The 257101-nt window shown below is 55.0% G+C and overlaps 15 protein-coding genes across 27 annotated transcripts; 7 read left to right on the top strand and 8 right to left on the bottom strand.

Annotated features, from left to right (window-relative positions):
- Window positions 1-9094: 9094 nt before the first annotated feature.
- Window positions 9095-43580, bottom strand: LOC148820723 (protein Wiz-like). Of its 4 annotated transcripts, none has more exons than XM_088931622.1 (19): window positions 43382-43580; window positions 37847-38064; window positions 36226-36364; window positions 35674-35770; window positions 34326-34474; window positions 31360-33048; window positions 30916-31125; window positions 29758-30156; window positions 28960-29331; window positions 26648-26773; window positions 23251-23391; window positions 20498-21166; window positions 19214-19699; window positions 17747-18298; window positions 16645-17223; window positions 15248-15459; window positions 14464-14752; window positions 10977-11139; window positions 9095-10631 (listed from the first exon to the last, which is right to left on the bottom strand). In XM_088931622.1, exons 2-19 carry the CDS (start codon window positions 37988-37990, stop codon window positions 10463-10465), a joined length of 6585 nt encoding a protein of 2194 aa, XP_088787748.1. In that variant the 5' UTR covers window positions 37991-38064; window positions 43382-43580; the 3' UTR covers window positions 9095-10462. The 4 variants fall into 4 exon arrangements, with proteins under 4 accessions (XP_088787748.1, XP_088787751.1, XP_088787749.1 ...); XM_088931625.1 differs by having other exon boundaries at window positions 23341-23391; XM_088931623.1 differs by having other exon boundaries at window positions 28960-29328.
- Window positions 43581-46579: 2999 nt separating this feature from the next.
- On the top strand, window positions 46580-58856 carry LOC148820722 (A-kinase anchor protein 8-like). The gene is made up of 13 exons (XM_088931628.1): window positions 46580-46721; window positions 48781-48837; window positions 50491-50776; window positions 51785-52589; window positions 53096-53222; window positions 53868-53893; window positions 54092-54134; window positions 54812-54896; window positions 55018-55159; window positions 55252-55345; window positions 55854-55984; window positions 56670-56765; window positions 57448-58856. The coding sequence occupies exons 1-13, from the start codon at window positions 46580-46582 to the stop codon at window positions 57868-57870; spliced, it is 2457 nt and encodes an 818-aa protein (XP_088787754.1). The 3' UTR covers window positions 57871-58856.
- Window positions 58857-59929: 1073 nt separating this feature from the next.
- On the bottom strand, window positions 59930-76840 carry rasal3 (RAS protein activator like 3). Its single transcript, XM_088931627.1, has 18 exons — window positions 76243-76840; window positions 74172-74338; window positions 72652-72736; window positions 69029-69081; window positions 68833-68909; window positions 68328-68466; window positions 66844-66942; window positions 66087-66752; window positions 65440-65584; window positions 65204-65348; window positions 64524-64760; window positions 64212-64413; window positions 63999-64090; window positions 63017-63296; window positions 61966-62073; window positions 61560-61750; window positions 61268-61352; window positions 59930-60573 (listed from the first exon to the last, which is right to left on the bottom strand). The coding sequence occupies exons 1-18, from the start codon at window positions 76826-76828 to the stop codon at window positions 60445-60447; spliced, it is 3486 nt and encodes a 1161-aa protein (XP_088787753.1). The 5' UTR covers window positions 76829-76840; the 3' UTR covers window positions 59930-60444.
- A 2305-nt stretch (window positions 76841-79145) lies between these two features.
- Window positions 79146-83059, bottom strand: LOC148820720 (N-acetylmuramoyl-L-alanine amidase-like). The gene is made up of 5 exons (XM_088932632.1): window positions 82835-83059; window positions 81452-82315; window positions 81017-81227; window positions 80457-80751; window positions 79146-79421 (listed from the first exon to the last, which is right to left on the bottom strand). Exons 1-5 carry the CDS (start codon window positions 82890-82892, stop codon window positions 79377-79379), a joined length of 1473 nt encoding a protein of 490 aa, XP_088788758.1. The 5' UTR covers window positions 82893-83059; the 3' UTR covers window positions 79146-79376.
- A 358-nt stretch (window positions 83060-83417) lies between these two features.
- Window positions 83418-87654, bottom strand: LOC148820719 (N-acetylmuramoyl-L-alanine amidase-like). Its single transcript, XM_088932590.1, has 5 exons — window positions 87335-87654; window positions 85662-86525; window positions 85227-85437; window positions 84667-84961; window positions 83418-83680 (listed from the first exon to the last, which is right to left on the bottom strand). Exons 1-5 carry the CDS (start codon window positions 87390-87392, stop codon window positions 83636-83638), a joined length of 1473 nt encoding a protein of 490 aa, XP_088788716.1. The 5' UTR covers window positions 87393-87654; the 3' UTR covers window positions 83418-83635.
- Window positions 87655-90489: 2835 nt separating this feature from the next.
- On the bottom strand, window positions 90490-101253 carry LOC148820718 (hepatic lectin-like). The gene is made up of 9 exons (XM_088932650.1): window positions 101137-101253; window positions 98616-98738; window positions 97877-97939; window positions 96712-96786; window positions 96539-96610; window positions 96127-96192; window positions 95600-95802; window positions 95290-95393; window positions 90490-90625 (listed from the first exon to the last, which is right to left on the bottom strand). The coding sequence occupies exons 1-9, from the start codon at window positions 101234-101236 to the stop codon at window positions 90490-90492; spliced, it is 942 nt and encodes a 313-aa protein (XP_088788776.1). The 5' UTR covers window positions 101237-101253.
- Window positions 101254-102530: 1277 nt separating this feature from the next.
- On the bottom strand, window positions 102531-116179 carry LOC148820717 (C-type lectin domain family 10 member A-like). 3 transcript variants are annotated; one of them, XM_088932652.1, is made up of 10 exons: window positions 116112-116179; window positions 114520-114644; window positions 113939-114061; window positions 113619-113681; window positions 113098-113172; window positions 112468-112515; window positions 111393-111485; window positions 110245-110396; window positions 109854-109972; window positions 102531-102912 (listed from the first exon to the last, which is right to left on the bottom strand). In XM_088932652.1, the coding sequence occupies exons 2-10, from the start codon at window positions 114605-114607 to the stop codon at window positions 102777-102779; spliced, it is 897 nt and encodes a 298-aa protein (XP_088788778.1). In that variant the 5' UTR covers window positions 114608-114644; window positions 116112-116179; the 3' UTR covers window positions 102531-102776. The 3 variants fall into 3 exon arrangements, with proteins under 3 accessions (XP_088788778.1, XP_088788777.1, XP_088788780.1); XM_088932651.1 differs by lacking the exon at window positions 116112-116179 and having other exon boundaries at window positions 114520-114849; XM_088932654.1 differs by lacking the exon at window positions 116112-116179 and having other exon boundaries at window positions 113939-114058; window positions 114520-114849.
- A 1545-nt stretch (window positions 116180-117724) lies between these two features.
- trappc5 (trafficking protein particle complex subunit 5) lies at window positions 117725-124161 on the top strand. 2 transcript variants are annotated; one of them, XM_088932655.1, is made up of 3 exons: window positions 117725-117796; window positions 118576-118847; window positions 122740-124161. In XM_088932655.1, exons 2-3 carry the CDS (start codon window positions 118578-118580, stop codon window positions 123034-123036), a joined length of 567 nt encoding a protein of 188 aa, XP_088788781.1. In that variant the 5' UTR covers window positions 117725-117796; window positions 118576-118577; the 3' UTR covers window positions 123037-124161. The 2 variants fall into 2 exon arrangements, with proteins under 2 accessions (XP_088788781.1, XP_088788782.1); XM_088932656.1 differs by lacking the exon at window positions 117725-117796 and adding an exon at window positions 117847-117994.
- A 1434-nt stretch (window positions 124162-125595) lies between these two features.
- mcoln1a (mucolipin TRP cation channel 1a) lies at window positions 125596-144972 on the top strand. 2 transcript variants are annotated; one of them, XM_088933018.1, is made up of 14 exons: window positions 125596-126011; window positions 130653-130891; window positions 131824-131991; window positions 132122-132278; window positions 132696-132774; window positions 133901-133997; window positions 134918-135017; window positions 135384-135487; window positions 136776-136925; window positions 137024-137125; window positions 137228-137350; window positions 141395-141601; window positions 142048-142178; window positions 142263-144972. In XM_088933018.1, exons 1-14 carry the CDS (start codon window positions 125966-125968, stop codon window positions 142297-142299), a joined length of 1740 nt encoding a protein of 579 aa, XP_088789144.1. In that variant the 5' UTR covers window positions 125596-125965; the 3' UTR covers window positions 142300-144972. The 2 variants fall into 2 exon arrangements, with proteins under 2 accessions (XP_088789144.1, XP_088789143.1); XM_088933017.1 differs by having other exon boundaries at window positions 135381-135487.
- Window positions 144973-145320: 348 nt separating this feature from the next.
- Window positions 145321-148927, bottom strand: LOC148820714 (uncharacterized). The gene is made up of 5 exons (XM_088932376.1): window positions 148878-148927; window positions 148163-148191; window positions 147557-147735; window positions 147003-147056; window positions 145321-146658 (listed from the first exon to the last, which is right to left on the bottom strand). The coding sequence occupies exons 1-5, from the start codon at window positions 148907-148909 to the stop codon at window positions 145483-145485; spliced, it is 1470 nt and encodes a 489-aa protein (XP_088788502.1). The 5' UTR covers window positions 148910-148927; the 3' UTR covers window positions 145321-145482.
- A 10736-nt stretch (window positions 148928-159663) lies between these two features.
- Window positions 159664-176003, top strand: prr36a (proline rich 36a). The gene is made up of 5 exons (XM_088932553.1): window positions 159664-159916; window positions 167096-167885; window positions 168675-168762; window positions 172058-172230; window positions 172629-176003. The coding sequence occupies exons 2-5, from the start codon at window positions 167231-167233 to the stop codon at window positions 175499-175501; spliced, it is 3789 nt and encodes a 1262-aa protein (XP_088788679.1). The 5' UTR covers window positions 159664-159916; window positions 167096-167230; the 3' UTR covers window positions 175502-176003.
- Window positions 176004-179743: 3740 nt separating this feature from the next.
- LOC148820712 (uncharacterized) lies at window positions 179744-180584 on the top strand (the record flags this gene model as incomplete). The annotated part of the gene is made up of 1 exon (XM_088933395.1): window positions 179744-180584. A coding segment is annotated over one exon (741 nt), but the record flags the coding sequence as incomplete, so codon positions are not given.
- A 4494-nt stretch (window positions 180585-185078) lies between these two features.
- Window positions 185079-188929, bottom strand: c14h19orf67 (chromosome 14 C19orf67 homolog). Its single transcript, XM_088933267.1, has 7 exons — window positions 188738-188929; window positions 188171-188300; window positions 187023-187167; window positions 186740-186840; window positions 186056-186283; window positions 185782-185937; window positions 185079-185342 (listed from the first exon to the last, which is right to left on the bottom strand). The coding sequence occupies exons 1-7, from the start codon at window positions 188865-188867 to the stop codon at window positions 185198-185200; spliced, it is 1035 nt and encodes a 344-aa protein (XP_088789393.1). The 5' UTR covers window positions 188868-188929; the 3' UTR covers window positions 185079-185197.
- A 3599-nt stretch (window positions 188930-192528) lies between these two features.
- On the top strand, window positions 192529-240339 carry LOC148820710 (serine/threonine-protein kinase N1-like). 5 transcript variants are annotated; one of them, XM_088933054.1, is made up of 22 exons: window positions 192529-193416; window positions 217488-217788; window positions 218960-219105; window positions 219243-219366; window positions 221269-221414; window positions 221624-221837; window positions 223278-223472; window positions 228726-228835; window positions 229371-229514; window positions 229779-229854; window positions 231110-231239; window positions 232316-232400; window positions 233114-233205; window positions 233660-233735; window positions 234945-235036; window positions 235290-235466; window positions 235958-236020; window positions 236420-236496; window positions 236594-236736; window positions 236892-236999; window positions 237329-237409; window positions 238542-240339. In XM_088933054.1, exons 1-22 carry the CDS (start codon window positions 193396-193398, stop codon window positions 238743-238745), a joined length of 2805 nt encoding a protein of 934 aa, XP_088789180.1. In that variant the 5' UTR covers window positions 192529-193395; the 3' UTR covers window positions 238746-240339. The 5 variants fall into 5 exon arrangements, with proteins under 5 accessions (XP_088789180.1, XP_088789183.1, XP_088789181.1 ...); XM_088933057.1 differs by lacking the exon at window positions 192529-193416 and adding an exon at window positions 212569-212662; XM_088933055.1 differs by lacking the exon at window positions 192529-193416 and adding an exon at window positions 212578-212656.
- Window positions 240340-241707: 1368 nt separating this feature from the next.
- On the top strand, window positions 241708-254894 carry map2k7 (mitogen-activated protein kinase kinase 7). 2 transcript variants are annotated; one of them, XM_088932986.1, is made up of 12 exons: window positions 241708-241839; window positions 245349-245396; window positions 247889-248033; window positions 249418-249484; window positions 249961-250074; window positions 250387-250506; window positions 250804-250911; window positions 251126-251305; window positions 253593-253673; window positions 253775-253917; window positions 254007-254052; window positions 254732-254894. In XM_088932986.1, the coding sequence occupies exons 1-12, from the start codon at window positions 241716-241718 to the stop codon at window positions 254870-254872; spliced, it is 1317 nt and encodes a 438-aa protein (XP_088789112.1). In that variant the 5' UTR covers window positions 241708-241715; the 3' UTR covers window positions 254873-254894. The 2 variants fall into 2 exon arrangements, with proteins under 2 accessions (XP_088789112.1, XP_088789113.1); XM_088932987.1 differs by lacking the exon at window positions 245349-245396.
- Window positions 254895-257101: the final 2207 nt, after the last annotated feature.

Below are 257101 nucleotides of genomic sequence, written 5' to 3'. Positions count from 1 at the left end.
TTTACCGAATTTTATTTTGTCTTAGACCGGTATCTGTTAGGCTTTTTCTTTAACGATCATGTTGAACAAGCGGAAATCGATCCGAAACTGCCTAATTAATTATCACAAAAAAAGACAGGAACAGATTTCGTCCGCTGAATGGTTGGCAAACACGATGGTTAAATTCACTACAGGTTTATATTGCAGGTATTGTTTAGAAAACAATGATACGTTATCATTTATTAGTGAAACTGGAATAACTGGAATTTCATTCCACTATATTATTTGTTTAAAATAATACTATATATTTAAAATACCCAAGGGAGCTTATTTAATAATAATAATAATAATAATAATAATAATAATAATAATAATTGTCACGGTTTTATATAGCTCTTTAAAACCAATCTTCTCCGCTAACTGTTGATTTCTAACCCGCTACAGAAAGCTAGATTTGCAAGAAGTACAGGGTTCGCTTCCTCATGTCATAGAACTGCTGGAGTCTGCGGCGATTATTATTATTATTATTATTATTATTATTATTATTATTATTATTTATACAGGTCCAAAAGCTCTGTACTGATCGTAATTAACGGCACAAAGAATAGTAATTCAGAAATAGTAATGATGACTGCGATTTCAGTGGCCATCGTAATAATTACAAATGTTAATTTTACACTATTATAGCGGTTTTTTTTTAATTTTTGCTGTTGTTTTTGGACGTCTTCGTGAGTTTCAGGGTACACTCTCGCTGCCCGTGGACCCGCACCTTGTCCGCGCGCCGAGTTCTGCCCACGCCCGCGCCCGCGTTCCTGCGTGGTTTTCTGACCGAGAGTGGGATCAGATTCACGGGTGCAGGCAAACACAAGCATCTTTTTTATAATTAAGCCACGACGTAACGTGTTCCTCTGAAAGAGTTTTTCAGCAGTTAGTGCTTGGAGTCCACTTTAAAAACAGAGCAGGAGCGCGTTTTTATGACACACCCGATAATATTTCATAATTACTTGAATTACTTGCGATTTTAAAGCGCTTCTCATCTCATCTCGAGGGTCCTCAAGGCGCTTCTCTCGCCTCACGGCAGTCTGACACAGACTGACAAGGAGACGGCTCGGGACCCGTCACGGAAAAGACCCGGACGCGTGGACTGATGACACGGGGGATTGGGACTGCGGTTAATTTAGTAGAACAAAATTGAAAGATGAAAAAATACACGCCTACACATCCTGATTTAACCTTCAGTATTGCTTGATGTCCTGTTTCAAATATTCAGAATACAGTATAACCAGAGCGCGCATTAAAAACAAATGATTCATTTCCACAACCACAGGCCGGTCACTATAGTAACTTTACTACAACACGCAGAGTCGAGGAATCCGATTATTATTATTATTATTATTAATAATAACACTATTGTTGTTATCAATAATAATAATAATGTTGTTGTTGTTGCAGTGAAATAGCTCTTGAAACCGCTGAGGTTTCCGAGCCCAGCCGAAGTTAGCACAACGTCGCTTTTACAGTTCGCCGAGCGCTTTCACCCTCTTGCGTCCCGAGTCTCGTCCCGAAAAGCCGCCGAGACGGTGTGCAGTGCTCAAGCGCTGCTGCCTTCTTTTCGGCGCCACGCGTGGAACTTCCGAAGGACCCACGACACTCGGTTTCCGCACCACAGAACCGGGGCGAACCTCTGCGGCTCGTGAAGCTGGCTTCGCGCTGACCGTTTCTAATGCCCCTCGGCGGAGTGGGATCCACCGGGACGATTCCACGGAGCCCACGGAGCCTGCCGGCGACTTTCCTGATGAGAGCGGCGTCTGCGCGGCTGAACTGTGAGCAGTCCCGGCTGTGGCTGCAGGGGGTCAACGCGCACGTAAGTCGGACACGTTTCCAGCAACATTCAACATCATGAAGACCATGAAGCAGCCGGCATTGTTAAAAGTGAACTAAAGCGCGTTTTCCCACGACAGGCTGAGGAGCGACGTCCATCCGCTCAGATCCCTCTTTTACTATGATTCTAATGTAGTTCTGCCGCTTCTATAACCGAACATGTTACAGATTAAATGGTCGCTAACGGGACAAGCACGCACGACGCTGCGGCGGGCCGCTGGAGCAGGGGACTGTGCCCTCTGTATCCAGTGTAGTAATACTTCTCTTTGAAGTCACCTGGTGGACCGGCCGTTCTCAGCGCCGGACCAGGCGCGGCGACGCTGAACGCCGCGAGTCCGACGGACGGTCCGGTCCGGGCGGGCCGCCTGGGTGCCCGGTCACGGGGGGGGGTTCCAGCCACGGTGGACGGACTCCTCTCACAGGGCAAGCATAGAGGGCGAACGGCACCCCCCGTTTCAATCCAGCGCGGCGAGGTCCTGTTGTGCTCGTTATGATACAAACCGACGGGCTTCCGTTCAGAAGAGTCGGAGCTCTGCGAAGAAGTCCGCTGACGCCGGGTGTTAAACTCGCCTGAAACCCACCCGCCACCCGTGTTTCACGGAAGAGGAGAGGCTTGTGCCAAATGTGCTTTACGAAATGTAATGAATCAAAAAGCTCACTGTATAACTGACTGCCACAGGGACGCACACAGGCGTGATCCCCGCGGAGGATCCGGCTCGTCTCGATAAAGGACCTTCTGTGCGAGCGCCGCGCGGGCCCCGGAGCGGCCGGGAAGCTGGCAGGAAAGAGGAGCGATTTCACGTCTCCCGAGACACCGCGGGCACGGGCACCTGTGTGCAGGAATGTCACGGGAGAACACGACTACTACCCACTGCAGGCCCAGATTCAAGTCCAGTCCACCCATCACTCAACTCACTAGTTACACCAATCAACCCATTATTATTATTATTATTATTATTATTATTATTATTATCTTAATAAGACAGTCTCACTTCGCCCAAGTATTGTCTTCGCCAAGTAAAGTGCTTCTACAGTACTTCTCAGAATGGGAGAAATATTAAAACACAGAGGCGCACAGACAGGCAGACAGGTGGACAGACAGAAAGACAGACAGCTAGGGAGAAATACAGAGAGAAAGACAGACAGAGAGAAAGACAGACAGGTAGGGAGAATGACAGACAGAAAGAGAGACAGGTAGGGAGAAAGACAGAGAGAAAGACAGACAGGTAGGGAGAATGACAGGTGTACAGGAAGACAGAAAGACAGACAGATAGGGAGGAATTCAGACAGGTGGATAGACAGAAAGACAGACAGGTAATGAGGAATACAGACAGACAGGTGGACAGAGTGCCCGGCGTTGCAACACCTACCCTGTTCGACAGGGAAACTCTCGGTACCGCCTTTCACAACCAGCTCGGCGGACGCTCTCGGCGCCAGGACGCGGCGGCTGTCCCGGTGCACTTGCAGGCGGGAGACGGGGAGCAAGAGGGCGGCGGGGTCCGTCCAGCACTGCCCCTTCCCGCGTGCGGTCCAGCTCGCGGTGTCCGTGACGTGCTGGCCGCGCGAGCGCACCGAGCAGACTGCGCAGCGGCCGGGGGCGGGGAGGAGGCGGGAGCAGCGGGACGAGCCTGGCGAGCGGATCCGCGGGTGTGGGAGAGGGAGAGGGAGAGGGAGAGGGGAGAGGGACGCGGCGTCGAGGGGGAGGCAGAGAAGCGCGTTTGAAGATACGCAAACCGAAAAAAAAAAAACTCTTCACCGCCTCGGCAGAGGGCTGCGGGTTCCTCCTTCGGGTCTAGGGGCCTGTTTTTCAGGTGATGTGTAGAAAAAATAGATCATTTATAGATCATGTTCTCCAGCAGAGAATCAGATGTCGTTATTAATGGGCTCTATCGTCCCGAACTAAGTGGCGCTCGAGGTTCCGGTTCCTGGGAGACTCCGCCGCTGTGTTCAGTTCTTCTGGGTTTCGGAACCGGGTTCTGGGCAGGGCCGGCCCGTGAGAACGGCTCCTTCGGTCAGAATAATGTTTCGCCTGACTTCCGTTCGAAGGGGGAAAAAAAGGACACTTTGAATTCCTTCGGGCGGATAGAGGAGTTTTTGTTTGCAATCGCACGACTTTTATTTCGCTTTTAATAAAGTTTGAAATGCGCACAGACGGGTTAAACAGAATGAAACGGAATTTATTTTGCCGTAAAACGATAAAGATAAAGAAATGAAGACGGTGCTACGTCTATAAATACATTAACTAAAGTAAAAAAAGCCTGTACTGTATTTATTATAATAAATAACAATTAAAAACGATTTAATAATCCCTTTTCAGACTAAAGGATTCCATGTTCGTGTGGTTAACTACTATTAATAGAGCGCTGTAGGTGTACGACATGCAGTATTTAATAATAATAATAATAATAATAATAATAATAATAATAATTATGTTATTCGTGTATTAGTGACAGGTAGGACTGAACTTTGAACAATTCCAGTCAAGGCCAAACTCGCTTTACACAGGGCACAAACACGCGCCCGCGGGGGGGGGGGTGGGACACGGGTGTTTGAAATCACGGCCGCTGATAATCGAATCGTCTTCGATTCAATTCGAATCAAACTCTCCGAATCCGCCACGTCACAGATCGGCCGTAATGTTTCCTTCTTCGAGATGTTTTTAATTTCCAAAAACACATCATATTGTACAAGCTGGCCTCTTAGTGAGAATAAAAGCGAGGAAATGACTTAAAATTCACGAAAGGGCGTACTGCCGATTTCTGTATTCGAAATGTTCGCGTCGACCGACTTTGTCGAATCACACTTTTTCGGTATTTTATTGATTTCAATGTTAAAGCTGTGTTCTGTGGAACCGGTCAGAACAAGTACAAATATTTATCTAGATTTCGATTTAAAAGAGAGAAACAAAAGCGCCAGAACGAAGTTTTTCACACTGTCGTTGACATTCTGATTATTCTTACTAATACAAAACGCAAGTAGTGGCTGAAATTAATGCCAAAATGTATACAGCTTTTCACAGCCGTGCGTGCTTAATAAATGTATTTCAACAACAACAACAACAACAACAACAACAACAACAACAATAATAATAATAATAATAATAATAATAATTATTATTATTATTATTATTATTATTATTATTATTATTGTAAGTAGTTCAGGTGGGTAGCTGCGTCGGCATGCGTAGGCTGCAAAGGAACAAGTAATAGGTTTATTCCTGCTGAAAAGAGAAGGACACAACGTTTCGGCCGTGAAGCTTTCTTCGGGTGTGATTATAATAATATATTATTCCGGTATAATAATAATAATAACGCTGTGGGTATTAGTAAACTGTGCGGCTGAACTCTGAACAATCCCAGCCGCAACTGCAAGGCGTCAATCCGCACGGAAATCAGACACGTTTCCAGCAACATAAAACATCAGAGGACAATGAAGCAGCAGTATTAATGAGCAAAGAACTAACACGTTTTCCCCGGGACAGTCTCTTCGCGCCGTCGCTGAAGAACTACGGCGTCCATCTCTCTTTGTATACTGATATTAGTATCATTGAAAATATACTGTTTAACATTGCGCCCCAAAATACAGAAATCACATCGCGCATAGACAGTCACACACCGCAATATGAAACACAATGACACAACTGCGCACGAAAACAAAGCCTGAGGAGGATTTAACAGCCCCCAGTGTGGCCCGGACCCCGGTTTGTTTTGGGGGTGCCGGAGGGGAGAGGAAGGGTGGGGACACGCAGTTTCAGCTTAGCCAGGGTCACCCCGGTTTGTTTTGGGGGTGCCAGAGGGGAGAGGAAGGGTGGGGACACGCAGTTTCAGCTTAGCCAGGGTCACCCCGGTTTGTTTTGGGGGTGCCGGAGGGGAGAGGAAGGGTGGGGACACGCAGTTTCAGCTTAGCCAGGGTCACACCGGCTTGTTTTGGGGGTGCCGGAGGGGAGAGGAAGGGTGGGGACACGCAGTGACCCAGGATCAGCTTAGCCAGGGTCACTCGGAAGGCGGGAGAAGCCCCGAGCGGAAGCGGGGTTTCAGCACGAGCCCGAAGAGCGGCGGCGCCGAGGCCGGCGTGTCGGGGCCACAGGCGCGCGCGCTGACCCGTCTCTCCCGCCGCAGAGGTCACTGATTCCTGAGAAAACAGTACCGTTCAAAGCGACAGCCCAACACAGACATCTTTTTCGCCCTCACGGAAAGACGTTAACAGCGCGGGGATCTTCGGTTTATACGCCTGTCGCTCTTGCTGCCCACCCAGGTCGATGTCACCCCAAAGAAAACTGTTACCCTCGTTTGATGTCCCGATTCCCTCAGAAACACAGCTCGCTTACTGCTGAACTACCTTTCCGTCTCTAGACAACGGACAGCGGGGTCAATCCGACTGCTCGGCCTGTATTGTCCAGTGACAGAGGCTCGGGGCGACCCCACTGTCCGTCTGCCTGTGCTCAGTGTATCTCCCCCTCTCGACCTGGGGCCTCAGACCACAGCTGCGTCACGGCTTCTGTCACCTTCTTCCTCTGAATGACCTGTACATTTGTACATTTAAACGACAAAGACGGTAATGGTTGGGTTTTGTTAATTTTTTTTAAAAAAATCACAATGCAATAAGTGCGCCTTTTCCCTGTTAAGGAGCCGAAAGCGGGTGGTGAAGCGTTTTTTATCGCCACCTGGCGGCCACTGGGGATCGCCTCTCCCGCATGGAGCGACGTGTTCGCCCTCTGGCGGAGAAACCGCCAACGCGCCTCAGCGCAGACGAGCGGAGCGTTTCTGCAGCTCCTCCAACATCGCCTCTTTCCGGAGACAGGTTCGCCCCCGATTTCCTGTCTCCGGAAAAAAGTACAGTACTGTAAACATCATTCTAAATCGACCGAGGAAAAGCAGAACTTCAAGAGAACACACCTTTAGCAGACATATTCTGAGTTTCCTTCCACAGGGCGCCGCCAACAGGTACTTCTGTGTGTGGCCATCTTCCTCCGGGGCTCCTGGAAGGACTCCATACCTGCAGGACTGACGCTGGCCGTGCCAGACCAACTCTAGCCCTCTCCAGCCCTGGTCCAGGGGTCTCTAACTCTGGTCCTGGGGAACCCCAGTCCAGTCAGTCCAGGGGTCACCAGCCCTGGTCATGGGGAGCCCCAGTTCAGGTAGTCTTAAAGGTCATTTGTTTTTAGAGACATAAAGGAAGTGATCTGCTCAATAGTGAACTCTGGTTCTCGGGATTTAAGTCCTACACGGTCTCTCAATTAGTTTAATTAACCCATTAGATTCACCACAATGAAATTGGCAATTTAATGGGGATCAATAAACCTGCCTGATCATGATGACCAGGGCTGCAGCTAAGCTGGACTTTTTAATGCAACAAATGGATCTATTAAGCCTCAGTGATCAATAACTAATTGGTCAAGACAAAAATCAGAAGACACCCGGACTGTAGCTCTTCAGGACCGTGGCTACAGCGAATGTCCATGGACTGGAACCCAGTGGGCAGATGAACGAGTCAGTGAACTGATTAAGAGCTCATGCCAGGACACCACTAATAAAACCAGGGTTAAGTGCAGATGATTAAACCTAGTACTTTAATTGGACATTTTTTTACAATTAACAGGAAATAAGCATACAAATTCATAGACGTTTGGAAAAAAATAGTGATATTTTTAATAAAGTAAGACTTCCAGATTCCTTCATTCAGAAGTTGTAAAAGCAGTAGCTTGTTTCCGCAGGGGAATCAGACTATGGTCTTCGGACAGTAGTGCCTTGACATCGACTTGGTGATGCTGACACTGTGACACCCTTCTGCCCACTCGGCTGCAGAACTGCCCCGGACCCTCAGAGACCATGACGCCAGGCTATTGCCCCTCTGCGTGCCCCTAAAGAAGACGCCCCAGACGCCCACGCAGGCCCTGCAGATTCCTCACAGGAAAGCGGAGACCCTCGGCAGTGTCCCGCATGGGGGTGGGAGAGGGGTCCCCCTCTGCAGTCCCTGTGGGCTGGAGTCCTGTGGGTCCACCACCCCTCTCTGTGAACTGCCCGGGGGGCTGGACCGGCGCCGCCGCGATCGCATCAGCTCAAACCTTCTCCCAGGTCGGAGCCACTTGTGACTCAGACCAAGGAGATGCTGGATGTTCCAGAACAGGATTCCCAAACAGCTCTTTCACTCTTCTCAAGCACTGATGCCATCGACTTCGGTGAATAAACTGGCTGTGCAAAAGATCTGACATGGAATCATCACGGAATGGAGTGCGATAACTGACCACCCTTCCTTAATGTTGCCTAGAAAACCCGGTGAGTGACCGCCTGAGGACTGGAACGGACCCACTGATGTATGGGAGCTGCAAGAGTCAGGCTTATGGGGAGGATCAGTGAGTTCATTCCGGTGAACTAACCCCTTGCTGAAGTCTACTAGTACTTCTGAACATGGCTTGCAGCACCTACATCTGCTGCTCGAAGAGTCCAGTGACCGGGTCTTGATCTTGCCTTACGAGCACATGAGGGAGACCAGGATCTTGAGCGGTGTGGGTTTAGGGAGCAAGACCTCGAGCACGTTCCCACTTCTCCAACACCTGCAGCTGCATCCTGATAACAGGGCTGTTTTCACGCACTTTGAAGGAAGTGGAGCCCTGGAATACAAGGTCTCCCGTCCTGCTGTAGTGCAGGTGGAGGTGTGTCTCCCCTCCTGCTGCAGTACAGGTGCAGGTGTGTCTCTCTCCTCCTGCTGCAGAACAGGTGGAGGTGCGCCTCCCCTCCTGCTGCAACACAGGTGGAGGTGTCTCTCTCCTTCTACTGCAGTACAGTACAAAAAACTGTAAAGAACAGAATTAAGTTTGGTAAATGTTCCATTCACATTTTGCACAAGACCCAAAAAGTAAAAAATAAAATTCCCGAAGAATAACCCACCAGTGACACAACACTGCTGGGAAGAGGGCTCTTAGATCGGATCCGACGGCACGCAGTCTCTGCGTTCCCAGTGCCGATGAGGAGACAGCACAGCGCCAGCCCGCTAGAACACTGAACGGAACCCGCCCTCAGGTCAGTCTGCGCTGGGACAAGCCGAGAGCAGCGGGCGGAGAGACTGACCTCCGAAAGGACGCCGCCGCCCAAGACTATCGCTCAAGTCTCGCAGTTCAGAGTCCTCATCACTCTCAGGACCCCTGCAATCAACCCCCCACCCTACCTCACCCCCCACCGCAATGCCAGACTGGTTAGCACCCATAGAGGAAAGGAAGAAACCATTTAAAAATCTGTCTATATATATATACTCCTTTACTGCAAAAAACAATGAACGCACATCAGAATTCAGAAAAAAAAACACAAATGCATTTTTAAAAATCAAATCATTACAATAATTACAGAGTAATCAAGATCACATTGTAGCTAGCAGTTAATAGAAGTTAATAATCATAAGTGTAAGATAATAGTCCGAGTCACTTAAGAACAACATGTAGTAATATATAGTAACAGGACAGGCGGGTGACAACAGTACATGTGGAACAGGTGGTTCAGACACCGAACAGATGTTCCTGTGTGACGTGGTCCCCTCCCACTTTATTGCTTCAGGTCCTGATAATCCGATGAATAACTGGCACGGTGTCGAAGGTGTGCATGCACATATACAGGCCGACACCGCCATTTCAATACGAGCACCCACAGAACTGTCTGACCCCCACCGCGTGCGCCCCCCTTTCCTCGGGGGGCTGCTGCACCCAGGCCGCTCCTGGTTACGGGGGGCTCCGGTGTCTGGGCTGGGCTGCTGATTGGGAACGGGAGGCCGCGTGCGCGCCCCGACAGACGGGACTGGCCAGAGCCCACCGGCCCGGCCCAGGAGAACCACCTGTGGGATGTTGTGGGGGGGGGGGGGGGGAGGAGCCCATGCTGCATCCTGCACCAGCACCTCCTGTCCGCAGGGCGGAAGGGACAGGCCTCCCCAGCCCTGTGCAGACAGGACACACATCCCGCCGTGTCGCGGGGAGGACGCGGTGCCTTCACAGGTACGTGCAGGAACCTGCACCCCTGTACCCCTGGGCACGCCCCACCCCATCACCTGACCGCGTCAGATCAACTCTCGTCCAGGGGCTGGCTTTATTAAAATCCAGTACTACGATACAGCTGAGGGCCGGCACCGCTCCTCGTGTGTCTGCAGCTCTGCAGCAGGGGCCCGAAGTTATTCTGCTTGTCGGTAGCAGCCCCCACACCGCCCTGCTCCCTCCAGTGCTCCAGTAGGGAGAGCCGAGGGCGGGGGGAAGGGTGTCTCAGACACCTCTGCACTAAACTGCTAAAATGCACTTCAAAACAGCTGATGAGCCCTGTGCCTCCAGCCTGACAGCCGGGCGGAGAGGGCGTGTGGGTGTGTGTGTGCGCGTGCATCGTGAGTGTAGGGGGGAAGTTAGTGTTGGTCTTGGAGCACATTGTCTCAGGGCATCCAGGCCTGCTGGCCCACACAAGACAGAGAGACAGACACATGGATGGACTGAAAAACCAAGAGGGACAGAGCTCTTTGGAGAATGAAACCCTTTTAAAAACAGCTTAAAAACTGCTGATGTGGAGAGAGGGGGACGGGGAAAGGAGGGAGAAAGAGACACGGAGGGCGGGTGGTAGCTGCTCTTGTGCGCCCCCTACAGGGCCTGTGCGGCGGGGGCAGGGGGTGTTTCTTCTGCTGGCGGCTCTGGTGTGGGCGCCGGCGGCTCTGGCTTGGAGAAATTCATGTCCAGAATGTGCTGCTGCAGGTGTCTGACCCAGTCCTCCTGGACAGAGAGCGGGCCTTGGAACTCCACCTCACAGAACCTGGACACACAGATCGACCGGTTAGGACAGAGAGCGAGGGGGGAGAGAGGAGAGAGAGGCAAGAGCAAAAGGAGTGCGGAGAGAAATGGGAGAGAAAGGAAAGGGAACGAGAGAGGGGAGCGAGGCGGGGGGGAAAGGAGAGAGAGATCAGTGCAGACAGAGAGCAACACAAAAGAGACAGACAGCAGCAGAGATGCAAACAAGAATCATACTGACGTAGGAACAGACTGCGCAAGAGGAGCCAAACAGATGCTGTCCACATGTTGTAAAGGCAGGAGATGTTGTCCAGAACCATGTGCACCCAGTCCCTTCTGGCCCGCGGTGCTCCAGCTGCTCGACACTCACCGGCACTTCAGAGAGTAGATGTTGCCGACCAGCTTCACCAGCGGGGTGGAGGGGGGTTTTGGCACGAGGGCAGGCACAGTACGGGCGCGGGGTGGCTGGGGCGGCCGGCTCTGCGCTTCCCCGCCCTCGTGGGCCTGGTGCTTGGGCGGCCTCCTCTCGAACCCTGGGACGAAATGGTACAAGAGACAAAGAACCGTGAGAGAGAGATGAGCAACAAACACACAGGCTTTACGCTACTGGCAATGAGTCTGTACCGCATGCCTTAACACACACATATACACTCACGAGTCTGTACCCCGCAGCCCAATACACGCCCACGAGTCTGTACCGCACCGCCCAACACACGCCCACGAGTCTGTACCGCACCGCCCAACACACGCCCACGAGTCTGTACCGCACCGCCCAACACACGCCCACGAGTCTGTACCGCACCGCCCAATACACGCCCACGAGTCTGTACCGCTCCGCCCAATACACGCCCACGAGTCTGTACCGCTCCGCCCAACACACGCCCACGAGTCTGTACCGCTCCGCCCAACACACGCCCACGAGTCTGTACCGCACCGCCCAACACACGCCCACGAGTCTGTACCGCTCCGCCCAACACACGCCCACGAGTCTGTACCGCTCCGCCCAACACACGCCCACGAGTCTGTACCGCACCGCCCAACACACGCCCACGAGTCTGTACCGCACCGCCCAACACACGCCCACGAGTCTGTACCCCGCAGTCCAATACACGCCCACGAGTCAGTACCGCACCGCCCAATACCCGCCCACGAGTCAGTACCGCACCGCCCAATACCCGCCCACGAGTCTGTACCGCTCCGCCCAACACACGCCCACGAGTCTGTACCGCACCGCCCAACACACGCCCACGAGTCTGTACCGCACCGCCCAACACACGCCCACGAGTCTGTACCGCTCCGCCCAACATATGCCCACGAGTCAGTACCCTGCAGTCCAACACACGCCCACGAGTCTGTACCCTGCAGTCCAACACACGCCCACGAGTCTGTACCGCACCGCCCAATACACGCCCACGAGTCTGTACCGCACCGCCCAATACACGCCCACGAGTCAGTACCGCACCGCCCAATACACGCCCACGAGTCAGTACCGCACCGCCCAATACACGCCCACGAGTCAGTACCGCTCCGCCCAACACACGCCCACGAGTCTGTACCGCACCGCCCAATACACGCCCACGAGTCAGTACCGCTCCGCCCAACACACGCCCACGAGTCAGTACCGCTCCGCCCAACACACGCCCACGAGTCTGTACCCTGCAGTCCAACACACGCCCACGAGTCTGTACCGCACCGCCCAACACACGCCCACGAGTCTGTACCGCACCGCCCAACACACGCCCACGAATCTGTACCGCTCCGCCCAACACACGCCCACGAGTCTGTACCGCACCGTCCAATACACGCCCACGAGTCTGTACCGCACCGCCCAACACACGCCCACGAGTCTGTACCGCACCGCCCAACACACGCCCACGAGTCAGTACCGCTCCGCCCAACACACGCCCACGAGTCTGTACCGCACCGCCCAACACACGCCCACGAGTCAGTACCGCTCCGCCCAACACACGCCCACGAGTCTGTACCGCTCCGCCCAACACACGCCCACGAGTCAGTACCGCACCGCCCAACACACGCCCACGAGTCAGTACCGCACCGGCCAACACACGCCCACGAGTCTGTACCGCACCGCCCAACACACGCCCACGAGTCTGTACCGCACCGCCCAACACACGCCCACGAGTCTGTACGGCACCGCCCAACACACGCCCACGAGTCTGTACCGCTCCGCCCAACACACGCCCACGAGTCTGTACCGCACCGCCCAATACCCGCCCACGAGTCAGTACCGCACCGCCCAATACCCGCCCACGAGTCAGTACCGCACCGCCCAACACACGCCCACGAGTCTGTACCGCACCGCCCAACACACGCCCACGAGTCTGTACCACTCCGCCCAACATATGCCCACGAGTCAGTACCCTGCAGTCCAACACACGCCCACGAGTCTGTACCCTGCAGTCCAACACACGCCCACGAGTCTGTACCGCACCGCCCAATACACGCCCACGAGTCTGTACCGCACCGCCCAATACACGCCCACGAGTCAGTACCGCACCGCCCAATACACGCCCACGAGTCAGTACCGCTCCGCCCAACACACGCCCACGAGTCTGTACCGCACCGCCCAATACACGCCCACGAGTCAGTACCGCTCCGCCCAACACACGCCCACGAGTCAGTACCGCTCCGCCCAATACACGCCCACGAGTCTGTACCGCACCGCCCAACACACGCCCACGAGTCTGTACCGCACCGCCCAACACACGCCCACGAGTCTGTACCGCACCGCCCAACACACGCCCACGAGTCTGTACCGCTCCGCCCAACACACGCCCACGAGTCTGTACCGCTCCGCCCAACACACGCCCACGAGTCTGTACCGCACCGTCCAATACACGCCCACGAGTCTGTACCGCACCGCCCAACACACGCCCACGAGTCTGTACCGCACCGCCCAACACACGCCCACGAGTCAGTACCGCTCCGCCCAACACACGCCCACGAGTCTGTACCGCACCGCCCAACACACGCCCACGAGTCAGTACCGCTCCGCCCAACACACGCCCACGAGTCTGTACCGCTCCGCCCAACACACGCCCACGAGTCAGTACCGCACCGCCCAACACACGCCCACGAGTCAGTACCGCACCGGCCAACACACGCCCACGAGTCTGTACCGCACCGCCCAACACACGCCCACGAGTCTGTACTGCACCGCCCAACACACGCCCACGAGTCTGTACCGCTCCGCCCAACACACGCCCACGAGTCTGTACCGCACCGCCCAACATATGCCCACAAGTCAGTACCGCACCGCCCAACACACGCCCACGAGTCTGTACCGCACCGCCCAACACACGCCCACGAGTCTGTACCGCACCGCCCAACACACGCCCACGAGTCTGTACCGCACCGCCCAATACACGCCCACGAGTCTGTACCGCACCGCCCAATACACGCCCACGAGTCTGTACCGCACCGCCCAACACACGCCCACGAGTCTGTACCGCTCCGCCCAACATATGCCCACGAGTCTGTACCGCACCGCCCAACACACGCCCACGAGTCAGTACCGCACCGCCCAACACACGCCCACGAGTCTGTACTGCACCGCCCAATACACGCCCACGAGTCAGTACCGCACCGCCCAATACACGCCCACAAGTCTGTACCGTGCACCCACGACTTAGCGTGTACTGTACAGCTGTCGCTGGGGAAAACGGTGCCCAGCATTCTGGAAAGAGAGTTCGGGGGTTCAAAGGTACTGGTAGGTAGGGGGCGCTGCAGGACAGCACAATGATGCTTGCCAGGAGCGACACGCACTAGCCTGTGACGTTAAGCACTGCATACTAAGAACCCAAGATTAGCGCCTCTCGGCCCAGACCAGGCCTCACCTCGGGGCGAGCGCACGTTCAGCTCGCTGCGCGCCACCTGTCCGTGCTGCCGGGGGGCCTGTGCCTGGGACAGGAAGTGCAGGCTGGATTCCTCCCCCTGGGACCCGGGTGGGCTGCCCTGAACTCCATCAGCCGTCCTCTCGGGGCCCCTGGACCACGTCCCTGTCACCTCCCGGCCCACCCGCCGGCCCAGGGGTGACCCCAGCGAGGGGCGCGGTGAGGACAGGGACCTCTGTGCTGCAGAGGAGAGGGATGATCCTTCCAAAGAGGAGAGAGAGCCCCCTCGAACCTGCAGTCCGGAAAAGGAAATATTGACTGGATACATTAACACTGCACTGACAGAGAGGGGTTCATACAGACACACTGACTGACTGGACACTACAGTACATTTACACTGCACTGAGAGAGAGGGGTTCATACAGACACACTGACTGACTGGACACTACAGTACATTAACACTGCACTGAGAGAGAGGGGTTCATACAGACACACTGACTGACTGGACACTACCGTACATTAACACTGCACTGAGAGAGAGGGGTTCATACAGACACACTGGCTGGACACTCCAGTACATTAACACTGCACTGAGAGAGAGGGGTTAATACAGACACACTGACTGGACACTACAGTACATTAACACTGCACTGAGAGAGAGGGGTTAATACAGATACACTGACTGACTGGACACTACAGTACATTAACACTGCACTGAGAGAGAGGGGTTAATACAGACACACTGACTGGACACTACAGGTCAGTAACAGAGAGGGGGGCAGCTCACTTTCTTGGAGAAGGGGCGGCCTCCCTGCAGGTAGGAGCGATGCATCTCGGCCACCTTGTGCGGTTTGCTGCGCATCCAGGCGCTGAGCGTCTCGATGGGGGAGCCGTTGACGCACCACTCCGTCACACCGAACTGCCGCAGGTGGGCGCGGGCGTGGCTGGCCAGGGCCTTCCGGTTTTCGAAGTAGAACCCGCACAGCTCGCAGCTGGCATCTGCCGGAACGAAGGACAGGCAGGGCTTAACGGGCAGCATCAACAACAACACTTCCTTACACTTACAGTCCACTCAAAGCGCCGGACAGGTAATGGGGACGCCCCTCCACTACCACCAATGTGTGCTGGGGTCGGAGGTCAGTCTGGGGACAGTGCCGGTTGGCAAGTGTTGGGTGATGTGATGGCAGCCAGTGAGCGCCAGTACCACACATCAGCTAACAGGGAGGAGAACGGAGTGATGAAGCCAGTTCATAAATGGGGATTATTAGGAGGCCATGACTGGTTAAGGCCAGGGGGGGATTTGACCAGGACACCAGAATAAACAGCCCTTCTCTTATCAAGACCTTTGCCCTGGGATTTCTAATTACTGCTGTCAGATATGTCCAGAGTTAGGACCTCAGTTTTAGTTTTTATCCAAGGATGACGGCACCTTTTTATAGTACTGTACTGGGGCTGTACTGTATTAAGACCCACACAGACCACAGGGTGAGCGCCCCCTACTGGCCCCACTAACACCTCTTCCAGCAGCAACCTTAGCTTTCCCAGGAATCTCCCATCCAGGTACTGACCAGGCTCACACCTGCCGAGCTCCATTGGGCTGCCAGCTGTGAGCTGCAGGGCGACAGAGCTGCTGGCTAAAGAGAGAAGACTGGCACAGCAGAACCACTGCTGACCCCGAAGAGTGAGGGGGGGCCGCAGCACAGAGGGTAAGACAAGAGCCCTCAGCCAGCTGGTCCTGAAGCTCGCTGACAGCCTGAACTACACCTACGCTAGCCAGTGACTCCGTACACAGGCAGCATTGCTGCCCAGAGAGGACAGGCTCAGTGACCACAGCCTGGACACACACCTGGCTGCCCACAGAGGACAGGCTGTGCTCCCACTGCCAGCGGGGACAAACAGAGACAGAAATGCACTTTCTGCTACTGACAAATATTCTGGGATTAGATAAAACAGCCTCTCCAATAGTTATTGTATATGTGTAATTCATCAGTCATGCCAATAAAGCTCTTTGAATCTCACAGACAAGGAAAGGAGAGGAGAGAGAGAGAGAATTTACTTTGGCAACACTGATTGCGCTAACCGGACATGCCAATAAAGCATCTTGAATTGAACTGAACTGAGAAAGCTGACACTGACACGAACATGAGGAGGGAAGAGATAAAAAGACAGGGAAACCATCCTTACCCATTCCATGCTTGTCCGGAGAAGCCCCCGTTTTCCCTCGGAAGGAGAATTCCGACGGAGGGGAGAAGGGCTTGTGAGGCTGGTGGCGCTCACTGGAGCCCCCTGCGGGCCCAGCCTCGTCCTGCGGGGCCCTCTTTCCCAGCTGCTGCGAGACGGAGGCGCTCGGAGAGAGGAATCCGGCTTTCCCGTTGAGCGAGGAGGAGGAGGAGGAGGAGGTGGGGGGGGAGAGGGAGAGGGTGCTCCCGAGCCCCGGCTTGAGCAGCCGGGAGCCGGAGTGGAGCAGGCTGAGGGGCGACTTGCGGAAGGGCCTGGGGTGCGGGAACGCCAGCTCGTCCCACGCCTGCCCCCCCACCCCCGGCTCCCGCTTGACCACCACGCCCCCCCCGCTGCCGCCGGAGGCCGCGCCCTTCTTGCGCATGATCTCGCGCAGCGTGTCGATGGGCGAGCCGTTGACCGACCACTCCGTGATGCCCATCTGGCGCAGGTGCGAGCGGGCGTGGCTGGACAGGCCCTTGCGGTTCTCGAAGTACTCGCCGCAGAACTCGCAGCGGATGTCGCGCGTCGGCTCGTGGTCCTGGGCTGGCGGACAGGAGAGAGAGGGGGACCGTCAGACGGGCGAGGAGAGCAGGGCGAAAGACGGACCTACTGCTCGCCGGTCTGGCGATAGCATCCCAAGAAAGCGTCACGCCCGCACTTCGGCCCCCTTGCAGATTGAGGACCAGCGCCGGTGACATCTCCACTCTCATCTCAACTAACACTTCTTCCTCATGAGACACCTCACCGCGCAGACACCTCCTCCTTCCATCTCTTGCTCCCACATCCCCCAGAAATATTTCAGGAGCAGGAGGGATCCCGGACAGGTGCCTCTACATGCACAGAAGGCAGAGCTCACGTCTCTTGAGGCAGCTCCCTCCTCAGCTCTATGAAGCAGGCAGGTGCTGATTAATGCTTGTACCCGTGACTCAGCGATGCCAGCCCTCAGTGTGGTTGGGGTGTCCCCTGTCTGATGTGCCGGAACGGCGTTACTCTGCCAGGGCGGCATGACAGACGCACAGATCACCACCACCGAGGGACAGAGGCAGGTTTCCCTGCCCACACTCACCCAGGTTGAGAGGCAGGAGGGTGTCCGGCCCGGTCCAGGTCCGATGTCCCTGCAAGGGGTCTCCCTGGTAACCCCCAACCCCTGAACCCCCAGCGCTGTGGACCCCCAACTCCAGATGGACAGGTTCTGGCTTCAGCTTGGCAGCCAGGCCGCCCCCAGACACCACCTTCCGCGCGGTGGGTGGGTGCGAGTGGGACAGGGAGAAAGGCAGCCGCTTGACCAGGCCGGGCGAAGTGGGAGAGGATGAGGGGGAGGAGACGGAGCGGGGAGCCCGAGGGCCATCCCTCTCGCCCCCCAGGGACGGGGAGCCGGATTTGGGGAGCAGGGGCCTCTTGGGGCCGAGGCTGGGCGGGGGCGAGGAGGACAGGGGCAGGGCGCAGGGCAGGCCGCGCCTCTTGATGATCTCGCGCAGCGTGTCGATGGGCGAGCCGTTGACCGACCACTCCGTGATGCCCATCTGGCGCAGGTGCGAGCGGGCGTGGCTGGACAGGCCCTTGCGGTTCTCGAAGTACTCGCCGCAGAATTCGCACCCGATCTCCTTCACGGTCTCTCCTGTGGGCGGACACACAGAGTGGGCAACAGCTCCCTCACCGCGCAGACGCACACAGAGTGGACAACAGCTCCGTCACCGCGCAGACGCACACAGAGTGGACAACAGCTCCGTCACTGCGCAGACGCACACAGAGTGGACAACAGCTCCGTCACTGCGCAGACGCACACAGAGAGGACAACAGCTCCGTCACTGCGCAGACGCACACAGAGAGGACAACAGCTCCATCACTTCTCTTACACTAACCTTTACAGCACTCTATTATACTGGCCTCACACTGGTTCACTGCATAGCACTTACACCACTGTCCTGCATTTAACCACACTGTATTCAAGTGTACTACTTTAAAGCTACTGCTGTGCAGTACTGAACTTGCACTGTACTGAAAGAGCAGCACAGTGGTGCAGTGGTTAGCATTGCTGGCTTGCAGCACTGGGGCCCTGGGTTCACTTTCGGACAGGGGTGCTGTCTGTGTGGAGTTACATTATGGCATCTTCTCCCCTTGTACGTTAGGGTTTCCTCTGGGTGCTGCAGTTTCCTCCCACAATCCAAAGGTGATTAACTGGCTGGGTTAACTGGCATCTGGGAAAATTGTGTGTGTCTGCCTTGCGCATGCCGGGATAGGGTTACCTGCAACCCTGAATTCTTACGAAGCGGTAAAGAATGGATGGATGTACTGCAATATTCTGCATAGTAAACTGCACCACAAAAGACTGGCTTTATACTAAAACAGACCACACTATTGCGTTTAAATCGTATCACAGCTGTCCACTAGGCCTGAATACTCATCACCAACGCAGTTCTCTACTCGACTCTGCACTACTTCCTCCCGCTATGAATTCTACTATATATGAACTATTGCCACTAGTAAAGAACTGAATCACTAGGGGAGATAATAACCCTGCACCCCGACTGACCATGAGAGAGGGGAGTCAGCTCTCCGCCGCTCAACCGGTACACCTGCATGGCTGACCGCTCCGAGCTGGGGGTCGTCTTCAGTCTCTTGGGGGGCAGGGGCAGGAGGCCAGATGATTTGGACCCCGAAGAGCCGCCGCCGCCGCCGCCTGCGCCCTGGGACTGGGCCGGGTGCTTGTGGAGCCCGGCAGCCGCGCCGACCGAGGAAGAGGAGGGGCCGGGGCGCTTGAGGGCCGAGGAGGAGGCCGGGCGCTCCGAGGCGGCGCCCCCTGCCTCGCGGGAGGACTCGGCGTCGTCGGCGCGGTGCTTGAAGTCGTCGCTCTTGATCAGCTCGTTGAGGTAGTCGATGGGCGAGCCCTTCGTCTCAGCGTCCACGACCCCGAAGTGGCGCAGGTGGGCGCGGGCGTGGCTGGACAGGCCCTTGCGCGTCTCGAACCAGGCGCCGCACAGCTTGCAGACGATGTCCTTGTTGCTCTCCGAATCGACAGCTGGGGAGGGAGAGAGAGAGCAGCAAGGGAGGATGGAAGGATGACAGGGGCAACAGAGGAGTGCAGAAAGAGGAGGAGAAGCGAGAGGGGGAGACAGGAAGAGAAGGAGAAAACGACAGGAGTTACTGGAGCTCCCTGTATTCAAGGTCCATGTTAAAGCAGAACTGTGACACTATTTTCATGTTTTGGGGTTAGAAAGTCTCAGCTTCGATTAGTGCATTTCGAACCCCAATAACAGTAAAATGTACACAGTAACTTGTAAATTTACACCACAAAACAGACTACATTTCCAGGTATGCGCAGCGCCATGTACTGTGATTCAGAATGAGGCAACAAAACATCCGTGCGTTGTAAACAAGCATTGTTAACATGCAGGCTTGTGAATCTATCGCTTTTAATCCAGTAGAAATATCGCTCTTGACTTCCGAGACCTCGACTGCGAGGTTTTTGCGGACAACACTACTCTTGCAGATCATTTCCGCGGTGAAATGTCTGCTGCACCATCTGTATTTAATCAATCATACATCACATTACATTAGTCATCACAGTGACTAGTGAGCAGGAAGGGCTGCATCACGTCGCAATTCGTGGGAACTTGAATGCGAGTTTGTGACGACATGGCAACTTACAGCACTTTCACAAAGTCCACAATTTTGTGCTTAATTAGAAATTTGTCATTTTTCCCCCGTAACGTCAACAAATCCGTTGTGCTGCTGAGGTTTAATAACCGGTCAGAGAAACTGGGTACGCAGTGCCCCGTTAATGCACGCACACTCTTGGGCAGCGAGAAACACTTACTGAGGTTGAGGGGGGCGTCTGTGTCCTGGGGTGCCCAGAAGGGCTTGGAGGAGGGAGGGAGGGCACCCGAGGAAGAGGAGGAGGAGGGCGGGTTGGGGGAGGAAGGGGGAGGCTTGGTGCTGCTGCTGCTGCTGCTCCCCACCAGCCTGCCCGCCCCCCTCTCGTGGTCCAGGGCACGCAGCGGGGAGGAGGCGGGCAGGAGCGAGGAGATGGGCGCCTTCTTCAGCAGGGGGGAGGTGGGGCGCGCCTTGACGCCGGCAACAACGGGGGAGGAGGACGAGGAGGAGGAAGGGGTGGAGGAAGACGAGGAGGAGGAAGAAGAAGGGACCGCCTTGGCTGGAAGCAGGCCGAGTTTCTCCTCGGATTCCTCGCTCTCGGGCGCCCCCGTTTTCCCAGGCGCTTCCTTCTTGGGCGGCGGGGTGGGCGCTGCCCGCGGGGGCTGCGGCTTCCTGGCAGAGGCGGGCTGGGAGGGGGAGGGGGCGGGGGCGGGGAAGGCACCCTCCAGCGCCCCCCGCTGCCTGGTGAGCTCGTACAGCAGGTCAATGGGCGCGCCGCTGCTCTCCGACTCCACCACGCCTAGCTGGCGCAGGTGCGAGCGGGCGTGGCTGGACAGGCCCTTCCGTGTCTCAAAGGAGGCGCCGCACACCGCGCACGTCAGCAGGCTGGAGGCTGGGGGAGAGAAGGAGCAGGGCACAGGAGGACCAGTGTTAATCATCCGACTCACAGCACTTTCCACACCAGGTCTCGGCCTCAGGGGGATGTTTAACAGGCTGCCTTTCTGGAACAGAGGCACCACTGTCATTCCAGCAGGTATACAGCATGGAAAACCATCTCGTGAATTACAGCGCCTATAGGAAGTCTACACCCCCCTTGCACTTTTCCACATTTTATGGTGCTGTTACAGCATGGAACCACGGTGTATTTAACTGAGAATCGTTGCCTCTCATCATACAAAGTACTCTATAATGTCAAAGTGGAAAAAAAAATCCAGACGTTTTACTAAATTAATTTAAAATAAAAAACATAAAATAATTAAATGCATAAGTATTCGACCCCTTCCCCTGACCTCTGAAGTAATCAACTCTCTTCTCCATGTCACACAATTACTTGACTGGAGTCCACCTGTGTGCAGCTGAGGTGTTTCACATGATTTCAGGATAAACACACCTGTGTCTGGGAGCTTCCCTACTTGGTGCATTTCCAAGGAAACACTACACCATGAAGACCAAGGAACATTCCAAGCAGATCTGAAACAAGGTTCTTGACAAATACCAGTCAGGGCAAGGATATACAAACATTTCCAAGGCACTGAATATACCTCGAAGCACAGTGAAGTCCATCGTTAAAAAGGTGAGAAAATACGGAACAACTGAGAATCTGCCCAGAACTGTCTGTCCTCCAAAACTGAGTGTCCGGGCAAGAAGAGCCGTAGTACGGGAGGCCACCAAGAGGCCTTACAGTAACTGTAAAGGAGTTACAGTCCTCCATGACAGAGATGGGAGACACTGTGCATGAGACAACAGTAGCATGCACACTTCATAAACCTGGCTTGTATGGAAGGGTGGCAAGAAGAAAGCCTTTGTTGAAAAAAACTCATTTTACATCTCAGCTGGAGTTTGCCCAGAGGCATGTGAGAGACTCAACAATTTGGAGGAAGATTCTATGGTCTGATGAGACAAACTGAGCTTTATGTTTGGCGCACATCACACTGAGCACACCATCCCTACAGTGAAGCATGGTGGTGGCAGCATCACGCTTTGGGGACGCTTCTCTACGGCAGGGACTGGAAAACTCATAAAAATAGGAAGAAAATGGATGGAGCTAAGTACAGAAAAACATGCTGCAATCTGCAAGAGCACTGGGACTTGGAAGACGATTCATCTTCCAAGAGGACAATGACCCAAAACATACAGCAAAAGTCACACCGGAGTGGCTTAAAACCAGAAAGGTTAATGTCCTGGAGTGGCCCAGTCAAAGCCCAGACCTCAGTCCAACTGAGCATCTGAGGAATGACTTTAAAATTGCTGTTCACAAAGGCTCCCCATCCAACTTGATGGAGCTTGTGCAATTTTGGCAAGAAGAATGGGCAAAAATTCCAGTGTCAAGATGTGCAATGTTGATAGAGACTTACCCAAAGAGACTCACAGCTGTAATTGCTGCCAAAGGTGATCTTACCAAGTACTAACTCTGGGGGGGGGGCAATACTTTTGCATTCAATTATTTTCTGTTTTTTATTTTTAATTAATTTAGTAAAATGTCTGGACCTTTTTTTCACTTTGACATTATAAAGTACTTTGTGTTGAGTGGCAAAAATTCTCAGTTAAATATATCATGGTCCCATGCTGTAATACAATAAAAGGTGAAAAAGTCTAAGTGGGGTTTAGACTTTCTATAGGCACCATAGGTAACCGAGTTGATTAACGTTTAATCACAGAGCCAGCTGTGTCATGGATTTGAGGCTCCAATATTATAATCAATCACAGAGCCAGCTGTGTCATGGATTGGAGGCTCCAATATTATAATCAATCACAGAGCCAGCTGTGTCATGGATTGGAGGCTCCAATATTATAATCAATCACAGAGACACTGCGTCATGAATAAGAGGCTCAGAACTTCGTAATCAATCACAGAGCCAGCTGTGTCATCGATTGGAAGCTCTGATATTATTGAGTCCAAGCACTCTTCATCTTGGACTCCTGTCACCCCAATCTCTGAGTTTGTCCAGTACCAACTCCCCTCTCGCCCCCTCTCACCCCTGGTGTCTGTTTCCTCTCTGGCAACGCCAGGGTCTGCCGGTTTGGGCCCCGTTTCTCCTGGGGGGGGCGCCACCGCACTCCGTTTACCTGGAGCAGGGGTCACGACCTCCACCGCGGGCATTTCGTCTTCCTCCCCGCCTGAGAAAAAAAAAGATCAGGCTCAGACAGTCTGCCGAGTGTCTGTGGCCCAACAACCAGCTTAAGTACCACTGACACACAAGGAAGCAGTCAATCACAATCAAGGCCTTGGTAAGAGAGACAGACTGGCAGACTCACAAAGACCAAAATACAGGCATTTCAAGACAGACTGCATTTCCCCACTGCTGGACATACAGGTAGCCTGTCCACCTGAACCAGTCCTGCTCAGAATAAGTGCCCTTCCTGGACTCAGCTCAGCACAATGCAGTGGGTACCTCACACATGAGGGAGAAACTGCCAGGGATCAGGAATTTCTGACCTAAACGCGCTTCAGACTTCAACAGTTAAAGAAACTCACCCCCCTCTAGAACATTAATGACCACTTTGCGATTAAGGCACGAGAGACTCCTGCGGACTAAGGAACGCGGTGCCGCCTGGGATCTCCGGACTTCCTGCAACCCACTCATTTGCGAAGCTGCGATGTTTCAGGGCGAAACGGGGACTTCCACCAGCTCTCCCGCCCAACACGGGGGTGAAACTGGCCCAAAGCGCACATCTGCACTGGAGGCCGCTGGGAGAACGTGGCCGGAGACTTCCGAGGCGTCCGACAGCCACAGGCCCATAGGACCCGAGCGTGAGGGGGCGCGCAGACACAGAGCCCCCAGCTCTGACCCCTACAGCAAAGCCAACCCCGTGCCAGAATTGGGGAACTGGCGCATTATCGATCAGCAGACCCGACGGGCTCGCGGTGCTTTCAAAGGGGTCACAAGACCGAAACAAAACAGATTTGGGAGCAAACAGGCTGAATTATCTTGCATGTGGAGAAACAGCAACTCAAACTCACCATCCCCAGACACTGCTCTACACTGCCCCCATGTAGCTCACACTGAGGGGTACCCCAGCCCCAGACACTGCCCCCATGTGGCTCAGACTGAGGGGTACACCAGCCCCAGACACTGATCTACACTGCCCCCATGTGGCTCAGACAGAGGGGTACCCCAGCCCCAGACACTGCCTCCATGTGGCTCAGACTGAGGGGTACACCAGCCCCAGACACTGATCTACACTGCCCCCATGTGGCTCAGACAGAGGGGTACCCCAGCCCCAGACACTGCCCCCATGTGGCTCAGACTGAGGGGTACACCAGCCCCAGACACTGATCTACACTGCCCCCATGTGGCTCAGACAGAGGGGTACCCCAGCCCCAGACACTGCCCCCATGTGGCTCAGACTGAGGGGTACACCAGCCCCAGACACTGATCTACACTGCCCCCATGTGGCTCAGACAGAGGGGTACCTCAGCCCCAGACACTGCCCCCGTGTGGCTGAGACCGAGGGGTGCCCAAGCCCCAGACACTGCTCTACACTGCCCCCACGTGGCTCAGACTAAGGGGGTAACCCAGCCCCAGACACTGCTCTACACTACCTCCGCGTGGCTCAGAATGAGGGGTACCCCAGCCCCAGACACTGCCTCCCTGTGGCTCAGACCGAGGGGTACCCCAGCCCCAGACACTGCCCACCTGTGGCTCAGACAGAGGGGTACCCCAGCCCCAGACTCTGCTCTACACTGCCCCTGCGTGGCTCAGACAGAGGGGTACCCCAGCCCCAGACTCTGCTCTACACTGCCCCCGTGTGGCTCAGACTGAGGGGTACCCCAGCCCAGCAGGGCTCCTGGTTCTCTCAACCCGGAGGAGGCCCGGCTCAGTCGGGTCAGGAAGAGCCGAGCTGGAACCAGAGCCTGCGCACACAGCAGCCCTCCTGGACTGGAGAACATTAAAAATAGTGACCAAAGAGGGGGGGGGGGGGGTTACTCAACACATCTAGGTTGTTTGGTTTTTAGTAGCTAATTGATCCCAGATCTCATCCAGCCAGTGTCAGCTTCAGCAACATGGCTGGGCAGGCTGTTCCAGGCTCCCACCACCCTTTGTGTAAAGTGGCACCTCCCCACAGTCTCCACTTGCGTCCCCTGGGTCATGTTTCTCTGCTGGTCCTGCAAGTCCACTGTGCTGACTCCGTTAGTACCCTGTACACACCCCAGGGCCACTGGGTCTTGGGGTTTTACTACTGTGTCAGACAGGGCCTCCTGCTATCCCGTCCAACCACAGCAGCCCATCTTCCCAATCACACATGTCGAAAGGATTTGTTCTGGAGGTCTTTTATAGCTGCCGACCAAAACACGCTTCAGTAACAACACCTTGCGAGCGGATGTGCAGTATTAGTAACTGCGCAGCTCCTGAAACAACTGGACCAGCTGGAACACGCCGAGCCGGACTGTGACCGGTACCGGCGGTACCACCTGCAGGCTCAGCCCCGGACAGGGGGGGGGTCATCGCGGCTCCCTGGCGGAGCGTATCTGATCACCGGCGGCTTCTCCGTCTTTTCACCTTTGTTCTCAAAATATAAGCCGCTTCTGGGGAAGGCGGGCGATTCCGCCCCCTCTCGCAACCCGAGACAGGAAAGCGAATGTCATCCTGATCCCGGTGGTAAAGATGGCGACGCCAGAGCGGCGAGAAGCGCTGGGTTTGACGTAATCACGACGGCACTGAAGTCCGACAGCGTAACGAAACCGGCTCTCAGACCGCACGGACAGGGACGCGGGGGTCTGATAATCACAACAACAACGGGAGCTCTCCTCGGCGTCTGCCGCGTCTCCGGCGAGGGCGGAGGCGAGGTGGTGTTGCAATACTATCGTCTTTGTGGATGTCAGGACGGGATTTCGCTTGTGCTGCTGAATGTGACAAAACTATTCGCTCTCAAACTAACCCCCCCCCCCAAAACAATAAACACACCTACAAAGAAGCAAAACAAAGAGATTATAACAGAGCAACAGTAACTTCGCTCGTTTTCTCCGGAGGCTCCGGGAGACCCGGAGACAAAGCGGAGCCTGTCCCTCTCTCTCCGGCGTTCAGACAATAAAGAAACCCCGCAGATCACATCACTTCTGTGCGCCTTACTGAGGGCTCTTCTGCAGCGATACCTCAATATCTGTGTGGAGGAATCCAGATATTAAAACAGCCCCGTGTACATCTGTTAATAACGCAAACCTTGCTGTCTGAGCAGTGGCGCTGATTGACACAACAGTCTCCATTTCATTTTAATTGTTTTTCCCCTTCTGCTCACGGTCGACTTCCATGGGCGCGCACTTACACGCACAGCGGGCCGACAATCCGCGGGTAATAAATGCTCCCCCGTCCCCACAGCCACCACCCCCGGCTCTCGGCTCGCTTCTCTCCCCGGGTCCGCGCCTCGGTCTCACCGTTGGCGATGAGCGCCGTCTCCGGGGCCCGGGCTATTGTCTCCCTGCCAGTCTGCGGGGAGGCGGTGGAAGCGGCCATCTTGGTCCGTCCACATGCGCAGCCGAAGCCAGGCGTGGCCAATCGAGCTGGGGGCGGAGGATCGAGAAGATGGGGCCCCGGGAGCGCGCAGCTCCGCCGACACGACTAATCGATTACACACTACGCCTCTCTCCAGAAGAACGGATTTTGAGTGGCCTTTTATTTGTGGATTTAGCAAGGAGCATTACCTTAAGTATGTAGCGCTTTGTGATCGTCTGGGATGAAACCGCTATAGAAAAGCAAAAATTACTTGCTTTTCTATTATTGAGCTACTGCATCTTTTATCACATTGCATCACCAGCCCAAGCCAGTACTTCACCGCTGACACCAATAAAAAAACACTCACTGTTGGGAGTTGAAGGACAGGAGCAGAATAATATGCATATTCAGATAGCATATGCTTGTGCAGAATAGATCTGGTCTTGCCGAGAAGCATCATAATCACTCTTAGGTGGACTGCAATACAGCCATAATCGAGACTTTGCTCATCATCAAGCGATTACAAAGAGACAGGCAGATTCTACGCCACATGAGTTATTTTTCAAGGCAACCAGAAGGACCACAATTCCTGGATCGAATGGACAGAAGCGGATTTCAATGCAGAGATGAGAACATTATACCAAATAAAATTCAGGAATGGCAGATCCCAACTTGTAGGGTTGGGAGTTGGCTCTTGGGGTGATTGCAAGGTAGGGAGTTGATTCTGTCCTGCAGGAGGAGGGGGGGGTTTGGGAGCTGGGATCGCCCTGAGCTGGGGGAATGGGAGCAGGCTCTGCCCTGAGATATGGGCGGGGCTGGAAGAGGCCCCACCCTGAGGTGGGGGCAGGACTAGAAGAGGCTCCACCCCAATGTGGGGGCAGGGCTAAGAGCAGGGGGCAGGCTTTGCCCGAGTGGAGGCAGGACTGTGAGCAGGGCTCTGCCCTGATTTGGGTGGGGCTGGGAGCAGTGAGCAGGCTCCGCCCCAAGGTGTGTAGAGAAGGGGGGCTGGAAGCTGGCTCCGCCCTGAAGTGGAGGTGGGGTTGGGAGCATGGCTCTGCTCTGATCTGGGTGAGGTTGGGAGCAGTGAGCAGGCTCTGCCCCGAGGTGTGTGGGGGGGGAGGCTGGGAACAGGCTCCACCCTGATCTGGGTGGGTTTGGGAGCAGTGAGCAGGCTCCACCCCAAGGTGTGTAGAGAGGGGGGGCTGGGAGAAGGCTCCTCACTAAAGTGGAGGCGGGGCTGGGAGCATAGCTCCGCCCTGATCTGGGTGGGTTGGAAACAGTGAGCAGGCTCCGCCCCGAGGTGGGGGTGGGGCTGGGAGCAGGGGGCAGGCTCTGCCCGAGTGGAGGCAGGACTGTGAGCAGGGCTCTGCCCTGATCTGGGTGGGGCTGGGAGCAGTGAGAAGGCTCCGCCCCAAGGTGTGTAGAGAGGGGGGGCTGGAAGCTGGCTCCGCCCTGAAGTAGAGGCGGGGTTGGGAGCATGGCTCTGCCCTGATCTGGGTGGGTTGGAAACAGTGAGCAGGCTCCGCCCCAAGGTGGGGGCGGGGCTGGGAGCAGGGGGCAGGCTCTGCCCGAGTGGAGGCAGGACTGTGAGCAGGGCTCTGCCCTGATCTGGGTGGGTTGGAAACAGTGAGCAGGCTCCGCCCCAAGGGGGGGGCTAGGAGAAGGCTCCTCCCTGAAGTGGAGGCGGGGCTGGGAGCATGGCTCTGCCCTGATCTGGGTGGGGATGGAAGCAGTGAACAGGCTCTGCCCCGAGGTGTGTGGAGGGGGGGGGGACTGAAAGCTGGCTCCGCCCTGAAGTAGAGGCGGGGTTGGGAGCATGGCTCTGCCCTGATCTGGGTGAGTTGGAAACAGTGAGCAGGCTCCGCCCCAAGGGGGGGGCTAGGAGAAGGCTCCTCCCTGAAGTGGAGGCGGGGCTGGTAGCATGGCTCTGCCCTGATCTGGGTGGGGATGGGAGCAGTGAGCAGGCTCCGCCCGAGGTGTGTGGGGGGGGGAGGCTGGGAACAGGCTCCACCCTGATCTGGGTGGGTTTGGGAGCAGTGAGCAGGCTCCGCCCCGAGGTGGGGTGGGGTGGGAGCAGGCAGCAGGCTCTGCCCTGAGCGAGGGCGAGGAGGATTCGGAGATGACTCTGTCCTGCGCCAGGTTAAATGGCAATTGGGCAATGCATCTGTACACGTGTCTGTTCACAGTTTCTTTAGATGGATGGGGAGGCGAGCTGAAGAACTGAGTGCCCTACCTCTTCCCATCGTCCACATACCTTCCGGGGGCAGGCTGTCGTCTCGCCAGGGCGGAGCAGAGGACGGGGGAGGGCTGGAGGGGAAGGGGGACAGCGCGTCTCCTCCGCCACCCTCTGGCGCCGCCTCCGGCTCCGGCTCCGGCTCCTCGCCCTCGCTGGGCTCGCTGCGTGGCGGGGACGGGGCCCCCGGGTCGCGGGCCAGGGCGAGGTCGGGCCGGCTGGAGAAGAGTTCGCGCAGGATGTTGATGGGCGAGACGGTGACCTCCCAGTTGGTGATGCCGAAGTCGCGGAGGTGCGCGCGGGCGTGGCTGGACAGGCCGGCCCGGGTGTCGAAACCGGCGCTGCAGAACTCGCAGCGCATCAGGCTGAACGTGTCGGGGTCGAAGTTAGCTACTGCAGGGAGGGGAGGGGGGTACGGAGGAATCGAAACAGAGGGAAGGCAAGTGAGGGGAAGAGGGAGAAGGGGAAGAGTAAAGGAGATGCACATGGCAAGAATTGAGGATACGTTTTCTCTTTTTTCTTTTCTTTCTCTCTGTGGTCATTAAAAATCCCAGGGCGTTTCTCAAGAAGAGTGGGGTGTTACCCCAAGGTCCTGGCTAAATCCCCCCCACTAGCCTCCTAATAACCCCCATGTCACATCATCCAGGCTGCACACTGATGGTGGAGGAGTCCCCATGGAGTCCCCATTACCTGTACGGCGCTTTGAGTGGAGAGTCCAGAAAAGAAGTGTAAGCAGTTATTATTATTATTATTATCATCATCACTGCCTCACACCTCCCTCACTCCTTCACACCCTCCCTCCGTCCGTCCCTCCCTCACCTTTCTTCTTCTTCTTCTGGTAGGAGAACTTCCTCTCGATGGCGTTGACCTCCTCGGGCGAGATGAAGTGCCGCACGTTGTAGCTGACGCCCACGCGGTTCAGGTGCCCGCGCACGTGGTTGGCCAGCCCGATGCCGTTGTGGAAGCGGTCGGGGCAGTAGGGGCATTTCCTCTCCACGCTCTTCAGCAGGGAGGGGTCCGACCCCAGGGGCAAGTGGTCCGGGTAGTCCTCGTCCAGGAAGAAGAGCCCCTCTCCTTCCTCCTCCTCCTCCTCTTCCTCCTCCTCCTCCTCCTCAGCGTCGGTATTCTGGTGGTCTTTGGGGTCTCCCCCCTCCTTGTCCTCGTCTGCCCCGGGCGAGCGAGAGGCCAGGAGGTGCTCCAGTAAGGGAGGAGACGCGGCTGGGGAATCATGGGACAGTCAGAAGCACGAGAATGACAAGACGCGAGGGAGGCGCCTTATTTCTCAAAGCAAGAGCACAAGACACCAGGGTCTCCAGAAGTGCTAACTGCTTTATCCAGTTCAGCCTCACAGAGGAGCTGGAGTTTGTCCCAGCAAGCAACAGGCACAGGGCAGGGTACCCCCTGGACAGGACACCCGTCCCTCACAGACACACACTCACACCAGGGCTAATTTTCCCAGAAGCCAGTCAAGCCACGGGCATGTCTTTAGGCTGTGTGAGGAAACCAGAGCACCCAGAGGAAACCCAGATGAATAAAGGGATAACATGCAAACTCCATACGGACAGCACCCTAGGAATCGCCCCCAGGGCTGTGCTATAAAGGGACCGAACGTTCCATTTTCAATTTCTGTAACACTGGTATTACTTATCCCTGAAGTTTAAAACAGGAAAGGTAAACAGCGTTTCCGTAAAACACGACCCCCCACCTCGATAACCGGTCCGCTGCCAGGCTGCTAATTCACTGCGTCGCTGTGCTTTCAGCAGGGCGCACCACGGCAAAATTAAACAGGGGTGGCCCTTTGCTCTGCCGGTCGTACCACAGCAAAATGTAATAGGGGTGGACACATTCCCATCACAAAACTCGTGGTACACGACAGTTCTGAAGATGGAAGACCATACTCCATGCTTCCTTTGAGGAACATGGTAACAATAACCTACATGTTTTCTTGGTCTAGAAATGCTTTTAAGGAAAGCTCACCTGTAGCTCGGTCGGTCTTCCACAGTCCTGTATTCAAGGGGGCTACAGTCTGGGGGCCAAAGTCAAAGGTCTCCATGACAACCACAGGCACCATGTGACGGAGCTGTGTCTGCTGTCCCTCCGGGAGGCCCAGGGTGTCTGCCGCCCCCTGCAGGCTGTGGGCAAAACTGCGTTTCAGCTGCACCGCAGTCTTCGGCACCTGCACGGATTCTGTAGAGGAGGGGTGATCACGTCACAAACACAGAGCCAAACACAGAGAAATGAGTGAAGGAGAAAAAAAAACACAGAGTGACTTAAAGAAAAAAGGCAGAATAAAATTAAAGCATCAAAAATTAAAAACTGCACTCTACCTCAACAAACAATACAAATGGAAAAATTCAGAAACCAACGAAAGCAAGACTGAGAGAAAAGGAAAAATCGGGCAGTCTGGTACAACGACTCTACCTGGAAACCACTGGGTACAGACAGGTTCAGGTTCCTCCACCGGGTCCGGTTCTGATCCGGCTGGCGTGGCGGAACAGACACTCTGCTGGTTCTGGTTCTCCTCGGGCTCTTCCTCGGGGCTCTGTGGGTCTGACTCAGGCTCTCCCTCTCTCTCGGGTCTCCGGGCTCCGATGGTCTTGAAGGCCACGTCCCTCCTGCGGGGCGCAGGCTGCTGAGACGGGTCAAAGGTCACGGGGCGGTAGGGCCCTCCCTTGACCGCGGCGGGGTGCCCCAGGTCCAACCCCGGCTTCGGGAGCCCGGCCAGGGAGGGCGGCGGCTGAGCCTTGGGCACCTGCCTGGCGGTCCGGAACCCCGGGAACAGGCTGGGGCTGGCGTAGTCGCGGCTGGTCCCCGGCAGCCCCCCCTCCTCCAAGAGGGCCCCTGTCTCGCCGGCGGGGGCGGCGTGCAGGCGGGACGGGTGCGCGTAGCGGGCGTGCTCCTTCGGGGCGCTCTCGCTGGGCGCCTGGAAGCCCTTGCCCGAGGGGGCGGGGCCGGGCTCGGCAGCGAAGGGGGAGGAGTACGGGCCCCGGGTGCCAGGGTGCTGCTGGTGGAGGGCGCGATGGGGGTGCGCGTACCCCCTTCCTCTCGCTCTCTGGCTGTTGCGCTCCTTGATGTGCATTTTGGCGTGCTCCACGTACACCCTGGAGGAGTCCGTCCCGAAGTTGCACTTGGGGCAGCGCAGCCGGTGGGGGGCAGACACGGCGCCCCCCAGGACCAGGGCCCCGCCCCCTGTGTCGGCCCGCCCCCCGCCCCTGGCCCCGCCCCCGGACCCGCCCCCGTCCTCGTTCAGCTTGCGGATCTCCTCCAGGATCCTCTGCCGCGACTCCTGGTGCTGCCGGCAGTGCTGCGCCAGCGCCCCCCGCTCCTCGAACTCCCAGCCACACTCCTCACAGCTGAACCGGCCACCCGCGCCCGCCCCTCCTCTCAGGAGCGCCCCGCTGCCGCCTGAGCCGCCCCCTCTCCTGCCACCCCCCTCGCCCGCGCCACCCCAGTCTCTCGTCGCCCCCTGCTGGCAGTGCTGGCGCATGTGCTCCTGCAGGTGGACCTGCTTCTTGAAGTAGATGCTGCACTCCACACAGGTGTATACCGACGTCTCTTGACAGAGTGCTTCTTCCTCCTCCTCTCCGGCTCCCGTTTTCTTCTCCTCCTCCTCCGCGTCCTCCTCTACTCCCTTGGCTTCACCTCCATCGTCCTCCAGCACCCGGTCTTCTCCCTGTCCTCCCCCCAGGTCTTTAGGATCCGTCTTTGGGAAGCCGTACCTCCCCTCTCTCAGCTTCCCCATGAACACGCTGCCTGCCCTGGGCTGGGAGCTGGCTTTGGAGCTGGAGCTGGAACGCACCACTTCCCCCAGTCTCACGGGGGGCTCCTTACTCCCCCCCCTGTGCCCCGGCAGTTGGACTGGCTCCGACCCCAGGCCGGAGAAGGGCTTCAGGAGTGCTCTCTTCCTCTTCCTCCTCTCCATGAAGGTGCAGTGCGCCCAGGGCGCCACTGGGGGGCTCTCGGGCTCCGAGTCCGCGGGGAAGCGGTACACGTCCTCCTGCGCCTCCAGGCTCCCCTTCCCGCCAGACGAGTCGCCCGAGCCGAGCCCCGGCCCTTCCTTTGGTTTGGTTGCTGCTGCTGCCGCGCCCGGGCCGTCACTCTCCTCTCCGGCTGTGCAGGAGGAAGGGCAGAGGAGGAGGAGGAGAGAAGCGTTAGAATAACAATGTGGGGATAAGGAGAGCAAAGAGGATCGGGGTGCAGAACATAACAGGCACCCTAATAACCCAGCAGGGCTGATGAAGCCTGTCCCCAGGGATCTTTACAGGAGTCCTCCAAGATCTACACATCGCCCATAATTAAACATGGCAATTAAGCTTATTAATCTTTTTTATTACTACGCTGCTTGCCATTCATCCGTTTTCTGACCAGTTCATCCAGTAAAGGGTCATGGGGGAGCCAGATCCTATCCCAGCAAGCAATGCAAACAAGGCAGGCTACGCTCACACTCACACCAGGGCCAATTTTCCCAGAAGCCCATTAACCCATCAGCATGTCTTTATAGTGCGGGAGGAACTGGAGCACCCAGAGCAAACCCAACTAAACACTGGGAGAGAGCATGCAAACTCCACACAGACAGCACCCCAGGAACTGAACCAAGGCAGCACCGCTGACCACTGAGCCACACTGCCACTCTTTATGCTGTTCTCATGCAGTAAAAAGTTATATTCTACACTTTCAGTACAATCTGAATGAGAGTCCTGCAGCTGGTAAAGCCTAGAGTGGATCAGACTGCTGTACACTGGGAGTCTATTTGAGGACACTGTAAAGGCAGGAGAGGATCAGACTGCTGTACACTGGGAGTCTATTTGAGGACACTGTAAAGACAGGAGAGGATCAGACTGCTCGACACTGGGAGTCTATTTGAGGACACTGTAAAGAAAGGAGAGGATCAGACTGCTCGACACTGGGAGTCTATTTGAGGACACTGTAAAGACAGGAGAGGATCAGACTGCTCGACACTGGGAGTCTATTTGAGGACACTGTAAAGAAAGGAGAGGATCAGACTGCTCGACACTGGGAGTCTATTTGAGGACACTGTAAACACAGAAGTGGATCAGACTGCTGGACACTGGGAGTCTATTTGAGGACACTGTAAAGGCAGGAGAGGATCAGACTGCTCGACACTGGGAGTCTATTTGAGGACACTGTAAAGAAAGGAGAGGATCAGACTGCTCGACACTGGGAGTCTATTTGAGGACACTGTAAAGACAGGAGAGGATCAGACTGCTCGACACTGGGAGTCTATTTGAGGACACTGTAAAGAAAGGAGAGGATCAGACTGCTCGACACTGGGAGTCTATTTGAGGACACTGTAAAGACAGGAGAGGATCAGACTGCTGGACACTGGGAGTCTCTGACTCCTCCACCGTCACCATCTTGACACTTACAGTCGGGCGTCCCAGTGGACAGCGGCATCTTTGGCTCCTCTTTCTGTGTGCTGGGCCCCGCCCGCCCCCCCTCGGACCCAGCGCTGGCGGGATCACGCGGAGACGAGGGCTGCCGTCTCTCAGGTGCGTGGTCGCCCTCGTTGTCGGGCCTGAGGCGGAGAGCAAGACAGAGGCATGATGGGAAATGGAGATCAAGCGCCAGGCCCACACCACCTGATCTGATGACAGGACTTCGGCTGGGGCACAGAGGCAAGCAGGAAGGCAGGAGGATCTGCACCTTCCTTCCTCGCCTCCCCGAGGAATACGCGTGTTCAATTTTGGGCTTTCTGACTTGTCTGACTTTCTCTCCTGTCTGCACTCTGCCTCATGCACAGACAGTATCCCCCAGCTCTAGAGTGTCTCTCCTGTCTGTCCTCTGCCTCATGCACAGACTGTCTCTATCCCCCAGCTCTAGAGTGTCTCTCCTGTCTGTCCTCTGCCTCATGCACAGACTGTCTCTATCCCCCAGCTCTAGAGTGTCTCTCCTGTCTGCCCTCTGCCTCATGCACAGACTGTCTCTATCCCCAGCTCTAGAGTGTCTCTCCTGTCTGCCCTCTGCCTCATGCACAGACTGTCTCTATCCCCCAGCTCTAGAGTGTCTCTCCTGTCTGCCCTCTGCCTCATGCACAGACTGTCTCTATCCCCCAGCTCTAGAGTGTCTCTCCTGTCTGCCCTCTGCCTCATGCACAGACTGTCTCTATCCCCAGCTCTAGAGTGTCTCTCCTGTCTGCCCTCTGCCTCATGCACAGACAGTATCCCGCAGCTCTAGAGTGTCTCTCCTGTCTGTCCTCTGCCTCATGCACAGACTGTCTCTATCCCCAGCTCTAGAGTGTCTCTCCTGTCTGCCCTCTGCCTCATGCACAGACTGTCTCTATCCCCAGCTCTAGAGTGTCTCTCCTGTCTGCCCTCTGCCTCATGCACAGACAGTATCCCCCAGCTCTAGAGTGTCTCTCCTGTCTGCCCTCTGCCTCATGCAGACTGTCTCTATCACCCAGCTCTAGAGTGTCTCTCCTGTCTGCCCTCTGCCTCATGCAGACTGTCTCTATCTCCCAGCTCTAGAGTGTCTCTCCTGTCTGTCCTCTGCCTCAGTCACAGACTGTCTCTATCCCCCAGCTCTAGAGTGTCTCTCCTGTCTGTCCTCTGCCTCAGTCACAGACTGTCTCTATCCCCCAGCTCTAGAGTGTCTCTCCTGTCTGCCCTCTGCCTCATGCACAGACTGTCTCTATCCCCCAGCTCTAGACCGTCTCTCCTGTCTGCCCTCTGCCTCATGCACAGACTGTCTCTATCCCCCAGCTCCAGGGTGGCTCACTTGTCTGTCCTCGGTCCCGGGCCGGGGGCTCTTGGGGTGGGTCCAGGGCTGTGCGCCGCCAGGCCATGAGGGTTTGAAAAGTGCTGCAGCTCCTCCTCTGTTGGACAGAACACAGAGTCCTGGTAAAACACACTGGCACCACACTGTGGATCTGACTAGTCAAAACCCTGCAGCTCAATCAATAAAGAATAACTGATCACCTTCTGTGAGCGATAGGTGTAAAACACACCACACTACGATGCCTGTCGCAGCGTGCTGATTAATCACGCTGACTAGTCATCTTGTCACACAGGCCTGAGTGAGTAAAATACAATGATGCCCTCTGATTCTTCTGACATGCAACACTGATTCATCAATATGCCGGGATTATTTCACAGATCGTACCAACTCCCTACAGCCAAGTACCAACACGCTAATCTTCCCAGTGCCCTCATTGCTCAACGGTGTCAGCTCCGGGTAATCAAGCTGCAGTCCCGAGCGTCTGTCTCCTCTCCCGGAAAACACCACCCTGACAATCACCCTGGCCGCGAGCAGTCCGGCGGCGGTCAGTACCGTCCAGCGTGTCTTTCTCGGAATCCGAATCCCAGGCCTGGGAGGAGGGGAACGCCGAGGGGCGAGGCCCCCCCTTCGCCGGGGAGCCCCCGCTTGCGTCGCCCGCCAACTCGTCCATGGCGCCAGGAGAGAGGGAGGCCTGGGAGAGACAGGGGTGAGGTTGAGAGACAGGGCACTAGCCCGCTGCTTTTTCGGGTCGAATGTCTGCACTGTGTGAGAGTCAAATTGATCGCTTGAGACAAAAAAATATTAGGGACAGAAACAAGCTGAGATTTTACAGGTGTAGCAGGGCTGCTGGGTTAAGCTCAGGCTAAACTCTGCGACGCAGACATTGCGAGATCCTAATGTGTCGAACAGCGCCCCCTGGGGGCTGCGTGGGGCAGCCCAGCCAGTGAGGGGGCGTGTCGGGGAGCACACTCACCTGTCTCATCACCCCTCCCTCCCCCCTGAGAGAGGGAGTCGGCACACCTGGAGGTTCGAAAGCAGGTGCGCATAAAAAAATAACCTGGCAATTCCATCCACCCATTTTCTAACCACTTCTTCCAATTCAGGGTCACGGAGGAGCCAGAACCTATCCCAGCAAGCAACAGGCACAAGGCAGGATACACCATGGACAGGACGCCAGTCCATCAGAGACACACAGACACAAACACACTCACGCCAGGGGACAGTTTTCTCAGAAGCTATTTAACCCACCAGCTTGTCTTTGGAATGTGGGAGGAAATTGGAACACCCACAGGAAGCCCATGTGAACACAAGGAGAACATACAAGCTCCACACAGACGCACCCCAGGTCCACTACTGAACCCAGGATCCCAGCTCTGTGAGGCAGCAACGCTAAGCACTACGCACTGTTCCACCCCTCAACCATTCGCAGAGTGATATGCCAGCAGCCACATCACTCTGCAACTCACAACTGGCAACCCCCTACTGCTAAGCAGGTGTGAGCCTGGTCAGTACCTGGATGGGAGACCTCCTGGGAAAAACTAAGGCTGCTGCTGGAAGAGGTGTTAGTGAAGCCAGCAGGGGGCGCTCACCCTGCGGTCCATGTGGGTCCTAATGCCCCAGTATAAGTGACGGGGACACTATACTGTGAACAGGCGCCGTCCTTCGGATGAGACGTAAAACCGAGGTCCTGACTCTCTGTGGTCATTAAAAATCCCAGGGCGTTTCTCGAAAAAAGTAGGGGTGTAACCCTGGCATCCTGTAACCCCGGCATCCTGGCCAAATTTCCCACTGGCCCTTACCAATCATGGCCTCCTAATAACCCCCATCTATGAATTGGCTTCATCACTCCGCTCTCCTCCCCACTGAGAGCTGGTGTGTGGCAAGTGTACTGTTGCACTATGACTGCTATTGCATAATCCAGGTGGGGCTGCACATTGGTGGTGGTGGAGGGGAGCCCCTATTACCTGTAAAGGGCTAAGTGTTAGGAATTATTGTAATTATTTAATTTATTTTATAAATTACATTTATCTGAAATTTATTTTAAAATTTATCTGAAATCGTTTTGAATAAAAATGAACCGATGTTTGCTCAGTGCGGTATCCGGGGGTGATTATTCTGGGCTGGGACCGCGGAGACGTGCCTGCGCTGGATGGAAACCGCACCCTGGCCTCACCTGTAAGGTGCGATGCTGAACTGCAGGAGGAGCCACTGAGCCCTGTGCTGGAGTGCTGGTTGGGAACGGAGGGGCCCGTCCCGGACTGAGGGGGTCTTCTGGAGAGTCTGCAGGAGCGACAGCAGTGACGTCCAGTCTCTCCATGGCGCCGCGATCGCCACCGTCCTCCCACCCAATGCCCTCACGGCGCGTCTACATAGCGCGGGGTTCCTCAGCCACTGGGCACGGGCAGAGGACAGAGCGGTCAGTCTTTGCAGTCTCATCACCACGGCAGACAGGGGGCGCTAGCGGCAGCTGTTTGCGCTGAAGCCCCAGAAGTGTGCAGAGGGTTCACTGCTCACAGGAGAGGAGCTGGAGCACGAACACGCCATGATCTCTACTCCTGCACGCCAGGAGCTTCCCCTCTCCTGCTGGAGCACGTGCTCAGCACGCCTCCGCAAGGAGGGGATTCCTGACTGTGAAGGGAAAACATCCTCAGCCTCGGCCAGGACAAGAGGGATGTGTCCTGGAATGCTACCACATGCACACAGAAGTGGGTCCCGCTATCTGTGCTTGCTGGAAGATCCCGGCCAGTGTCTAGAAAAACAGGGTTTACCAGCTCTCCCTCCACGCCTACAGTGTGAATTCCTTCCAGAATTATTGCAGAAAGCCCTTGTTTCCCAGACTGCATCCACTGTGGATATGAGATGCTCTAAAGCCTCCAGAGCTTTTCCAAACCTGGAGTTCGGAATGACATCACCTCTGTCCCCCTTGTCTAATCCGACATTGTCACCTCTGTGCCCCTCAGTCCAATCCAATGACAACATCACCTCTGTCGCCCCCCACCAGCCGGTCCAATGACAACGTCCCCTGTCACCCCCCTGTATGATGCAACAACAATGTCACCTCTGTTGCCCCCCCTCAAATCCAACAACTACGTCACCTCCGTCGCCCCCCCATCCTATCCAACAACAATGACGTTACCTCTGTTGCCCTCCATCCGATCCAACAACAACTATATCACCAGTATCGCCCCCTGTCTGATCCAACAACAACGACGTCACCTCCGTCGCCCCCCATCCTGTCCAACGAGGACATCACCTCTGTCGCCCCCTATCCTGTCCAACAATGACATCACCTGTCGCCCCCCCATATGATCCAACAACGATGTCACCTCTACCAGCCCCCCTCCATCTGATCCAATGACAACGTCACCACTATCGCCCTGTCTGATAATAGAGCAACATCACCACTATTGTCTTACACAACAGCAACATCATCACTATCGCCCCCTGTCTGATCCAACGACAACATCACCACAATCGCCCCCCCGGTCTGACAGAACAACAGTGTCACGACTATCACCCCCTGTCTTATACAACAGCAACATCACCACTATCACCCCCCCGTCCGGTCCAACAACAATGTTACCTCTATTGCTCCTATCCTATCCATCTGATTCATCTGATCCAACCACTATTGCCCCCCATCCGATCCAAAAACAACGTCACCACCGTTGCCCCCTGTCCAATCCAATGACAACGTCACCACTGTCGCCCCCGTCCGATCCAACGACAACGACGTCAACACCGTCGCCCCCGTCCGATCCAACGACAACGACGTCAACACCGTCGCCCCCCTCCGATCCAACAACAACGACGTCAACACCGTCGCCCCCATCCGATCCAACAACGACGACGTCAACACCGTCGCCCCCCTCCGATCCAACAACAACGACGTCAACACCGTCGCCCCCATCCGATCCAACAACGACGACGTCAACACCGTCTCCCCTGTCCGATCCAACAACAACAACGTCAACACTGTCGCCCCCCGTCCGATCCATAAATAACGATAACGTCACCACCATCGCCCCCCGTCCAATCCAATGACAATGTCACCACCGTTGCCACCTGTCCGATCCAACAACGATGTCAACACCGTCTCCCCCGTCCGATCCAACAACGACAACGTCAACACCGTCGCCCCCGTCCGATCCAACAATGACAACATCAACACCGTCGCCCCCGTCCGATCCAACGACATCACCACCGTCGCCCCCCGTCCGATCAATAAATAACGATAACGTCACCACCGTCTCCCCCCGTCCGATCCATAAATAACAATAACGTCACCACTGTCGCCCCCCGTCCGATCCAACAACGACGTCAACACCATCTCCCCCCGTCCGATCCATAAATAACGATAACATCACCACCGTCGCCCCCCCGTCCGATCCATAAATAACGATAACATCACCACCGTCGCCCCCCGTCCGTTCCAACAACGACAACGTCACCACCGTCTCCCCCGTCAGATCCATAAATAACAATAATGTCACCACCGTCGCCCCCCGTCGGATCCATAAATAATGATAACGTCACCACCATCGCCCCCCGTCCGATCCAACAACGACAACGTCACCACCGTCGCCCCCGTCTGATCCAACGACAACGTCACCACCGTCGCCCCGTCCAATCCAACAACAACGACAAACGTCACCACCGTCGTCCCCCGTCCGATCCAACAACAACGACGTCACCACTGTCATCCCCCCATCCTATTCAACGGCATCACCTCTATCATCCCCCATCTGATCCAAAGACAACATCACCACGATCGCTCCCCGTGTGATAAAACAACAACGTCACCACTATCGCCCCCCGTCCGATCCATAAATAATGATAACGTCACCACCATCGCCCCCTGTCCAATCCAACAACAACGACAAACGTCACCACCGTCGTCCCCCGTCCAATTCAACAACAACGACAACATCACCACAATCGCCCCCGTGTGATAAAACAACAACGTCACCACTATCGCCCCCCGTCCGATCCATAAATAATGATAACGTCACCACCATCGCCCCCTGTCCAATCCAACAACAACGACAAACGTCACCACCGTCGTCCCCTGTCCGATTCAACAACAACGACAACATCACCACGATCGCCCCCGTGTGATAAAACTACCGTTGCCCCTGTCCGATCCAACAACAAAGAAGTCAACACCGTCGCCCCCGTCCGATCCAACAACAAAGAAGTCAACACCGTCGCCCCCGTCCGATCCAACAACGACGTCAACACCGTCTCCCCTGTCCGATCCAACAACGACAACTTCAACACCGTCGCCCCCGTCCGATCCAACAACAACGACAACATCACTACCGTCGCCCCCCGTCCAATCCATAAATAACGATAACGTCACCATCGCCCCCCGTCCAATCCAATGACAATGTCACCACCGTTGCCACCTGTCCGATCCAACAACGACGTCAACACCGTCTCCCCCGTCCGATCCAACAACGACAACGTCAACACCGTCGCCCCCGTCCGATCCAGCGACAACATCAACACCGTCGCCCCCGTCCGATCCAACGACAACATCACCACCGTCGCCCCCCGTCCGATCAATAAATAACGATAACGTCACCACCGTCTCCCCCAGTCCGATCCATAAATAACAATAACGTCACCACTGTCGCCCCCCGTCCGATCCAACAACGACGTCAACACCGTCTCCCTCCGTCCGATCCATAAATAACGATAACATCACCACCATCGCCCCCCCGTCCGATCCATAAATAACGATAACATCACCACCGTCGCCCCCCGTCTGTTCCAACAACGACAACGTCACCACCGTCTCCCCCCTGTCCGATCCATAAATAACGATAACGTCACCACCGTCGCCCCCCGTCCGTTCCAACAACGACAACGTCACCACCGTCGCCCCCGTCTGATCCAACGACAACGTCACCACCGTCGCCCCTGTCTGATCCAACGACAACGTCACCACCGTCGCCCCCCGTCCGATCCAACAACGACAACGTCACCACCGTCGCCCCCGTCTGATCCAACGACAACGTCACCACCGTCGCCCCCTGTCAAATCCAACAACAACGACAAACGTCACCACCGTCGTCCCCCGTCCGATCCAACAACAACGACGTCACCACTGTCATCCCCCCATCCGATTCAACAGCATCACCTCTATCATCCCCCATCTGATCCAAAGACAACATCACCACGATCGCCCCCCGTGTGATAAAACAACAACGTCACCACTATCGCCCCCCGTCTGATCCATAAATAATGATAACGTCACCACCATCGCCCCCTGTCCAATCCAACAACAACGACAAACGTCACCACCGTCGTCCCCCGTCCAATTCAACAACAACGACAACATCACCACAATCGCCCCCGTGTGATAAAACAACAACGTCACCACTATCGCCCCCCGTCCGATCCATAAATAATGATAACGTCACCACCATCGCCCCCTGTCCAATCCAACAACAACGACAAACGTCACCACCGTCGTCCCCTGTCCGATTCAACAACAACGACAACATCACCACGATCGCCCCCGTGTGATAAAACAACAACGTCACCACTATCGCCCCCCCGTCCGATCCATAAATAACAATAACGTCACCACTGTCGCCCCCCGTCCGATCCAACAACGACAACGTCAACACCGTCTCCCCCCGTCAGATCCATAAATAACGATAACATCACCACGATCGCCCCCGTGTGATAAAACAACAACGTCACCACTATCGCCCCCCGTCCGATCCAACGCCAACGACATTACCTCCGTCATCACCAGTCCGATCCAAAGACAATGTCACCACCGTCGCCCCGTGTCCGATTCAATAACAAAGATGTCACCACCGTTGCCCCCTGTCCGATCCAACAACAACGTCACCACCTTCACCCCTCCGTCCAATACAACAACGACAACATCGACACCGTTGCCCCCCGTCTGATTCAACAACGACGACAACGTCACCACCGTCACCCCCCGTCTGATCCAACAATGACGACGACAACGTCGCCCCCCGTCTGATCCAACAACAACATCACCACTGTCGCCCCCAGTGTAATCCAACAACAATGACAACGTCACCACCGTCACCCCCCCCCCCCCCCCCCGTCTGATTCAACGACAACGTCAGCACTATCGCCCCCTGTCTGATACAACTACAACACCACCACTATCGCCCCCTGTCTGATACAGCATCACGACTGTCGCCCCTCTGTGGCAACACCACCGCCATCGCACCCTGTCCGGCGAGACAAACATCGCCGCCAAAATCGACAAGCGCAGACACACCAGGAACACCTCCAGCGGCAGCAACATGCGATTGGTGAGGACTAGGGGCCGCTCCTCCGGCGGGCCTCGCTCCGATCCCGGAGAGGGGCGCCTTCCCGGCGGGCGAGCGCAGGTCAGACTGTCCTAAATTCGAAGGTGTGTGTGAGTGTTTCTGCACAGTCCGCTGGGAAACAAGTCTCCGCTTTTGTTTTGTTTTTTAAATATATATACAGACATTGCGGGAGCCCCCAAGGACTGCCATGCAAGCCAGGGTCTGGCATTACTTAGTAAAATATCCAGGAAAAATTAAAGTCGCTCTTTTTCGACTCGTCCAGCGAGCTAAGCCAAAGCTAAGGCTGTAATCGGGGCTCTAGTCTGGTATAAACAACGCCTGGAGGGAAAAAAAAGACAAAACCGCCCGGTTCTGCGCAGGACTGCTAGTTCAGTACTTACGGGAAAAATGGCCTGGTTGCGTTTCAAGGAGTTAACTCCTTGGCCCTTTAAACAACGCCGTGTTGCATGCTGTAATCTTTTTTTTTTGCGTGTGTTATGCGTGCGTTTTCTGTGCGTGTGTGTGTCTCCGTGTCGCTGCTATTTAGCTGTCACTGGGCGCGTTCGGCTGTCCTCGGCTCTTCCCGGATACGAGCGGCGCGACTCCATAATGCTCCCCGCAGGCCCGCCGGGGTGGCGGCGGAGGGGCAGGCATGACCGCTGCGGGCCGCCATCTTGAGTGTGGCAAACCCGGCGCTTCCTCGGAGCGTGGCAAAGGCTCTTTGATTTATTATTATTAGCAATAATAATAATAATAATAATAATAATAATAATAATAATAAAACACCTGTAAAAGTGGCTTGTCAAAGCAGTTTGGGCTAAGGAAAAAAACATAATGAGAGGAAATCAGTAAACTGAATCAATGAATCCATTAGACCCAGTGTGTGACCACCAGTGAGGAATCAGAGACACTGTGGCCCCACAGCGACAGAGTCTGAGGCCCCTGAGATCCCGGAGTGTTTCCATGTGTTCATCTGTTTATTAAACAGGTCAGAAATGCGTGAAAAATTGCTCGCCAACTCGGTCTGTAAAACGACTTCTCCGGGCTGTCATTTCCAAACGTCTCCTGTGAATGTTCGGACCACCTGCCGACACGTCTAAAATGCGTCAGCTGCCTGGCGATGAAGAAAGATTTGAATTGTTATAATAGCCTCGCCAGATCACATCTCTGCGCTGTTTGCGAGAAATGACATTAAAATATAAGTGCCTAAGAGCCTGAGGGAGGTGTGGGCTTTGTGCAGCCTCTGTGCCCAGCGACCTGACCAGCTTTCCCCCATGACATACAAACCTCAGCACAGCAGCCATATCACCCTGCAGCTCATGACTGGCAGCTGGAGCTCAGCAGGTGTGAGCCTGGCCAGTACCTGGGTGAGAGACTCCTGGGAAACCTAAGGCTGCTGCTGGAAGAGGTGTTAATGGGGCCAGCAGGAGGCGCTCTCCCTGCGGTCTGTGTGGGTCCTAATGCCCCAGTATAGTGACGGGGACACTATTCTGTAAAAAGGCGCTGTCCTATGAATGAGATGTAAAAAAAATGGGAGTTTCTGTGGTCATTAAAAATCCCAGGGTGTTTCTCGAAAAGAGTAGGGGTGTTACCCCAGTGTCCTGGCCAGATCTCCCCTACTGGCCTCCTAATAACCCCCATGTCTGGACTGGCTTCATCACTCTGTTCTCCTCCCCACTGAGAGCTGGTGTGTGGTGAGAGTACTGGTGCATCATCCAGGTGGGGCTGGACACTGGTGGTGGTGGAAAGGAACCCCATTACCTGTAAAGAGCTTTGAGTGGAGTGTCCAGAAAAGTGCTATAGAAACCTAAGGAATTGTTATTATTATTATTATTATTATTATTATTATTATCACCTTGCGCAGTACAACAGTCATCACTGCTTCCGATTCCGACCACAAAAATAAAACTCTCCTGAAAGGGACTGATCTCAAGCGACTTTAAAAGGAGGTGGGGTCGTCATCCGTCCATATCTTCCCAGACACATCCACCTTCTGGTCTTTACAACTCCATCCCGGAGGAATTTCCAAATATTTTGAAATGTCTGGTATTTTCCATTTATTCGTTTTACGCAAAAAAAAATCTGCTATCCCTATCCTCAATGTGAAAAAAAATGCACAAAAGTGCAAATTCACTGCAGAACTAATGACAAATTTTCCTGTGTTTTCAAAGAGGTAGACAAGAATGGCATGCTCAGTGACTGTTATCTAGACCTCATACATATATACTTATAATTGCGATATATTGTTAAAAACATCTTCTAACCGCTTTATGCAGTACGGGCTCACGGGGGAGACAGAGCCTATCCCAGCAAGCAACTGGTGCAAAACAGGATACACCCTAGATGGGACGCCAGTCCATTGCAGGGCACACAGAGACACTGACACCCGGGCCATCTTTCCCAGAACCCAGCAGCCTTTGACTGTGGGAGGAAAACGGAGAGAACATGCAAACTCCACACAGACAGCATCCCAGGAACTGGGCCCAGAACCCCAGCACTGTGAGGCAACAGTCCTGGCCACTGTACCACTGCATTATGTATAGATCACGTACCATTATATAGCGTTAATAAACACGAGTGTCCCCTTGAATGTTCAGAAAAGGAGGGTTTTCGAGAGAGCAAAACGCAAAGAATTGCTGGAAGGGAAATAACTGTGACTCTTCGGTCCTGAATTTGTACAATTCGTCGCCCCCGCTTACCCTACCGCTTCTGGGAGACGACCCTAGTCCGGGAGCCCAGACGGTACCGCCTCTTCCCTGGTTCCGATCTGGGGTTCTGGGGTCAGGACGGCGTGGGGGATTAGGGTCTCCCGTTCACCAAACTGAGGGGCCGAGCAGGACGGCGGGAGCTGCCCCACTACCCCAGGCCGTGTGCAAGAGACTCGTCTGTCGCCACGCTCGGCTCGGTGCTGTTCGGGCGATCGCACTGTGCGAGTACAGGAGTCCAGGTTTTAGTTCCGCAGTGAATTTTCCTGTTGATATTGAATATTCAGTGCAATCAGGCGCGGGCAGGTCTGGTGCTGGACGGGCTCCAGGCAGGGAGCTCAGGTTTCAGTTTTAAAGACTGCATTCAAATAACGCACTTTATTGGGTGGCAAAGTGATCCGTATGTTCTGATGTGGATTATTTTAAGTGAGGGCGTATAAAACTCACTGAAATAGTACTGGCAAGTACTACTTCATCCTGACCTGTTATTACACCCGTCACTTTTTTTTACAATCCCGTTCTGTGTAAATTAATTCATTAGACGTATTTTGGCTTGATGGACCCCAAACTTCCTCCTACATGGTGACTGGAAAAACAGCATCCAATAGGAAAGACGCGTTACAGGCAGTGGCGCGTTGATTGGACAATGAATACGACCAGCTCCACCAATCAGAGATGAATCCCCCCTCTCCCGCTCTTGACTAACGGGCACATGGTGACTAACAGGAATTCTAGCCAATGACAGTGCAAGTGAATTGTGATTGACACTAGTGTTGGCCAATAGGACAACTCATATGCTCCTTCCTTAAGGCAACGCTTCGTTGACGTTAGCTTCCATCCAATCGCTGCAATCCAGCCGCTGATGTCGTGAATGACTGATGCCTCTACAAGCCAATGGGTGATGCTCAGGTCAAGCAGTCGCCCAATGAGATTGTCCCCTGGGCAGGGTTTTTCCGTAGCGGGTTCGCCCCTTCCCAGGCTCTTCGAGTTGGTTCCAATGAGAAGACGGGGAGAATGGATGGCAACGATTACGGAGGTCAGTCAGGAAGAAATGAACCTTTAAGTTGTTTATATTTCTTCATTTTTCATAATAATGTAAGGGGTTCTGTGCCTAACACTTAAACACTGCGGTGCGGCTCCCTTGATCAAAATCCATGTCGCAGAAGCTGGTTTTAAACGCAGTGCATTTGCAGCTATGGACGTTGTTCGCTTTGCTAGCTACGCACTTATTTTTGTATCTTTTGCTGGTTTAAACAAAAAGAAAACGCCAACTGTCCCCGATATCGTTTTTCCGTCTGTGTGAGCCCCCCCTGTATTCCCGGTGCCCCATACCTGTGCTCTCTCTGCTAGTCTGGAACCAGGCAGTTCTGTAATGTCGGAACATTTTTATGGGATTGGACCCGAGACGCTTTTAGCCCGGTTTACAGCCCTGCGCAGTGCAGACTGGTGAGGTGTAGGTACCCTGGCAGAAATACAGCGGGGTTCAGGGCGGTTAACGTTGCAGCGTCGATTATTCGGGCTTATTCGGACGTTGACAGCCGGTTCGAGATCGGACTCGCGGCTCTGCAGAGTCAGTCACGGAGCCAGAATTGGTCACGACTGACCTGCCGAGCGTGCTAACTTGCAAAATTATACACTGCACGCGTTGAATCGCCTTGATTTTTCGGTTTCTCGCGTCCTGATGTGTGAAAGCGACGCGCTGACGGTACGGACTCGAAAGGAGGCGTGTTGCTGGGGGGGCGGCGGCAGCGGCGGCGGCTTCAGAATACAATTATTATTTTTGCGCTCTTAAGCTCCGTTCCCTCGCAGCGTTTGCACCGCGCCGTGCTCGCCAGCAGCACGGAGGCTGTCAGTGTTGTTGTTGTTGTTGCGGGGGGGTGCCGCTGGCGAGCTGCCGGACGGCCGCTGGATTCGCAGCTCGACTCAAAATGGCCGCCTCGCTACCTCTTCTCCCCCTGTCACGTCGTGCGAGAGGCCGGAGCCCCTAGTCGCGACGGCTTGTGTGCGAAATAACTGCTCCCTCGACCCCCGGTTTTCCGGGCTAGCCCGGACCCGTGCGGGGCGTTACAGCCGACCGGGTTGGCGGCGGCGGCCTGTACGTGTCTTTGTGCTGACGGGTCCGACGAGTCCGCGCGGGGGGGTGGGGGGTGGCTTTGCTTAATTTTGGAAAATGGAGGCGAGAGGGCAGCCTGGTCTGAGACCCCAAGACAACAGGGGCTCTGACAGGTCGGGTGCTCGCAGCGTAATCTGTGTCACCTGCCCCTCCCATGGGGAGAGGGTGTATGGAAATGTCCGACAGGCTCCCCGTCTGTCTCAAGTGGGGGTGTCTGCAGCTCCGTACCCCATTTCCCAAGAGCGCGGACTCCAGGGAGCTTTGAAGAAGTAAGCGAGTCACAAATTCATTTAGGGTGGCAGGGTAGCGCGGCAGTCTGCATTGCTGCCTCTCAGTGCTGGGGCCCTGGGTTCAGTTCATGGGGTGCTATCTGTGTGGAGTTTGCATGTTCCCACCCGACATTCACGTGGGTGTCCTCCCACAGTCCAGAGCGATTGCTGGTGGGTTAATTGGTCTGTGGGAAGATTGCTCCTGGTGTGAGTGCGTGTCCAGTGATGGACAGGCGTCCCCTCCAGGGGGTACCCTGCCTTGCGCCCCTTGCTTGCTGGGATAGGCTCCAGCTCCCCCGTGAGCCTGAAGTGGAAGAAGTGGTCTGAACCAGGATGGAGCGATGGGCCTGTCCGATGAGGAACCACAGCGAAGGTCACACCGAGGCTGTCCCAAACCTTCGGAAAGGGCGTGATATAATGGTGACCCCTAAAACCGGCAGAATCGGAGTAGGAGACACCCTTTCCTGTGATGGGGCCTCGGGCCTCGGCCTTGGAGAGGCAGGGGCCGAGAGTGGAGGAGACAGGCCGGTGCTGCGGAGATGATTGGAAAGGGATGGATTCAAGAAGTGTTGCTCATCTGACACGCAGACGCACCCCTGTGCCTGCCTTCGTACCTGCGCCGAGCCGGGGGCTCTGTGCCTGCGTGTCCGTGCCGGCCTGCGCGCGCAGGGACATGGCGGCCTCACTGTCCTGTGTGCTGTGCTCTGTTGCAGGCTATGGCTCCTGGAGTACGGCTGCCGGCGTGAGCAGTGCCGAGGTCAGTGCCTCAGGTAAGGTTTGACGACGCCGGCGTGTCTGGTCCCCAGCCGCCGCTGGGCCGGGCCCGGTCTCCGTTCGGGCTGCGGTCCAGACTGGGTTCCCACGCACCCTCTCACCCGCCCCGTGTCCCCCGGGCCAGAGGTTTCCGTCGCAGTCGCCGGGGCAGTCGGACAGCAGCTGTCCTTAAAAAAAAAAAAAAAAAAAGTGCAGTGGTGGGTAAAACCTGAAATGGATCAAACAGCTTTGCGGCAGGAGTCTGATCGTGAGATGGATGTGGAAACGGGAAAATGAATCGGTCTCAAAGAGGACTTCCTCCTGATCCACTCCAGGTCTGTAGTGTTGCTAGCAAGATTCTCAGTGCTCAGCAGTCTGATCCAGTCCAGGCTTTATAGTGTTGCCAACGAGATGCTGAGTGCTCAGCAGTCTGGTCCAGTCCAGGTTTTATTAACATCGCCAGTGGGATTCTCAGTGCTCAGCAGTCTGATCCAGTCCAGGCTTTATAGTGTTGCCAACGAGATTCTGAGTGCTCAGCAGTCTGATCCAGTCCAGGTTTTATTAACATCGCCAGTGGGATTCTGAGTGCTCAGCAGTCTGATCCAGTCCAGGTTTTATTAACATCGCCAGCGAGATTCTCAGTGCTCAGCAGTCTGATCCAGTCCAGGTTTTATTAACATTGCCAGTGGGATTCTCAGTGCACAGCAGTCTGATCCAGTCCAGGTTTTACCAACATTGCCAGTGGGATTCTGAGTGCTCAGCAATCTGATCCAGTCCAGATTTTACCAACATTGCCAGTGGGATTCTGAGTGCTCAGCAGTCTGATCCAGTCCAGGCTTTATTAACATCGCCAGCGAGATTCTGAGTGCTCAGCAGTCTGATCCGGTCCAGGCTTTCCCAGCTGCCTCTTGCACAGATTGTGCCAGTCAGGGAAAGAAGCTCAAACAGCAGCTGCTGATTCCATTCAGGAGCAGCTGGAGAACGCTCCCAGCAGGCTCTGCAGCGGGGGCCCAGCGCTCCTGCCCTCCCCAGGTCCCTCGGCCCTCGAGCTGCAGAGCGATAGCGAAGCCTTCACTCTCGTCTTTTCGCCAGTGTGGTCGTCAGCGTCGTGCTCCTCGCGATCCGACGTTGTCACAGGCTGGCCCGGTTTAGCCTGGACGGGACTGGTTTGCCCCTTCTCCGAGCTGGAGCGCAGTGTATCGCTGCTGGGTTCTGAGCCGGAATGGGGTGGGGCAGCGTGATCGACCCTTGTCCCGGGAGAACTGCCTCCTCCGCGGTGTACCACACTCCCAGCAGAACGGCACGGCTTCGGAGCTCAAGTACACGTGCTCGTCTGTCCAAGGGCCCTGCGGTTGGAAAAAACCCACACCGGACCGGACTGCTGCGCTCAGGGACTAGTAAGCGAGACCAGTGTTAAACCAGCACTGGAACGGACTGCTGTGTGCTGGGAGTCATGGGCGAGACCAGTGTTAAACCAGCACTGGGTCGGAGTGCTGTGCACTGGGAGTCATGGGCGAGACCAGTGTTAAACCAGCACTGGAACTGCTGTGCCCTGGGAGCTTGTTAGTGGTAACGTTAGGGTGCTGTTGCTCTGTCCGCTGCAGTGGTTGTAAGCTGCAGCTCCAGTGCCAGCAGTGCAGGGTTAAGGTCCGGCTGTGTGTGTGTCGCAGGTTATGAGGGCTACGACTACTTCAACGCGCAGTCTGCAGGGGCCGCTGGCCCCCCCCAGCCCACGGACTCCTACGGCTACGGCGGCTCCTGGGAGGCTCCCCAGGCCGAGTCCGTCCCGGGCTCCGTGAGCACCGGAGAGGGGGACGGGAGCCATGGCGTCTCCGAGGGGACCACGCCCAAGACGCCCAAGCGCAAGAAAGAGAACCCCGACTCCCTCATCGCCAAGATCAACCAGCGGCTCGACCTGATGTCCCGGGAGGGGTGCGAGGGCGACGGCGATCAGAGGTGAGGCCCGCCGCTGCCTGGGCACTGTGCTGCTCTACAGCCCCTGGGTCCTGCGTTTGCTTCTGCACGGGGGCACCTTCTGTGTGGAGCCTGCGCGCTGTCTCCCTCTGGCTGCTCCCGTTTACTCCTGGGGAAGTGCTTACTGAGGTATCTGCGGTCTTTGATCTGCCCCTGGTGCGCCCCTTGCTGGACGGGCGTCCCGTCCGGGGTGTTGACCCTCCTTGTGCCTGGTACCTGCCGGATGAGGCTCTGGCTCACCGTCTGAGGTGGCTCTGCCTGAAACCGGATGCACGGGTGAGAGGTGCCCATCGGGCACGCCGACCCCCGTGAACCCGTTGCCTTCAGGCGCACAGCGGGCTCATCTTGCCTTGCTGGAGCCCCTGCGAGCCCAGCACTCGGAGGGGTATCCCGGGGGGGGGTAACCGGGCTGCTGAGCCTGCGAGATCTGCCGCATGGGGAGTCCTGGCCACAGCTGGCTCCATTTCTGTGTGTCTCTGCGTGCATTTCTCCCACCCCCTCTCCCTGTCCTTCTCTCTCAGTTCAGTTCAAGGTGCTTTATTGGCATGACCGATGGGTACAATCAGTGTTGCCAAAGCACATAAAAATACAATTAACATGAAACAAAACTAAAAATAAAATAAAATCTATAGACATATTACAGACATTTACAACAAAGACACACGGAGCATTGTTGGGAGACAGACCCACTGTTCCTCAGGCTGTAACAGGAGATCATATACCGGGCTGCCAGATAAACGGAGTTCCCTCCTCCCTCTCCCAGTAGGATTGGGACCCAGAATCTCTCTCTTCTCTCCATCTCCCTCTCTCTGCCCCTCAGTCAGCCTGTTGATGCCCCAGTGCAGGTAAACGGGTAGTTTTCCTGTCCTCTGTCCTCGCAGTGTTGTGCCCGACGCGAGCCTGGCTCCTCATGTCAGCAGCGTCGCGTGGCAGTGATGATGATGATGATCATGACCACCCCTGCTTCTTTCTTCCTCTCCCCCTGCCCAGCTCCTTCAGGTTCGAGTCCTTCGAGTCCTACGACCTGTCCGCGGAGAAGGAGAAGTACCTGTCCAGCATAAGCTACGGGGAGGAGGCGGCGGCGGCGGGCGGGGAGGGGTCCAAGAGCTCGTCCGGCGGGGCGGGAGGGGGCGCCGGGCTGGGCGGGGGTGCCCAGAGCTCGGAGAACAACCGGAGCCGCGGGGGGGCCCGGCGGGGTCAGGGCGGGGGTCACCGCTCCAGGGGGGGAGGAGGAGGAGGAGGAGGAGGAGGAGGAGGAGGAGGAGGAGGAGGAGGGAACCGGGATGGGTTTGGATCCGGTAACCGTGGAGGAAGGATTCAGAACCAGTACCAGCAGCAGAACCGAGCCCAGAACCGCAGAAGCGGAGGGGGCGGCGGCGGTTATTATCACCACAGAGATGGGCCTCCCCCCCTTCCTCCTCCTCCTCCTCCTCCTCCCCCCCATCACCACCACCCTGCTCACTTCCACCAGCCGCCCCCTTATGGCCGCTTCGGCATGCCCCCCCCGCACCACCCCCCCTCCTCTTCCTCGTCCGAGCGCCTCTCCACCCGCTGGAACGAAATGAACTTCATGGTGCCACGCGGGATGTGCGGCGGGGGCCGGGGCGGGCACGGCCGCCTGCCCTCCCTCTTCTCGCAGGGCCCGGAGTACCAGAACATGCCCGCCGGGCCCCCCCCGCCCCACGTGCTCGGCATGGGCGGCCCCTTCCCCATGGGCGGCCCCTTCGGGGGCCCGATGGCGGGCGGCTGGCAGCGGGACGGCAGGAACTGGCCGCGCATGGACAGGGAGAACAGGGTGAGTAAGCAGTGCTCTTCGTCACCGTCATCCTCTTCCTCGTATCCATAGAGACACTCAGTCCACCTCCTCTGTATCTCCACATTAACACTCCATCATCATCATCCTCAGACCTGTAGAGTAACTGTAGAGACACTCAGTCCAGCTCCTCTGTATCTTCACATTAACACTCCATCATCATCATCCTCAGACCTGTAGACCTGTAACTGTAGAGACACTCAGTCCAGCTCCTCTGGATCTTCAGAGTAAAACTCCATCATCATCAGACCTGTAGAGAGACTGTCCAGCTCCTCTGTATCTTCACATTAACACTCCATCATCATCATCATCATCATCCTCAGATCTGTAGAGTAACTGTAGAGACACTCAGTCCAGCTCCTCTGTATCTTCACATTAACACTCCATCATCATCATCCTCAGACCTGTAGACCTGTAACTGTAGAGACTTTCACGTTGCCTGATAGCTCTGCTCCCTGTTCCCGTGTGTCTTGTGTCTGGTCGCTTAGCCCAGGCAGCGTGGCGGGCCCATGTACCGGCAGTTTGAAGGGAGGAAGAGGCGGCATTCCCAGGCATCTGATGAACCAGACAGCAAATTCCGGCGGACAGACTCGGAAGGAGAGGATTCAGAATACGGTGAGGCTGCGGGCAGGGGCAAGGCGTCCTGAGTGAACCTCAGCCCGCGCTGCTGTGGTTTGCAGAATCAATTGTTTTAGCTTTTAGAATAGTTTGTTTTAAGTTTGGGCCTCTGAGTTAAGCAGGCCTTTAGCACAGTGAGTGCCCCCTGGAGGAGGGGCACTGCTGGTACCTCAGCTATCCATGGTGGGGTTCTCTGTGGCTTGAGGGAGTGAGGCCATCCAGGCTGGCTCGAACACTAATCATCGCTGGGGCTCGGGCAGTTGCGTGCCGATGCTTGGGGTGTCCAGGTTTCAGTGGGCTGATTGGAGAAGCCACAGGTGGGAAGAGGCCGTTTGCCCCATCTTGCTGTTTTAGCTCTGCATCCCTGCATAGTACTTGCTGGAGAGGGGGAAACCCTCTCTCCCATCGGGACAGGGACGGCTTCAAGCAGCAGTAACGTGGAACTCAGACTGGTGCACCAGTCTGGAGTGGGACCCAGATCCCTGGAGGAATGGTATGGGGGTCCGCGTCACCCAGGCATGACAGCTCTGGCTGGGACTGCGGGTGTCTGGGCTTGCTGATATCATGAAGTGGGGCGATGTGGATCCCAGGGGAAGTTATGGCGGTCACTGATGGCATCTCTGTCTCTCGTTCTGTCTCCAGGTGAGGAGGAAGAGAATGAAGACGAGGTGAGTGCGGTCTGCGTCCCATCTCAATCCCTGCTGGCGAGGGAGAGAGGGCGCTGCGCTTGGCGCGACTCGTGCAGCCATGTCAGCTCCTGTGTGTTCTCTCCGAGCCCACACAGTGGGGGACACTGTGAAGGCTACTGACACGCTTTGTCCTTACGGTCATGTGTCTCATTACAAGTCATGCTGCTCTTTCTGCAGGAAGGCGAGGAAGGTGGAGAAGATGGAGGAAAGAAAAAGAAAAGTAGGTTTTATGTTTTGATCTTTTGATTGTTATGCATTTTGTGCCTGTAGGTCTGCCCTGCGATTATTAGATCTTTGATAAGGTGCAAAGTCAATTATCTAAAGCAGAAATACCAAATGAATCATTTATGTGCAGTTCTGGTCCTCTTCAGTTCTCTCTGAACTAATGACGACAACATGCTGTTAAGTCATTAAAAGACATTGACTAATTCAATGCTAGGGTGGCACTTTGGTGCAGTGGTCAGCATTGCTGCCTTGCAGCTCTGGGTTCAGTTCCTGGAGTCCTGTCTGCATGGAGTTTGTATGTTCTCCCCGTGTTTGTGTGGGTTTCCTCCCACAGTCCAGAGAGGTGCTGGTGGATTAATTGGGTTCTGGGAAAATTGGCCCTGGTGTGAGTGTGTGAGTATCTGTGTCCGTATGGACTGGTGTCCTGTCCAGGGTGTATCCTGCCTTGTGCCCGTTGCTTGCTGGGATAGGCTCTGGCTCCCCTGTGACCCTGAATTGGAAGAAGCGGTCTGAAAGGGGGTGGATCCGGTTACGCCTTTCTCACCCATGCGTACGGCCAATTAAGAGAGCTCTGCGCCCACTTCTTTCCCTGCGCCCCTCCCCTCTCCCTCTGCCCGTTTCCTCGGTTCGTCTCCTCGTTTCACGTCTTCTCTCCTTCTCCCCCTCCCGCAGCTGGAGAGGAAGAGGAGGACGACGAAGAGGCCAGGAAGCGCCGGAAGGACAGGAAGAAGCAGGAGAAACGGCAGAAAGAGCACAGGTAGCGTGGCGGGGGTGGGGGTGGGGCAGCGGTGAGGCCGAGAGGCGCCCCGGTCCTCGTCGGCGCGGTCCTGCGGTTGGGGTTGCTGTTTGACCTCGCCCCTGTCTCTCTCCCCACTCAGGCTGCTTTTTGCCTGTTCCCTCTGCAAGTTCCGCACCGCCGAAGACAGCCTCCTGCAGGAGCACCTGGAGAGCAAGTTCCACAAGGAGATCTTCAAGTTCCTTGGCACCAAGATGCCGGAAGGCACGGTCAAGTTCCTGCAGGTGCGTGAGCTGCTGGGCAGGGGGTGGGTGTTGGGGTGTCCCGAGCTGCTCTCCGGGCTGCGGCTCTGATGACCCGCTCCTGTGTCCCGCAGGATTACACTGTGAACCGGAACAAGAAGATCCTACGGAAGCGGCAGGAGCTGCTGGAGAAGGAGGGGCCCCTGGAGAAGGTGGACCCCTTCAAAGGTCACTGCGCAGATCTCGCTCCCTCTCGCGTTCTTCCCTCCTCTCCCTCCCTCCCTCCTTCTGTCACTTTCTCTCCTTCTCCCGCTCCCTCTCCCTCTCCCCTCATTGCTCTTATCTCCCTCTCCTGATCACTCTCTCCCTTTCTCCTCATCACTCTTTCACTCTCCCTCTCCCTCATCACCCTTTCATTCTCCATACTTTCATTCTCTCCCACCTCCTCCCTTCACTCACTCTCCCTCTCCCTCTCCTTCTCCCTCTCTCTCTCTTCACTTTCATTCTCTCCCTCCTGCTCTCCTCACTCTTTCCCTCTCTCCTCATCTCCCTGCCCCTCTCTCTCATCTCTCCTTCCGGCTCCGCTCAGGTCACCATTCCCGACCCGCTCAGTGAGTCAGGACCCTCTCCCGCCTGCCCTCCACACGGGACACACACGGGACACACACGGGACACACACGGGACACGCACACACCCAGGGTAGCCAGTCACTGTTGAACCTGTCGCTCTCTGGCAGGCCTGGTGGAGGAGCAGTTCTGCAAGAAGATCGAGGCGGCGCACTGCATGGCCTGCGACATGATCATCCCGGCACAGCACAGCCTGCTGCAGCGCCACCTGAAGTCGCAGGAGCACACGCTGAACCGCAAGGTACGGCCCCTGATCCGAGCGGAACCGCCTCGTGTAACGCGGACGTCGGAACGGTTACTCTCGCTGGGTCTCTCGGTGTACAGACAGGAGTAGACAACAGTCAGCAATAAAGTAGATGAGTAGTGCCAGTATACAGTACAATGTACAGTGTAGAAAACAATGCACAGTTTACAGTATACAGCAGTAAACTCCAGTGTGCAGCGGACAACGTGTGACCGTCGCGGTTCTGCGCGGGCTCGTGCCCTCTGCCTCTCCACCCCGCCCGTTTCGTCCTGCAAGGAACCCTGGGGCGCGAACCCGGGTCTCCGGCGTCACGCAACAGGGAACCAGCCGCATGAGCTAAAGGAGACCTCCCTCAGCCCAGGCAGCTGAGGTCCCTGCTACGCGCAGGGAGGGCGATGACGTCACCGTATCTGAACTAGCTCCGCTGCACCTGCAACATTCAGCAGCCAGTGGTGATGGATTGTAGTTGTGTAGCTGTTGGTTATTCAGGAAACCTGCCGCTAGGGGATACGTTTCTGAGCCTGGGGATCTGTGATTAGCGCCCCAGCACCTCCTCTTCGTTATCCTGTCCGGTCAGGGCCAGGCCTGCTGCGGCTCCTGTCTCCAGATTTGCTGGGATGGGGCTCGGAAAAGGCCAGGCGAGTCCGGGGTTCCTTGACCCAGAGATCTCTCTGTGTTGCAGGGACTCTTCGACCAGTTCAAGAGGTCCAGCCTGCCGATCGCGAAGAGCATCCTATACAACAAGAACATCAGGCGGATGCTGGACAACTATTTAAAGGTGAGCTGGCGACGGCGACACTGCAGTGGTCCGGCCGCGCCATTTTCAGATTTCAGGGTTAGAAAGTATCGGCACCGATGAGTGCATTTTAAACCGCAAAAACAGTAAAATTTAGACATGAACTTGTAAAATCCAGTGTCCAGGTAGGCGTAGTGCCATGTAATGTGTTTCGGAACGAGGCAACAAAACTTCTGGTGACGTGAAATGGCCTTATTACATAGCAAAGAACCGGGTTTGTGAATCCATTGGTTTTAATCCAATAGAAATACTGCTCTTGACTTCAACACAGTTTTGCTGACAAATGCTACTTATTAACTCCGTGCAGATCGCGTAGGTACATTTCTGTGGTGAAATGTCTTCTGCCCAACCTGTATTTAATTGCTCGTACATCCCATCACGTTACTCATTATGGAGACTAGTGAGCAGGAAGGGCTGCATCGGGCTGCATTCTGGGGAACGTGAATGCGTGTTGTATCAACATGGCGACTTGCAGTATTTTTACAAAGTTCATGATTTCCCACAGTAGCATGTCCATGTGTGTGGGGGATGCATCCACCTGGATCTTCAGGGCTCACCCCCCCGCAACGCGCTCGGGGCCCCCCCTCGCTCTCGGGAGCATTTGTCTGGATGTGTCCTCCTTCCTGCCTGTCGTTCTCATCCCTGCTCTCTCCTCTCTGCCCAGGGAGAGGACCCCTTCACGGACGAGGCTGCGGACCACGAGGTGGACGTGGATGAGGGTGCCGCGCCTGCGGAGGGCGCTACGGGGGAGACGCCCGGGGAAGGAGGAGGAGAAGGGGCGGGGGCAGAGGAAGAGGGGCATGGGGAGGGAGAGGGAGAGGTTGGGGCCGAGGCAGCAGGAGTGGGCGAGGGGGAGGAGAAGGGAGTGCGGGAGGCAGAGGCAGAGGCAGAGGCAGAGACCGCTGGGATTGAGCCGACAAGCGAAGCTCCGATGGACAGCTCGGCCACCGAAGAGCAGCAGGGAGATGGAGGGTTGGGAGGAGAGGAGGAGGAGGAAGAGGAGGAGGCAGGGGAAGGCATGAGGCTGGGGGAAGAAGAGGAAGATTTGGAGGAAGACGAAGAGGAAGAGGAGAATCCTATGGCCTGATCCTGTGGGGGGGGGGGAATGAAATGTCCATCTCAGTTCATTAGTTGTTTTTTTTTTTAATTTGAGATGTGTAAATATCTGTGTATAGACTGAGCCCTGCCCTGTTGAGACGAGGTGCGCGTGAAGACATGGGGGGGACTCGGCAGGCACAAAACTGGAGGGGGCACAGGCATGGCCCTGCTGGGGCCTGATGCAGACGTTCACTGGGCACGGCTTGTGCTGGTGCTATACCACAGGACTGCGGGGTGTCCGACGGAGAAAACGGGGCGAGTCCGCTGTATGCTTTTGGGGGGTGCTGGCGTGCTGATTTTAATGTGGCAGGGCTGTATGTATGCAATAAGGCTCTGACAGGGCGTCCGTACAGATCCTCTGTACCCCCAGTCCTCAACCCTGATACACTGGACAGCTGAAGCTCGAACTTGTAGACCAGAGTGTTAACCTCTTGTCTTTTGGGGACCCTAGGTGCCCTAGATTTTACGTTGCAAACCTCTGCTGGATGTTGGGCACAGACCAGTCCTGTGCCAGTTACACACACAGCGTGACTGTGGTGTACCAGCATGGTTAGGACCAGAGTTCTGGACTCTAACCCAAGATTCAGATCAAGGTTCTTGTTATTGGGGGAGTGACAGATCCTGGGGCTAGGGGTGTAGGCTTATTTGGGGATCACTTCTTTACCAGTGGTTGTGAAGAACAGTGATGTCTTCATGGGGGAGCAGTTTTCCATGTTATTTGTTCGGCTGCAGACGTTATCTGGGGGGGGGGGCATTTGTTTTTAAACTTTTTTTTTATTTCATTTTGTTGGGTTCTACACTATTGCTCCTGTTTTTTAAGGAATAACAATTGTAAAGCTTTTTCAACCGATCAGTCAGTAGATAACTGAATCCGTTTGTGCCAGAGGCGAGCAGAGGTGGAAGGCAGGTGTAAGATATGTGTATATTGTTCATCACTGTTGACACGTATTAAAAAAAGTAATGTTTGATCTCTCAGTGCAACTGGTTGTTCTTGGGTCTTTTGAAAGCAGAAGTAACATGCAAAGGTGTTTTAAGCTGGAATGCGATCTCTAGCTGCGGTTTTACATGGAACTGATGCCAGTCTCCTGTTGCACAGTATTTTCAGCCCAGGTTTTGGAGCTGCAGGGCTCGTGTGGAAATCGGCACAAGTGCTGTAGATGTCATGCTTGGTACCTTGAGTACAGTATCCCCGACAAGCCTGCAGAGTCTTATTTTGAAATGTTTGCAGTTTTGTTCAGGTAACCCCTGCTGCTGGTAAACCCTGGAATGGACCAGGGTGCTAAGCAATGGGGAGTCAGGTTGCACTGCCTGCTTTGTCTCTATTTTCTGCGGGGTTTGGGGGTGCATTAATGGCTATTTCCATCTGCTCCATTGTTGGTCCAGATGTTACGCAGTGGTTGTTCGGAGTTGTTGCATCACCTCTCTGTGGACATGGTCATGCTGTGGGATCTACATTTATACTGTACCTGAAGCCCCAAGACCATAAGCATTGCACCAGTTGGAGTCTATAGATATATAATAGCATTTTCTTTAGTTCAGTGGATGGGATCTTACTACAGAATGGGAAGATTCAGAGGAGCTGGACTGAGAGTCTCTACGGTTACTCTACAGGTCTGAGGATGATGATGATGATGATGATGATGATGGAGTGTTACTGTGAAGATGCAGAGGAGCTGGACTGAGTGTCTCTACAGTTACTCTACAGATCTGAGGATGATGATGATGATGGAGTGTTAATGTGAAGATTCAGAGGAGCTGGACTGAGAGTCTCTACGGTTACTCTACAGGTCTGAGGATGATGATGATGATGATGATGGAGTGTTGCTGTGAAGATGCAGAGGAGCTGGACTGAGTGTCTCTACAGTTACTCTACAGGTCTGAGGATGATGATGATGGAGTGTTAATGTGAAGATACAGAGGAGCTGGATTGAGTGTCTCTACAGTTACTCTACAGATCTAATGTGATCTACATATCGGCTTGGTGGACCAATTTGCTTCTCAGATAGCTCTGGTGTAGGTACTAAGCTTGAAGAAGCTGTAGGAACCAATTTTGGTTTTTCAGTTTTTATTCTGCGTACATTGCAAGACAAGTCTGCCTCTCTACTACATAGAAGCGAAGATCCTACGCTTACTTTAAAACATCACTTGAAAAGAAGCAGCGCAGTGAACATTGTCCGGCCTCCGTCGCCCAGCTGTCTTGCCCTGAAGGACGGCGCCCTGGGCCCCTCTCCGGTGGCGCAGTGTGGCCGGCAGGGTGTAGTTTCAGACCTGCGCCAGCAGGGTGCGCAGGTGTTTGCACACCGGACAGAGACGAGCTTCTCTTCTCATTCCATCCCCTCCACGAAGAGGAGCCCTGTCCCTCCTGGGCTCTTCGTTTTTACCTGCGGTTGGGATCACAAGCTGGCCTCCTTGTGTCGAAAAGGGGGGAAAGGGGCACTACTAGAGCCCCCCTGTTTTGGGACGACCCAGGACAATCTCGAGTCTAAGGCAAATGATTATTTTTTTCTATTGCTTTCCTTCTGAAGCGAGCGTCCGAGTGCCGACGGGGCTGGGAATAACCCTATTATCCTACGATCCCCCCCGCTGCCTGGGAGACCTCTTCTTCAGAACCCGGGGAAGCAGTCTGGCTTCTTCTGTTCTCAGCTTCTCTCAGCTGCATCACCTCTTTCATCAGGTCAGCAAACTGTCTCTCCTGCAAAGGAGAACACCGCTGTACACGTGCTCGCGTGGCAGATCCTACCCCGCAGTCAGCGTGCGAGAGCTCGTGTCTGTGTCAGGCCTGCCGCTCAGTCGGCTGGGGCTTTGATCCGGAGTGGCTTAGACCGTGCACGTTTTACAGCTGTGCGTTAGTGGAGCACACGGTGTGAAGCTCTTTATCGAGGGGACAGCAGCGTCGACCCACCCCGATAATAGTTGAGTAATGTAATTTAATCGGCAGGCTTTTCACACTAAGCAACAGCGACGGCGTTTTTCACACGCTCTGAAATGTAAACCTGTTTCAAGTATTGCTCCCTGCACAGAATTTGGGGGGCGATGTGTAACGTCCGTCACACTGGAATACCCCACCTTGCTGTGTCCCCCCCCACCCCGAAAGGGGATGTTAGATTCCGTTGTCCATCCAGCCCTATCCCTGCTGGCCAGAACTCTTCGACCCAAAACTTCCTTTCCTACTGATTGCTTCCCTTTAATTCACCCAGTATGAACTTTTACTGGCCCTGCTAATCAGCTAAGCAGCCAATTAGCCAGTGGCGTTGGAAGAAAACGGGGGAGGATTGGCCAGCTATCAGCTCTGTGGGATTGCACACCCCTTCAGCACCAGAGCGCTGGGCTCTTGCAGAGCGGAGCCTGTACATTCACTCACACCCCTCCCCCATCCTCGCTCTTACCAGCATATCCATCCTCTCGGCTGCAGCCATGGCAACACTCAGCTTCGTCTGGTCCTCCTCCCTCTCTTCCTCTATCACTCCCAGCCTGCCGAGAAAGAGAGGAGAGGGAGGCAGTCGAATGATCAGTGGATGAGCCCGTTCCTTACAGTCTCTCCAACCCTGGACGGGCAGGGGGTAGGTGAATTGGCACACTGGTGAGGCTTGTGGCTCCTTGTCGATCCCGAGCGGGCTGGCTCACATGCTTGGTGGTTTATTTCAACAGTTGGTCTGGTCCGTAGCCCCCACTCCTCACCTGAAGGTGGCGCTGGCGAGCTCCTCCTCTTTGGTGGCCAACTGGGCCTTCAGCTCCTGCACCTCTGTCTGCAGCAGTGTATTCTGGTCCTGGCTCTGGGCAATGAAGTCCTCCAGCCTCTTGGCCAGCTCCAGGTCCCGCTCTGTCACCAGGTCCACATTCTGCCTGAGCTCCGAGATCTCCTGGTCGTGCTGCGAGAGAGAGAACAGCGTCCTGAATCTGGAGGGTCCGGTCCTGTCCTGTCCAGGACCCTCTTTCCTCTAATCATCGCTCTGACAGTCACAGAACTAAGAGGCTCGGCTGGAGTCCAGACTCCTCCAGCCGAGGGTCGGGCTCTGGCTCTTCTGGGTGCCTGTGAGAAGAACCAAGCTGCTGGTTCTGGTCGGGCTCGGGGGGGACTAGTCACCTTCTCTAGCAGGCTGAATTCTTCATGCTCGGTCTTCTCCAGAGAAGACTCCTTGTTGTCTTTGATCCAGGGGACTGGGGCTGGGTGGATTTTTCCTCTCACATCCTTCTGGGGGAGGGGGGGCAGGAGAAAAAACAACAGATTCAGACAGAGGAAGACAGAAGGTGAAACGTTTCCTTTCTGATATGTACACTCCCTAGCCAAGATATTGGTAACGTGTCGTATTTCGAACCCTTGTCCTGTTCCACCTGTGCACACAGGTGCCCCACCTCATTCTTTCCTTCCTAATGGTGTGGTATGTTATTGCTGTCTGTCTCAGGTAAGGAAAGAGGCCAGTACTGAAGAATCGGTGGTCAGTGTCTGCATGCGCACGTTCATCCATCCAGCATAGGGTGGTGGGGGAGCCGGAGCCTATCCCAGCATGCAGTGGGCACAAGGTGAGGTACACTCCTGACGAGGCTCCAGTCCTTCACAGGACACACGGGGACACACTCCCGCCTGGGCCGGTTTTCCCAGAAGCCAATTAACCCCCCCCAGTTATGTTTCTGGACTGTGGGAGGACACTGAGCACCTGGAATCTGGAGCAAACCAATGTGAAGGGGGGAGAACATACAGTCTCCACACACACTGTGCCCCAGGTCTGGAAATGAGCCCAGGCCCCTGTGCTGTGAGGCAGCAATGCTACCCACAGCGCTGCTGTGCTGCCCAGGTTCAGTCATAGGGGTTAAATTAGCAGGACTGTTCATGGTGACGGAAGTTACATCATGATAATTGCTTACGCTTATCTTGTCCTCATCATTGGGCAGTAAGACCAACATTAAGACCATAGGGTGAGCGCCCCCTACTGGCCCCACTAACACCTCTGCCAGCAGCAACCTTAGTTTTTCCCAGGTGGTCTCCTCCCCAGGCACTGGCCAGGCTCACACCTGCTGAGCTCCAGTGGGCTTCCAGCTGTGAGCTGCAGGGTGACAGAGCTACTGGCTACATCCAGTAAAATGGATGGATACCAGTTACCCCTTTCCTGATCAAAGGGTGGGCGGGCTCTCCCTACTTTCTCGGGTTCGGAGATCTGGAAGGGTCGCGGGGGGTCCTGGTCCATGTCCATCTCGGGGGACAGGTTCTCGGTGCTGGCCTGCCGGAGGGGGGTGCGCCGCTGGTGCTTGATGCGGTCTGGCACGCTCTGGGTCCGCTGCACGCGCTTCCTGCTGGGCCCCGCGGCCCGGCCGCGCCCCCGGCCCTCCTCCAGGTGCAGCAGGGAGGCGTGCAGGGGGCTGTGGCTGCTCAGCTCGCGGGGGGGCACGTAGGTGGGCTTGCAGTGCTCCGTGATGAAGCTGTGGGTGGGAACAGGCAGGGTTAGAAGAGGGCCTCCCCTTCCCAGGGCTACGCCACACCCCGACTCCTGTCTCCTGAGATCCGCAAAGTCCCCACACCCTGCCCCCCGGGGGTTGGGAGGTATCGCTGGAGTTGTGTATTTCCTTCCTCTTAACGAAGAACAAAGACCAGGGGTAGTCGCACCTCAGAGCCCGACGCCATGCGGGGCTCGGAATCGAAGTGGAGAGCATGCCGGTTCCCAGAAAGGATCAGACCCCCCTGTACGCTCACTCAGGGAAAAAGGAGAGAGAGACCTTTTCAATTTCTGGGCTCTCACTGAGCCCCCCTGACTCACTAGTACTTACGATACCAGGTCACTACTCACGAGTCTTAAAGAGGATTTTGCCCTTTTTGCATTTAATTGGCTGCATCAGCTGAGGAATGAAAACGTTCACTCTGGCCTGACAGGATCAGCGTTAAGCCTGACTTCAAACACGCTGTCCGCAGTGTGGCTGGAGCCCAACTGCTCTGCTCAGCAGCGCCTCCTGCTGCGGTTAGCGGGAGACGCTCCGCTCCTCCAGTCGGCGCTGTCCCACAAGGTCAAGCGGGCGGCGTTGCTCTTTCTGTGCCGATTCGCATTCGAGAGGCGCCGAAGGCTTTGCAGAGCGGTTGGCAATCCGAAGTGAAAAACGGCGGCAGTTCATGGCCAGGGCGACTCTCACCTGCTGACCGCGATGCGGGGGGCGGATGGCCCCAGCGCGTCGGCCACGGCGTTTAGGATGGATGGCAGGGGGTGCAGCCTGTCTATGGTGTGCTGTAGGAGGAGGGGAGAGGCGTCACTGCAGGGGGAAGAGGCAGTGCAGATTCACGCGGGCGTGCATGCCCCACCCGGCCCCGCCCCCTGCCCCGCCCCCTCAACTGCCCCGCCCCCTCACCTGCTCCATGGGCGCGATGATGTCGGTGAGCAGCCCGTGCAGCACGCACAGGCGCAGGGGCAGGTCCACGTAGCCGTCGAACCTCGCCATGTCCACCTCACTGTCCGGGTTCGAGACGGCGCCCAGGAACACGCCCATTCTCTCCCAGTGCTGCTCCAGGAAGTCGTTCATGAACAGCATGTACTCCTCCTTGTCACCGAACCTGCGGGGGAGAGAGAGCGCGTGAGTGTGTCACGTGTGCCCGCCCCTCCGAGCCCTGGAGGTGGGCGGTGGGCAACAGGCAGTGGGCACCAGCGGCGCCGTCAGACTCACGGGGTGAAGTTGGCGAGGTTCTGGATGACCTTGGCGGTGAGGGTGAGGGCGCGCAACGGGCCGGGGTCGGGGTACGCCTGGGTCAGCCCGAACAGGCTGGGGCTCATGATGGCCGGGCACAGGAAGCGCAGGAAGAGGGAGGCGCTGATCAGGCGTTGGGCGATCTCGCCACGCCCCTGCACCTCGCACTCCTCGCGCCACGCTGAGAAAATCTCGTTCAGCTCCACCGGGAACGAGCTGCGGAGCAGAGAGGGACACACTCAGTGCTGATCGGTTTTATCAGATTCGTTCCGTACAGTGAATTATCATCATTCTTATTCAAATGGCAATTCCAAGAAACGTCCTGTTGTTACAGAGAGAGACTCAGCTTTGCTGTAGACTGATACCTGCTGCTAATTAAGATACAGAACGATAGGTGCAATCAAATACTGGTTACACCTGAGGAGCACTGACCAGAACTCCTTCCACCACAAGGCCCTGCTGAGCCCAGAGGAGAGCCCCCAGAGTCAGCTGTTTCTGAAGCTCACTGGCCCCAACCAGCCTCAGGACAGCACAGCTCAAACAACACAGATCAGTGTCTCACCCTGTCTCTCTCCCACACCTGTCTATCTTTCCCCCATGTCCCTCTAAACTGTCTCTCTCTTACCCATGTGTCTCTCTCACCCATGTCTGTCTCTCACCTGTAGGTCTCTGTGATTCTCTGGAAGGCCTCCTCACAGCCCTCTCTCAGGTTCTTTTGATTGCTCTGGAGTTCGGAGGGGGAGCACTTCTGGGGGTCCACCTCCCAGTTGTTCCCTGAGCCATACAGGTGCGCTATGAACTCCCCTGTGGGCAGAGAGACAGTAGTTCAGTCCTCGTGGGAAGCCGGGCAGTGGAGGGGGCAGATGCAGTTACAGAGTCGGGCGCAGGGCCGTACCCAGGGTGTCGATGAGGTATTTCTGGCCCACCAGTTTCATGTACTCGTCGATGGCCTTGGTGGCCAGGGTGTTCTCTCTGAAGATCAGAGCCTCCTTCTCTCCACAGCGCTGCACCTCTGCTGCCCCCAGGGCTGTCAGGAACTCCTGCAGGTGCACACAGCCCGTCAGTGCCCGCTCACAACACCCTGCACACTTGTTGCACACTCGCTGCACACTCACTGCCCACTCACTACCAATACCCTGCACTCACTACCAATACACTGCAAACTCACTGCACAATCACTGCCCATTCACTGCCTACACCCTGCACACTTACTGCCCACTCAGTGTCCATTCACTACCAACACCCTGTACAATCACTCACAATGCCCTGCACACACACTGCACAATCACTGCCCACTCACAACACCATACACAAACTCTGCACACTCACTGCCAATACCCACACCTGCGGCACATTCGTTGCACACTCGCAACACCCTGCACACTCTCTGCACAATCACTGCCCACTCACAGCCAACACCCTACACACTCACTGCACACTCACAGCCAACACCCTGCCCACTCACTGCACACTCACTCACAACACCCTGCACACTCACTGCACACTCACTCACAACACCCTGCTACCTCTCTCCCCCCTCACCTTGGCTTTCCCGATGCTCTGCAGGACGTGCACCAGCGCTCCGGCCAGCTCCTCCTTCTCCCGCACGGACAGCAGCGGCTCCAGGCCGGTGCACAGCTCCACGTGGTGGAAGGTGATGTACTCGGCGAACTCCTTGTACCGCTCGATGGGCAGCACGTGCAGGTTCTGGTACCGGGCCTTGATCCGGATCGAGGCCTGGGCCCCCAGCTGGGCGCCCGAGGAGCCGCTGCCGCCCTTCTCCCTGCCGGGACAGGGCAGGATGGGGTACCAGCGCTCCTGGAAGGCGCGGCCGGTGATTTCGGAGAGGGGGAGGCCCACGCTGCCCAGCGGGTAGAGGACGTCGTCCTTGGTGCTGCTCTTCTTCTTGCTGTCCTCCTCCCGGAAGAGGTGCAGGGTGAGCTGGGAGACGGGGGGCAGGTTGTCCAGGTCGAAGAGCTCGCCCCAGAAGAGCTGCCCGCCCCCGCCGGCGCCCCCGCCTCCTCCGCCGGCGCCCCCCACGCCCCCTCCCCCGGCGCCGTCCGTGCGCTTGGCGCTGCTGCGGCTAGTGGTGCGGGCGTACAGCGTGCCGTCCAGGTGCAGCTCGCAGTAGTAGCGCTTCTTGGCCGGTAGGTCCTTGGCCTCGTTGACCCAGAGGCTGAGGGCGTTCTCGGTGCGTGCACAGTTATCCTGTCGGACAGACCGGGAGTTAGAAGAGAGGGGTGAGGGATAAGGAGAGGGGAATGGAAGGGAGGGGAGGAGGGCACAGGCCAGCTCTCACCTTGTTGGGCTGGGCGGCTCGGCGCAGATTCTCGATCCAGCGGTCCCGCTCTGCGGCCGAGCTGCAGCCGAAACAGTGACTGCCCTCCGAGTTTATCACCTGCAGAAAGAAGGCATCATCAGCATGGCACAGGCCAGGGCAACAGGGCTGGGGCAGGGGTCAGTACAGGGCATCGGGGCTGGGACAGGGGGACAGTCCAGGGCATCGGGGGGCTGGGACAGGGAGTCAGTCCAGGACGACAGGGCTGGGGCAGGGGTCAGTACACGGCATCGGGGCTGGGACAGGGCTCAGTACAGGGCATCAGAGCTGGGGCAGGGGGTCAGTCCAGGGCATCAGGGCTGGGGCAGGGGGTCAGTCCAGGGCATCAGGGCTGGGGCAGGGGGTCAGTCCAGGGCATCGGGGCTGGGACAGGGCTCAGTCCAGGGCATCAGGGCTGGGGCAGGGGGTCAGTCCAGGGCATCGGGGCTGGGACAGGGCTCAGTACAGGGCATCAGAGCTGGGGCAGGGGGTCAGTCCAGGGCATCGGGGCTGGGACAGGGCTCAGTCCAGGGCATCAGGGCTGGGGCAGGGGGTCAGTCCAGGGCATCAGGGCTGGGACAGGGGGTCGGTCCAGGGTATCGGGGCTGGGACAGGGCTCAGTACAGGGCATCAGAGCTGGGGCAGGGGGTCAGTCCAGGGCATCAGGGCTGGGGCAGGGGGTCAGTCCAGGGCATCAGGGCTGGGGCAGGGGGTCAGTCCAGGGCATCGGGGCTGGGACAGGGCTCAGTCCAGGGCATCAGGGCTGGGGCAGGGGGTCAGTCCAGGGCATCAGGGCTGGGACAGGGGGTCGGTCCAGGGTATCGGGGCTGGGACAGGGCTCAGTACAGGGCATCAGGGCTAGGGCAGGGGTCAGTCCAGGGCATCAGGGCTGGGGCAGGGGGTCAGTCCAGGGCATCAGGGCTGGGGCAGGGGGTCAGTCCAGGGCATCAGGGCTGGGACAGGGGGTCGGTCCAGGGCATCAGGGCTGGGACAGGGGGTCGGTCCAGGGCATCGGGGCTGGGACAGGGCTCAGTCCAGGGCATCAGGGCTGGGGCAGGGGGTCAGTCCAGGGCATCAGGGCTGGGACAGGGGGTCGGTCCAGGGTATCGGGGCTGGGACAGGGCTCAGTACAGGGCATCAGGGCTGGGGCAGGGGTCAGTACAGGGCATCAGGGGGCTGCGACAGGGGGTCAGTCCAGGACGACAGGGCTGGGGCAGGGGTCAGTACAGGGCATCAGGGCTGGGACAGGGCTCAGTACAGGGCATCAGGGGGCTGGGACAGGGGGTCAGTCCAGGACGACAGGGCTGGGGCAGGGGTCAGTACAGGGCATCAGGGGGCTGGGACAGGGGGTCAGTCCAGGACGACAGGGCTGGGGCAGGGGTCAGTACAGGGCATCTGGGCTGGGGCAGGGGGTCAGGGCCAGGTCTGGGTGTCGGAGCTGGCGCAGGTGTTGGCTCAGTGCCCACCTCAAAGCAGTACTTCTCCCCCAGGATGGAGCTGTGGACAGGCCGCACCACTGTGGTCTGGTCACTGCTGAGGTCCAGGCTGTCCGCTGCACTGACCGGGATGGCCAGTGACTCCCGGGAGTCGTGCAGACTGGTCCGGCTGGAGAGAGAGCCGGAGACGACAGAGAGCTGGTGAGCAGGCGAGCGGGTTCTGGACACTGGTACCAAGGGGTACCCCCTGCACCCCCAGATATGCTGAATACAGGGTGGAGGTTGAAGCCTTGGGGGAGATAAGCAGGGGACAAGGATCCATGGGGAGAGTGTTTTGAAGAGAGTACACGTTGAGGGAGGGAGAATACACCTCTATCTGTCTCAGGGGGACCCCGCTCCACCCAGATTCCCCCCCACTTCCTCTCTAAGCCAGTCCGAGCGCTGGGGGGCAACTCCCCTCCAGGAAGCAGTGGCCTTGTGCTTCTCTTGAGCGGCAAGGCGCTATATGGCAGAAGCGCGCGGGCGGCTCGTGTACCAGTGGCCGTCTTGTCTGTTCAGCTGCGTGGAGCTCTTCCGCACGTGGCCCGGCCGGAACCGGCGGATGATCATCGCCTGCGGGGCGGGGAGAAGAGGGCATTGTGGGAAATGTAGTACGTGCTGGCTGATCACATTGTAGTTTCTAGGGAGATCCTGTCAAGTCAGGAGTAGAGATAGGAGGCACAGTAACTCACCTTGACCCCTCCCTCAGGGCCCTTTGACCTCTGACCCACTGGAGCAGCTTGGTCTGCAAGAGACAATGTTTTAGTCCCTTTTCAGAAATCAATCCTTTGAACATCAGAGCTAATAAAAGTTGAATTACGCAGTAGTTAATGTTGTATGTCCTGTAAGGACCTCCAACTACAGTTTCAGATGCACATTCTTCAAAACATCAAACCTGATTTTGACAGATTTGTAACTGTGACGCTCAGGCTGTTGTGACTCTCGAACAAGCTCGCTGTCTCTGCCCTTTCCCAGCGCCTGTCTCTGCGTCAGCGGTACCCGAGAGCTGCTGGAATCTAATCACTGCCTGATCTGTGACCGCTGGTGGGGGTGGGGGGGTAATTTCCTCCTGTGCTTCCGCTGTCACAGCCAAGGCACAAACAAGAGCCAGAAACAGAACATCAGAGACTCTGGTGCTCTCAGTCCCTCACAGGTGGATCTGTAGCCTCGAATCCAGGTCCAAGTGAGTGTCAATACAGGATCTGTCACAAACCACTTTACTAGACCCTACGGGGTCTCAGGAACCCGGATATGGAGATGGCAGTACACTGTAAGGTATATTGTACAGTATATAGCCTAGGTATATAATATGTGAGGTACAGCTGTACAATCTAGGACTATAGTATGAGGTTGTCAGTATATGCCCCAGGTGTGTTAGGTATAATAGGCCTGGTGTGCAGCTACACAGACATGGCTATCTACAGTACTTATAGGTGTGCAGCTACACAGACTCGGCTATTTACAGTACTTATAGGTGTCAGCTATACAGACTCGACTATCTACAGTACTTATAGGTGTCAGCTACACAAACTCAGCTATATACAGTACTTATAGGTGTCAGCTACACAAACTCAGCTATATACAGTACTTTTAGGTACTCAGCTGAGTCTGTGAGGAAGACTGTCACAGGATGTGGCTTGAGCTCCTCTCACACTCAGCAGTCTCGCCCTCCTGCACAGGCCCGCAGCAGGGAGGGCGCGAGGACCGGCCAAGCCCGACCCACCCAGTCAGAACACGACCGGAACCCCTCTGTCAACAAGCTCATTCATTCATGAGGTTCAAGCAAGCGGAAAATTAGGAAAGTAGAAACCCAGCTTTTCAGCTATTGAGCTTCTTCATGTAATATGTTTAATTATTTCACCTTGGGATTAGAACTGTGGTTTGCTTGAGGTCTCTAGAGATTCTTCAGAAACAAGAACAGACTCCCACAGTGCAAAGCTGTCTGACTCACTTCAGGTTTTAGAACATTGTAGTTTTACCCTGATCTCACTGGGCTTTACTGCACTGGACTGTGCTTTTACCATGATCTCTCTGGGCTTCAGTGACCTGGACTGTGCTTTTACCCTGATCTCAGTGGGCTTTACTTCACTGGACTGTGCTTTTACCCTGATCTCTCTGCGCTTCACTGACCTGGACTGTGCTTTTTCCCTGATCTCACTGGGCTTTACTGCACTGGACTGTGCTTTTACCCTGATCTCTCTGGGCTTCAGTGACCTGGACTGTGCTTTTACCCTGATCTCAGTGGGCTTTACTTCACTGGACTGTGCTTTTACCCTGATCTCTCTGCGCTTCACTGATCTGGACTGTGCTTTTACCCTGATCTCACTGGGCTTTACTGCACTGGACTGTGCTTTTACCCTGATCTGTGGTCCTGTGATGGCTGGTGTTGATGTTTTCTCTGGCCGCGTATCAAATACGAGCCCAAAGAGAAGACATGATTCAGGTGCCCACTCACTATTTCAAGTCATCTTTCAGTGCCAGTTGATCCATGTGAGTGATCCATCTGCAGTGCTTTTCAGATGCACTACTGCAATATATACACTATTTCTGTAAAAGCTCCTTGTTGTATCAACTAGTGAACTTGTAATAACAGACTAAGCTCCATTCATTGGTCATTATTAGTAGTAGCAAAAGAAGAAATAATAATTCTTTGCATTTAAAAAGCACCTCATCCCAAGGAGCCCCAAAGCTACAAGCAGCTGCGGCACAACAGATTGAGCATCAGCTCTGATTCTGTAGGATTTTTACAACACAACTACACTCTGATCTTGGAGTGTGCTGTAAGTACATACATTATAAAACATTGTCTAAAGGATCACCAATACAACCAGAAATCAGCTCATTAATCAAGTAATTGAGTTTAAGATTGATTCTACATTCTTGCTTCTGGAAAGTCAGTCTTGTAAATACAGGGTAGGCATAGACTCTACAATGACTCTGTCATTGGCAGGAACAGAGTCAGGAATATTGATTAGTTGTCCTATATAACCTCAATCACAGCCTATCAAGAGCCTGGAGGATCCACTGTTAAGACATAACATGCCTGTCAGCAGAGTGACCAGACTGCACAAGCAAAGAGACAAGCTCGGCACACTCTGACCAACACGAGAGCAGCACTCTTCCCTCAGTCGATAATGTAGCAGTTAAACGGATCAATCAATTGATCAATGAGATGATCAGCAGTGGGCGCCGGCCCTGTTCTTACCGGGAGAGGCTCCGCAGATAGCCCAGCGTCTGAAACCCATGTCCCGCAGACAGACAGTGTGAGAATTCGCACCCTGCAGCTCAGCGCCTCTCTCTCCGATACCGAGCAGCCCACCTCACGCCCCCTGTCTGACCCAGGTGGGGGCACAGCTCGCCCCTGGCCCGCCGTGAGACCCAGCCAGCTGCTCCACAGGCGTCCAAACACACAGGCGCACACACACACACGCTCTCCTGCGATCCCCTGTGCTCTGTCGTGCCCAGCCTTTCTCTATCGCCCCATCAGAGGAAACGTCAGAGACCCGAGAGGCAGCAAAATCACGTCAGCGTTTCCTGCCGACATGCGACAGCTCACACGCTGCAGAACAGAGCACAAGGGATCGCAGGAGAGCCCAAAACCCTTTGACCGCAACCTCGCATCCCGACTCGTGCCTCAGCGCAGGTCAGGATCTTCACATGCACGTTCAAGATGTCTAGACCCCTCTGTCAGGGAGTGTAAACACAGACGTTTCTCCACAGACTCTCAAAGGTAGTCTGGTTTCGAGGTGTGCTGGCACGACCGTGGCTGCTGAGCGCCAGTTTTGGAGAGTCTCAGCGCTGTGCTGTGCGTGGGACCGGGCTCAGTCTGAGCCAGTTGACAGCAGAAACCATGTAGGTAGCAGACTTTCCCCCTTCTTCACAAACACAATCCACCCACCCACTTTCGAACCTCCGGGAGAGTTGAGTTGCCCTAGCAGGGGGATGACGAGACAGGTGGTCGCGCCTCACTTCCTGTTTGGTGTTGTAGTGTTTGTGGTTGCACCATTGCGTGCTTGGTGTTGTGATGGGCCCATGTCTCCGTCTGTGTCGGGAGCCAGTGACGAGCCTGTGACAGGGCTGTGTTGAGCCAGTGTCAATCTGGTGTTGAACCTGGGTGAGGCTGGTGTCGGGCCTGTGCCTGACCTGTGTCTCAGACTGCGTCTTGGCCTGTGCCTGACCTGTGTCTCAGACTGCGTCTTGGCCTGTGTCTGGCGTGTGTCTCAGACTGCGTCTTGGCCTGTGTCTGGCGTGTGTCTCAGACTGTGTCTTGGCCTGTGTCTGGTGTGTGCGCTCTGTGAGTCTCGCCCATACTGACCCAGGGTTCCATGGCTGTCCGTGAGGTTCTGCAGGCTGAGAGTCGACTGGCAGCCGCTCATGCGGTTCACGGTCCGAAAGAATGCCTGGAGAGGTGAACACAGAGAAGAGGTAGTGAGGAGGGGTGCGAACTGTGCACTGTGCAGCAATGGCACTTAGATGCTCATGGGGGGCACTATGGGAACACTGTCTCATGGGCTCTTTCTCATACTGTACATGACAGTGGTGCTGACAACACCATCCACCAGTGTCCACCAGAGCGCAGTAGCATGAGCGCAATCGCATGGGACAATAGCACCCTCAAGTAGACCTGTCAGTGATGTTAGTGCCCCCTGGGGGACCCTGGGGACATTGCTGTTCTGCTGTAGGTCTCAGTGATGGTTTTTCTCCCTGCTAGGCTCCGGTGTCCTTTGTGTGTTTCTGAACTTCTCCAAAGGTTTGCCAGTGATTGCCCTGATGTGCTGGGGGGTATCCTAATGATACTGTCCCAGTGCCAGAAATCTTGCAGGAAAGCACAGCCTCCCATTTTAAAACTGAAATTCGTTATTGCAAACTTCCACCCATTTTCTAACCGCTGCTTCCAGTCCAGGCTCGAGGGGGAGCTGGAGACCTTCCCGGTAAGCAACGAGAGCAAAACAGGGTACAGCCTGGGACGCCAGCCCATCACAGGGCAGACACACACTCTCACACACTCTCACACACTCACCCCAGGGCTCAGACACACACAGTCACATACTCACACACACTCACCCCAGGGCTCAGACACACACAGTCACACACTCACCCCAGGGCTCAGACACACACAGTCACACACTCTCACACACTCACTCCAGGGCTCACACACACACAGTCACACACTCACCCCAGGGCTCAGACACACACAGTCACACACTCACCCCAGGGCTCAGACACACACAGTCACACACTCACACACACTCACCCCAGGGCTCAGACACACACAGTCACACACTCACCCCAGGGCTCAGACACACACAGTCACACACTCACACACACTCACCCCAGGGCTCAGACACACACAGCCACACACTCTCACTCCAGGGCTCACACACACACAGTCACACACTCACACCAGGGCTCAGACACAGACACACACAGTCACACACTCACACCAGGGCTCAGACACAGACACACACAGTCTCACACACTCACCCCAGGGCTCACACACAGACAGTCACACACTCACATCAGGGCTCAGACACAGACCTGTATTTAATTGCTCGTACATCCCATCACATTATTCATTATAGAGACTAGTGAGCAGGAAGGGCCGCATCATGTCTCAATTCTTGGGAACATGAATGCGAGTTGCATCAACATGGCGACTTACAGCATTTTCACAAAGTTCATGATTTTGTGCTTATTTTGACATTTGTTTTTTTCAATACAATCAATGAATGTAATTGTTATCGAGATGTAATAACTGGTCTGAGAAACTGGGACCACTGTGCCCCTTTAAGAGGAGATCTGTTTGCACTGTGCCTCTGTCTTCCCTCCTCTCACCTCATCGTCCCGAGAGATCATGATCTGTCCGTCCGTCAGCGCACAGCAGGAGATGTCCCAGAACGGCACCTCGGGCTGGGGTGTCCAGGAGATTCGGGTAAAGGGTGCCGCTGTAGGGGCTGCAGTCTGGGAGGCAGCAGCAGAGGGCGAAGCGGAGGTGCTGGTGTCTGTCAACACAGAACACAGAACAGGACGGAGCTACATGAGTCAACACCACAGCCCGTAGAGAATCAGGCCGGATATGGACAGACTGTGGGCGGGGAACTGCATCTCTTCAGTGTGAGACAGGAGTTCGGTTCTGTACAGAGTGAGACAGAGGAGTTCGTTTTCTGTTCAGTGTGGAACAGAGGAGTTCAGTTCTGTAGAGAGTGAGACAGAGGAGTTCAGTTCTGTTCAGTGTGGAACAGAGGAGTTTGGTTCTGTTCAGTGTGGGACTGAGGAGTTTGGTTCTGTTCAGTGTGAGACAGAGGAATTCAGTTCTGTACAGTGTGAGACAGAGGTGTTCAGTTCTGTTCAGTGTAAGACAGAGGAGTTCAGTTCTGTTCAGTGTGGGATGGAGTTTGGTTCTGTACAGAGTGAGACAGAGGAATTTCAGGCTCCAAATCCCGAGTGGTTCCTGACCGTGTGCCTCTTGGAGTCTGTTAGCCTAGAGGACCAGTGGAAGTATTTAAGAGCAGGAGGCACTCTTTAGCACACAGCTCAGGGGGAGTCTGGAACAGAGCTGTGGACGCTGATAACCAGCAATCCTTCCAGCAGCGCCGAGTGACCAGTCAGACCAGCAAGCTTACTGAGCCACACGACAAGCACGATGAGCTGAGTGCTGCTGCACTCTGCTGTTCTAGAGCTGTCTCTTATTCCCCAGCTATCACCCGGCTTTGTTTGCACGGTGAATTGTATGTTTGACTTTATTCACATATTTAGTTTTCTTTCTCATCACAGCTTGTCTCTTATTTGCTAATGGGTGCGTGTTGTGTTCAGTGTGTTATGTGTTGGGTTATGTCCTCTACCCACCGTACAGTAAAAGTAAGTGTGTTTCTGCAAGAGCTGATCAACCATATCAAACAACATGCAAGTACAAAAAAAGTACTTTAAATTAGTTCAATTACAGAAAGTTTGCAGAACACAGGGAGTGCTGCACAAAACGGAAATATACTCTTTCCTCCCCTCTCTCCTCCCCTCTCATTCTGATCTCGGAAAACAAACAATTACTCACGTCTACCACTAGGTGGGGCTACAGCACCAACATGAGCAGCTTCTCAACTGGAGGCCTCTTCCATCTGACCTACTTTGATTAAACTAAAGTCACGTCTCAAATTCCCCACCAGGCCAGAATCCTGCAGTCTCGCTCCTCCGGAAATGCCTGTGCTGCTGTGTAACCGTTTACAGCGTGTATCAGCCATGAATTTGACACCGACAGAGAGGTGGAAGTTTTGTGCTGTGTCAGTCAAGGCCGAGAGGTTTAGAAACCCATCTGTTCAGGCACATTTCAGTCAAGACAGATGGGTTTGGACTGAACTCCCAGCGACTGAACCCAGCTGGGAGTCAACATCCTCGTGAGGGAACCCAGTAGGTGACATACACCACCAGTGTGTGTGGGAACCCCAAGTGTGTGTTGGATCCCCCAGTGTGAGGGGGAGCCCCAGAAGCTGTGTGAGCCCCCAGTATGAGGGGGAGCCCCAGAAGCTGTGTGAGCCCTCAGTGTGGGGGAGCCCCAGAAGCTGTGTGTGCCCTCAGTGTGTGTGTGTGAGACCCCAGTGTGTGTGTGAGCCCTCAGTGTGGGGGAGCCCCAGAAGCTGTGTGTGCCCCCAGTGTGTGTGTGAGAGACCCCAGTGTGTGTGTGAGCCCTCAGTGTGTGTGAGCCCTCAGTGTGGGGGAGCCCCAGAAGCTGTGTGTGCCCTCAGTGTGTGTGTGAGCCCTCAGCGTGGGGGAGCCCCAGAAGCTGTGTGAGCCCCCAGTGTGTGTGTGAGCCCTGAGGACTGGTCAGTGCGTGAGAGAGGGAGAGACAGGAAGTGCGCTCCAGACAGAAGGCTATCGAGGAGAGAAGCTCAGCGGCCGGTCTGCTGCCCCTCACCTTCTGTGCTGCAGGTGGCGCTGTTCCCACTCTTCCCAGCGGCCGCGCGCGGCTTCTTGAACTTCTGGGAGACGGAGCGCAGGTACTTCCGAAACAGGGCCCCCTTCTGCTGCGGCCCCAGGGCCGGGGAGCCGCGGCCCTCGGCGGGGGGGCTCTGGCCTTGCGCGGGGGCGGGGGTGGCGGAGAAGAGGGCCCCGGGGGGCTCCGACAGGGCTCGGCGGAAGGGGTTCCTCCGGGGCGCAGAGGCGGGCTTGTCGCCTTTGGCCTCCTCCGGTTTGCTAGGGGGCGCCACCCTGTCCTGCGGGTCCTCGCTGTGAGCCTTGCGCCATTGCATTCTGCCCCACTTGGAGGGCTGGGCGGCCGTGCCGCTGGCGCTGGCGCCCTTGTCCGCCGGAGGTGCCCCCGCCGCCTCGGAGGGCGAGCGGACCCCCGTGTGCCACTTGTAGGTCCGGAGCAAGGAAGCGTCGTCACTGGGCTCGGGTGGCCCCGGGTTCGAGGGAGTTGACGGGGCCTTCTCCAGCGACCCGGAGTCTTCGGGCGTCTCCGGCTCCGCCTGCTCCACTTCCATTTCTCCGCTGGTGCCCATCTGGACTGCTCCCTGCTCTCTGTCCCTGTCCACCGGTCAGTGTCCTTCTCTCTCCCTGTCCGTGTCCCTGTCCACCGGTCAGTGTCCTTCTTTCTCCCTGTCCCTGTCCACCAATCAGTGTCCTTCTCTCTCTCTCTCCCTGTCCTCTGGTCAGTGTCCTTCTCTCTCTCTCCCTGTCCGCTGGTCAGTGTCCTTCTCTCTCTCCCTGTCCACTGGTCAGTGTCTGTCTCTCTCTCTGTCCCTGTCCACCGGTCAGTGTCCTTCTCTCTCTCCCTGTCCGCTGGTCAGTGTCCTTCTCTCTCTCTCTCCCTGTCCACTGGTCAGTGTCTGTCTCTCTCTCTGTCCCTGTCCACCGGTCAGTGTCCTTCTCTCTCTCCCTGTCCACTGGTCAGTGTCCTCTCTCTCTCTCCCTGTCCACTGGTCAGTGTCTGTCTCTCTCTCTCTCCCTGTCCGCTGGTCAGTGTCCTTCTCTCTCCCTGTCCCTGTCCACTGGTCAGTGTCCTTCTCTCTCTCTCGCCCGCGTCCCCCAGGGCACAGTGTGTCCCCGTCCCTCACTGCTCACTGTTATCACACTCCTATCATCCACTGCCCCCGTCAGCCCTGCGCTGCTGCCAGCCTCTTCCTCTCTGACAGAGCTCTGTGCGCTTGTGCAACCTCGCGCTCCTGTCTGCGCACACTACACAAACCCGACACACACTCCACCAACACCGATGGCACTCTTCGCCAGCGCTCCTCGGCTGAGCCGCCTGGCTCTCTCCGTCCTCCTGGACTGCCTGTCCCCTGTGTCTCTCCTCCCTCTCCCCTCGTGGCCCGAGCGGTGCGGAGCTGGGCTGGTCTCGTGGCGCTCGGGGCTCCTCTTACTCTGCGTTTCGGGGGGCTCAAGCCCTTTCTTCTTGTCGACCACGATTGTTTTTTGTCCTTCGTCTGGGTACCCTTCTCTCGGTCACTCCTCCATCCGTCGGTTGTCTTAATGGCTTAATCTGCCCTCGCATCAGCTCCGTGGTTTGGTCCTTCCCCCTCCCCACCCCTGTCTCATTTGCTGTACCTCTTCTTGAGACAGGAAGCGGCTGTTGCCATGGTGCCTGCGATTGTCCAATCAGGACGGGCATGTCACTGTCGCAGAGCGAGTTTGAAGCTGCAGGAAAACCACAGCGCTCTCGGGTGTAACGCCCGACCTGTTACAGATCGGAAATCTCACCGTTTTTAGCTATAGACATTCTTTTCAGCATGACAACACAACTTCTCTTGATGGTGGTAAGGTGATAACCCAAACAAGGCAGCAGGGGCTTTCTCAGTATCTCTGTCCCTCTTTCCTCCCCATCTCTCTCCCTTTGTCCCTCTCCTCTCACACTCTCCCTGAATTCACACACTGACACACCTGACTGGACTGGAGACACTGCTGTCCCTCTCCTCTCACACTCCCCCTGAATTCACACACTGACACACACCTGACTGGACTGGAGACACTGCTAGAGACACTGCTGTCCCTCTCCTCTCACACTCCCCCTGAATTCACACACCGACACACACCTGACTGGACTGGAGACACTGCTAGAGACACTGCTGTCCCTCTCCTCTCACACTCCCCCTGAATTCACACACTGAGACACCTGACTGGACTGGAGACACTGCTAGAGACACTGCTGTCCCTCTCCTCTCACACTGACTGGACTGGAGACATGACTTCATCAGTTCTATCGGTTAGTGTTGAATTGCCATGGCAATCGCTTCAGTTAGAAAATGTAAGGTTGTATTGTAATGTCTCAGGGTCTCAGGAAGAACCCTGTTCACTGTGTTCCAGGGAATTCCCGGTTTTCTCCTCCTTATCCTTATTGGACAGAGCAGACCCATGTCACAGAAGAGCACCTGTCCTCTGTTTGTGTTTCCTTGTCTTGTCTTTAACACTTACTTCCTTTCACGGCCCTCACACTTCCTGGCAGCCAGGTCTGTGGCTGCCTGCTGCTGTCATGAAGCCACTTCCTGTCCCACTGCACGTGGGCAAGACGAGATTAACCCCTGGCCTGCCGGGCAGGATGGAGAAGACCTGATTCACTATGGAGCCGCAGTTTACCCCCAGCTTTAACTTCATTCACCTCTGTGTCCCTGGCAGGTTAATTGGTTTTATGTATTTGATTCATTCCAATATATTTAACACTTTTTATCCTGATCTGCGAAGGCTTCCTAGTTAAGACCCAAGAAAGGTCGGTGGTGGGACGTGGGGCAGTAGTGTGGAGCACTGGTTTGGGTTCTGGACTCATAACTGGGAGGCTGTGGGCTTGAACCCCAGGAGAGGTCCTGCTGTTGTACCCTTGAGCAAGTTACACACCTGAGCTCTTCCACTTAAATAGCCAGGTGCCTAATTGGGTGCAAAGGTGCATCACTTTGGATAAAAGTGTCTACCAGATTTATTAACTTATCATTTAGCTGGAGTAGTAGCTGTCAAAACAGCAGAGAAACTGTTGAGGTGAAACAAAACAGAAAGAAAAGTCAAGCCCATCTATGTCTTTCTAAGAAAACTGTTTTATTGTGGCGGCATGTTCCTCAAGTGTCAGTTTCCAGCTCGACTGTCTCCTGGTGGTTTGGGCTGAACTTCCTGTAAACAACAAAGGAGGAATAAAGTCTTACTATGGCACCTATTCTGTGGTAATGTTCTGTTATTATGGACTGTGGTGGACTTGCTATTCAGCAGTGACATCTATCTATACTGATCAGCATTGTAGATTTAATTAAGAAGTGACATCTGTGTATACTGTACTGTATTGTAGTTGTAATTAAGCAGTAACAGTCACATCAGTCTATACTGATCAATATCATAGCCACATAGCTATAATTCAGTGGTGACATTGGTCTATGGTGTACTGTCTTGTAACAGTAATTCAGCAGTGATATCGGTGTATAGTGTACTATATTGTACCTGTAATTTAGCAGAGATATTGGTCTATAGTGTACCATCTTGTAGCTGTAGTTCAGCAATGACATCAGTCTATAGTCTATTTTATTGTCTGGGTAATTCAACAGTGACACTGGTCTGTATTGATCTATATTGTAGCTGTAATTCAGGAGTGAAATTGTTCTGTTGCGTACTCTCTCTATTGTAGCTGTAATTTAGCAATGACAATGTTCTGTACTGATCAATATTGTAACTGTAATTAAGTAGTGACATCATTCTGCTGTAAATTATACTGTATTGTAGCTGTAATTCAGCAGTGATATTGGTGTATAGTGTACTGTATTGTAGCTGTAATTCAGCAATGATCTTGATCTATTATGTATTGTATTTAACCTGTAATTCAGTGGTGACATTGGTCGATAGTGTACTGTATTGTAGCATTAATTAAGTAGTGATATTAGTCTATACTGCACAGTACTGTACCTGAAATTAAACAACAATATTGGTCTATACTCTACTGAACTGCAACTGGAACAGTATTGTTTTGTAGCTGTAGCACAGTAATGACAGCCCTCTGTTGTGTAATGCAGTGCTCCTCAGTTTCCTGAAGGAACACAGGGTCATCTTGTTTCTTTCCACATTGACCTCCCACTGTTTGAACCACATCAGTCATGGACTCATTTGGCCTTAGTTACCACCCTGTGGCAGATGGTGCAGTGAGATGCAGGTCTTTCCTACCCTGAAGTGCTCCCAGCCTGTGATCTCGGTATACAGCTTGTCCCCGGGGCAGGAAGTGTTCACCAGCTGCCGGTGCCCGTGGATGGTGAAGTTGGACATCAGGCTCCCGCCGTCGACTGCACACTGCGTCAGCCGCTCCCTCACTAGTGCCATGGCTCTCCGCGCTGGGAGGGTGGCGGTGTAGTCTCCGATGAAGCTGACCCCATAGCCCAGCGAGTTGTGCCCCATGGTGTGGGCGCCACGCCACAGCCAGCCCCGCCCCTCATACAGGTACCCGTCTGTGCCCGCCACGAAGCTGAAGGAGAGACAGAGCCACTGGTTTCTATCTGCCATTCATGAGAGAATCATGCACATGTTAAAAATCACTGGGTTGTAAACTTGGAGGGGGGCACGGGGACTCCTTATACAAACCAGAAACACCCACACCCTCCCACACCTATCCACTACAGCACACTGGTGGGTAAAGGCTCACCACTTGGCCAGAGTTTCTCCCAGCTTGGGTCGCTCCATCTGTGTCCCCCCCGCAGGCCTGCCCTCGGGCTGGGGCCGCGGCGCCCTACCTGTAGCCGATGTCGTCCCAGCCGCGGTCATCCTGGTGAAAGCGTTGCATGGCCCTCATGTCGCGGGCGCAGTCCGGGAAGGTCAGGCAGGGGAGGCTGGGCCCGTAGGTGTGGTGGATGTACAGGAAACTCAGTGGCAGGACCAGCGGAGTGGGGGTGCCCCGGTACGGCTCTGCGCCCCACATGCAGCGAGGGATGATGGCAGGGCACACTGACAGTGAGAGAGAACGAGAGTGTGCTTGAGAGGGAGGAGGAAAGGATATTGCTTCTAGGATTTTACCTATGTGTGGATCAGTGGATCAAATGTGCAGCCAGTAATTCTTATTCTATCCTAAGACGTAGGTGAATACTAGAAATGGGGTTCAGGCTCGTGGCCTGGCAGCTCTGATGCCCTTGATGTGGGTCAAGATGGCGAAATGCAGCCCGAGCGCTCACCCATGTAGCGGTGGACAAACTCCGGCAGACCCTCCCTCACCGCGGACTCCAGCGCGGCCGAGTCCAGCCCCTCCAGCAGCGCGTCTCCCGTCAGCCCCCTGTACAGCGACAGGGAGGCCACGATCTGCTCCTGCAAGAATGTGGCGTTGGCCAGCTTGCCGAAATTCCCCCTGCGGAAGTTGCTCTGCAGCCGGGGGGCGCTGTCCAGCGCCAGGCCATTGTGGTGGAAGTACAGCTTCAGGAGTTGGCTCAGCTTAGGGGGGTCCTCTTCGCGAGACAGGTGATCCCCCAGAACCACGCCGTCCATCGCCCCGTTCACGAGTGCGTCTGTGGCCAGGGACGGCGGGCCAGATAGGGTGAAGTTCCGTGGAGCGGTCAGGCTGTCCCAGCAGCCATCAGGCCCGAGCCGGCCTGCGAGCTGGGAATTTGAGAAACGTACGAAGGACAGGCCCAGGTCTTTGGCCAGGGTCACGGAATACAGGGCGTCAGGAATCCCAGATTCCGGGGCGCCCCTCTTTCTCTGTAGCCCAGCTTCGATGCCGAGCAACATGGGGGCGACGGCTATCGTGGTGCCGTCCGGTGTCAGCACCACCCCTTCCTCCTGGCCGCCCGCGGTCACTCTGTGGCGGAACATCCCAGCGATGAATCTGGTGTGGTCCCAGGCTGGAGCCGGGGTGGCCTCGTCTGTCCGAGCCGGGGGGCCGCCGTCAGGGAGGGGCCCCAGGAAGTGGTGAAGGAAGCTGTCGTCGTGGTTGGCCATGCTGCGCAGGGTCCTCACAATTCCCAGGATGTCCAGCCCTGGGTTCGAGCGCTCTGTGAGCTCCACGGCCCTGATGACATCATCCAGGTGCCACGACAGGAGCCCTGAGGTCACAGGTAAGAGCAAGAGTTCCTGAAGAATCCCACAGTGGACTCCACCCAGAGCGCTGAGGTGGGGCCGCAGGTTAGGGGACCTCATGCAAGTATTCAAAATCCTCAGAGGCATCACCCCTTTTCAGGATCAATAGTGAAACACCAGCCAGAGAACACCAGTGGGAAGGGTGTGAAAGGGTGTTTAACCCTGAGAACAGGGGGCACTTCTTTACACAAAGGGTGGTTGGAGTTTGGAACAAAGTACCAGCTTTGCTGTTGAAGCCGATACCCTGGTTTCTTTCAGGAAACAGCTGGGTGAGATCTTTGAGAGGTTAATTGCTAACTACTAAACAGGCTCCTTGGACACCCTGTCAGACAGCTCTCCCACTGTGTAGACCCTCTCCTTGATCTGGTGAGACACACAGAGGCAGGGTCTGTGGTGTTGTTCTGTTGTGTTATCTTGTGAAGAAGTTGTGTGCTTGTTCTGTGGGTCTGGGAAAGCCAGAATAACCATTGCAAAGCCACACGTACCTTCCTCGCCGTGAACTCCGATACACACGCTGCACAGCACAAGTAGAGCTGGAATCATCTTCCTCTTCCTCGCGTGTCTCTCTGCAGTCGCAGCGCACGTTCCCAGGGGCGCGCAAGCCCCAAATTTATACTGCCAACAGGAGAGGAGGCGCACCTGCACCCCAAGACTCACAGCCCTGCCGTGGGAAAGTGTCAGCTGCCGTGAGCCAGTCAGAACTGCAGGAGGCCTGTGAGCAGTGCGTGAGTGTGTGAGTGTGAGCGAGTGTGCGTGTGTGAGTGTGTGTGCTTCTGTGTTTGCCTGCCCTGGTCAAGGACAGAGAGCTCTCTCTGCACACACACCAGGCTCTCTGCTGTTTCGAAACCTGTCTGTTTGTGTGTGTGCTGGATTATTTCTAATATATTTAACACTTTTTATCCTGATCTGCGAAGTCTTCCTAGTTAAGATCCAAGAAAGGTCGGTGGTGGGACGTGGGGCAGTAGTGTGGAGCACTGGTTTGGGTTCTGGACTCATAACTGGGAGGCTGTGGGCTTGAACCCCAGGAGAGGTCCTGCTGTTGTACCCTTGAGCAAGTTACACACCTGAGCTCTTCCACTTAAATAGCCAGGTGCCTAATTGGGTGCAAAGGTGCATCACTTTGGATAAAAGTGTCTACCAGATTTATTAACTTATCATTTAGCTGGAGTAGTAGCTGTCAAAACAGCAGAGAAACTGTTGAGGTGAAACAAAACAGAAAGAAAAGTCAAGCCCATCTATGTCTTTCTAAGAAAACTGTTTTATTGTGGCGGCATGTTCCTCAAGTGTCAGTTTCCAGCTCGACTGTCTCCTGGTGGTTTGGGCTGAACTTCCTGTAAACAACAAAGGAGGAATAAAGTCTTACTATGGCACCTATTCTGTGGTAATGTTCTGTTATTATGGACTGTGGTGGACTTGCTATTCAGCAGTGACATCTATCTATACTGATCAGCATTGTAGATTTAATTAAGAAGTGACATCTGTGTATACTGTACTGTATTGTAGCTGTAATTAAGCAGTAACAGTCACATCAGTCTATACTGATCAATATCGTAGCCACATAGCTGTAATTCAGTGGTGACATTGGTCTATGGTGTACTGTCTTGTAACAGTAATTCAGCAGTGATATCGGTGTATAGTGTACTATATTGTAGCTGTAGTTCAGCAATGACATCAGTCTATAGTCTATTTTATTGTCGGGGTAATTCAGTAGTGACACCGGTCTGTATTGATCTGTATTGTAGCTGTAATTCAGGAGTGAAATTGTTCTGTTGCATACTCTATTGTAGCTGTAATTTAGCAATGACAATGTTCTGTACTGATCAATATTGTAACTGTAATTAAGTAGTGACATCATTCTGCTGTAAATTATACTGTATTGTAGCTGTAATTCAGCAGTGATATTGGTGTATAGTGTACTGTATTGTAGCTGTAATTCAGCAATGATCTTGATCTATTATGTATTGTATTTAACCTGTAATTCAGTGGTGACATTGGTCGATAGTGTACTGTATTGTAGCATTAATTAAGTAGTGATATTAGTCTATACTGCACAGTACTGTACCTGAAATTAAACAACAAAATTGGTCTATACTTTACTGAACTGCAACTGGAAAAGAATTGTTTTGTAGCTGTAGCACAGTAATGACAACCCTCTGTTGTGTAATGCAGTGCTCCTCAGTTTCCTGAAGGAACACAGGGTCATCTAGTTTCTTTCCACATTGACCTCCCACTGTTTGAACCACATCAGTCATGGACTCATTTGGCCTTAGTTACCACCCTGTGGCAGCTGGTGCAGTGAGATGCAGGTCTTTCCTACCCTGAAGTGCTCCCAGCCTGTGATCTCGGTATACAGCTTGTCCCCGGGGCAGGAAGTGTTCACCAGCTGCCGGTGCCCGTGGATGGTGAAGTTGGACATCAGGCTCCCGCCGTCGACTGCACACTGTGTCAGCCGCTCCCTCACCAGTGCCATGGCTCTCCGCGCTGGGAGGGTGGCGGTGTAGTCTCCGATGAAGCTGACCCCATAGCCGAGCGAGTTGTGCCACTTGGTGTGGGTGCCACGCCACAGCCAGCCCCGCCCCTCATACAGGTACCCGTCTGTGCCCGCCACGAAGCTGGAGGAGAGACAGAGCCACTGGTTTCTATCTGCCATTCATGAGAGAATCATGCACATGTTAAAAATCACTGGGTTGTAAACTTGGAGGGGGGCACGGGGACTCCTTATACAAACCAGAAACACCCACACCCTCCCACACCTATCCACTACAGCACACTGGTGGGTAAAGGCTCACCACTTGGCCAGAGTTTCTCCCAGCTTGGGTCGCTCCATCTGTGTCCCCCCTGCAGGCCTGCCCTCGGGCTGGGGCCGCGGCGCCCTACCTGTAGCCGATGTCGTCCCAGCCGCGGTCGTCCTGGTGAAAGCGTTGCATGGCCCTCATGTCGCGGGCGCAGTCCGGGAAGGTCAGGCAGGGGAGGCTGGGCCCGTAGGTGTGGTGGATGTACAGGAAGCTCAGCGGCAGGACCAGCGGAGTGGGGGTGCCCCTGTACGGCTCTGCGCCCCACATGCAGCGAGGGATGATGGCAGGGCACACTGACAGTGAGAGAGAACGAGAGTGTGCTTGAGAGGGAGGAGGAAAGGATATTGCTTCTAGGATTTTACCGATGTGTGCATCAGTGGATCAAATGTGCAGCCAGTAATTCTTATTCTATCCTAAGACGTAGGTGAATACTAGAAATGGGGTTCAGGCTCGTGGCCTGGCAGCTCTGATGCCCTTGACGTGGGTCAAGATGGCGAAATGCAGCCCGAGCGCTCACCCATGTAGCGGTGGACAAACTCTGGCAGACCCTCCCTCACCGCGGACTCCAGCGCGGCCGAGTCCAGCCCCTCCAGCAACACGTCTCCCATCAGCCCCCTGTACAGCGACAGGGAGGCCACGATCTGCTCCTGCAAGAATGTGGCGTTGGCCAGCTTGCCGAAATTCCCCCTGCGGAAGTTGCTCTGCAGCCGGGGGGAGCTGTCCAGCGCCAGGCCATTGTGGTGGAAGTACAGCTTCAGGAGTTGGCTCAGCTTAGGGGGGTCCTCTTCGCGAGACAGGTGATCCCCCAGAACCACGCCGTCCATCGCCCCGTTCACGAGTGCGTCTGTGGCCAGGGACGGCGGGCCAGAGAGGGTGAAGTTCCGTGGAGCGGTCAGGCTGTCCCAGCAGCCATCAGGCCCGAGCCGGCCTGCGAGCTGGGAGTTTGAGAAACGTACGAAGGACAGGCCCAGGTCTTTGGCCAGGGTCACGGAATACAGGGCGTCAGGAATCCCAGATTCCGGGGCGCCCCTCTTTCTCTGTAGCCCAGCTTCGATGCCGAGCAACATGGGGGCGACGGCTATCGTGGTGCCGTCCGGTGTCAGCACCACCCCTTCCTCCTGGCCGCCCGCGGTCACTCTGTGGCGGAACATCCCAGCGACGAATCCGGTGTGGTCCCAGGCTGGGGCCGGGGTGGCCTCGTCTGTCCGAGCCGGGGGGCCGCCGTCAGGGAGGGGCCCCAGGAAGTGGCGAAGGAAGCAGTCGTCGTGGTTGGCTGTGCTGCGCAGGGTCCTCACGATTCCCAAGATGTCCAGCCCCGGGTTCAAGCGCTCTGTGAGCTCCACGGCCCTGATGACATCATCCAGGTGCCACGACAGGAGCCCTGAGGTCACAGGTAAGAGCAAGAGTTCCTGAAGAGTTACAGAAGACCCCATCGATGACTCATTGCAAGTCATCTGGGTCTGCCGGCCTCGCCCCTGAGGCCCTGCCCAGACAGTGAGGTGGCATTCTGTCAAACGCTCGGGCAGCACAAGTACTGAGGCAGGGGGTCTCCTCCAGGGTTTTTGAACTCAGCGACTGGTGGTAACATTTTTTGCCCCCTCTCTCTGAAGCTGCGTGTTCCACTAGATGCCAAGGGGGGCGCCACAATCTCCCTGCCCCTCATTTCAGTGTTTCCATTGATCACTGTAAGACCCCCCCTGTGAGGCGTCCCACAGTGGACTTCACCCAGGGCACCGAGGTGGGGCCGCAGGTTAGGGGACCTCATGCAAGTATTCAAAATCCTCAGAGGCATCACCCCTTTTCAGGATCAATAGTGAAACACCAGCCAGAGAACACCAGTGGGAAGGGTGTGAAAGGGTGTTTAACCCTGAGAACAGGAGGCACTTCTTTACACAAAGGGTGGTTGGAGTTTGGAACAAAGTACCAGCTTTGCTGTTGAAGCCGATACCCTGGTTTCTTTCAGGAAACAGCTGGGTGAGATCTTTGAGAGGTTAATTGCTAACTACTAAACAGGCTCCTTGGACACCCTGTCAGACAGCTCTCCCACTGTGTAGACCCTCTCCTTGATCTGGTGAGACACACAGAGGCAGGGTCTGTGGTGTTGTTCTGTTGTGTTATCTTGTGAAGAAGTTTTGTGCTTGTTCTGTGGGTCTGGGAAAGCCAGAATAACCATTGCAAAGCCACACGTACCTTCCTCGCCGTGAACTCCGATACACACGCTGCACAGCACAAGTAGAGCTGGAATCATCTTCCTCTTCCTCGCGTGTCTCTCTGCGGTCGCAGCGCACGTTCCCAGGGGCGCGCAAGCCCCAAATTTATATCGCCAACAGTAGAGGAGGCGCACCTGCACCCCAAGACTCACAGCCCTGCCGTGGGAAAGTGTCAGCTGCCGTGAGCCAGTCAGAACTGCAGGAGGCCTGTGAGCAGCGCGTGAGTGTGTGAGTGTGAGCGAGTGTGCGTGTGTGAGTGTGTGTGCTTCTGTGTTTGCCTGCCCTGGTCAAGGACAGAGAGCTCTCTCTGCACACACACCAGGCTCTGTCGAAACCTGTCTGTCTGTGTGTGTCAGTCTGTGTCAGTCTGTGTACTGTGTGCATGTCAGTATATGTCTGTATGTTTCAGTCTGTTTTTCTGTGTGTGCCTGTCTGTCTGTATATGGGCTGATTCAAGTGTTCAGCTTAGTGTGATCCTCTGTGCACTGTGATCTTAGATTAGATTCTGATGTTGCTACAGAACAGCTTGTTCCATGGATATGGTTTCCTTCTATCAGTATCTGCGAGTGCTTTTCCTGTAAATTCTGACCTGGGTTAATGAGTGACAGGAGGAAGGAGGCGATGTGTGTGAGAAGCTCAACACCTGGATACAGTACTGGCTCAGAAACCCCCTCAGACTCCTCTCAGCCTAGTCTGCCCTCAGTCTGACCTCACCACAGTCTGTCATCATTCTGTCCTCAGTCTGTCCGCAGCCAGAACTGTACTCAGCCTAGTCTGTCCTCAGTCTCCCTTCCGTTTGTCCTGCCCAGTCTGCACAGTGAGACAGTGTACCTGTACAAACACAGCACAGGGGCCCAGTATAGAGAGATACAGACACAGTAAAAAGGTACACATTGTACAGAGAAAGACACAATATAGACACATAAATACATACACAAAGTACAGATACAGAAACATTGGAGACACATAGAGTACAGATACAGATACAGAGTACAGATATACACACAAAGTAGAGACCCACAGAGTACAGATACATAATAGAGAGAGAGCACAGATACAGACACAGAGTACAGATATACACACAAAGTAGAGGCCCACAGAGTACAGATACATAATAGAGAGAGAGAGAGCACAGATACAGACACAGAGTACAGATATACACACAAAGTAGAGACCCACAGAGTACAGATACATAATAGAGAGAGAGAGTACAGATACAGACACACAAATAGAGACAGAGCACAGATATATACACAGAGTACAGAGACACAGTGTACAGGTGCAGACAGTGCACAGTGACACAGTCCTGAGAAATGTTTATAGATAAATTTATTTCACTGTAGAAAGCACTGATGCTTGATGCAGTGTGTAGCGACACACTCGTGAAATACGAACGCACAAAGCTGCGTTATCAAGTCAGCCATCTCCTCCCTCGTCTGGCTGTTGAGAAATCAGAGAACAGGGAGTGAAGCTCTTTCAGCATCTTTATTGAATGAGACACGTTCCACCACAGCAAGAGGCTACACAGCACTGCTGCCCAGAATACACACAAAAAAATCTCAATCAAGCTTGAGCGACGATAATAAAAAACAACCGGAATACAGCAACAGTGATCATTTCAAAATGTTCAGTGAGCTGTAAAAAGCGGTGTTGACAGGTATTGACTAATTCCACCTGCTGGACTGCTCTGGGAGCTACAGTTTAACAGGCATCTGGGGAGACAAGTGGGAATTTAGAGGGAGCGCATGTAGGCCTGAAATCAGGGAACACTTCTTTACACAAAGAGTGGTGGGAGCTGAGAACAGGAGGCCCAGCCATGCTGCTGAAACTGATATCCTGGGATGTTTCAAGAAGAGGCCAGAAGAGGTCCTCTGATCAATTAGCTGCTGCACCCCATCGTACCAGATGGGCTGAATGCCTTCCTGCTGTTTATGAGCGTCCTTCAAGGGGAACTGCGACGCTACTTTCGTATTTCGAGGTTAGAAAGGATCAGCATCGATGAGCGCATTTCAAACCACAACAGTAAAATGTACACAGTAACTTGTAAAACCTCCAATTGACATCACAAAATAGACAGAATTTCCAGGTACGCGCAGCGCCATGTAATGTGATTCAGAACGAGACAACAGAACTTCTATGACCTTGCAAACAAGCAGGCTTGTGAGTCCAGCTCTTTTAATCCGAATGAAATATTGCTCTCGTCTTCGTGACAGTCTTGCCTTCAAATACTTGTTAACTGTGTGTCCAGATCACGTCGGAACACTTCTGCGGGGGGTGTCGCCTGCACAGCCTGTATTCGTGCGCTCGTATCTCGCAGTACATTAGTCACTAATGAGCAGGAAGGGCGGCTTCACGTGAACGCTCTCTCGCTCTCTCCTGTGGTGCGACCAGGGGTTTGCGACAACATAGAATACCTTCACAGAGTTCTTGATGTTGTGCTTGACTCGGAATTGGTCATTTTTTCTCCTGTACCGTCAGTGAATTTATTTTGCTCCCGAGATTTAATAACCGGTGTGAGAAACTGGGACTGCAGCTCCCCTTCAGGTTCTTAACTACTGGGGCAACAGCAGGAGCACACACCCCTTCGTGTGTCATGGAGCAAAAGGCTACAGCGCGGCCTACAACAACACAGCTAACTACCGCCGCAAAACTGGAGGAGCAGTGCGATTCTAACCAGCCCAGCAGTCAGGGACGTCCCTGGGCAGGAATTTGATTTCGGTTGGTGCCCTCCTCTCTCGTTCTTCAGGCATTGCAGCGCCCCCGGGGGGCGCCACTAGCATGCCAGCAGACAGAACCAGCTAGCGAGCAGGACCGTGAGGAGGAGGAGGAGGAGGAGGAGGAGGAGGAGGAGGGTGTTGTTTGCAAACCGCAGAGCAGGGGCAGAGACAGACGGCAGGGGGACAGCAGGCGGCACGGTGGGCTTTTCTGCTCGCGGCGTCGTGGCAGTCCCTCTGCCCGCCTGCCTTGTGCTGGCAGCGCAGTACCCAGGCATAAGCGACATCGGGGGCGGCCCAGGAAATGGGTCTGCCCTGCAGCTCCAGGATCTGGACGCAGAGAAGCCTCTTGGGTCCTGATGTGCGCTGGTCGCGCAGGACGCCGGGCTCGGCAGGACGCCAGGCCCAGCAGGACGCCAGGTCAGGACAGGGGCTTCTCGCAGACGTACTCTCTGACCATTGAGCAGGGAAGATCGTTCCATTTGGCCGGAGTTGTAAGAAGCTCAGCACAGTTTTCTTGACCGCCTTGGTTATTTGGTTCACCAGTATACCAAAACCTGCGGAGAGGGAAGTCTGTTATCAGAATGAACATCAGCAGCTCTGTGCATCTGTGAAAAGAGTGGAAAAACAGTCAGAAGGTCTGTCACATGTGGCAGTGTGTCGAGCTGTCACTGTGTCGAGGTGTCTGGTAGTCAGTAGAGTCAGTGTGTCGAGGTGTCTGGTCGTCAGTAGAGTCAGTGTGTCGAGCTGTCACTGTGTCGAGGTGTCTGGTAGTCAGTAGAGTCGGTGTGTCGAGCTGTCACTGTGTCGAGGTGTCTGGTAGTCAGTAGAGTCGGTGTGTCGAGCTGTCACTGTGTCGAGGTGTCTGGTCGTCAGTAGAGTCAGTGTGTCGAGGTGTCTGGTCGTCAGTAGAGTCAGTGTGTCGAGCTGTCACTGTGTCGAGGTGTCTGGTAGTCAGTAGAGTCGGTGTGTCGAGCTGTCACTGTGTCGAGGTGTCTGGTCGTCAGTAGAGTCAGTGTGTCGAGGTGTCTGGTAGTCAGAGTCGGTGTGTCGAACTGTCACTGTGTCAAGGTGTCTGGTAGTCAGTAGAGTCAGTGTGTCGAGGTGTCTGGTAGTCAGTAGAGTCAGTGTGTCGAGCTGTCACTGTGTCAAGGTGTCTGGTAGTCAGTAGAGTCAGTGTGTCGAGCTGTCACTGTGTCGAGGTGTCTGGTAGTCAGTAGAGTCAGTGTGTCGAGCTGTCACTGTGTCGAGGTGTCTGGTAGTCAGTAGAGTCAGTGTGTCGAGCTGTCACTGTGTCGAGGTGTCTGGTCGTCAGTAGAGACAACCAGTCGGTGTGTCGAGCTGTCACCGTGTCGAGGTGTCTGGTCGTCAGTAGAGTCAGTGTGTCGAGCTGTCACTGTGTCGAGGTGTCTGGTAGTCAGTAGAGTCAGTGTGTCGAGGTGTCTGGTAGTCAGTAGAGTCACTGTGTCGAGCTGTCGCTGTGTCGAGGTGTCTGGTAGTCAGTAGAGTCAGTGTGTCGAGCTGTCACTGTGTCGAGGTGTCTGGTAGTCAGTAGAGTCACTGTGTCGAGCTGTCACTGTGTCGAGGTGTCTGGTAGTCAGTAGAGTAGGTGTGTCGAGTTGTCACTGTGTCGAGCTGTCTGGTAGTCAGTAGAGTCAGTGTCGAGCTGTCGCTGTGTCGAGGTGTCTGGTAGACAGTAGAGTCAGTGTGTCGAACTGTCACTGTGTCAAGGTGTCTGGTAGTCAGTAGAGTCGGCGTGTCGAACTGTCACTGTGTCGAGGTGTCTGGTCATCAGTAGAGTCAGTGTGTCGAGCTGTCACTGTGTCGAGGTGTCTGGTAGTCAGTAGAGTCAGTGTGTCGAGGTGTCTGGTAGTCAGTAGTCAGTGTGTCGAGCTGTCACTGTGTCAAGGTGTCTGGTAGTCAGTAGAGTCAGTGTGTCGAGCTGTCACTGTGTCGAGGTGTCTGGTAGTCAGTAGAGTCAGTGTGTCGAGCTGTCACTGTGTCGAGGTGTCTGGTAGTCAGTAGAGTCAGTGTGTCGAGCTGTCACTGTGTCGAGGTGTCTGGTAGTCAGTAGAGTCAGTGTGTCGAGCTGTCACTGTGTCGAGGTGTCTGGTCGTCAGTAGAGTCAGTGTGTCGAGCTGTCACTGTGTTGAGGTGTCTGGTAGTCAGTAGAGTCAGTGTGTCGAGCTGTCACTGTGTCGAGGTGTCTGGTAGTCAGTGGAGTCAGTGTGTCGAGCTGTCACTGTGTCGAGGTGTCTGGTAGTCAGTAGAGTCAGTGTGTCGAGCTGTCTGGTAGTCAGTGGAGTCAGTGTGTTGAGCTGTCGCTGTGTCGAGGTGTCTGGTAGTCAGTAGAGTCGGCGTGTCGAACTGTCACTGTGTCGAGGTGTCTGGTCATCAGTAGAGTCAGTGTGTCGAGCTGTCTGGTAGTCAGTGGAGTCAGTGTGTTGAGCTGTCGCTGTGTCGAGGTGTCTGGTAGTCAGTAGAGTCGGCGTGTCGAACTGTCACTGTGTCGAGGTGTCTGGTCATCAGTAGAGTCAGTGTGTCGAGCTGTCACTGTGTCGAGGTGTCTGGTAGTCAGTAGAGTCAGTGTGTCGAGCTGTCACTGTGTCGAGGTGTCTGGTAGTCAGTAGAGTCGGTGTGTCGAGCTGTCACTGTGTCGAGGTGTCTGGTAGTCAGTAGAGTCGGTGTGTCGAGCTGTCACTGTGTCGAGGTGTCTGGTCGTCAGTAGAGTCAGTGTGTCGAGGTGTCTGGTAGTCAGTAGAGTCACTGTGTCGAGCTGTCACTGTGTCAAGGTGTCTGGTAGTCAGTAGAGTCAGTGTGTCGAGGTGTCTGGTAGTCAGTAGAGTCAGTGTGTCGAGCTGTCACTGTGTCGAGGTGTCTGGTCGTCAGTAGAGTCAGTGTGTCGAGCTGTCACTGTGTCGAGGTGTCTGGTAGTCAGTAGAGTCAGTGTGTCGAGGTGTCTGGTAGTCAGAGTCGGTGTGTCGAACTGTCACTGTGTCAAGGTGTCTGGTAGTCAGTAGAGTCAGTGTGTCGAGGTGTCTGGTAGTCAGTAGAGTCAGTGTGTCGAGCTGTCACTGTGTCGAGGTGTCTGGTCGTCAGTAGAGTCGGTGTGTCGAGCTGTCACTGTGTCGAGGTGTCTGGTCGTCAGTAGAGTCGGTGTGTCGAGCTGTCACTGTGTCGAGGTGTCTGGTAGTCAGTAGAGTCGGTGTGTCGAGCTGTCACTGTGTCGAGGTGTCTGGTAGTCAGTAGAGTCACTGTGTCGAGCTGTCGCTGTGTCGAGGTGTCTGGTAGTCAGTAGAGTCAGTGTGTCGAACTGTCACTGTGTCAAGGTGTCTGGTAGTCAGTAGAGTCGGCGTGTCGAGCTGTCACTGTGTCGAGGTGTCTGGTAGTCAGTAGAGTCAGTGTGTCGAGGTGTCTGGTAGTCAGTAGAGTCAGTGTGTCGAGCTGTCACTGTGTCGAGGTGTCTGGTCATCAGTAGAGTCAGTGTGTCGAGCTGTCACTGTGTCGAGGTGTCTGGTAGTCAGTAGAGTCAGTGTGTCGAGCTGTCACTGTGTCGAGGTGTCTGGTAGTCAGTAGAGTCAGTGTGTCGAGCTGTCACTGTGTCGAGGTGTCTGGTAGTCAGTAGAGTCAGTGTGTCGAGCTGTCACTGTGTCGAGGTGTCTGGTAGTCAGTAGAGTCACTGTGTCGAGCTGTCACTGTGTCGAGGTGTCTGGTAGTCAGTAGAGTCAGTGTGTCGAGGTGTCTGGTAGTCAGTAGAGTCAGTGTGTCGAGCTGTCACTGTGTCGAGGTGTCTGGTAGTCAGTAGAGTCAGTGTGTCGAGCTGTCACTGTGTCGAGGTGTCTGGTAGTCAGTAGAGTCAGTGTGTCGAGCTGTCACTGTGTCGAGGTGTCTGGTAGTCAGTAGAGTCAGTGTGTCGAGGTGTCTGGTCGTCAGTAGAGTCAGTGTGTCGAGCTGTCACTGTGTCGAGGTGTGTGGTAGTCAGTAGAGTCGGTGTGTCGAGCTGTCACTGTGTCGAGGTGTCTGGTAGTCAGTAGAGTCAGTGTGTCGAACTGTCACTGTGTCAAGGTGTCTGGTAGTCAGTAGAGTCAGTGTGTCGAGGTGTCTGGTAGTCAGTAGAGTCAGTGTGTCGAGCTGTCACTGTGTCGAGGTGTCTGGTAGTCAGTAGAGTCAGTGTGTCGAGCTGTCACTGTGTCAAGGTGTCTGGTAGTCAGTAGAGTCAGTGTGTCGAGCTGTCACTGTGTCGAGGTGTCTGGTAGTCAGTAGAGTCAGTGTGTCGAACTGTCACTGTGTCAAGGTGTCTGGTAGTCAGTAGAGTCAGTGTGTCGAGCTGTCACTGTGTCGAGGTGTCTGGTAGTCAGTAGAGTCAGTGTGTCGAGCTGTCACTGTGTCGAGGTGTCTGGTAGTCAGTAGAGTCAGTGTGTCGAGCTGTCGCTGTGTCGAGGTGTCTGGTAGTCAGTAGAGTCAGTGTGTCGAACTGTCACTGTGTCAAGGTGTCTGGTAGTCAGTAGAGTCGGCGTGTCGAACTGTCACTGTGTCGAGGTGTCTGGTCATCAGTAGAGTCAGTGTGTTGAGCTGTCACTGTGTCGAGGTGTCTGGTCATCAGTAGAGTCAGTGTGTTGAGCTGTCACTGTGTCGAGGTGTCTGGTAGTCAGTAGAGTCAGTGTGTCGAGGTGTCTGGTAGTCAGTAGAGTCACTGTGTCGAGCTGTCACTGTGTCAAGGTGTCTGGTAGTCAGTAGAGTCAGTGTGTCGAGCTGTCACTGTGTCGAGGTGTCTGGTAGTCAGTAGAGTCAGCGTGTCGAACTGTCACTGTGTCGAGGTGTCTGGTCATCAGTAGAGTCAGTGTGTTGAGCTGTCACTGTGTCGAGGTGTCTGGTCATCAGTAGAGTCAGTGTGTTGAGCTGTCACTGTGTCGAGGTGTCTGGTAGTCAGTAGAGTCAGTGTGTCGAGGTGTCTGGTAGTCAGTAGAGTCAGTGTGTCGAGCTGTCACTGTGTCGAGGTGTCTGGTAGTCAGTAGAGTCAGTGTGTCGAGCTGTCACTGTGTCAAGGTGTCATGTAGTCAGTAGAGTCAGTGTGTCACTCAGTCAGTGTGTCAAGTAATGAGTGTGTTGGTGTGCTGGTCAGTGTCTCATGATGTCAGGTATTTAGTGTGTTGGTGTGCTGGTCAGTGTCTCAAGGCGCCAGGTCAGTGTGCAGTTCTCAGGGTGTGGCGGTCAGTCTTACGATACTGTGAGTTTGGTACCGTCCACCCAGACCCATGTCCCCTCCTTGGCCGTGTTGTTCAGTCCAATCCACACACTGTCCTTGGTGTTCCCGGACACGAAGCTCTGTTAAACACACGGACAGAGACCTGTCACCCAGGGAAGTAACTGGCCCCACTGGTGTCTTGGCGTGCAGTACTGTACTGCTGAACTGTGATGCTGTGCTGTACTGTGTTAGCATCCTAACACAGGAACTCCACGCTCCTGTACTGTGTAATACCGCATTGCTGTCCTGCCCCAGCCTGCGCTGTGCTGTTAGGAGTTTGCTGTACCTGCTCCCCCTCATCCTGCAGGATAACCAGGTGGGCTTGTCTGCTCCGGCAGTCCCTCTGGGCTTCTTCCCAGGTTTTCTTCTCCAGGGAGAAGTAGTAGCATCCGTGCAGCTTCCACAGCCTCCAGCCCTCCGGGCAGATCTTGGCCAGCAGGGCGGAGCAGTTGAGGTCATGTCCTGGGTCCCCCCTGGCTTGCGGCGCCCCTGAGGGTCCGAGACGGGCCGCGTTAGGGGACGGGATTCACAGCGCCAAGCCTAGAACAGGGCCACCCAGCGCCGGGCCTCCTGGACAGGCGTGTCTGGGATTTCAAGGCACATGACGTCTGATTGAGCCCATAATGAGCTGATTTAGCTCGTTAAGGGCGCAGTCGGAATGAAAACCTACAGACAGCCCTGGACATGCTGCTGGACAGTCCTGATGCCCTTCCATCAGGTCAGGATCTCCATGTGAATGTGTCCCGGAGATCCCTGAGGCAGGGATGCCGGGATAGGAAAGCTCACCTGTTAGGAAGCTTTTAGCACACTCACCTAACTTGTCCAGGGTGAAACCTTCCAGGAAGCTGACCAGCAGGGTCAACAGGCTTTTCTTCAGGGCTGTGGGAGGAAGACAGACAGGAGCTGAGATAGGAGACCCTCATCCCTCGCTGTGTCCCCTGGGTGCGTTACAGGAACCTGGGACTAGAGGTTCCATGATGCCAGACGGAACTGGGCCCGGGAGCCGGGAGGGTCGGCAGAGATCCCATTATCCGCAGCAGTGAGATTCCAGCCGCTCTCCCACGAGAAGCCGAAGAGAGAAGGCAGCTGTTGCTCTCAGCACCACTGGGCTTAGTCAGTCACTGAATTCAGTCTGGAGGATTCAGAGCTTGTACGGCCACAAAGCATGCCTGTGCTTGTTCCTGAAGGACAGCTGGAGAAGCGTGGCATCTCAGTCCATACTCACTGGTGTTGAAAGCATCTAGGCTCTGGGTTGTGTGATTCTGGATGTCTGTGATTTCCTTCAGCATGTTGGACACTGGAGACAGACAGGAAGGGAGAATTAGTGTTGAACAGCAGCGCCACCTGCTGGTGATGTCAGGAACGGATGCCCCCAGCTGGCTTGTCCCAGAGCCTTACCGTTCTCCCCAGTCTTGTAGGAGAGATCAGTGATGGTGCTGACATTCCTGCTGACTTGCTCCCTGTATCTGAGGACTGAAAGACAGCGTGCAGACAGAAACACATTCAGTTCAGTGTCTGGTGCTGCGTTGCACTGGCACACACACATTGGTACACGGACACACACACCGGCACACACACACACTCTGTTCCGGTGTGCATACTAGTGTGTTTATGTGCCAGTGAGTATGTGTCAGTATGTGTGTGCTAGTGTGTGTATGTGCCAGTGTTTCAGTGTGCATACCAGTGCGTGTGTGACACTGTGCCAGTGTGTGTGTGCTAGTGTGTGTATGTGCCAGTGTTTCAGTGTGCATACCAGTGCGTGTGTGACACTGTGCCAGTGTGTGTGTGCCAGTATGCGTATGCCAGTATGCATACCAGTGTGTGTGTGTGCCATTGTGTCAGTGTGTATGCCAGTGCGTGTGTGCCTGTGGGTCAGTCCGTGTGTCAGTCCGTGTGTCAGTCCGTGTGTCAGTGTGTCAGTGTGTGTGCCAGTGCGCGTGTGCCTGTGTGTCAGTCCGTGTGTCAGTCCGTGTGTCAGTCCGTGTGTCAGTGTGTGTGCCAGTGTGTCAGTGTGTGTCAGTGTGTGTGTGTGTGTCAGTGTGTGTGCCCAGTGTGCCAGTGTGTTGGTGCGTGTGTCAGTGTGTGTGCCAGTGTTCCTGTGTGTGTGCCACTGTGTCTGTGTGTGTGCCAGTGTACCAGTGTGCAGTGTGTGTGTGCCAGTGTGTCAGTGCATGTGCCAGTGTGTGTGTGTGCCAGTGTGTGTGCCATTGTGTCAGTGTGTGTGCCAGTGCGTGTGTGCCAGTCCGTGTGTCAGTGTGTGTGCCAGTGTGTTGGTGCGTCAGTGTGTGTGTGTGTGCCACTGTGTCTGTGTGTGTGCCAGTGTACCAGTGTGTGTGTGTCAGTGTGTCGGTGCGTGTGTGTCAGTGTGTGTGCCAGTGTGTTGGTGCGTGTGTCAGTGTGTGTGCCAGTGTGCCAGTGTGTTGGTGCGTCAGTGTGTGTGCCAGTGTTCCTGTGTGTGTGTGTGCCACTGTGTCTGTGTGTGTGCCAGTGGTGTGTCAGTGTGTGTGCCAGTGTGTATACCAGTGTGCCAATGTATGCGCCAGTGTGCTAGCCCAGGTCTTACTCTTCTTCTCCAGTAGGTTGGCCTTGTCCTGCAGGCGGCTGTTCTCCTGCTGCAGCCTGGACACTGTGGGGATGGAGGACAGAGCGTTTAGGCTCTTCAGCTTACAGGGCTCGCTTCCCTCTGTCCCCTCGAAGAGAAAACGACTGCCAGCACTCCAGCTGGCAGGACAGAAGAGTTCTAGGTGCAGGAAATAGGGTCTGAATATGGCAGCAGTCCAGTCGTTATACAGCTGTGCCCAGATGTTCAGTCCAGTCTTTATACAGACATGGCCAGATGTTCAGTCCAGTCTTTATACCGCTGTGGCCAGATGTTCAGGACCACCTCCAAGCATCATTCACCATGCTTGGAGGGTGGGGGGTGAAGCAAAGGCTTCTGGGTAGAGCTGTACTGCGCAGAGATGCGCTCGTTCTCGACTGAGTCCAGTGTCAGGGGTCTCCAGTCCCGCTGTCTTATAGGTCACCCTGAATCAGCTGGTATTTGACGATTGGGAGCTCTAGAAAGGTATTGACCAACTAAGCATGTCAAGGGAACTGTGGTACTGGAAAACAGAAGGTTTATATCCCAGATTATACTGAAATTAAGTAATTAAACAAAGTCCCGGCTTAAGCACTTTACAATTTGTTGAGTTAACGGTGACTCCTTACCCCTGCTACAGGCCCGAGGATGCAGCCCTGCGGCGAGAATATACCGTATAGCGAGAATAGCTGTGTAGCCACAAGAACGGGAGGAACGCGCTTACTCTTGGTCGCGATGACGATCAGCAGGATGATTGACAGCAGGAACAGCAGGAGGAAGACGACTGTCAGCACCCAGCCACGCCTCCCCGTCTCGCTCTCCGCCGAGGCGCTCGAGGCCAGGCGGTCTGCGCGCGTGAGCCGGGGAGAGACGGAGAGAGGGCGGAATTCAGGCACGCGCGCACTGTCTTGCAAGAAGGAACAACACACGTGTCCACATATATCCAAATATCACAGTCGGAAAGAAAATACAACTAAACGGATGTTATAATATATATATATACATATATTTCTGTTTACGCAGCACAAAGGATTCAAATTCTTCTCTGTGTCAAGAGAGAAAAACACATCAGCGATTTTTCTGGGCAGATTCCAGTAGGGGTGTCGGCTTCAACAACACTGCTGAGCAGCTTGTTCCACACTCCCACCACGCTTTGTGTAAAGAAGCGCCTCCTGTTCTCAGTTGTAAATGCACTTCAACATAGTTTCCACTGATGTCCTCCGAAGTGATGCTTCTCGCTGGACTGATGGAAGCAGAATTTGAACTACTTGAATACTCCGTTTAAGACTCAAAAAAAGTCCTCATTTGAAAGTCTCAAACGTTTTGCGCAGCGGATAATACACGGGTGCATTAATTAAACGCACAAATAAATAATTGCACAGGCGGGAATGGCCGAAAGGATCAGCGACCGTGTTAAAGAAAACGTCAGCAGAGCGAAGAAAATTATCTTTCCGAGCAAAGGTGGGAGGTCTGGGGGGCGATCTCCCACCCGATCTGTTTCAAAAACGCCTCTGCTGCTGGATTTGTGATGAAGTATTTGTGGCTGTTTCGGTGTCTTTTACAGTTTAAGAGGCGCGGCCTCAGTCCAGCGGGGGTCAGGGGTGAGGGGGGGGGGTGTCTGTGACCCCGAACAGGGTGCCGAACCCCGCCCCACCCCGGGCTCCGGGCTCCGGGGTGACCGGACAGTAAGGTAATGTGGTGCGATGGGGGCTCCGACATCCTCCAGTTTGTCACCACACCAGCCGGCGTGTTTACAAGCAGCCCACTGGAGATGCGCCACCAGTGTGAGGGTGATCGGGGCGACAGATCTGCTGGGTTTTTTTGTTCCTGTATAAATATGTTTTGCATTTCCTGCAGAAATTTACACAAACAACGGGAAAATAAATAATAATAATAATAATATATTAATTATAATTATTATTATTGTTGTTGTTATTATTATTATTATTATTATTAAACGAGTTGTAATTGAATGTGAACACGGACCGCGGCGGTTTATTTACTGCTGAGCAAACGGTATTTAGAAAAGATTTCTGTTTTCGCTAAACAAGACCTTACTGGTCCGAGAAAGGTAATAGTGGATAAAACTGTTCTGAGGAAGACTTTCGGACATACGGCATCGCCTGAATAGGTTAAAAGCGAAAACGGGTTGTATTGCTGTCAAGAAACGTGTTTTTCACGGACTCGATTTTGCGTGTGGAGAGCAACCAAGCTCTTTTTTTACAGAGAATGCTCGGCTGTTTTATTAAAATGCGTGTTTAGTTTTTTAATTTTTTTTTACTTCGGATTGTGAGGGGGAAAGACGCCCTGTACAGTCCTGCCTGTTTCGAATCGCTTGTTAGACATGATAGATACTGAACCAGTTCAATAATAAAACAACCAAAAAAGCGGTCAATCGATAGAATAAATACAATAACTAAATAGTGACCCAATCGCATAATTAAATTAAAAAATAATCAATCGATTACGGAATTAATTAGTGGACTCAATAGTGCAAGTCAATTAGTGAATAATCAAGTGAATAAACACTCTATAGATCATTAGACAATCAAATAAAAAGTAAAATCCCAAATATTTAAATAATTTAATCAACGAACAATCAATCGATCTGATATTTAAGTAAATAATCAAATCCGTCATTAGATAACGAAAAACAGTTAATTGATTAGATAAATAATCAAGTAAAATAAGAGATCGAATAAGTAAATAATAACGCAGTATTATTTAAATAATAAAGCAGTAAATAGTTAATTGATCACAGGATTAAATAAACAATCAGCTAACCACTGAATCGATCAGATTATTAAATACCTAGTCATTCAGACTGTAAAATAAACAGCCAAGCTATTAGAGAACTAAATAATCACCCCGATAATAAATAACTAAAGGCGACAATCAAATAAATAAAGGAACAACTCATATAATAAAAGTCTAGGATCATATAATTAAATAGCTGCGCAATAGAATTAAATACGTTATTAGATATTTAAATAACCATCCAAATAAAAGGTCAATAAGATAAATAAGTTAATGTTCTGAGCCATCAAATAAAAAACAAACAGGAATTGGATTGATCATTCAGTCAAACAGTAAAATAAACAAATAGCCGATCGAATAAGTGAATAATGAAATAACTGCTCAATCAAATTAGTAGATCAATTATCGATCGCTCCGAGAATTAAATAACTAAGTAATTAAGCAATCGGCTGAATAAAATCGAAGAGCTGGTCAAGCCGTCGCTGTACCTGATACCCATATCTTGCTTCTTCTCGGATTCCTGGCTCGGTCCTGCCTGACTTCGCCCGTGTTCGGGTTGCGAACGACGTAAAAGTTCTCTCTCGCCATCCCGCCGGAGCCGCGCCCGAGTTCAAGCGCACCGACCCGGCCAGCGGCTGTAAGAGACACGGGGGTGAAACGAGGTTTTTGTCTGGGGTCCAGACGTTCAAGGAATTCGGGGGTTTTTCGAGTTCAGCTCTCCGGCTGTCCGCGGAATTTCCGCCTTTGAAACGATTTTGATTGAAAACCTGCAAACGATCCGAGCTGCTGGGCGTGACGTCACTCGCACCCCTCCACCCGGTACCCCACAGGGAGCGCGAGCAGCGAGGCGGGCAGATGTCGGAGATGACTGTATCGCACACTCGAGTATCGCGTCTCTCTATCGCCCAGCTCTTTTCATCTTTAACCTGATAAAAATGAAGCCAGAGAAACCGCCACACAGGTGTGTTTGTGGAAGATCGCGTGCGGTCGGCGGCAGGGCCCTGATGAAATTCAGGAGGAAATCTGACAGGATGTTTTCGCGGTTTGTCAGCACCGGGCATCGACTTTACTTACCCTGGTTTCTCCATGATTCGTACTGTGTTTATTTATGTTTAAAGAGCTTTTACTATGCTTTTAGCACAACCTCTGGACTCTACTGCACTGGACTGTGCTTTTACCCTGATCTCTGGGCTTTACTGTACCGGACTGTGCTTTTACCCTGATCTCACTGGGCTTACTGCACTGCACTGTACTTTTACCCTGATCTCACTGGGCTTTACTGTACTGGACTGTGCTTTTACCCCAATCTCACTGGGCTTTACTGTACTGGACTGTGCTTTTACCCTGATCTCACTGGGGTTTACTGCACTGGACTGTGCTTTTACCCTGATCTCACTGGGCTTTACTGCACTGCACTGTGCTTTTACCCTGATCTCTCTGGGGTTTACTGTACCGGACTGTGCTTTTACCCTGATCTCACTGAGCTTCACTGACCTGGACTGTGCTTTTACCCTGATCTCTCTGGGCTTTACTGAATATAAGAATGGCCCATCTGCCTTGTTTGGTAGCAGATAGATCCCAGGATCTCATGCAGCTGTTTCTCGTAAGAATCAAACTCTTTACTGCAGTTTACTGTGCTTTTACCTCAGAATACCACGGTTTCACCGTCTGAGACGCTCCCCGTGTGAGTTAGTGTGCTCTGTTGCAAGACAGTAATAACATGCACCACGCGCACTGCTTTTGTGCTGTTCTTTTATTGCTTTAGAAATGTGAAAGCCAGCAACCGAACGAAAACAACCGCAGAGGTTCAGTCTGACATGCGCCGCAGAGAGGTACAGACCAACCCCCCCCCCCCCCCCCCCCCCAATCTTCCGGGCCGGGCTGCCTGCCACACCGCGCTCAGGGGCTCGCTCCCAGCGGCCTCGGCCCCGCAGTCAGCACCTGCACAGCTGGCGGATGGTTCTCATTGAGGCCCAGGCCTCCTGTGTCTGTGCGTCTCTCATACCTTACATTTATACAGCGCCTTTCATCTTAAAGGCCCAAAGCGCTATCTCCCCCCTCCCACATCCTCAAACACAAAGACATGCTTAGAGTTTTCTAATCGCTAAAGGTTAGCTCTGCCCCGGCGTCACAGGAGCCTCCTCTCGCAGATGAAGGCCAGGCGCTCCTCACAGGACAGGTCGTTCCACCTGGACGAGCCGGTGACGAAGTGCACGCAGTCCTCCTGCCGCTGGTAGTCATCGGGCTGGCCCGTGTTCCACAGCCTGCGGGACAGGGACAGGCCAGGGCCCCGGCCCACACACAGTCAGACACACAGGAGGGTCGAGGAGCACACGGGGGCGGGGCAGGGGGCGGGGACAGGGACAGGGACAGGCCAGGGCCCCGGCCCACACACAGTCAGACACACAGGAGGGTCAAGGAGCACACGGGGGCGGGGCAGGGGGCGGGGACAGGGACAGACCAGGGCCCCGGCCCACACACAGTCAGACACACAGGAGGGTCGAGGAGCACACGGGGGCGGGGCAGGGGGCGGGGACAGGGACAGGGACAGGCCAGGGCCCCGGCCCACACACAGTCAGACACACAGGAGGGTCAAGGAGCACACGGGGGCGGGGCAGGGGGCGGGGACAGGGACAGGGACAGGCCAGGGCCCCGGCCCACACACAGTCAGACACACAGGAGGCTCGAGGAGCACACGGGGGTGGGGCAGGGGGCGGGGACAGGGACAGGCCAGGGCCCCGGCCCACACACAGTCAGACACACAGGAGGCTCGAGGAGCACACGGGGGCGGGGCAGGGGGCGGGGACAGGGACAGGGACAGGCCAGGGCCCCGGCCCACACACAGTCAGACACACAGGAGGCTCGAGGAGCACGCGGGGGCGGGGCAGGGGCGGGGACAGGGACAGGGACAGGCCAGGGCCCCGGCCCACACACAGTCAGACACACAGGAGGCTCGAGGAGCACACGGGGGCGGGCCAGGGGGCGGGGACAGGGACAGGCCAGGGCCCCGGCCCACACACAGTCAGACACACAGGAGGCTCGAGGAGCACACGGGGACAGGGACAGGGACAGGGACAGGGACAGGCCAGGGCCCCGGCCCACACACAGTCAGACACACAGGAGGCTCGAGGAGCACACGGGGGCGGGGACAGGGACAGGGACAGGGACAGGGACAGGCCAGGGCCCCGGCCCACACACAGTCAGACACACAGGAGGCTCGAGGAGCACACGGGGACAGGGACAGGGACAGGGACAGGGACAGGCCAGGGCCCTGGCCCACACACAGTCAGACACACAGGAGGCTCGAGGAGCACACGGGGGCGGGGCAGGGGGCAGGGACAGGGACAGGGACAGGGCAGGGCCCCGGCCCACACACAGTCAGACACACAGGAGGCTCGAGGAGCACGCGGGGGCGGGGCAGGGGCGGGGACAGGGACAGGGACAGGCCAGGGCCCCGGCCCACACACAGTCAGACACACAGGAGGCTCGAGGAGCACACGGGGGCGGGCCAGGGGGCGGGGACAGGGACAGGCCAGGGCCCCGGCCCACACACAGTCAGACACACAGGAGGCTCGAGGAGCACACGGGGACAGGGACAGGGACAGGGACAGGGACAGGCCAGGGCCCCGGCCCACACACAGTCAGACACACAGGAGGCTCGAGGAGCACACGGGGGCGGGGCAGGGGGCGGGGACAGGGACAGGGACAGGCCAGGGCCCCGGCCCACACACAGTCAGACACACAGGAGGCTCGAGGAGCACACGGGGACAGGGACAGGGACAGGGACAGGGACAGGCCAGGGCCCTGGCCCACACACAGTCAGACACACAGGAGGCTCGAGGAGCACACGGGGGCGGGGCAGGGGGCAGGGACAGGGACAGGGACAGGGCAGGGCCCCGGCCCACACACAGTCAGACACACAGGAGGGTCAAGGAGCACACGGGGGCGGGGCAGGGGGCGGGGACAGGGACAGGGACAGGCCAGGGCCCCGGCCCACACACAGTCAGACACACAGGAGGCTCGAGGAGCACACGGGGGTGGGGCAGGGGGCGGGGACAGGGACAGGCCAGGGCCCCGGCCCACACACAGTCAGACACACAGGAGGCTCGAGGAGCACACGGGGGCGGGGCAGGGGGCGGGGACAGGGACAGGGACAGGCCAGGGCCCCGGCCCACACACAGTCAGACACACAGGAGGCTCGAGGAGCACGCGGGGGCGGGCCAGGGGGCGGGGACAGGGACAGGCCAGGGCCCCGGCCCACACAAAGTCAGACACACAGGAGGGTCGAGGAGCACACGGGGGCGGGGCAGGGGGCGGGGACAGGGACAGGGACAGGCCAGGGCCCCGGCCCACACACAGTCAGACACACAGGAGGGTCAAGGAGCACACGGGGGCGGGGCAGGGGGCGGGGACAGGGACAGACCAGGGCCCCGGCCCACACACAGTCAGACACACAGGAGGGTCGAGGAGCACACGGGGGCGGGGCAGGGGGCGGGGACAGGGACAGGGACAGGCCAGGGCCCCGGCCCACACACAGTCAGACACACAGGAGGGTCAAGGAGCACACGGGGGCGGGGCAGGGGGCGGGGACAGGGACAGGGACAGGCCAGGGCCCCGGCCCACACACAGTCAGACACACAGGAGGCTCGAGGAGCACACGGGGGTGGGGCAGGGGGCGGGGACAGGGACAGGCCAGGGCCCCGGCCCACACACAGTCAGACACACAGGAGGCTCGAGGAGCACACGGGGGCGGGGCAGGGGGCGGGGACAGGGACAGGGACAGGCCAGGGCCCCGGCCCACACACAGTCAGACACACAGGAGGCTCGAGGAGCACGCGGGGGCGGGGCAGGGGCGGGGACAGGGACAGGGACAGGCCAGGGCCCCGGCCCACACACAGTCAGACACACAGGAGGCTCGAGGAGCACACGGGGGCGGGCCAGGGGGCGGGGACAGGGACAGGCCAGGGCCCCGGCCCACACACAGTCAGACACACAGGAGGCTCGAGGAGCACACGGGGACAGGGACAGGGACAGGGACAGGGACAGGCCAGGGCCCCGGCCCACACACAGTCAGACACACAGGAGGCTCGAGGAGCACACGGGGGCGGGGACAGGGACAGGGACAGGGACAGGGACAGGCCAGGGCCCCGGCCCACACACAGTCAGACACACAGGAGGCTCGAGGAGCACACGGGGACAGGGACAGGGACAGGGACAGGGACAGGCCAGGGCCCTGGCCCACACACAGTCAGACACACAGGAGGCTCGAGGAGCACACGGGGGCGGGGCAGGGGGCAGGGACAGGGACAGGGACAGGGCAGGGCCCCGGCCCACACACAGTCAGACACACAGGAGGCTCGAGGAGCACGCGGGGGCGGGGCAGGGGCGGGGACAGGGACAGGGACAGGCCAGGGCCCCGGCCCACACACAGTCAGACACACAGGAGGCTCGAGGAGCACACGGGGGCGGGCCAGGGGGCGGGGACAGGGACAGGCCAGGGCCCCGGCCCACACACAGTCAGACACACAGGAGGCTCGAGGAGCACACGGGGACAGGGACAGGGACAGGGACAGGGACAGGCCAGGGCCCCGGCCCACACACAGTCAGACACACAGGAGGCTCGAGGAGCACACGGGGGCGGGGACAGGGACAGGGACAGGGACAGGGACAGGCCAGGGCCCCGGCCCACACACAGTCAGACACACAGGAGGCTCGAGGAGCACACGGGGACAGGGACAGGGACAGGGACAGGGACAGGCCAGGGCCCTGGCCCACACACAGTCAGACACACAGGAGGCTCGAGGAGCACACGGGGGCGGGGCAGGGGGCAGGGACAGGGACAGGGACAGGGCAGGGCCCCGGCCCACACACAGTCAGACACACAGGAGGCTCGAGGAGCACGCGGGGGCGGGGCAGGGGCGGGGACAGGGACAGGGACAGGCCAGGGCCCCGGCCCACACACAGTCAGACACACAGGAGGCTCGAGGAGCACACGGGGGCGGGGACAGGGACAGGGACAGGGACAGGGACAGGCCAGGGCCCCGGCCCACACACAGTCAGACACACAGGAGGCTCGAGGAGCACACGGGGGCGGGGCAGGGGGCGGGGACAGGGACAGGGACAGGCCAGGGCCCCGGCCCACACACAGTCAGACACACAGGAGGCTCGAGGAGCACACGGGGGCGGGGACAGGGACAGGGACAGGGACAGGGACAGGCCAGGGCCCCGGCCCACACACAGTCAGACACACAGGAGGCTCGAGGAGCACACGGGGACAGGGACAGGGACAGGGACAGGCCAGGGCCCTGGCCCACACACAGTCAGACACACAGGAGGGTCGAGGAGCACACGGGGACAGGGACAGGGACAGGGACAGGGACAGGCCAGGGCCCCGGCCCACACACAGTCAGACACACAGGAGGCTCGAGGAGCACACGGGGGCGGGGACAGGGACAGGGACAGGGACAGGCCAGGGCCCCGGCCCACACACAGTCAGACACACAGGAGGCTCGAGGAGCACACGGGGGCGGGGCAGGGGCGGGGACAGGGACAGGGACAGGGACAGGCCAGGGCCCCGGCCCACACACAGTCAGACACACAGGAGGCTCGAGGAGCACACGGGGACAGGGACAGGGACAGGGACAGGGACAGGCCAGGGCCCCGGCCCACACACAGTCAGACACACAGGAGGCTCGAGGAGCACACGGGGGTGGGGCAGGGGGCGGGGACAGGGACAGGCCAGGGCCCCGGCCCACACACAGTCAGACACACAGGAGGGTCGAGGAGCACACGGGGACAGGGACAGGGACAGGGACAGGGACAGGCCAGGGCCCCGGCCCACACACAGTCAGACACACAGGAGGGTCGAGGAGCACGCGGGGGCGGGGCAGGGGGCGGGGACAGGGACAGGCCAGGGCCCCGGCCCACACACAGTCAGACACACAGGAGGCTCGAGGAGCACACGGGGGCGGGGCAGGGGGCGGGGACAGGGACAGGGACAGGCCAGGGCCCCGGCCCACACACAGTCAGACACACAGGAGGGTCAAGGAGCACGCGGGGGCGGGGCAGGGGCGGGGCAGGGACAGGGACAGGGACAGGCCAGGGCCCCGGCCCACACACAGTCAGACACACAGGAGGCTCGAGGAGCACACGGGGGCGGGGCAGGGGGCGGGGACAGGGACAGGGACAGGCCAGGGCCCCGGCCCACACACAGTCAGACACACAGGAGGCTCGAGGAGCACGCGGGGGCGGGGCAGGGGCGGGGACAGGGACAGGGACAGGCCAGGGCCCCGGCCCACACACAGTCAGACACACAGGAGGCTCGAGGAGCACACGGGGGCGGGCCAGGGGGCGGGGACAGGGACAGGCCAGGGCCCCGGCCCACACACAGTCAGACACACAGGAGGCTCGAGGAGCACGCGGGGGCGGGGCAGGGGCGGGGACAGGGACAGGGACAGGGACAGGCCAGGGCCCCGGCCCACACACAGTCAGACACACAGGAGGCTCGAGGAGCACACAGGGACAGGGACAGGGACAGGGACAGGCCAGGGCCCCGGCCCACACACAGTCAGACACACAGGAGGGTCGAGGAGCACACGGGGACAGGGACAGGGACAGGGACAGGGACAGGCCAGGGCCCTGGCCCACACACAGTCAGACACACAGGAGGCTCGAGGAGCACACGGGGACAGGGACAGGGACAGGGACAGGGACAGGCCAGGGCCCCGGCCCACACACAGTCAGACACACAGGAGGCTCGAGGAGCACACGGGGGCGGGGACAGGGACAGGGACAGGGACAGGGACAGGCCAGGGCCCCGGCCCACACACAGTCAGACACACAGGAGGCTCGAGGAGCACACGGGGGCGGGGCAGGGGCGGGGACAGGGACAGGGACAGGGACAGGCCAGGGCCCCGGCCCACACACAGTCAGACACACAGGAGGCTCGAGGAGCACACGGGGACAGGGACAGGGACAGGGACAGGGACAGGCCAGGGCCCCGGCCCACACACAGTCAGACACACAGGAGGCTCGAGGAGCACACGGGGGTGGGGCAGGGGGCGGGGACAGGGACAGGCCAGGGCCCCGGCCCACACACAGTCAGACACACAGGAGGGTCGAGGAGCACACGGGGACAGGGACAGGGACAGGGACAGGGACAGGCCAGGGCCCCGGCCCACACACAGTCAGACACACAGGAGGGTCGAGGAGCACGCGGGGGCGGGGCAGGGGGCGGGGACAGGGACAGGCCAGGGCCCCGGCCCACACACAGTCAGACACACAGGAGGCTCGAGGAGCACACGGGGACAGGGACAGGGACAGGGACAGGGACAGGCCAGGGCCCCGGCCCACACACAGTCAGACACACAGGAGGGTCGAGGAGCACACGGGGACAGGGACAGGGACAGGGACAGGGACAGGCCAGGGCCCCGGCCCACACACAGTCAGACACACAGGAGGGTCGAGGAGCACGCGGGGGCGGGGCAGGGGCGGGGCAGCTCCAAAGAGGGGGGGCGATGTGTGAAAGCCGTAGTGACAGCAGTGGCAGCAGCATCAGCAGCAGTGACAGTATCAGTGCAACCAGCAGGCCTCGCAGCGACAGTGTCGGCAACAGCAGTGTCAGTAATACAAGGATTAGCAGGAACAAGATCAGCACTAACAGTAGCGGAAACAGCAGTGTCAGAAGTAGCAGGGTTAGGAGTAGCAGTGGCTGTATTAGCAGTAACTGTGTCAGCAGTGGCAGGATTGGCAATAGCAGTAACAGGATTAGCAGTAACAGGTTTAACAACAGTAACATTAACAGCAGTAGCAGAATCAGCAGCAACTGTAGTAGGAGGATGAGCAGTGACAGTGTCAGCAGTAACAGGATTAGCAGTGACAGTGTCAGTATTAGCAGGATTAGCTGTATCTGAAGGATTAATAGTAACAGGATCAATATTAGATGGATTAGCTGTATCAGAACGATTAATAGTAACAGGATCAATATTAGCAGGATTAGCAGAATTAGCAGTATCAGTATAAACAGGATTAGCAGTAGTACGATTGTTTGCCTGAGCTCGGCTTCACTAATGAGTCACAACGCCCCCAGTTTCGAGTGGATGAGCGTGCCCGCGCCGTGCCAGTCCCGTTTCTGTGCCGAGGCTGGTTCTGTGGATGGCGAGGGTACGGTACCCGTGTGGGTACGGCACTGGAGGAATGGCATTACCCTCGGGTCCCATTGAAGTCCAACACAGTTCCGTCAACCCACTTCATCTGGCCCTCCTGCTCGGTGTCGCTCAGCCCGATCCAGCGATGGAGATGGGGGGAGAGCGTGGCCGCGAACTCCTGAGCACAGAGGAGCTGGGGGTCACTGGGGGTCACTGGGGGGTCAGCAGGGGTCTGAGATCTGCAGGCACACCTCTTCATCCCTCCCGTACGGCCTGCCTGATTGTCTTCCGTTCCCTCTCGCCTTAACAATCTCCTCCTTCCTCTCCCTCCATCCCTCCTTGTCCTTCCCCCTCTCTCCCTCTCTCTCCTCTCTCTCTCTTCCTCCCCTCATCTCCCTCCCCTCCCTCCTCGGTCTCCCTGCTCTCCCTCTCCCTGCCCCCCAGCCTCACCTGCTCTGCGGGGCTGTTGATGACGAGCAGCCTGGCGTTCAGAGACAGACAGGCCTCGCGCGCCTCCTCCCAGGTCCGCGTCTCCGTGGAGACCAGGTAGCAGTGCCTTCTGAACCTCGACCAGTTCGCAGGGCAGAGGGAGCAGCTGTACCCTGCCAGACACAGAAGACGAGTCAACAGTCCGGGACAAGGGGCACAGCACCGCTGTCTCCCCGTTCGCTGGCCTGATGCAGAATGTGGAGACACACGCTGCACGATCAGGACCAGACAGGCATAGCAAGGGCAAAGCTGCCTTCCTGTCCACTCCATCCCAGAACTCAGATACAGCCAGCCCATTTACTGCTCTATTGCTCCTCTTGACTATTAGTCAGTTAAGAAGCCAGCTGTAGTCAATTTCTGGAATGTAGCAGATTGGGGCGGCGGCAGGTTGTCTACGTCTGAGCTAGTGTATCTCTGGTTTTGCATGAATCTTTCAGGAGTCTAGTCTCTTTAGGTCTCAGAGCCTCTTCAAGGCAGTATAGGGCCAAAAGACCTCTGAGGAAAACCAGGCTGCTGCTGTAAGTGGTGCAGGTGGACCAGTAGGTGGCGCTCTCCCCTCCGGCCCAGAGTTTCCAATCCAGGGCCCCAGCAGGGAGAGTGGGGACACTGTGCTGAAGGAGGTGCCTACTTGTGTACACAAATGACCACATGGCGCTGGCTTGGCAGAGCAGGGCTGTACCTGACACACTGGGACAACACTTTCTCCCCGGGTCGACTCAACTTGGGCAGCTGAGCAGATGGATCAGGAGGAGCTGGCCTGGCCGGGGGATGAACTGGGTTGCCTCTCACACGCAAAATCATTTCGGATATTTCTGATCACAAGAAATGTCTACAACTGACAGAGGGCCTGTGAGAGAGAAGCCATGTTTGCTGTTCTGGGAAACAGGAGTGACTGAGCCGCAATGGCTACTTTCTACGGCAGCCTCTCAGGGACATCTCAGCTGCACAGTTCAGTCAGGAATGTAGACTCCCTCAGAGGGCCGTTTAGCTCATCTCGCTTATCTACCACGCTGGTAGTTGATTAATCTGAGGATCATATCCAGCCAGCAAGGAAAGTTCTGATTACTGCCATGTGTGTAGAAAGGGACAGGAGTCCACAGCACACTAACCTGGCCTGCTGTCCACAGGTGTGTTACCTGTTTCTCTAGGAGTCATCTGGCAAAACTGGCCCAGGACAGAAGAGTTCAGGAGGGCTGGAATACCTGCAACATAGGAAAGAAACGCTGTGAGTTTGATCACACAGCAGGGCTACAGGACAGGATTACAGGTGAGAAACACTGTGATCACAGCAGGGCTACAGGACAGGAGTACAGGTGAGAAACACTGTGATCACAGCAGGGCTACAGGACAGGAGTACAGGTGAGAAACACTGTGATCACAGCAGGGCTACAGGACAGGAGTAAAGGTGAGAAACACTGTGATCACAGCAGGGCTACAGGACAGGAGTACAGGTGAGAAACACTGTGATCACAGCAGGGCTACAGGACAGGAGTAAAGGTGAGAAACACTGTGATCACAGCAGGGCTACAGGACAGGTGAAAAACACTGCGATCACAGCAGGGCTACAGGACAGGAGTACAGGTGAGAAACACTGTGATCACAGCAGGGCTACAGGACAGGAGTACAGGTGAGAAACACTGTGATCACAGCAGGGCTACAGGACAGTAGTACAGGTTAGAAACACTGTGATCACAGCAGGGCTACAGGACAGGTGAGAAACACTGTGATCACAGCAGGGCTACAGGACAGGAGTAAAGGTGAGAAACACTGTGATCACAGCAGGGCTACAGGACAGGAGTACAGGTGAGAAACACTGTGATCACAGCAGGGCTACAGGACAGTAGTACAGGTTAGAAACACTGTGACCACAGCAGGGCTACAGGACAGGAGTACAGGTGAGAAACACTGTGATCACAGCAGGGCTACAGGACAGGAGTACAGGTGAGAAACACTGTGATCACAGCAGGGCTACAGGACAGGGGTACAGGAGACTATAATATCTCACAATTCCTGAATATAAGACTACACAACTGATGTGGGCACAGCATTACCTCAAACTATAATTAAAATTGTTTTAACCTGCTCCAATAAATACAAATTTCACACCCATTTAACAATCAACGCCTCTCCCTCGTTAACCTGAAGACTCATTAAAGAAGAGCGTGCTCTTCCAGAGATACTTACTGGATTGCCTCAGGACGTCCGAAACATTGCGGATCTTCTGGAGAGAAGCTGAGATAAAGAAAGGAAGTTATTTGGAAGGGAATTAAATAAATTTTAGAAAAAAAACCCAGGAGGTGACTACTTTTAAAGACACTGTTTGAACTAATGTTTACCTTTCTAACCTCAAATTCTAATCTGATTGACAAAATTCAATTGAGAACTTTCATTATGTTTAATTGATACAATTAATCAATTAAGAACCAGGTGGCAATTGGGACACAGTGGACTGGGGGGAAAGGTCACTGCAGCAGGGCTGCACCCCGTGTCCGCTCAGCGTGTCCTCTCGGGATGGGGGGGGTTGCTGGCGGGAGACCCCAGTGTCTGAGGATGGACAGAGCCCACAGGAGGTCCTCTCTGCACACTTCCTGGATCCTTCCAGGAGCAGCTGGATGAGATCTGGGCATCAGTGAGATGCTGAACGCCGCCTGGCGTCTGTGACCTGCCTGGCCTGGTCGAGACCAGGATTCCCTATGTCCGGTCAGCAGGAACGTCTGCATCCCTACAGCCTTCGCTCACTCAGCTGGCCAGCAGGGTGACAGTGAAGCAGAGCCCCCTAGACAGGCTGGCATGCAAGACGGGCCTGAGCCTCACCAGTGTGCAGCCTTGTATCCCAGTCCTCCTGTAAGTCACTGATGGTCCTCTGTGCCATTTGGAATGAGGAATCCACTGGGAAACACAGGCAGGGGTGAGACAGAGTACGCACACACAGACACATGCACACACAGAGACAGACACACGCAGACACATGCACACACAGAGATAGACACACACAGACACATGTACACACAGAGATAGACACACACAGACACATGTACACACAGAGAGATAGACACACGCAGACACATGCACACACAGAGATAGACACACACAGACACATGTACACACAGAGAGATAGACACACTCAGACACATGCACACACAGAGATTGACACACAGACAAATGCACACAGAGACTGTCACACAGAGATAGACACGTGCAGACACAGAGATTGACACACACAGATACACGCAGATGCACATACAGACACAGACAAACACAAGCACACACACGGATACACACATAGATACACACAGCCACATGGAAACAGATGCACAAATGATGGCGGCTCCCACCTTGCAGTTTCAATGTAGTCAGATCCCCACTCACAGCTAGCTGCTGGGACGCCATACCTGAAACTGAGGTCAACCCATCACCCCATCAGTTAGAGCACCAATCAGTCATCAGCCTGTACTGAACAGGTGAAATGAGCAGCAAAACGGAAGTCATTGTGCTTTCTGTAATTTGGCACGATATCATTTCTATTTCCAAGTTTTTTTTCTCTTGCTCATATTAAGTTTTTCGGCACCCTTGGCTCCCCATGGCCTATTCTACACCTAATGGGTGTGCAACACTGAGCTTCAGTGCTCTTCACTAGTGCACAGTCGCCACTCACCACAGCACAGCCCGGCGAGCAGCAGGCACACATCCACACACAGCAGGACCAGCAGGCACCAGGGCAGGCACCGCGCCGGACGCCTCTGCGGGGGGGCGATGGGGTCCTCGGGAGGCCTGGCTGCTGCGTGGAGAGGGAAGAGGCAGCCAGGCGTGAGTGTGGCCCTCACAGAGGAGGCGTTTCAGATCAGTTTCCGCTTAGTGTCCTGAATCATTCCTCCCAGCGCCTGGAGCGCGCGCGGCTGGTCTGATGTCACGCTGACACTGCGCCACATCATGGCATCGCAGAGAACGGCCACACGTGACATCATTGCCAGGCAGCGTGGAAGGAGGATGAAAGTCGTCGTGCTTGTTTATTTCACTGGCACAAACTCAGGCTGAAAGTGTATTTTCTTGTCGGTGTTTCGTCTGCCCCCAGAAGTAACAGTGGGAAGGCGGCACCATGATGACGTTGCTGATCAGTCGTATGTCTGTGTGCTGCTGAGTCAGGGATGATGTCAGTCCTAAAGTAAATCACAAGCCCTTAGCATACCGTTTTGCGTGTGGGTTTCAGCTTGTTTGGCTCATGGCGGGGTCCAGTACCTGCTGGGTTTGCTTGAGAAGGAATCCACTGTACTGTCTCAGTCTTCAGGTCTGCGTACATCACTGGTGCATTAGGACTGCTGGACATCACTCTGTCTCTCTCTGAATCTGCCTCTAACACAGCCCTCAGACACACAGTTAGACTGAGTTAATACAGCCCTCAGACAAACAGTTAAACTGCGTTAATACAGCCCTCAGACAAACAGTTAACCTGAGTTAACACAGCCCTCAGACACACTGGTTAAACTGAGTTAACACAGCCCTCAGACAAACAGTTAACCTGAGTTAACACAGTCCTCAGACACACTGGTTAAACTGAGTTAACACAGCCCTCAGACAAACAGTTAACCTGTGTTAACACAGTCCTCAGACACGCTGGTTAAACTGAGTTAACACAGCCCTCAGACAAACAGTTAACCTGAGTTAACACAGCCCTCAGACACACTGGTTAAACTGAGTTAACACAGCCCTCAGACACGCTGGTTAAACTGAGTAAAACAGCCCTCAGACACACTGTTGAACTGAGTAAAACAGCCCTCAGACACACTGGTTAAACTGAGTAAAACAGCCCTCAGACACACTGGTTAAACTGAGTAAAACAGCCCTCAGACACACTGTTAAACTGAGTAAAACAGCCCTCAGACACACTGGTTAAACTGAGTTAACACAGCCCTCAGACACAATGGTTAAACTGAGTTAACACAGCCCTCAGACAAACAGTTAACCTAAGTTAACACAGCCCTCAAACACACTGGTTAAACTGAGTTAACACAGCCCTCAGACACGCTGGTGAAACTGAGTTAACACAGCCCTCAGAAACACTGGTTAAACTGAGTTAACACAGCCCTCAGACACACTGCTGAACTGAGTAAAACAGCCCTCAGACACACTGTTGAACTGAGTAAAACAGCCCTCAGACACACTGGTTAAACTGAGTAAAACAGCCCTCAGACACACTGTTGAACTGAGTAAAACAGCCCTCAGACACACTGGTTAAACTGAGTTAACACAGCCCTCAGACACACTGGTAAAACAGACACACGGTTAAGCTGCGTTAACACAGTGCACAAAGGCATAGTTAAACTGAGTTAACACAATTTAATAAAGTTAAATTAAATTAACAAGTAATAGGTTTATTCCATGCTGAAAAAAAGAAGAAAGAGAACACAACGTTTCGGCCGTGGAGCCTTCTTCAGGTGTCACGGCCGAAGGCTCCACGGCCGAAACGTTGTGTTCTCTTTCTTCTTTTTTTCAGCATGGAATAAACCTATTACTTGTTCCTTTGCAGCCTACGCATGCTGACGCAGCTACCCACCTGAACTACTAAATTAAATTAATACACCCCTCACAATTAAACTGAATTAAGACAACACAGTTAACACAGTGCACAAAGACGCAGTTAAACTGAGCTAACACAGTGCACAACGACACAGTTAAACTGAATTAACACAACCTTCAGACAGACAGGATAAGTTAACACAGCACACAGAGACTCTCGGTTTAACCAAGTTAACACAACTTTCAGCTATACTGCTATCTAATAATAATAATAATAATAATAATAATAATAATAATAATAATAATAATAATACCAGAGTCAACGTATCCACTAGTCAAGAAACCAGCTCTTGAATCGCTGTGGGAACTGTGTCGTCTCTGAGGTTTCAGAGAGAAAGACAGTGAGAGAGGGTGGGGAAAGTGGTAGAGAGAGAGAACTGAGAGTGGAGGAGAGAGAGGTGGGACAGAGAAGGGGGGGGGTAAATAGAGAGGGGTAGAGAGAGAGGGGAGGAAGGTGGAAGACCTTGTGTGCAGGGAAAAGCACCAAACACTAATCTCAGCGCTCAATTGGGCTAATATTTAGAGTTAATCCACATATAGAAAGAGAAATCAAATATTGGATACACGTTAAACACAGAGACAAGAACCCTTTCCACCACAAGGCCCTGTTGAGACCAGAGAAGAGCTCCCTCAGCCTGCTGGTCCTGAGGCTCACTGACACCAACCAGCCTCAGGACAGCACAGCTCAAACCCAAATCACAACACAAACCAAGCAACACCACCTCACCCACTGGGACACACACAAACACCACACAGAGTGGACAACATTACCTACTGGGACACTTACACAAACACAACACACACTGGACAGCACCACCTCACCCACTGGACAGAGGCAGACCTGGATGGCTAGAGAGGACAGGCTCAGTGATACTAGCCTGGCCATAGAAACTGGACGCAGGCAGACCTGGCTGCCTAGAGAGGACAGGCTCAGTGACCACAGCCTGGCCATAGAAACTGGACTCAGGCAGACCTGGCTGCCTAGAGAGGACAGGCTCAGTGACCACAGCCTGGCCATAGAAACTGGACGCAGGCAGACCTGGCTGCCTAGAGAGGACAGGCTCAGTGACCACAGCCTGGCCATAGAAACTGGACTCAGGCAGACCTGGCTGCCTAGAGAGGACAGGCTCAGTGACCACAGCCTGGCCATAGAAACTGGACACAGGCAGACCTGGCTGCCTAGAGAGGACAGGCTCAGTGACCACAGCCTGGCCATAGAAACTGGACGCAGGCAGACCTGGCTGCCTAGAGAGGACAGGCTTGGCGACCACAGCCTGGCCATAGAAAGTGGATGATTGACAGACAGGGCTGTAATGTGATTTGTTGTCAAGAGTATGTGATCTCTTGTCTCTTGACAGTGAGTCTCAATAATAATAAAAATAATAGCCCACTAAAATTGATGGAATGTGCCAGAGTGAGTCCCCTCCACCACTGCCTCACGGCGCGGTGATGCAGGAGCTGCTAAGCACCAGATACCAGCGCTCGATTTCCTGGCAACAACACCTGTGAGGAAATATAGATTGATCGTCAATAGATAAATACACGCAGACTCAAATACACACGTTAACGTCTCTAGGCATGATGCTATGTGTCTATGTTGTGTGTAGTGCTGTGAATACGAAATGTAGATAAATGTTGTGATAAAACTACAAGACAACTAGCATCATGCATTTTTTATCATAAAACAGAATTGGAATCATTTTTCTGTGCACTGGTACGAGAGGAGATTTTAATGTGCAAATGTTAATTTGGATAGTTAATGCTATAATACATTATTCTTAAAAAGAATCGGTTCACACATTTGGAAAAGCATGGCTGTCGTAATTATATTTACGGCGACAGAGGGCACTACACCTTTAAGAGGCCGAGGGACATTTAACCCGGAAGCGGAAATTATTGTGTTTACGTTTGGTCCGACGACTTCATTTGGTCTAAAAAGGTAACATTTCTAATAATTTTAACAAAATGTATGTTTATGTAATGTAGTGAATACGATGATATGTTTTGACCTAGCAGGCCAGCGCTGTTTCTTATCACCTTGTTTGAGATATTTGGAAATTAGTGATGCTGTTTTTAATAGACGGATTGTATTCCGGATGAAATGTCTGTCTCTTTTTATTCATTCTCGCAGAAAAAGGTGAATCTGTGAAAGGTGACGCCGAATGTCTCAGGTTTCGTAGTGAAGACGTCGTGTAGTCTGAAGACTCAGATTGTTTCCTTTACGTCTTTGAAAATCAGGATTATTTTTATAAACGGTTAAGCGTGATGCATACGGCCTTAACAGTTTTCAGAATATGGTGCAATCGTTAATTTACTTGAGTCCAGGGGCAGCTTCAGACCTCCGTTTTGTTTCAGGATAGATGTATCCGGGACCAGGTGGTATTGGGGCAGGACCCTGCCCTCATCATAAACTTTAAGATATAGACACCTGGTGGCGAACCGTGGCGAAGTCACGTTCTCCTGGTGTGACAGCCCTGTATCTTACCCACTGGACCAGCTGTCCTCCTGGTGTGACAGTCCTGTATCTTAACCACTGGACCGGCTGTCCTCCTGGCGTGACAGTCCTGTATCTTAACCACTGGACCGGCTGTCCTCCTGGTGTGACAGTTCTATGTCTTAAAGCTGGCATTGTTTACAGTGGTCTCTGTTGCCAAAGACATGCCTTTATCGAAGGTTTTCTTTCTCGTTCACTTTTACCCTCATCCTCTCTGTCCCCAGAGATGGACACGCGGTTCACCCGGGGCAAGTCTGCAATCCTGGAGCGCTCGCTGACGCGGCCAAAGACAGAGGTGAGCCTGAGCGCGTTCGCGCTGCTCTTCTCGGAGATGGTGCAGTACTGCCAGAGCCGGGTCTACTCGGTGTCCGAGCTGCAGGCGCGGCTGGCCGAGCTGGGCCAGCAGGTGGGTGCCCGGGTCCTGGACGTGCTGGTGCTGAGGGAGAAGAACGGCAAGAGGGAGACCAAGGTGCTCAACATCCTGCTCTTCATCAAGGTGCGTACGGCCTCGTCTGGCCTCAGCCCGCCTACGAAGTGGGTATCTGTCTCCTGGGTGTCAGGGGGGTATCTGTTCCCTGGGGTGTCAGGGGGTGTCTCTTTCCTGGGTGTCAGGGGGATATCTGTCCCTGGGGTGTCAGGGAGTGTCTCTCTCCTGGGTGTCAGTGGGGTATCTGTCCCTGGGGTGTCAGTGGAATATCTCTTTCCTGGGTGTCAGTGGAATATCTCTTTCCTGGGTGTCAGTGGGATATCTCTCTCCTGGGTGTCAGGGGGTATCTGTCCCTGGGGTGGCAGGGAGTGTCTCCCCCCTGGGGTGGCAGTGGGGTATCTGTCCCTGGGGTGGCAGTCGGGTGTTTTTCTCCTGGGTGGCAGTGGGGTATCTGTCCCTGGGGTGTCAGGGGGGTGTCTCTCTCCTGGGTGTCAGTGGGATATCTGTCCCTGGGGTGGCAGGGAGTGTCTCCCCCCTGGGGTGTCAGGGGGGTATCTGTCCCTGGGGTGTCAGGGGGGTATCTGTCTCCTGGGTGTCAGGGGGTGTCTCTTTCCTGGGTGTCAGGGGGATATCTGTCCCTGGGGTGTCAGGGGGTGTCTCTCTCCTGGGTGTCAGTGGGGTATCTGTCCCTGGGGTGTCAGGGGGTGTCTCTTTCCTGGGTGTCAGTGGAATATCTCTTTCCTGGGTGTCAGTGGGATATCTCTCTCCTGGGTGTCAGGGGGTATCTGTCCCTGGGGTGGCAGGGAGTGTCTCCCCCCTGGGGTGGCAGTGGGGTATCTGTCCCTGGGGTGGCAGTCGGGTGTTTTTCTCCTGGGTGGCAGTGGGGTATCTGTCCCTGGGGTGTCAGGGGGGTGTCTCTCTCCTGCGTGTCAGTGGGGTATCTGTCCCTGGGGTGTCAGGGGGGTGTCTCTCTCCTGGGTGTCAGTGGGGTATCTGTCCCTGGGGTGTCAGGGGGTGTCTCTCTCCTGGGTGTCAGTGGGGTATCTGTCCCTGGGGTGTCAGGGGGTGTCTCTCTCCTGGGTGTCAGTGGGATATCTGTCCCTGGGGTGGCAGGGAGTGTCTCCCCCCTGGGGTGTCAGGGGGGTATCTGTCCCTGGGGTGTCAGGGGGGTATCTGTCTCCTGGGTGTCAGGGGGTGTCTCTTTCCTGGGTGTCAGGGGGATATCTGTCCCTGGGGTGTCAGGGGGTGTCTCTCTCCTGGGTGTCAGTGGGGTATCTGTCCCTGGGGTGTCAGGGGGTGTCTCTTTCCTGGGTGTCAGTGGAATATCTCTTTCCTGGGTGTCAGTGGGATATCTCTCTCCTGGGTGTCAGGGGGTATCTCTCCCTGGGGTGGCAGGGAGTGTCTCCCCCCTGGGGTGGCAGTGGGGTATCTGTCCCTGGGGTGGCAGTCGGGTGTTTTTCTCCTGGGTGGCAGTGGGGTATCTGTCCCTGGGGTGTCAGGGGGGTGTCTCTCTCCTGCGTGTCAGTGGGGTATCTGTCCCTGGGGTGTCAGGGGGGTGTCTCTCTCCTGGGTGTCAGTGGGGTATCTGTCCCTGGGGTGTCAGGGGGTGTCTCTCTCCTGGGTGTCAGTGGGGTATCTGTCCCTGGGGTGTCAGGGGGTGTCTCTCTCCTGGGTGTCAGTGGGATATCTGTCCCTGGGGTGGCAGGGAGTGTCTCCCCCCTGGGGTGTCAGGGGGGTATCTGTCCCTGGGGTGTCAGGGGGGTATCTGTCCCTGGGGTGTCAGGGGGGTATCTGTCTCCTGGGTGTCAGGGGGATATCTGTCCCTGGGGTGTCAGGGGGTGTCTCTCTCCTGGGTTTCAGTGGTGTATCTGTCTCCTGGGGTTTCAGTGGTGTATCTGTCTCCTGGGTGTCAGTGGGGTGTTTCTCTCCTGGGTGGCAGTGGGGTATCTGTCCCTGGGGTGGCAGGGAGTGTCTCCCCCCTGGGGTGTCAGGGGGGTATCTGTCCCTGGGGTTTCAGTGGTGTATCTGTCTCCTGGGGTGTCAGTGGGGTATCTGTCTCCTGGGTGTCAGTGGGGTATCTGTCTCCTGGGTGTCAGTGGGGTATCTGTCCCTGGGGTGGCAGGGAGTGAGTCCTTCCTGGGTGTCAGTGGAATATCTCTTTCCTGGGTGTCAGTGGGATATCTCTCTCCTGGGTGTCAGGGGGTATCTGTCCCTGGGGTGGCAGGGAGTGTCTCCCCCCTGGGGTGGCAGTGGGGTATCTGTCCCTGGGGTGGCAGTCGGGTGTTTTTCTCCTGGGTGGCAGTGGGGTATCTGTCCCTGGGGTGTCAGGGGGGTGTCTCTCTCCTGGGTGTCAGTGGGGTATCTGTCCCTGGGGTGTCAGGGGGGTGTCTCTCTCCTGGGTGTCAGTGGGGTATCTGTCCCTGGGGTGTCAGGGGGTGTCTCTCTCCTGGGTGTCAGTGGGGTATCTGTCCCTGGGGTGTCAGGGGGTGTCTCTCTCCTGGGTGTCAGTGGGATATCTGTCCCTGGGGTGGCAGGGAGTGTCTCCCCCCTGGGGTGTCAGGGGGGTATCTGTCCCTGGGGTGTCAGGGGGGTATCTGTCTCCTGGGTGTCAGGGGGATATCTGTCCCTGGGGTGTCAGGGGGTGTCTCTCTCCTGGGTTTCAGTGGTGTATCTGTCTCCTGGGGTTTCAGTGGTGTATCTGTCTCCTGGGTGTCAGTGGGGTGTTTCTCTCCTGGGTGGCAGTGGGGTATCTGTCCCTGGGGTGGCAGGGAGTGTCTCCCCCCTGGGGTTTCAGTGGTGTATCTGTCTCCTGGGGTTTCAGTGGTGTATCTGTCTCCTGGGTGTCAGTGGGGTGTTTCCCTCCTGGGTGTCAGTGGGGTATCTGTCCCTGGGGTGGCAGGGAGTGTCTCCCCCCTGGGGTGGCAGGGAGTGTCTCCCCCCTGGGGTGTCAGGGGGGTATCTGTCCCTGGGGTTTCAGTGGTGTATCTGTCTCCTGGGTGTCAGTGGTGTATCTGTCCCTGGGGTGTCAGGGGGTGTCTCTCTCCTGGGTGTCAGTGGGGTATCTGTCCCTGGGGTGTCAGGGGGTGTCTCTTTCCTGGGTGTCAGTGGAATATCTCTTTCCTGGGTGTCAGTGGGATATCTCTCTCCTGGGTGTCAGGGGGTATCTGTCCCTGGGGTGGCAGGGAGTGTCTCCCCCCTGGGGTGGCAGTGGGGTATCTGTCCCTGGGGTGGCAGTCGGGTGTTTTTCTCCTGGGTGGCAGTGGGGTATCTGTCCCTGGGGTGTCAGGGGGGTGTCTCTCTCCTGGGTGTCAGTGGGGTATCTGTCCCTGGGGTGTCAGGGGGTGTCTCTCTCCTGGGTGTCAGTGGGATATCTGTCCCTGGGGTGGCAGGGAGTGTCTCCCCCCTGGGGTGTCAGGGGGGTATCTGTCCCTGGGGTGTCAGGGGGGTATCTGTCCCTGGGGTGTCAGGGGGGTATCTGTCTCCTGGGTGTCAGGGGGATATCTGTCCCTGGGGTGTCAGGGGGTGTCTCTCTCCTGGGGTTTCAGTGGTGTATCTGTCTCCTGGGTGTCAGTGGGGTGTTTCTCTCCTGGGTGGCAGTGGGGTATCTGTCCCTGGGGTGGCAGGGAGTGTCTCCCCCCTGGGGTGTCAGGGGGGTATCTGTCCCTGGGGTTTCAGTGGTGTATCTGTCTCCTGGGGTTTCAGTGGTGTATCTGTCTCCTGGGTGTCAGTGGGGTGTTTCCCTCCTGGGTGTCAGTGGTGTATCTGTCCCTGGGGTGGCAGGGAGTGTCTCCCCCCTGGGGTGTCAGGGGGGTATCTGTCCCTGGGGTTTCAGTGGTGTATCTGTCTCCTGGGTGTCAGTGGTGTATCTGTCTCCTGGGTGTCAGTGGTGTATCTGTCCCTGGGGTGGCAGGGAGTGAGTCCTTCCTGGGCAGATTCCCACAGCGTGTCTGTGTGTCTGTAGGTGTCGGTGTGGAAGGCACTCTTTGGGAAGGAAGCAGACAAGCTGGAACAGGCCAACGACGACGACAAGACCTACTACATCATCGAGAAGGAGCCGCTGATCAACGCCTTCATCTCGGTGCCCAAGGAGAACAGCACGCTCAACTGCGCCTCCTTCACCGCTGGCATCGTGGAGGCCATCCTCACGCACAGCGGCTTCCCCGCCAAGGTCACCGCGCACTGGCACAAGGGCACCACGCTCATGATCAAGTTCGACGAGTCCGTCATCGCCAGGGACAAGGCGCTGGACGGGAGATAGGGCCGCGAGCGGGTGGACCGGCGTCCAGACGGACTCTGGGCAGAGGGTGGGCTGGTGTTGGCCCGGTTCTGGTTGGGTGGCACACAGGGGGAACCAGAGCCATGGGCTGGCTGGAGCTGGGGAACCTCAGACAATGGGAGCCACTTGATCTACGTGTTTATCTGGGGGCTGTCTGTCTGGCTGTGGGCTGTCTGTATGTACGTGTCTGTCTGGCTGTGGGCTGTCTGTATGTACGTGTCTGTCTGGCGGTGGGCTGTCTGTATGTACGTGTCTGTCTGGCGGTGGGCTGTCTGTATGTACGTGTCTGTCTGGCTGTGGGCTGTCTGTATGTACGTGTCTGTCTGGCTGTGGGCTGTCTGTATGTACGTGTCTGTCTGGCTGTGGGCTGTCTGTATGTACGTGTCTGTCTGGCGGTGGGCTGTCTGTATGTACGTGTCTGTCTGGCGGTGGGCTGTCTGTATGTACGTGTCTGTCTGGCGGTGGGCTGTCTGTATGTACGTGTCTGTCTGGCTGTGGGCTGTCTGTATGTACGTGTCTGTCTGGCTGTGGGCTGGCTGGCTGTCTGTCTGTATATGTCTGTCTGTATGTACGTGTCTGTCTGGCTGTGGGCTGGCTGGCTGTCTGTCTGGCTGTGGGCTGTCTGTATGTACGTGTCTGTCTGGCTGTGGGCTGGCTGGCTGTCTGTCTGTATATATGTCTGGCTGTGGGCTGGCTGTCTGTCTGTCTGTATATGTGTGTCTGGCTGTGGGCTGGCTGTCTGTCTGTATGTATGTGTCTATCTGACTGTGGGCTGGCTGGCTGTCTGTCTGGCTGTCTATATGTGTTTGCACAGAGGCTTTTCGTTTGTCTATGGGCTGTCTGTCTGCAAATCTATATTTGTATCTGTTTCTGTGTGCCATCTGTATCACTGTCCACAGTCTGCCTGTATCTTGACTGTATACACGACGGCATGTTGGTCTGTGTACAGACATCTTTTATCGGTCTACAGAGCAGTCAAAGTAAAGAAAGGTGGGTTCTGTCTCCCTGGCAGTGTTTGTCTGTAGTGTTCCCTGCTGCTCAAGCAAACACTGCACTGCCCATGGCCCTTTTATTGAAATTAAAGTCTTACCTTGAATTAATATAACATATTGGTTTTACGTAGTTTTTCCTTTATCAAAGTGACTTCCATGTTTCTTTTTTCCCTAGACCATGGGGGTTTTGTGTTGTGTGTGTGTATATCCAGCCCTTTCGATCTGTAAGACTGCCAGAGCCTCTGCCATATTAAAATGAGCAGTCTGTACCGGGTGTAAACGTGTGGCACAACACCAAGCACGAGGCAGAGGAGGCACAAACCCAGCAGCACCCGAGCCAACTGGGCCCCGTGTTCAGAGGACTGCATTTAGACCACTGGGGCAAAGCGGAGCAGTTCCACTGTGTGCGGGGTGGGGGTACTCCAGTCCCTGCAGGGCGTGCCTGGGGGGGGGGGGTTCTGCCTCTGCCTCGCTGTGCTGAGGATGAAAGGCTAAAGAAAAATAAAACCACGAACAAGAGCAGCCGTGACTGGAGGTTTGATTTCCTTGCTCTGCGTCGGTGCCGGGCTGCTGAGGCTCAGCCCTTCCATCTGTCTGCTGGGCTCACCGAAGCCGGCTGACCAGTCTCGTGCTCATTAAGGGATTGTGTTTTTACAGCACCTTCGGGGCCCAGTGGATATCTCACCCCTCGTCCTCCCCCTGGGGGGGACACAGCACAGGTCAGGGTCAGGGGTGAGATACAGGAAGGGGGGCAGCAGACTGACCTGGTGGGACTGATCCGGGACACTGGGGTCAGCACACCCCTCCTCTCACGATCAGTGCCCTGGGGTCTTTATTGACCACAGAGGCAGGGCCTCGGCTGAAGGGAGAGCAGGGAGGACCGGACTGTATGGACTGACCCAAGACAGCTGGGGTCAGCGCAGCCCTACTCCCCGCTGCTCCTGAGATCCCTACAGACCAGATCCACTACTGGTTCCCCCGGAAACGAACAATTTCTCACAATCAGTCCACCTGCAGCCCAGGTCGAGCTGGGGGAAGCACTCGGACTCCATGCAGAACATGCAGACTCCATACACACCAGCATGACCCCCCCGGCCAGTTACAAAACCCGCAAAAAAACCCTTGTGGACGAACGTCACTTCTTCTTCAAAAAAAGTAATGATTGCAGTGACAGGTTACTTAAAACTAACTTCCCCTTCGCGACACTGCGAGGTTTCGCCACAGCTGCCTCCTGAGGTGCCCCGCCTGCCCCTGCTGGAGAATTCCTGTTCATTTTCATCCGCTGGCGACCTCGCCGTTACGGTGTGATACACGAGAAGAACGCTGTAAAACCGGACCATGTGTATGGATCCCTATCGCTGCTCGCCTGAATGGATTAAGACAACAGGCAGATTGAAATCATCCGAGCGTCACACGCAGGCAGTGTTACTGGCAGGGGGAAGCGGAGACGTTTTGCAACACGTTGCCAAACGCAGAGAAACAGAAATCCCAGGATTGCGTCTCTCCCCCCCCCCCGAGAAAAGAAAAGGAGAACCGCTCTGAGCCGGCCGAGGGCGCTGGGTCCGAAGGGCCGCCGCGTCCAGCGGAGTTCACCCAACCGCGCGCAGGACGCGAGAGCCCAGCGCCAGCCGGCCCCGCGCGCTGGTCTGCAAGCGGCGAGGGGCGTGCCCGGCCGGTCACGTGCCGGGGGGGTCACATGACCGCGCGGAAGCGGCCATCCGTGCTGTCGCTGCTGCGCTGGAGGCAGAGGGCGGACTGTCTTCATGGCACCGTGAATATACGCGTGAAGATTAAGCCAGAAAGGGACCCAAGGAGCCACAGTTCCTGTTTTTTTTTTTCATTTATGACACAGAAGTCGTTTTTTTCCTTCATGTCGTCTTTATTTTAACACAGTAATTGATGTATTTTAAGAAACGGGGATGGCTTCTGCGGGTTGTAAAAACTGCAACCCCCGCCGCGGCTCAGGTTAGTGCCCTGCTGGGTTCCTGCTCTTACTGTGCTCTAATTCGCACCCCGTTGCTATGGTTTCCCTCGGCGGCACCTCGCGCTGTGCCGCACGGACTGCTGTGTCAGGAGTTTCCGTGCGCACGAGTTCGCCGCCTGCCGCCGGAGTCTCGGGACCGTCCGGATCGCAGAACCTCGGCTCGTGCGAGCTGGGTCTGGCTTCATGCTGCGCGAGATTGCCTTGCTCGACTCGCTTTACCTCTCCCGCGAGAGCGTGTCGCTATTGTTATGCAAGGTTTCTGTAAAAAAAAAAGAACCGTTTACTGTGCTTTTACCCTGATCTCACTGGGCTTTATTACACTGGACTGTGCTTTTACCCTGATCTCTCTGGGGTTTACTGTACTGGACTGTGCTTTTACCCTGATCTCTCTGGGCTTTACTGCACTGGACTGTGCTTTTACCCTGATCTCACTGGGCTTTACTGCACTGGACTGTGCTTTTACCCTGATCTCACTGGGCTTTACTACACTGGACTGTGCTTTTACCCTGATCTCTTTGGGGTTTACTGTACTGGACTGTGCTTTTACCCTGATCTCTCTGGGCTTTACTGACCTGGACTGTGCTTTTACCCTGATCTCTCTGGCTTTACTGATCTGGACTGTGCTTTTACCCTGATCTCACTGGGTTTTACTGTACCGGACTGTGCTTTTACCATGATCTCTCTATGGTTTACTGCACAGGACTATGCTTTTACCCTGATCTCTCTGGGCTTAACTGCACTGGACTGTGCTTTTACCCTGATCTCTCTGGGCTTTACTGCACTGGACTGTGCTTCTACCCTGAACTCACTGGGCTTTACTGCACTGGACTGTGCTTTTACCCTGATCTCTCTGGGTTACTGCACCGGACTGTGCTTTTACCCTGATCTCACTGGACTTTACTGCACTGGACTGTGCTTTTACCCTGACCTCACTGCTCCTCAGTGTGTCCTGGGTGTCTTGACTCTAACTGAGATCCCTGCTGTATCAGCTTTAAGCCGCTAACTGTATGCTGCTGCTGCTGACACATGAGGTTCATGACACGGCGCATCGGAGCTGAGCACATTCGAGCTGACGGATGAGCTCGAGTTCTGCTCTCCAGGAGCTGAGTGTGCTCTGCGGCTGAAGATGACTCGAGGTCAGCCTTGGTTTCGAATCCTTTCCCAGTGGTGAAACCGCTGAGGCTCCTGGGTGTGTGGCAGCGCGCCGCGCTGCGGTGCCTGTGGCGACGGGCAGGAGCGCGCAGACACTGTTATTACTCCGGCTCGGTCTGGCCTGGGACCGGTGAGCGAGCGTCTGCCTCAGCGCGCCCCGTCTGTGAGTCAGCCTGCGGTCTTCCTCCCGAGGAAGGGCAGGACCGGGGGGGTCAGCCTGAGGAGAGGTGCGCTGGCGTGTTGATGGAATGTGTGAGCTGGGCCCGGAAACTCACGGCAGCTCTCGCGTCTCGACAACACACAACCACAAAGTCAGCAGGGAGCAGGAACAGCGCTGCAACACACCTGGCGCCTGCCCAGATACACCCACGTACACTCGCGCGCACACCTGCTGCACACCCAGATACACTCGCGCGCACACCTGCTGCACACCCAGATACACTCGCGCGCACACCTGCTGCACACCCACGTACACTCGCGCGCACACCTGCTGCACACCCACGTACACTCGCGCGCACACCTGCTGCACACCCAGATACACTCGCGCGCACACCTGCTGCACACCCACGTGCACTCGCGCGCACACCTGCTGCACACCCACGTGCACTCGCGCGCACACCTGCTGCACACCCACGTACACTCGCGCGCACACCTGCTGCACACCCACGTGCACTCGCGCGCACACCTGCTGCACACCCACGTGCACTCGCGCGCACACCTGATGCACACCCAGATACACTCGCGCGCACACCTGATGCACACCCACGTGCACTCGCGCGCACACCTGCTGCACACCCACGTGCACTCGCGCGCACACCTGATGCACACCCAGATACACTCGCGCGCACACCTGATGCACACCCAAGTACACTCGCGCGCACACCTGATGCACACCCACGTACACTCGCGCGCACACCTGCTGCACACCCACGTGCACTCGCGCGCACACCTGATGCACACCCACGTACACTCGCGCGCACACCTGATGCACACCCAGGTACACTCGCGCGCACACCTGATGCACACCCACGTACACTTGCGCGCACCCAACGCACGCCCAGATACGCACACCCAACCCTGACCTCTCCTTGCCACACAGTGGGGTCCCCTGTGGTGTGAGAGTCAGTCCTGCAGGGGGCGCTCACTCTGCTGTGGGCCTGCAGTGCTGTCAGTGAGAGCTGTGTCCCTCCTGCAGGGGGCGCTCACTCTGCTGTGGGCCTGCAGTGCTGTCGGTGAGAGCTGTGTCTGTCCTGCAGGGGGCGCTCGCTCTGCTGTGGGCCTGCAGTGCTGTCAGTGAGAGCTGTGCCCCTCCTGCAGGGGGGGCTCACTCTGCTGTGGGCCTGCAGTGCTGTCAGTGAGAGCTGTGTCCCTGGCCTGGTGTTTTGAGCACCTGGAATTCTGGGAATCGTACTGTCCCTCAGTAAGGCCTGGATTGGGCTGGTCCAGCTGGCAGGTGCAGATTAGGGGGTTCTAATGCTGTCATGGTTGTTAGTGGAATGTGGCGCTGCAGATATGAGCTGCTGTCTGCAGCCAGAATGTCTGGATTCTTTATTCCTGTGCTCATGGAAACCTGAGAGATAGGATCTCTGTTGGGAAGACTCCAGTTTTCTTATCACACCAGGATTGACTGCACTGATCAGATACAACTGTCTTGCAGTAAAGGGATTTAGACAGAAAGTTTAATATGTAATGACATAGTTCTGTTTAATACAGGGGGGTTAATACAGACACACTGACTGACTGGACACTACAGTACATTAACACTGCACTGAGAGAGAGGGGTTCATACAGACACACTGACTCACTGGACACTACAGTACATTAACACTGCACTGAGAGAGAGGGGTTCATACAGACACACTGACTGACTGGAAACTACAGTACATTAACACTGCACTGAGAGAGAGGGGTTAATACAGACACACTGACTGGACACTACAGTTGTTGTAAAAGAGGAAGCAGAGTTTTGATACAATGGTTGTACTGTGTGGCTCAGAAAATTTGCTTCCCCATTCTGATGTTGGTCATAGCTGTAAAGTAGCACACTGAGATTCATCTCGGTGACCTGAGAGCACAGAAGTCTGGTACTTTCAGTTCCTCTCTCAGTCAGCTATAGAGAGCCTGATCCAGTCCAGGTGTGACACTGCTGTCAGTCAGACCCCCACCACACAGCAGCCTGATCCAGTCCAGGTGTGACAGTGCTGTCAGTCAGACCCCCACCACACAGCAGCCTGATCCAGTCCAGGTGTGACAGTGCTGTCAGTCAGACCCCCACCACACAGCAGCCTGATCCAGTCCAGGTGTGACAGTGCTGTCAGTCAGACCCCCACCACACAGCAGCCTGATCCAGTCCAGGTGTGAGTCAGACCCCCACCACACAGCAGCCTGATCCAGTCCAGGTGTGAGTCAGACCCCCACCACACAGCAGCCTGATCCAGTCCAGGTGTGACAGTGCTGTCAGTCTGACTGCCAGTGCTCAGCCACTTGGTCCACTCCAGGTTTTACGGACAGCAGTGTGTGTTTTATTCCGACTGCGTCGTAAAGTTAGTTGCGTGTTTTTCGGGAAAGATTTCTTCCAGCCGGAGAAACTGGCATCCCTGTAAAACGCCCTCGGCGTGGTGCCATGCCAGCGGCGGACAGCTTCCACCTGAGAGTGCGGAAAAGGGGTTCGGGCTGGTCTCACGAATGAGCCAGCTGATCAGGGCCGGAGCCCGATCAGATTCCTGGATATGGGAGCGGAGGGGTGGCCTGGTGGGATTGGCGGGGGGGTGCCTGATATCTCAGTATGGGCAGTAGTCAGAAACCCGATTCACGCGGGTCAGCCCGTCTGAGCAGCACAGGGTTCCCGTCCCGAGGAGGGCAGTTCCCGGGGCACCAGCAGGGTGAGGGGGCTCAGTCTCTGTAGAGCCCCCATGTGGAGGGGGACCCCAGACAAACACACAGTCCTCCAGGGCCTGCTGACGGGCCCAGGGAGGCCAGAGAGACCTGCATTTAAATCTGGGAACAGGCGGCGCTTCTTTTTACACAGAGTGGTGGGAGTGGGGAGCAAGCCGCCCAGCCGATACCCTGGCTTCTCTCCAGGAGCAGCTGCTTGAGATCCTCTCAAGCGTTGAGGAGCTGGCAGGGCCTGTTGGCCTCCTCTCAGCTGTGAGCCGTCTAGTGACCTCGGCTGTTCGATACAGGGGCGGCCAGCGTGCCTCAGTGCTGCCCACAGGAAGGCATTTCATTTCCTCATCCCGGTCTGCTGAGCTCCATCTTTCCCAGCAGGAGCCTGTACCTCTGTGTGACTCCCGTGTATGTTGGATGACCTTTGACCTTTGACCTTTGGGCGGGTGTTTTGTATCTGCTGCTGTTACTCTGTCCTGATCAGCCCGGGGCTGCACTCCTGTCGCTGTGCCGCTGTACAGAACTGGTCAGGAGGCCTGCATTGATCTCCCTCTGTCTTCGTCTCTTCCCCCTCCGCTTGTCAGAGAGGGACAGGCTGTTGACCGCTGTGACCCGGTATGGCTCTCAGAGCCACAGTGACGACTCGGGGGACTCTCGGGCGACCCCAGGAAGTGGTTCTCTGGGGTACGAGCAGGAGGAGGAGGCTCTTCGCCGGAAGCTGAAGTATTTCTTCATGAGCCCCTGTGATAAGTACCACGCCAAGGGCCGCAAACCCTACAAACTAATTCTGCAGCTGCTGAAGATCATCATTGTGACTGTGCAGGTACTGTAGCTACCAGATCCCTTCCATTAACATTGCATACGCCTTACAACACGTTACATACTGTGTACGATCCATGATGGAATACCTTCCATTAACGTTACACACATCTTACAGCCTATTAAATACACCTTACAACACACTACAGTTCATTTCAGCACATTGCATACGTCTTACAGCACATGACAGTGCCTTTCAGCACATTACATACTGTGTACGATCCATGGTAGAGTACCTTCCATTAACATTACAGCATCTTATGGCACATTAAATACACCTTATAAAACATTACAGTTCATTTCGGCACGTTGCATACGCCTTACAGCACATTAGTCTGCACTTTCCGTGATCAAAAATAAGCGCAGCAACAAACCTGATGTTGAAATTGACTTGTGTTGCGCTCTGAATTTCAAAACGTGTGGCAGATACGCAGCACCAGAGCTCACGCTAATAACGCTTGAGGCAACGTCTTAAGTCATCTCGAGTTTCAATGTTTCAGTGTTGTTTAAAGTGAAAATGGTTTTCCCTTGATGTCAGATTAAGTTCACAAATAGCAGTTGAAGTTAAAACTCTTTCATGAGAATGATTGGCCCCTCCACCCCCCCACGGGGGGGCTGTGGCTTGGTGTTGACTGGAAGGGGCGGAGGACAGTCCTCAGGGTGCTGTGTGAAGCAGCTTGTTCTGTTAAACCGCACTGAGATCCTCATCTGCTGAATAACCCCACCTCTCCTTTCTCTCTCTCCGGTTTCCTCCACTCCTCTCCTCTCTCTCCTCCTCTCCCTCTGTTTCTCTCTCCTCCTCTCCCCCCGTTTCCCTCACTCTCCTCCTCCTCTCCCTGTTCCCCTGCTCTTCCTCTGTTCCCTTCACTTCTCCTCCCGTCCCTCTCCTCTGTCTCTCCTCCCTCCCCCTCTGTTCTCCTCTCTCCTCTCCCTCAGCTGGTGTTCTTTGGCCTCAGTAATCAGATGGTGGTCACGTTTAAGGATGAGAACACCATGTCCTTCAAGCACCTGTTCCTGAAGGACTACGCTGACGGCTCAGATGACACGCTGGCGGTGTACACGCAGAGTGATGTGTACGAGCACATCCACCACGCCATCGAGCAGGTACCCCTGGCGAAACCACGTAGCAGAAAGACTTACTCCTTCTCGCTTAAGTCGTCTTCCTGCGGGAAGCTTTACTGGAGTCTGTCTCGTATAGTCTGCAGTGGTCCTTAGTCTCTCCTCTCTCCTGCAGTACCTAGCCCTGCCAGAGACCACTGTGGGGCGCTATGCCTATGTGTTTGGGGAGCACGTGAACGAGAGCGCCCTCTATCTGTGTCAGCAGTACTACAAGAGGGGCAGGATTGACCCAGCGAACGACACCTTCAACATCGACCCCAGGGTAGTCACAGGTGTGTAGCGACCACTGGCCCACCTTTCCCTCCCCTCCCCTTCTCACCAATCCCTGCCCCCGGCCCCTGACTCCACCCCCTGAACCCGCACCTGACACAACCCCTTGTACCCACACCCCTGACCCCGCCCCCTGTTCCACACCCCCTGACTCCACCCCTTGTCCCAAGCCCCTGACCACCCCCCCTGTTCCCCACCCCCCCTTACCCCACCCCCTGACCCCGCCCCCTGTTCCACACCCCTTACCCCTTGACCCCTGATGCCGCCCCTTGACCCCTGACCCCACCCCTTGTCCCACACCCCTGACCCCACCCCCTGTTCCACACCCCTTACCCCTTGACCCCTGCCCCTGCCCCCCGCCATGCTGAGGGGAAACTGCAGCCCTGATCACGTGGGTCTCCATCTCTCTTTCCTGGCAGAATGTGTTGGAGTGAACCCCCTGGCAACACCCCACCTGCTGACAGACAGCTACAAGAACTTCACTCTCAAGTTTCACAAGTGAGGCTTGTGGACACGAGGACACGTGTCGTGTGTTTTCTGACATTGTTGTTTCCTGTAATCAAAGAAGGACATAAAAAAGGGTTTCAGAGGAGAGGAGGCCATCCAGCCAGTTAGTGGGCAATTGATCCGAGGGTCTCATCCAGCTGTTTCTTGAAGGAAAACAGGGTACCGGCTTCAACAACATGGCTGGGTAGCTGGTTCCAGACTCCCACCTCCCTTTGTGTAAAGAAGTGCCCCCTGCTCTCAGGTTTAATTGTGCTTCCACATAGTTCCCGCTGGTGTCCTCTCATTCATGTATCGACTGAGGCGGTCCTCTGGGCTGGTTGTGTTGAGGATTTCGTCGTCTTCTCCGTCAGGTCTAAAGAGCCTCAGTTCTCCTAACCTGTTATTGTAGGACACCCTGGGAGTCACCCTGCTCTTCCCCAGACTGGTGCCAGAGCAGCAGTGGTTTTTCTGTAGCATGAGGACCAATAGTATACACAGCATTCTGAACGAGCCCTTCCTTGCCTTAGTCTGTTGTCAGTTTTAATATAACGTCCTTTGGTTTGATATAAACTCTGTATCCCTGCATTGTCTGCTTTATTGTTTCCACATTTGCATAACCACCCCCCCCCTCTCTGTTCGACCCCTCTCTCTCCCTCTGCACCCCTCTCTCTGTTCGACCCCTCTCTCTCCCTCTGCACCCCTCTGTCTGTTTGACCCCTCTCTCTCCCTCTGCACCCCTCTCTCTGTTCGACCCCTCTCTCTCCGTCTGCACCCCTCTCTCTGTTCGACCCCTCTCTCTCTGCACCCCCCTCTCTGTTCGACCCCTCTCTCTCCCTCTGCACCCCTCTGTCTGTTTGACCCCTCTCTCTCCCTCTGCACCCCTCTCTCTGTTCGACCCCTCTCTCTCCTTCTGCACCCCTCTCTCTGTTCGACCCCTCTCTCTCTGCACCCCCCTCTCTGTTCGACCCCTCTCTCTCCCTCTGCACCCCCCTCTCTGTTCGACCCCTCTCTCTCCCTCTGCACCCCTCTCTCTGTTCGACCCCTCTCTCTCCCTCTGCACCCCTCTGTCTGTTCGACCCCTCTCTCTCCCTCTGCACCCCTCTCCCTCCCTCTGCACCCCTCTCCCTCTGGGTCTCAGGCTCATCAATGTCACAGTCCAGTTCCGGCTGAAGGCCATCAATATCCAGACCATAATAAACAACGAGATCCCAGACTGCTACACCTTCACTATCACAGTGAGTGGACAGTGCTGTTACTCGCAGGGGAGTGCAGCTCTCGGCGCTCAGCACATCTGTCATCTGTGTAGTGCAGTAGAGTGTTGGTAGTGTCGAGATCTGTACTGTAGTGTGTCTGTAGTGTATGGCAGTGTAGTAGTAGTGTAATGCGGTAGTGTGTAGTGTCGAGATCTGTACTGTAGTGTAAGGTAGTGTAGTGCAGTAGTGTGTTTAGTGGCAAGATCTGTACTGTAGTGTGTCTGTAGTGTATGGTAGTGTAGTGCAGTTGTGTGTTGGTAGTGTTGAGATCTGTACTGTAGTGAGTCTGTAGTGTATGGCAGTGTAGTAGTAGTGTAGTGCAGTAGTGTGTAGTGTCGAGATCTGTACTGTAGTGTATGGTAGTGTAATGCAGTAGTGTGTAGTGTCGAGATCTGTACTGTAGTGTATGGTAGTGTAATGCAGTAGTGTGTAGTGTCGAGATCTGTACTGTAGTGTAAGGTAGTGTAGTGCAGTAGTGTGTTTAGTGGCAAGATCTGTACTGTAGTGTGTCTGTAGTGTATGGTAGTGTAGTGCAGTTGTGTGTTGGTAGTGTGGAGATCTGTACTGTAGTGGGTCTGTAGTGTATGGCAGTGTAGTAGTAGTGTAGTGCAGTAGTGTGTAGTGTTGAGATCTGTACTGTAGTGTGTATGGTAGTGTAGTGCAGTTGTGTGTTTAGTGTTGAGATCTGTACTGTAGTGTGTCTGTAGTGTAGTGCAGTAGTGTGTAGTGTTGAGATCTGTACTGTAGTGTGTATGGTAGTGTAGTGCAGTTGTGTGTTTAGTGTTGAGATCTGTACTGTAGTGTGTCTGTAGTGAAGTGCGGTTGTGTATTGCATGGTACTGCAGTACAGTGTACCGTTGTGCACATTGTGTAAATGCTCATGAGCCTTGTGTCCTTGACAGATCGTCTACGATAACAAGGCCCACAGTGGCAGAGTGAAGATCAGCCTCAACAATGAGGCGACGATCAAGGAGTGCAGAGACCCCAGTGTGTCTGGACATGGTGAGAGGGCCTGTCGCAGCCTGGGCACACAGTGAGGGGTCCTGGGGTTCACCCTGTTGCAGCCTAGGGATCTGTACAGAGGCACCACTGGGGTTAAAATGGGGAGAGTAGACAGGAGAGAGAGAGGGGAGAGGGGAGGGGGAGAGAGGGAAGAGACAGGAGAGGAGGGGGAGAGGGAAGAGGAGGGTGACAGAAGAGAAAGGAGTGTGGTGAGAGCAATGGGCCAGACAGAGTGAGAGAGACAAGCACATACATGCACATGCACACGCAAATACACGCACGCAAGCACACGCACAGATCTGTTGACTCTGCACATCACCCAGACCAGAGGGGCTGCTGACGTCTCCCCTGTCCTCCCCGCAGCAGAGAACTACACACGCCTGGCGTTCGACGTGATCGTGGTGATTGTGTGTGTGCTGTCCCTGCTGCTGTGCGGCCGGTCCATCCTGCGGGGGGTGCTGCTGCAGGAGGTACACCAGACTGGGGGCGCCACAGACGCTGACACTGCTAACCAGCTCATTAGGGCCTCGAGCGGAGCAGTGTTGGGTGTGTGTTCTTGGGGAGTGCAGTGTTGGGTGTGTGTTCTCGGGGAGAGCAGTGTTGGGTGTGTGTTCTCGAGCGCAGCGGTGTTGGGTGTGTGTTCTCGAGCGGAGCAGTGTTGGGGGTGTGTTCTCGGGGAGAGCAGTGTTGGGGGTGTGTTCTCGGGGAGAGCAGTGTTGGGGGTGTGTTCTCGAGCGGAGCAGTGTTGGGTGTGTGTTCTCGGGGAGAGCAGTGTTGGGGGTGTGTTTTCAAGCGGAGCAGTGTTGGGTGTGTGTTCTCTGGGAGTGCAGTGTTGGGTGTGTGTTCTCGAGCGGAGCAGTGTTGGGTGTGTGTTCTCTGGGAGTGCAGTGTTGGGTGTGTGTTCTCGAGCGGAGCAGTGTTGGGTGTGTGTTCTCTGGGAGTGCAGTGTTGGGTGTGTGTTCTCGAGCGCAGCGGTGTTGGGTGTGTGTTCTCGAGCGGAGCAGTGTTGGGTGTGTGTTCTCGGGGAGAGCAGTGTTGGGGGTATGTTCTCGGGGAGAGCAGTGTTGGGGGTGTGTTCTCGGGGAGAGCAGTGTTGGGGGTGTGTTCTCGGGGAGAGCAGTGTTGGGTGTGTGTTCTCAAGGAGTGCAGTGTTGGGTGTGTGTTTTCAAGCGGAGCAGTGTTGGGTGTGTGTTCTCTGGGAGTGCAGTGTTGGGTGTGTGTTTTCAAGCGGAGCAGTGTTGGGTGTGTGTTCTCGGGGAGAGCAGTGTTGGGGGTGTGTTCTCGAGCGGAGCAGTGTTGGGTGTGTGTTTTCAAGCGGAGCAGTGTTGGGTGTGTGTTCTCGGGGAGAGCAGTGTTGGGTGTGTGTTCTCGAGCGGAGCAGTGTTGGGTGTGTGTTCTCGAGCGGAGCAGTGTTGGGTGTGTGTTTTCAAGCGGAGCAGTGTTGGGTGTGTGTTTTCAAGCGGAGCAGTGTTGGGTGTGTGTTCTCGGGGAGAGCAGTGTTGGGTGTGTGTTCTCGAGCGGAGCAGTGTTGGGTGTGTGTTCTCGAGCGGAGCAGTGTTGGGTGTGTGTTCTCGAGCGGAGCAGTGTTGGGTGTGTGTTTTCAAGCGGAGCAGTGTTGGGTGTGTGTTTTCAAGCGGAGCAGTGTTGGGGGTGTGTTCTCGGGGAGAGCAGTGTTGGGGGTGTGTTCTCGGGGAGAGCAGTGTTGGGTGTGTATTCGCTGACCAGTGTGCTCTGCTCCCTCTCCGCTGCGGTGCCCAGGAGTTTGCGCGGTTCTTCCGCGAGCAGCTGGGGCGTGGGGTGTGCTGGGAGGACCGGCTGGAGTTTGTGAACGGCTGGTACATCCTGCTGGTCATCAGTGACATCCTGATTATCGTGGGCAGCTGCATCAAGATCGGCATCGAGTCTAAGGTCAGCCTCGTTACTGGACCCAGCTCGTTAGGCTTTTCTGGTCTTGGTCCCGACGGGGCTCTGCTGATGGGTTGGCTCGGTCTCCCTGTCTCTAACAGAACCTGTCCTCCTATGATGTGTGCGGGATCCTGCTGGGAACGTCCACCCTGCTGGTGTGGGTCGGGGTCATCCGGTACCTCAGCTTCTTCCAGAAGTACAACGTGAGTGTGTGAGCGTCGCTGTGTCGGTCCCGGACTGGCCCGTCGGGTTTCCCGTCTCTCGCTGACCCACTCTTTCTCCCCTGACCTGTCCGCCCGGATCAGATCCTGATCGTCACCCTCAGGGCCGCCTTCCCCAACGTCATCCGTTTCTGCTGCTGCGCCGCCGTCATCTACCTGGGCTACTGCTTCTGCGGCTGGATCGTGCTGGGGCCCTACCACGTCAAGGTAACACAACACCGCACAACACTGCACAGCAGCACACAGTCCAGTCTCACTGAGGAATATCAGCACAGTGCTGGGGCCCTACCACGTCAAGGTAACACAACACTGCACAACACTGCACAGCAGCACACAGTCCAGTCTCACTGAGGAATATCAGCACAGTGCTGGGGCCCTACCACGTCAAGGTAACACAACACCGCACAGCAGCACACAGTCCAGTCTCACTGAGGAATATCAGCACAGTGCTGGGGCCCTACCACGTCAAGGTAACACAACACTGCACAACACTGCACAGCAGCACACAGTCCGGTCTCACTGAGGAATATCAGCACAGTGCTGGGGCCCTACCACGTCAAGGTAACACAACACCGCACAGCAGCACACAGTCCAGTCTCACTGAGGAATATCAGCACAGTGCTGGGGCCCTACCACGTCAAGGTAACACAACACTGCACAACACTGCACAGCAGCACACAGTCCGGTCTCACTGAGGAATATCAGCACAGTGCTGGGGCCCTACCACGTCAAGGTAACACAACACTGCACAGCAGCACACAGTCCAGTCTCACTGACGAATATCAGCACAGTGCTGGGGCCCTACCACGTCAAGGTAACACAACACCGCACAGCAGCACACAGTCCAGTCTCACTGAGGAATATCAGCACAGTGCTGGGGCCCTACCACGTCAAGGTAACACAACACCGCACAGCAGCACACAGTCCAGTCTCACTGAGGAATATCAGCACAGTGCTGGGGCCCTACCACGTCAAGGTAACACAACACCGCACAGCAGCACACAGTCCAGTCTCACTGAGGAATATCAGCACAGTGCTGAGGACCTACCACGTCAAGGTAACACAACACTGCACAACACTGCACAGCAGCACACAGTCCAGTCTCACTGACGAATATCAGCACAGTGCTGGGGCCCTACCACGTCAAGTTAACACAACACTGCACAACACTGCACAGCAGCACACAGTCCAGTCTCACTGACGAATATCAGCACAGTGCTGGGGCCCTACCACGTCAAGGTAACACAACACCGCACAGCAGCACACAGTCCAGTCTCACTGAGGAATATCAGCACAGTGCTGAGGACCTACCACGTCAAGGTAACACAACACCGCACAGCAGCACACAGTCCAGTCTCACTGACGAATATCAGCACAGTGCTGGGGCCCTACCACGTCAAGGTAACACAACACCGCACAGCAGCACACAGTCCAGTCTCACTGAGGAATATCAGCACAGTGCTGTTGACCTACCACGTCAAGGTAACACAACACTGCACAGCAGCACACAGTCCAGTCTCACTGACGAATATCAGCACAGTGCTGGGGACCTACCACGTCAAGGTAACACAACACTGCACAACAGCACACAGTCCAGTCTCACTGAGGAATATCAGCACAGTGCTGGGGCCCTACCACGTCAAGGTAACACAACACTGCACAACACTGCACAGCAGCACACAGTCCAGTCTCACTGACGAATATCAGCACAGTGCTGGGGCCCTACCACGTCAAGGTAACACAACACTGCACAACAGCACACAGTCCAGTCTCACTGACGAATATCAGCACAGTGCTGGGGCCCTACCACGTCAAGGTAACACAACACTGCACAACACTGCACAACAGCACACAGTCCAGTCTCACTGACGAATATCAGCACAGTGCTGGGGCCCTACCACGTCAAGGTAACACAACACTGCACAACAGCACACAGTCCAGTCTCACTGACGAATATCAGCACAGTGCTGGGGCCCTACCACGTCAAGGTAACACAACACTGCACAGCAGCACACAGTCCAGTCTCACTGACGAATATCAGCACAGTGCTGGGGCCCTACCACGTCAAGGTAACACAACACTGCACAGCAGCACACAGTCCAGTCTCACTGACGAATATCAGCACAGTGCTGGGGCCCTACCACGTCAAGGTAACACAACACCGCACAGCAGCACACAGTCCAGTCTCACTGAGGAATATCAGCACAGTGCTGAGGACCTACCACGTCAAGGTAACACAACACTGCACAACAGCACACAGTCCAGTCTCACTGAGGAATATCAGCACAGTGCTGGGGCCCTACCACGTCAAGGTAACACAACACTGCACAGCAGCACACAGTCCAGTCTCACTGAGGAATATCAGCACAGTGCTGAGGACCTACCACGTCAAGGTAACACAACACTGCACAGCAGCACACAGTCCAGTCTCACTGAGGAATATCAGCACAGTGCTGGGGCCCTACCACGTCAAGGTAACACAACACTGCACAACACTGCACAGCAGCACACAGTCCAGTCTCACTGACGAATATCAGCACAGTGCTGGGGCCCTACCACGTCAAGGTAACACAACACCGCACAGCAGCACACAGTCCAGTCTCACTGAGGAATATCAGCACAGTGCTGAGGACCTACCACGTCAAGGTAACACAACACTGCACAACAGCACACAGTCCAGTCTCACTGACGAATATCAGCACAGTGCTGGGGCCCTACCACGTCAAGGTAACACAACACTGCACAACACTGCACAGCAGCACACAGTCCAGTCTCACTGACGAATATCAGCACAGTGCTGGGGCCCTACCACGTCAAGGTAACACAACACTGCACAGCAGCACACAGTCCAGTCTCACTGACGAATATCAGCACAGTGCTGGGGCCCTACCACGTCAAGGTAACACAACACTGCACAGCAGCACACAGTCCAGTCTCACTGACGAATATCAGCACAGTGCTGGGGCCCTACCACGTCAAGGTAACACAACACTGCACAGCAGCACACAGTCCAGTCTCACTGACTAATATCAGCACAGTGCTGGGGCCCTACCACGTCAAGGTAACACAACACTGCACAGCAGCACACAGTCCAGTCTCACTGACGAATATCAGCACAGTGCTGGGGCCCTACCACGTCAAGGTAACACAACACTGCACAGCAGCACACAGTCCAGTCTCACTGACGAATATCAGCACAGTGCTGGGGCCCTACCACGTCAAGGTAACACAACACTGCACAGCAGCACACAGTCCAGTCTCACTGAGGAATATCAGCACAGTGCTGGGGCCCTACCACGTCAAGGTAACACAACACTGCACAACACTGCACAGCAGCACACAGTCCAGTCTCACTGACGAATATCAGCACAGTGCTGGGGCCCTACCACGTCAAGGTAACACAACACTGCACAGCAGCACACAGTCCAGTCTCACTGAGGAATATCAGCACAGTGCTGGGGCCCTACCACGTCAAGGTAACACAACACTGCACAGCAGCACACAGTCCAGTCTCACTGAGGAATATCAGCACAGTGCTGGGGCCCTACCACGTCAAGGTAACACAACACTGCACAACACTGCACAGCAGCACACAGTCCGGTCTCACTGAGGAATATCAGCACAGTGCTGGGGCCCTACCACGTCAAGGTAACACAACACTGCACAGCAGCACACAGTCCAGTCTCACTGAGGAATATCAGCACAGTGCTGGGGCCCTACCACGTCAAGGTAACACAACACTGCACAACACTGCACAGCAGCACACAGTCCAGTCTCACTGACGAATATCAGCACAGTGCTGGGGCCCTACCACGTCAAGGTAACACAACACTGCACAGCAGCACACAGTCCAGTCTCACTGAGGAATATCAGCACAGTGCTGGGGCCCTACCACGTCAAGGTAACACAACACTGCACAACACTGCACAGCAGCACACAGTCCAGTCTCACTGACGAATATCAGCACAGTGCTGGGGCCCTACCACGTCAAGGTAACACAACACTGCACAACACTGCACAGCAGCACACAGTCCGGTCTCACTGACGAATATCAGCACAGTGCTGGGGCCCTACCACGTCAAGGTAACACAACACCGCACAGCAGCACACAGTCCAGTCTCACTGACGAATATCAGCACAGTGCTGAGGACCTACCATGTCAAGGTAACACAACACTACATAAGAACACCGCACAACCCTGCACAGCAGCAGTCCAAGGTCATGGCTCTTCCTCCCCCTGTGTGCCTGCAGTTCCGCACACTTTCCATGGTGTCGGAGTGCCTGTTCTCCCTCATCAACGGGGACGACATGTTTGTGACCTTCGCCGAGATGCAGGACAGCAGCCTGCTGGTGTGGTGGTTCAGCCAGGTGTACTTGTACACCTTCATCTCCCTCTTCATCTACATGGTGCTCAGCCTCTTCATCGCACTCATCACCGGCGCCTATGAGTGCATCAAGGTACAGTAGAACAGGGAGAGGGGAGGGAGTGGACAGGGAGGCGGAGGGGGAGGGAGTGGACAGGGAGGCGGAGGGGGAGGGGAGGGAGTGGACGGAGAGAGGGGAGGGAGAGGAGAGGGAGTGGACAGGGAGAGGGGACGGATGGAGAGGGGGTAGAAGGGGGAGGGAGTGGACAGGGAGGCGGAGGGGGAGGGAGTGGACGGAGAGAGGGGAGGGAGTGGACAGGGAGAGGGGACGGATGGAGAGGGGGTAGAAGGGGGAGGGAGAGGGCAGTGGGAAGAGGGAGGAGACAGTGCGAGAGGCTATGTAGAGGGAGGAGGAGAGGCAGATGACGTGCGGTTTGGGTAGGTGGGGGGTAAAAGATAGATACTTTATTGATCCCGTGAGGGAAATTGCAAAGACGCCCCTTCTGCTCCCTCAGTCTCTCGCTCTCTCTCTGTCTCCAGCACCAGACCATGGAGACTGCCCACATCACGGACCTGCAGGCCTTCATCGCCGAGTGCACGGACACGCCCGGATCTGGGAAGTTCCGGGGGCTGGACACCTCGGCCTGCTCCATCTTCTGCTGCTGTGACAGGTGAGCGCACGTGCGTGTGTGCGTGTGCTCATGCATGGTGTCTTCTAGTAGAAACGGGCCTGTTGACGTGTTCTCTGGTTCCAGAACCACGACGTACGAGGACGTGCTCCTGGTGAACTGACCGGGGCTGCTGGCTGGGGCTGGAGTGCCCTCTGCTGGTCAGAGCCGGTACTGCAGCAGCCCCGCTGGACACTGCAGTGCGCTGACGCTGGAAGAGAAGCGGCCCCTCCCTGCGACACGCCGACCACATGCCAACGCACCTGCCTCGACACAGTGCCCGCTCACACAGAGCACAAGTGTGGGAGCTCTCCCTGCCCTGCATCTCCTTTTAAACAATCCCCTTCTCAGGCCATGGATAGGGACAGTAGAGAAGCAGGATGTCGTTATTCCCCGTAGATGTTATTTTATTTCTTTTTGTTCTATTTTATTTAAGGGAAGCAGACTAGACTCCAGGTTCACAGTGTTCTGATCCGCTCCAGGTTTTCCAGCTGCAGGCCGTCTCTCTTTTATGAAATTGCACCTGTGGGCGAGTGACCTGAAACGTCCAGTCAGTCCTGGACCAACCTGCCCAGCAGCTAGCCTGTCGCTTAGATCTCAGTGAGTGAGCGAATCCCCTTTCCCTCCTCGTTCTCTAGAGCGCTTTCACAGCTAACAGACCCTTGGGAGTTCTTCCGGGTCGGAGGTCAGAGCCAGAGTTGACCTCTGACCCTTGAGCGCTCCTTCAGTGCTGCTCCACACGTCTACACAGACCTCTTCCTGCTCCTGCAGCTGCTAGTGCCTGGAGTGGAATACACTGCCATGCAGTGGGTGTCTAATCCAGTTCCCTTAATTTTAAAGTGTTATTTTTATTTTTGGTCTTTGTTCTTTGTGTGTATGTCTAGTCCCATGGCCAGTTTGCCTCTTGGGTCCCTGTGATCCCTGTATGGCAGAAGGTAAATTTCTGTAGCAGTAGAGCTTGAATTGTTCATAATGTGGGGGGGGGGGGGGGTTGTTTTTTAATTTTTTAATCTGTAAACACTGGATGACACCATGAGGTCCAGATGGTTCGGGCAACAGCAAGCAAGATCCTGAGCTGATCCTCGCTCCTGTGACCAGTGAGAAACCTGAGAGTAGGAGTAGATGCAGGCCATCATGGCACCTCTGGGTCTAAATGATGGATGGACAGACAGTGGAGACCCAGAAGAATTCCTCCACATTCAGTAACGAAGTCAGCAGTGCAATCTATAAATCCGGAAATAAAGGAGTGACCGCAAGAGCGACCATCATCACCTCTTGTGGGTGAAAGCAGCCAGACAGGATGGGTGGCCATCATCCACCTCCCTCATGCAGACCTAAGTAGTGGCTGAAAGTGTGCAAGGCCTTCTAATCGCTCACAGAGCACCTGTTAAACAAGACCTGTCTGATGAGCAGTTGACCTGTCATGGGAACTACTCGCAGAGTCAGAGGCTGGGAGTAAGCAGATGGGGGGGGGGGGGTTTGGGGACTTCTTGTTCTGGGAGGGAGGGGTGACTCGAGACTGCCATCACCCTTCTGTGATCATCGGAATCATGGATTCATGAGAACTGACCGCATCTCCCTTGTTTTGTATTTGTTTTACTTGACAATTGCCCCTTGTTCTTTGCTATTAACAACCCCACCAAGCTGTGTCTCAGCTTGCAGGGGCACCCCACTACCCCACAATGAGGAGGAGGAAGTGCAGACAGGCTCCACACACTGATGTGACCCAGCCTGGAACCCGTGGAGCCTGGATAACACCTCAACTGGGATTCGGAGTGAGTAACTTAACATTGACTGATCTGCTTGGGATTCGTAGGGAGTGAGCGCCCCCTGCTGATCCAATTGGGATTCAGAGGGAGTGAGTGCCCTGCTGACTGATCCAGTCGGGATTCAGAGGGAGTGAGTGCCCTGCTGACTGATCCAGTTGGGATTCAGAGGGAGTGAGTGCCCTGCTGACTGATCCAGTTGGGATTCAGAGGGAGTGAGCGCCCTCTGCTGACTGATCCAGTTGGGATTCAGAGGGAGTGAGCGCCCCCTGCTGACTGATCCAGTTGGGATTCAGAGGGAGTGAGCGCCCCCTGCTGACTGATCCAGTCAGGATTCAGAGGGAGTGAGCACCCCCTGCTGATCCAGTCGGGATTCAGAGGGAGTGAGCGCCCCCTGCTGATCCAGTCGGGATTCAGAGGGAGTGAGCGCCCCCTGCTGACTGATCCAGTCGGGATTCAGAGGGAGTGAGCGCCCCCTGCTGATCCAGTCGGGATTCAGAGGGAGGGAGTGCCCCCTGCTGACTGATCCAGTCGGGATTCAGAGGGAGTGAGCGCCCCTTTGACTGTAGCTGAAGTAGCACCTCCACAGGTGTCCGATCCACTTGGGAGCACAGATCCTCTTTTCTTCTGAACGCACAACAGGCTCCGAGTGCTCGGACCACGGAGAGAGACGGAGCCATTCCCAGCCTTCTCTTTGTGTCAGGAGTGTAGTAGTGTGTGTAAATATATTTATGTGTACAGTGAACACTGAGGTGTACAGAGGTACGGTCTGTGCCTGCGCTGCAATTCTCTGTCGTTTCCTGTCTCTGTCAGGATGTCAGCTGTTAAGTCAGTCGCTTCTAGGGGGAGATGTTTCTCCTCCCGTGTTGCTGAATTCTAATGTTTAATTTCGCGTTTTCTGTTTTTATTGTAAGACGTCAGAGTTGTTGTAGGAGGTCGTTGCACATGCAGGAGACCTGCCTCGCGCTGGGTGAGACAGACCTGTGCGCTCCCCCAGCCTTTCATCGAATTAAAAGCACTTTTTAAAGGACCCTCCAGCCTGGCTCTTGGCTTTGTTTCTGGGGATCTCTGTCCCAGTGCAGCTCCTGGAGGGCTGGGACCTGGGCGCTGTGGGGCTGTTCGTGAAGGGGGAGGATTTCTAGGGGTTCCTCGAGGGGGGGGCTCTAGGGGGGATCTCTGGCTGGGAGTTGTTCTTGGGGGGGGGGGGGATTTCTAGGGTCTGTTTCTCAAGGGGGGTCTTTACAGGGCTGTCCCTCAAGACCGTTGTCCCTACAGGGGTGTAGCTGATAAAGATGTCCTTGTTTTTCAGACAGGGTTGTTACCGTATTGTGATCATACACTTTCACTAGAGATGAGAAGAAGAAAAGCATCAAACTCAGTTTTCTGGGAGAATGTTTAATGTATCATAAAACACAATACATGGGGGGGAGGGAAATAACAATTTTCTTGGAAAAATTTAGAAAAAAACTTGGGGATCATGGGGCGCCCTACTTAAGATGGAGTTTATAGGAGAAGTTCGGGAGCAGGGTTAGATTCTAATCTCACACACTTCCTCTCTTACGTACTGTATGAACAGTAAGTCTCGCACCCAGAACTTCCTCTTGCAACCCCCCCGCCTCCCCATCTACAGCCCTGGAGCAGCTCCCTGGCTCAGTCCCCGCTGGAGTGAGGGGGGTTGGGGCGTCCTGTCCCTCAGCTAAGTCCCACCAACTACCCTCCGATTCCGTCTCTCCACCACCTTCATTAGAACCTGACCTCTCTCCCGAACTCCTGCGAACGATCGTAACGGGTTCCTCTCGACATTCATAAGAATGTAGGTGCTTATAGGCTTCCATATATTTATTAATAATTGTAAGAAATCTTTGTGACACTTTATCTGGGGGGTCAAATTCCTCATCAATATTTTCGCCACTATTAAAATAGGTCTTCTGATTTTTCCACGACCCTCCTTGAAGCATGGGGTGATAGTCCTTGAACTCCTCCCAAGTGAGATTCCACCTCATCATGATTAAGTTGATGTAATAGGTGCTGGGGTTTCGAATTGCTTCAGAGATCAAGACTGCAATCATAGCCACAGCATCTTGAATATTGACATTACTACAGCGATCCTGTCTTTTATAGAAATCCCCCCTGACCAGCTCGTTCAAGGCTTGACTAAAGTTTCTACCAGAAGCAATATTAAGTCTATCGTAAGTTAGGTGTTTGTATTTCCATTGCCAGGTTTTTCCTTCATCTGTTCTACCGCATGGTTCTATATAGAGATTTTCAGGGTTCAGTCGCACTACAAAATCTTTAACCCTGAAATAAATATCTTTTTTGTCCTTTTTGGAAATTAACATTTTTAAAATTAATTTATAACTGGCCTCATTAACAAAGTTTAATGCTTTAATCATTACTTTGTTTCGAGTTTTATATTCATATACATCTACATCTTCATATTCAGCTATGTCTATTGGTTCTGAAGGAATATTGGCTTCGGATCGGAATAGTAAGGTCAGGTATTTCTGGAATAGTTTTGCTGATTGCAAATGAGTGGTATCCCAATTATGACATATTATAAATTCAACTATTTTATTTGAATTTGGCCAAATATCATTATTATCATTTTCTTCAAAATAGAAATTTATAGATTCACTTGGATTAGGAGTTAAAAAGAAATTATTTTTTTTATAACAGGTAGGTAAAATAAGACAAGGCCATCTGTATATCTCCCCAGCCTGTCAAGAGAAGAGAAGAGTATTAATATCCCGAAGTGAACTGCCTCTGGCACCAGTGCTGTACAGGGAGACTATAGGCCACACAGACACACGGCACAGTACTGCTTACTTGTGTTGCAAGAAAACTGATCATTGTGATAATGTTTCTCCAGTTATGGCACTACACACGCAATGAACATACCAAACGTTTCAAAGAGTATATTATCTATACTATCTTCCAATCTTCCAAAACCCAAGTCATTGCCGTACAGTATATAGAATTTAGTTATATTTCTGGGTGTATGTTTTAGAAGATTTGGTTTCACTTTGTGGGTTACTGCAGCACTGAAAAGGTCTAGATTTACCTTTAGTTCTGAAATATCTTCTTCTTCCTGATGTTCGCCTTCCTGCTCTGTCACCTGCATCATTACAGAAGGAGGATTGAATTCACAGAAAAGCCGCAGTTCAGTCCTCCTGGCAGCAGGGGGCCACCTCCCAGACTCAAGCCCTCATCACACCCTGTGCTGGGCTTGGATTGACAATCTGAGCAGAGGCAGATATTTGCTCTTCATCCATTCCTACACCCTCAGACTGATTCCCGTTGGCTGTTGCTGTGTCCTCTGCTAGCATGCTTATTGCACAAAATCACTGATGACCAGGTTTGATTTGAAACTGCCCCCGTCGTTCGGCAAGGACATAAGAATAGGAGAAAGGCTGTAAGCGAGAGGAGCCGCTAGGCCTGCCTGGCCCATCGGGGGCTCTGTAGTTCACCGATGCTGGGATCTCCTCCAGGTGGTCGCTGCCACCTGCAGTCACTGCTGCGCGCGTGAGCTCGGCCAGGCCCAGCGTGGATCACAGGCACCCCTTCTCCCTGAAGCGCGCGGGCGGTAGCAGGGAAGGAGAGCGGAGGGAAGGGTACCTGGGATATACTCGGTGTGCTGGACCCATCTCTGGTCTCCGTCTCTTCCTCTGGGGAGATGATACAGGCGCACTCTGTACAGATGAAGTTTTCTTTGACCTGGTCCTCAGGGGCCCCCAGGGAGGCCTGATGGAACCCCTGAGGACCAGGTTTCCCTTTCTTCCGGGGACCCTTCCTTTCTGAAATCACACGGAACAGAAACTGTTCAACAGCCGGGACCAGAGGGGCCGCTCGTCCTGGGATCAGGCCGCACGCTGGAGAGTGAGACTGGGGACGATGAGAGTGTATAAGGGTATATCTGCCCCGACACTGGAATGGAGCAGGAGAGACTCTTGAACGGATTAATGGATTCAGACAGCAGCTGAGTTTTTCTTTCTTTTCCTGCTGTGAAACTGTGACAGTCCACAGGGTTGTAAGGTCACAATAAGGGCAGCTGCAGAAAACTACTCGGAATACACCACAGCCAGCTCTTCAGAGCTAAGCAGGATATCTCAGATCAGGACATTGAGGAATTCAGCAGAGCTCGCAGCAGCAATATTTACTTCTGAACCGCTGTTGACGTTCAGGCTGGCACGCTTGCTCAGTAGGAAATTAATCTTTACTTACCTCGTTGTAGCTCTTCCACCTTTTTTAACCTTAAAAAAAAACACAAAATCTGTTGAGGGAAACGCCGCAACTCTGTTTTCAACCCATCCCTAGAGACAGCAAGTCAGAGACCGCAGATGTAGGGTGACGTCACACGAAAGAAGGCGCTATATCTCGGTATATATCTCGCGCTGCTCACACCTGCAGTTAACAGGTTGACGAATGCGGTCTGTTTCACTGCGCTCTTTGTAGGAAGTCCAGACAGGAACACCGTACGCTTCACAGAGCAACAAGCGGCGTTTCTCTTTACAAGACACAATACCAAATCAGTAGTTGATACGACGACTGTGGTGACTTCTAATCTCTTTTGCAACTGTCTGAAGAATACACCCACTTAATTCATCCATTTTATAAACAATGTGCAAAGACGATACCTGTGGCAATAATAGCGCCTCACAATAGTCTTGTGAGGAAAGACGGGTTTTTTTTATTTGTGCCAAGTGTATAGCGTGCAATGTAGCAAACATACGTACTCCATATACAGATGTGTTGAACACCAGACACTTTTTTTTTCTGATTCATCGCCCACAAGAGCGGGGTCCAGTTCCCCCGCTTTGAAAACAAGTGTTCACGAAAGAGTGAAATAAGGAAGTATACCGGAGGATGGACAGCGCTGAATATGATCATTGCACCCACCCCAGTCAACCCATGTAAAAGTAACCAAACTCATACTCACGGGTTCTTTCTTTTCATCGATTGTCTTTTCATCGATACAGACGGGGGAGTTCTGGGACCCTTTTATACTTGTCGTGGGGGTGTGGCAGTTCACAATCCGAAAGTTTGCAAAGATGGTTTCTAACAATGTGCTGACTGGACGAGCGCGACTGATAAGCGTGTGAGGGGAGGGGGTATTAAACTGTATCCTGCCATAACTTACAACACAGCTACTGTGAGCATTAAATATCGACTAATGTATAAAATACTTCTTTGGAATGTTGTTAAGTTGGTGTGATGTATATGCCATATTTGTGTACTTTTATTATAATTAACTAAACTAATAAATACAGTATAATGTATTATATTTTATGAAAACCCCCCAGGATGTCAATAAGACCAGTGCTTACAGTACAGACACCCATCCACCCACTTTCAGAGGCTTCTTCCAATTCAGGCTCACGGGGGAGCGGGAGCCTATCCCAGCAAGCAAGGGGCGCAAGGCAGGGTACCCCCTGGAGGGGACACCAGTCCATCTCAGGGCACACAGACAGTCACAGACACACACTCACACCAGGGCCAGTTTTCACAGAATCCAGTTAATCCTCCAGCACCTCTGTGAGCTGTGGGAGGAAACCCACACGAACACGGGGAGAACATACAAACTCCACACAAACAACAACACAGATCTGGAAATAAACCCACGACCACAGCACTTCGTCACAGTGTTGTGACGTGGAATTGCAGAAGCGTCACACCCAGAGAGAGGAAAGGAAACAAAGCAGAGATGGACAACCCTGAGGCTTTTCTAACCAAGAAATGAAAACGAAACCAAACCAACACGATGGTCACGTAAGTCAAGGGATGTTGAAGGAGTTAGCATTGCATTGGTGCAGTGTTTTTTACTGCAGTCATCTTTTCTTAGACTTTAGAAGACTGTCCACTGAGGGCTGTGTCTAAGAATTCCGACTTGTGAAAATGGTACTTTATTTCATCGGGGATGATGGAAAATTTAGACATCTAGTTTTAAAAATTGTTATCCGTCTCGTCCTTCGTAAAAAAAGGGTATTCAGACAGCCAAGGACACCTCTCTTGTGACAGATTTACTCTTATCCACGATTTCCCAGTTTCCAAGATTTTTTTTTAATTCGTGCCTTCGTGGAATCCCAGCAGGCTTGCAATAAGAAATTCTCTCAACTCTAGCACGGAAGCTTAGTAGCGTCACGGAGAAAAAAGTTTTCGCGTTAAAACAAGATAACATTGCGTTTAAACAGAGACCCTTTTGCGTTTAAAAGATAAACTTTTCGCGTTGATACAAGAGAACATTGCGTTAAAAAGCTATAATCAATTCGTGAACAAGATTGCTTACTATATTCATATCTTGCAATATGCAATAATACTGTCCCTTCTAAACGAGCATTGACTATAAGAACAGAAGGATATCGCCCTACTCCTCTTGGTGCAAAAGAATTGGTGCTTTGCGCTTTGGGGACACCGTAATGTAAGGGGTCTCCCCATCTTCCCTCTCTTCCCTCTCTCCCCCGGGACCCCGCACGCCCCCCGTAGCTGAAGACAGGCCTGCTCTCGGCTGTACTGTTGGAACATCAGGATTCCCGGGAGTACTGCATGCTCAAGGAGGATTCAAGCTCATATGTCAACAGGGGACGTTTGGAACGGTTTTTAAAGACACAAGTTGAAATTAAACCCGGTAAATCCCCCCAATAAATCACATCCCCATCAATGTAAGAGACACTCAAGAGGGGTGCATCAAGTGACGTGATGCACTGTAAACTATTCTGATCGCTAAACCAGAACAGGTTTGACTAGTAGTGAGTGATGGGGGGGGTCGAGCTGCCATCGCTTCTAGTCTCTAGAACAGCCGCTGGATAGCGTCTGATTATTGATTTGGAGCACCCAGAGTCGACCGCCAGCGTGTCCAGGGGCAGCTGCAGCGCTGGAGATGGGGCGCAGGGGGGATTGAGACAGACGTACGCGAGGGAGAGAAGGGGTTCACTGCACCTGTAGTGTTTACAGTATAGTGTTTCAGGCGAGGAGATGACATCAGGGGTGAAAACTAATTACTGACAGTTGAGTCACCCCTCCCTAACTTTCGTTAGAAGCTCCCTATAATAATAATAATAATAATAATAATAATAATAATAATAACAAGCAACTGCAAATCTCTAAAGCTGATGTAGTGCTATGTTAACAAAATTTGAATTGATCAAGCTTAGTCCAAAGGACGGTACTTGATAAATTGTACTGTACTGTAAGCAATATACTAGTCTTATTGACCTCCTGGGAGGTTCTGGTCAAATATAATATAACTAGTATATTTATTAGGTTAGTTAGTTAAAATAAAAGTACATAAATAAGTGATATGCATCACAAAAACTTAAACATCTTCCAAAAATGTATCTTTTATATACATTAGTCGATATTTAAGGGTCACAATAGTTGTATTGTAAGTTCTGGCAGGATACAATATTGTGATGACCCCCCTGCACACAGACACACCTGCCAGTCACGACATGCGCCAGCAGTGATGTCTGGGACTTTCCAAGCTTACAGCCAGCATGTTGTTAGAAGATAATTCGCGATAAGTAGGGTTGTTATCTTTGCATATCCTTTTGGATTTTGACCTGCCACAGCCCCCGACTGTATTAAAGAACCAGAACGTCCCTCTGTCTGAAAACAAAGAAGACCAGTGAGGAGAAGGTGGCTGTGAGTACGAGTTTGGTTACCTCGACGGGGGGGGGGGGGGGGGTAATATTAAAATATTCTAACAGTCAGCTGCCCCCACTGGAGTTATGCACTGTGCCGTTGCCCCCATGACCTCGAGTCACAGCTCCCCCACATGGTGATCCTCCTTTCTCTCCTGTCCTCTCCCTGGCCAACCGCGCAGCTGTGTAGCTGGGCGAGTTCAGGGGCCTGGGGAGCCCGGGGGAGCGGGCCGGACGCGGCGGTCGGGAAGGGCCGGGGCGTTTACAGGGGTCCGGGGAGCGGGCAAGCAGCGGCCTTAGTATGGAGCGCGGAGTACAGCAGGGGTGCTGGAGAAGCTCCCCATCTGGAGAGGCGCTGTGGTCCCGAGAGCTCACCACCGGCCTCCCAGAGAGACGCCAATGTCTCCCACAGGCCTTTTACTGGGGGTGCAGTGGGGCGTGACGTAGAAGACTTCTGTCGCTGCTGGGATGCTTGGACAGCCAGGAAGAGCCCCATGGAGCAGACGAGAGCCGCCCTCCAGCCCCTTCCTGCGAGCGCGCTGCTGGAGCCAGGGGCCATGGGCATTCCTGGACCCCTCCAGGTTTGTGCCAACGGACCAGGCTGATATCCCGACTGGATCAGCAGGGGGCTCACTCACTATGACTGCCTGTACGTACGTGATCACAGACATTGTAGTAACAGAATCACAATAGCATTTAGTTTTTGTTATATGTTTATTTTTTTCTATATGCCAAATGCAGGCACAGCTTGGCCAGCAACCAGGGCCTGAGGCGCCCTCTAGGGGTCAGGAGGTTTAACCATAACAGGTGGGGTGGTGCACAATGGTTGGTATTCCTGCCTTCCAGAGCTGGGGCCCTGAGTTCAACTCCCAGGGTGCTGTCTGTGTGGAGTTTGGATGGTTTCCCTGTAGCTAGGGCTCTACCACCTACGGTTATTTTGGAGATTCTCCGAAATACTAAGTAACTGCTGTCCCCTGACCAGAGTGTCCTGCTTGGTCTGAGTGATGCTAGCAGTTGACTTGAACAGGAGTGAGCTTTTAGTATTTATGGGTCAGAAAGAGTATTTTAGAGTCTGCCCCATGACAAAAGGGGAGACAATTGAAAGATTCTGACACTGGAGATATATGCCCATGTCTTGACAGTAAGTTGCGTATTTATTGAATCTATTCAATAATTCAATTTATTGAATTCAATTAACTGAATTTATGGTGGAGCGGTGGCTCTCTGGCTCAGGATCTGCGCCTGTGGCTGGAAGGTTGCCGGTTCAAATCCTGCGACTGGCAGGGGAATCCTACTCTGTTGGGCCCCTGAGCAAGGCCCCTTAACCCCAACTGCTCCAGGGGTGCTGTACAGTGGCTGACCCTGCGCTCTGACCCCAAGCTTCTCTCCCTGTCTGTGTGTCTCATGGAGAGCATGCTGGGGTATGTGAAAAGACAAATTCCTAATGCAAGAAATTGTACAGGGCTAATGAAGTGATCGTATCTTACCTATTGTTGTCTAGTTACCCTGTTTCGTTGGTGTATGTGCTATAGTGTTGCAATGGAAAAAGAAATGGCGAAAGAGGCTGGGGCTCTTTTTATTTCCTGATCAGAACACACTGCGGAGACAGAACCGGTGTGTATTGGCAGCTGTCTGCGTGCCGCTCAGCACTTTTATTACAGTAGACGGGCGTGTGCCTTTGGCTGGAAACAGCGCCATAAGACACCGACCGGAAGGAGCGCGTTGTGCCTCATGAACTGCAAATGCAAAAGGTGACCACTAGATGGAGACAGGAGCCCAGACATGATCGACTAGAGCACGGCAGCGACCGGAAGTCCGGGTTTTGTTCTGTGTGGAGCCGAAGAGGAGGTTTTTGGTAATCAGAAGATGTCTACAGAGAGATAAAAGATGTAAGAGATGCAACAAGGACATAAAAGAAAAGCATGAGAACCTGACCCTTTTCATCATGTGTGTCCAGCTGTCTGTCTGCCTGTCTGCATATCTGTTCGTGTCAGTCTGTCCTTCTGCAGGTCTGTGTGTCTGCTTACCTCTGTGTTGATGTATCAGTCTGTCAGTCTGCATGTCTCTGTGTTAGTGTGTTAATCTGTGTGTCTGCATATCTATCTGTGTCAGTCTGTGTGTCTGTCTGCCTCTGTGTGTTGGTGTGTCAGTCTATGTGTCTGTGTTGCTGTGTTGATGTGTCAATCTGTGTGTTTGTCTGCCTCTGTGTGTTGGTGTGTGTCAGTCTCTGTCTGTGTGTTGGTGTGTCTGTGTGTTGGTGTGTCAGTCTGTGTGTCTGTGTCTGTGTGTTGGTGTGTCAGTCTGTGTGTCTGTGTGTGTTGGTGTGTCAGTCTGTGTGTCTGTCTGTGTCTGTGTGTTGGTGTGTCAGTCTGTGTGTCTGTCTGTGTCTGTGTGTTGGTGTGTCAGTCTGTGTGTCTGTGTCTGTGTGTTGGTGTGTGTCTGTGTGTTGGTGTGTCAGTCTGTGTGTCTGTCTGTGTCTGTGTGTTGGTGTGTCAGTCTGTGTGTCTGTCTGTGTCTGTGTGTTGGTGTGTCAGTCTGTTTTCTGAGTCTGTGTGTTGGTGTGTCAGTCTGTGTGTCAGTCTGTGTCTGTGTGTTGGTGTGTCAGTCTGTGTGTCTGTCTGTCGCCCGGAGGTGGTCAGTGTCTCAGCGGAGAGAGGTGTGGCCGATCTGACGATCTCCTGGATCCCCCTCGATTTCCTTGGCGTCTCCCAGGCCAGTGAACTCTGTGTCCTGCTGCAGACGCAGGACAGCCAGGCTGGCAAGGAGCCCTGCACCCGTGGGCGTCCGAGCCCAGCTGATCAGCGCACAGTGGGGCCTTTGTGCTGCGCTGACACAGCCTGTTTGTAAACACTGTGCCGTCTGTGTGCGCCACGCCGCCCCACAGCGCCGGTATTTATAGGGCCTGATCTCAGCCGGGCCGGCAGCTCGGCAGCTCTTGATGAACTGGAGGCGAGGAAGTCGACAGTCAGTTAAAGCAACAGGAGACCAGTGCATAAATCCACACTCCAGTCTCTCCCAGTCATCACCCTGACCCACATTCCGATCTCACCCCAATCTCTCCCAGTCATCACCCTGGTCCACATTCTGATCTCACCCCAATCTCTCCCAGTCATCACCCATCTCTCCCAGTCATCACCCTGGCCCACATTCCGATCTCACCCCGATCTCTCCCAGTCATCACCCTGACCCACATTCCGATCTCACCCCAATCTCTCCCAGTCATCACCCTGGCCCACATTCCGATCTCACCCCATCTCTCCCAGTCATCACCCTGACCCAGTTCAGTACACTTTACTACACTACTGTGTTATAGTGTAATATAGTTCAGTACAATAACACACTGCAGTTCACTACAGTAAAGTACACTTCACTATACTACTGTATAACACTGTTCAGTACAGTAACTCACTGCAGTGCACTACAGTACAGTACACTTTGCTACACTACTGTATAACACTGTTCAGTACAGTAACTCACTGCAGTGCACTACAGTAAAGTACACTTCGCTACACTACTGTGTAATATAGTTCAGTACAGTAACTCACTGCAGTGCACTACAGTAAAGTACACTTCACTATACTATTGTATAACACTGTTCAGTACAGTAACTCACTGCAATGCACTACAGTACAGTACACTTCGCTACACTACTGTGTAATATAGTTCAGTACAGTAACTCACTGCAGTGCACTACAGTAAAGTACACTTCACTACACAATTGTGTAATATAGTTCAGTACAATAACTCACTGCAATGCACTGCTGTGTAATATAGTTCAGTACAGTAACTCACTGCAGTGCACTACAGTAAAGTACACTTCACTATACTACTGTATAACACTGTTCAGTACAGTAACTCACTGCAGTGCACTACAGTAAAGTACACTTCGCTACACTACTGTGTAATATAGTTCAGTACAGTAACTCACTGCAGTGCACTACAGTAAAGTACACTTCACTACACTATTGTGTAATATAGTTCAGTACAATAACTCACTGCAATGCACTGCTGTGTAATATAGTTCAGTACAGTAACTCACTGCAGTGCACTACAGTAAAGTACACTTCACTACACTACTGTGTAAAATAGTTCAGTACAGTAACGCATTGCAATGCACTACAGTAAAGTACACTTCACTACACTACTGTGTAATATAGCTTAGTACAGTAATTCACTGCAGTGCACTACAGTAAAGTACACTTCACTATAGCAAGCATACTACAGTACTGTACTCATTCTCATTCTGTTTCAACACTCTCTTCACTAATCATTAAACTCCTAACTGGGCTGAACTCAGGCCATTGCTTTTCCACATGGGAGGCTCATCAATGAGGGTGACTGCAGACCCTCTTGGTCTCTCTCTCCAGTCCTCAGTCTCCATCGCTCCATCTCTGTCACAGGGATGGCTGCAGTTCCGTTAATGTGCTCTGCGGTGGCCGTGCTTGAGATCAGGCGATCGCACAGGGAATTTCCAACAGTGCCTGTGCACAGGCTCACTGCAGGGCAATCAATCATTCCCAGCAATTCCCAGTGGAGATAGGAAGCTGGGAGTGGCTCCCTGCACACTCACAGGCTTCACAAAGAGGCCAATCCATCTCATCTGTCACTGTTACTGAAGCTAGCTGCTGGGGTAAAATATTAGGTCATACTGAGCATTATGGTATCTACTGTACATTCAGAATGTATCTGTTTCAGTGTATAGGTTTACTATAGTACACAATGCTTTATTTATCTTTGTGTTTAATTGAGCACTTTGTGTGCATGTCTGTGTGAGTGTGATTGTACAGGTGTTACTTTCACTGGGGGAACAACATCTAAGACAAAGCCCCCACAGGGACAATACCTCCTGACACAGAGACACCCCCACAGAGGCAGTACCCCCAGACAGAGAGAGCCCCCACAGTGACAGTACCCCCCGACTAAGAGACACCCTCACAGTGACAGTACCTCCCGACAGAGAGACGCCTCCACAGAGACAGTACTCCCCCACCAGAGGCGCCCCCACAAAGACAGTACCCCCAGACAGAGAGACACCCCCACAGTGACAGTGCCCCCCGAGTGAGAGACACCCCCACAGTGGAAAGGACTCTTAGGGATCTGGCAGCTTGTTGAAATGGGAAGGAGCTCCACCTTCTGATTTCAGGGCTGTTGTTTCCCAGTGTAGGGTCTGTTTTGGGGGTGTAGAGACCAGTCAGTAACAGTCAGAATGAGGGTCAATAGGGTCCCCACAGAGACGGGAGTACAGTGTGGGAGTGTGTGTGGGTGTGCTGAGTGTGAATTGGTGAGTGTGAGTGGGTATGTGTGTGAGTGTGCATGGGTGTGTTGAGAGTCAGTGTGTGCGAGTGTGAGTAAGTGGGTATGTGTGCGAGTGTGGGTGTGAGTGTGCGTGGGTGTGTGTGAATGTGAGTTTGAGTGTGCGTGGGTGTGAGTGTGTGAGTGGGTGGTGGTAACACACAGTCCGGAGTGCTGGAATAATCAATGGGATATCAGTTCACACAGTGACATGCCTGCCCTGCGGTCCCGGCTGGGGCGGGGGTCCTCAGAGGCGGGGGGGCGTCTGGGGACGGGGGACGGCCAACACTGTTTCTGTGCCTCAGCAAGGCTCAGGAATATTACAGCCATTAAACAATCGCCTGAGAAATAAATCAGCTCACGGAGAGCAGCCACATCCGCGCTCCACCGTCACGGCGTTCAGGAAAATTTCCTCTCATTGTTGCCTCTGCACAAACTGTTATCACCGCGCCAGACTCCCACCCACAGCCCCGATCACCCTCTGTCTGTCCCAGGCACAGCACTGCGCTAATGAGGTGGTGTACTACTGTAGTGTCCAGTGTGTCTGTATAAACCCCTCTCTCTCAGTGCAGTGTTAATGTACTGTAGTGTCCAGTCAGTCAGTGTGTCTGTATGAACCCCTCTCTCTCAGTGCAGTGTTAATGTACTGGAGTGTCCAGTCAGTGTGTCTGTATGAACCCCTCTCTCTCAGTGCAGTGTTAATGTACTGTAGTGTCCAGTCAGTCAGTGTGTCTGTATGAACCCCTCTCTCTCAGTGCAGTGTTAATGTACTGTAGTGTCCAGTCAGTGTGTCTGTATTAACCCCTCTCTCTCAGTGCAGTGTTAATGTACTGTAGTGTCCAGTCAGTGTGTCTGTATGAACCCCTCTCTCTCAGTGCAGTGTTAATGTACTGTAGTGTCCAGTCAGTGTGTCTGTATGAACCCCTCTCTCTCAGCACAGTGTTAATGTACTGTAGTGTCCAGTCAGTGTGTCTGTATGAACCCCTCTCTCTCAGTGTAGTGTTAATGTACTGTAGTGTCCAGTCAGTCAGTGTGTCTGTATTAACCCTTCTCTCTCAGTGCAGTGTTAATGTACTGTAGTGTCCAGTCAGTGTGTCTGTATTAATCCCTCTCTCTCAGCACAGTGTTAATGTACTGTAGTGTCCAGTCAGTGTGTCTGTATGAACCCCTCTCTCTCAGTGCAGTGTTAATGTACTGTAGTGTCCAGTCAGTCAGTGTGTCTGTATGAACCCCTCTCTCTCAGTGCAGTGTTAATGTACTGTAGTGTCCAGTCAGTGTGTCTGTATGAACCCCTCTCTCTCAGTGCAGTGTTAATGTACTGTAGTGTCCAGTCAGTCAGTGTGTCTGTATGAACCCCTCTCTCTCAGTGCAGTGTTAATGTACTGTAGTGTCCAGTCAGTGTGTCTGTATGAACCCCTCTCTCTCAGTGCAGTGTTAATGTACTGTAGTGTCCAGTCAGTCAGTGTGTCTGTATTAACCTCTCTCTCATGTCTACAAAATGAGCTACAGTGAGCGCCCCCTGTAGACACATGCCTGTAACACGGTGTCAGCCCAGTGTTTTAATGCTCTTCTCCTCCTTCAGGAAGCAGTGCAGGAGCCTGTCTCCCTGAACAGGAGGAGGCTGACAGGCTGGCAGACAGGAGTTCACTCTGAACGTGTACAGCCTGCAGCAATGCTACGCTTGATGCCCATAAAAATGTCACGCTAGCTGAGATAAGATCTAATGCTGTGGGAATTCATCTGTCTTGTCAGGGTTTGGGCAAGTGTACCGAGCCTCCCTCTCCTTCACTTCCATGACACTGATCATCACCCTCAGACCTGTAGAGTAACTGTAGAGACACTCAGTCCAGCTCCTCTGTATCTTCACATTAACACTCCATCATCATCATCCTCAGACCTGTAGAGTAACTGTAGAGACACTCAGTCCAGCTCCTCTGTATCTTCACAGTAACACTCCATCATCATCATCCTCAGATCTGTAGAGTAACTGTAGAGACACTCAGTCCAGCTCCTCTGTATCTTCACATTAACACTCCATCATCATCATCCTCAGACCTGTAGAGTAACTGTAGAGACACTCAGTCCAGCTCCTCTGTATCTTCACATTAACACTCCATCATCATCATCCTCAGACCTGTAGAGTAACTGTAGAGACACTCAGTCCAGCTCCTCTGTATCTTCACATTAACACTCCATCGTCCTCAGAGCTGTGAAGTGGCTGTATGTGGTTGTTTCTGCAGTGTGTGGGATCAGATACTCAGTTTCCAAGAGAGCGCACAGTGCGACAGACAGGCAAAACAAAGGATTTTCTCTCTTTAAATTCCTTCTCTTTCCTGTTCCGCTTGAATCCGGGGTTTTCTGGGGAGAGACAGGGGATTTTGATGACAGTTTGTTGGCATTTTATCCAGGGCCAGTTTTCAGGCAACAGCCCACGGAGCCGGAGCCGGCCCCGGGCGGGGAGTGTCGCCTGCGGGTCTGTGTTAGTGTCAGGTGTCTGCGCCTCGCCAGACTCTCCACGCCATTGTTGTGGAACACAGACAGCGGAGGACGGACGGGGGGGGGGGAGGAGGATTAGTAGGCGGTGGTAGCTGAGGGGAGAAAGGGAGAGGCGGGGCGCCGGCCGGGAGAATGACATCATCTTCTCTCTTTGAAATCAATCACGGCTCCGGCAGTGATTGGGCGCTGGCTCGCTGGCTAGATGCTGGGAAGTTCTCTTCCCCCCCCTTTTTTTTTTGAAAAAAAAAATCCTGCTTTTTTTTCTCTTTCAGTTTCGTCCCCCGCCTCCATCCCGTCGGTGCGGTCACTCCCTCCCTCTCTCTTGTCCGCGATCCGGAGCCCGTCGGCAGCTCTTGTGTGTGAGCCCAGCGCCCGGGGCGGTCGGACTGGAGGCCCATCAGCACCGCTCCCTCCCTGTTCGCTCGAGTCGGTGTGTCTGCAGCCGGTACCGGCGCCGGGAGAGACGCGGCGGAGGACCCTGTGTTCGCGAAGCGCTGGGCGTTGTAGAAGCGGCTCTGTCCTGCTCTGTCGCCGGCCCCGCTCGCTGGAGGTGAGGGACCCGCTGTGTGACTAGCACGCCGTCCTCTTACCCTGAAGCCGCCGGGTTCTGTCTGCGCCTCCGCCCCTTTTGTCCTGGTTGTCTGCGAGCGAGGTTTCGGCTGTCTGTGTCGTCCCGTGTGAAGCCGGCTCCCAGCCCACAGAAAGTGCCGTGCCGTGCCGAATCCGGTCTCGCCACCGCCCGCCCGCCCACCCACGGCGGGGCTGCTGGCGGCGCTCGCTGTCTTTGTGCGCATTTCCAGCGCTCGCTGGGTTTCGGCCGCTCTGCGCTCAGCAGGCTGCCCCTCATTCCCCCTTCACGGTATCTGGGCCGCAGCGTCTGTTCGGAAAACCCGTGAGCAGCCGGGGAGGCAAGTTGTGTGTCTGGGGGCAGCGGGGAGGGCGTGTGTGGTGGGGGAGATGAAATTGCTCGAGTTCTGACTTTCTGTCCCCTCAGCCGGGCCCGGGCTGGGCTGGTACCTTCGGGAGTCCTTTTGTTTGGGGCCGGGCGGTGTGGGTTTTGGGGTGGGGTGGGGTGGGGGGGGGGGGGTTGGGCGTGTGCCGCTGCGGGTGATGGTCGGTGCCGGTGTGGCTGGGTTTGTACTGGAGCGCCGTTGAAGATGCGCTTGGACCGGACACTAGCGGGGACGGACTCCCAACAAAAGCACAATGGTGCGACTGGTCCTCCCGAACCCCTGGACGATCCGGGGACATGGGGACGCGGTCCAGCCGCGCTGACGGGAGACGGGTGCTCTCGGCTCGGCTTGGGCTCGTCTTGCGTGCCGCCGCCGCCGCCGCCTCTCCGCCCCGGGGAGCCGGGCGGGTAATCGCGCGGTGGTAATCGCGCTGTCCGCTCGGCTGGGCTGAAAAACGGCTCCTTTCTTCAGGACCAGAATCGCAGCCGAGCTCCCCCCCCCCCCTCCTCCCCCCCCCGCGGCCGCTCTCGCTCAGTAGAGGCGAACAAAGGTGCCGGACGCGCGCGCGTCTCAGCGGCAGAGCACAATGTGATTCAGACCCCGAGTCTGAGGAGATGAAGGAGCAGACGGGCGAGCGAACTGTCCCTCCCTTCACAGCAGGAGCCGGAGGCGACACGGTACGGCCGCTCTGGGGAAAACGGTGTTAGACGCCCTGTACCTCGCAGTATGAAGTTACAGATGAAAAATGTCATTTTATTAGTTGTTGTTGTTGTTGTTGTTGTTTTCGTCGGATCACGCCGCGGGGCTCGCACGGTTGTGGCGACTGTATCGATCCGGACTCCCCTCTGATCACCCGCTGATCAATCCGGGATCGATGCGAGCGGACCGGAGCCCGTATCCGCCCTGCGGGCTTGACGGCGGCTGGGGGGGAGTTTCTCTCTGTGCGGGGGGGTCGGGAGAGTGACGCTCTGGGTGAGGCTCGCCGGGGTTCGGGGGTCCGGGCTGAGCGAGACGGGCAGGTGCGCGCTGCTCTCGGAGCAGCCGTGGGGCAGCAGGTGTGCGCGAGAGAGCTGGCGCTGCGGGCAGGTGGTCGGACAGGTTTTCTGCTGACGAGGGAGACGCCGTGGCTGAGGGTCGGCGCGTCTTTCACTTCCCTCATCCGAGCCCTTCCCGGCCGGAGAGGAGGAACCAGATCAGGCAGGCTGGATGGACGCCGGGGCCGGGAGTTCCTCTGTGGTTTGGGTGTGTCTCGGCCCGGTTCTGGCTGTGTGCTGTAGTGCATGTGAGCAGTGTCAGCCCGGTTGGTACTGAACTGTGTAGTGGTGCGCTGCACATAGACCTGGACCAAGCAGCACTTTGGCCCTAAATGCCGAAATGGGCCAGAAGTTCTGATCCCGGTCCTGGTAACCCCCAGTGTCTCAGGAGGGTTGGTTCACCCTGAATGAGCTAGTTTGCTTATTTTTGTTTGACGATCTGATCGAAGTTAAACTGGTTCCCAGTGAGTGAGTGCAGAGACCAGTGCAGTAGTTACTGATTGAAGTTGAACTGGTTCCCAGTGAGTGAGTGCAGAGACCAGTGCAGTAGTTACTGATTGAAGTTGAACTGGTTCCCAGTGGGTGAGTGCAGAGACCAGTGCAGTAGTTACTGATTGAAGTTGAACTGGTTCCCAGTGGGTGAGTGCTGAGACCAGTGCAGCAGTCACTGATGGAGCTCCTGGCTCAGCTGCCCTGCAGTGGTGTCCCCTGCTCTGTCCGCAGAGGAAGACACCCCCTCACCCCCCTGCTTCCTCGTTGGCATTCCTTGCGGAGCTGCTGGTGGAGCCCTCTTCCTGCTGGCGCCTCGCTGCTCCAGGCTGGGACTCCCGGCATTGTTCCCGTCCGCCTTCCCGCACGTGCGCCGTCTCCACGGAGACTGCAGGTCCGCTTCTGCCGCCCCCCCCCGCAGGTCTGCGCTGGTACTGCAGCCTGCTGTGTCTGTACCCGTCCGTGTCCTGGCTCCGAGCCCGGCTGCTCAGGGTGTTGGCTGGGCTCCCGCTGACCGCGCCTCCAGAGACCCGGACCGAGGAGTGGGGATTCGGGGGTGGTCGCAGGGTGGGCCCGCAGTATGACCTCTGCTCTCTCCTCTGGGCCGGTCCAGCGCTGGGGGGCAGCGATGACAAGCGTGTGCATCAGTGCCATGATCCTGGAGGACTTAGCCCAGTCTGTGTAACCACAGCACCTGCCCTTCTTCCTCTGGCTCTTTCCTCTTTTAGACCCCCCCCCCCCCTCCCTCCGACCGGCAGCAGGGCCGCAGATAATGTGGGATTAGTGTCAGTCTTTGTCCAGGGTTAACGAGCTCTGTCGGTAATAAATCCCGAGCTCTCTGAGTCGCCTGAGCCGAGCCCCGGTGGCGAGGGGCGCTGGAGGGAGAGCGTTCCCCCGGCGTGACCTCGCTTGTTGGCGCTGCTGTCGTCATCCGTTTGGCAGCGGAGCGTGCCGAAGGATCCCGATCCCAGCCTCCCGTGCTCCCGGAGGAATTCCGCCGAGCTGGGTGTCGGGTGGAGGCCACTGATGGCTCGTTTCCTCTCCGCTGTGGGTGCTGAGGAATTCGGGGGCTATGGGAAAGATCCTTGCTGATGCCATTGGCGTCCCAGCCGGAGGGGCGGGGGGGGGCGGAGGTGCAGACTCGTCTGTCAGCAGGGCGGTGCCAGCCTCGGGCATCAGCCTGCATCTCGGCAGCTGGTGCAGCCGGTTTGTAAACAGCAGAAAGGTTTATTCATGGCAGAGCCTGCTTGGCCATCACATGTTATGTTACAAGGGAACAAGTAAGAGGTTTATTCCATGCTGTAAAAAAGAAGAAAGAAAACACAATGTTTCGGCCTTGGAGCCTTCTTCAGGTGTGAGCCTTCCTCTGTTACAATAGGAGCTACAGTCCCAGTGCAGTAGAACAGTCCTGTTACAATAGGGGCTACAGTCCCAGTGCAGTAGAACAGTCCTGTTACAATAGGGGCTACAGTCCCAGTGCAGTAGAACAGTCCTGTTACAACAGGAGCTACAGTCCCAGTGCAGTAGAACAGTCCTGTTACAATAGGAGCTACAGTCCCAGTGCAGTAGAACAGTCCTGTTACAATAGGAGCTACAGTCCCAGTGCAGTAGAACAGTCCTGTTACAATAGGAGCTACAGTCCCAGTGCAGTAGAACAGTCCTGTTACAATAGGAGCTACAGTCCCAGTGCAGTAGAACAGTGCTGTTACAATAGGAGCTACAGTCCCAGTGCAGTAGAACAGTCCTGTTACAATAGGAGCTACAGTCCCAGTGCAGTAGAACAGTGCTGTTACAATAGGGGCTACAGTCCCAGTGCAGTAGAACAGTCCTGTTACAATAGGGGCTACAGTCCCAGTGCAGTAGAACAGTCTCGTTACAATAGGAGCTACAGTCCCAGTGCAGTAGAACAGTCCTGTTACAATAGGGGCTACAGTCCCAGTGCAGTAGAACAGTCCTGTTACAATAGGAGCTACAGTCCCAGTGCAGTAGAACAGTGCTGTTACAATAGGGGCTACAGTCCCAGTGCAGTAGAACAGTCCTGTTACAATAGGGGCCCAAGTCCCAGTGCAGTAGAACAGTCCTGTTACAATAGGAGCTACAGTCCCAGTGCAGTAGAACAGTGCTGTTACAATAGGAGCTACAGTCCCAGTGCAGTAGAACAGTGCTGTTACAATAGGGGCTACAGTCCCAGTGCAGTAGAACAGTCCTGTTACAATAGGAGCTACAGTCCCAGTGCAGTAGAACAGTCCTGTTACAATAGGAGCTACAGTCCCAGTGCAGTAGAACAGTCCTGTTACAATAGGGGCTACAGTCCCAGTGCAGTAGAACAGTCCTGTTACAATAGGGGCTACAGTCCCAGTGCAGTAGAACAGTCCTGTTACAATAGGGGCTACAGTCCCAGTGCAGTAGAACAGTCCTGTTACAATAGGGGCTACAGTCCCAGTGCAGTAGAACGGTCCTGCAGTCTCTCTCTCTGTGTTCGTGGCGCTGGGCTGCAGTGAGATGATCACACAGGATTAGGCAACACTGCCTTGTATGGTAAGAGAGCCAGCTGTAGCCCCTCGCCCCCCCTCTTCTGAGACTGGAGCAGGACATGTTTTCAGCTTTCCACTCGACTTTCCCTCTCTCTGTCTAGCCTGTCCCTCTCCATCTCTTTTCCCAAGTCCTCCGTCCGTTCAGCTCCCTTCTCTCTCGCCTCCCCTCTCTCTGCTGCCTTTCCCAAAAGTGCTCCTGTCACTTGGAGCTCTTCCAGTTCTGGGAGTCCAGCTGCTCCACCAGTGATGTATTTCCGGGGATTATTGTGAGGGCTTGGAGAATGCTTCCAATCCGCTGGCAAAAACAGTGTCAGTCCAGATCTCTGGTTCACTTTCGTTGGGGTGTATTCCAGGGATTCTTGGTATGAAGGCTGATATTTTGCTCTGATGTTGGAATGCGGTCCTGCATTGTGCTTGGTGACCACATAGCTGGCATTCTCAGCATAGCTCCAGCACCCTGCCTCACTGCGCCGCCCTTGTCAGAGTCGCTGACAGTCAGCTGGGCTGGTGCCCGGAGGGCTGTCGCTACAGGCGCTCCGACTGTGGGCTGGGCTGCTGTCGCTACAGGCGCTCCGACTGTGGGCTGGGCTGGGCTGGGCTGGGCTGGTGGCCGGGGGGCTGTCGCTACAGGCGCTTTGACTGTGGGCTGGTGGCCGGGGGGCTGTCGCTACAGGCACTCCGACTGTGGGCTGGGCTGGTGGCCGGGGGGCTGTCGCTACAGGCGCTCCGACTGTGGGCTGGGCTGCTGGCCGGAGGGCTGTCGCTACAGGCAGGAATTCAAATTAACAAAGCTTTTTTGCCATGGCTGATGGCTTCGTGTTGTCAAAGCTCATAAGATTAACACATCTGCAGTGCAAACAGTGCTGGACAGTTACATACAGCCGATCTAGTGCACAGACACGCTAGCTGTCAGATGACTGGCAGGGGTGTCGAATCCTGATCGTCAGCAGGTGATGTCATCCGCTCTGGTAGTTGATGGAGTTATTGACTCTGTTGGGAGTGTACATCCCTCATCCTGTTTCAGGAGCTGCTCTCCGTGTACCAGTGGTATCGAATGGGAGTGATGGTGTGTTCTTCAGCCTGTGGCGCATCATGGGAGGGTGTTGCCGATACACTGCTGGTTGGCAGCTGTGAGATGGTGTCCTCTGTCCTCTCACCCTGTAGATTGTAGGCTTGCAACATTCGGTACAGGACTCTCCTGGGCCTTGTGGTTTTCGGTCTGATCTGTCTCTGTGTTGGCCCGTCCTCTCCTCTCTGTATCACAGGAGTCAGGTCAGTGGCTGCGGGTCAGAGGCTCGGATCTGTTGCTGGGGGGACTGGGCTGTGTGTGTGGAGCGGGTCATTGTTCAGACAGGCGGAGTTACAGTGCCCAAGTCTGGCTAGACTGGAGTGTGGCTATCGGGATGAGAGTGATGAGCACTTTTGAGCAGTTTAAGTAATTCATTTGGGATCACCCCTATCCAAGCATGGGGGTCAGTTTTGCTAAAAGCAGCCGGTCAGAGCCCTGTGCTGCTGCCTCAGCTGAGTGAGCGTCCCCTGGAGGACAGACAGCACTGCAAGCCCAAGGCTGCAGGAGACCAGCTGGTTCCAGACGTTGCCGCTGACTGGTCAGCTGAGAAGAGCCCTCTGGCCAGCAGTGGTCATCAGCCAGTTTTTCTCCATTGTCATCCCTGTCCAGTCCCGTGTCTGTCTAGTTAGCTGTCGGCGACTGACCTCCCTGGACTGCAGCTGTCCTGGGGGGACTGCAGAGCCCCCACCCGTGTAAACAGGTGTCCTCTGACCACAGAGCGCGGCAGTCTCCAGGGGGCTGATGGGATAGCCCAGGTGGCAGCTGGAGGTCAGAGGGGCTGTGTGTGGGGGGAGTTATTTCCAGGCTTTATCCTGAATTAGGCACATGGGTCAGGGGTCAGGGTGCTTCACACACAGGGTGGGGGTTGAGAGCAGTCTGTACAGACGGGTTACAGGCAGCGCTGCCGGTTATTAGAGGAGAAAGAGGGCAGCTCCTTGTTTGCAGTGTGATGGCAGGAAATTCTCTCTGCTCTCTGCAGCAGTGTGTGAGCAACAGGGGTTCGACAGGAGTTGCATGGCGACTTCACCAGGTCGTGAGGGACCGATCGCGGTTTGCTGTTGTCTCCTGCTGTTTATGGGGGTGCTGTCTCTCCCCCTGGATGCACAGGGTCGTGCTGTTGGGAGTGCTGTCTCCCCTCCCAGTCCATAGGGCCGTGCACACTGTGGTGTTGGGGGTGATGTCTCACCCTGAATGCACAGGGCCGGGGTGCTGGGGGTCCTGGGAGGCTGTTCTAGCTGAGGGGGTGAGGACTGGCAGCGCACACTGTTGGAGTGCTCTCCTGGGTGACCAGGTGTTCCTTGTCAGTCTCTCTGTTGATGTGTGACTGTAGGTGGTGCTCTGCGTCCCTCCCCATGTCCCAGAAGGCCTCTGTTCTGCTGTTCTGGTGGGCTGGGGGGGGTGTTTGCAGTGGCTTCCCCCTGGACCTGATGTCACTTCCTGTTCTGGCTGTGTTCCCAAGCTGCAGGGCGTGACCTGGCTGAGCGTTTACTTCACCACCCTTGAGCGTGGAATTTTGTGACGCATGTCGTTTCTACTCCAGACTGGAGTTGTTGAACAGGCAAGTCTGTGCAAACTGCCTGGGCTCATTTTTCCCCAGAAACATTTCAAGGGATCCACTCAAGTTTAACTCCTTCCTCTCCTCTCTTGCAGGTGACCTGTTTTTTCTGCATGCAGAGCAAGTCTTCCTGTCCAGAAGGCACAGTCTGGTTGGAAGAGAATTGAGTGCACTGCTGCAGCAGTGGTGAAGAGTAGCACAGGGACACCACACAGCCATTCCTGGGGGAGATGAAGCCGGATGGGGTTGCCACGGCAGCAATGGAATCAACAGAGACACTGGAGGCAGGGCCTGTTGTCGAGGCAGCACCCTTAGGGGAGGAGCCACAGGAGCAGGTCCCGCCCCCCGAAGAGAAGCAGCCTGCCGAGGAGAAGCAGCTGCCTGAGGAGACGGCCCCCCCTGCAGCCAAGGAGGGGAACAGCAAGCTCGCGGCTGGGAAGGCCAAGCCGAAAGGCCTGGCGGGCGGCCCAGCTAAAGGCAAGGCCAATTCTACTGGCGGGAAGGCTGCAGGTGCTGTGGGTCCCGGCTCCCGACCTGGGACGGCGCAGAACCGCTCTGCGGTTAACGGCGTCCAGAAGCCCCTGGCCAATGGGGTGGCGAAGAAAGCGACCGCGGCCGCCACTGGCACGGAGAAGAAGAAGGTGACCATGGCGAGCGTGGCGCCGACGAAGAGGCCGGTTGGCTCGGCCACCGGCACCGCCTCTTCCTCCAGCACGCCCAACAAGATGGCCGACAGGAAGCCCACAGGGTCTGCCCGGCCTGTCTCGGCGCCCGGCGCCAACTCCACATCGACCAACGGCACGAAGGCAGGGGCGGGGGCGGCCCAGCCCAACAAGAAGCCAGCGGGCGGGACCAACACTGCCCGGGTGCGGCCTGGCACTGCCGGTGAGTCCACAGGGCCTGCCGTGACCGGCTTGTGGTCAGTCTGCTGGAGGTGCTGTCCTGTCGTGGGTCAGTACTGGTGAGGACCGGCTTGTGGTCAGTCTGCTCTGGGTGCTGTCCTGTCGTGGGTCAGTACTGGTGAGGACCGGCTTGTGGTCATTCTGCTGGAGGTGCTGTCCTGTCGTGGGTCAGTACTGGTGAGGACCGGCTTGTGGTCAGTCTGCTGGAGGTGCTGTCCTGTCGTGGGTCAGTACTGGTGAGGACCGGCTTGTGGTCATTCTGCTGGAGGTGCTGTCCTGTCGTGGGTCAGTACTGGTGAGGACCGGCTTGTGGTCATTCTGCTGGAGGTGCTGTCCTGTCGTGGGTCAGTACTGGTGAGGACCGGCTTGTGGTCAGTCTGCTGGAGGTGCTGTCCTGTCGTGGGTCAGTACTGGTGAGGACCGGCTTGTGGTCAGTCTGCTGGAGGTGCTGTCCTGTCGTGGGTCAGTACTGGTGAGGACCGGCTTGTGGTCAGTCTGCTGGAAGTGCTGTCCTGTCGTGGGTCAGTACTGGTGAGGACTGGCTTGTGGTCAGTCTGCAGGAGGGTCTGTCCCTGTCATGGGTCAGTACTGGTGAGGACCGGCTTGTGGTCAGTCTGCTGGAGGTGCTGTCCTGTCGTGGGTCAGTACTGGTGAGGACCGGCTTGTGGTCAGTCCTCTGACTGTCGCTGGGCTCGGGCAGGTGGCAGTGTTGAGCACTCCCTTCCTCCGTCTCCTCCGTTCCACAGTTTAACGGCTTCCTCCCCTCTTTCAGGCCCCAAGCCTGCCTCCGCTGCGGCACCCAAAACCAACATCGCACCCGGGGCCAAGCCCGACAGGCCTGCTGTTTCCAAGACAACCAGGTGAGGAGGGGGTGTGGGGCGCTGTGGGTTTGTGAGAGTCATCTGGGGCCCTCAGACCTGGGGGGCAGACTCCTTTTCCACATGGCCGGGCCGGGTTTTGCTAGCAGCAGTGCTCCTGTGCAAACTGCAGTGAGGAAGCAGAAAGTCATATTTGAACTGTTTTGTTTGGGTCCATTTGAGCCTGAATGAGATGAGCAGGAACTTTTCCATCTCCTGTTGTTGGCTGTTATAAAACCTGGTGCAGATAAGATTGCTTTTTTGATGAAGGTAACCCTTTGTCTGGGGCTATATTTGTATTTGCTTTTATACTGGGATGTCAGTGGGAGTCTGATTATAATCTTGTTTAATTAATCCAGAGCACAGTAAAGTCAGTCCAGTATGGTCTGGAGTGTCTGTCTGCTCTGTCAGTGTCAGTTGGAGTCTAATGATTATTGGGTGTTTTTCTAGTTTGTCTGTGGGTGTGTGTTGCATCTTAATGTGTCATGTCTGCAATGGCGGTGATCTCACTGGTGATACAACCTTGTATGCAAACAAGTGAGATTTGCTTTTCAAATTTAACTCTCTGCACTGCATGCAAACTCACAGGAGAAAATAAACTGCTTCTGAGATACTGAGAAACAATGACAGAGACTGAGGTGATGAAACAGCTGTTTTTACAGGTAAACCATACTGGGACTGTAGCTCCTATTGTAGAACAGTCCTGTTACAATTTGAGCTACAGTCCCAGTGCAGTAGAACAGTCCTGTTACAATAGGAGCTACAGTCCCAGTGCAGTAGAACAGTCCTGTTACAATAGGAGCTACAGTCCCAGTGCAATAGAACAGTCCTGTTACAATAGGAGCTACAGTCCCAGTGCAATAGAACAGTCCTGTTACAATAGGAGCTACAGTCCCAGTGCAGTAGGACAGTCCTGTTACAATAGGGGCTACAGTCCCAGTGCAGTAGGACAGTCCTGTTACAATAGGGGCTACAGTCCCAGTGCAGTAGGACAGTCCTGTTACAATAGGGGCTACAGTCCCAGTGCAGTAGGACAGTCCTGTTACAATAGGGGCTACAGTCCCAGTGCAGTAGGACAGTCCTGTTACAATAGGGGCTACAGTCCCAGTGTAGTAGGACAGTCCTGTTACAATAGGGGCTACAGTCCCAGTGCAGTAGGACAGTCCTGTTACATTAGCTTATCTATGAGCTGTGAAATTGCTTCGTTTAGTGCCTGGCGATCGGTATAAAAGCCTTTTAACTAATGAGACGGTGAAATTAGTTCAATATCTTTTAATAGGATGTTCTAAAAAGCTTATTGTATGTGTATCTCTCTCCTTTCCCTGCAAGCAATCCACACTAATCCGTGTCGAAATTCCAGACAGGAGTAATTAAATCTTCACAGCCTTGGTGAATTTCCTTCCTTGTGGCGACTGGGAGGAAATCCGTTCCGGAGATTGGGGAGATCTCTGACCGATTAGACCTAATCAGACGGCCCTAATCTCCCTGCCGGAAACAAGGAATTTCAGATCATGGAAGAGTACTAGCTCTTTCCTTGTATGTGCTCGTCGGGTCCCCCATGCCACCCAAAGGCAGCCTGTCGGATGGTGGAGTTTGGGGGGGGTCCTCAAATTACTGAGGTCCTGGGTTCTAGACCCTGTTGACACCCCACACACTGGATCGGTGCAGTAGTGCGATGAGCGTCAGTTTTGCAGGCTTTAGCTCTGCTCGGCAGCAGCAGTGCTTGGCTGGGACCAGACCCGACAGGCGTGGGCTGTCCCGAGGGCTGGGTGTGTGTGTGTGCGCGTGTGAAACGAGCCCGATCTCGCCTTCGACAGTGTGCACACGCGCACGTGCACACCCGCACACACCTGCCGCTCTGCCGGCGCCGTGTGTGGCTGCGGGGCTCTTCGAGATGGGGGTGTCTTGGGGTGCGAGCCTGGGATTGCCTGAGCAGAGGGCGGGGTGCCTTAAGAGCATGAGCAAGGATGACGAATCGATTCATGTCACAGCTGCTCTCCCGTCCCTCCCTTGTGCTCTCTTCCACAGCCAGAACTAATCGATGCACTATTGACCTGCCTGTGCTGTTGTGGGTTTTCACTGTCGGACCACAACCGCATGCGTTTACAAACCACTTTCTCAGTTCAAGGCCTGAGAGCTGCTGTCAGAATGGCAGATTTCAGACTTAGAGGAGAGATGGTGACTGTATGTGCTGGAGTGTGAGAGGAGAGGGGCAGCAGTGTCTCCAGTCCAGTCAGGTGTGTCTCAGTGTGTGAATTCAGTGGGAGTGTGAGAGGAGAGGGACAGCAGTGTCTCCAGTCCAGTCAGGTGTGTCTCAGTGTGTGAATTCAGTGGGAGTGTGAGAGGAGAGGGACAGCAGTGTCTCCAGTCCAGTCAGGTGTGTCAGTGTGTGAATTCAGAGGGAGTGTGAGAGGAGAGGGACAGCAGTGTCTCCAGTCCAGTCAGGTGTGTGTCAGTGTGTGAATTCAGGGGGAGTGTGAGAGGAGAGGGACAGCAGTGTCTCTAGCAGTGTCTCCAGTCCAGTCAGGTGTGTGTCAGTGTGTGAATTCAGGGGGAGTGTGAGAGGAGAGGGACAGCAGTGTCTCTAGCAGTGTCTCCAGTCCAGTCAGGTGTGTCTCAGTGTGTGAATTCAGTGGGAGTGTGAGAGGAGAGGGACAGCAGTGTCTCCAGTCCAGTCAGGTGTGTCAGTGTGTGAATTCAGAGGGAGTGTGAGAGGAGAGGGACAGCAGTGTCTCCAGTCCAGTCAGGTGTGTGTCAGTGTGTGAATTCAGGGGGAGTGTGAGAGGAGAGGGACAGCAGTGTCTCTAGCAGTGTCTCCAGTCCAGTCAGGTGTGTGTTAGTGTGTGAATTCAGGGGGAGTGTGAGAGGAGAGGGACAGCAGTGTCTCTAGCAGTGTCTCCAGTCCAGTCAGGTGTGTGTCAGTGTGTGAATTCAGGGGGAGTGTGAGAGGAGGGGGACAGCAGTGTCTCTAGCAGTGTCTCCAGTCCAGTCAGGTGTGTGTCAGTGTGTGAATTCAGGGGGAGTGTGAGAGGAGGGGGACAGCAGTGTCTCTAGCAGTGTCTCCAGTCCAGTCAGGTGTGTGTCAGTGTGTGAATTCAGGGGGAGTGTGAGAGGAGGGGGACAGCAGTGTCTCCAGTCCAGTCAGTTGTGTGTCAGTGTGTGAATTCAGGGTGTGAGGAAAGCTCGTTTTTTTTTATCTTGGATGTGACTTAAGTCTTTCTAGTGACGTGCCATAAAAACATTAAGATGGAGTGTAATGGTTCTCTCTGCGATATTTTAACAATTGTTTTTCCCACAGGCCTGTGTCTAGCACTGCCTCCTCTCGCCCTGTTCCCACGACGACCGTAGCCAAGACTGCAGCATCCTCTTCCAGCCGGCCGCCTTCTTCCAGGCCTGGTGCCACAGCAGCCCCTGGTGGCCGAAGTGCAGCATCGCAGCCCAGCAGAACTACTGCTGCGCCGGTGAAGAAAGGTGACAGAAGCTCTTCATCTGTCGTCCTCTTTCATCAGGAAAGAGGGAGACGTGGATGTCAAACAGTTTCAGCTTCGTGCTCAGAGGGGTCATTGTCTGAATTGCTTGTCTTTAATAGTTTCATTTTGATTCACAAAGCGTGAGCAGTTGACATGAAGAGAGAACAGAGAAGGCTTTGTAGTGCAGAGTTCATGTTCAATACTGTGCGGAAATGTTGCTATGTAGTTAAACTTCGCTGACTAGAGCTACAGTCCTCAGTTGTTGCCAATCACCAGGGGGCCTGCTGGCGCCGGTGCTGGATTGGAGTACGGTCCGTGTTCTGGTCTTGGTGTCAGTGAGCCCTGGTGTTTTGGTTCTGTGCAGTAATGGTCTGTATCCTCTCGTTCCCTCTCGCCAAGATGTCGCCCGGCCTGCCGCGGTACCCAAGAAACCTGCTGCCCCTGCGACCAAGCCTGCCCCGGTCAAGCCCACCAGAACAGAACCGAGCAAGCCCGCTGCTGCCGCCGGCCCATCCAAGCCCACCGCTACTGCCAAGCCGGCCGAGAAACCGGCCCGGCCCAAAACGCAGGACGCCAAGCCGGCAGCCAGCCCCCGGCACCCGGCCAGCAGGGCGGCGCTGAGCAAGCCCGCCTCGCCCAGCCCCAGGAAGCCTGTGGGCAGCAGCGCCCCCATGCCCGTCAAACGTGTCCCCCGGCCCACGCAGCCTGTCCAGCCCCTGGCGGCCAGCGGGGAGCCGGCCAAGAAGCCACCGGTGCAGGAAGCTGCCGTTGCCGTGGCCGCCGCCGTTGCCGCGGCCACCGTGGTTGTTGCGGCGTCGGCACCGCAGCCCTCCCTGGAGAGTGTGGCGACCGCGGCCGAAGCAGGGGTCGCAGCCGAGCCTGCGGAGTCACCCGCTAGCGCCCCGGAGACCCCCGTGCTGGACATCGCCGCTGCGGAGCCCCTCCAGGCTCCGGCAGCTCGGCCGCCGTCGCCGCCGTTCCCCAGCGCGCGGTCAACTCCAGAAGAGGCGGCTCCTCCTCCCCCTCCCCCGCCCTCTCAGCCGACGGGCGCGGTGCCGGAGGAGGCGGTCCTGGTCCAGGCCCGGCCCGCCACGCCGCCGGAGCTGACTGCGGACAGCGAGGAGCTCCCGCCTCCCAGCACGGGCCCGGTTCCGGAAGAGCACGAGCTGGGCCAAGAGGAAGAGCGGCACGTGGCCGATGTCCCTAAGCCCGTGGCCGCGGTGGAGCCGCAGAGACCACAGGAGGAGCTGGAGCCCGCACCAGCGCCCGACTTCTTCGGATCGACTCCGAAACCGGAGGAGGAGGAGGAGGAGGAGGAGGAGGAGGAGGTCGAGGAGCGGCAGGTGGCGATCGAGAAAGCGGACGAGGAGATCAACGACGATGACGATGAGGAGGAGAAGGACGGCAGCCAGCCGGTCTCCGTGTCGGAGATGAGCGAGACGCAGCCCACCGAGGAGGACGAGGGTGAGGAGGGCTACGCCGGGAGCGGGGCGGCCCCGAGCCTGCCGGACGTGCGGGAGAGGAGCGAGTCCGGGGGCGGCGGAGGCGCGGCCGTGTCGGAGATGGACTCGGAAGACGTCAGCTGCAGCCAGCAGGGGGTGTCGGAGCTCAGCGCGCCGCAGTCGGACGCCGGCCTGCTGGAGGGGACGGAGAGCATCGACGACCTGGGGGACGCCAGCCTGAAAGGCGCTGAGGGAGAGGGGGCGTCGGTGGGCTCCCCCGACATCGAGGCAGTCCCGGAGATCCCCGGGAACGAGCTGGAGGAAGAGGACGAGGAGGAGGAGGACGAGGAAGAGGGAGACCGGGTGTGCGACATGGAGGTGGGCTCGGAGAGAGCGGAGGACCCCCGCCAGGCCCTGAAGGAGGAGGAGGACGAGGATGTGGACATGGCCAGCGAGGGCGTGACGGAGAGCGGGCTGGAGAGCTACGGCAACGCCGACGAGGACGACTTCGCGGAGGAAGAGCGGGCCGTGGACAACCTCAACCGCCTGCGCCAGACGCCACCGCCGGCTCTGGTTCCCGCCGCAGCGGGAGGCCCGTGGGCCGCGACGAACCCCTTCGCCGAGCCCTGGGCCCAGCAGTGCGCCGGGGACGCTGGCGTGAGCGCTGATCCCTGGCGGGCCGCCGCCGAGAGCCCTGCCCGGACCGCCGCCGAGGCCTGGCTGGAGCAGAGCAGCCCCGAGGCCCAGCCCGCCGGCAAGCCGCAGTCGCTCCCCGTGGGGCCCCGTGGGGCCGACGCCGAGGTGCCCTGCCAGGAGCCCGAGCCCGAGCCCCCCGGCGCCCCGGGCCTGTCCAAGTCCAGCACGCTGAGCGGCGCCGAGCTGGCGGCCCAGAGCAGCAGCGAGACCAGCACGCCGGAGGAGCTGAAGGACTACGACAGCAGCTCGGGGGTGGAGTCCCGCTCGGAGGAGAAGCCCCCGGAGCAGCGGCCGCCGGGCGGGCGCCCCGAGGTCGAGCAGGACCTGGGCATCCACCTGGAGAGGGGCGACGACGAGGAAGAGGAGGAGGCGGAGACGCTGCCGGCCGACGAGGTCCTGGGGGACGCCCCGACCGAGCCCGCCTCCGCGCCCTCCTCCCGCTCGCGCTCCGCCGCGTCCTCGGAGGACGAGGCCAGCGACACCGAGGGCGAGGCGCAGGTCGGCGAGCCAGACCCCCGCGGTGTCGACAACCTGGCCTTCGAGAAGGCGGCGGCGGCGGCGGCGGCAGCGGCGGCACTGGGAGACACCGCGGCCGCGCTCTCGGCCCTGGAGGAAGAGGCAGCCGAGGAGGAGGAGGAGGAGGAGGAGGAGGCCAGCCTGATGGGTGGGGAGGGCGACGGCGACACGCCGCAGTCCGCCAACTCGGCGGCGTCCTACGTCTTCGACTCCAACGCCCACTCCACCACGGAGAGCTGCGGGAAGAGCCCCGGCATCTTCTCCCTGGAGAACGAGGACCAGCTCCCGGAGGAGATCAAGGAGCTCAACCTGCGGGCCGCCGCGGGCCAGGGGGACGGGGAGGCCGTGGGGCCGCCTGTCGACCTGCTGCCCCTCCAGGAGGGGGCGCTGGAGCTCTCGGCCCCGGGGGGAGGCGAGGGCGAGCAGGAGTACCTGTTCTGCGAGAAGGGGGGGTACCCCCCGGCCAGCGGCGGTGGGGTCGGCCGGGAGGGCTCTCCCCTCCCCGGATCCCCGGAAAGCCCCGCCTCTCCGCCCCCGGGACAGGAGGGCGACCCCGTGCTGCCCTGCTACGCGGCCCTGTGCGAAAAGACTGATAGCGCGCTGGCAGGTAACGTATAGACCCGCGGTCCCTTTCGTGCAGGCGGGGAGGGGAGGGGGGAGGCCCAGCGCCTCGTCCTGCGACTGTTAGTCTCTCTGCGCGATCACCCACTCCAGTCCATGGCGTAAACTCCTGTATGTGCAATAACTACTCTCGCCACTGCTCCCCCGCTGCCAGAGCGCCGCTCGTCGCCCCGTTCACCACCCGCCCCCCCACCCTGTGTTTAACCCGCCGCGCCGGCCCTGCGCTGTCCCGATGAAGCTCTTAATGCGATGAGAGAGAGAGAGAGGACTCCTCGCCCGGTTTCTCCTCCTGTTTTTACCAGGAAGACGAGCGCTTACTTTTATCCTTGTTTTTTGTAATTCCGAGCACTGCCTCCCCCGTCCCCCGTCCCCCCGTCCCCCCCCCCCCCCCACGACCCCCTTACCCACCTCGAGAATGACTTGTACCCGGCCGTGTCTGTCTGTTTGATTGTCGAGGATTTCTTTACAGCTTTGAATAAAGATTAGATATTTAACATTACTGCGGGTTTCCTGGACAGTTTGTTTGACGCAGGGGGTGTTGGGAGGAGGGGAGCGGGGGGAGGCAAGGAGGTTGGGGGCGATCCTTGAGTTCCCTGAGAGACCCTGCACCTGTTCTGGGCTCGGGCGCTGGCGCTGGGTTCGAGTCCTCGGCTGCAGAGCTGGTTTAATTTGCCCGGGCAGGGGGCAGTGGTCTGTGGGAGTGTTCAGGACGCGAGGCGAGAGTGGCCAGGTGCTCACAGTGCAGGAGCGGTCTCTCCAGGGAGCCTTGTGCCTGTTTCCTGCCTGGGCAAGTTAAAGGTGAGATGTCAGCTCTGCTTTAAGACTGGACCTGCCAGGAGGATGTGCCTCAGTTCTGTCGCCGAATCTAAGCTTCACTCCAAGACTCATTCCGATTCCCAGGCAAAATGGGGAATTTTCTGTCCCTCGGTATGATCAATACCCCCATTTTTTCTGTTAATAGCTTTCTACTGGATCTCTTAAAAAGGCTGAGGGTGCCAAGTGAAAGTCAGTAGGCGGCCTGATCAATCTGATCAATGCGGTTTGAACACGGTGATGTGTTGAGTGAACATCGTCACACACTGTCGTTTTATCATCGATTCACTGGGGGCGAAGGCAGCTGGGTGGCTGCTGGCTTTCAGATGCTGTAGGACTGTTTGAGGGAATGCGTGAGTTTAGTCAGCAGGGCTGTGCTCCGATCACAGAGGAGAGGTAGATGCACGAAGTTCTTCTCAGGGTTGGAAGCAAGTAGAGGGATAGCGTCTTGGCGAAATTCCCTACCTTTGCATTTTCACTGTATACCCTGTGTCCTTCCCAGAGTCTATCCTTGTGATCCATGTGTGTCCCTTGAGTTGGGATTTTCCCTGGGGGTGCTCAGAGCCCGTCGGCTGGGCCAGTGACAGGACACAGCTCATCAGAAGCCAGTGGTAGAAACATGGAGTCTGCAAAATGGTACTCATCGTTTTTTTTAGTTGGCCGAATGGAAAGAGTATTTTCTCTTTATTTGCATGTCTGTTTGATCTGAACCTTTTTAAAGCCCATTAGTAGCTTTATCGGTGAAAATCGGTGTGAATGTAGGGCAGAGCAGACATGTCTTAAACAGTTCACTCGGGGGGATCCTGTCACGGTGCGCTCTGTGTAGGCTCGATTTTGATGCCCAGTAAATTTATCCCATATTCCTGCAGCTGTTGCAAATCAAAATATACCCCCCCCCCCCAAAAAAAAAGTCTTAATCCAGCACTGAGATCTCACAATTCTGGCCACAAGCTCTTAGATTCACATGTTCAGGCTTTTCCTTTCTATAGGAGCTGTGCTTATCTGAACGGTGGTGTTGGGGGAGCAGATTCTGCACAGACTACCTCCCACCTGCTGGACAACCCCAGAGCAAACTTGGCAAACACTTGTATAGACATAGATGGTCAAATCTGAAAGTATAGTAGCACTAGCGATTGGCCCACAGGATCCCTGTGTCCTGGACTTGTCTAAGGGCACATGTCACTCTCCACTCACCCTAGATTCGTCCCTGCTCATTCATTACGTACAGGGGGGTGTGTGTGTGACCTTTACCCCCAGCAGCGCATGCACAGGGGAGGGAGACGAGCACTTGCCTTCCTTCTGCTGCTCTGACTGCTCGGCGCTGGAGGACTGGACCGGGCCTGGCGCTGCCTCCAGGAGAGAGGACCGGGCCTGGATCTGCCCCACAGACAGAGGAGGGGACCGGGCCTGGATCTGCCCCACAGACAGAGGAGGGGACCGGGCCTGGATCTGCCCCACAGACAGAGGAGAGGACCGGGCCAGGTGCTGCCTCCAGGAGAGAGGACCGGGCCTGGATCTGCCCCACAGACAGAGGAGAGGACCGGGCCAGGTGCTGCCTCCAGGAGAGAGGACCGGGCCTGGATCTGCCCCACAGACAAAGGAGAGGACCGGGCCCGGCGCTGCCCCCCGAGGGACAGAAGAGGGCCTGGTGCTGCTGTTAAGGAGGGGCGACTCCTGTCCTCACTGGAGCCCCTCTACTGGTGCTGCTCCTGGGACTCATCTCCCTTTGCAGACAGGCCTGCTGTGCTGCTATCTTAGCGCGCATGTTGACAGCAACGCACTTTCTTCCCTCCTTGCTAGGCCCGCTTCCCCGAAGAGGAGCACGGAGACTCGGCTCAGCCCGGCCCGGTTTCCCTGCATGGTGCGCACGCTCTCACGGCGCTGGCTGGCTCCTTTCTCCTGTTCTGAGTTTCTGCGCTCTGTTCTGTGGTTACTGCATATACAGGAGTGGCCACTTCATTGCACAAAACTGGCTCTCGATCCGAATTCCTTTATTCTTTTGTGTTGACGGAACCTCTGCGCTCTGCTTTGGCTAACCCCCCGCCCTCTCCCGCCAGCCTGTTGCACTTGCACGCTCTGTGTTGGTGTTTTTTTTTGCCTGTAGCTCTCTTGCTGTCGATCTGTCGCTCCACCCGTCTGCCTGTCTCTGTTGATCCAGGAACTGCCTGGTGCTCTGTACTGATCATAGGTGTCTTTGGGGAAGGGAGTGTGAGAGCTCTGGGTCTTCTGTCCTGTCCTCGGCCCTGGGTGTTTACAATCTGTGTTCCTGTTAATGGTGCTCAGGGGGCATCTGAGCTGTGTTGCAAAACACGTTTGCGCTCCTCCTGGGAGAGGCCGGTGCTCTCTGACAATGGAGATGGCTGTTGTCGTAGTAGCGTGGGTCTCTCTGTCCTGTTTCCTTTAAGGTGTGTGCGGTATAGAGCAGGATGCTCCCTGTGTTGGGAAGAGAGGAGTCCTTCTCAATAGGATCTACCCAGCCTTCCCAGCACCTCTTCCTTACCTCTTGAGCAGTCACCTCAGCAGGATGACCATCGCCACATAGGTGCTGGCCTTGTTGTATTCAAGCCCTGGAGTGGATCCAGGTGGAGTGGGTAGCAGTTGACAAGCTCTGATCTGCATATGTTCCTCTCTGGCATTGATGAATTAGGTCAGGGATAGCTCATACCAGTCCTCAAGAAATAGTTTTTTTTTTCAATTGTTTGCTTATTAATACTGAATAATTTAGTTGGTTTCATTCCGATAATCACAGATTCATGGATGTTGAGGTCAGAGGCCACTGAGTCTCGTATCAAGAACCAGGACTGTAGATCACCTGTTGTTGGACTGTAGGACGCCTGCAGTGCAGTGGCGCTGTTCACAGTGAATGAGTCCATGTCCTCCACATGTACAGTCTCTTAGAAAAGAATTGGTTATGATAGGGGCTGCATACTCTGTGCTGTATCTCCAGTCTTAAGTATTTGATAAAGACAATCCATTACATGTGTAATTGTCATTAATGAACAGCACTGCTCAATGTGGCCATTTTTTTCACCTAATGATTTGCTCCACCGAACCTGGCATGTTGGTGTTATTGTTGACATTTCCTGGTAGTGTGGAGAGCAGGAAATCCTGTTGTAATTCCATCATCCTCTTTATCTGTACAGACACCAGGAATAGGTGATAGTCTCACATCTAGCTCCTGAAGGATCACACTCATCTCCTGCTGCTGTTGTGTGTTGGCCATCCTGTTGCTTGCCTGGTGTCTGTCTGGACTCACCCAGGGCAGCTTTCTCTCACTGCCTGCCCTCTATTCATCTCTACTTAATTTTTTCTCACCTTTCCATCTGTCCCTCTGCCTGAGATCCTCCCTCTCCCTTTGATTCTCCTTTCTCTTTGCCTGTGATCCTTCACCTCCCTTCATTTCTCCTTTCCCCCTGCCTGTGATCCCTTTCCTCCCTTACGTCCCTCCCTTCATCTTTCTCCTCCAACACTTTCCCAAGAGATCTTGACTGTTCTGCAGGCGGGGGGCAGAACGAGGGCGGCCACCTCCTCCGATGGAGCCCTGAACTCCCGGGAGGGGAGCAGCCGCAGCCGGAGGAGCAGCAGCAGCAGCAGCAGCGGCAGGGCAGAGAAGCCCCGCTGCACTGGGAGGTCCCATGCAAGGAGACGCAGCCAGCATGTCGCCAGGAACAGGAGTGCAAGGAGCAGCAGCAGAACAAAACGGCACCAGTGGCGGTGCTCCTCTCGCCGTCCTCCGCGCTCAGCACCATCTACGAGGCCATGGAAACCACAGACGAGGAAGAGGAGGGAGAAGGGGTGTGGATCCGGCGGGAGGAGGCAGAGGAGTGTGGGGAGCTGCAGGCGGCGACGGGGAAGGAGGAAGACCTGCACAGCCAGGAGCGGCCCGACCCGCAGCGCCCCCTGCTGGAGCTGGACTGGGTCAACAAGGCGGAGATGGTCCAGCAGCTCATCAACCAGACGCTGCTGCTGGCGGGGGAGCGCTGTCCCCTGCTGCTGCCCGGCTCGGGGGGCACGCTGAGCCCGCTGGAGTCGAGCCGCTGGCCCGAGCTGCTCTCTCCGCTTGACCCCCCCGGCGCCAGCATCACCGCCGTCACCAGCTACTCCCCCGAGGACCACGGCTGCAGCCAGGGCGACTGGACCGTGGTGGAGCTGGAGACTCACCACTGAGGCACGGCCGGGAGCACGCCAGCCATCAATACCTGTTCATCACTGATCAGTAACCTGCCGTTCAGGGCTGCTCATTTCAGCTCATTCACTTCAGTTCTATTCCAGTCCATAAGGGAGTTCATTCTGCTACAAAAACTGCAGGAAAACCTGGAAGCATCACTGATTGATAACTTGGAATCATCTTCAATCAAAAGACACGCCACTGAGCAATATCCTTATCCATCACTGATCAATAACCGATAATTCACCCCTGGTCAGCAACGGAGTGAAAACCCACCCTACCACCAATCGGCAACTTATTTATAATCACTACTGGAAGGAGGGAGAGCAGTCGGCAACCAATCAATTTCAATCTGAAAACTGATCAGCAATCAATTTGTCTAATGTATAATCTTCAGAACTGTCAATTTGCAGCAGGAAGCAAAAGCCATCTGAGTGATCTAAGGAATCTGTAATCAGATGAGGGCTGTCTGCTCTGGCTTCCCTAATCAACAACTGATATGGTTTTGGGCTGGAGACACACCTGAGATCCATCAGCTATCAATCGTCAATCAGGCCACAGGTGCAACACCTCATCCTCCCGGCGTGAGGTGACATCTGCACAGAAAACATGAATCACTGCCAGCTGGGGTTCTTGATAGTGTTTACTTTAATAATGTGTTTTTTTTAATTAATGATCATCTCTTATTGAAGGATGACTCCTGCCTGCTGGACTTGGTATCAGACTTGTCTTCCTTTGCAGAAGGAAGGATCTCGGGCAGAGAGTCGGAGCCTTGTGCTGTTCGAACAGGTAGTGAACTAAAAAACAGAGCTGAAGCCTCTTGGCAAACGGCTTAAAACATTAGTACTGCCATCCCGCCGACAACACTGGAAGTGGGTTTTGGGAAGAGAGAGGTCGAAGGTCATGCTTTAATTTGGCTGGGCTCTGAGCGTAACTTGAGAAAATGAGAGTTTGAAATTCTTTCTCCTCTCTCCTTTGGGAGGGAGATGGAGGGATAGAGGCTTCATCTGTGCTGTTTTGTTGGCGATGTGCTGTAGAGGAGTCTGTGTGTGGGAGGGCTCTTGGCATTCCAAGGCCATGACATAATTTCCTGGGTCTTTCTGTCTGAGGGGACGCTGCGGTTGCTGATGTCATAATCGGAACAGAGGAGTGGAGGAACAAAGGGTGAACAGAGTGAGGGGGAGGGGAGAGGAGGATGGGCTGTGTTGAGAGAGAGAGAGAGAGAGAGAGAGAGAGAGAGAGAGAGAGAGAGAGAGAGAGAGAGAGAGAGAGAACACTGAAGGGGGGGGAGAGAAAAACAGCTCATTATCTTTATGGGGCAGCAGTGTTTCTACTTCTGAAACAAGTTAGCAGATTTGAATTTTTGCCAATGCATAGCCCATGTCTAGCTATTGAAGAATTTGGTTGGTGTGGACTGGAGACAGATGGGCACAGTGGGAGCAAGAGAGGCTGGCTAGGCCAGGGCTTAGTCAAAGGAGAGGGGTAGAAGGAGCTGAGAGTGGAGAGAGACGTACGGGAGAGAGAGAGGGAGAATAAGGGGTGTTCGGTACCTCATGGGGGAAGAGAGGGGTATGTAACAATGAAGAAGGCAGACAGCTGGCCAGCCAAAGTTTCTGAGAACAGTGGGATTGGTGTGTGGCTCAGAGAGCTAGCATCTGCAGCATGCGTCAGCTCTGTCTGCAGCATATTTGCTTTCTCCGCATTTGTATTTTAATATTTTTACTCCTGAATGCAGCATGTTCTGTGGTTAATATTCTGTTTACAGGAGTTGTGCCTGTTGAAGCAGCTATTACATTTTTATAGCACTTATTCTTCAGGAGACTCGTATGGTTTTTGTGCCAGTCTGGATTCAGGGATGACAGGATACATTTCAGGGATACAGTTCTGAAATAAGTTGAGCATGAAATTCAGGTTTTAGACAAAAGTCTTGCCTGTTGAAATGCATGTTTAAATCCTGAGCCTTGTTTCCAAAGCTACAGGAAAGGTTATCTCACTGCAGATCAGATGATGTCTATGTCCGTTCGGGATTGTTTTCCCACTGTCAGTACTCCGAGTCCGGTACCAGGGTTCTTTAGCAGTGATACTGTGGTTCTGCTCTCTGTAGTGCTTTAGACCATTGAAGAATAATGGTCAGTGAACTGAACATTTTTGCAGAGTTGAGCTGCTGTAGTTTCTCATGGACTCTTTTTAACAGAAGAATGATGCAGAAGCAGTTTTCGAAACCAGTGATGTATGCTGGCACGCTGAACCAGGGGCAGTTGTGAACTCTGGAGGTTATTCACCTAAATGACAAGAGTTTCCACTTTTTATCTATTGCACTATTTTCTCCCTAATTCTGTGGATCTCTGTGTTTTCTCCTTTTTTGTTCCCTACTGTTTTTGACAATTGATTCAAAGTGAGGGAGCAACTGGCCAAGTCAGGGATCAGTGAGGCCCTGTAATGGGCTTCCTCTTCTAGACTCCAGTTTTTTTGGGCAGCCCTCCCTTGTCACAGTGGAGGAGGGAAGGGGAGATTATGGTTGTGTAGTTCTTTCAGGTTTATCTTACACACCTGCTTACACTCTGAACACTTCTGGTACGATACCACATTTAATTTAATTTATGTGCTTAAAGATTTATTAGTCTCAAATGGTACGAGGACCAATGGCTTTCAACGGTGTCCTGAGTTAAAGGTGGCTTTTACTGTTCTGTATAAAGCAAACCCCTGGGTACTCCTGTTCGGGTGCTCTTTACAGAGCAGGCTCAAGACCGCACTCGAAACCTGTGACACCTCGGGGCTCTAGCAGCGCAGGATGGGACAGCAGTCAGATGGTACGATCTCTTCACACAGGAAATGTGAATAAACAGCACTGTACTACTGGATTGTAGCACAGCATGCGTGTATCAGAAGGACTTCCGGAGATAGTATTGTTCTAACAATTAAAGACTTAAGCATGAACTTTTGTGCCAAGCCAATGCACTGCAGGTGCTTATAACAATAGGAACTAGTTTTATTTGCTGAACTGTTATTTAGTAGACTGTCCTTAATGCAAGAACATCAATTCCCTGTTTAGACCTTAGTAAATGTTTGAATAAAAGCTGGACTTTTTTTCTGCAGTTCTATTTTCTGACAGAAGGGAGATGGCAGTGCCTGTGCATTTCTGACATCAGGAAAAGGGAATGCAGGTTGTTTTTATTTCCACTGTAGGGCAGATGAAAAGCTGTGAAGTAGTTTTAAGTAAGGAACTTAGAAGTTACTGAGCGCATTACAGAAGGGAATGAAACTTGCAAATACAAACTTGTAGTAGGGAAATGTGTTCAGCTGATCCTGAACCTAAGTCTTATAGACTTCGGGAGAAGGCAGGTTTTTTTCATTCTGATGTTTGAATGCTTGTGTGCAGTAGCTCAGGTCAGGTCATTCGTTTACGCTTCAGACTGAAGAAGAGTGTTTTATAGGCCAGTCTTCAATCTTTTAGGATGTGTTTTCAGTAAATGGTTGTGCTTTTGTGTAGTTGTGCAATTTAATAATTAGGTCAAACGCCTCCTGTAACTTGAAAGAAAAAGGGAAAGGGGAGACACATGGGCCTCAGGCTGGAGGTTCGAGGTTCCATGAAATGGCAGCTAAATGTGATTTTTCTCCGGTGTTGGAAAGTTTATTTTGTAATTGAGGCTGTGGTTCAGCTGGAAGGAAGGGAGGTGATTTTCTTGAATTTGGAAAACTGTTGAATTTTTAGTTTGATTTATGTAAAATATGTAGTTATTTCATTTTTCCTAAAATAAAATGTTTTTTTAATAAAATTTTGCAATTTTTCTTTCACTAAAAAGTGTACACATAAACATACAAGAAAATGAATCAAGAAAAGTTCACTTTGTGTACTGGGTCAAGCCTGTGCTCCGCTGGGTTGATCCTCCATCATGAGGTCTCTTGCTGCCAGATCACCAGAGAGCTCTGAAGGTCAACATTGTGACCTTGTGCCAGTGGTCAGACTACAGGCCTAGAGACAGCCCTTCTAGAGGCAGGATATCGCAGTTTAGGATGAGGGGCTGAGGGGGAATAAAGAGGTACCAGGTTCACAAGACGGCGGTCATTCTTGATGGATATGGGTGAGATCCTGGGATTGGGCAGCTCCTGAGTAACTGAAAGAGCCACTGAGGCAGAATGGAGGGCAATCCTGTCAAAGAACAATTCCATTGGTCTTAAGTTGGGCCAGAGGAAGGTGTTTGTGAGACCCTGTGTGAAAACAAGGCCACACTGCATCGGCTGTGCTTGTTTTTAGTATTCTTGCACTCGACTGCGTCGCCTTTGACTGCCCTGCGTGTCATAAAGTGGCAAGCGAGCCAAGTCCTGTATCCTGATCTCTGGAAAGGTAAGTGAAAAGCACCATATGGACAAATAAAGCTAAATTAATTTGAAGAATGTAAGAAAGGAGACAGGTCAGGGTGTATTTTAATAACAAGTCTACCAATTTTAATATGCTTTTTAAGAACTTGTGTACGAAATATGATAGGTCTACGTATTAATGTAAGAAAGCTGTAAATATCTTTGAAGTGCAGCCCTGTGAGAAGTGCAGTGTAGGATGCTGTACCACAAGTGGCCTGCTAGATGGCAGTGTTGAAGACCTGTGACCTGAGCTGCTGTTAGAAGTGGAAGAGCAAGTTTATACATAAATCATGAATTTTTGTTGCAGTGGCTGTCTGAGTGCTGTGGCTTTGATGCATGTTGTCACAGGGACCTCAGTAGCCCTGGGTCCCTGGCTTCCCCAGGCCCTGTCTCAGCAGCACCCCTAACAGGCAGTCGGTGGCAGTGCTGACTGTGGGCTCCTCCTCCCCCAGAAACAGCAGTGGCCTGTACTCCCCTCTGGGCACAACGCACAACACCCTGAGAGAAAGAGACGCAGACCTGTAGGAGTCTTGTTCTGGACACGCACTGCTGTTGTCACTGTTCTAAGCAACAGCACAGTTTGTATATGAAGAATGACTTTCATCCCAATGCACTTCTGCTTCACCTCCGACTGAAGTGCAGTCCCAGTGCACAGCAGGTCAGGGGAGCAGAGAGAAACTGCTGCCGCAGTTCAGGTAAGGGGGGGCTAAAAGGAGTCCAGTGTGATTAACACCTTTGCTCTGACCAACAGCTATGACCAAGTAGTCAGGAACTTGATTTAATCTTATCCAAAGAACAACAATTCTTACAGTACAGTTGCTGTGGTCACCATGGGTGTGGAAGTTACAATCTAGAGGGAGGAGCGCCACCTACTACTCAACGTAAAGCAGCACTCAGTACTAGCAGTACCACTTACATCCCCTCTCCCTCCTCTTACCAGTCATAGATGTCACTCCTTTCGGGATCAGGGTCGATCTGTACCCACTGCCCGATGGACCAGGCGCACGGAGGTCTGAGTGGACTGCTGACCACACCGCCCCCGCTCTCCGTCTTGCTCAGCCTGCCTGCTGGCATCTCGCAGCACAGGAAGTAGCTGCAGAAACACGCAGGGGAGACGGGAGAGGGGTGAGAGGGGAAACCATGCTCTGCCATGAGACTGGGGTCCGCTCTCTCGCGCGGACTCTGCATACCACCCTCCTCGCCTCACTCACTACTCGTTTTCCGCGCCTGTCTCCATCGTGCTCTCTGCCCATCCTCCAGCCGCCTCCCTCCAGCTGCGCCCCGGCGCCCTCTCTACGTTCCAGCGGATGCACTTGTAAAGCCCGCTCCGTGACCCCAGGGCGCCGCCGGCGTGGAAGGGGGAGGGGCGGCAGTAGCGGAACGCCGAGATGCGGCAGCCCGGCCCGAGCTGCACCTCGCCGCAGTTGAACTGAGAGAGACTGAGAGAGATGGGGGGATAGCAGAACAACTCAAGAAAGGGTCCCTGAACAAGTCGAGGCCATTTACCTGATATAACATGCCAGGGAGGCAAGGTAGTAGCTTGGACCACATGAATAGGTAAACTAATTCAGGCTCCCACTCTCCTGTTTTCAGTAATTGGTTTCATTCTGATTTATTTTTGTGTACTGTACAGTATGTCACAGTTGTTTTCTTGTTTATATCATAGTCAGCTAGGGACATCAGGACCACTGACACAGTGGCTGTTAGAGCACTCGGTCTATGCTGCCCAAGCCTCTCTTGAGCCCCCTGCTCTTAAATGTACTTCCTCTTAGATTTCTAGGCTTCACTGTTGACCCTGAGGAAGTACACTTGCCAGGTTGTGGAAGGTAGGAAGAGAGCGAGCGTGGGTCTGTGTGTGGGGTGTTGAGCAGTGCGGGTGTAGTACTACAGTGTACCTGCAGGGGTCAGTCTCCTCCAGGGACAGGAGGCCAAGGGAGGCATACATCAGCACCAGCTGTTCCAATCGACTGCACAGTAGGTGGGAAAACTGTAACAGCTGGCAGACAGGCAGAGGTAGACACGGACACAGAGAGAGAGGGTGAAAGGTAAGATTATTGGGTGATCACATCTACTGCAGTACCTCCTCTCTCTGCTACCTTCTATGTTACTGTCCTTGCGTTCCTCACCCTCTCGCCCTTCTCCCCCTCCTGGGCTCAGCCCACCTGTCCGGTCTCTCACCCGAGTCCGAATGGGCTGCGGCAGGGGCCTGTGGCTGGGGGCCACGCTGCGTGCGGTCGACTCCAGGTAGGCGAAGTAGGGCTGGCAGCTCCTGAAGAAGGTCAGCACAGCCTCGGTGAAGCCCTCCTTTGGCATCCGATCCCGACTGCACCCCGGAGACACAGATAGACATCAGAGTCACAGGACTGTATGGCACTGCACTGCAGAAGGGGACCCCGTGCTCAACTCCCCTGTTACATCAGGGATCCCCTCACTCGTGGATGTGGTGTGTGGCTTGGGAGAGCCTCTGGGGGTACACAACAACATTCATTCATTCAATATACACAACATTTGGAATCTGAAACATGGGGGGTCCATTGGATCTAAAGTGAATGGGTTAGGCCCCCTGTAGCACTGGGCTGCTGTCCTGCACTGTAGTTTGTTTCAGTACTACTACAGTTTGGGTAATGTCCCCTGGTGGAGTGTGCTAGATTGCACTGAACTACACTACACTTTGCAGTACTACACTGCACTGAACATACTACACTTTGCAGTAAAACACTGTACTACACTGCGCTGGACTGCACTACACTTCACAGTACTACACTGTACTAGACTTTACTGGACTATACAGTACTTCACTTCGCAGTACTACACTGTACTAGACTGCACTTTGCAGTACTACACTGTAGTAGACTGCACTGAACATACTATGCTTCGCAGTACTACACTGTACTAGACTTTCCTGGACTACACAGTACTACACTTCGCAGTACTACACTGTACTAGGCTGCACTGAACATACTATGCTTTGCAGTACTACACTGTACTAGGCTGCGCTGGACTGTACTACACTTTGCAGTACTACACTGTACTAGACTTTCCTGGACTATACAGTACTACACTTCGCAGTACTACACTGTACTAGACTGCACTGAACATACTACGCTTTAGAGTACTACACTGTACTAGGCTTCGCTGGACTGTACTAGACTTTCCTGGACTATGCAGTACTACCCTGTACTAGACTGTGGAGAACTACAGTACACTTTGCAGCATTACTCTGTAGTATACTGCACTATACACTGCAGTACGATGTACTACTATGAGGTGTCGTATAGCATTGCAAAGTACAGTACAAGGTGGTGTAGAAGCGTGATCCTGTCCACCTGTAGAGCAGGTGCATCTGAAAGTCGTCCACTTTCTTCAGCAGGCACTGCAGGTGGTGCTCGATCGGCCACAGCTTCTCGTCCACAGTGCCGACGCGGCAGTAGGTGTAGGGGTGGCTCCCAGGGGGCTCTGTGGACAGAGGCGGACAGCAGTACTCCTCACAGCCAGGGGGCGGCCTGTGGCTGGCTCTGTCTGCAGCAATACACTCAACGACGGGAGCACGCCTGTAGCTCCCCACCCTCCTGCAGCCATCTGTCAGGCCAAAGACATGCAGCCACACGCAGAGCAGTGTGCTGCTTTGGCGGGGCAGAGAGGCCGGCTGTGAACACGCTGGACTACAGGAAAGGCACACTCACTCACAATCCGAACTGGCTGTTAGAGCTCCTTGGGTGTAGGAGGGGAATGACTCCCATTTGTGTCAAAGAGGAGATCCAACAGATAGTGTAAGCGAAGAGAGCGAAGACCACTTTCAATCACAGTTTGGAGAGATCGCTATGGACAGACAAGAGCCTCACGCTGATGTACAGGTCTTTCGGTGTGGATCAGATGACCCCAGGCTCTCTCACCATCCCAGGCAGCTGGCTGCTCCAGTGTCTCTCCCTGACTGGTGCCTAGGAACAGGGTCTCTTGCCTAGGGTCCTCTTCAGGAAAATCCCCTGGCTCATTTCTGTGGGACCGGGCCTTGACGGATGTCATCTCCCAGAGTGGGGAGGATATAATTTCCTTCTGCTGTCTCTAGTGGGTCTATCTGAAACACACTAAGACAGCTAAACACACACAAACAAGCAGCTGTTCTGAGAACACAAGATGGTTAAAAGACAAGAAGCGATCTGTCCTGCTTGTTTGATGATCAATAGCTAATTGATTCTGAAATATTATTGAATCATGTCTCTCACACACAGTCGGATCTTTAACAGCGAAGGCAGGCAGACTGCCACAGACCCCAACAGAAATACCTCACACTCAGTGCTAAAGAGCACTAGAACAGTCTCCATGTCTTCCTGTAGTAAATCACAGTAAAGACCAGCGGAGCTGTGGTATAACAGGGCAAAATCAGAGGTGTCCTTACCTGGGGCGCAGATAAACTCTATATATTAAACTCTAACACACCACAGTAAAGTGTACCAAACTACACTACACCATGGTAAACTATATTAAACTGTAATACTACATTGTAAACTCTAGTATACTGTAATAAATTATACTACAGCATAGTAAACTATAATACACCATGGCAAACTGTAATAAACTACACTACACCACGTTAAATTGTAGTCAGCTACATAAAACTTTACTACAACATAGTTAACTATGGTATACCATGTAAAATACAGTATAAAGTTTTTTCATTGTTATAGTATAAATGTAACTACGGTATTAAACAACAACACATTTAGAATCTTCATTCAAACTTATAACAATATTAGTTTATTACAACGGTTTGGACTATAAAATGATAGCGTAATGTACCCGTCCCATTTTAAAAATTGATTGTATATAAAGAGACTAATCATATTTTAAAAAAACTGATGCTAATAATAACAACAACATAATTTTAGCCATATCAAAACAAATGTTGGATGTTTTCGCTGACCCTCACTCCTAAAATCCGCAACAAGGTAGTGTGGTCGCGGACGTGAGGAGTAAGTATTGATAACCGTACTTAGAAAAGTAAATTTCATTCGATAAAAAGTCTAACGGCGTTACTCACCACGCCCTCGCGCCTCGGGGCACCGCCTCCGGCGCCGCACGTGATCTGCCGGCCCGCGCAGAGGATGTATTGCAATCCTATTGGCTGATAAGTACACCCCGCCTCCTCCAGTTCAGGCAGGGGCGTGTCTTACCAGCATGACCGGAATAGAGCAGAAAGCAGAGATTCCTGCGGAGTGCGAAAGAGCGAGTACAAGGATAGTTCCATGCTGAAAAGAGAAGAAGGGAAACACAGCGTTTCGGCTGTGGGGTAGATAACTCTGACAGCCACCGTGGGAAAGCGTGCGCAATCTGACATGCACAAAGAACAGTGTGTGCGTGGAATGGGGAAAAGAGTCAAAACATGTTGCAGGTTCAGGAAGGTCAAGGATAAGGACCCGTTTATATACAGTATACTGTAAACATACCCTTGTGCGACTAGTTCCTTCCGTCAACAGCAGCTGCCATTTTCTCTGTGGAAATGCTGTTGCGTGTTTTTTTTTATTTTTGGCGGTCAGATCTGCTCCCCACCCCAGAGTCAGAGCCCTCGCCCTTCGCCCCAGGTGGCTGACCCTCGCACACATCGTGCCGGATGATGGCCCGCGTTAAGCAATTCCCGCTCCTGCCGCAAGGCTGCGCCTAAACGACTGCCTATAGCTGACACGGCAGGAATCTCAGAATGTTACTTCTCAGTGCAACAAAGCAGATGTCTCTTAGATTTGGTTATAATTCCACTAGTGCTGTTGCTGCTGCTACCGTGTTTATATATAAGTACAACAGTGATGTGGCGTCAGTGAGTCTTAGAGTCTCAGGCATGCAGTGTGCAAACAGCACAGTGCAGGAACACAGCTGTGCTGGATCACAGGGCAGTGTGCAATCAGCACAGTGCAGGAACACAGCTGTGCTGGATCACAGGGCAGTGTGCAATCAGCACAGTGCAGGAACTCAGCTGTGCTGTATCACAGGGCAGTGTGCAATCAGCACAGTGCAGGAACACAGCTGTGCTGGATCACAGGGCAGTGTGCAAACAGCACAGTGCAGGAACTCAGCTGTGCTGAATCACAGGACAGTGTGCAATCAGCACAGTGCAGGAACACAGCTGTGCTGGATCACAGGGCAGTGTGCAATCAGCACAGTGCAGGAACTCAGCTGTGCTGGATCACAGGGCAGTGTGCAAACAGCACAGTGCAGGAACACAGCTGTGCTGGATCACAGGGCAGTGTGCAATCAGCACAGTGCAGGAACTCAGCTGTGCTGAATCACAGGGCAGTGTGCAATCAGCACAGTGCAGGAACACAGCTGTGCTGGATCACAGGGCAGTGTGCAAACAGCACAGTGCAGGAACACAGCTGTGCTGGATCACAGGGCAGTGTGCAATCAGCACAGTGCAGGAACTCAGCTGTGCTGGATCACAGGGCAGTGTGCAATCAGCACAGTGCAGGAACTCAGCTGTGCTGGATCACAGGGCAGTGTGCAATCAGCACAGTGCAGGAACACAGCTGTGCTGGATCACAGGGCAGTGTGCAAACAGCACAGTGCAGGAACACAGCTGTGCTGGATCACAGGGCAGTGTGCAATCAGCACAGTGCAGGAACTCAGCTGTGCTGGATCACAGGGCAGTGTGCAATCAGCACAGTGCAGGAACTCAGCTGTGCTGGATCACAATGACAGACCCTCCCCCTCCTCTAAAACAAGGGTGGTGTCTGAAGTTCCCCAGCACTGTGGACTCTCTGCAGCCTCTGTACACTGCTCTGGGTGAATCTGACAATAAGCAAATTTAAATATGCATGGAGCATTTTCTTTCCTGAGTTTGTGTTGGTATTAGAAGTGTGTCCAGATCTCAGTGTGTGTGGCGAAGGCGTTGGCAGTGCGCTTGATGTACTTGTTCATGTGTGGTTGTTTGTATTTAGGAGTGTGTGTGTTTGAACTGCAGTAAGTGTGAAGGGCTGGAGTGGAATGTGGGGTAAACAGTGAGAAAGTGAAACAGACAGACTTCCTGTGAGCAGGAAAGGACAGCAACATATTTCCTGTCTCTCTGTCCCTGACATACAGGCACCCCACTGCCTCACAGCCCATAGGGACCAGAGAGTGTGTGACTGTGTGTGCGTGAGTGTGTTCAGGTTCTCCAGTGTCTCTCCTCACTGAGACAGTAACTGCTGACAGACAGGCACTGTCCAGTGATGGGTCTGTGTTGTAAATGTCTGTAGATGTTGTATTGATTGTGTCTGCTTTGGCAACACTGTGTAATTCACCAGTCAGGCCAATTAAACTGTTTGAATTTGAAATCTCTGAGAGGACTTTCGTCTTGAAACCCGAAGGAGCCCAAACTGTTTCTTCCGGTCTGGCGTCACCCCGTGAGAAGTCCGGTTTAGGGGTGTAAAGAACAGTCAGTAACAACAGAATGAGGGTGAGGGGGAACTGGCACCGCGAGTTTAACAATGCGAAGTTTCGAGAATGTGCGTTTGTACGAGTGAGAGTGTAAAAAATTCAGAGCTATTTCAGACCACATAATACTCCACAATCAGTCCGTGTGCGCTATTTACACGACTTTACTGCAACAATGTTCTCTTGTGGCAGGAATAAAACACCACTAATCTGCAGAAGAAAAATACCGACGGGTCACATGACCTCCTCAGGCGCGCTCCCGTCACCTCCACGCGCTCTCCCTATCCGGCTCGAGCACCATCTGCAGCTCCGCTCGAGTGACCAGCCCCAGCCCGCTCGAGCCACAGCAGCGGCAGTTAGACGGCGCTCGAGGATCATCAGCCCTAAGGAAAGACACAACAAACTCAGATTTTACCCTCCTACACCCTTTAATAAAACAAAACAGCAGCCGAGAAGTTCCAGTTCAGCGAGAGAGAAAACGCCTCGCCGATTCTGAAAACTGGGGGGTTTCATTTCTTTCGCGGTCGGATAAAGGGATTGATGAGTCTCTGCGGAGCTCGCTGGGCTGTGACTGCTAAGTCGCGCTAGAGGGAGGAGGAGGAGGGGAGAGAGAGAGGGGGGAGGAGGAGGAGGAGAGGAGAGGAGCTCCAGTCGACACCGATGCGGATTCTCTCTGTCCGCCTGCCCGCCCGGCCCCGCGAGCTCACCGGCTGTGCCTCCTCCGCGGTGCGCGTGGACAGCGGCACGGGGCGCCTTGCACGTGCCTCTGGGAAACAACAGTCCTGCGTCCTGACGCGGCGCGGCGCGCGGCTGTGACTCGGCGGGCATCGCTCGCGCCGTCCCGGCTCTTTGTGCGGGTCCCCCGTGTGTCGCCGGGGGCGGAGGCGGCGGCGGCGGGGCGGCGGGGAGGACATGAGGCAGCGCGCCGGGGGCTCCGGCCGCGGTGACTGCGGGTGGCGACGGGGCGGCGGCGGAGACCCGGCGGGCTGCGGCGAGAGCCTGTCTGAGCCCTGCTGGTGACGCAGACAGACTCCCAGGAAAGAGAGAGAGAGGCAGGAGGCAGGAGGCTGCGCGCCGGACACGCACAGCGCCTCTGCGGGTGAAACCGCTCTCGCTACCCGCTCTGCTGGGACTGGCGGCGGGCGGCAGGATGGCCAGCGACGCGGGCCAGGTAAGCCACAGTACTGACAGTGCCCGCGGGTGACGGAGGGGTCTGTGCGCCCCGGGGTCTGTCCTCGAGAGTCATGAGGGAGGTCGTGTCAGGATGGTCGAAACCGAGCTCGGTCCGGACGGGCTCCTGGGGCTCTGGAAGCCGGGGTGCCGGCGGACAGGTGGCTCCGGCCGGGTGTCTAGGCTGCAGGTTCCGCGCAGGACTGTATTAACAAGGTGACGGGTTGGTAAGGAAGTTCCCTTTTAGGAAAGTTTTGAACAGTCTTATTTTTGATATTTCTTAAAATCGATTTAAACGGTTTTGTGATAAGTTTGTAAGGATGATATAAAAGTAAAGTGTGGGGTGATGTGAGCTGTACTGGAGCTCTGTGCTCTCTGGATGAAGTTAGCGTGCTGTATTGGAGCTCTGTGCTCTCTGGATGAAGTCAGTGTGCTGTACTGGAGCTCGGTGCTCTCTGGATGAAATCAGTGTGCTGTGCTGGAACTCTGTGCTCTCGGGGTGAAGTCAGTGTGCTGTACTGGAGCTCTGTGCTCTCTGGATGAAGTCAGTGTGCTGTACTGGAGCTCGGTGCTCTCTGGATGAAATCAGTGTGCTGTGCTGGAACTCTGTGCTCTCGGGGTGAAGTCAGTGTGCTGTACTGGAGCTCTGTGCTCTCAGGGTGAATTCAGTGTACTGTACTGGAGCTCTGTGCTCTCTGGATGAAGTCAGCGTGCTGTACTGGAGCTCTGTGCTCTCTGGATGAAGTCAGTGTGCTGCGCTGGAGCTCTGTGCTCTCTTGATGAAGTCAGCGTGCTGTACTGGAGCTCTGTGCTCTCTGGATGAAGTCAGCGTGCTGTACTGGAGCTCTGTGCTCTCTTGATGAAGTCAGCGTGCTGTACTGGAGCTCTGTGCTCTCTGGATGAAGTCAGTGTGCTGTACTGGAGCTCTGTGCTCTCTGGATGAAGTCAGTGTGCTGTACTGGAGCTCTGTGCTCTCTGGATGAAGTCAGTGTGCTGTACTGGAGCTCGGTGCTCTCTGGATGAAATCAGTGTGCTGTGCTGGAACTCTGTGCTCTCGGGGTGAAGTCAGAGTGCTGCACTGGAGCTCTGTGCTCTCAGGGTGAATTCAGTGTGCTGTACTGGAGCTCTGTGCTCTCTTGATGAAGTCAGTGTGTTGTACTGGAACTCTGTGCTCTTGGGGTGAAGTCAGTGTACTGTACTGGAGCTCTGTGCTCTCTTGATGAAGTCAGTGTGCTGTACTGGAGCTCTGTGCTCTCTGGATGAAGTCAGTGTGCTGTACTGGAGCTCTGTGCTCTCTTGATGAAGTCAGCGTGCTGTACTGGAGCTCTGTGCTCTCGGGGTGAAGTCAGTGTGCTGTACTGGAGCTCTGTGCTCTCTGGGATGAAGTCAGAGTGCTGTACTGGAGCTCTGTGCTCTCTGGATGAAGTCAGAGTGCTGTACTGGAGCTCGGTGCTCTCTGGATGAAATCAGTGTGCTGTGCTGGAACTCTGTGCTCTCGGGGTGAAGTCAGAGTGCTGCACTGGAGCTCTGTGCTCTCAGGGTGAATTCAGTGTGCTGTACTGGAGCTCTGTGCTCTCTTGATGAAGTCAGTGTGTTGTACTGGAGCTCTGTGCTCTTGGGGTGAAGTCAGTGTACTGTACTGGAGCTCTGTGCTCTCTTGATGAAGTCAGTGTGTTGTACTGGAGCTCTGTGCTCTCTGGATGAAGTCAGTGTGCTGTACTGGAGCTCTGTACTCTCGGGGTGAAGTCAGCGTGCTGTACTGGAGCTCTGTGCTCTCGGGGTGAAGTCAGTGTGCTGTACTGGAGCTCTGTGCTCTCGGGGATGAAGTCAGTGTTCTGTACTGGAGCTCTGTGCTCTCGGGGATGAAGTCAGAGTGCTGTACTGGAGCTCTGTACTCTCGGGGTGAAGTCACGAGTGTGCTGTGTGTCTCACCAGCTTGCTGCTCCCTGGGTGTTTTAAATATTACAGCCAGGCTTTGGGCTCTGTGCCAGTTGACACCTTGCAGAGCTCTTGTTGATCCTGGTTATTAAAAACTCGCAGACAGGAGTGGGGTCTTGGGCTGTGTAGCAGCCGCTGGCTGGAGCTCTTCTTCCCCACAGGAAGGGGGTGGCAGTTTGCCGAGTCCTACAGCCCTCTGCCTCTCGCCCTTGTCTCTGGAATCGGGCTGTTTTCACGCCTTGTGGCAACTGAAAACACAGACCTGTCCCTTCTGTGCAGAGGGGCTTCTCGGCGTCAGTCTGCTGGGCCTTTTCCTCCATTTCCTTTTCTTACTGGTGTCTGTGTGTCCCGTGTGGACAGTAGTGCACAGTGCGCTGACTTTGTTGAAAAGCTCTCCAACAACCTCGTTGTTATAATACACTCCAGCGGCTCGGCTCGGCAGGGCTCTGAGTAGCTGTTCAAGCCCTTCCTATCCTGAAGGAGGTGAAAGGAAGATACTGCAGCAGAGAGGCGAGATGAGCCCCTTGGCCCGTCACAGAGACGCATCAGCGCACACAGCAGCCTGATTGGACATGTGCACCCCAGAATCATCTGGGGAGCACAGGTGAGCCGCACAGGCTGGGGGGAGCACGCAGAGTGCGGCCTATTGTACAGGAGCTTGGGAGAGTGTGGGGTTTGAGCTGGAGCTGGACGCCCCGCCAAGCCACCGCTGCAGGGGGAGCTCTGAGTCTCAGGGGTTCAGGCACTGAGGGGCTATGGAGTTCAGGAGCTCAGCGCCTCATGACCCCAGAGGCTCAGGAGCTCAGGGGCTGGGGGGCTCAGGACCCCAGAGGCTCAGGGGCTGGGGGGCTCAGGACCCCAGAGGCTCAGGGGCTGGGGGGCTCAGGACCCCAGAGGCTCAAGGGCTCAGGAGCTCAGGACCCCAAAGGCTCAGGACCCCAGGGTCTCTGGGGTCAACACCTCAGAGGGTCAGGAGCTCAGGACTGCAGGGGCTGAGGGGCTCATAAGCTCAGGACCTCAGGGGTTCAGGGGTCAACACCCCAGAGGCTAAAGACCCCAGGGGCTCAGGAGCTATCTCACTGGAACACCCTCCCAGAAGTGGGCCTTACAGCTGCGTTAGGGCGGTACGTGCTGGAGTGTGGGTTAGAAGCTGTTGTTCTGCCGAGTAAGTCAAGTTAGCCGCTGCCTGTATCTCTGTTGACCTCTTAATCTTTATATTCCCTCTACCTTTCCTCTGTCTGTTCTCTTCTCTCCCTGTCTCTTTTCTCTGTTTCCCTCTCTTCTGTCTATCCCCTCCCTCTCCCTGTCTCTTTGTCCCACTTGCTCTCTCTGTCTGTCTATCCCACTCTCCCTCTCTCTCCGTCTGCAGGGGGACGCAGTCTTTTCCAGCCCCTCTCTCTCCCCCCAGGGCTGCGGAGAGCTCAATCGCAGTGTAACTCCCCCCCTCCCCCTGCCCTGCTGGCCACACCACCGCGAACTCTGCCTTCGCCTGGAGACCAGCAGGGTGGTGCAGGCTGGACATGGGCGAAAAGACCTGGGTGCTCATGTGGACACATCCCTTATATCTTCTAGACAAGGTGGAAAAGAAAGAAAGGATAGTGGAATGTCAGGGTTGAGAGGTAGAGGCGCAGAATTGAAACCCACTGGGAGGGTTTGTGTTCCTGTCCTGCGTGCCCAGCTGTCAGTCAGCTGTAATATCCTGTTACAGTCCTCAGAGACAGTGACTGAGTCAGCACACACAGGGGACTTCTTCAGAATCGACAGTGAACGTGAACCAGAGGACATGAGTGTGGAAACTGTGTGAAAGTGCTTTAATACCTGAGAATGGGAGGCACCTGTGGGAGTGTGGAACAGGCGACCCAGCCATGTTGTTGTAGACCGAACATCAGAGTCTCGAGCCCTGTGACTGGGCTGTGTCAGTGTCCTGGACTCCACAGGGACTAGAAGAGTCCAGAGCCTGTGACTGGGCTCCACAGGGACTAGAAGAGTCTAGAGCCCTGTGACTGGGCTGTGTCAGTGTACTGGACTCCACAGGGACTAGAAGAGTCTAGAGTCCTGTGACTGGGCTGTGTCAGTGTCCTGGACTCCACAGGGACTAGAAGAGTCCAGAGCCCTGTGACTGGGCTGTGTCAGTGTCCTGGACTCCACAGGGACTAGAAGAGTCCAGAGCCCTGTGACTGGGCTGTGTCAGTGTCCTGGACTCCAAAGGAACTGGAAGAGTCTAGAGCCTGTGACTGGACTGTGTCAGTGTCCTGGACTCCACAGGGACTAGAAGAGTCCAGAGCCTGTGACTGGGCTGTGTCAGTATCCTGGACTCCACAAGGACTAGAGGAGTCTAGAGGCTGTGACTGGGCTGTGTCAGTGTACTGGACTCCACAGGGACTAGAAGAGTCCAGAGCCCTGTGACTGGGCTGTGTCAGTGTCCTGGACTCCACAGGGACTAGAAGAGTCCAGAGCCCTGTGACTGGGCTGTGTCAGTGTCCTGGACTCCACAGGGACTAGAAGAGTCTAGAGCCTGTGACTGGGCTGTGTCAGTGTCCTGGACTCCACAGGGACTAGAAGAGTCTAGAGCCCTGTGACTGGGCTGTGTCAGTGTCCTGGATCCACAGGGACTAGAAGAGTCCAGAGCCTGTGACTGGGCTGTGTCAGTGTCCTGGACTCCACCGGGACTAGAAGAGTCTAGAGTCCTGTGACTGGGCTGTGTCAGTGTACTGGACTCCACAGGGACTAGAAGAGTCCAGAGCCTGTGACTGGGCTGTGTCAGTGTGCTGGACTCCACAAGGACTAGAGGAGTCTAGAGGCTGTGACTGGGCTGTGTCAGTGTACTGGACTCCACAGGGACTAGAAGAGTCCAGAGCCTGTGACTGGGCTGTGTCAGTGTGCTGGACTCCACAAGGACTAGAGGAGTCTAGAGGCTGTGACTGGGCTGTGTCAGTGTACTGGACTCCACAGGGACTAGAAGAGTCCAGAGCCCTGTGACTGGGCTGTGTCAGTGTCCTGGACTCCACAGGGACTAGAAGAGTCCAGAGCCCTGTGACTGGGCTGTGTCAGTGTCCTGGACTCCACAGGGACTAGAAGAGTCTAGAGCCTGTGACTGGGCTGTGTCAGTGTCCTGGACTCCACAGGGACTAGAAGAGTCTAGAGCCCTGTGACTGGGCTGTGTTAGTGTCCTGGATCCACAGGGACTAGAAGAGTCCAGAGCCTGTGACTGGGCTGTGTCAGTGTCCTGGACTCCACAGGGACTAGAAGAGTCCAGAGCCTGTGACTGGGCTGTGTCAGTGTGCTGGACTCCACAAGGACTAGAGGAGTCTAGAGGCTGTGACTGGGCTGTGTCAGTGTACTGGACTCCACAGGGACTAGAAGAGTCCAGAGCCTGTGACTGGGCTGTGTCAGTGTGCTGGACTCCACAAGGACTAGAGGAGTCTAGAGGCTGTGACTGGGCTGTGTCAGTGTACTGGACTCCACAGGGACTAGAAGAGTCCAGAGCCCTGTGACTGGGCTGTGTCAGTGTACTGGACTCCACAGGGACTAGAAGAGTCCAGAGCCCTGTGACTGGGCTGTGTCAGTGTCCTGGACTCCACAGGGACTAGAAGAGTCCAGAGCCCTGTGACTGGGCTGTGTCAGTGTCCTGGACTCCACAGGGACTAGAAGAGTCCAGAGCCCTGTGACTGGGCTGTGTCAGTGTCCTGGACTCCACAGGGACTAGAAGAGTCTAGAGCCTGTGACTGGGCTGTGTCAGTGTCCTGGACTCCACAGGGACTAGAAGAGTCTAGAGCCCTGTGACTGGGCTGTGTCAGTGTCCTGGATCCACAGGGACTAGAAGAGTCCAGAGCCTGTGACTGGGCTGTGTCAGTGTCCTGGACTCCACCGGGACTAGAAGAGTCCAGAGCCCTGTGACTGGGCTGTGTCAGTGTCCTGGACTCCACAGGGACTAGAAGAGAATAGAGCCCTGTGAAGGGGCTGTGTTAGTGTCCTGGACTCCACAGGGACTAGAAGAGTCTAGAGCCCTGTGACTGGGCTGTGTCAGTGTACTGGACTCCACAGGGACTAGAAGAGTCCAGAGCCTGTGACTGGGCTGTGTCAGTGTCCTGGACTCCACCGGGACTAGAAGAGTCCAGAGCCCTGTGACTGGGCTGTGTCAGTGTCCTGGACTCCACAGGGACTAGAAGAGAATAGAGCCCTGTGAAGGGGCTGTGTTAGTGTCCTGGACTCCACAGGGACTAGAAAAGTCCAGAGCCCTGTGACTGGGCTGTGTCAGTGTCCTGCTACAGCAGCAGGGGTCCGTGTTGTTTCCTGGTTCCCCATTGCCAGCAGTGAGAGAACTGAGGCTCCAGCTGCAGCCCCAGATGGGTGTGACTCCGGATCTTGGGGTAACACGAGCTGCCCTGTAACCTGATCGCCGCGATCGTGTTGCCTCCAGTTGTTTTGGGGCTTTGTGCCCGTCTGCATCTTCAGCTGGCCAGATGCCCTGAATGGATGCAAAAGCCCTGTAATGAGGTCATTAACGCTCCGTTAGAGCTCCTGCTAGAGAATACTCGCTCAGTCTGTTCGCTTAATCATGTTTTCTGTGTTTCTTCTTGCATCCATGTGCTTCGTACATCTGACGGAAACCGTCAGAAGTGCACTGTTGAGATTGTCCACCTGTTCTGTGCAGGATTAACAGATACCGGGCCCAGCTCTTGTGTGCCTGGAAGCGATGCCTCCTCCTGTGTTGTGGGTGCCTGTGCGCTGCCGGCTGTGGATCTCTGGCTCGGGCTGCGCTGGGCTGCGACTCCAGCGTGCAGCTGTGTGCCGCTCTGCTCCAGCAGGGTGTCAGTCTGCATGTGGTTTATCGCACTGCTGTGGTCTGGCCGTGTCTGCCAGCATGGGGAGTCTCAGCGTGGCCGTCCCGGGTGCCTGGGTGGGTCTGTAATAATGGGCTTGGCCTGCAGTGGACCCGAGCTAAAAATAGCTGGTGTGATTTCAGTTCGTACATATTTCTGACTTGTCTCTCGAGTCGACCCTCCCTGTCCACACTTGTGTTCCCCTGCAGTGCACAGAGCCGATGCCTGACTCCAGTCTGCCTTGCTTGCAACGTGTCGGCAGCAGCTTATGCTATAAAGCCTTAAAATGAGCCTGTGTGATTATGGGATGTACAAGGATTACCCCTGAAATGTGCTTGGAACACATTTTGTCTTTACTGCTAGTGACTGAAGAATAGGCAGAGCAGTGGAGCTCCTGAATGCATTATGTCGTGGAGTAGAGCTGAATGGATACTAGAAGCACAGAGCACTGCCCTGCTCCTGCTGCTGACCGACAGCACAGAGCACTGCCCTGCTCCTGCTGCTGATGGATACGGCACAGAGCACTGCCCTGCTCCTGCTACTGACTGAAAGCACAGAGCACTGCCCTGCTCCTGCTACTGACTGAAAGCACAGAGCACTGCCCTGCTCCTGCTACTGACGGATACAGCACAGAGCACTGCCCTGCTCCTGCTGCTGACGGATACAGCACAGAGCACTGCCCTGCTCCTGCTGCTGACTGACAGCACAGAGCACTGCCCTGCTCCTGCTCGTGACAGATACAGCACAGAGTACTCACATCAGTGTGAGTGGGTTATATGTATAGGCTCTTCTGACTCTGAAGTGCACAGCTGACTCTAGTCTCATAAAAAGCTCTGCCTGTGCTGTACCTTCCAGCTAGCAGCCTGAGCCGTAGCAGCGGTGGGACTTGGCGCAGTGTTGCACCGAGCTGCTGAGCAGGCTGCCCTGCGAGGCGAGTATCACCTGTGGTTACATGAGGGAGAGGGAGGAGCGCGGCACAGGTGACGGCGTCTGGTTACCTGGAGCCACGTCGTCATGGTGACGGCTCTCCACTGACGTTCCGGGATGAGGTCGAGTGGCTGTCAGCTGGGTGGGCGGGGCCCGGGACGTTCCCAGGATACCGGCTCTGCGGGGGCAGTGAGAGTTGAGAGATGAGGTGGGACACTGGGGCCCATCAAGCCCTCAGAACGTACCCAGGAGAGTATTGACTTACCAGCACCCTTTTCAGCAGTGGGGTGGTGTGAGCCGCATATATTATTAAGCAGCGTCGCCTTCGCAAACAGACACAGCAGCGTGTGGCAGAGCGGAGCCCGATGCAGACAGACACTGACGTTCAGGCCCAGAGACAATTCCTTTCCTGCGTGTTGCAGAGCTGCCCGTGCTGCAGACAAACATGCGTGTACTGTATACAGCAGTGGTTCTCAAACCATTTGGACCAAGTACCACCTCCAAGTCATCTTCTGACAGGAGCCACAGTGACCGACATGAGCGCATGCGCAGGCTCACACACACTCACACACACGTGTGACACAAACAGCACTGAGCACTTAGATCATTTGGATCGCACCGCCCTGTCGCTGCTAGCACGAGCGGTGCTGGCTGTCAGGTTCAGCAGGTTCGGCAGCAGAGCTAGTGTCGGTGGCCGATAGGGTTACCGCACATCCAGATTATCCCGGCCGTGTCCTCTATTTTGATCCTTATATCTCCGTCCGGGGGGAATTTTCAAATAACCCGAAATGTCCGGGATTTCGGTCCCGTTATTTTCACCGTGAAGAATAATTAACAAAAGTTATAAAGACAGTTGGAAGGAGAGGGAATTTCTCAACTTCTCTAGTTGGCTTCTCCCCCTACGCTGTCGTTCGGGTTTGGTCCTGTGCGTGTGCGACTGTGTCACGAGAGGGCGAAATCGGGCGCCGGTGTCTGTAACCAGTCTGTGCGGTGCAGGAGCATTCCCTCGAAGGGCTCCCTGTTTTGTTTCTCGTTTTCCTGCCCTCAGAGCGAAAGTGTAAATTCGCAGCAGGACTAAAACGTACATTTCCGTGTTTTCGAAGGGGCAGAGAAGAGGGGGAAGCTGAGAGTTTGGTCTGTGCACGCCTGGTACTTCTGTCTCCGTGGCAGATAAAGGTGGACTTGACTTGCAAGCTCACGTCGACTCACACAAACACTAAAAGGCGACGCGAGGGGAGAGTTCGTCAACAGAATTAACAGATTCTTTGTCAAATCTGGCAGCAAAACAGAGGATTCTGTTATTGCAGCAGAGGGGACTTGTGCATTTCACAGTTAAACATCATCACAGTTACTTTACAGATGAACACAAAACGTGGGATATTTTGAAAACCCTCTCCATCCCGACCCCCTTCCCAGATAAGGCAACAGGAAAGCACCCCTAGTGGCCGATGTGTAATCCTCCTCGTTCTTAATGGGTGAGCGTGCTCTACTGGTGCTGGCGTCAGCACTCAGCGTCTGTTCCTTTCAGCCATGACATGATTCTTGATTTTTGCGAGCTGTTCGTTTTCGGTCGCTTGTTCTGTTGGCGAACGTGTCTCTGAAAGCTCGAGAGGAGTACGAACACTCAAGTATTAGCGCGCGCTGTATCAACGTAGCTAAGTACGTAGGCTGCGTATTTGACATATAAACTAGAAAATATGAAAACCCGTCTCAAGCTTTCTGAAACCGATTGCAGATTACAGATGAAAAATGTACATAATTTTTAATTATTCGATTTTTAATTCCCAATTTTTCAGTGCACACAACAAATTTCCAGGGTCATCTGGAAAATGATACCACCTGGGGGTGCCCCGCGTACCGCAGGTTGAGAACCACTGGTATACGGTGTTCGAGGACTTGGTGTCAGAGAGGCCGGGGCACGGATAGGCGTGATTATGTAGCTGCAGAGAAGTACCGACATCGTCTTTCTTGTGTTTTGTTCTTTATCTAGAAGTCCTCATTGTTTGTGGTTTTCCCCACTCTGTCAAGAGATTGAAGTCTGATTTACTTATACACAAGAATCGGAATCAAAACTACTGTACCTCCCAACTCGACTGCTTGGCCCTGGTGGAGAGTCCTCACTGCCCTGACAGAGTACAGTGTGTGTGTGTGCTCTCTCTGTCAGGGCAGGGAGGAGTGTGTGTGTGTGTGCTCTCTCTGTCAGGGCAGAGAGGAGTGTGTGAGTGTGTGTGTGTGCTCTCTGTCAGGGCAGAGAGGAGTGTGTGAGTGTGTGTGTGTGCGCTCTCTGTCAGGGCAGAGAGGAGTGTGTGAGTGTGTGTGTGTGCGCTCTCTGTCAGGGCAGAGAGGAGTGGTTGAGTGTGTGTGTGTGCTCTATCTGTCAGGGCAGCGAGGAGTGTGTGTGTGTGCGCTCTGTCAGGGCAGCGAGGAGTGTGTGTGTGCGCTCTGTCAGGGCAGCGAGGAGTGTGTGTGTGTGCGCTCTGTCAGGGCAGCGAGGAGTGTGTGAGTGTGTGTGCTCTCTGTCAGGGCAGCGAGGAGTGTGTGAGTGTGTGTGCTCTCTGTCAGGGCAGCGAGGAGTGTGTGAGTGTGTGTGCTCTCTGTCAGGGCAGCGAGGAGTGTGTGAGTGTGTGTGCTCTCTGTCAGGGCAGCGAGGAGTGTGTGAGTGTGTGTGCTCTCTGTCAGGGCAGCGAGGAGTGTGTGAGTGTGTGTGCTCTCTGTCAGGGCAGCGAGGAGTGTGTGAGTGTGTGTGCTCTCTGTCAGGGCAGAGAGGAGTGTGTGAGTGTGTGTGCTCTCTGTCAGGGCAGAGAGGAGTGTGTGAGTGTGTGTGCTCTCTGTCAGGGCAGAGAGGAGTGTGTGTGTGTGTACTCTGTCAGGGCAGAGAGGAGTGTGTGAGTGTGTGTGCACTCTGTCAGGGCAACGAGGAGTGTGTGAGTGTGTGCGCTCTGTCAGGGCAGCGGGGAGTGTGTGTGTGTGCGCTCTCTGTCAAGGCAAAGAGGAGTGTGTGTGCGCTCTCTGTCAGGGCAGAGAGGAGTGTGTGAGTGTGTGCGCTCTCTGTCGGCAGAGAGGAGTGTGTGAGTGTGTGTGCTCTCTGTCAGGGCAGAGAGGAGTGTGTGAGTGTGTGCGCTCTCTGTCAGGGCAGAGAGGAGTGTGTGAGTGTGTGTGTATGCGCTCTCTGTCAGGGCAGAGAGGAGTGTGTGAGTGTGTGTGCTCTCTCTGTCAGGGCAGCGAGGAGTGTGTGTGTGTGTGCTTTCTCTGTCAGGGCAGCGAGGAGTGTGTGTGTGTGTGCTCTCTGTCAGGGCAGAGAGGAGTGTGTGTGTGCTCTCTGTCAGGGCAGAGAGGAGTGTGTGTGTGTGTGCGCTCTGTCAGGGCAGCGAGGAGTGTGTGAGTGTGTGCGCTCTGTCAGGGCAGCGAGGAGTGTGTGAGTGTGTGCGCTCTGTCAGGGCAGCGAGGAGTGTGTGTGTGTGCGCTCTCTGTCAGGGCAGCGAGGAGTGTGTGTGTGTGCGCTCTCTGTCAGGGCAGAGAGGAGTGTGTGAGTGTGTGCGCTCTCTGTCAGGGCAGAGAGGAGTGTGTGAGTGTGTGCGCTCTCTGTCAGGGCAGAGAGGAGTGTGTGAGTGTGTGCGCTCTCTGTCAGGGCAGAGAGGAGTGTGTGAGTGTGTGCGCTCTCTGTCAGGGCAGAGAGGAGTGTGTGTATGCGCTCTCTGTCAGGGCAGAGAGGAGTGTGTGAGTGTGTGCGCTCTCTGTCAGGGCAGAGAGGAGTGTGTGTGTGTGTGCGCTCTGTCAGGGCAGAGAGGAGTGTGTGAGTGTGTGTGTGCTCTATCTGTCAGGGCAGAGAGGAGTGTGTGAGTGTGTGTGCTCTATCTGTCAGGGCAGAGAGGAGTGTGTGAGTGTGTGCGCTCTCTGTCAGGGCAGAGAGGAGTGTGTGCGCTCTCTGTCAGGGCAGAGAGGAGTGTGTGAGTGTGTGCGCTCTCTGTCAGGGCAGAGAGGAGTGTGTGTGTGTGCTCTCTGTCAGGGCAGAGAGGAGTGTGTGAGTGTGTGCGCTCTGTCAGGGCAGAGAGGAGTGTGTGAGTGTGTGTGTGCTCTATCTGTCAGGGCAGAGAGGAGTGTGTGAGTGTGTGTGCTCTCTCTGTCAGGGCAGAGAGGAGTGTGTGAGTGTGTGCGCTCTCTGTCAGGGCAGAGAGGAGTGTGTGCGCTCTCTGTCAGGGCAGAGAGGAGTGTGTGAGTGTGTGCTCTCTGTCAGGGCAGCGAGGAGTGTGTGTGTGTGCTCTCTGTCAGGGCAGAGAGGAGTGTGTGTGTGTGTGCTCTCTGTCAGGGCAGAGAGGAGTGTGTGTGTGTGCTCTCTGTCAGGGCAGAGAGGAGTGTGTGAGTGTGTGTGTGTGCTCTCTGTCAGGGCAGAGAGGAGTGTGTGAGTGTGTGCGCTCTGTCAGGGCAGAGAGGAGTGTGTGAGTGTGTGCGCTCTGTCAGGGCAGAGAGGAGTGTGTGAGTGTGTGCACTCTCTGTCAGGGCAGAGAGGAGTGTGTGAGTGTGTGTGTGTGCTCTCTCTGTCAGGGCAGAGAGGAGTGTGTGAGTGTGTGTGTGTGCTCTCTCTGTCAGGGCAGCGAGGAGTGTGTGTGTGTGCTCTCTGTCAGGGCAGAGAGGAGTGTGTGAGTGTGTGTGTGCTCTCTGTCAGGGCAGAGAGGAGTGTGTGAGTGTGTGTGCTCTCTGTCAGGGCAGAGAGGAGTGTGTGAGTGAGTGTGTGTGCTCTCTGTCAGGGCAGAGAGGAGTGTGTGAGTGTGTGTGTGCTCTCTGTCAGGGCAGAGAGGAGTGTGTGTGTGCGCTCTGTCAGGGCAGAGAGGAGTGTGTGTGTGTGCTCTCTCTGTCAGGGCAGAGAGGAGTGTGTGTGTGTGTGCTCTCTCTGTCAGGGCAGAGAGGAGTGTGTGTGTGCGCTCTCTGTCAGGGCAGAGAGCAGTGTGTGTGTGTGTGTGCGCTCTCTGTCAGGGCAGAGAGCAGTGTGTGTGCGCTCTCTGTCAGGGCAGAGAGGAGTGTGTGAGTGTGTGCGCTCTCTGTCAGGGCAGAGAGGAGTGTGTGCGCTCTCTGTCAGGGCAGAGAGGAGTGTGTGAGTGTGTGCGCTCTCTGTCAGGGCAGAGAGGAGTGTGTGAGTGTGTGCGCTCTCTGTCAGGGCAGAGAGGAGTGTGTGAGTGTGTGCGCTCTCTCTGTCAGGGCAGAGAGGAGTGTGTGAGTGTGTGCGCTCTCTGTCAGGGCAGAGAGGAGTGTGTGTGTGTGCGCTCTCTGTCAGGGCAGAGAGGAGTGTGTGAGTGTGTGCGCTCTCTGTCAGGGCAGAGAGGAGTGTGTGAGTGTGTGCGCTCTCTGTCAGGGCAGAGAGGAGTGTGTGTGCGCTCTCTGTCAGGGCAGAGAGGAGTGTGTGAGTGTGTGTGTGCTCTCTGTCAGGGCAGAGAGGAGTGTGTGTGTGCGCTCTCTGTCAGGGCAGAGAGGAGTGTGTGTGTGCGCTCTCTGTCAGGGCAGAGAGGAGTGTGTGTGTGTGTGCGCTCTCTGTCAGGGCAGAGAGGAGTGTGTGTGTGTGTGCGCTCTCTGTCAGGGCAGAGAGGAGTGTGTGAGTGTGTGTGCTGTCAGGGCAGAGAGGAGTGTGTGAGTGTGTGTGTGCTCTCTGTCAGTGCAGAGAGGAGTGTGTGTGTGTGCGCTCTCTGTCAGGGCAGAGAGGAGTGTGAGTGTGTGCTCTCTGTCAGGGCAGAGAGGAGTGTGTGAGTGTGTGTGCTGTCAGGGCAGAGAGGAGTGTGTGAGTGTGTGTGCGCTCTCTGTCAGGGCAGCGAGGAGTGTGTGAGTGTGTGTGTGCACTCTGTCAGGGCAGCGAGGAGTGTGTGAGTGTGTGCGCTCTGTCAGGACAGCGAGGAGTGTGTGAGTGTGTGTGTGTGCTCTGTCAGGGCAGCGAGGAGTGTGTGAGTGTGTGTGTGCGCTCTGTCAGGGCAGCGAGGAGTGTGTGTGTGTGCGCGCTCTGTCAGGGCAGCGAGGAGTGTGTGAGTGTGTGTGCTCTCTGTCAGGGCAGAGAGCAGTGTGTGAGTGTGTGTGTGTGTGCTCTCTCTGTCAGGGCAGAGAGGTGTGTGTGTGTGTGCTCTCTCTGTCAGGGCAGAGAGGAGTGTGTGTGTGTGCGCTCTGTCAGGGCAGCGAGGAGTGTGTGAGTGTGTGTGTGCGCTCTGTCAGGGCAGAGAGGAGTGTGTGTGTGTGCGCTCTGTCAGGGCAGAGAGGAGTGTGTGTGTGTGCTCTCTGTCAGGGCAGAGAGGAGTATGTGAGTGTGTGTGCTCTCTGTCAGGGCAGAGAGCAGTGTGTGAGTGTGTGTGTGTGCTCTCTCTGTCAGGGCAGAGAGGAGTGTGTGTGTGTGCTCTCTCTGTCAGGGCAGAGAGGAGTGTGTGTGTGTGCGCTCTGTCCTTCCTCAGTCGGCTCTGACAGGTTTATTTGATTCTTCCTGTGTGTGCAGGCATACAGCACTTCCTGCTGACGTCACAGTGAGCTCGCTGGCACACAGCCAAGAGTGCTGGGGCCCCCCTCGAACCCCTGTGCCCGTGCGTCCTTGGTGACTCTGTGGCAGTGACAGACGTCCTCCCTGGTCAGACAGGTTTTGTGCTGTTTGCTCTCCCGGCTCACCTTGTACGCCTGTGTGTGGGAGCAACAAGGAACTGTTTGTGGATGAGCTTGTTGATCAGCCCTGGGTCCGAGAGTGAGGGTCCAGGGTCCAGTCTATTCTTGGTTAGGTTGGACCTGTTCCGTCTCAGCACAGCTGGCTCTGGTCCTGATTGGGCTGGACCTGCTCTGCGGCTGGTCCTGATTGGGCTGGACCTGCTCTGCGGGCCTGTTCTGTCTCAGTTCAGTTGGGTCTGGTCCTGGTCGGGCTGGACCTGCTCTGCGGGCCCGTTCTGTCTCAACACCGCTGGGTCTGGTCCTGGTCGGGCTGGACCTGCTCTGCGGGCCCGTTCTGTCTCATCACCGCTGGGTCTGGTCCTGGTCGGGCTGGACCTGCTCTGCAGGCCTGTTCTGTCTCAGTACAGCTGGGTCTGGTCCTGGTCGGGCTGGACCTACTCTGCGGGCCCGTCCTGTCTCAGTACAGCTGGGTCTGGTCCTGGTCGGACTGGACCTGCTCTGCGGGCCCGTTCTGTCTCAGCACCGCTGGGTCTGGTCCTGGTCGGGCTGGACCTGCTCTGCGGCTGGTCCTGGTCGGGCTGGACCTGCTCTGCGGGCCTGTTCTGTCTCAGCACCGCTGGGTCTGGTCCTGGTCGGGCTGGACCTGCTCTGTGGCTGGTCCTGATCGGGCTGGACCTGCTCTGCGGGCCCGTTCTATCTCAGCACCGCTGGGTCTGGTCCTGGTCGGGCTGGACCTGCTCTGTGGCTGGTCCTGATCGGGCTGGACCTGCTCTGCGGGCCCGTTCTATCTCAGCACCGCTGGGTCTGGTCCTGGTCGGGCTGGACCTGCTCTGTGGCTGGTCCTGATCGGGCTGGACCTGCTCTGCGGGCCTGTTCTGTCTCAGCACTGCTGGGTCTGGTCCAGGTCGGGCTGGACCTGCTCTGCGGGCCCGTCCTGTCTCAGCACTGCTGAGTCTGGTCTCTGCACCAGAGCATGAGCATGTTGTAGCTCTCGCAGTCGTGTTAGTGGGCCAGGACTAGGGTTCGAGCTAGTGCCAGGATGAGGGAGAGGCGAAAGGCTGCTGCTGGGACAAGGGTCAGGGGTCAGGGCTGGTCCTGGCCCGGGCTGGCAGAGGGCTTGGCACTGGGGCTGTCTGGATGCCAGTATGGGGGAACCTCTGAGGAATTCTCCCCCCAGCCATGCCTGCCGACAGACGGAGGATGTGGGAGCGAGGTTTTCACCAAACCAGAAGGCGGCTTCTTCTAAATCCGAAGTGCCAGAGCTGTGTGTTCTCGCCCCGTGTGGAGTTGCGTGCGGAGGAGTATAGATCACTGAATGAAAATAGAATGAGGGTCAATGGAAAATCCCCACAGAGATGGGAATACAGACGAGTGTGTGTGCGTTGTGCATGCCCGTCCTCTCTCCCGGAGAGACAATAGCCCCATTCATCCTGATTCGCCGCGCTCCAGCCAGTCTCCGGGCCTTTCTCACACTGAGCAAGCCCCCCGCCGCCCCACCCCCTCTCCATCTCCCCCAACTGTATCTCCTGTTGACTTCTCGCCCGAGACAAAGCAGACACGAGCACTTCCAGAACTGTGGAGCCCTCACTCGCCCAAAACATAGCCTGTGAACCATTCTGCCTGCGTGGATTAATATCGCCTGCAAAAGAGGGCTAGATGTAACAACATTGTGTTGGGGCTTGTCTCATTATGTCTTGTATTACTTTCTCTGTGTTGTTTTTGTTACACATCTGTTAGTGTCTGTGAGCGATGGTGTTTCAAAGCTATGGCTTTATATCAGTGTGTGTGTGTGTGCTGCTGTACAGTAGCAGTGTGTGTGTCTGTGTGTGCGTACTGCTGTACAGTAGCAGTGTGTGTGTCTGTGTGTGTGTGCTGCTGTACTGTAGCAGTGTGTGTGTGTCTCAGCCTGCTGTGTACAGTACACAAGCCCGCCCTTGTGAGATCAGTGCTGTGTGATTCGGGAGAGCCAGGCCGGTCTGGGCTGGAGGGAGTGTTCCCTGCTGCACATGGACACACTGACAGACTGACTCTCCAGCCCTGCAGTCGCGTCTGCTCTTCCCTGTGTCCTCTGAGCACAGTGGAGTCAGGCGGAGGGCCCGGCCCGTCTGTCCTGTTCTGAGCAGAACCGTCCCAACTGCCCTCTCCTCCCTGGGGCTGCTGCCTTTGTCAGGGCCCTGGCCTCCCAGATAAAGCACCTGTTCACACCCCGCCATCTCGCGGGCCAGCTCTCCTCCACACAGCGGGGCACGGATCCGCCCCCAGCCCCCAGCCCCCTGCACCGTGAGGGGGCGGGCCAGGGCAGCTGGCTCGGGGGCAATGCCTGCGCGCAGCCAACTTCCTCCCAAGATCCCCGCGAGGGGAGTGTCGGGGTGTCAGAGTGCAGGCAGGATCCCATGACCATGTGTGTGTGTGAGTGAGCGTGTGCGTAGAGCTATGAGTGTGTGTGTGAGAGTGAGCGTGTGTGTAGTGCTGTGAGTGTGTGTGTGAGAGTGAGTGTGTGTGTAGCGCTATGAGTGTGTGTGTGAGAGTGTGAGTGTGTGTAGCGCTATGAGTGTGTGTGTGAGAGTGTGAGTGTGTGTGTAGCGCTATGAGTGTGTGTGTGAGAGAGTGAGGGTTTGTGTAGCGCTATGAGTGTGTGAGATTCAGTGTGTGTGTATGAGAGAATGGGAGAATGAGTGTGTGTGTATGAGAGAGTGAGGGTGTGTGTAGCGCTATGAGTGTGTGAGATTCAGTGTGTGTGTATGAGAGAATGGGAGAATGAGTGTGTGTGTATGAGAGAGTGAGGGTGTGTGTAGCGCTATCAGTGTGTGAGATTCAGTGTGTGTGTATGAGAGAGTGAGGGTGTGTGTAGCACTATGAGTGTGTGAGATTCAGTGTGTGTGTGTATGAGAGAATGGGAGAATGAGTGTGTGTGTACAAGAGGGTGTGTGTGTGTGCTTCAGAGCTGTGAGACAGGTGCTTCCCTGACTGTCCCAGCTGCTGGAGACTCTTCTCTTCCTCTTGCTTGGCCTTTTCTGACTTCTCTAAAGTTCTGTCTCTGACTCCCCTGTCAGCTTCAAACTCAAATTCCACTGCTGCCAAAGCAATACCAATTAGACCTCATCTATACCAAAGAACAGATTACTATTATGAGGCTGGCTCTCTGTTCTTCAGGCTATAACAGGTGATCACATACCTGGCTTCTGCTCTGTTGGGTTTCCTGTTCTAGCAGGACTGGGAGCAGTTCTGATTCTGCCAGGTGGGGGAATTCTGGGATCAGGTTTATTTTAGGGAAGAATGTTTGTCTAATTTGTTTGTCACACTACAGCAGAAAGTGCATCTCTGTCTCTGCTTATCCCCGCTGCCAGTAGGAGCACAGCATGTCCTCTTCGGACAGCCAGGTCTGCCTGTGTCCAGTTTTTGTGGCTAGGCTGTAGTTACTGACTCCATACTGGTCCACCACTCACAGCAGATCCCAGTGCTGACCAGGCCCGGTGTGTGTGTGAGAGAGAGAGGGCTCCAGCCTCGTCTGAGCCAGTCCACCAGGAGCAGAGGTGTGTGTGTGAGAGAGAGAGGGCTCCAGCCTCGTCTGAGCCAGTCCACCAGGAGCAGAGGTGTGTGTGTGTGAGAGAGGGCTCCAGCCTCGTCTGAGCCAGTCCAGCAGGAGCAGAGGTGTGTGTGATAGAGAGAAGGCTCCAGCCTCGTCTGAGCCAGTCCACCAGGAGCAGAGGTGTGTGTGTGTGAGAGAGGGCTCCAGCCTCGTCTGAGCCAGTCCACCAGGAGCAGAGGTGTGTGTGTGTGAGAGAGGGCTCCAGCCTCGCCTGAGCCAGTCCACCAGGAGCAGAGGTGTGTGTGTGTGAGAGAGGGCTCCAGCCTCGTCTGAGCCAGTCCACCAGGAGCAGAGGTGTGTGTGTGAGAGAGGGCTCCAGCCTCGTCTGAGCCAGTCCACCAGGAGCAGAGGTGTGTGTGTGTGAGAGAGGGCTCCAGCCTCGTCTGAGCCAGTCCACCAGGAGCAGAGGTGTGTGTGTGTGAGAGAGAGAGGGCTCCAGCCTCGTCTGAGCCAGTCCACCAGGAGCAGAGGTGTGTGAGAGAGAGAGGGCTCCAGCCTCGTCTGAGCCAGTCCACCAGGAGCAGAGGTGTGTGTGTGAGAGAGAGAGGGCTCCAGCCTCGTCTGAGCCAGTCCACCAGGAGCAGAGGTGTGTGTGTGAGAGAGAGGGCTCCAGCCTCGTCTGAGCCAGTCCACCAGGAGCAGAGGTGTGTGTGAGAGAGAGAGGGCTCCAGCCTCGTCTGAGCCAGTCCACCAGGAGCAGAGGTGTGTGTGAGAGAGAGAGGGCTCCAGCCTCGTCTGAGCCAGTCCACCAGGAGCAGAGGTGTGTGTGTGTGAGAGAAGGAGGGCTCCAGCCTCGTCTGAGCCAGTCCACCAGGAGCAGAGGTGTGTGTGTGTGAGAGAGAGAGAGGGCTCCAGCCTCGTCTGAGCCAGTCCACCAGGAGCAGAGGTGTGTGTGTGAGAGAGAGAGGGCTCCAGCCTCGTCTGAGCCAGTCCACCAGGAGCAGAGGTGTGTGTGTGAGAGAGAGAGGGCTCCAGCCTCGTCTGAGCCAGTCCACCAGGAGCAGAGGTGTGTGTGTGTGAGAGAGGGCCCCAGCCTCGTCTGAGCCAGTCCACCAGAAGCAGAGGTGTGTGTGTGTGAGAGAGAGAGGGCTCCAGCCTCGTCTGAGCCAGTCCACCAGGAGCAGAGGTGTGTGTGTGTGAGAGAGAGAGGGCTCCAGCCTCGTCTGAGCCAGTCCAGCGGGGCTGAGGGTGCTGCTGTCTCTTTAAGAGCGGCGATGAGCGATCAGTCCCCCGGCTGTGGCGTGCTCTGTGGCCTGAGAGAGAGAGGGCGGGAGCGAGCGTGGAGCCCCGAGCGGACGCGCGCCCACTCAGGGACACAGCAGGCATGGATGGGGATCACTGTGAGTGTAGGTACCCCGCCACGCCGACGGGCCGACCGGCCGGGGGGAGAGGGGTCGGCGGGCCAGGTGCTCTCGTTTCCTCCGGCCCGGCTCTCTCTGCTGCGCCGCAAGCCTGTGCCTGCTCCCGGCGCGCTGCAGCAGGAAGTGCTCCGCTGTGCGCTGGCGGTTCCATTTCCGCAGAGGCTCGCAGACGACTCGGGGTCCTCTGCAGTAGGGGGGACCTGACCCGGGTCTGGCCTTCGGGGGGCGTCGCTGGGGGGATGGGTGAGGGCAGCGGTGCCCGCTGACCGGACTCGGCAGCGCTCTGTTTGCAGAGTTCCTCTCCTGCTGTTTGAGGACGGACGTCCCTTCTCTTCTTCTAAGCGCCTCACTCGGTGAAGCCCCTCTGCCTGCCCTTCCTCTCTTGCTGCGGCACGCAGAGCAGCGCAGGAGCAGACAAGCTCCTCGGGAGGCACTGGTCCGCAGTTCTGCTCCTGCAGCTCTCAGAATAGATCTCCTCGCTCTCTGAACTTTCTCTTCTGCAGTGTAGCAATCGGCATGTGGTCCGCTGTTGAAATGCTGGCTGACAGACACTGATGACTGGCACAGATATTAACTGCAACTGACGGGCTGATACAGCAGACTGACTGACACAGGGGCCTGGCGACTGACTGACTGACTGACTGACACAGGGGCCTACTGACTGACTGACTGACTGACACAGGGGCCTGCCGACTGTGACTGACTGACTGACACAGGGGCCTGCCGACTGTGACTGACTGACTGACACAGGGGCCTGCCGACTGACTGACTGACTGACTGACTGACACAGGGGCCTGCCGACTGACTGACTGACTGACACAGGGGCCTGCCGACTGACTGACTGACTGACACAGGGGCCTGCCGACTGTGACTGACTGACTGACAGACACAGGGGCCTGGCGACTGACTGACTGACTGACTGACTGACACAGGGGCCTGCCGACCGACTGACTGACTGACTGACTGACTGACACAGGGGCCTGCCGACCGACTGACTGACTGACACAGGGGCCTGCCGACCGACCGACTGACTGACACAGGGGCCTGCCAACTGTGACTGACTGACTGACACAGGGGCCTGGCGACTGACTGACCGACTGACTGACTGACACAGGGGCCTGCCGACCGACTGACTGACTGACTGACACAGGGGCCTGCCGTCTGACTGACTGACTGGCACAGGGGCCTGCCGACCGACTGACTGACTGACACAGGGGCCTGCCGACCGACTGACTGACTGACATAGGGGCCTGCCGACCGACCGACTGACTGACTGACTGACACAGGGGCCTGCCGACCGACCGACCGACCGACCGACCGACCGACCGACCGACCGAACGACTGACTGACACAGGGGCCTGCCGACCGACCGACCGACTGACTGACACAGGGGCCTGGCGACTAACGGAAGCCCTGTGCCGCCCGGCGGGCCTTGCGGGCTGAGCTGTGCCTGTCGGCCGGTTCGCCAGCGGTGATGTATTGCAGCCCATTGATCTTGCGGCCTGTTCCCCGCGTCTCTGCTCCGGCTTCTCGTTCCTGCTCTGAAGCGCGTCGTGTTTCAGCGGCCAGTTCCCTCTTCTCGGTTCCCAGTTTCCCCTCCGGTCTGCGTGTGTCCTGATTGAGGAAGGGGGCGGAGAGCTAGGGCGCTAGCAGACGCGGGCGGCCCGCTCGGACGCTGCACTGGTGGCCGGGAGGGGGAGGCAGCCATGGGGGCAAGAGAGCAAGAGATGCCGCCACACGTCCGTGCACGTGGAAGCGGCCTCCTGCAGCTTCCGTACGGGAGCCCGGCAGCAGGCGCAGCGCATCAGGAGCGCCCCGGCTGAGCCGAGCCCCCCGCGCGCTGGTCTGCCATCTCCCCCCCCACCCCCACCACTGCGTTTTCAGAAGCGAGAGACGAGCGGAGCGTCTCGACCTCTCGCCTCTCGGCGGCGCTCAGAGAGGAGCCAGTGACAGCAGGAAGGAAGCTGTGTGGCTGAGCTTGCAACACGTACCAGCTCAGTCTCTCTCTCTCTGCCTGCTGTCCCTCCATCAGCAGTTAGAGAACAGGAAGTCCCCGGGTGGGGCTGGCGCAGATTATTTCTCCGTTTCTCGCTCGGCAGCTCGGGACCTTGTGCTCTTTTTTTCGTTCCAAGTTTCGGCTGTTTTTTTTTTTGTCCTCCCTCCCCTGCACATCCAGTCCGGGTGGGAGCGCCCAGTGCCGCGGCAGGAGAGGGAGGGGTGGGGGGAGGCCGGGAGCGTGGGATTGTGGGATTCCAGCGATGTCCAGCGAGGAGGGCCAGGGGCCCGGGCCGCGGGCGGAGGAGAGCGCGGCCGACGCTCTGGAGGTCGAGACCGCGGTAGGGCAGCTCGGCCGCCTGGCGCTCCAGTGTCCGTTGGCTGACGTCGTGGTTTTCGGTTTCTCGCCGTCGTTCGTCTCCTTCTCTTGCTTCGCTCTGCCGGTCCCTCCTGCTCCGCTCCTGTGTTGGCCTCTCTCATCTCCCCGCCAGGGCCCAGTGTGTGTGTGTGTGTGGCCCGCGTGGCCCCAGGCCGCGGCCTCCAGGGACGGGGCCGACCTGTGTGTGTGCGATGGGGGAGGGGAGAGGAGGGTGCTGTCAGGACGGCCAGGCGCAGGGTCAGCATCGCGCAGGGATCACTTCTATCCTAATCTGTTTATTTTTGTTTCTGATTCAATTGTCATCGATTTGAAAGGTCAACAGGCTTCAGTTTTCCAGAGAGTTGTCATCCTGAATGTGTCTCATTACTACGTGACTCATTAGTTGTTATATGAACTCGTACTTGTTAAAACCAGTGCTAATCTGCTGAGAGCAGGAATAGATAACAGCCTCGCATGTCTCCTCCTGACATCACAGAGCACAGGCAGGATTGGACTGGTGTTACTGTGAGCTGGATTAGTTACTAATTTAGATTATCATCAGACTCCACTGACTCTGACAGAGCAGTCTGAGACTCTCCAGGCTGGACTGGACTGACTGTACTGTGAGCTGGATTAGTTACTGAGATTATAATCAGACTCTACTGACTCTGACAGCTCAGTCTGAGGCTCTCCAGGCTGGACTGGACTGACTGTACTGTGAGCTGGATTAGTTACTGAGATTATAATCAGATTTATACCATTACTAACAGAGCCGTACTCCATACTGTACTGGACTGGACTGACTGTACTGTGAGCTGGATTAGTTACTGAGATTATAATCAGATTTATACCATTACTAACAGAGCCGTACTCCATACTGTACTGGACTGGACTGACTGTACTGTGAGCTGGATTAGTTATTCACGGAGATTATAATCAGACTCCACTGACTCTGACAGAGCAGTCTGAGACTCTCCAGGCTGGACTGGACTGACTGTACTGTGAGCTGGATTAGTTAATAACGAATTAACCGAGAGAACTCTCATACTATACGAGCGTTTGGTGACAGGCTCGAGGGGCTGTAGTCAAATCCCTTCCACACCCCTACTTCCAATACATGTACAGTTTGGGACAGGGTTCTGTTTCAGCCTGGACTTCGCTGGCTCAGATCTGGGCTCTCCTAAGGGTCCTGACACTAGGACAGATACAGTATGCTGAGCGTGCTCTGAGGCAGCCTGTGAGTTTGCAGTGTATTTGCCAGTCAGACGAGTCCACGTCTCTGTCTGCCCTCTGTGGTTCGTGGAGCGACTGAGGAGCGGCCTGCCTCTTCATGCTCACTTAGGAGGATGTGGAATGTTGTGAGAAATATCAGGAAAAACGGATTTCAGTTTTTCAGGCATGAGGTCACACAATAGACAAAGGCATTATTGCGGTGTGGTTCTGTACAGTTGCAATAAAATTATGTTAATGAAGGAGGAAACCTTCAGCACAGAACCAAAGCTGTCCTGCATGGAGAGAGAGGAGACCAGATCTTCTGCAGACATGGGCGTCTTGCGAGTCACATGACCAGTGACCTCACGCTCACAGGGCTCCTCCTGATTGGCTGAACGCAAGACATGTTTCTCAGCACAGAAGTCAGGTTTGCTCTAGGAAATATGGGAAGAGCAGACAGACACGCTGCCTTCTGGGTGTCCCCCAAAGCGGAGGTGTGGAAACAATAACTGGCGAAGTTTTTAGAGTTTCAGAAACGCTGTCCTGTCTGTTCTCAGAGGATGCAGAAGGCAGGGGCTTTCCAATCCAGCCTGGGTCAGAGAGAGTGCAGCGTCCGTCTCTATAAAGAAACAGAATCGTTTTTTCTGCAGCAGTCTTGCAGTCCGGTGCTGCTGTCGGAAGGCCTTCGGAGGAAACAGGAAGTGAGTCAGTCTGCGCTGCAGGCCGAAGGCTGATGGGCCCCTGCAGGGATTTAGACCAGACTGCTCTTCTGTAGTTTGTGTTTGCGCTGTGTCTCTGGGAAAGAGTGTTCAAGAGCAAACTGTAGACAGTGATGTAGCTCTGTCCCTGTCTTGCTCTTTCTCTGTTTCTGCCTTCCTCCCCCACAAGCCTTTTCTGTTCTGTCCCACAATCCCTCTCTCTGTGGACATGGCTGTCAGCTGCTTCCCTCTTTCCTTCTAGCTCTCTCTCCGTCCTTCCCTCTTTCCTCCCTCTCTTCTCTATCTCTCCCTCTCTTTACCCCTTTCTCCTCCTTCTCCCTCCCTCTCTTCCCCCTGTCCCTTTGTCTCCTCCATCTTTCCCTGCTTTCTCCCTCTCTCCGACCCTCTTTCCTCCCCCTCTCTTTCCCCGAGTGACATGTGGACAGAGGTGTGTCGTCAGTTTCGCAGCAGCTGAGCTCAGAGCACAGCACTCTCTTGTCCTCTCTCAGTCTCTCACAATACCTCCTCCTCTCCTGCTCTCTTACAGAGTGATCCAGCGGGCCTGTCGGTTCTGGAGCAGCTGGGCCTGGACCAGAATGCGGACTTCTCGGACACCAGCGTGCAGCAGCGCCTGGACGAGGAGCGGGAGCGAATCCGACGGGAGATCCGTCGGGAGCTGAAGATCAAGGAAGGGGCGGAGAATCTGCGGCGGGCCACCACTGACAAGCGCAACCTGCAGAGCGTGGACACCATGTTGAAGAGCTCCAACCGCCGCCTGGACGAGCTGCACGCACAGCTGCAGGAGCTGGACGCACACATCGTCGTCAAGGGCCCTGACGAGATCAGAGGTAACAGCAGCACTGCGCTGAGACAGAGCTCAGTGAGCGAGTGTGCCGTCGGAGCTCAGTGAGCGAGTGTGCCGTCGGAGCTCAGTGTCAGAGCTCTGTGAGCGAGTGTGCCGTCGGAGCTCAGTGAGCGAGTGTGCCGTCGGAGCTCAGTGTCAGAGCTCTGTGAGCGAGTGTGCCGTCGGAGCTCTGTGAGCGAGTGTGCCGTCGGAGCTCAGTGTCGGAGCTCAGTGAGCGAGTGTGCCGTCGGAGCTCAGTGTCAGAGCTCTGTGAGCGAGTGTGCCGTCGGAGCTCTGTGAGCGAGTGTGCCGTCGGAGCTCTGTGAGCGAGTGTGCCGTCGGAGCTCTGTGAGCGAGTGTGCCGTCGGAGCTCAGTGTCAGAGCTCTGTGAGCGAGTGTGCCGTCGGAGCTCAGTGTCAGAGCTCTGTGAGCGAGTGTGCCGTCGGAGCTCAGTGTCAGAGCTCTGTGAGCGAGTGTGCCGTCGGAGCTCAGTGTCGGAGCTCTGTGAGCGAGTGTGCCGTCGGAGCTCAGTGTCAGAGCTCTGTGAGCGAGTGTGCCGTCGGAGCTCAGAGACGGAGCTCTGTGTCCGAGTGTACCATCAGAGATCAGAGACGGAGCTCTGTGAGCGAGTGTGCCGTCGGAGCTCAGTGAGCGAGTGTGCCGTCGGAGCTCAGTGAGCGAGTGTACTGGCAGAGCTCCGTGACCGAGTGTGTCGTCGGAGCTCAGTGACCGAGTGTGCCGTCGGAGCTCAGAGATGAAGTTTAGTGACCGAGCTTAGGGACTGAGTGTGCCGTCAGAGCTCAGTGTCAGAGCTCTGTGACCGAGTGTGCCGTCAGAGCCCTGTGACCGATTGTACTGGCAGATCGCAGTGTCGGAGCGCAGTGACCGAGCGTACTGTAAGAGCGCAGTGTCGGAGCGCAGTGACCGAGCGTACTGTAAGAGCGCAGTGTCGGAGCTCAGTGACTGAGCGTACTGTAAGAGCGCAGTGTCGGAGCGCAGTGATCGAGCATACTGTCAGAGCGCAGTGATCGAGCATACTGTCAGAGCGCAGTGTCAGAGCATGGCACAGTGAAAAAGGGGTATAGTGCAGTGACAGAGTGGCATGGCTCAGTGACAGTGAAGGCCTGGTGCACTGTCGGAACTGTGTTAGAGACAAGCTGTTCGTCTGTTCCCAGATGCCCCTCAGTCCCCTGGTACAGTGAGCCGCTCCTCTGCCAACCAAGACCGCATCGCCGCTCTGGAGAAGCAGCTCAACATCGAGCTGAAGGTTAAGCAGGGGGCAGAAAACATGATTCACATGTACTCCAACGGCTCCACCAAGGTATGGCTCTCCAGCACTCTCTCTCTTTCCTTCCTGTTGCCCTCCTGTAGACTCTGCCACCGTAGACTCGCTCTGCCCTTCTTCAGTTCAGACACATTTCAGGCCTTCGTGCTTCCCCCTCCCTCTCTCTGCTCCAGGACCGGAAGCTCCTACAGACGGCGCAGCAGATGCTGCAGGATAGCAAGACCAAGATCGACATCATCCGCATGCAGATCCGCAAGGCAGTGCAGGCCAACGAGCTGGACACCGAGGACAGCCAGGGTCAGTCTGTGTCACTGTCTGTATCACTGTCTGATGACCTGGACACTGAGGACAGCCAGGGTCAGTCTTTGTCACTGTCTGTATCACTGTCTGATGACCTGGACACCGAGGACAGCCAGGGTCAGTCTGTGTCACTGTCTGATGACCTGGACACTGAGGACAGCCAGGGTCAGTCATTGTCACTGTCTGTATCACTGTCTGATGACCTGGACACTGAGGACAGCCAGGGTCAGTCTGTGTCGCTGTCTGTATCACTGTCTGATGACCTGGACACTGAGGACAGCCAGGGTCAGTCTGTGTCGCTGTCCGTATCACTGTCTGATGAGCTGGACACTGAGGACAGCCAGGGTCAGTCCAGTGTCGGTCTGATGAGCTGGACACTGAGGACAGCCAGGGTCAGTCTGTGTCTCTTGTCTGTTTCACTGTCTTATGAGCTGGACACTGAGGACAGCCAGGGTCAGTCTGTGTCACTGTCTGTCTGTATCACTGTCTGATGAGCTGGACATTGAGGACATCCAGGGTCAGTCTGTGTCACTGTCTGTATCACTGTCTGATGAGCTGGACACTGAGGACAGCCAGGGTCAGTCTGTGTCACTGTCTGATGAGCTGGACACTGAGGACAGCCAGGGTCAGTCCAGTGTCGGTCTGATGAGCTGGACACTGAGGACCGCCAGGGTCAGTCCACTGGGAAGCAGCTGAGGAAGCCTGCAGGCGCAGGGAGGCTTGTATACAGCCGTGAGGTTCACCGCTGTCGGCGGGGCTGGAGGACAGGAAAAGAGCACAGGAGATTGATCAGTGCTGTCATTAAGAGAGCACTCACAGAGCCATCCCAGAGCCTCTTACATGACCATTAGCCCTCATTAAGAGCTCGTTAAAAGGCCGAAGGGACCAGGGGTAGTGCTGATTTGCTGAGACATCCGTCTCCAGCACGCATCAGGAGTGATGCCCAGCTATCGACCGCCGGCCCAGGCCGCTGCCGGCCACTTAGATGGAGCTGCAAATCAATCCTGCCCCCCCCCAACAGAGGGGTCAGCAGAGCCCCCGGGGCCGCACAGGGCCGGGCCGGCGCGAGGCGAGACGTGAGGTGATGCGATGGTCTCCGCAGAGAGAGATGCCAGCCGTGCCGGCCCTGCGTGTCTGTGAGCTGCCCGGCCCGTCACAGCTCGGTTCAGCACACGTGTCATCCGCACACGTGCAGGGAAACGCTTATTGATACGGATGCTCCAATACAGAGACGTTAAGGAATCGCCTGAACATCAACACAGAACAGCAGCAGCAGCAGCAGAAACACCGGGTTCAATAACATACAGCTTTAAAAAAGCAAGCCGGCACCAGCAGTGTGAGAAGAGACGAAGAGCAGATCAGTGTGAGCAGTGATGTAGATGAGTTTAGTCAGTGGCAGCGGTGGAGTTCAGCAATCTGACAGCTCCTGTTCCCGCTCCTGTCGCCAGGCCTGTGCTCCCAGGTTCTGGGGAGAGAGAGAGGGAGGGGAGGGAGGACCACAGCCTGGGGGGTCCGGGTTATTTCTGGATACTGTGCTCGGTGCGTGGCAGTGTTTACTCACACTCGCTCCGGCGCACCGCTGTGTGTGCTGTGCTGAACCCGAGCTGTGAGCGCACGCTGTCTGTGAGCCGCTGGGGCGTCTGGCTGGCTGCTCCTGGCCTTTTTAGGAGAGGACGGCATTCATCCCCAGACGCAGCCCTGACGCACGCACGCACACACACACACACGAAGGGAGGGTGTCGCCAAGCTCTCCGTCAGGGTTAGCGAAGCACCATTTTCCAAGGAGGCTTTGCGTCCTTGTGCGGCTGGGTCACCACGTGGGCTCTGTGCGGCCCCTCCCCACCTGCACTCTCCCCTCCTCACCGCGGCGCGGGCCTGACCCCTCTCTCCCTCACGCAGGGAAGCCTGACCTCTCGGCGGTGGAGCTGCGGATCGAGGAGCTGCGCCATCATTACCGCGTGGAGCACGCCGTGGTCGAGGGCGCCAAGAACGTGCAGAGGCTGCTGGGAGCGTGCAAGGCTCACGACAAGAAGGCCATGCTGGAGGTACAGCTCTCCGACGCACATACGCGCAGACGCTCGGACCGACGCCCGCGCGGTCACGCGCAGACGCTCGGACCTACTGATACCCTCTTGCGGGCCCAGTCCCGGCTCAGTCCTTCCCTGTCCCAGGCCTGCTCCAGCTCGGTTTTCCCCTTGTCCCAGGCCCAGTCCTGGCTCGGTTCAGTGCTGACCTTTCGACTGCTCTTTGCCAGGCCCAGACCCGGCTCAGTGAGTCTTCCCAGCGGATGGACCTCCTGCGCCATTCCCTGGAGCAGCGGCTGACCGAGCTGCCGGAGGATCATCCCAAGAGCTTCCTGATCAAGGAGGAGCTGGTACTGGACTCCTCCCCGGCCTTCAGCGCCCGGCAGTGCGGCCCCTACCTGCAGAACCAGTACAGCACACTGAGCAAGCCCTCACCCCTCACAGGTGTGTCTCTGGGCTCAGGGACTCTGGAGGTGCTGGGTGGGGTGTCACTGTGTCTCTGGGTGGGGTTTCAGTGTTTCTCTGTGCGCAGGGACTCTGGAGGTGCTGGGTGGGGTGTCACTGTGTCTCTGGGCTCAGGGACTCTGGAGGTGCTGGGTGGGGTGTCAGTGTGTCTCTGGGCTCAGGGACTGGAGGTGCTGGGTGGGGTGTCAGTGTGTCTCTGGGCTCAGGGACTCTGGAGGTGCTGGGTGGGGTGTCACTGTGTCTCTGGGCTCAGGGACTCTGGAGGTGCTGGGTGGGGTGTCAGTGTGTCTCTGGGCTCAGGGACTCTGGAGGTGCTGGGTGGGGTGTCAGTGTGTCTCTGGGCTCAGGGACTCTGGAGGTGCTGGGTGGGGTGTCAGTGTGTCTCTGGGCTCAGGGACTCGGGAGGTGCTGGGTGGGGTGTCACTGTGTCTCTGGGCTCAGGGACTCTGGAGGTGCTGGGTGGGGTGTCAGTGTGTCTCTGGGCTCAGGGACTCTGGAGGTGCTGGGTGGGGTGTCAGTGTGTCTCTGGGCTCAGGGACTGGAGGTGCTGGGTGGGGTGTCAGTGTGTCTCTGGGCTCAGGGACTCGGGAGGTGCTGGGTGGGGTGTCAGTGTGTCTCTGGGCTCAGGGACTCTGGAGGTGCTGGGTGGGGTGTCAGTGTGTCTCTGGGCTCAGGGACTCTGGAGGTGCTGGGTGGGGTGTCAGTGTGTCTCTGGGCTCAGGGACTGGAGGTGCTGGGTGGGGTGTCAGTGTGTCTCTGGGCTCAGGGACTGGAGGTGCTGGGTGGGGTGTCAGTGTGTCTCTGGGTGGGGTGTCAGTGTGTCTCTGGGCTCAGGGACTCTGGAGGTGCTGGGTGGGGTGTCACTGTGTCTCTGGGCTCAGGGACTCTGGAGGTGCTGGGTGGGGTGTCAGTGTGTCTCTGGGCTCAGGGACTGGAGGTGCTGGGTGGGGTGTCAGTGTGTCTCTGGGTGGGGTGTCAGTGTGTCTCTGGGCTCAGGGACTCTGGAGGTGCTGGGTGGGGTGTCACTGTGTCTCTGGGCTCAGGGACTCGGGAGGTGCTGGGTGGGGTGTCAGTGTGTCTCTGGGCTCAGGGACTCTGGAGGTGCTGGGTGGGGTGTCAGTGTGTCTCTGGGCTCAGGGACTCTGGAGGTGCTGGGTGGGGTGTCAGTGTGTCTCTGGGTGGGGTGTCAGTGTGTCTCTGGGCTCAGGGACTCTGGAGGTGCTGGGTGGGGTGTCAGTGTGTCTCTGGGTGGGGTGTCAGTGTGTCTCTGGGCTCAGGGACTCTGGAGGTGCTGGGTGGGGTGTCAGTGTGTCTCTGGGCTCAGGGACTCTGGAGGTGCTGGGTGGGGTGTCAGTGTGTCTCTGGGTGGGGTGTCAGTGTGTCTCTGGGTGGGGTGTCACTGTGTCTCTCTGTGCGCAGGGACTCTGGAGGTGCGTCTGCTGGGCTGTGTGGGGCTGCTGGAGGTGGTGCCAGGACGAGCCCGAGGCACCGCCGTGGTGCTGCCATCGTACAGCCCCGGCGAGGGCAGGTCCTTCATGCGCAGCGGAAAAGGACTGTACGGCCGCAGCGGAAGTGTGAGCGGGAGAACACCCAGCAAGACTGACGAGCCGTCCAGTGAGTCTGTCCCAGTGTCTGTCTGTACACCCAGCAAGACTGACGAGCTGTCCAGCGAGTCTGTCCCAGTGTCTGTCTGTACACCCAGCAAGACTGACGAGCTGTCCAGTGAGTCTGTCCCAGTGTCTGTCTGTACACCCAGCAAGACTGACGAGCCGTCCAGTGAGTCTGTCCCACTGTCTGTCTGTACACCCAGCAAGACTGACGAGCTGTCCTGTGAGTCTGTCCCAGTGTCTGTCTGCACACCCAGCAAGACTGACGAGCTGTCCAGTGAGTCTGTCCCAGTGTCTGTCTGTACACCCAGCAAGACTGACGAGCTGTCCAGTGAGTCTGTCCCAGTGTCTGTCTGTACACCCAGCAAGACTGACGAGCCGTCCAGTGAGTCTGTCCCAGTGTCTGTCTGTACACCCAGCAAGACTGACGAGCTGTCCTGTGAGTCTGTCCCAGTGTCTGTCTGTACACCCAGCAAGACTGACGAGCTGTCCTGCGAGTCTGTCCCAGTGTCTGTCTGTACACCCAGCAAGACTGACGAGCCGTCCAGTGAGTCTGTCCCACTGTCTGTCTGTACACCCAGCAAGACTGACGAGCTGTCCTGTGAGTCTGTCCCAGTGTCTGTCTGTACACCCAGCAAGACTGACGAGCCGTCCAGTGAGTCTGTCCCACTGTCTGTCTGTACACCCAGCAAGACTGACGAGCTGTCCAGTGAGTCTGTCCCAGTGTCTGTCTGTACACCCAGCAAGACTGACGAGCTGTCCAGTGAGTCTGTCCCAGTGTCTGTCTGTACACCCAGCAAGACTGACGAGCTGTCCTGTGAGTCTGCTTGTCTGTCTGTACACCCAGCAAGACTGACGAGCTGTCCAGTGAGTCTGTCCCAGTGTCTGTCTGTACACCCAGCAAGACTGACGAGCTGTCCAGTGAGTCTGTCCCAGTGTCTGTCTGTACACCCAGCAAGACTGACGAGCTGTCCAGTGAGTCTGTCCCAGTGTCTGTCTGTACACCCAGCAAGACTGACGAGCTGTCCTGTGAGTCTGTCCCAGTGTCTGTCTGTACACCCAGCAAGACTGACGAGCTGTCCTGTGAGTCTGTCCCAGTGTCTGTCTGTACACCCAGCAAGACTGACGAGCTGTCCAGTGAGTCTGTCCCAGTGTCTGTCTGTACACCCAGCAAGACTGACGAGCTGTCCAGTGAGTCTGTCCCAGTGTCTGTCTGTACACCCAGCAAGACTGACGAGCTGTCCAGTGAGTCTGTCCCAGTGTCTGTCTGTACACCCAGCAAGACTGACGAGCTGTCCTGTGAGTCTGCTTGTCTGTCTGTACACCCAGCAAGACTGACGAGCTGTCCTGTGAGTCTGTCCCAGTGTCTGTCTGTACGCCCAGCAAGACTGACGAGCTGTCCAGCGAGTCTGTCCCAGTGTCTGTCCGTACACCCAGCAAGACTGACGAGCTGTCCAGCGAGTCTGTCCCAGTGTCTGTCTGCACACCCAGCAAGCCTGACGAGCTGTCCAGCGAGTCTGTCCCAGTGTCTGTCTGCACACCCAGCAAGACTGACGAGCTGTCCTGTGAGTCTGTCCCAGTGTCTGTCTGCACACCCAGCAAGACTGACGAGCTGTCCTGTGAGTCTGTCCCAGTGTCTGTCCGCACACCCAGCAAGACTGACGAGCTGTCCAGCGAGTCTGTCCCAGTGTCTGTCCGCACACCCAGCAAGACTGACGAGCTGTCCAGCGAGTCTGTCCCAGTGTCTGTCCGCACACCCAGCAAGACTGACGAGCTGTCCAGCGAGTCTGTCCCAGTGTCTGTCCGCACACCCAGCAAGACTGACGAGCTGTCCAGTGAGTCTGTCCCAGTGTCTGTCTGTACACCCAGCAAGACTGACGAGCTGTCCAGTGAGTCTGTCCCAGTGTCTGTCTGTACACCCAGCAAGACTGACGAGCTGTCCTGTGAGTCTGCTTGTCTGTCTGTACACCCAGCAAGACTGACGAGCTGTCCAGTGAGTCTGTCCCAGTGTCTGTCTGTACACCCAGCAAGACTGACGAGCTGTCCTGTGAGTCTGTCCCAGTGTCTGTCTGTACACCCAGCAAGACTGACGAGCTGTCCAGTGAGTCTGTCCCAGTGTCTGTCTGTACACCCAGCAAGACTGACGAGCTGTCCTGTGAGTCTGTCCCAGTGTCTGTCTGTACACCCAGCAAGACTGACGAGCTGTCCTGTGAGTCTGTCCCAGTGTCTGTCTGTACACCCAGCAAGACTGACGAGCTGTCCTGTGAGTCTGTCCCAGTGTCTGTCTGTACACCCAGCAAGACTGACGAGCTGTCCAGTGAGTCTGTCCCAGTGTCTGTCTGTACACCCAGCAAGACTGACGAGCTGTCCAGTGAGTCTGTCCCAGTGTCTGTCTGTACACCCAGCAAGACTGACGAGCTGTCCAGTGAGTCTGTCCCAGTGTCTGTCTGTACACCCAGCAAGACTGACGAGCTGTCCTGTGAGTCTGCTTGTCTGTCTGTACACCCAGCAAGACTGACGAGCTGTCCTGTGAGTCTGTCCCAGTGTCTGTCTGTACGCCCAGCAAGACTGACGAGCTGTCCAGCGAGTCTGTCCCAGTGTCTGTCCGTACACCCAGCAAGACTGACGAGCTGTCCAGCGAGTCTGTCCCAGTGTCTGTCTGCACACCCAGCAAGCCTGACGAGCTGTCCAGCGAGTCTGTCCCAGTGTCTGTCTGCACACCCAGCAAGACTGACGAGCTGTCCTGTGAGTCTGTCCCAGTGTCTGTCTGCACACCCAGCAAGACTGACGAGCTGTCCTGTGAGTCTGTCCCAGTGTCTGTCTGTACACCCAGCAAGACTGACGAGCTGTCCTGTGAGTCTGTCCCAGTGTCTGTCTGTACACCCAGCAAGACTGACGAGCTGTCCTGTGAGTCTGCTTGTCTGTCTGTACACCCAGCAAGACTGACGAGCTGTCCTGTGAGTCTGTCCCAGTGTCTGTCTGTACGCCCAGCAAGACTGACGAGCTGTCCAGCGAGTCTGTCCCAGTGTCTGTCTGTACGCCCAGCAAGACTGACGAGCTGTCCAGCGAGTCTGTCCCAGTGTCTGTCTGTACGCCCAGCAAGACTGACGAGCTGTCCAGCGAGTCTGTCCCAGTGTCTGTCTGCACGCCCAGCAAGACTGACGAGCTGTCCTGCGAGTCTGTCCCAGTGTCTGTCTGCACGCCCAGCAAGACTGACGAGCTGTCCTGCGAGTCTGTCCCAGTGTCTGTCTGCACGCCCAGCAAGACTGACGAGCTGTCCAGCGAGTCTGTCCCAGTGTCTGTCTGCACGCCCAGCAAGACTGACGAGCTGTCCAGCGAGTCTGTCCCAGTGTCTGTCTGCACGCCCAGCAAGACTGACGAGCTGTCCAGCGAGTCTGTCCCAGTGTCTGTCTGCACGCCCAGCAAGACTGACGAGCTGTCCTGCGAGTCTGTCCCAGTGTCTGTCTGCACGCCCAGCAAGACTGACGAGCTGTCCTGCGAGTCTGTCCCAGTGTCTGTCTGTACGCCCAGCAAGACTGACGAGCTGTCCTGCGAGTCTGTCCCAGTGTCTGTCTGCACGCCCAGCAAGACTGACGAGCTGTCCTGCGAGTCTGTCCCAGTGTCTGTCTGCACGCCCAGCAAGACTGACGAGCTGTCCAGCGAGTCTGTCCCAGTGTCTGTCTGTACGCCCAGCAAGACTGACGAGCTGTCCAGCGAGTCTGTCCCAGTGTCTGTCTGTACGCCCAGCAAGACTGACGAGCTGTCCAGCGAGTCTGTCCCAGTGTCTGTCTGTACGCCCAGCAAGACTGACGAGCTGTCCTGTGAGTCTGTCCCAGTGTCTGTCTGTACGCCCAGCAAGACTGACGAGCTGTCCTGTGAGTCTGCTTGTCTGTCTGTACACCCAGCAAGACTGACGAGCTGTCCTGTGAGTCTGTCCCAGTGTCTGTCTGTACACCCAGCAAGACTGACGAGCTGTCCAGTGAGTCTGTCCCAGTGTCTGTCTGTACACCCAGCAAGACTGACGAGCTGTCCTGCGAGTCTGTCCCAGTGTCTGTCTGTACACCCAGCAAGACTGACGAGCTGTCCAGCGAGTCTGTCCCAGTGTCTGTCTGTACACCCAGCAAGACTGACGAGCTGTCCAGCGAGTCTGTCCCAGTGTCTGTCTGTACACCCAGCAAGACTGACGAGCTGTCCAGCGAGTCTGTCCCAGTGTCTGTCTGTACACCCAGCAAGACTGACGAGCTGTCCAGTGAGTCTGTCCCAGTGTCTGTCTGTACACCCAGCAAGACTGACGAGCTGTCCTGTGAGTCTGCTTGTCTGTCTGTACACCCAGCAAGACTGACGAGCTGTCCTGTGAGTCTGTCCCAGTGTCTGTCTGTACACCCAGCAAGACTGACGAGCTGTCCAGTGAGTCTGTCCCAGTGTCTGTCTGCACACCCAGCAAGACTGACGAGCTGTCCAGTGAGTCTGTCCCAGTGTCTGTCTGCACACCCAGCAAGACTGACGAGCTGTCCTGTGAGTCTGCTTGTCTGTCTGTACACCCAGCAAGACTGACGAGCTGTCCAGTGAGTCTGTCCCAGTGTCTGTCTGTACACCCAGCAAGACTGACGAGCTGTCCAGTGAGTCTGTCCCAGTGTCTGTCTGCACACCCAGCAAGACTGACGAGCTGTCCAGTGAGTCTGTCCCAGTGTCTGTCTGCACACCCAGCAAGACTGACGAGCTGTCCAGTGAGTCTGTCCCAGTGTCTGTCTGTACACCCAGCAAGACTGACGAGCTGTCCAGTGAGTCTGTCCCAGTGTCTGTCTGTACACCCAGCAAGACTGACGAGCTGTCCAGTGAGTCTGTCCCAGTGTCTGTCTGTACACCCAGCAAGACTGACGAGCTGTCCTGCGAGTCTGTCCCAGTGTCTGTCTGTACACCCAGCAAGACTGACGAGCTGTCCTGTGAGTCTGTCCCAGTGTCTGTCTGTACACCCAGCAAGACTGACGAGCTGTCCAGCGAGTCTGTCTCAGTGTCTGTCTGTACACCCAGCAAGACTGACGAGCTGTCCTGTGAGTCTGCTTGTCTGTCTGTACACCCAGCAAGACTGACGAGCTGTCCAGTGAGTCTGTCCCAGTGTCTGTCTGTACACCCAGCAAGACTGACGAGCTGTCCTGTCTTTCTGTCTTGTCCGTGTCAGAGTAAGACTGTGTGAGTCTGTCTATATGGAAGTCTGTCAGTCTGTCAAGCAGCTGCCTGCCTAACTGTGTCTCTCTCTTAGTGGAGGTGAGTGCTGTGCTCAAGCTGGAGAACACAGTGGTGTGGCAGACAGCCTGGAAGACTGTGGGGGAGCAGTCCTGGGACCAGACCTTCACTGTGGAGCTGGAGAGGGTAAAAGCCACTGGAATAAGAATAAAACTAACAACAGTGTACAGGACTGTCTGTATTAACCCCAGTCTGTCTCTCTCTCTCAGTGGTAGTGTACGGGACTGTCTGTATTAACCCCAGTGTCTCTCTCAGTGGTAGTGTACAGGACTGTCTGTATTAACCCCGGTGTCTCTCTCTCTCTCAGTGGTGGTGTACAGGACTGTCTGTATTAACCCCAGTCTGTCTCTCTCTCTCTCAGTGGTAGTGTACGGGACTGTCTGTATTAACCCCAGTGTCTCTCTCTCTCAGTGGTAGTGTACGGGACTGTCTGTATTAACCCCAGTGTCTCTCTCTCTCAGTGGTAGTGTACAGGACTGTCTGTATTAACCCCAGTGTCTCTCTCTCTCAGTGGTAGTGTACAGGACTGTCTGTATTAACCCCAGTGTCTCTCTCTCTCTCAGTGGTAGTGTACAGGACTGTCAGTATTAACCCCAGTGTCTCTCTCTCTCTCAGTGGTAGTGTACAGGACTGTCTGTATTAACCCCAGTGTCTCTCTCAGTCCAGGGAGATGGAGATTGCAGTGTACTGGAGAGACTATCGCTCTCTCTGTGCTTTGAAGTACCTGAAGCTGGAGGATTTCCTAGACAACCAGAGACACAGAGTTCAGCTGGAGCTGGAGCCTCAGGGCATTCTGCTGGCTGAGGTACGGGTCTCATTCACTGAAGTCACACACTCCTGTAGTGCACTCTGGAGTGAGAGCAACACATAATGAACACCCTCATTAACAGAATTGATCATCTTATCTACATATTAGTGATTTCCATTGATACGAGTCTATGGTAGTAGGGTCTACAGTATGCTCTCAATGCTATGATTAACTTATTACTGCCGTTGATCTGTGACATCAGCTGCGTGGTTCATCCCTGTGTGTGTCAGCCCTGTGTCATTTCTCCTGTGTGGGTTTCAGGTGAGGTTCTTCAACCCCGTCATCGAGAGGATCCCCAAGCTGCAGAGGCAGAAGAAGGTCTTCTCCAAGCAGCAGGGTGAGAGAGCAAGTGTGCGTGTGTGCGCGTCAGGCTAGCCACATACCAGAACCCGTGGAGCCCTGTAGTCCTAATGTCAAAGCATCAGGGAGAGGGGCTTTACTCTCTACTTTAGCACCATCTGGTGGCTGGATCTGCTATTGCGATTCTGTAACCCTCCATTGCTGAGCTGCCTGGACCTGCCTGGTCAGGCCTGTGATGGAGACACAGACCCAGCGCCTGTGTCATCCAGTTCAGAGGTGGGCACGGCGCTGTTCCTGGTGTCAGGGTGACATGCACTCCTTTTGTTTTGTGACGGGTCGTTATTGTGTCGCTGTGGTGGTGTTGTGCGACTCCAGTCTCCTGATGTGTATGTGATGGGGTGTTGTTGTGTCTCTGTGGTGTTGTTGTGCGACTCCAGTCTCCTGATGTGTAGTGACGGGGTGTTGCTGTGTCGCTGTGGTGGTGTTGTGCGACTCCAGTGTCCTGAGGTGTATGTGACGGGGTGTTGTTGTGTCTCTGTGGTGTTGTTGTGCGACTCCAGTCTCCTGATGTGTATGTGATGGGTTGTTGTTGTGTCTCTGTGGTGTTGTTGTGCGACTCCAGTCTCCTGATGTGTAGTGACGGGGTGTTGTTGTGTCGCTGTGGTGGTGTTGTGCGACTCCAGTGTCCTGAGGTGTATGTGACGGGGTGTTGTTGTGTCTCTGTGGTGTTGTTGTGCGACTCCAGTCTCCTGATGTGTATGTGATGGGGTGTTGTTGTGTCTCTGTGGTGTTGTTGTGCGACTCCAGTCTCCTGATGTGTAGTGACGGGGTGTTGTTGTGTCGCTGTGGTGGTGTTGTGCGACTCCAGTCTCCTGATGTGTAGTGACAGGGTGTTGTTGTGTCGCTGTGGTGGTGTTGTGCGACTCCAGTGTCCTGAGGTGTATGTGACGGGGTGTTGTTGTCTCTCTGTGGTGTTGTTGTGCGACACCAATGTCCTGATGTGTATGTGACAGGGTGTTGTTGTGTCTCTGTGGTGTTGTTGTACGACTCCAGTGTCCTGAGGTGTATGTGACAGGGTGTTGTTGTGTCTCTGTGGTGTTGTTGTACGACTCCAGTGTCCTGAGGTGTATGTGACAGGGTGTTGTTGTCTCTCAGTGGTGTTGTTGTGCGACACCAATGTCCTGATGTGTATATGACGGGGTGTTGTTGTGTCTCTGTGGTGTTGTTGTGCGACTCCAGTGTCCTGATGTGTATGTGACGGGGTGTTGTTGTGTCACTGTTGTGTTGTGTAGGCAAGGCGTTCCTGCGGGCTCGACAGATGAACATTGACATCGCCACCTGGGTCAGACTGCTGAGGAGGGCAATACCTACAGCCAATAGCACAGGAACCTACAGCCCCAATGCCCACTCCCACAGCTCTGGGTAACTGTACTGACCACACTGACCGCTCCACACACTCCCACAACACCGGGTAACTGTACTGACCACACTGACCGCTCCACACACTCCCACAGCACCGGGTAACTGTACTGACCACACTGACCGCTCTGCACACTCCCACAACACCGGGTAACTGTACTGACCACACTGACCGCTCCACACACTCCCACAACACCGGGTAACTGTACTGACCACACTGACCGCTCCACACACTCCCACAGCTTTGGGTAACTGTACTGACCACACTGACCGCTCCACACACTCCCACAACACCGGGTAACTGTACTGACCACACTGACCGCTCCACACACTCCCACAGCACCGGGTAACTGTACTGACCACACTGACCGCTCTGCACACTCCCACAACACCGGGTAACTGTACTGACCACACTGACCGCTCCACACACTCCCACAACACCGGGTAACTGTACTGACCACACTGACCGCTCCACACACTCCCACAGCACCGGGTAACTGTACTGACCACTCTGCACACTCCCACAGCACCGGGTAACTGTACTGACCACACTGACCGCTCTGCACACTCCCACAGCACCGGGTAACTGTACTGACCACACTGACCGCTCTGCACACTCCCACAGCACCGGGTAACTGTACTGACCACACTGACCGCTCCACACACTCCCACAGCACCGGGTAACTGTACTGACCACACTGACCGCTCTGCACACTCCCACAACACCGGGTAACTGTACTGACCACACTGACCGCTCTGCACACTCCCACAGCACCGGGTAACTGTACTGACCCACTGACCACTCCACACACTCCCACAGCACCGGGTAACTGTACTGACCACACTGACCACTCCACACACTCCCACAGCACCGGGTAACTGTACTGACCACACTGACCGCTCTGCACACTCCCACAGCACCGGGTAACTGTACTGACCACACTGACCACTCTGCACACTCCCACAACACCTGGTAACTGTACTGACCACACTGACCGCTCTGCTCACATGCCCGTGCGGACAGCCGGAGTGTGAGTGGTCAGCGCGGGTGACCGAGTGCGTGTGTCTTCCTGCTCCAGGGAGATCTCGGTGGAGAAGCTCAGCCTGGACAGCGATTCCCCTCTGAGAGCCGAGCCCCGGAGAGACTCGGAGCCACACACCCCGGTGAGCGGGCAGGGGGTCAGGCCGGGGTCAGGCTGGGGTAGGACCGGGGTAAGGCCGGGGTCAAATCGGGAAAGGACCGGGGTAAAATCGGGGTGAGACCAGGATAAGACCGGGGTAGAATATGGGTAAGACTTGGATAAGACCGGGGTAAAATCAGGGTAAGACCCCGCGGGGTAGTACCAAGATTAGGTCAGGGTCAAATCGGGGTGAGACCAGGATAAGACCGGGGTCATATCGGGGTGAGACCGGGGTCATATCGGGGTAAGACCGGGGTCATATCGGGGTGAGACCGGGATAAGACTGGGGTCATATCGGGGTGAGACCGGGATAAGACCGGGATAAGGCCGGGGTAAAATCAGGGTAAGGCCAGGGTAAAATCGGGGTTCGGACCGCGATGCAGCCGGCCTCTCTCGCAGCTCGTCGGCGCTCGTCGTTGACGAGGCCGGAATATTTACACTCCGAGGGGGAGGGGGGGCGCCGAGAGAGACTCGTGCTGGTGCAGAGAGCCGGCAGTAATTAACACGCAGCCCCTCCCCGCAAGGCCAGCCGGCAGATGGCTCGGCCAGCGTGACCACCGGATTCATTAGCGAGGAAACTAACGAGCACCGGGGGGGGGGGGGCAGGGTGAGGCGGAGAGGAGAGGGCAGGAAATTCACCTCCAGCCGCAAGCCGTTCTGCTGCGTTGTTGTGAAGGTCTCTCTCCTCCTCCACAGGGAGAGCGCGTGCCTGCTGTCGAACCCCTGTCCCCGCCCAGCCTTGCCGGGGAGCGGCCGGCCCGGACGCCCTCCCAGAGCTCTCAGAACAGGTATTACCCAGCAGGCCTCGGGGCAGGCCAGCTCGGAGAACGAGGCTCTTGCACCCCTGAGCCGGTGGATGACGTGTGTTTGTGTGTTTGTGTGTTTGTGTGTTTGTGTGTGTGTGTGTGTGAGTGAGTGAGACGGGCCGGAACCAGCAGGCAGGGCTCGTCTGGAGCTCTAGTCTGCAGTGCAGTCAGGCCAGTGGTGGAGGGTCCGTTCTGGCCCAGTTCAGAACCCTGGGGTCTAACGCACCAGACAAGGAAAGAGGGGCAGCAGCAGTAACCCGCTCATGTCAGAAACGAACAAGGGTGATTCTGGGAAGAGCAGCACAGGCCATGCAGCTTGGTCGCCCTTGCTTGCTTCTCCCCAGGAGTGTGTGTGTGTGTGTGTGTGTGCGCACGCATGTGTGTGTACCCTACCTCTCCTGGTCTGACCTGCACGTGTGTCTGTCTGCCCCACCAGCAAGCAGAAGAGAGCCCCCCTCTGCCTACAGGACTTCCGGCTGATTGCAGTGTTGGGCCGTGGCCATTTTGGGAAGGTAGGCCAGCCTCTGGGGACAGTCACACAGTCTGCTGTAGTGGATCTGTCTGGGCAGTGGGCTCTGGGGACAGTCACACACAGTTTGCTGTAGTGGATCTGTCTGGGCAGTGTCACACACAGTCTGCTGTAGTGGATCTGTCTGGGCAGTGGGCTCTGGGGACAGTCACACAGTCTGTTGTAGTGGATCTGTCTGGGCAGTGGGCTCTGGGGACAGTCACACAGTCTGTTGTAGTAGACCTGTCTGGGCAGTGGGCTCTGGGGACAGTCACACACAGTCTGCTGTAGTGGATCTGTCTGGGCAGTGGGCTCTGGGGACAGTCACACACAGTCTGCTGTAGTGGATCTGTCTGGGCAGTGAGCTCTGGGGACAGTCACACAGTCTGCTGTAGTGGATCTGTCTGTGCAGTGGGCTCTGGGGACAGTCACACAGTCTGTTGTAGTGGATCTGTCTGGGCAGTGAGCTCTGGGGACAGTCACACAGTCTGCTGTAGTGGATCTGTCTGTGCAGTGGGCTCTGGGGACAGTCACACAGTCTGTTGTAGTGGATCTGTCTGGGCAGTGAGCTCTGGGGACAGTCACACAGTCTGTTGTAGTGGATCTGTCTGGGCAGTGAGCTCTGGGGACAGTCACACACAGTCTGCTGTAGTAGACCTGTCTGGGCAGTGGGCTCTGGGGACAGTCACACACAGTCTGCTGTAGTGGATCTGTCTGGGCAGTGAGCTCTGGGGACAGTCACACAGTCTGCTGTAGTGGATCTGTCTGGGCAGTGGGCTCTGGGGACAGTCACACACAGTCTGCTGTAGTAGACCTGTCTGGGCAGTGGGCTCTGGGGACAGTCACACACAGTCTGCTGTAGTGGATCTGTCTGGGCAGTGAGCTCTGGGGACAGTCACACAGTCTGCTGTAGTGGATCTGTCTGTGCAGTGGGCTCTGGGGACAGTCACACACAGTCTGCTGTAGTGGATCTGTCTGGGCAGTGTCACACACAGTCTGCTGTAGTGGATCTGTCTGGGCAGTGGGCTCTGGGGACGGTCACACACAGTCTGCTGTAGTGGATCTGTCTGGGCAGTGAGCTCTGGGGACAGTCACACAGTCTGTTGTAGTGGATCTGTCTGGACAATGGGCTCTGGGGACAGTCACACACAGTCTGCTGTAGTGGATCTGACAGGGGGTGTGGGACTGAGTGTGTGTGCTTGGCCTGTCCCAGGTGCTGCTCTCGGAGTACAAGAAGACGGGTGCCATGTACGCCATCAAGGCCCTGAAGAAGGGAGACATCGTGGCCAGAGACGAGGTTGAGAGGTGAGATCTTCTCGTTCTGGACGAGCTACCCTGCTGTAGCACACACAGTGGCCTGCAGGGCGCCATCATTGTGCAGCCAGGTCAATTCAGAGTGAGCGGCTCTGCACCAGCCTGGCCCGGGACAGGGCACACAGTAACACAGTCTTGCTATAGTACTTCGATACTTAAAATGTATCATTTTAAGCACATACTAAATACATGTTTGTGTTTCCCTCTGATTCCTCCTCCTCTCTCCCTCTTTCCTCTCTCTCAGTTTGATGTGTGAGAAGAGGATATTTGAGACAGTGAACAGCTCTCGTCACCCGTTCCTGGTGAACTTGTTTGCGTGTTTCCAGACGCCGGAACACGTGTGTTTTGTGATGGAGTACACTGCAGGGGGCGACCTCATGATGCACATTCACTCCGATGTGTTCACAGAGACGCGCGCTGTGTCAGTACATCCCGTTGTCTGTGTCTGTCTGTGTCTCACTGGGCTCTTGTCTCTGTCTCTGTGTCCGTATTGTGTGAGTGTCTGTGTCTCACTAGGCTCTTGTCTCTGTCTCTGTGTCCGTATTGTGTGAGTGTCTGTGTCTCACTAGGCTCTTGTCTCTGTCTCTGTGTCTGTATTGTGGGAGTGTCTCTGGGTCTGTGTCTGTGTTGTGTGGGTGTGGGAGTGTCTCTGGGTCTGTGTCTGTGTTGTATGGGTGTGGGAGTGTCTCTGGGTCTGTGTCTGTGTTGTGTGGGTGTGGGAGTGTCTCTGGGTCTGTGTCTGTGTTCTGTGGGTGTTTCTCTGGGTCTGCGTCTGGGTTGTGTGGGTGTCTCTGGGTCTGCGTCTGGGTTGTGTGGGTGTCTCTGGGTCTGCGTCAGGGTTGTGTGGGTGTCTCTGGGTCTGTGTCTGGGTTGTGTGGGTGTCTCTCACTGGGCTCTCTTCTTTGTCTGCAGGTTTTACGCGGCCTGTGTGGTTCTGGGGCTGCAGTTCCTGCACGATCACAAGATTGTGTACCGGTGAGTACTAAGATTCCCTCCCTGTTTCTCATTCACGTCACCATCAGACTGCTGTCACACACTCTTCCTCTCCCTCAGTCTCCGCTCTCTTCTCACTGCTATTACACATGCTCTTCCTCTCCTCCTCCTCCTCTCCCTCAGTCTCCTCTCTCTTCTCACTGCTGTCACACACTCTTCCTCTCCCTCAGTCTCCGCTCTCTTCTCACTGCTATTACACATGCTCTTCCTCTCCTCCTCCTCCTCTCCCTCAGTCTCCTCTCTCTTCTCACTGCTGTCACACACTCTTCCTCTCCCTCAGTCTCCTCTCTCTTCTCACTGCTGTTACTCACACTCTTCCTCTCCCTCAGTCTCCTGCCTCTGTCACCGCTGTCCCTCACGGTGTCTTCCTCTCCTCCTCAGGGACCTGAAGTTGGACAACTTGCTCTTGGACACGGAGGGCTATGTGAAGATTGCGGACTTCGGCCTGTGTAAAGAAGGTGTGTGCGCGCCTGGCCATGTCGCTCGGTTCGACAGCCAGTGTGTCCTGTCCTGTCAGCTGGCTTGTCCCTCACTGCTGTCCCCTCTCTGCGTCAGGGATGGGCTACGGCGACCGGACCAGTACGTTCTGCGGGACCCCGGAGTTCCTGGCCCCCGAAGTGCTGACTGACACGTCGTACACGCGGGCGGTGGACTGGTGGGGGCTGGGCGTGCTGGTGTACGAGATGCTGGTGGGCGAGGTGAGGGGCCGTTTGTTTCTGTCGTCACGGCATTCGGGTCTCTGTGCTCATCTATCTTTTTGTCGTTTTCGGCGTTATTAACATACTGCGTGGAACTGTCGTGGCTTAACAGTCTGTGGAATTACAACCGTACCGACGCCCTGCCTGTGTTTCAGTCTCCTTTCCCAGGCGACGATGAGGAGGAGGTGTTCGACAGCATCGTTAATGATGAAGTCCGTTACCCACGATTCCTCTCCACCGAGGCCATTGGCATCATGAGACGGGTGAGGTTCTCCCCTCAGCCAACCACAGGCCGGCTTTGTGCCGTCAGCCACCTAAGAAAAGGCAAATCACACACCAGCTCCTGCGGTCGTGTTTCTTATTAAACGAGAACCCATTAGAAGAACTGAACAAAAGGTCAGAGATGAGGAGACGCTGTTCAGCGCACCGAGTTTGCTTGCCAGGGATTTGTCCCAGGATCTCATCCAGCTGTTTCTGTTATGGGCTTGAGCCACACAGCTGGACCTCCTCTTGGCCTGTGGGGGGTGGCCGTGGTCCACTAATGATTATTGTGTCGTCCCACTGATGCACTGTGGGTACTGTCTGTGTGCAGCTCCTGCGGAGGAACCCAGAGCGCAGACTGGGCTCCACTGAGAGGGATGCCGATGATGTGAAGAAGCAGCCCTTCTTCAGGGTAAGCATCTCACTGTCTAGCTCTCTCTCATCATCCTTGTTCGCTGTCTGTAAGCTCTCCCTCATTCTGCCCTCTGGTGTCTAACCTCTCCCTATCTCCGGGTTTGTGTGTCCACTGCCTGGATCTCTCTACATCACGCCTTCCCTCGCTGATCTTTATTTCTTATCTCCTCCTGGCTCCATCCATCTCTCGGGGGGTGGACTGGGAGGTGCTGAGTCTAACCTGTCTCTCTCTCAGGGGGTGGACTGGGAGGTGCTGAGTCTAACCTGTCTCTCTCTCTCTCAGGGGGTGGACTGGGAGGTGCTGAGTCTAACCTGTCTCTCTCTCTCAGGGGGTGGACTGGGAGGTGCTGAGTCTAACCTCTCTCTCTCTCTCTCAGGGGGTGGACTGGGAGGTGCTGAGTCTAACCTGTCTCTCTCTCTCAGGGGGTGGACTGGGAGGTGCTGAGTCTAACCTGTCTCTCTCTCTCTCGGGGGGTGGACTGGGAGGTGCTGAGTCTAACCTGTCTCTCTCTCTCTCGGGGGGTGGACTGGGAGGTGCTGAGTCTAACCTGTCTCTCTCTCTCGGGGGGTGGACTGGGTGGTGCTGAGTCTAACCTGTCTCTCTCTCTCTCGGGGGGTGGACTGGGAGGTGCTGAGTCTAACCTGTCTCTCTCTCTCTCAGGGGGTGGACTGGGAGGTGCTGAGTCTAACCTGTCTCTCTCTCTCGGGGGGTGGACTGGGTGGTGCTGAGTCTAACCTGTCTCTCTCTCTCTCGGGGTTGGACTGGGAGGTGCTGAGTCTAACCTGTCTCTCTCTCTCTCAGGGGGTGGACTGGGAGGTGCTGAGTCTAACCTGTCTCTCTCTCTCGGGGGGTGGACTGGGTGGTGCTGAGTCTAACCTGTCTCTCTCTCTCTCGGGGTTGGACTGGGAGGTGCTGAGTCTAACCTGTCTCTCTCTCTCTCAGGGGGTGGACTGGGAGGTGCTGAGTCTAACCTGTCTCTCTCTCTCGGGGGGTGGACTGGGTGGTGCTGAGTCTAACCTGTCTCTCTCTCTCTCGGGGTTGGACTGGGAGGTGCTGAGTCTAACCTGTCTCTCTCTCTCTCAGGGGGTGGACTGGGAGGTGCTGAGTCTAACCTGTCTCTCTCTCTCAGGGGGTGGACTGGGAGGCGCTGCTCCAACGGCAGGTGAAGCCGCCCTTCGTGCCTTCCATCGTGGGGAAGGAGGACGTCAGCAACTTTGACGAGGAGTTCACGACGGAGGCGCCCACCCTGACCCCACCCCGAGAGCCCCGCCCGCTCTCCCGCAAGGAGCAGGAGAGCTTCAAGGACTTTGACTACGTCTCCGACCTCTGCTAGCCCTGCTGCGCCTGGACAGAGGGGGCGCTGTCTGCCTGCCTGTCCGTCTCGGCGCTGCGACTGAGGGAGACTTTGGGCTGTGCGTCTGCCCCTGGACGCCTGGACCCTGGACTGTTCCCGGAGCGCTCCCTCCTCTGCTTCCCTGCGCACTGCCTTCGTCCCTCTCCCTCTCCGGACAAGAGGATGTGGATAAGTTCAGCGGACTCTCTGGAATGACATATTCCCACGCGCAGGCCGAGCTGCAAAGAAGGAGAGAGGGAAAGGTGACAGGGTTCGAGCAGAGACCCAGCCCTGGCGTGGCAGCTCGTGTGGCATGGGTCCTCAATGAAGGAGGGAGGCGGGAACTGAGCAGCACGGGGTGTGGTAGGCTGGTGGGCATGCAGTGTGCCTTTTCCGCCTCACCGAGGCACTCTAAACACTGAGAGAGAGGAGGAGGAGCAAGAGACTTCCGGTTATACTGTGATAGAGATGGTGAGGGGTGGGGCTGTAGCACCGACCGAAGCCTTAATGTTTCGAGAGCCGTCTTGCAGGGCTGGCATGTGTAGAGCGAGAGGTTTGCAGACTGAAGCCTGCAGCGCTGGAGGAACGAGTCCCTCTAATTATATTTTTAAAATGCTTTTAGTACGTGTGTGTGAACTGGGGGGGGGTTATCAAGCAGAGCGGATGAGCAGGACATGAAGGAGACACAACCAGCCGGGATCGGGAGTGGTCACTCCAGACCCGATTCTGAAAGTCCGGATCACGTGGAGAAGGAGTGGTCACTCCAGACCCGATTCTGAAGGTCCGGTTCATGAGGAGAAGGAGTGGTCACTCCAGACCCGATTCTGAAGGTCCGGTTCATGAGGAGAAGGAGTGGTTACTCCAAACCCAATTCTGAAGGTCCGGTTCATGAGGAGAAGGAGTGGTCACTACAGACCCAATTCTGAAGGTCCGGTTCATGAGGAGAAGGAGTGGTCACTCCAGACCCGATTCTAAAGGTCCGGTTCACGAGGAGAAGGAGTGGTCACTACAGACCCAATTCTGAAGGTCCGGTTCACGTGGAGAAGGAGTGGTCACTCCAGACCCGATTCTGAAAGTCAGGTTCACGTGGAGAAGGAGTGGTCACTCCAGACCCGATTCTGAAGGTCCGGTTCATGTGGAGAAGGAGTGGTCACTCCAGACCCGATTCTGAAGGTCCGGATCACGTGGAGAAGGAGTGGTCACTCCAGACCTGATTCTGAAGGTCCGGTTCATGTGAAGAAGGTGCGGATCATGTGGAGAAGGAGTGGTCACTCCAGACCCGATTCTGAAGGTCCGGTTCATGTGGAGAAGGAGTGGTCACTCCAGACACGATTCTGAGGGTCTGGTTCACGTGGAGAAGGAGTGGTCACTCCAGACCCGATTCTGAAGGTCCGGTTCATGTGGAGCTTGTGAAGGTTTGAAAAGCTCTGTTGTTATTACTTTACAGTAAGTGAAATTTTAGTTTCAGGATTTAAAATAATATTAATGATGATATTAACAAAGTTGTGTAAATTATACCGAGTACATTATGCAGAAAAAAACATTGTGGAAGTAGTGAAGGACTGAATGATTAAATTTGTATTTTTACTCTTAATTTTACTGTTTAATGTATCTTTTTTATAAAGGGCTTTTCTTACACAAGTGTGTTTAGTGTCACTGAGAAAACATACAGCAAACAGTCTCAGGAGTCTCAGGTGAACCAAAGATCCATGTCACCCCAAAATCAGCATTGTACCAAACTGTCCCCCAATAATGGGATCTTATTGAAACCCTTCCAAGAGGAGGTCTCCTGTTTCCTGGACTGTTTTCATTTAACCTTGGCCAGTTGTGCAGTTCATGGGGTTCATGTGGACAGAGGATTCAGGCTGGATTCATGCAGGGTTCACAGAGGATTCAGGCTGGATTCATGCAGGGTTCACAGAGGATTCAGGCCGGAGTTAAGTAAGGTGCAAAGAATTTATGCAGGGTTCACAAAGAGCACAGACAGGATTTACACAGGGTTCACACGGGGTTTACAAAGCATTTACACAAGATACACAAGGGGATTGCAAGATTTACCAGGTTTCAAGCTAGATTTATGCAGGGTTCACAGATGTTCATGTTGTATTTACACGGAAATTACAGGGGGTTCACAGTATTTACAGAGGGTTCATGTAGTATTTAAACAGGAATTACAGAGGGTTCACAGTATTTACACAGGGTTCATGCAGGATTTATGCAGGGTTCACACAGGATTTACTCAGGGTTCACAGGAGGTTCAGGCAGGATTACTCAGGGTTCACAGGGGGTTCACATGGGACTTACACAATTCACAAAGGGTTCATGCAGGATTTATGCAGCATTCACAGAAGGCTGGTTCCACAGTCTCTAGTCTGTATTCTCTCTCCTCTCACACAGTGTCCACAGTCTCCTGTCTGTAGCTCTCCTCTCACACATACAGTCCACAGTCTCCTGTCTGTGTCTCTCCTCTCACACATACTGTCAACAGCCTCTGTGGAGTGACAATATCTTTCCCCATAATTCTGAAAAAATTTCATCCGTGATACAACAGCACTAATAATAATGATTATAGATACAATGTGTTCTATAATTATACTCTGAAAAAAAATCCACGAAATATGTTGATTTTCTCAGTCCTCCATGACCACGTGAGGCGCTCTAACACGGCATATTACTCTTATTTTAAACAGTACAAAATACCCCAATACAGTGTTTATTTGTCTCCACAATAGTAGAGTGCATTCCTCTCATAATGTCAGTATCATTGTATTTATCGTCATCATTATCATGAGGGTTGTTTCTGGCGGTTCGTAAAAGCTACACAGTCTGGATATCTATGGCACCGGATAGTTAGTAGTGCAGTCATCCTCTATCCCAGCATGCCACAAAGGGTCGCTCTAGCTGTATCACCGAAGGGGAAAACTGCGGAGAGACTGTGCGCACTCGATGGTACCTCTCAGTTTTTCCAAAATGTCGTCGTTGGAGCAGAGACTCTCCCGAATCGAGGAGAAACTAAAACAGGAGAATAAAGAAGCGCGAAGGCGCATCGACCTCAACATCGATATGAGCCCGCAGCGTGCCCGACCCCGACCCAGTGAGTCTTGGAGCCGGTAGAGCCGGGAGCGGTGGTGGGGGTCGGCAGGAATTCGGGACAGGGACGGGGAGAGGGAGGGGAACGAGGAGGAGGGGAGATCGAAAATCTGTAGACATTTCTACACAAACCGCAGCGCCCGCCGGACCCTGGGTGCCGGACGGGTCCGGTAACTCGGGACCTGAAGCGGACACGAGTGAAGTTCGTCTCCGGTTTGCGGGTCTGGACTCGGACCTGCAGGCCGCGGCTCTGTGCCTGGTCGTCCAGTCGCGTCGCTGTCCGGTTTCTTGTTTTTTTTTTTCAGTTTCATTTCATTTTCGGGCTTAGTGGTTTCAAATGTGACCATGGAAGCGGCAGGGCGGCCCTGTCGCCTCCTGTAAACACCGCAGCCGTGACGGGACCGCCGTGGCGCGACCTTGTGACGGGTTAAGTTACGTTGCAGCTTCTGTCTTGGACTTGAGCACAAAGCTCAGCAAGACGCGTGAAAACATCCGTACGAGTGTCAGCTCCTGTCTCGCAGGCGTGTGTTTGAGAAGGTCTGTAGGTGGAGGAGCTGTCTTCACTCCGCAGAAGAGTGTCGGGATTCTAAACCCGTGTGTTTGGATTGGCTTGCGTGTGTCGGTCATCTGAAATGGAAAGTAGTCATTCGGCACGTGAAACGTGGTTGTCTGTCTGACAGTGCCATAGTTTACTGATATGCACAGAGCAGGACAGGGAGAGACAGGAGACAGGACAGGATCCCTCAGTTCTACATGTGCAATAGGACAGGAGACTGAGGAAGTAACAGAATCCTTCAGTGGGAAACGCACAGTAGGATAGTAGACACAGGAGCTAAAACACTGGCACCACAATTATAGATGAACACACCGAAGGAGTTGTTTCTTCTATCCCGCCTGCTGGGTTTGCTGATTGTAGAAACAGCATTTACTCGTGGGGTCACTGCGAGAGTAGCTGTGTGTGTACAAGTGATGTAAAGCGGTGCACACGGTGATTCCAACTGTGTATGCTGTAGTTTGCAGTGTGCATAGCTGTCTGTGGATATACAGTGTGTATATTTCATTATAACAGTGTGTAGCACTGTACATTATGCACAGCTGCTTATAGCAGACTGGACGGTGTGTGGAAGTGGAAAGTGTATCCAGCTGGTTATAGCAGACTGGACAGTGTGTATAGGTGGTTATAGCAGAGTGGACAGTGTGTGGAAGTGGAAAATGTATACGGCTAATTATAGCAGAGTGGACAGTGTGTACATCTGGTTATAGCAGAGTGGACAGTGTGTATAGCTGTTTATAGAAGGGTGGACAGCGTGTACAGAATTGGATAGTGTACGGCTGGTTAAAGCACTGGACAGTGTGTATAGAAGTGGACTTTGTACAGCTGGTTATAACAGTGTGGACAGCCTGTATGGAAATGGACAGTGTGTAAGGTGGTTATAGCCCAGTGGACAGTGAGGGTGGGAGTGGACAGTGTGTACAGCTGGTTATACCAGTGTGGACAGTCTGTATGGAAGTGGACAGTGTGTACAGCTGGTTATAGCAGTGTGGACAGTCTGTATGAAAGTGGACAGTGTGTACAGGTGTTTATAGCAGTGCAGTCCCTAAGTATTTGGACAGTGACACAATTTTGGTTGTTTTGGCTCTGTACTCCAGCACACTGGATTTGAAATGAAACAATGACTATGAGGTTAAAGTGCAGAATGTCAGCTTTAATTCAAGGGGATTTACGTCTATATTGGGTGAACCACATAGGAATCACAGCCTTTGTTATACATAGTCCTCCCATTTCAAGGGATCAAAAGTAATTGGACACATTAACATAATCTTAAATAAAATTGTCATGTTTAGTACTTTGTGGCAAATCCTTTGCAGCTGATGACTGCCTGAAGTCTGCGACCCATAGACATCACCAGAAGCTGGGTAACTTCCCTGGTGATGCTCTGCCAGGCCTGTAATGCAGCCATTTTCAGTTCCTGCTTGTTTCGGGGGCTTTTTGCCTTCAGTCTTGTCTTCAGTAAGTGAAATGCATGCTCAGTGGGATTCAGGTTGGGTGATTGACTTGGCCAGTCAACGTCATTCCACTTTTTGGCCCTGAAAAACCCCATAGTTGCTTTGGCAGTATGTTTGGGGTCATTGTCCTGCTGCAAGGTGAAGCGCTGTCCAGTGAGTTTTGTGGCATTTGGTTGGATTTGAACAGATAAGATGCTTCTGTACACTTCAGAATTCATCCTGCTGCTGCTGTTGGCTCACTTGTCTTTACTGGTGATGTGACTGCCTGTTCCACTGGTTCCACTGGCAGCCGTACATGCCCAAGCCACGACACTACCTCCACCATGTTTCACAGATGAGGTGGTATGGTTTGGATCACGAGCAGTTCCCTTTTTTCTCCACACTTTCCTATCTCCATCACTCCAATACAGGTTAATCTTCGCCTCATCTCTTCATGAGACCTTGTCCCAGAATTCTACAGGCTTTTTTATGTACTTTCTAGCAAACTATAAACTGGCCTTTCTGTTTTTGAGGCTTACCAGTGGTTTGCATCTTGTGGTGAACCCTCTGAGGTTATGCTGGTGTATTCTTCTCTTTATGGTAGTCTTTGACACATCTATGCCTACATCCTGGAGAGTGTTCTCGATCTGTTCAGCAGTCGAAAAGGGGTTTTTCTTCACGAGTGAAAGTATTCTTCTGTCATCCACTACTGTGGTCTTCCGTGGTCTACCAGGTCGTTTGCTATTGCTGAGCTCACCAGTGCGTTCTTGCTTCCTAACAATGTACCAGACAGTTGATTTTGACACACCTAATGTTTTGGCTATGTCTCTGATTGATTTATTCTGATGTTTCAGCCTCATGATGGCCTGTTTTACTGGCATTGACACTTCTGTGGTCCTCATGTTGAGAGACAACAGCAACAGACTCCGGATGCAAATGCCACATCTAGAATCAACTCAAGACCTTTTGTTAGGTCTCTTGTGCATGAACTAACGATGTAACGACACACAGAAACTGAGCAGCCACTTGTCTAATTACTTTTGGTCCCTTGAAATGGGAGGACTATGTATAAAAAGGGCTGTGATTCCTATGTGGTTCACCCAATGTAGATGTAAATCCCCTCGAATTAAAGCTGACATTCTGCACTTTAACCTCATAGTCATTGTTTCATTTCAAATCCAGTGTGCTGGAGTACAGAGCCAAAACAACCAAAATTGTGTCACTGTCCAAATACTTAGGGACTGCACTGTAGCTGTGTGCACAGTGTGTGGGGGAGTGGACAGTGTGAACAGCTGGTTATAGCAGAGTGGACAGTGTGTGTGGGAGTGGACAGTGCATCCAGCTGGTTATAGCAGAGTGGACAGTGTGTCCAGCTGGTTATAGCAGAGTGGACAGTGCGTGCAGTGTGCTCAGTAATATGTGTACAGTTGTGCAGCAGTGTGCACAGCAATGTGTGTGGCAGTATATACAGTTGTGCAGCAGTGTGTACAGTAATGTGTGTGTCTTCTCTCTCCTCTCCCTGTCCAGTCATCGTGATCCAGCTCAGTCCCGCTCCAGCCCCCTCCCAGCGCGCAGGTACCATTTCAATACATCCCTCACTCCGGCCACTGCAGCCCTATATCCTCTCTCTCTCTCTCTCTCTCTGTCCAGCCTGTCCCTCTCTTTCTCTCTCTCTCCGTCCAGCCTGTCCCTCTCTTTCTCTCTCTCTCCGTCCAGCCTGTCCCTCTCTTTCTCTCTCTCTCTGTCCAGCTTGTCCCTCTCTCTCTCCGTCCAGCCTGTCCCTCTCTCTCTTTTTCTCTCTCTCCGTCCAGCCTGTCCCTCTCTCTCTCCGTCCAGCCTGTCCCTCTCTCCCTCTCCCTCTCTCTCTCCGTCCAGCCTGTCCCTCTCCCTCTCCCTCTCTCTCTCTCTCCGTCCAGCCTGTCTCTCTCTCTCTCTCTCTCTCTCTCTCTCTCTCTCTCTCCGTCCAGCCTGAGATACATTCCTCAGTTTTATTTGCTATCTGCAGTGCAGCCCAATCCTGTTGCAGAACTGAGTCTGTAGTATTGAGAGCTGCACTGCTGCCTTCTGTGGGCTCCTGTTCCTCCAGCTCCACTCAGTATAGCTAATTCCTCACTCCAGCTGTTCCTCCACTCTTCCTCTCTTCCTTTCTGTCCTTCTCTCTGTCCAGACCATCCCTCAGTCCCCCTCCCTCATTCTTTCTCCTCTCTGGCGCCCCCTGTCTATGTGTGGGTGCAGTGGCGGGACTAGTGTGCGTGTTGGTATTAACCCCTGGTTTGCTGTATTGCCGAGACACTCAGCATGTCAGCTTCACAGCAGTGCATGGCGCCCTACAGACGCGTCTTAACTCCGCGTCACCTGCCTGCCCGCCGCCCCTCTGTGCCTTGAGCTCTCTCTCTCCCTCTGTCTGGATTGGATTTCCCCTTGGCGAGCGCAGGAGCTGTCCGGTTTCTCGTTGGCTCTCTGCGGCTGTACCCTCGTCCTGTTTGCGCGCGACTGTACTCTGCCGACAAACGATGGGTGTCATGGCGTAACCGGGGGCCGGTGTTTGCCAGCGCTGACTAACTGACTAACCGTGTCCTCGCTCTGCTGAGATCTGCGCCGGGAGTCGCCGAGAAGCGAGACTGCCAGCTCGGGGCCTGGCCGCGGCTCTGCACGAGCTCCCTGTGAGCCGCCGGCGCTCCAGGGCGGAGAAGCGGAGCACAGAGCGGTCGAGGAGTCTCCCTGTTGTAGCCTTGGGGGGGATGGGCTTGAGCGCGTTGCACAGGGTTCAGCACACCCGTACTGGGCTGTCCTGTACGCAGTGGTCTTCAGAGTGCTGTGCAGCACACATATGCACCCCCCACCCACCCTTGGGTCAGCTGAGAAAGCTAGTTATTCTGTCTACTAAGTGTGTGTCAAGCAATCAGTTTGTGGTTTCAGTAAAGAGTGAGGCTGTCAGGAACAAAAGCAGTGGTCAAGAGATTGATCACATGGCTCGGCAGCTTGTTCCACCCTCCCACCACCGTCCGGGTAAAGAAGTGCCTCCTGTTCCCTCTCAGAGTGACCCTTATGGAAACGGGGACCTCTTGACGAGCGTTCAGAGGTTGGGGTGGCAGAGTTCTCGCGCGCTGTGTAACTGCATCCTCGCGGACTGAGCTGAGATCGCCTGGTGCATGCTGGGACATGCTAACACTCACTGCTAATTTATTTTTTGTTTTACTTAATAGTTCAGTTTTCTTTTAACTGCCTTTTAATACAAAGATTAACAGACAGCAGTCCGAGACTCTCCAGGCCGGACTGTGAGCTGGATTAGTTACTGAGATTATAATCAGACTCATACTGTTACTAACAGAGCCGTACTCCATACTGTATTGGACTGGACTGACTGTACTGTGAGCTGGGTTAGTTACTGAGATTATAATCAGACTCACACTGACACTGACAGAGGAGTCTGAGACTCTCCAGGCTGGACTGGACTGACTGTACTGTGAGCTGGATTAGTTACTGAGATTATAATCAGACTCACACTGACACTGACAGAGCAGTCTGAGACTCTCCAGGCTGGACTGGACTGACTGTACTGTGAGCTGGATTAGTTACTGAGATTATAATCAGACTCACACTGACACTGACAGAGCAGTCTGAGACTCTCCAGGCTGGACTGGACTGACTGTACTGTGAGCTGGATTAGTTACTGAGATTATAATCAGACTCACACTGACACTGACAGAGCAGTCTGAGACTCCAGGCTGGACTGGACTGACTGTACCGTGAGCTGTATTAATTACTAACTGATAATTAAATCAGACTCCACTGACAGAGCAGTCTTGAGACTCTCCAGGTTGGAGTGGACTGACTTTACTGTGATCTTAATTAGTTATTTACTGAGAATATAATCAGATTCGCACAGTGTCCTGTTGCAGATGGTGTTTCTCGAGCTGAGTAAGGAACTGAAGGACAAGTTTGATCTGTTGACTGACAGGCTGTGCTCTGTCTCTCCCTAAAACCCCACTTCCTGCCTGTCTTCCTGCTGCCCGTCCCCACCTCCCTCCCTTCGCCCCCCGCTGCCTCTCCCTCTCTCTCCCCAGCTCTCCAGCTCCCCCTGGCCAATGACGGGGGCAGTCGGTCGTCATCATCAGAGAGCTCCCCCCAGCACCACTCCCACCCGAGCCGCCCGCGCCACATGCTGACTCTACCCACTCCCCCCTACAGCCTGCAGAAGAGCTTGGAGAAGTAAGATTCACCTGGGTACTTGCACCTGAACTAGACTCAAAGTCAGGCCTGGTAGTTCTCAGCAGTGTGATCCACTCCAGGTTTTACAGTGTCGTCATTCAGACTCCCAGCACACAGCAGGTTGATCCACTCCAGGTTTTACAATCAGATGTAGCGTATTTGAATAAACCAGAACATGTATGGGGTATGTTGTGATTATAATTTTAACTAAATGTGAGTAGACAGAAGTGAGGTTTAAATAAAGTTGTTCTCTATCTGCTCTTTTTTCCTCTTTTTCTGAAAAAGCCCTACATTAGCAAATCTTAGAATGGATCAAAGTGTTGTTCAGGGGGAGCTCATTCCTTTTAACCCATGACTGTACTTTGGATGTATCAAAGAAGATAAAGGTTCTCATTCCAGCTCCTCTGTATCTTCACATTAACACCCCATCATCATCCTCAGACCTGTAGAGTAACTATAGAGACTCTCAGTCCAGCTCCTCTGTATCTTCACATTAACACTCCATCATCATCATCCTCAGACCTGTAGAGTAACAGTAGAGACACTCAGTCCAGCTCCTCTGTATCTTCACATTAACACTCCATCATCATCATCCTCAGACCTGTAGAGTAACAGTAGAGACACTCAGTCCAGCTCCTCTGTATCTTCACATTAACACTCCATCATCATCATCCTCAGACCTGTAGAGTAACTGTTGAGACACTCAGTCCGGCTCCTCTGTATCTTCACATTAACACTCCCATCATCATCATCCTCAGACCTGTACAGTAACTGTAGAGACACTCAGTCCAGCTCCTCTGTATCTTCACATTAACACTCCATCATCATCATCCTCAGACCTGTAGAGTAACTGTTGAGACACTCAGTCCGGCTCCTCTGTATCTTCACATTAACACTCCCATCATCATCATCCTCAGACCTGTACAGTAACTGTAGAGACACTCAGTCCAGCTCCTCTGTATCTTCACATTAACACTCCATCATCATCATCCTCAGACCTGTAGAGTAACTGTAGAGACACTCAGTCCAGCTCCTCTGTATCTTCACATTAACACTCCATCATCATCACCCTCAGACCTGTAGAGTAACTGTAGAGACACTCAGTCCAGCTCCTCTGTATCTTCACATTAACACTCCATCATCATCACCCTCAGACCTGTAGAGTAACTGTAGAGACACTCAGTCCAGCTCCTCTGTATCTTCACATTAACACTCCCATCATCATCATCCTCAGATCTGTAGAGACACTCAGTCCAGCTCCTCTGTATCTTCAAACTCCAAATCATCTGTAGAGTAACTGTACATCCCTCACTGTGTATCCCGTACTGTGCAGCAGTGTGTTGTGCTCTGGGTGAGCAGTGCTGTCCCTCTCTCTCTCGCGCAGTGCGGAGATCGACCAGAAGCTGCAGGAGATCATGAAACAGACGGGATACTTGAAGATCGACGGCCAGGTCAGTGCCAGGAGCTCCTGCGATTGCACAGCAGGTCTTTTGGTCCAGCAGGGCTCAGGATGTGAGAGACGGGGTGCTGTTTGGTCTCGGCCTGTGGAAGTGTCTCCCGGCATGTTCCCTTGGGTCTTGGCTCCTCGTCTTGTCTCCAGTTGGCCCTCGGCCCCCAGCAGGGCTCTGCGGAGACCCTGACGTGTTGATGGCCGAATTATGGCTGATCGTGGTCTGGTGGCGTTTAGACGCATCCTTTGTCCATAGGGATGCTGGACAGTAGCCATTGTGCATTTTCCAGCTGGCAGGTATTGATTGATCGGTTTATTAATTGATCGATTGGCTGCGAGAAGCTTTGTTGGCGCCAGTTTGGTTTGGCATCTCTGTGGTTGGGTGAGCCGGTGCGGAGCAGATGGGTGACAGTTTCTGACGGGCCGTTGTGATATCATTGCTCGTTTCTGATGATGTCGTTGTTGTGTGCGCCCCAGAGGTACCCAGCCGAGGTCAGTGACCTCATCAACGAGGGGGAGATCGGCAGCGGCACCTGTGGACAGGTGTTCAAAGTGCGGTTCAAGAAGACCGACCACATCATCGCCGTCAAGGTCAGCACACACACGCTGGGAGTGAGAGAGCCCCTCACTGGGAGAGAATGAGACGCTCAGTGAGAGTGAGAGTGAGAGAGCCAGCCCATCTCTGTGGGGGAGATTGAGAGGGAAAGGCATTCAGCTTGGGAAAGTGAGACAGAGTGAGCCCTTCACCTGGGGAGAGTGAGTGAGAGAGAGAGAGATAGACAGTCAGTCTGAGAGCCCCAGATTAGAATTGACAGGAATAAATCTGAATCCTGTTGCTCTCATTCTTATCTTTGTAACATCGGTGACTGATGTCAGGCTTGATTTTACTTTCAATTGTTTTAGCAAATGCGGCGGACGGGCAACAAGGACGAGAACAAGAGGATCCTGATGGACCTGGATGTGGTTCTGAAGAGCCACGACTGTCCCTACATAATACAGTGCTATGGCGCCATCGTCACTAATGTGAGCAGAGACAGGCGCCGGGGGGGCAGAGATGGGTCCTAGTGATGGGTGGAGCCTGGCCCTGGGGGGTGGAGTCTGAAACGAGTGGGTGGGGTATAGGCAGGCATTGTGGGGTAGGAAGAGACTTGCAGAGGCACAGTGGGGGGTAGGTGGAGACCTGCAGACCTGATTTAAGATTTTAAATTTGGACACCATGTGAAACTACTGCTCTCATTTGGTCTTTTCCTCTTTCTTAACACAGTATATATACATGTGAACTTGTGTTTGTTTCTCTCTGTATTCTCACTGCATGTGCAGACGGACGTGTTTATTGCCATGGAGCTGATGGGGACATGTGCAGAGAAGCTAAAGAAGAGGATCCAGGGACCCATCCCTGAGCGCATCCTGGGAAAGATGACCGTAGCCGTGAGTGTCTCCAGTGTCTGTGTGTAGATAGTGAAGGCCCTGCTGTATCTGAAGGAGAAGTGTGTTCTCTCTCTCTGTCTGTGTGTAGATAGTGAAGGCCCTGCTGTATCTGAAGGAGAAGTGTGTTCTCTCTCTCTCTCTGTCTGTGTGTAGATAGTGAAGGCCCTGCTGTATCTGAAGGAGAAGTGTGTTCTCTCTCTCTGTCTGTGTGTAGATAGTGAAGGCCCTGCTGTATCTGAAGGAGAAGCATGGTGTGATCCACAGAGATGTCAAGCCCTCCAACATCCTCCTGGATGCCAAGGGCCAGATCAAGCTCTGTGACTTCGGCATCAGTGGCAGGCTGGTTGACTCCAAAGCCAAGACCCGCAGTGCTGGCTGTGCAGCATACATGGCGGTGAGTATGCCAGTGAATTCTGCACTCCATAATACTGTAAACTGTGCTTAAACAGTTTTGGACATTAGAAACCTGCGTGTTGGGTGTTAGTAAAATTGTGGAAATTGTGCATAGTGTTAATATTTTATCTCTGAGTGACCTGCTGTGTGTACAGTGTGGGTCCCCTCTGCGTGACCTGCTGTGTAATGGTGTGGGTGCCCTCTGCGTGACCTGCGGTGTGTACGGTGTGGGTGCCCTCTGCGTGACCTGCGGTGTGTACGGTGTGGGTGCCCTCTGTGTGACCTGCTGCGGGTGCCCTCTGTGTGACCTGCGGTGTGTACAGTGTGGGTCCCCTCTGTGTGACCTGCGGTGTGTACAGTGTGGGTCCCCTCTGCGTGACCTGCGGTGTGTACAGTGTGGGTCCCCTCTGCGTGACCTGCGGTGTGTACGGTGTGGGTGCCCTCTGTGTGACCTGCGGTGTGTACGGTGTGGGTGCCCTCTGTGTGACCTGCTGCGGGTGCCCTCTGTGTGACCTGCGGTGTGTACAGTGTGGGTCCCCTCTGTGTGACCTGCGGTGTGTACAGTGTGGGTCCCCTCTGCGTGACCTGCGGTGTGTACAGTGTGGGTCCCCTCTGCGTGACCTGCGGTGTGTACGGTGTGGGTGCCCTCTGTGTGACCTGCGGTGTGTACGGTGTGGGTGCCCTCTGCGTGACCTGCGGTGTGTACGGTGTGGGTCCCCTCTGTGTGACCTGCGGTGTGTACAGTGTGGGTCCCCTCTGCGTGACCTGCGGTGTGTACAGTGTGGGTGCCCTCTGCGTGACCTGCGGTGTGTACGGTGTGGGTGCCCTCTGTGTGACCTGCTGCGGGTGCCCTCTGTGTGACCTGCGGTGTGTACAGTGTGGGTCCCCTCTGTGTGACCTGCGGTGTGTACAGTGTGGGTCCCCTCTGCGTGACCTGCGGTGTGTACAGTGTGGGTCCCCTCTGCGTGACCTGCGGTGTGTACGGTGTGGGTGCCCTCTGTGTGACCTGCGGTGTGTACAGTGTGGGTCCCCTCTGTGTGACCTGCGGTGTGTACAGTGTGGGTCCCCTCTGCGTGACCTGCGGTGTGTACAGTGTGGGTGCCCTCTGCGTGACCTGCGGTGTGTACGGTGTGGGTGCCCTTTGTGTGACCTGCGGTGTGTACGGTGTGGGTGCCCTCTGCGTGACCTGCTGTGTGTACGGTGTGGGTGCCCTCTGTGTGACCTGCTGTGTGTACGGTGTGGGTGCCCTCTGTGTGACCTGCTGTGTGTACGGTGTGGGTGCCCTCTGCGTGACCTGCGGTGTGTACGGTGTGGGTGCCCTCTGCGTGACCTGCGGTGTGTACGGTGTGGGTGCCCTCTGTGTGACCTGCTGTGTGTGCGGTGTGGGTGCCCTCTGTGTGACCTGCTGTGTGTACGGTGTGGGTGCCCTCTGTGTGACCTGCTGTGTGTGCGGTGTGGGTGCCCTCTGTGTGACCTGCTGTGTGTACGGTGTGGGTGCCCTCTGTGTGACCTGCGGTGTGTACGGTGTGGGTGCCCTCTGTGTGACCTGCGGTGTGTACGGTGTGGGTGCCCTCTGTGTGACCTGCTGTGTGTGTACGGTGTGGGTGCCCTCTGTGTGACCTGCTGTGTGTGCGGTGTGGGTGCCCTCTGTGTGACCTGCGGTGTGTGTACGGTGTGGGTCCTCTCTTGCGTGACCTGCTGTGTAATGGTGTGGGTGCCCTCTGCGTGACCTGCGGTGTGTACGGTGTGGGTCCCCTCTGCGTGACCTGCTGTGTAATGGTGTGGGTGCCCTCTGCGTGACCTGCGGTGTGTACGGTGTGGGTCCCCTCTGCGTGACCTGCTGTGTAATGGTGTGGGTGCCCTCTGCGTGACCTGCGGTGTGTACGGTGTGGGTGCCCTCTGCGTGACCTGCGGTGTGTACGGTGTGGGTGCCCTCTGTGTGACCTGCGGTGTGTACAGTGTGGGTCCCCTCTGTGTGACCTGCGGTGTGTACAGTGTGGGTCCCCTCTGTGTGACCTGCGGTGTGTACAGTGTGGGTGCCCTCTGCGTGACCTGCGGTGTGTACGGTGTGGGTGCCCTCTGTGTGACCTGCGGTGTGTACGGTGTGGGTGCCCTCTGTGTGACCTGCTGTGTGTACAGTGTGGGTCCCCTTTGTGTGACCTGCTGTGTGTACGGTGTGGGTCCTCTCTTGCGTGACCTGCTGTGTGTGTACGGTGTGGGTGCCCTCTGCGTGACCTGCGGTGTGTACAGTGTGGGTGCTCTCTGTGTGACCTGCTATGTTTTCTCAGCCTGAGAGGATAGACCCCCCTGACCCCAGCAAGCCAGACTACGACATCAGAGCTGACGTATGGAGTCTGGGCATCTCGCTGGTGAGACTCTCCTCCTTCAGCCTGTCTTCGCTCTGTGCTCGTCTCGCTGGTCTGGCGCAGTGCTTACGTGCAGAACCTCACTCTGTCCCTCACCCCCTCAGGTGGAGCTGGCGACTGGCCAGTTTCCCTACAAGAACTGCAAGACGGATTTTGAGGTGCTGACCAAAGTTCTCCAGGAAGAGCCTCCCCTGCTCCCTCTCAGCATGGGCTTCTCCCTGGATTTCCAGTCCTTCGTCAAAGACTGGTGAGGGGACCGGCCCACGCACGGCACCAGTTCAGCCAGTCGGTCGCTGCGACAGATGTGCTGATCCGTCTCTCCCTCTGTCTTCACAGCCTTACAAAGGATCACAGGAAAAGGCCAAAATACCACAAGCTGCTTGTAAGTAGTGTGTCTGATGTCTTTTTTTCCACACCACTCGGCCTGTCTGTGTTAACCTCAGTGTCTCTCTCTCTCAATTCAATTCAGTTCAATTCAAGGTGCTTTATTAGCATGACCAATGGGTACAATCAGTGTTGCCAAAGCAAATAAAAGTAATGATATTTACATTAAACAAAACAAAAAATAAAAGTAAATTAAAATCTACAGACATATTACAGACATTTACAACAAAGACATATTATAAAATATTGACGTATACTGTAGACATCTCTCTCTCTCTCTCTCTCTCTCTCTCTCTCTCTCTCTCTCTCTCAGTGGTAGTGTACAGGACTGTCTGTATTAACCCCAGTGTCTCTCTCTCTCAGTGGTAGTGTACAGGACTGTCTGTATTAACCCCAGTGTCTCTCTCTCTCTCAGTGGTAGTGTTCAGGACTGTCTGTATTAACCCCAGTGTCTCTCTCTCTCTCAGTGGTAGTGTTCAGGACTGTCTGTATTAACCCCAGTGTCTCTCTCTCTCTCAGTGGTAGTGTACAGGACTGTCTGTATTGACCCCAGTGTCTCTCTCTCTCTCAGTGGTAGTGTACAGGACTGTCTGTATTAACCCCAGTGTCTCTCTGTCTCTCAGTGGTAGTGTACAGGACTGTCTGTATTAACCCCAGTGTCTCTCTGTCTCGCACAGGAACACAGTTTTATCCGGCGCTATGAGGTTCTGGAAGTGGATGTGGCGGGCTGGTTCCAGGAGGTGATGGAGCGGACAGAGTCACCGCGCACCAGTCAGCTGTACAGCCAACAGCACCTGCATTCGCTGTTCAGCAGGTAGCCAGGAGGGGGCAACACGGAGAGAGGCACAGGGAGGGTGGGTGGGACCCGACGGACAGACAGACACTCACTGGTGGTGACCGAGTGGCAGTGAGCACAGACAGACGGACAGACACCTGCAGACTCATCCTTGTGTCCTCTCTCTGAGCGTGGGTCTATAATACAGACAGGTGTTTCTCCTCTCTGCCGAGAGGCTCGACATTCAGGTGTCGGATAGCTTTGCAGGCACGTCAGTGCGGCGCCAGGATTGCCAAAGCGAACAGAATGGTGCAATAGACAGTACACACAGAGGATGAAGTCATCTGTTTAAGGATGACCTGGAGATCCAGGGGAATTATACAGAACACTTTGACAGGGGTTGTCAACAGGCACACACAGAGTGTAGAAATGGCCAGCAGTCCAGGGTCTTCAGACAGCCTCTCTCGGTCTGTGACAGGTTGTGTTATACAGAGTATACAGAGGCCAGTGATTGTTCATCTCTCACAGACACAGCTGGGCACTCTCCTCTACAGTGAATGTCCAGCTCTCTCACACACAGCTGGTCATTCTCGCCTACAGTGATTGTCCAGCTCTCTCACACACAGCTGGGCACTCTCCTCTACAGTGAATGTCCAGCTCTCACACACACAGCTGGTCACTCTCATCTACAGTGATTGTCCCGCTCTCTCACACACACAGCTGGTCATTCTCATCTACAGTGATTGTCCAGCTCTCTCACACACAGCTGGGCACTCTCCTCTACAGTGAATGTCCAGCTCTCACACACACAGCTGGTCACTCTCACATACAGTGAATGTCCAGCTCTCTCACACACAGCTGGTCACTCTCACATACAGTGAATGTCCAGCTCTCTCACACACACAGCTGGTCACTCTCATCTACAGTGATTGTCCCGCTCTCTCAGACACACACAGCTGGTCACTCTCATCTACAGTGATTGTCCCGCTCTCTCACACACACAGCTGGTCACTCTCACATACAGTGATTGTCCAGCTCTCTCAGACACACACAGCTGGTCACTCTCATCTAAAGTGATTGTCCAGCTCTCTCAGACACACACAGCTGGTCACTCTCATCTACAGTGATTGTCCAGCTCTCTCAGACACACACAGCTGGTCACTCTCACATACAGTGATTGTCCAGCTCTCTCACACACACAGCTGGTCATTCTCATCTACAGTGATTGTCCAGCTCTCTCAGACACACACAGCTGGTCACTCTCACATACAGTGATTGTCCAGCTCTCTCACACACACAGCTGGTCATTCTCACCTACAGTGATTCTCCAGCTCTCTCAGACACACAGCTGGTCACTCTCATCTACAGTGATTGTCCAGCTCTCTCAGACACAGCTGGTCACTCTCCTCTACACTGATTGTCCATCTCACTCACACACAGTGCTGGTCACACAGCCTTCAGAACCTGTAGCAGCTCTAACAGTTGTGTGGGTCAGGGGGTGCAGTGTTTCTGCTGCAGAGCTGTGTCTTGTGTCAGTACACTGGGGACCCATGTCTGCATCAGGGCTCTGAGCGCTTGCTTGCTCCGGCACCGACCTGGTACAGCCTTGCTCAGTGCGGTCGTGAAATGTTTCGCTGTTTGCGGTACAGGATGTGCTTTCTTTGTCTTTTCTGGCTCTTTAACAATGAGCTTGCGTCCCACTCGGCGCTCTGCGGCACTGCTGCGGCAGAGGTGGTCTGGAGCGAGCCCCGGTGCGGGAGGGTGAGAATACCCCTCCGGAGCTGCGGACGAGCTGGGCTGACCTTGCCTGCGGAAGACAGGGAGGGACTGGGTGGGAATGTGAAAGACAGGGGAGCTTGTGAGCTCCAGTGGGAGGGCGATCGCACAGCCCGGGAGCCTGGCTCTGCAGGAGGGCGGACTCTGTCTCCTCCATCTCCTGCTCTGTGGGTTTAATCCAGCCTCCCTGTCCATGGGCAGAGGGAACAGGAGTGAGGGCTTGGAGCAGCCTGTTGCAGAACCGTGAGAGATGAGCACCTCGAGAGAGAGAGCGGCAGCCTGTCTCTGGCAGAGAGAGAGGTCACAGCGGCCTGGAGACTCCCACTCTCCTCCTCTCTCTCTACAGTATCTCCTTTTTTTGTTTGTTTCCTCTCTCTTCTCAAGCTCTGTGCTGCTGCCGCCTCCCCCCACAAAAATAACAAACACCTGATTTCTTTTTTGATTTCTTTAAAGAATTCATTGAAGGTACACCAGTAAGGCAGTTAGAATAGAAGAC

The sequence above is a fragment of the Atractosteus spatula genome, chromosome 14 (assembly GCF_055471065.1).
Source record: "Atractosteus spatula isolate fAtrSpa1 chromosome 14, fAtrSpa1.hap1, whole genome shotgun sequence".
Lineage (NCBI taxonomy): Eukaryota > Metazoa > Chordata > Actinopteri > Semionotiformes > Lepisosteidae > Atractosteus > Atractosteus spatula.
The sequence above is the reverse complement of the archived record's forward strand: the minus strand, read 5'-3'. Positions and strand labels throughout refer to the sequence as shown.

Excerpts from the sequence above, each read along its gene's own strand:
- c14h19orf67 (XM_088933267.1), bottom strand. The coding sequence starts at position 188,867 with ATGACATCCGTCAAGGCCCGGTCCCACAGAAATGAGCCAGGGGATTTT. Across the intron at positions 187,168-188,170 it reads CAGATGCACCTGCTCTACAG|TCGGGATCGGATGCCAAAGG; the intron begins GTGGACAGGATC and ends TCCGGGGTGCAG. Across the intron at positions 186,284-186,739 it reads GAGGAGACTGACCCCTGCAG|TCTCTCTCAGTTCAACTGCG; the intron begins GTACACTGTAGT and ends CATCTCTCTCAG.
- LOC148820710 (XM_088933053.1), top strand. The coding sequence starts at position 216,803 with ATGCAGAAGGCAGGGGCTTTCCAATCCAGCCTGGGTCAGAGAGAGTGC. Across the intron at positions 221,415-221,623 it reads ACAAGAAGGCCATGCTGGAG|GCCCAGACCCGGCTCAGTGA; the intron begins GTACAGCTCTCC and ends GCTCTTTGCCAG. Across the intron at positions 229,855-231,109 it reads GGTCTTCTCCAAGCAGCAGG|GCAAGGCGTTCCTGCGGGCT; the intron begins GTGAGAGAGCAA and ends TGTGTTGTGTAG.
- trappc5 (XM_088932655.1), top strand. The coding sequence starts at position 118,578 with ATGGACACGCGGTTCACCCGGGGCAAGTCTGCAATCCTGGAGCGCTCG. Across the intron at positions 118,848-122,739 it reads ACATCCTGCTCTTCATCAAG|GTGTCGGTGTGGAAGGCACT; the intron begins GTGCGTACGGCC and ends GTGTGTCTGTAG.
- mcoln1a (XM_088933017.1), top strand. The coding sequence starts at position 125,966 with ATGGCTTCTGCGGGTTGTAAAAACTGCAACCCCCGCCGCGGCTCAG. Across the intron at positions 137,351-141,394 it reads TGGGGCCCTACCACGTCAAG|TTCCGCACACTTTCCATGGT; the intron begins GTAACACAACAC and ends GTGTGCCTGCAG. Across the intron at positions 142,179-142,262 it reads ATCTTCTGCTGCTGTGACAG|AACCACGACGTACGAGGACG; the intron begins GTGAGCGCACGT and ends CTCTGGTTCCAG.
- LOC148820714 (XM_088932376.1), bottom strand. The coding sequence starts at position 148,909 with ATGAAAAGACAATCGATGAAAAGAAAGAACCC. Across the intron at positions 147,736-148,162 it reads GGTGGAAGAGCTACAACGAG|AAAGGAAGGGTCCCCGGAAG; the intron begins GTAAGTAAAGAT and ends GTGTGATTTCAG. Across the intron at positions 146,659-147,002 it reads AAGATATTTCAGAACTAAAG|GCTGGGGAGATATACAGATG; the intron begins GTAAATCTAGAC and ends TTCTCTTGACAG.
- rasal3 (XM_088931627.1), bottom strand. The coding sequence starts at position 76,828 with ATGGGCACCAGCGGAGAAATGGAAGTGGAGCAGGCGGAGCCGGAGACG. Across the intron at positions 64,414-64,523 it reads AACCTCGCCAACTTCACCCC|GTTCGGTGACAAGGAGGAGT; the intron begins GTGAGTCTGACG and ends TCTCCCCCGCAG. Across the intron at positions 63,297-63,998 it reads CCCCGCATCGCGGTCAGCAG|CTTCATCACGGAGCACTGCA; the intron begins GTGAGAGTCGCC and ends TCCCACCCACAG.
- LOC148820717 (XM_088932652.1), bottom strand. The coding sequence starts at position 114,607 with ATGTCCAGCAGTCCTAATGCACCAGTGATGTACGCAGACCTGAAGACT. Across the intron at positions 113,173-113,618 it reads GACTACATTGAAACTGCAAG|TGGATTCCTCATTCCAAATG; the intron begins GTGGGAGCCGCC and ends TGTGTTTCCCAG. Across the intron at positions 109,973-110,244 it reads TCAACAGCCCCGCAGAGCAG|GAGTTCGCGGCCACGCTCTC; the intron begins GTGAGGCTGGGG and ends CTCTGTGCTCAG.
- LOC148820720 (XM_088932632.1), bottom strand. The coding sequence starts at position 82,892 with ATGATTCCAGCTCTACTTGTGCTGTGCAGCGTGTGTATCGGAGTTCAC. Across the intron at positions 82,316-82,834 it reads CGGAGTTCACGGCGAGGAAG|GGCTCCTGTCGTGGCACCTG; the intron begins GTACGTGTGGCT and ends CTGTGACCTCAG. Across the intron at positions 80,752-81,016 it reads TGGGACGACATCGGCTACAG|CTTCGTGGCGGGCACAGACG; the intron begins GTAGGGCGCCGC and ends TCTCTCCTTCAG.
- prr36a (XM_088932553.1), top strand. The coding sequence starts at position 167,231 with ATGAAGCCGGATGGGGTTGCCACGGCAGCAATGGAATCAACAGAGACA. Across the intron at positions 167,886-168,674 it reads GGTGCGGCCTGGCACTGCCG|GCCCCAAGCCTGCCTCCGCT; the intron begins GTGAGTCCACAG and ends CCCCTCTTTCAG. Across the intron at positions 168,763-172,057 it reads GCTGTTTCCAAGACAACCAG|GCCTGTGTCTAGCACTGCCT; the intron begins GTGAGGAGGGGG and ends TTTTTCCCACAG.
- LOC148820723 (XM_088931622.1), bottom strand. The coding sequence starts at position 37,990 with ATGGAGAGACTGGACGTCACTGCTGTCGCTCCTGCAGACTCTCCAGAA. Across the intron at positions 36,365-37,846 it reads TTCAGCATCGCACCTTACAG|GCCTCCCTCTCTCCTGGCGC; the intron begins GTGAGGCCAGGG and ends TGTCTCTCCCAG. Across the intron at positions 15,460-16,644 it reads TCCGGACAAGCATGGAATGG|ATGCCAGCTGCGAGCTGTGC; the intron begins GTAAGGATGGTT and ends TCGTTCCGGCAG.
- LOC148820719 (XM_088932590.1), bottom strand. The coding sequence starts at position 87,392 with ATGATTCCAGCTCTACTTGTGCTGTGCAGCGTGTGTATCGGAGTTCAC. Across the intron at positions 84,962-85,226 it reads TGGGACGACATCGGCTACAG|CTTCGTGGCGGGCACAGACG; the intron begins GTAGGGCGCCGC and ends TCTCTCCTCCAG. Across the intron at positions 83,681-84,666 it reads CAGGCTGGGAGCACTTCAGG|GAAGTTCAGCCCAAACCACC; the intron begins GTAGGAAAGACC and ends TGTTGTTTACAG.
- LOC148820718 (XM_088932650.1), bottom strand. The coding sequence starts at position 101,236 with ATGGCGAGAGAGAACTTTTACGTCGTTCGCAACCCGAACACGGGCGAA. Across the intron at positions 97,940-98,615 it reads GATCGTCATCGCGACCAAGA|TGTCCAGGCTGCAGCAGGAG; the intron begins GTAAGCGCGTTC and ends CCATCCCCACAG. Across the intron at positions 95,803-96,126 it reads TTTCACCCTGGACAAGTTAG|GGGCGCCGCAAGCCAGGGGG; the intron begins GTGAGTGTGCTA and ends TCGGACCCTCAG.
- map2k7 (XM_088932986.1), top strand. The coding sequence starts at position 241,716 with ATGTCGTCGTTGGAGCAGAGACTCTCCCGAATCGAGGAGAAACTAAAA. Across the intron at positions 249,485-249,960 it reads ACTTGAAGATCGACGGCCAG|AGGTACCCAGCCGAGGTCAG; the intron begins GTCAGTGCCAGG and ends TGTGCGCCCCAG. Across the intron at positions 253,918-254,006 it reads CAGTCCTTCGTCAAAGACTG|CCTTACAAAGGATCACAGGA; the intron begins GTGAGGGGACCG and ends CTGTCTTCACAG.
- LOC148820722 (XM_088931628.1), top strand. The coding sequence starts at position 46,580 with ATGGGTGATGCTCAGGTCAAGCAGTCGCCCAATGAGATTGTCCCCTGG. Across the intron at positions 55,346-55,853 it reads GAAGGTGGACCCCTTCAAAG|GCCTGGTGGAGGAGCAGTTC; the intron begins GTCACTGCGCAG and ends GCTCTCTGGCAG. Across the intron at positions 56,766-57,447 it reads TGCTGGACAACTATTTAAAG|GGAGAGGACCCCTTCACGGA; the intron begins GTGAGCTGGCGA and ends CTCTCTGCCCAG.